General features: G+C 40.9%; 10 protein-coding genes across 19 annotated transcripts; 4 read left to right on the top strand and 6 right to left on the bottom strand.

Moving 5' to 3' along the window:
- Positions 1 to 4,414: 4,414 nt before the first annotated feature.
- Positions 4,415 to 33,726, top strand: LOC307258479 (alsin-like). 4 transcript variants are annotated; one of them, XM_080038012.1, is made up of 41 exons: positions 4,415 to 4,566; positions 5,196 to 5,288; positions 5,466 to 5,626; positions 8,450 to 8,674; positions 8,834 to 9,022; positions 9,203 to 9,237; positions 9,340 to 9,540; positions 9,726 to 9,775; positions 9,957 to 10,165; positions 10,480 to 10,567; positions 10,837 to 11,018; positions 12,140 to 12,308; positions 12,890 to 12,986; positions 13,171 to 13,248; positions 13,417 to 13,647; positions 14,076 to 14,247; positions 14,504 to 14,699; positions 15,035 to 15,100; positions 15,337 to 15,496; positions 15,818 to 15,949; positions 16,518 to 16,646; positions 17,014 to 17,037; positions 18,501 to 18,571; positions 19,320 to 19,386; positions 21,072 to 21,250; positions 22,059 to 22,124; positions 22,381 to 22,479; positions 22,644 to 22,808; positions 23,264 to 23,375; positions 23,877 to 23,954; positions 24,183 to 24,319; positions 24,634 to 24,789; positions 24,891 to 25,005; positions 25,603 to 25,760; positions 26,033 to 26,131; positions 27,246 to 27,428; positions 27,741 to 27,786; positions 27,972 to 28,033; positions 28,475 to 28,624; positions 29,016 to 29,112; positions 29,344 to 33,726. In XM_080038012.1, exons 2-41 carry the CDS (start codon positions 5,269 to 5,271, stop codon positions 29,380 to 29,382), a joined length of 4,893 nt encoding a protein of 1,630 aa, XP_079894138.1. In that variant the 5' UTR covers positions 4,415 to 4,566; positions 5,196 to 5,268; the 3' UTR covers positions 29,383 to 33,726. The 4 variants fall into 4 exon arrangements, with proteins under 4 accessions (XP_079894138.1, XP_079894137.1, XP_079894139.1 ...); XM_080038011.1 differs by having other exon boundaries at positions 5,203 to 5,288; XM_080038013.1 differs by having other exon boundaries at positions 5,203 to 5,288; positions 24,637 to 24,789.
- An 18,892-nt stretch (positions 33,727 to 52,618) lies between these two features.
- On the top strand, positions 52,619 to 55,356 carry serp2 (stress-associated endoplasmic reticulum protein family member 2). Its single transcript, XM_080037455.1, has 3 exons — positions 52,619 to 52,703; positions 54,506 to 54,578; positions 55,229 to 55,356. The coding sequence occupies exons 1-3, from the start codon at positions 52,620 to 52,622 to the stop codon at positions 55,267 to 55,269; spliced, it is 198 nt and encodes a 65-aa protein (XP_079893581.1). The 5' UTR covers position 52,619; the 3' UTR covers positions 55,270 to 55,356.
- Positions 55,357 to 56,931: 1,575 nt separating this feature from the next.
- Positions 56,932 to 87,706, bottom strand: LOC307258058 (TSC22 domain family protein 1-like). Its single transcript, XM_080037452.1, has 3 exons — positions 84,360 to 87,706; positions 58,910 to 58,961; positions 56,932 to 57,765 (listed from the first exon to the last, which is right to left on the bottom strand). The coding sequence occupies exons 1-3, from the start codon at positions 86,972 to 86,974 to the stop codon at positions 57,496 to 57,498; spliced, it is 2,937 nt and encodes a 978-aa protein (XP_079893578.1). The 5' UTR covers positions 86,975 to 87,706; the 3' UTR covers positions 56,932 to 57,495.
- A 16,463-nt stretch (positions 87,707 to 104,169) lies between these two features.
- LOC307258060 (general transcription factor IIF subunit 2-like) lies at positions 104,170 to 144,976 on the top strand (the record flags this gene model as incomplete). The annotated part of the gene is made up of 8 exons (XM_080037454.1): positions 104,170 to 104,235; positions 105,542 to 105,615; positions 105,714 to 105,732; positions 106,076 to 106,220; positions 138,032 to 138,113; positions 141,370 to 141,469; positions 142,855 to 142,998; positions 144,842 to 144,976. The coding sequence occupies 8 exons, from the start codon at positions 104,170 to 104,172 to the stop codon at positions 144,974 to 144,976; spliced, it is 765 nt and encodes a 254-aa protein (XP_079893580.1).
- kctd4 (potassium channel tetramerization domain containing 4) lies at positions 127,045 to 128,872 on the bottom strand. Its single transcript, XM_080037453.1, has one exon. It carries the CDS (start codon positions 128,784 to 128,786, stop codon positions 128,010 to 128,012), a length of 777 nt encoding a protein of 258 aa, XP_079893579.1. The 5' UTR covers positions 128,787 to 128,872; the 3' UTR covers positions 127,045 to 128,009.
- A 1,162-nt stretch (positions 144,977 to 146,138) lies between the features above and the next one.
- Positions 146,139 to 150,054, bottom strand: tpt1 (tumor protein, translationally-controlled 1). The gene is made up of 6 exons (XM_080038253.1): positions 149,922 to 150,054; positions 149,205 to 149,272; positions 147,978 to 148,165; positions 147,672 to 147,777; positions 146,993 to 147,109; positions 146,139 to 146,582 (listed from the first exon to the last, which is right to left on the bottom strand). Exons 1-6 carry the CDS (start codon positions 149,947 to 149,949, stop codon positions 146,580 to 146,582), a joined length of 510 nt encoding a protein of 169 aa, XP_079894379.1. The 5' UTR covers positions 149,950 to 150,054; the 3' UTR covers positions 146,139 to 146,579.
- An 803-nt stretch (positions 150,055 to 150,857) lies between these two features.
- Positions 150,858 to 175,206, bottom strand: ranbp2 (RAN binding protein 2). 3 transcript variants are annotated; one of them, XM_080038578.1, is made up of 29 exons: positions 175,017 to 175,206; positions 173,540 to 173,607; positions 173,337 to 173,448; positions 172,861 to 173,013; positions 172,381 to 172,611; positions 172,119 to 172,261; positions 171,510 to 171,705; positions 171,250 to 171,390; positions 170,814 to 170,973; positions 170,533 to 170,714; positions 169,792 to 169,988; positions 169,314 to 169,437; positions 168,391 to 168,552; positions 167,833 to 167,970; positions 167,293 to 167,424; positions 166,908 to 167,144; positions 166,676 to 166,759; positions 166,068 to 166,209; positions 165,854 to 165,948; positions 161,317 to 165,766; positions 159,162 to 159,329; positions 158,666 to 158,755; positions 158,279 to 158,454; positions 157,397 to 158,003; positions 156,279 to 156,368; positions 156,001 to 156,155; positions 155,646 to 155,919; positions 155,033 to 155,382; positions 150,858 to 151,994 (listed from the first exon to the last, which is right to left on the bottom strand). In XM_080038578.1, the coding sequence occupies exons 1-29, from the start codon at positions 175,086 to 175,088 to the stop codon at positions 151,689 to 151,691; spliced, it is 9,435 nt and encodes a 3,144-aa protein (XP_079894704.1). In that variant the 5' UTR covers positions 175,089 to 175,206; the 3' UTR covers positions 150,858 to 151,688. The 3 variants fall into 3 exon arrangements, with proteins under 3 accessions (XP_079894704.1, XP_079894705.1, XP_079894703.1); XM_080038579.1 differs by having other exon boundaries at positions 157,397 to 157,994; positions 158,666 to 158,758; XM_080038577.1 differs by having other exon boundaries at positions 158,666 to 158,758.
- Positions 175,207 to 176,032: 826 nt separating this feature from the next.
- Positions 176,033 to 202,421, bottom strand: lims2 (LIM and senescent cell antigen-like domains 2). 4 transcript variants are annotated; one of them, XM_080038305.1, is made up of 11 exons: positions 202,404 to 202,421; positions 200,515 to 200,708; positions 185,090 to 185,249; positions 184,108 to 184,174; positions 183,834 to 183,954; positions 183,451 to 183,600; positions 182,495 to 182,645; positions 180,912 to 181,004; positions 179,921 to 179,969; positions 179,609 to 179,684; positions 176,033 to 177,774 (listed from the first exon to the last, which is right to left on the bottom strand). In XM_080038305.1, the coding sequence occupies exons 2-11, from the start codon at positions 200,541 to 200,543 to the stop codon at positions 177,660 to 177,662; spliced, it is 1,011 nt and encodes a 336-aa protein (XP_079894431.1). In that variant the 5' UTR covers positions 200,544 to 200,708; positions 202,404 to 202,421; the 3' UTR covers positions 176,033 to 177,659. The 4 variants fall into 4 exon arrangements, with proteins under 4 accessions (XP_079894431.1, XP_079894430.1, XP_079894429.1 ...); XM_080038304.1 differs by lacking the exons at positions 200,515 to 200,708; positions 202,404 to 202,421 and adding an exon at positions 194,506 to 194,775; XM_080038303.1 differs by lacking the exons at positions 200,515 to 200,708; positions 202,404 to 202,421 and adding an exon at positions 189,017 to 189,450.
- A 599-nt stretch (positions 202,422 to 203,020) lies between these two features.
- Positions 203,021 to 223,111, bottom strand: gcc2 (GRIP and coiled-coil domain containing 2). Of its 2 annotated transcripts, none has more exons than XM_080038077.1 (24): positions 222,942 to 223,111; positions 222,369 to 222,431; positions 222,153 to 222,237; positions 221,987 to 222,066; positions 221,774 to 221,878; positions 221,102 to 221,594; positions 218,362 to 220,235; positions 217,800 to 217,842; positions 217,516 to 217,616; positions 217,167 to 217,265; positions 216,180 to 216,299; positions 214,719 to 214,883; positions 214,442 to 214,546; positions 212,950 to 213,112; positions 212,469 to 212,569; positions 212,127 to 212,204; positions 211,856 to 211,993; positions 210,436 to 210,557; positions 209,642 to 209,818; positions 209,161 to 209,369; positions 207,220 to 207,438; positions 206,916 to 207,055; positions 204,870 to 205,071; positions 203,021 to 204,586 (listed from the first exon to the last, which is right to left on the bottom strand). In XM_080038077.1, exons 1-24 carry the CDS (start codon positions 222,945 to 222,947, stop codon positions 204,513 to 204,515), a joined length of 4,962 nt encoding a protein of 1,653 aa, XP_079894203.1. In that variant the 5' UTR covers positions 222,948 to 223,111; the 3' UTR covers positions 203,021 to 204,512. The 2 variants fall into 2 exon arrangements, with proteins under 2 accessions (XP_079894203.1, XP_079894202.1); XM_080038076.1 differs by having other exon boundaries at positions 217,779 to 217,842.
- On the top strand, positions 205,591 to 206,806 carry tmem223 (transmembrane protein 223). Its single transcript, XM_080038078.1, has one exon. It carries the CDS (start codon positions 205,758 to 205,760, stop codon positions 206,568 to 206,570), a length of 813 nt encoding a protein of 270 aa, XP_079894204.1. The 5' UTR covers positions 205,591 to 205,757; the 3' UTR covers positions 206,571 to 206,806.
- Positions 223,112 to 232,881: the final 9,770 nt, after the last annotated feature.

Consider the following 232,881-nt stretch of genomic DNA (forward strand, 5'->3'; position numbering starts at 1 on the left):
CTTTTGTATTCTGTAGGAAAAAACATATGGAGGCAAATTGTAAGATACAGCTACTACTAGTAGGGTCACCACCAATCAAGCACCTGTGAATCGATGTATAATATAGTTATGAATAAATGACTATATGAATCACTAGGGGACTTAACAAATAATAAATTGGTGGTTTTGAGACCCTCTGGTGGCTGTGGCCCTGTGCAATTACTTTATCGTCTTCAGCCTAAAAGGGCTCAACTATCACTGCTTTGACCTTTAGCCAACTAGTGCTGTTTACAGTTTTAACCAAACATGGTAAAACACATCTAACAGTAAAAAAAAAAATTACGCAAGATTTCAAATGTAGCATCTGTTTTCTTATTTTGTGGTTTACTTGTTTTTATTGCCCTATTTCTATTTGTTTTTTTAGGCATAAGCAACAGGTAATTCATCTTCTGTGCTTCTTGATCTCAAGTCATCCATCTGTTTCTGATAAAGAGAATGGTTTCTGCTTTAGCTATCAACACCACCTGGCTTAAGCTTAACTCACACCTAAGGTGAGTAACTGCAACTGAAAAACCTTGCCATTGTCACATAGCACCCAAAAAATACTACCAATTGCTTTCCCCTCACATGTATTCCCATTTTTGCTTGTTTTGAATAGTGCACCTTTATCACTATTTATCAAAATAATTCTGCCTTTTCAACAATGCTTTGCAATTAATTTATTAATTTCAAGCTTTTACTGTGACATACCTTTTTTTTTATTATTATCATTATATAATCTTGTTACATCAAGCTTGATTGAGTTATATCTTGAATAGCAATACAGATAGTATCAATCCTGAATGAGTAATTTTTAAGGTTTTAAAGTGTTTCAGAGTAGGAAAGGTCTCAATGAACCAAACTTTATATTGAAGTTCTTCAGTGTTCCCTGACCTACTCCATCCAAGGAGCATACTTGTGTGCTTGTGTATGTGTAAAGATAATGCCAAATTACCCTGTGCCTAAAATGTTTTTTATCAGGCTCCAGACATGTGTTTTTGATGTTCTTTAAATACTGCCTGCACACACGCGCGCACACACACACACACACACACACACACACACACACACACACACACACACACACACACACACACACACACACACACACACACACACACACACTCATTTCAGTGCCAGATAGTGAAAAATTAAACCCCTCCCTAGTTTTTTCCAGGACAAAGTAAAATTTCTCTTCTTTTGGCATCAGTTCCTCTGAATACATGTGAATTGAACCCTGATAAACTGATAAAAACATTAATCCAATGCTGAATGTGAATATATCAATACCAAAAACAAAACCGCACCAGCTTGTGCAAGCAACACAAGTTAAATTAGGAAGATTCACCTCTTGCAAACGAATGTTGCACATGATCTATGTTTGACCAAACAATTTTGTGTAGCTGTCTCCATTGGATTGTACATTTGCTTTTTTTATTTTCATCCTGGAGTGTTTTTTCTGCAAAAGTTGAAATAAAGTTAAGATTTAAAAAGGTTGGCTTATAGCATATAGGCCTATTGCCTATCTTTCAATCTGTAGTCAAGTACTTAGTTATTCATTAACACCCCGAATCCAAACATCATTTATCATATTTCGTTTTCAACACATACTGTCAGTAAGGCTAAGGATGTATTTTTCACGCACACATCCATACTCGTGTAGACTCAGGGGCATGGCTAAAGAGGGCTGTGTTTGTGTGTGTGCCACCTACTCCTCTGCTCCTCACGACATTGTGGTCAATCAATCCACTCTCTCAGACTTGCTGTGTCTCTGTGGCCTGGCTGCAACCCTGTATCCCTCCACACACACTCACACACATACTGCCTCAGCGGTCTTGTAAATCCAGGTTGTGTTGTTTCCAGCAGCAGTACAAGTTTATGAGGATTTGGACGGAAGAATACAGGCTGCTATAGCCTTAGGTCACGACATGGGGTTACCGTGCGTCCGTGTGTGTGTGGTGTGTGTGTGTGTCTGAGAGAGAGAGAGAGAGAGAGAGAGAGAGAGAGAGAGAGAGAGAGAGAGAGAGAGAGAGAGAGAGAGAGAGAGAGAGAGAGAGAGAGAGAGAGAGAGAGAGAGAGAGAGAGAGAGAGAGAGAGAGAGAGAGAGAGAGAGAGAGAGAGAGAGAGAGAGAGAGAGAGAGAGAGAGAGAGAGAGAGAGGGTGGAGTACAGGAAGAATGAGAGTAGTGTTTTTTTTATTTATTAAAGTACTATCCCGCCATAAATATAGCATGTGTTCTCCTATTTATTTTTCCCATGCAAAATTGCCTATTGTGAAAGTTCATATTATGACTTCAATGTTTAGTTATGGCCTTTTTTTCTGTTGCCTGACACCAGCTAATAAATGAGCTACCAAAATGTTAGGTGCAAACCCATAAGTTGGCAGTCTTTTTTACTGTCTGCTGTAAGGAACCTCCCAGCAGTGAAAAGCACTCATTACTTCTAGATTTTCTAAACAGAGACTGGTGACCTTACAGTAATCCAATATAATTCCGAGGGGTTGAAAATAGAACAAGAAAAAATATGACTTCAACAGTGCGTCTCCGTATGATGGAGCTGAATGTGGCAACAGTGAGATGTCTGTGTGAGGAAATGACTGAATATTAAATTAGCATTAGAAAAAGGACCACATGTTACACGTAAGACCCCAGAAGCAACTGCCAGCAGCTGTGATCCTTTAATGTCTCATGTTCGGCTCCAAGAAGGCACAGTCCGCCCTCTTCCTCTGAATTCTCTTCCCTTGTTCCTTTTTTTTTTTTTTTTTTACATTTTCCCCCCCTGTTTTACTGCAAACTATAAAAGCCGGAGCCAAAACCTGCTGGACACTTTTATATAGAAAACACTAAAACGGCAAACAAGGGCTGATCACGAACATGGGTGAAAGAAAGGGGAAGGAAAGGAAGGGGTGGGGGGGGGGGGTGTAGCAGCAAGAGATATATATCTTATAGAGACACTGTATTCATGAATCTTAATCATGTTTATTGTGTGGAAGAGAGAAGAGGAGTAAAAGTGTAGATACAATAATAATACGATAGGTTGATTCATCTCAAACTGCTAAGCAAACAGTCCAAAAGCCCATGATTGAAATAATCTGGCCCAAGGGAGTGAGACATTGGGACATTTGTGATGAACATGATATGACTGACCTTGTCATGGTAAAAAAGGACCACTACTGTGATGATCTCTGCGATGAACATCACACTAGCAGAGATACCCACATTCTCAAATATGTAATTCTCCACTGGCTGGTTCCCTGGGCCCATCAGAATCTCTCAAAGAGAGCACTCCACCCATTTACAATGTATGCAATAAAGGGGGAATTAAAATAAACACAGAGCTCATAAGAAGGTTCTGACTTGTGACACTTTGTATACATTATTTTTTAAACACAAAGAAAACTGAACATTGTCACAAAAGTTATATTGGGTATTGACATGTGTTATGTTAAGACCATGGTTCAGCCATGCTTCAAGTGGTTGATTTGTTCAACCTACAGTTCAAACCCTGGTGAGTGTAAATGTGTCTACGTGTTTGAGCTTAGCCCTGCCTCTTGTAGGTCCTGGTGTTCAATATCAGAGACCAGAGAAGAGAGACCTCTGCTGTTCCAACACCTCTAAGAAAGACATGGACATCCCGCCCTCACACACATTCACACATTAGTTAGTTGTTAGTTAACAGCCATCCAGGCTTATAATCAAATCTTAGTTTACATGTATCCCTTTGCGACAGTAACACATAGGCTAATAATCGGCTTATTCAATTATTAACTTTAAGACATCCATTTTGAGAAAAGTGTTACAGTTAATATTGTAGTATAGGCCTACAGTAAAGCGTATTGTCAAAATGAAACAACAGCACATGAAACCTGAATCTACAAGAAAACTGTATGAGCATTAGAAGAAAAGAGTAGTTCACTTAATAGAGTGCAATATATAATAATAATATATAGTATAATATTTGATATACCATCTATGTGCAATATATGCCTACATATTCATCCAGTTTTCTAAAATTGCTAATTGGGTAGCCAGGGTAGGCATAGGCTACATAGCCCTAGGTAACATAAAACAACCAACCAACGCTTTAGTTAATTTTTTAACAATATATTTACTGTCCAAGGTTTAAATAAATATTGGCAGACACCGTTTTGTGTGTATGGCTTTACTTGAGTAAAAGTAGGCTAAATAATAACTGAAGGCCATCTGACAAATACATGCTAAGTTGCAACCATACTCCATCCCTGGAAATAGAGACAGAGTGGGACCTCCTACCTTATTATTGCCGCCTCTCTGACATACCGCAGCAGCAACAGGTGTGGCACCGCCGCAGTGTTTGTCCCTTCCCGGCTGCCGTCGGGGCGCTGTAGTACAACATACAACAACTGTCAGAGAGTCAACTTCTGCTTTCATTGCTCTGCACTGATTGGAAATTAAAACGAAATGTAATAGCTCGGTTTCTGTGCCATGACAGTTGCAAGCAGTTATCTGGACTTATTCAGAGCGGCTACTTCACTAAACTCCGCTTCGTCCTCCCGAGCACAAACCAGTTGGTAAGTTTAGTTAGCTCCTATGGCACATATAGCATTGAGCTAACCAACTTCAGTGCGTTTCAAATTAATTGATAATACTCGACCTTCATGCTTTAACTTAGGGAAAGGTGTAATGGTAAAGGATCCGCGTATACCAGGCGCGAAAGTTACAACTGTCATATTTTCAGTCTACTGTTTGTAGTTAGCTTATCTCTCTTGACGTTTTGGTTTTAACGTGATTACGCGCGCCTCTGCGTTTCCACAGAAACAGGTGAGCAATGCATGGCTATGCCTTTGACAAACTGTAAGGCACCTAAGCAGCAACAGGGTCAGGACTGCGTTGATGTTGTTGTTTTTATACGTCAACAGTGGTGCTATTAAAGAATATATCCAGTTCAAAAGCAATCGCTCCTGCTCCCAGTGAAACCATTCGTAGCACATCAGAATAAAATAAACAAATAGATAGGCTAAATGAATATCCTCTGTGACCAGATGGGAATCGGTAAAAAATATAATATTGTTTATGTAAGAAATTGCATTTGTAGATTTAAACATGATGAAGAATATTAAACTGATCCTTTGCCAGTTATTGCACATGCCGCACTATATGCTAGTAAAAAAAACTGTATATCTTTTTTTTTTTTTTTGAGTGAACAGAAGACAAGAGCTTTGGAAATATGTGAAGATGCCTTCAGTGTCGGGTGGAATGGAGAGTCTTGAGTGATGGAGAAAAGAGAGGAGAGGTAACACACACACACCAACACACACACACACACACACACACACACACACACACACTTTTTAGCTGCCCCTGTCATGATTACATCTACCGAGCAGGAACCTCTTTTGGGTTTGGACAGGATCTTAATCTTCGGCCCAAAACAGGCTATAATAGTAACAATTTGTGTTTGTTATTGCAGTCCTGTGAGTGAGCAGGACCCCACACCTCCAGAGCGAGGACTGCTCCACATCTGGCAGTCAGCAGGCCCCAGCGCACAGCCCTGTCCAGAGAGAGTGCTCCTGTCCAGGTCTGTTCTTCAGACTGCCCTCGGAGAACACCATGGACTCCTGCTGACACAAGGTGAGTGTGATTGTGGAAAATAAGGCTGTTCAATTCATTTAACCTCCTTCAAGGAACGTTTAAAAGTTTATAAAACAGTCCCGTGTTTCCTCTGATAATCATAAATTACCTGTAAAGGCAAATGAAGCCGTCCGCAAAAAAAAAAATCGATTTTCATATATAGCAATAGAGCAGGAGAACAGGAAAGCAGCACAAGTGAAACACGGTGTATTCCCACCCAATTAGGACAGTCACTTCCTAAGAATTTAAAACACATGGCATACATTACAGCATATCCAAATAAAGTTATTAAAAGCACTCATAAACAAGTAACTGTGTATACCTTAATCATGTTGTCTGAACTTCTTGCACACTCTCTGCGATCAGTAAAGGCACCAAGTATATCATTGTTTTGGGTCTGAGCTGAACACAGTGACGCTAAACAACCTGAGAGTCTATGGAGATGAGATATTATCTGTACAACTGACCTCACACTGTCATCTAACAGCAGGGCTGGACTGGGTCAAAAAATCGGCCCTGGCATTTTTGGCCATGGCAGCCCACCATGATTATTTATACGATATGCGGAGGCAGGGGCGTTGCACCAAATTCTGGGCCCCTATACAGGAAGTCCTGATGGGCCCTCTGAGAGGCGGTCTTAAGGTGCGAACACACTACACATGTTACACGCGTACAGACACGTATAAAATCGGCTATTTTTCCATAGGGAACCATTGGTTTACGCGCGTACATGGCGCGTAGATGCGTCACTCACGCTAAAGCAACATTTTAGCCGCGTTAGCTGCGTATGAGCCGCGTATATACGCACCTACGCGCGGAGTTCGCATGACGATTAGCCGCGTTGGCCAATCAGCGTTGGGCTTGACCCGACGTCACATACATTGGCATGGTCGGAGAACAGTGTACTGTACACAGAGGCTGATGAGAGACACCGAGGAGGAAAATGTATTGCAGGCAGCCGAGCCGGTGCTGTATGACAGCAGCTCGGGAATAGAAGACCTGGGGAGAGTAAACCAGGAGAATGGACTTCCTGGTTAATTCAGTGAATATGTGCGGCTGTGCTTTAGCCGATAAAACAAGTTAGCCCCGTATAGCATTAGTTAACTCACCCTGTTGTGTGCGGGCGGCTAGCGCCTCATATTATGAACCCAAACATGACGGCTATGTCCGTGGGACTTTCACAACAAGTATAGCGAAGCACCGGTGTTGATCTACTCCAGCCACGGTCCCCTGTCACAGCCAGGTAGGGTAATGATGGCTACTTGGCTTTATGTTGTGCCGCCGTGCACCGATGCTGCTGTAACTTTGTTGTTATGTAGCTGCCGTGAATATGCTGTTTTAATGCTAGGCTATTTGTGCTGTTCAGTTTGTCTTTTGGCACAGTTGTTGGCCGTATTGTTGTTTTTGTGCGGACATGCACGCTGTTGTGTCGGGTCGGGTCTGATCGTAGCCATGGTTAATTAGGGGAAATACAATATCGGGAGGGAGACTACGCGCGTAGAACCATTTTTGACACAAAATGATCAGGCAACATTTTAGCTGCGTTACGCACGTAAATCTTACGCGGGTAACGCGTGTAGTGTGTTCGTACCTTTACAATACAAACATGTAAAAGCTATGTTTGTCTAGAGTCCAAAACGTATGAGTGACTGGTCCCTCTCTAAGCCAGATAACAACACAAAGTTTCTATTGATGAATGACCAAATCATTACACATACTTGAACAACAACCCCTGGTCTAATGACTCTTAATAAACATGCACACACACAGTGTTTCTCACAGGAATTTGGGAGACTGTGTCGTGGACCCTAGACCTTCTATAATCAACTGTTTCCTATGTAAGCTATTTAGTACTATTTTCTGGAATAATTTATAGACACAGAATGACCAAAAAGCAGAAAGACGAAATGTACATGTTTAAAAAATCCAGTCAGCTTTGGGAATTTTTTCCCTTCGTTTGTATTTTTTATTGGCCCAATATAGGCCGTGATCTTTGTAGCCCCGAACAATGTTATTTAAAAAATAACAAAAATGTACTGACGAATGAAAGGCCCCCGATATCTGTTTTTTTTCCTAAATAAAAATGTTCTGGGCCTTCAAAGATCAGGGGCATATATTGAGCCAGTAAAAAAATAAATAAATTAAAAAAATAAGTTTTTATTTTTTTGGGTGCAGCCCCCCTCTGCCTTGGGCCCCCCCAAGCCTGTCCGCAGTCCGACGGCCCTGAACGTAACTGACCATCGTCAGATGCTCATAATTAGCGAGTAGAAGTTGAATGCGTGATAATACAATTCAATGCCTGCCGGCCCACCGGGCATTGCCCGGTACGCCCGATGGCCAGTCCAGCCCTGTCTAACAGGCAACACAGCTGAGATATTGGCTGAGAGATTAAGTGTTAAATTAATGATTACTATTACTATTAGCTAGCCTAAAGAACGACAGTTCCCTCACAGTATTAAAATGCTTTACTAAACGTTAATGAAAGCCTAATTCAAATATGGAAATGCAAACTGTTGGAATGTTAAAATGTTTGTTTTCTAGAAACATTTATTTTGTTTTTAGATATACATGGGTCCATATATAATACAGTAAATATGTATGTATGTATGTATGTATGTATGTATGTATGTATGTATGTATGTATGTATGTATGTATGTATGTATGTATGTATGTATGTATGTATGTATGTATGTATGTATGTATGTATGTATGAGAAACTGTTGATGAACGCCTCAGAAGTTATTTATTTGTGCATTTTGCAGTATTGACATGTTATTAAATTCAGCAGTATAAGCCATTACTCAGTCATTGTTGACTTGCAGGAGGTCTGGTGTATTCTTTTGGTGAGCTGTTATGGAGGGATGTGAGCGTCCCGGTGTCGGCTCCGGTGCTGGAGGAGGCTCTTCTGGGCAAGATGGTGGTCCGTGTGGCTGCTGGTGGTTTTCACTGTGGAGCGCTGAGCGAGCAAGGCAACATCTACATGTGGGGGGAGAACACTGCAGGACAATGTGGGCTGACTGAGAGGGGTGAAACCACAAACCTCACAGGTTAGTCAACACCATATTTAATGTCTTCCCATCTTCTTTTATTCACATATTCAACGTCCATTCTACCCACTTCTTGCTTTTTCTTTTATTTGGTCAATGCATTTGTTAGTTAATTTATATTGGGGAAACATAAGCTATGTAAAATATATCCTGCGTCAGTTTCAGAGCCGTGCCCCTTGACTGTGGTGGACAGTGATGTCGTTCCTCCAGCTGTGGTTCGTGTGGTGGACCTGGCCTTTGGGCGGGAGCACAGTCTGGCGTTGTCAGCCCAGAACGAGCTGTGGGCGTGGGGCAGCGGCTGCCAGCTTGGCCTGGTCACCAGCTCCTTCCCTGTATGGAAACCACAGAAGTTAAGTTTCTTTAAGATGAAATTGGGTCAAATGTCAACAAATCAGAATAGTAACCAATGACTGTCAACCGTTGGATGGACAATTTATGGTGTTTTTGAATGTGTGTGCATTTGAGCACTCAACAAAACCGCATTTTTGAATTAAGTCATCACATTTGTATTATTTCTATCTCTGATGCAGGTGGAGCACTTGGCAGGCAGACATGTAATTCAGGTAGTTTCTGTTCCTGATGTCCTCATTGCTACATTAGAATTCGAAAGAAAAAAATTACTATTTTGTGTGTCCAGAAATATCATCTCTATTTATTTCCCACAGGTGGCTTGTGGTGCCTATCACAGCCTCGCCTTGGTTCGCAGTTTACCTCCAACAAACTACAATACCCAGAATCCTTCTGGGAAGACGGAGCGGGGACAGTCACCTCACTACTCAGTGAAAGAGAGGGAGGAGCGGCTGTCAGTTGATGCTGGTCACTACTGTCCGCTCGGGGTGGAGCTGACTGAAGACATGACAGGCGAGGTAAACATTCTAAAGGCTGTAAAATGGTTTACTTTTTAAACCAGTCATTCCTGTGATCCGGCACCATAGGATCTACGCAGCTATAGAACTGCATGATCAAGTTGTTCCTTTGCAGCAAGTATCTATGCTCATTTATGAGATACAGATTTTTCACCACTGATTCATGCTTTGGTTTGCATTCCCAGACCTCTCCCAGGAGAAAAGACCCGAGACGAAGGCTCTTGCCTGGGCAAAGGTCAGTTGGCAGTTGCCCTGGTTATGAAGCCGGTTCATGGCTATAAACTGTAGACAGCAGATCTTACCTATGGGTCTCTTTTTTTTCTTTCACTTTTTACTTTATTGCATTTCCAGGTTTTTCTATTTCAGTTTTTCCCTACTTTATTTCTCTTGCCTTTCCCTCCTTTGCAAAACTTTAGGAAGAATCTTCCAGTCTGCACAAAGCTTAAACCCGATGGGCACCCAGACTCTCTCACGCAGACAGATGGCAGCTTGAGAGCCAATAAGAACTCTTTCCCTGACGAAATGGAGCTTCAGAACCTCCTCCAGAAACTCTCCAGTCACTCATTGGAGATGTGCCACACTGCCAGGCCAGGAGATACTGACTCACTGAGCAGTTACACTTCAGGTTGGTCCTTTAGTACTGTTCCTTCTTCCTTTTTTTTAAAGTCTTTTTGTTTGTTCTGTTATGTATTGCCTCATTTATATCTTTATCTCTTTGTTGTTTTGCTTTTTTGATTCAAAACTTGTTTGCAGCTTGTTCGTTTTGTTGATAACTGATTTACTTGTTCCCTTGTGATGTTTGTCTTTTTTTCTTCCTTTGTTTGTTTCTACTTTTCGCTTTATTGGTTGCTTGTTACCGTGTTCTTTGAAGGTTTAGTAATACATCTATTTTCCTCCCAACGTTTCTCATTTCTTCTCTAATACCATCATTCTGGCCAGATGACAGCTGTGCTTCTTCAACTCCTTCCACGGATCTGTTGACTTCCAGTTACAAAGAAGACTCGCCCACTAGGAGTCAATCCAATAAGTAGGACCAAGTTTAGTAGACAATGAAACAGTGATTAATCAGTGTTTTAATAATGTTGTGTTGAAAATTTGGCACTCAACTAACAGAAAAAAAAATAAATGTGGATAATTTTTATTGAAATGATTCCACTTCACTTCCATGTTATGTCACTGTGGAATTGTTTTTAAAAAATGCAATGCAAATACACTATGAAAACTGCATTGTACCTACCTTGATTATCCTCTTGCCATTATGATTTGAAACCTTCCCTTTGACCTTCTCTCCTACAGTAACAGTGGCGTGGCCGTGCCGTACTCCTCCTCCCCAGTTTGTCTGGACGAGGTTCGGCTTTGTCTGGAGGCGGAGAGGAGGACACTGCAGGGCCAGAAGAGCTCCAGTCTCACTAATATAAACCAGAAGGGGAATGCTGCAGCAAACAGGAGACGCTCCCTGCCAGGAACACCCACCCGTGGTATGAATGGTTTTGGGTGTGAACAACGTTACGTTACACTGATCTACTTTCTTGCCCAAGAGTGAGATAAGAAGAGTGATACCCTGAGCCCCAAGTATGGAACCAGGAGACTTACATGTACAACATGTTCGTTACCGACATGGCTCATTATCCATAAGCTGCTTTAGAGATGCTGGTAGGAGTATTTTGCAACTTTGGACAGAGCCAGGCTTGCCGTTTCAATGTCAAAAGTTCTACTCTTGCTTATCAAAACGTTATTTTGACAGACATTATCCGGTACCAATGAAGTAAAACATATCTCCAGAATCCCTGATATGTCAACAAGGAACAAGAATAGAAATGTTATCTTCAGCAGGAACACACAATACAATTTTCTGCCTTTGTTTGCCTCTCACGCTGACACACTCAACAACAATGTCTTCTTTAAGACCTTGTGTTATCATCTCAAAGTAACTGATGAGTGAGTTAAGATCAAAACATGTGCATGATAAAATTGTCAATGTTATCTTGAGATAAACATTATCTTTCTAGAGATAATAATAAGGAGAACGTCACTACACATTAATGATCAGAAAATCCTTCAGTTACTTACAATAGTACTCATTTTGCTTACACCAAATAAAACCTGACGTATAGACCATTTGCACAGCTCAGCTAACCATGTAGACTGTAGAATGTATTTATAGTTTGTGTATTGATAGTGTAACACAAGACAGACAGAGGCTAGAACTTTGGAATGATTGGTAATTTGCTGATACAGCTGACTAACTTCTCATTTTCTGTTTCTGAAGTGTCACAATGAAAGTATTTCAATCAATCAGTCTACACACATAGAGCAGTTCACTTAGGCGTTAGGGTGTGTTCATATCAAACCTGTTCAGTGCAGTCGATTTGTGTTTGCCCATGTAGTAGACCTACAGTTTATTTAGGCTGGTAGCACAAAAAAAGCAGTGTGAACTTCCTTCATTATGTTAAGGTATGAGACTCATTTGTGTCTCCTTCGTCAGAGGAGGAATTGCATTTGCAATGTTGACAGATGCTCACATGTAAGTGGTAGGTGACATGTCGAAGAGCTTTTGCCAGGAATTAACCATTAGGTCATCATTTGTTTTCTCTTACAGGGTCTCCACGACAACGGCGGCCTTGTCCCTGCATACCTGGCTCTGCTGGTGGGTCCCATGCTGCGGCGGAGGAGGAGGCTGGAGATGGGCTGCCCTCTCTGGAGACAGAAGTGTGGAGCTGGGGCCGCGGCTCTGAGGGGCAGCTGGGCCACGGAGATCAGCTCGCCAGGTGTGGACAAGCAAACGTGCACAATAATAGTTCATCCCTACTTCTATAAATATATAGTTTTTACTTTTTATTAAAAACAAGAGGTTCATGTTTCTACCAATTCCATGAGAGGATATAGTCGTATTAACACTAACACTAACATTAATAATACTCCAAATAGATTGAAACCTAATTCAATAATATTTTTCTAACAGCAAATGTACGTTTTCTTAACACCCACCCCTCATTTTAACAAACTTAACCTTAAAACATCTGCAAACATATTGTAAGCATATTGAAATAGTGTTTTTAAATATCTGAAAAGCATCTACTGATGTACTTTTGGCATTTATCAAACACTGATTAATGTTTATACCACTGTAGTCGAGTTAAAAATACTTCATTTACTTGGGGTAATATACAAAAAGTAAAAAGCGCCTCAACTTTCTATGTGACATCCACAAGACTAATGTCTACACACCACCTGCATAGTGAGAGCAGCATTTTAGCACAATCACACACACCCACAGTCACTGTTACATGCGTAAAATGGAGGAAAGTAGACTTGAACCGGAGTGAAGTTAAAATGTATGTGTCTCCAGACTCCAGCCTCTGTGTATCAAGTGTTTGACAGGCGAGGAGGTGATCAAAGTCGCTGCAGGATCACACCATTCTTTGGCTGTCACCGCTCACTGCCAGGTAACAGGCAGACACACAGCACACACATGAACACACAAACATGCCCAAGCCTTAATCTAAACCTAAAGTATAATCTAAAGCTTTAACTAAGTCTCATACAATACTTTGAGGAAGTGCAGAGTGACTGAACAAATACAAGATCACTCACACATTTTCACAAACTAACTTACCTGATGTTTTGCAGGTGTACTCTTGGGGCAGCAACATGTGTGGACAGCTCGGTCACGTCAACAGTCCTATCACAGTACCCAAACAGGCAAAGGTAAAACATTCTCTCATTCATTCTATCATTAGTGCTCAAGTATTTACATTGTTTTATATTAAGTCATATGATTTGATTTAGAAATGCAATTTCATTTTTCTTTGAACATTGACCATTGACTTTTGACCTTGCCTCAATCAATAATTCAAGTAATGTATGCCCTTCTAGCTGTCTGATGGTCTTCGTGTTTGGGATGTGTCAGCGGGTCAGAGCCACTCCCTGCTCCTGGCTGATGGAGACTGTGTTCAGCCAGTCCTCTTGTACTGCGGCCAGCAGCAAGAGCCAATGTCAGCACAGAGTGAGAGGTCACACCAAAAGGGTCAAAGGTCATGCCAGAAGTCACCAAACAGAGCAGAAAGTTACACAGTCAGACCCACTCTGCTGCCTTTCTGCATAGAGGTTTGCATGCCCAAAACACAACTGTTTTATATTTTTGCTTCAACAGGACTAATAGTTAGAGAGATGATGAGTGGAGCACTTTTCCACAACAACCACACCGTAGTGGATTTTTTATTTGATTTGATTTTTTTTACATATTGCTCAAAGTTCGATATGTTTAAAGTACAAAACGTATGCCTATAAAGTAACATGTGTGGTATTGGCAGGAATATAAGATCAGACAGCACACAGAAGTTAGGTAGAGCGCACTGCCATTTTTAAATAGGTTTGAAATACATAAACACAAAGGGAGAAAGTCAGAAGTTATTATAACCATTATAATCAACAGAGGGAAACCACAGAATACTGAAAGGAAATTAAACTTAACAATATATTATCTTATCTGTAGATGTATGACTAACATTTATTTCATCTCTGTGTGTGTGTAGATGGGTTACATTAGCAGTGTGTGCAGCGGTGGTCAGAGCTGTGCGGTGTTGGCAGACCAGAACGTCATGAGTTTTATCTCTGCTATCCATGAGCTGGCGTCCAGAGAGAGAAAGTTCTGCTGCTGGTTGAGTAGGGTCAGGGAGCTCCTCCTCACACCGCTACATAACAGAGGTGAGAGGCTCCATTCGCTGGATCCTACGCTGTGGAATAGCATCAATCGCTGTGTGGTGTATCTACTCTACTTTTGAATATGAAAGTTTAATATATTTAACTTAAATGTAATGTCGTGAATATGTTTTACTATTTTCACAAATGATCTGTGAAATAGTACATGGTTTAAGCATTCAGTTCTGCAGTGGCGAATGCATCATATTAGTGTGTGCGTGTGTGTGTGTGTGTGTCTGTGTCTGTGTATTGTCCTCCTCAGAGAGTGCGTGTCCGTCGTTAGGTGAGCCGTGCACTCATCTCTTCTTCTCTCTCTCTGAGAGTTTTATTCGTCTGAGCGCCCTGATCGGTCGACACTCCACTTCTCTCAGCTACTTCCTGCATGATGCGCAAGGCCGTGATGTCACTTCCCTTCCCCTGCTGACGCACACTGACCACTTTATGGACATTTATAAAGAGTGAGGTTAACCTTGTTGTCTATGGCACACGAAAAAAAAACATACTGTAATAATTAATACAGAAATCTTCATATCATTTTATGGCCAAAGAAGATTTGTGTTTACTTCTATCTTTCTGTTTTTGCATCAGTTTCAGACTTTTCTTGTGCTCTAATGTCCCTCTCATTCACTTTGTATTTCACCTCACTTTATTTCTCATAGCAGAATAATAATTTTTTTCTCTCATACAATACAAATAATTCTAAAAGGCAAATACAGGGCCTCTATTAATAATATACTTTAACAGGTAGAAATTTCTAACTCAAATTCAAAAATCTCTGTCTGTCTTTCTCCAGGTATTGTTCTTCGGTAGGTAACTTCCAGGTGATGGGTGGATTCCAGTCCCTGCATAAACTCTCACTGTAAGCTTCTAGATGTTTTCTTTATGTGTTTCCCTTAAGGAGCCCGTCTTACCTCACTTGGCCTGGGAAGCAGGAAAGAGCTAACAAACCGCTGTTTGGTAGCTCTTTCCTGCTGTCCAGGAAGTGATGTGTTTTAACAGATAGGCTTGTTTCAAGTAAAAAACAGCCCCTTTAAAAAAGTACTGAATATGTTTGAGTTCTAAGAGTGTCCCATTTCTCTTTGTGTGTCTGTTCAGTGAATGTTTAGGCTCTCAGCAGACCATGCTCACTCAGCTGTGTGTATCAGACCAGCCTGTCAAAGGGGATTTCGATCTGGTTTTGTTGTTTTACTGGCCTCTGCAACAGCTACACCAGTACAGTCGAGTCCTGCTCAAACTGGCAGCCTGTTACAGTGTGGTGATTACAACACTCTCTGACCGCTCTCTCCCTCTCTCTCACGTGTTTCTCTGTCTGCCCTTTTCCTATCTTTCATTTTCTCTTTTGTTATTTTCAATGATTAAGTAACTTTGGTTATTCCTTTGTATTGGCCCGTTTTGCAACACTCTTCCTATTTTTGTAAAAATGGGCAGATTTGTCTAATTGGTCAAGCAACCTGCTATAATATTTGTTGATCTGTTAATGCAGGTATACTGTACCTTTGACTGAGCTGGCCAAGGTTCTGAAATTAATAAGAAAAACAACTATTAAACCTTTTGACTTTTTCTTTCTCTCCCCCAGTTAACTACAGAGTATCAGTTCCTCCATCAGGGCTGTACTCATTTCGAATCCCTGTCTTTGTCCCTGCTGAAGAGGAAGAAGGAGGCTGAAACCACCTTCATCTTCTGGAAGACCCACTCTGGAAAAACTGCTGTGAGCGTGACTGATTTTACTTGGCCAAACTACTGTTATGCACAGAATACAAAGCACTTAAACTACTGTGCTAGTGAAATGTATTTCCCTTCTCTTGAAATAACTGCGCTCCTGCTCAAAGGATACAGGAGAGGTTCGATTTACCAAACATAATGATCAACCTTTATCACTCAAGTGTCCTTAGTTACCTGATAGCTGATGTAAGGTTGGGGTTATCTTCAATTCAGAGCAACAAAATGATGGTGCAAGTTGGTATTATCATTATTTGTCATTAGTTCAGTAGATTCCTAGGTCAAAGAGTAAGTGCATGATGTGTGTCAGCGCTGGAAGCCATGTATCTCCAAAATGGCAACTTTTGTAAAAACCAATGTAAAGGGTCACCCAAAATGGGTGGATTGCAGGTGGCAGCAGTTTTGTGCAGATACTCATGAGGGCCAGGTTGCCCCTTTATTCACCTGAACCTCACCAGGTTAATGGAGGCAGGACTTCTGGTAAAGTGTAAGTCACAGTTGTTTTTCAACAGTTTGTCAGATTTTATTGAGGAAATGTGTTTGTGTTTGTTCAACAGGAGGCTCTGCGTCTCCCACAGCGTCGTGTGGTGTGTGAAAGCAGCAACAGATCTCTGACTCTGCAGAACGCAGGCCGCTTCTCCAACCACTGGTTCATGTTGTTCAATGACGCCCTGGTTCACACACAGGTACACACATGCAATCACAAAGAAAATCTATACAAAATAAGCCAAATAATAGTATTTCTTTCTTCTATTTGTTAGTGGTATAGACCCATGGTGGATACCATAAATTCCCTACGTAAATAAGATTTGCTAACCATTCCTACAGCAAGGTGGAGTGAGCACAATGGATCCATCTCTGGTGGAATTCAAATTAACTTCAAATTACGCAACAGTCACAACAGTGACTGTTATTAGATTAAAGTCCACTGGGTCTTTATCAGTCTTGTTCTGATCAGATCTGTGTACATCTCTGTCTTACTGGAGTTTCTTGACATCTGCCCTGTTGGGCAGAAAAATTAATATTTTTACATTGTATCTTTCAATCACTCAGGGTGCCATTCCCTCTAAGAGCCTTGTGAGTATATCAACCATCAGTTTACCCAACTTCCCCTCCAACCAACCAACCAGCCAGTTTAAACACACTGAGCTTTGCAGCAGCATGGGTGGGCTGGTCTCTGCTCAGTGCTTACACTCTTAAAGGATTTACATCACAGGATGAGAAATACAATAAAATAAATGCTAACACAGGACAGTATGCAATGTTAAAGGGACTGGGTTGCCAGTTTAGTTTATGCACATCCATTCGAAACGTATATAATTCTGTGCAAGACTACTTTCACAGAGGTTATAATGTTCCTCTTTAAAAATGTTTTGTTGAAACTCTCATGTTATTTTGAGCTATTTCTAATATGTTTCTCTACCCCATTGAGGATAGACTAACTGAATAGATATTGGGCTTTGTATTATTGCCACTCATAGTCTTGCAGATGTCCTGTGTTTAGCATTTGTTTTCACATGTTGTCTTGATGGCTGATTCTGAGCTTCAGTCGCTATACCAAACAACAGGCTGCTGTGTGTGTGGATTTGGGTTTAGATGTGTTTGCGTCATTAGCCAATTAATGGTAAAAATAGATGAGGTCAAAGATGCAGTAGCTCATAGCACATCAAGCTGCTGGTGAAAGGCTGTGACTCACCACTGCATTCTTGCTTTCAAAAGCATCTGATCCAAGACATGACAACGTCACCAGCTTTTTCCATCCTATGGAGATACTACTTCCCGCTGCCTTGTGCTGTGTCTTTCCCCTTTCTCCTTTGTCCATGTTTCAGTATACAACTGTTTGGTGTGGGCTTCTGTGTTGATTGACATTAGATAGTGGTGACACTGTTTTTCCCTTTGTGGTTTTTGGGTTCATTTCCCGTTCGCTGCATTTGACCTTTGCCATAGTTTTAATTCTGCTTAGTACGTGATTATGCATCACGCCATGTAAATGTCATAGTTTAACAAAATTTAACTGAGGAGCATTTTGCTGTGCATTATAAATCTATCACATTTACTCTGTATTGTTGCTAATTACTCCCCAAAGTTTACTGTTGCCTTTTGTTTTCAGCTCATACTATCCAGTATATAATCGAAAATTAACATGGTGGGACTTGTCCGAGTCAATCCTTATATCTGAGAAATTATGCAAGAGTGTGTTCTGTTTTAACTTCATTTACTTTAGTAATAATGTGTGAACACAATAATTAAATACTGTGAATGTCAAAAGCCCCACTGAAACTAGTGACAAATATGTGACTTCTCTTATAGCATCAAGAAGTCATGTAAAGTGACCTTTCAGTCCGCAAACCTCTGAACAAATAGTAAAGCTCAGATTACCTTGGTCAAAGTTCTGTTCAACAGAATGTAAAAATCAATTGGTAAATCCCTATCACTCACACTGATGTCAAGTAATGTGACTTATTTGAGAAGTTTCAATGACCCACATATGCATAAAGATGGTGATGAAATACAAGAACCACTGCTCTGTCTCTCTGCAGTTCTCCACACATCACATCTATCCTCTGACCTGTCTGTGGGTGAAACCAGTGACTGAAGACGGCAGTGGACTGTGAGTTCATTACTTTTATTGCTCATCACTTAAGCACTTGTAAACTTTCATCCTCGGTGTTTGCGTGCTGCTTAGCTGACACCAGGTCATTTATTGAACTACGATATACAGCTCTGGAAAAAATTAAAGAGACCAGTCTGGATTTTTCTTCAATCTTTATCTCTACATTATTAATGGAAATGCTTGTGATGACACATTTTTGTGGGGGAATTTGGTAGAAATGTGCTAAGTTTTTTGTAGAATAAATCCAAAATGTTCATTTTACTCAAACATAAATTGAGAAGACCAGAGACACTGAACATTTGGAGTGGTCTCTAAATTTTTTCCAGAGCTGTTACATATTAAGGTGAAGAAGTGACGTTTTAAATTATGTTACAGAGATAGTTTATCTTGCTTAAAACTATGTTCTGGGGGCGCTCCGGTGGCGTAGTGGATGGAGCGCGTACCATGTTGGCTCCGGCCTTCGTTGCAGTGGTCGCGGGTTCGAATCCAACCCGTGGACCTTTACTGCAGGTCATCCCCCCTCTCTCTCTGTCTCCCCATTTCAACTCTGTACTATCCAATAAAGCTTGAAAATGCCCAAAAAATTAAAAAGTTCTGAAATGTGTTGATCACCTACTGTGCATTTGTTTATTCTTTTCCCAAAGCACTAGTTATGAGCCCTGATTTCATTATACAGTTGTTCCTCTTCTTGTTAAACTTTTTGCACCATTTTTGATTTATTATTGTCCCTGTGTTTTGTGTTCAGCTATGCCATCAGAATTACATGTCCAGAGGAGAGTTTCACCCTGGTGGCTTCGACACCACAAGAGAAGGTACATTCATCCTTTAAACACTTATTAGGGGAGAGTGGCCTAAGTTGTGCCGGTGGGGAAGTTGTGCCACCCCTTGTTTCTAGAAAACCATAGAAGAAATTGGAAATGTGACCACATATTTAAGAAGAGCCATCCATTTAACTCACCCTGTAAAGAAGGGAGAAACATGGAATAAGATATAACCACATTTAAGCTCAAAAAACAGTTTTTTGACTTTCAAAGTAAAATTTCCATGATCAAGGTTTTTTGATTATTGTGTCTGAACAATTATAAACACGTTTGAAAACATTTGACACATGTTTTAGTGCTTTAGTATGCTACACTTTGTGTCTATATAGTGAGCACAATGTCAGCCCTAAACTGCTGCATCATGCTTATTATCCAAAATTCTGGGGTTGGGGTGATTTGTGAGTAAGTAAAATGTATTTATCAAAGCACATTTATAACAGTTTGCACTGTCCAAAGTGCTGAACATAGTGCATTCAGTAGGTAAAAAATTAAGGCAAAATAACAATAACCAAAATAAAAGTCATAATGCTCAGACATCCACATATAAACAAAGATAGTAGTGCAGAGGTAAGATAGTTAATGGGGAGGAAAAACCAGGGTGTACAGATGGGTTTTGAGCCTTGATTTAAAGGCAGAAATGGAGGGGGAATCGCATATGACAGGTGGCAGTTGGTTCTACAAGGGCGGAGCAGCTAGTGCAAAGTACATTTCTGAGAGTTGTGCCATTGGCATGGCTGTATACGCTGGTCACCAAAAGAAAGTAGTTGTCTACAGTAGCTCAGAAGAGAGTGACATCTCCATTCCACTTAACGACACCACTGATGAGAGTTCAGATGGCCAGAAAGATGATGATGGTGACTTTGTCATTGTGAGCTTTTGCAGGTAAAACCATTAGATCTGTTAGGCCTTGTTTAAGAAAATTGTCTTCAATCTTTGTAAAATATTTACTTTATTTACTTTAAATACACCTTAAATAAGTGATTGTCGAATGGATTTGTCTTGCATTACAGTTTATGAGATATATATCAATGGTACAATATACCCCATGGTATTCTCTCCAACGGCACAACTTACGCCACACCGGGGGCAAGTTGTGCCACAAGACAACTTTTTTTCCGAAAGCTATATTTCTTCAACAGTTTATTCCAGATCCAAAGTTTTTACTTTACTGTCAAGGCCTCACTTTAAAGTCACTTTGAGTAAAAAGTGGCACAACTTAGGCCACTCTCCCCTACCTACTTAATGCAGCCTGAAGTTTTAATCTGATGGTATTTTTGCAAATAATATGGAAACAATTCTCTATTGTGAAAAGAAATTAGGCTTGCTTGATGTAGTATTTCCAATAAGATATCAGGAAATGTTGTGATGAACAGTGATTGGATTTTTGGAATGAATACTGAAGAAGGTAAAATACTGAAAAATCCTTATCCAACAGCAGAAGAGTGGTACATTTCTCTTAAATATATTAATAAGGACAGCTTTTTTTTTTTTTTTTTGACCATCGACTGCAAGCATCAAACACAACCGCTGTATGCTCACACTAAAAGGCAACTTTCCCAATACGCTAATGAGTGCTCTCCAATCTACCAAGATGATTTTGTTGAACTTCTCAATTCTGAAGTCTTTAAATTTTCTTTTTTCTTTTCCAACTTCCCTTTCGTTTTCTCTCCGTCTAGAACAAGTGGCTACGATCTCTTAACCAGGCGTTGGATCAGGCGCTGGGTGGTGGGGGCCAGGGCTCTTTGCCGGGGACGACGGCAATGTCTCGCACGGCCTCCTACACGTTCACTGGAGAGGGACGCTTTAAAGACGCCATGTACACTGGGGGCTGGCTGGCAGGACAGGTTCACGGCAGGTGAGAGAGCGTGTTTGTTTTTCCCTCTTTGCCTGCGTAGGTGTGCCTATCTCATCTCCACCCCTGCTACGGTGTGTACTGAATAATGTTTGCATATGGGTGTGTTCATTAAATGAAGTGTGCATTGGTTTTTGGTAGCCAACTATAAACCCTTGGATATTGGAGTGGTTTGAATGTACTATCAAGAGGAACAATGGAGAATGTATAACAGCTACTACCTATATTCAGGGATCTCGCAGAGTTTTGAAAGTTTGGAATATGCTTGATTTTTTTTTTCTTGTTTGGTCTTCTCAATTTTCTTCTATAGCTTCCACACAATGTTTCAATTAACAGGGGTGCCTTGTCAAGACATTGACATTCTGGAATTTTTGTGCCTTCTTAATATGTTTGAGACCATCAGTTGTGTTGTGCATAGGTAGGGTTGGTACAAAGGTCTATACAGTGAATGGCACTATTTGATTACTGTTCTAATCCATATTATGACAAGAACCACTCAACTGAGTAAAGAGAAACAACAGTCCATCATTACTTTAAGACATGAAGGTCAGTCAATCCGGTCAAGAAAACCTTTTGGCTTTGCTTCTGCTCTCCCCCTCTTTTACTCGCCCACACCTATAGGCCTACACACACGTTCATTCTCACATATTTTATGTTCAAGTCCAAGTGATGGGCAATAAATTACCAACCAACTAGTATGTATGGTGCCGATTAGTGAGGCAGAAGACGTTTACATGTTTAACCCACTAGTCCCCTTCCATCCATAATAGTATATATGTTTCAGCATAGTAAAATATATTTGCCCTTACAGAGGCAAAATGAAGTGGCCAGATGCACGGACCTACAGCGGAAACTTCAAGAATGGACAGGAGGATGGGTAAGTACACTAGGCATTAGGCAAGTGTAGTCCTAAAGGCTAGTTAATGTGTAATGTTGTTCATTCCTAGTATGAAACAATTACCCTTAAATACTGAACATACAGAAACAATGGTGGCTTTAAATGTATGTTTTAAACAGCCACTATGAAACCATGAAAGCAGCTGCTCATGATTTTTTTTTATTTAGTGTTATTAACTTACAAAGATTAAACCATCTGAATATTTCTTTCCAACTTTTACTTTTTTTCTTTCCAGCTATGGAGAGTGTATCATCCCTCACAAAGAGCTGAGTAAGCCGGACATCTACCAAGGGCACTGGAAAGATGGCAAGATCCATGGCTTCGGCAAGTACAAGTCAGTACACTGTTTTCTGCTGACTTTTATAGTAATTTGGAGAGTAGTGTAGGACACAGTTTGTTTTGAAATCAGTCGACTGTGTGGGGATTGAACTTAATATTTCTGATTGCCTTGACCAATATCAGTGTGTGCATCTTCATGTCTGTGTGGGTTCTACCCAGGTATGCCAATGGCGAGGTGTATGAGGGCTGTTTCTGCGATGGGCAGCGCCACGGTTACGGGATGCTGAGCTCGGGTAAGCTGGCCAAAAAGACCTCCAGCGTTTTCATCGGCCAGTGGGTCAATGACAGGAAGACAGGATACGGAGTCCACGATAACATCACAAGGTCTGTTTAATGATGTGGCTCAAAATCCTTTTGAGAGCTTCCTATTGTCATAACATTTTTAAGGAGGAAATCCAGATTTACTAGTTGAAGTAAACACTCCCTCCCTAGGAAGTTTCCTCCAGGATTTCTTGTTTGAGCCTGAAAACCCCTGGAGACTGAATTGTATTCTTGTTTTTCCTGTGATAAGGAGCTATCATGTTAATTGTGTTGTGGTTTCATTTAATTGGTCTCCAGTGACATTGGGGAATGTCCGTCCTAAAAAGGGGGGGGGGGGGAAGGGTGATGAAAAAGTTTCAGGAGGACATTCACACACATTCTTACTATTACCTGAAAACAGTTTTTTTTTTGGTACATATTAATTAGCACAGTGTGTTTAATGTCTTCTCTGAGAACAGTCAGTTTCCTTAATATTACTCTGCTTTGGTATGCTAACTCTTTTTGTGTGTTTTTCCCAGAGGTGAGAAGTACATGGGTCTGTGGTTGGACGAGCAGCGGCATGGCAGCGCTGTGGTTGTCAACCAGAATGGTGTGTACTTTGAAGGGACCTTCAGAGATAACAAGATGAGTGTAAGAACAACCTGAAGTATGCACTTCATCATTCTGACATACACACGGTTAGAAAAAGAAGATTCAACTGGAAAACTGTCCACTAACTTGTAATGGATGCTCTGATTTGTAGTGCCAATTAAACAAAGAAAGAAATTATTTTAGACAATAATATGCTATGAAACAAAGTGTGGACAAAAAAAGGGACTTAAGCTAATAAGGGGATATAGCTTTATGTATAGCACATACATTTCCATAAATATGTGAACCATCAATAACCTTACTACTCAAATTATACATTGGTTTAGTTATAGCTATAGTAAAAGCTGGAAGAGATATAATTGGCTTCTTTACTTGAGTCTTCTTATATAATCACGTTTTCCGTCTCACTAGATCTGACATTATAAAAAAAATTAAACATTTGATATCTTTTCGACACCATCCTAATCATTGTACATCCGTGATTTACTTCGTATAGTTTGATGCTGCGTGTGTTGTTTTTATTTTTTATTTTCTTATCAGGGTCCAGGTCTGTTGGTGTCGGAGGACGACACAGCTTTCCACGGGGAGTTTTCTGATGACTGGACCATCAACGGGAAGGTATCAAGCTTTTTTGTCTCCTTTTTATCTGTGTGCTCTAGATCTATTTTTGTCATTCTCTACATCACATCTCACGGTTTTTACAAATTTGTAATGTGGTTTTATGTGAGGAATTAGACAATGTCTCGTTGTAATTAATTCCAGTTTAAAATCAGACAGTTGTTGGCTACATGTCTCTAGCAAAAAGACCTAGTCAGTGATTTAAAAAAGAAATGTCTTCCTCTTTAGGGTGTTTTATCCCTGGTTTACGGTGACTGCCTGGAGGGCCTATTCAGTGGAAAGTGGGCAACAGGGCTGAAAGTAGATGGAATGTACACCAAACCAGCCCCCGAAGAACCAGAAAACAAGGAGAGAAACAGCCTGTTGTGAGTATTACTTTATAGTCCTTTAGACCTGGATTCAACCTGTTTCCTGAAATGATTTCTACACACACAGCATGTAAATGAACATTTGTTTTGGAGTTGTAATGTCTAAGAGCTGTTTGTGTTCATTGCTATGCATTTTTTAATTCTTTATATAAAAATGTTCAGTTTTGTGACTGTCCGTCGTGAATATTATTGTTAGCAAGATGGGTGTTATTAGCCTGATATGTCATTCAAATTGAAGACCGGGTTTGTGTCATCCAGTGTTCATGTTCTGATTGGTATCTTAAAAATGTTTTGAATATGTGCATGTGCAGCAGGTTGGGCCAGTATGTGGTGCCTGCAGGTCAGAGGTGGGCCTGTGTGTTTGATGAATGCTGGAGTCGACTGGGCTGTGATGCCCCTAAGAGAGGAGAGAGGACCGCAGCCTGGGAGAACATCGCTGTTACTATAACCACTGCACAGCGAAACAGGTAGATACACACACAAACACACGCAAATGTAACTGGTGTCCTTTTCACAGCTGTACATGGAAATAAGTGAGTGTACTTTATGTTTGTGTATTTGTTTGTAGCCCAGACCTCAGCAGGTCTCAGCGCAAAGTTTTGGAGTGTTTGGAGTTCATTCCTCAGCATGGTCAAACAGTCACTACAGCAAACTACGACAACATACGAAGATACCTCATCAAGGTACACCGAGACATGCTTCTAATATTAATTTCACCCATATTGTTCTAATTTTACAGAGAAAATAAATGTTATATACTTGACGTAGTACATCCTTCATACACTACATAAAGGTGTATCTTATGAACTGGCAACAGTGGTCATGTAAATTGTACACTGAATGAATATTACCGTAATTTTCGGACTATAAGCCGAGACTTTTCCCCCATTTTTCGACCCTGTTATTACACAGCACAGTATATGTTCTGTAGCTAGTCTACTATTGCTCTAAATGGTTACACTTGAATACGTTATGCAAATATGCAACTTGTTTGTTGAAATGTTAATAAATGGGAGCTTCCTCAAGCAGCCATCTCTTTCCCGACAATCCCCTCTGTGCACGAACTCTTACATATGGTAATTAAACATTATAACACCTGCGGCTTATAGTCCAGTGCGGCTTATAATGCGGAAAATACGGTACTTTTTGCAAAAGTACCCAATGTTAGAAGTACGTAAAGAAGTGTAGGTACTGCCTTCAAGGACTAAAGGAAAAAGCGTTTGTTGGTGTTATACTTCAGTGTGCTTGTCTGTATTTGTATGGCGCTGTTTGTATGTCAGGCATGTGAGACCCCTCTCCACCCTCTGGGCTGGCTGGTGGAGACGTTGGTGACCGTTTACCGGATGACTTACATCGGTGTGGGATCCAACCGCAGGCTGCTCAGACAGGCCGTACAGGAGCTCCTCGCCTACCTCACTGATCTCTTCAGCATTGTCCGGTAGATTCAAGTTCTGACTTAACTCTTTTGTCTGCCCTCTGTTTTCAGTAAGCTCTCTAAACACAAGGCCCTTATTCTTCTGTAGGTGTGCATCTAGTGTCAATGTGTGTGATATTCAGGACTGTATTTATTTTTATTGTTAGTCTGCAACTCAATTCTAAACAAAACCACATAATAACATCAAAACACAAGGAAGAACACATAGCTAAAGAATGAAACAGGTATGTATATAATATGATTTGTGTCACTTACACATAGATTGTTGTCTGCAGGTTTCTGTTTCCAGGGTTACCAGATGATGGCAGCATCATCCCAGAACTGCCTACCTCTCCATCGAAAAGCAGACCCAACTCTACCATAGAAGAGCCAGGGTAAGTGACACACACACATACACACACACACACACACACACACACACACACACACACACACACACAAGGGTTTTAGTTTAGTTTATCTATTTCGATCACATATTCACAACATTGCATACATAAGTTAAAAACACACAAAAAATGTAAAAAAATAAATAAAGTTGTCATCTTAATGCAGTGGTTCTCAATTATTTTCTGTCATGCCCCCCCTAGGGGACAGACATTTTTTTGCGCCCCCCCCTAAATTGAAATACTATTGAGAACCTGCTAATATTTATTTATTTATCTGTACAAAACCACTGTATGAGTTTCTGGTACGAGCATTCTGCATACAATCACCTTATTATCAAATTAGATAACAAAAATTAGCTGAGATAACTTCTGCAGCAAAAAAATTCAAAGTTCAGTTTATTAGCTCAATTTGTAACATTTAAACAAGACTGCTCAGTCTGTGTGAATCTCAGGACAGAGAAACAAGAGCAAATGATTCACTGAGGTTTGCAGTTCATTCAAAACATTTTTAAACTGTAAACATAGTTAAGGTGGTGTTTTTTTATTATTATATGCTTCTGTGATGCGATAACCAATAATTCATTAATGTTATTATTAGTCTACTTTCTTGATTTCTTTTTAAATAGCCTACAGAGACACTTGGAGACACATGTGGACATTTATTTACTGCAAATCGCGGCCTTTCGCGCGGATATGACCGATATGACCATACACAAGCACACATCGCGCTTGCTAGCACTTTACATTTTTTTGGTCAGTTGGAAATCAAGGCAGCCCGCGCCCCCCCTGACAACTCACGGCGCCCCCCACCATTTGAGAAGCACTGTCTGAACGTATTGACATTGCTTAAAAGTACTTTAGCTTAGGGTTAGCCTACAAGATGGCATTCAAGCAAGGCTCAGTCACGTGAATCACTGTTAAACGTAAAGATCTATGTCAGCTCTTCCAATACAATGCTATTGAAAAAGACAGTCTGGATTTATATTAGACCTTAATTCTCTCTCTCTCGCTCTCTCTCTGTCTGTCTCTCTCTCTCTCTCTCCCCCTGTCTCTCTCTCTCTCTCTCTCTCTCTCTCTCTCTCTCTCTCTCTCATTTCTCCAGCTGTGTTTTGGTGGTGAGCTGCTCCTCTCTGCTCCTCCCTCTGCTGCTGCCTCACCTCTACCGTCCTCTCTTCACCCTGTACTGCCTGCAGGAAGAGCAGGAGGAGACACAGTACTGGGAGCGCATCCTCCGACTCAACAAACAGCCCGACCAGTCTCTACTCAGCTTCCTGGGCGTGCAGGAGTGAGTTTGTACATTAAAATAAAACACATAGGAATAAACACAATGGCTTCTACATCCACAAAGGTCTGAGGTTTAACATTGAATGCTGTGTTATGGTTGTTGCTAACCATTATTTTATATCCCTCCCTTGAAAGTATGAGCGCCTCTAATGCAGAGAGCCATATTTTATATGTACAGTGTATATATACAACACTGTATACATCATATATGCATTACAAAGAGAGCGTGTTGCATATAACCTGACACACACACACATGCACGCACACAGACACTTGCTTTTTGTTGCGACAGTCTATTTTCTTTCTTTTGTAGGAAGTTCTGGCCTGTGTGGCTGTCAATTCTGGGAGAGAAAAAGCAGGTCAGATTCTATTTATTTATTTTCTCCCCCACCAGCTTCAAATCCACCCACCATTACTCACACACAGAATGGATGAGCTTTGCTTCCTTCTAAATGTTCCTAGAGAAGGTGAAAGTGTGCTGCTGCATCTTTTGTGTTATCCTCCTTAACTGGTTTCTTTTGTTTTTTTTTATTTTTTATTACAGATTGTGTCTAGCAGTAAAGATGCCTGCTTTGTTTCCGCTGTAGAGACGCTCCAACAGATCAGGTATTTGCCATGTGACTGTGTTATATGACACTATATGACGTCACTAAATTACCTCAAATGCTTGGTTTTGTTGAATTTGCATTTATTCTAGTTAGTGACAACAAGCCACAAGTCCAATTTTTAAAAGTGTAACCATTGCTACTGAAAAGGACAAATAATATCCTATTCGGCTATCCTGATGCAACCAGACCTGACAGAATATTTAAACACACATATTTATCTGTACAACAGTATAGACCTTTTTTATTTTTTTATTAGTGACAGTGCACATTAATAACTATGAGCACCATAGTCCATCATGTAAATGTTCCAGATTTAGCCATACTGGCTCATTTTTATCTGTAGTCCCTGGCAGGTTCATAGCATAAAATAAAACATTAATAACATTGAAAGTGAATTATTATCTGTATGAATACAAATGTACGTCTACATCCCATGCAGCACCACCTTCACTCCGTCAGACAAACTCATGGTGATCCAGAAGACGTTTGAGGAGTTAACACAGGAAATAAAACCTATGCTCGATGGCAACTTCCTGTGGTGCATGGACGACCTGCTTCCTCTCTTCCTCTATGTGGTGCTCAGGGCGAGGTCCGTCTAGCACGTACACACACACACACACAAACACACAGACACCCACACACATTTAATTATGACACACTTCGGGGCGCTCCGGTGGCGTAGTGGATAAAGCACGTACCATATTGGCTCCGGCCTTTGTTGCAGTGGTCGCTGGTTCAAGTCTGACCTGTGGACCTTTACTGCAGGTCATCCCCCCTCTCTCTCTGTCTCCCCATTTCAACTCTGTACTATCCAATAAAAGCTTGAAAATGCTAAAAAATTATCTTTAAAAAAAAATTATGACACACTTCAAATAAGGTTTATATTAGTTTATTATGACAGCGTTTTATGTTTCAAACAGGGGATGGTTAGCAGACGCTGGTGAGTGAACATGTTGTGTTTTTGCTGCTCTGTTTTCCAGGATCAGGAACCTGGGAGCCGAGGTCAATCTGATAGATGATTTGATGGATCCCAACCTTCAACATGGAGAATTGGGACTGATGTTCACTACACTGAAGGTAGGACCCATGTGCTCGCGCACACACATGTACACACACACACACACATAAGGACAATGGCAATCTTTCAAATCTGATTGCATTCTGCCCATAGTTAATGCTGAAGCAGCATGTTAAATGTAAATGGCCTTGGCTCAGTGCACATTGGTCAGAAGCACTTGCAATTTGACACACTAACTTCATCCTTTGTACACAGTTTGTACATATAATCGTGAAATGACTCTTCTGCAGGCCTGCTACATCCAGATCCAGCACGAGGCAGCTACATAGGAGCGGACAGGAAGACGCCACACGGTCAACGCAAGAGTGGAATCACAGCAATGAAAGCACTGCCAGAAGCTTCACCATGCTTCATTCACAGGAGCTGACAAAAAGGCAGCAGTCAATTCAACAGGAGCTGCACAGACAGTTCCTTCCAGTATGTTAGCACACACTAAAGTTCTTTTGTTTTCAGGGAAGACAGTCATCACATAAAAGTAATTATTATGCATTATCACCTTCACAACAACATTTGGTTAATGTAGATTTTCAGTAATACTTTTTTGATCAAAAGTATTTATTGAAAATCCTAGTTGTAGAGAGGTATTTTGTTTCACAGTATTTCCCTAATGGGTAATTTAATAGAACCTACTGTACAGTACAGTTAGCAGAGCACTGTGTAGGGTTGCACTGTGTATTTTTCCTATTTCATCTGCTTTCTATCAGAATTCATGACAACTCAAGTCAAAGGGAACCGACCGCATCACCGATGAGTCTAAAATATGATCAGATTTTAAAGTGAACAACAACAGCAGCTATTAAAAAATATTGATTAGTGGCTGTATACGTCTTAAAGGGAACTACAAGGTTTGAACATTTCCAACCATGTTAAATGCAATGTTAAAAATATTAAGGTACCAACCAGCGTCAAACATCCCACCTCATACTCCAAACTAATTCTGAGCTTTTGAATGCAGGAGACGTAGATCAAAATATCTAACCAAACAGACTCTCAGTCTGTTGAGAGACTATTTAAATTATTTGTATGTATTTATTTTTGAACACTTGTACGCTGCTGTACTACAAACCCAACCTGTGCTTGCTCTTTCATGTGGAAACGGATCATGAAGCAGTTTGTCTCAGGTCTGAACATCTGATATTCATACAGTAAGCTCACCAGTAGAACAGTAACATGTCTCTACACAGGGAAAGGATTTTTGTACATATAATGATTAATAAGGGAACACTTATCGTAGAATTAAGGGAATTACATTTCATTCAGTTTTGTTATTCTTTGTGTGTGACCGAGCATAAATGAACAAGTCTGAGGAGAAACACTTTAAATGTTGCACTGACAGTTTTTTTTTTCTCCTTTCTTTTAGTTTTGAAGAAAATAGTTTTATATTTTGAGATTTATTCACATTGCAAGAGAGGACATTTTAAACGCTTTCAACTTTTTCTCATGGATTACTGCACTATGCTATGTATAACTATGCCATGATGTTCTATCACTGTGTTTGTTCTAATGCAGATCCAGTCAAACAAACAACATTTTTTTTATACCTCAAGTCATTAGATACAAAAACATCAAGGTCATCAGTTTATTCTGATCCTTTGAATCCTTTTGGTACGTTATGAATGCCTTCATGTTCAGATCCAGATCTTCTAGGGTCATCAAAGCAATAATTTTCAAACCTGCGGGAGCATCAAATCACTTTTAAGGTAAATAATTATATTACTTAACTTATTTATTACCAGAATGTAATGTACAATTATTTAATAGAGATACAGTATATCACAAAAGTGAGTACACCCCTCACATTTCTTCAAATATTTCATTATATCTTTTCATGGGACAACACTGAATAAATGACACTTTGATACAATGTAAAGTAGCGTGTGTACAGCTTATATAACAGTGTAAATTTACTGTCCCCTCAAAATAACTCGACACACAGCCATTAATGTCTAAACTGCCGGTTACAAAAGTGAGTACACCCCTGAGTTAAAATGTCCAAATTGGGCCCAAAGTGTCAATATTTTGTGTGGCCACCATTATTTTCCAGCACTACCTTAACCCTCATGGGCATGGTGTTCACCAGAGCTTCACAGGTTGCCACTGGAATCCTCTTCCCCTCATTCATGACAACATCACGGAGCTGGTGGATACTGGAGACCTTGCGCTCCTCCATCTCCTGTTTTAAGAAGCCCCAAAGATGCTCAATAGGGTTTAGGTCTGGGGACATGCTTGGCCAGTCCATAACCTTTACCCTCAGCTTCTTTAGCAAGCCAGTGGTCGTTAGGAGGTGTGTTTGGGGTCGTTATCATGTTGCAGTACTGCCCTGCGGCCCAGTTTACGAAGGGAGGGGATCATGCTCTGCTTCAGTATGGCACAGTACATGTTGGTATTCAATGAACTGTAGCTCCCCAGTGCTGGCAGCACTCATGCAGCCCCAGACCATGACACTCCAACCACCATGCTTGACTATAGGCAATACACACTTGTCTTTGTACTCCTCACCTGGTTGCTACCACACACTCTTAACACCATCTGAACCAAATAAGTTTATCTTGGTCTCATCAGACCACAGGACATGGTTGCAGTGATCCATGTCCGTAGTCTGCTTGTCTTCAGCAAACTATTTGTGGGCTTTATTTTGCATCATCTTTAGAAGAGGCTTCCTTCTCGGACGACAGCCATGCAGACCAGTATGATGCAGAGTGTGGCGTATGGTCTGAGCACTGACAGGTTGACCCCCCACCCCTTCAAGCCCTGCAGCAATGCTGGCAGCACTCATACGTCAATTTTCCAAAGCCAACCTCTTGGTATGACGCTGAAAACGTGCACTCAACCTTCTTAAACTGGGCTGCAGGGCAGTATTGCTACATGATAACGACCCCAAACACACCTCCAAGACGACCAGTGGCTTGCTAAAGAAGCTGAGGGTAAAGGTGATGGACTGGCCAAGCATGTCCCCAGACCTAAACCCTATCGAGCATCTTTGGGGGTTCTTAAAACGGGAGATGGAGGAGCGCAAGGTCTCTAATATCGACCAGCTCCGTGATGTTGTCATGAATGAGTGCAAGAGGATTCCAGTGGGAACCTGTGAAGCTCTGGTGAACTCCATGCCCAAGAGGGTTAAGGTAGTGCTGGAAAATAATGGTGGCCACACAAAATATTGACACTTTGGGCCCAATTTGGAATTTTTTTCTTAGGGGTGTACTCACTTTTGTTGCCTTCAGTTTAGACATTAATGGTTGTGTGTCGAGTTATTTTGAGGCGACAGTAAATTTACACTGTTATATAAGCTGTACACTGACTACTTTACATTATATCAAAGTGTAATTTCTTCAGTGTTGTCCCATGGAAAGATATAATGAAATATTTGAAGAAATATGAGGGGTGTACTCACTTTTGTGAGATACTGTATATGAAAGTCAAAAGAAAAGAAAGTCATTTTTAAAATCCTATATAAGAGAATAGCCCACGACCCTGTGTGAACAACATTAAGCATCCAGCCAGACTTTTAGATTCAATCTGAAATCCCACCAGCAGAAACATTGATACTTAGAACTAAGTTGTGTTTAAATTACAGAACAAGTCTTTTTTTTTGGGACCAGCTGAATTTTCAGTACTGCGTGTACTGTTGTCAAGTGACTGACTATTACAGTTATTGAAAAAAAAAACAGATTGAGCTGCAGAATGCAACAAATAGACTTGCCCAAATGAAGCAGCTATTGGATTCAAAATCAGTTCCTTTTTTTCCCCATAAATCATTTCTACCTTTTCACTGTAACTGTAAAGTATTTTGTACTGTGTTAATTGTCACTCAAGTGTTTGCAGATTGTGCACTCAGAGCCTGTGTGTGTTTAATAAGACGGTCGATTAAATGTTTCTCTTTCTCTTTGCTCTCACAGCCACTAGAGTGTAGCTTAATACAGATGTAACAACTAAGGATGAATGACACTAAAGCATTCAGCTGACCTCTCTGACCTCCAATGATATCACGTTAAAAGATTGACAGTTGTTTTGTGCGACTCAGCCCAAAATCAACAAGCAATTTAGCACTATCAACTGTTTTCATCATACAGTATCCCACATGTTTGATTTATTCTCCACCTGCTCAGCAGCCACTGTTGTTGTGAGATTATTCAGAATAGCATTCAAATAAGTGAGAGTATTGTCCATCACAGTGAATATTTGTCATCTTTATTTTCACAAGAGTGATGCATAGGCTATGTCATGTCACGTGGTTATGTAGTTGAAGGCAGGACCCAGTTTGAATACTGCATTGTGGTTTGTTTTTGTACTGAAATGAACTGAAACCAGTGACTCAAAAAACATAGTTATGATTTTCTAAAATGTTCAGAAGTACCGGTCACATAAAAATCATACAGTTGCTGTAGTACGGGCTGAAACATGTCTATTTCCTAGAGGTGTCAGATTCTGAGGCTGTAACCTGACTTGGGTTTATTATTTTTCTAACTATATTTTTGTATCACCATGCATTTATAGAAACATGGGAACTGATTGCAGAGTGTTTTTTGGTTTTGATGGATTAATTCTGCAATGAGATGGGAAATTAAAAAATGTGTTTACTCAAATAGAAAAAGGGCCATAAATTGGGTTTAATTCTGGAAATGTGTCGTGATGACTCTTTATTTCTTTAATTTTTTTTAAACTATTGTTTACTCCTGAATGGATTACAAAAGGGACTCATTCATTTTCATTTCATTAACTTGTATTTATACTCGAGAGAGCAATTGAGGGTTGACCCTCAATTACTGAGGGTTGACCCTCAAGTGCAGAGCAAAAACAACAATACATACACAATATAGGCCTACATGCAAATACATCAAACACACAACAACTGATGTACAATATACGATGTCTGAATTGGTTAAAGGATATGAAGGTATTCATTTTAATTTGTTGCTGTAAATTGTTCCAGGAGTCAGGCGCACTGAAGCTTAAAGCTGTCTTTCCAAGCTCAGATCGGGCTTGAGCATGTCAGTGGAGCGGGTCTGATAAAGCCCATCTGAAATTTGCAGCATTGCAGTCAAATAATGTGGTAGCTTCCCGGTCAGGGCTTTATATAGAGACAAAATGTATCATAGACAAATGTATCCTCCCCAACTTTTTTCTAATGTGACTGTTTTAAAGTATTGTGCCTAATATTCGATGCCTTGTCTTCCCAAATAAAAGAGCACTGGGAATGAAAAAGGATCTCAGTTGAAAGACATGCTGTTCTGTTTTTCAAAGCTGTCTCCAGTAAAAGAGCAGCAGCGCCCTCTGCCGTTTGTCCAGATAAGTGAAAATGCTTATAGCACCTGGTATTCCATCCATTGGTCTACCATCCAAACCAGGCCCGACCACGGACCTATAAAGAGGCTTTTTCACTTCTCAGGACAAACAGCAGGGAGCGCTGTTGTTTCTTCATTGGAGACATTGAAAACACAGTAGCTTGTCTTTCAACTCTGAATGAGATCGTTTTTCAGTCCCAGTGCTGTTTCTAAGGACAAGTAAAAAGGCCACGGTGATACAGAATTGTCAAAAAAAAAAATTGCTGTTTGAGCTAAGGTTACATGCTCTACAACTGAGTTCCATCTCTCTCACACAAGTACACCCATTAACCCTCCAAATTTGATCAAAAATATGATGGAAAAATGAACTCATTGACCGATTTATGAACTAAAATACAAGTATGAACAGTATGGACAGCATTGTTACTTTGTAAAGAATGTAAGCAAATATTGCTGACCCTGGACTCCTCAAACAACTGAGACCCAACTTCAACTCAACTCAGTAAAGCTGCTATGGGTTGCGTAATGGCACTAAATGGACACAAGAGGGAACCATTTGCTTTAATAAGTATTGAACACAGTAATGGTCTGCTATGGCACCGAATCCAGAGATATGGTTGGAACCCAGTGACCTGGATGTCTTGAAAATGAAGAACAAGAACAAGAGCAATTGTCATTGAGGCAACCATAGCGCTGGCCCCCCCGTCATTTTCACAGCTCCACAGCAGTTCTTGAGATATCTTGTCGTAGCCGTAAGACAAAGAGACCTTGAAAGTACAAATAAATCAGTCAATATTGCACTCCATTGATCTGACTTGTGTAATTGAATTTTGCTCAATGCTGAAGTAAATCCCTGACCTGTCATCACATTATTGAGTTCATGGATGTCTCACTTTACACGTAGTTATTGGATTCAAAGTCCGTATAGGAAACATTGATTAATGCAAATTAAGTTCCGTAGTGACTGAACTGACAATTTGATACCAACTGTCTGCTACCCGAGTTTTATCAGGACCATCTGCAAAGTTCTTGTCATAAATAACTGTGCTGGACTGTCGGGTGTTCATTCCACAGATGTTGGTGCATCTGAAACCTTGAGTGTGTTACTTGAATGTCCTTATGGTATGTCACATGCCTCATGTGAACCGGGTTTCATGGATCAGCGGTGCCTGTGTTGAAACAAGAGCAGGGACCTTTCTCATTAATAAATCATGCTGGAGTAACTTACTGACATCACATGCATATGGGTGAAGACAAAGCATGTGTGTGTGTCTTTGTCCTAGGACCTAATCAATATATTTGATGTAGGTCAGGTCACAGTCTGTCTGAGAAGCATATGACGTGAATTTAATCTAATACTGTACATTGCCAGTGGTTTGATTTGATTAAAGTGACCAGTGAGGGAACATTGAGTTAGATGCTGACGCTGTATTCTTCTCCAAAATCTCAACTCGTGCCCCTGTGCGCATAGAAAACCACCTTATATTGATTAGACTAATGATAGGACACTAAACCCTGAGTAGACCTCAGTAGTGAGCAGAGGAAGCTATTCTCTTTTGGGATACAGGCATGCATGTGTTTTATGATTCAGATCTTGTTATGCCCCTGTGACACATGTTCCTATGGGCTAAGACAATCCATAAAAGTGTGTGTGTTCAAGCGTTTCCGTGACAAAGCAGTTCTAAGCAGATGGTTTTATGTAGAGAAGATGTGTGACCTTATCTGGTGAGGACATCAGGGACATTTGACACGCTGCCACAACAACTGTGAATGAAATTTGAATATCTATGTACGTATCGGGCGGAACATTAACCGTGGCTGTTTCTCAATATCGTGCTGTCACAACAGCTATTGTTTTGATTGGATGTTCCTCTTTCCATCCTTGGCCTGTTTAGAGAAACACAGGAGCTGCACAGTGTTTAAAAAAAAGATATGTATGTGTATATAAACCTGCTGGCTTCTGTTTTGGAAATACTGCAGCAAAAAGGACGGTGGAAGCTTCTTTTAGACAATTTGACCCATCTTCAAAATAGGTCAGAGGTATAGCCTAATGTCCAGACTGATGGTGGAGCTGTCAACCAGAAAACCCAGAGATGTTGGGGGGGGGGGGTTAGTGGCTTCAGTATCTGCAGTGGGAGCACCCATGACTGCGTCTTTGTAGACAACTCTTTCAATCTGTCTCAAAGCAGACTTGATGGGATATTATACTCGATACTTCCCCTTCTGCTCTTTGCTGAATGACATCAGGAACGTAACAAAAAAAGGGATGTACACTTTTCAACAATTTTGTGACGCCCTATCTTTTTATTTCTTCTTCTTTCTTTCTTGTTCCGTAACTTTGGAACATTAGATGATGTGTAACTCGTGACTACAAAAATCATCATTTACTGTTTCTCGCCCGTGTCTGTGCAGCTTCTGTTTTAAACCTGACTTCATAACAGATTGTGAAATAAAGGGAAGCATGTCAAATTACCAGGCAATGGAAAGCAATAGTAGAGTCCGCCTCTTCAGGCCAGTGTTGATTTCTAGTTTGACGACGATTTCTCTAATGTTAGTGTAATATGATGGGGTTTTTTTTATTTCTTGACTTTACTCCAGTTTACGGCCACATTCAGTTAACAATTTTCCCTGCATAGTAAGTTTATGTGAATCAAATATGAAGTGCTGACACAACAAACACACTTATTTGAGTGTGTGGCTACAAATTAACTTACAGTGAGTGTTGACATCCGACTCATCTGGAAAGAGAGAGAGAGACGCAGAGATGTAGAGCTGTCAGAGTTGCAGGTCAGTAGGTTCAGGTTGATACTGCTTCAGATATACACACACACACACACACACACACACACATTTTGGACTTTTGCCCATATCTCAGCTGTGTTTCTGCAGAGAGGAGACAAGAGAATACAAAGTAGGTGTAGAAAGATGGAGAAGTCTCGCCACCTTAACCCAGTGAAAAATCTTCCTCCTTGTAAATGCTTTCTGTACCCGCTTGACCCTTAGCCGCTGTCAATGAAGAAAAAGTCTGAGCATCTTCACACATTAGCAGCTCCAAAAGGCAAAACCTATTAGATTTACGGAATGTAGGCCTCTATCAGTTGAAAGGAAGCAGGAAAGTGAATAGGGAAGAATGCAGTGGAAGCAGAGGAGTCACCTTATATACACACGATAAAGAATAAATTGTACCCTCTTCCTTCTCCATTTCTGTGTTTTACTCCAGATCCATCAGTGGAGGATGAATGGAGGACATTATGGGCTATTGACCCAGTTACCTGCTGTGACTAAATGTTGGCATGACTGGTACACTGGCCTGGCCCAGCCATTCAGCCTCCAGTACATAAACCTGCCATCACCATTCATTCCAACAGATACTCTCCAATAAGGCTTTCCAAGTAAGTGGAGATTCAGGTCATGCCAGGGATAGAATTCAAAGGCAAAACAACTAAATATCTTATATCTTTCCACTTAAGTTACATTATAAAAATATCCACCTGGAGGTATTTCAGGATCCGTTGTTGAAGCACAACACCAGTATATTTTCAACCAAAGCTGCCAATGAGATGAATTCTGTTCAGTCTCTGTGCAAAGTCTATTTTACCGTCTAGCTTGAATAATAAAATACATGGTTCAAGTATTCATCACATGTTCCCACTACATGCCCCTAATCCAGTGGGCCTGTTTGAACGTTTTAAGGACATTTTGACATCTTTCAGGCTCGTCAAAAGATAATACCCAAATGCCAATGTGTTTGTTGACAATGTTATTGGCCACTGTATTGTTCCATCGCTCCATACTGGTCATGGAAAACTTTACACATGATCCCATCATATGAGTCCATCAGAGGTCCATGACACTGTTTGTCCAATGTCAGATGTTTTAATAAAGAGACTGTTATTGGCTAGCATGTTGATATTGTTATGTATTATTGTAAACACTGATAGAAATACTAATACATTCAGTTTCCTTCACTCACAGTGATGGGAGGAAGTTTGCTGTAGGGACACATTCATACAAAAAGCAAAGTTACTGCCCGCGATCAACGTTCAACAACATTTTCAAATCATCTGCACTCACACCTGAAGCCCTGTGTAATTGTCACCCTTAATCTTCTTATGCATCTTCTGTTTCCGTGCACACAGATCCTGTAAATCGTATATAGTATGTGTTGGTCTATTTGAAATTGGTTTGATGGAATGTGGGATTGGTTGCATTTGAAAGGTTACAGTAAGAGGAATGTGTATGCAGACCCTAAACAGGGAATGTGTGAGTTTGTGTTTGAACAGTTTGGTCTGCCCCTTTACTGAAGTGGTTTTGTGATGGATGCCAGATAGATTAAGTTAAGTTCAGAATGTGGGTCCACAATTAAAAAAAGACGCACTTTTTAAATATTAAAATCCCGTGCATACGTATAACCCTGACTCACAGCACATCAAAACACATGCAAACGGTCAGAATAAAAACTCATTGTCAGCATCATCTGTTCTCAGAATACGCTTTAGTCATCCATTTGTGTTGTGCTATTGTTTGACCCAACCAATGCACATAAAAGGTACACAATGTGGGCACTTACATATAAAAATGATTTTGACTGATATTGAATAGTGTCTGGCTATTGTTGTTCACCTGATTAAGTTTCCTCACACAATGGATCTCTGTATCAAACTGTGTTCCAATCAGTCAAGGAGATCTGAAAATATTTCACTGGATTAAAAAAAAATATATTGTTTGAAGCATGAGATGGGAAACAAGTTGTGCAGGAGGTCCTGCAGAGGGAACAAAATGTTGCCAGTAACACAAATCAGGGATGGCAAATCAATTGAATTGTATTGACTTTTAAGTTTAACTTGATTCTGAATAACCTCCACAACGTCTGAGGGGGAGAGCAAGTTGAGAACTTTTTTTTTCATGTCATTGTTTGCTCCAATTTTTATTTCTGTCACTTTTCAGTCACCAGTGACTTACAGTAAAGAAAGCAATGAGAGACAAAAACCTTTGTCAGCTGGTCGCTGGACATTAATTTACTGTTCCCACGCCATTTGCTCTTTACCGCTACTTCCATTGATCACTAAGGGTGTCGAGTATCACTCCCAAAGGACCCATGCACATGAGCACAAGCCAAACACACACACACACACACACACACACACACACACACACACACACACACACACACACACACACACACACACAAACACACACACACACCACAGCAACATGAGCTCCTGGATACGAGCCATGTTTGTGAGCGGTGTCATCTACATGAAAGTTAGCAGCCACAATAGCTCTTTGTCTGCCCAAGAGAAACCAAAGCACCTATACATCACGGTTAGCCTGAGATGGCCCCTGCAGAGCGCGCGTGTGTGTGTGTGTGTGTGTGTGTGTGTGTGTGTGTGTGTGTGTGTGTGTGTGTGTGTGTGTGTGTGTGTGTGTGTGTGTGTGTGTGTGTGTGTGTGTGTGTGTGTGTGTGTGTGTGTGTGTGTGTGTGTGTGTGTGTGTGTGTCTGTGTGCAGGTATGGCTGTTGACTGTTATTGTAGTAAGGGGAGGGAGGTGAGGGGCATTACTGTGCTACTAGTTTCACAGTTTCAGTTCTTTAGCTGTGCTGTGTATTTAAGTCGCACAAACAACAAACTGTTAAAAGTGAAGGGGCCTTGTTTACATGGAGTGCATCACAATATATAAAAATTGGTTTTGACAATGTTGTATGTATCGAGAATATTGCAGCCCATTTTGACAGGCACACAGCACACATGCTTATTAGGCATTATGCCTAATATCTGAGTGCGTTTTCTATGAACTGTGAGACTCAAACATTAAGGTGATCAGCCTATGTAATGGTTGCCATGTTGCTGTTGCCATGTGGGAGTCGTCTTATTGTGACGGCTCAACCTGGATGTGTGTTGTTTAATTCAGTTGTATATTTCTAAATGAATTGCATATCACACTCAATGTAAAAGGGCCTTAGCACGTCTTCTACAAACTGTAGACTCCATTCTGCTGGCTGTGAACATCATTTTTTCTTACAAGTTACTTCATCATCAAGAGTAATTGCAGTTGAAGCAGGAGTGATTCGAAGCTTTTGTTGTTATACAGCATACGTATTCAACAGCCAATATTAAACAGAGGGACATACAAAAATATATATTTTCTAAATCAATAAAAAAAGCTGTCAGTGTCTCAAGGAACTAACATTTGTTTTTCATTAAAGTGCATTACAGCAGGGCAAAACTGATGTCACTATTTACTGTGACAACATGTTGTGTGTTGACAAAGCAAACTGTGAGTTTGGATGCTTCCGTGCAACCCATAGACATCTGGCACTGTTTGTCACCACCTGTACTCTGAATGCCTGAAACATTCTCACCCGACCCACATCTGTAGCTCTATAGGAAGCCTTTTTATTGATTGAAGTGGTCACATATAGCCTGGCACCGCCCGCCTACCTACTTCCGTTCAATTGTCATTTCCCTTCAGTACCTCTGTACAAATGATATGAAGTATGATGGTCTGGTAGGACCAGGTCACACAAGCAAGCCATTACGTTTCTCACTTCAGTGTTAACTCAGTAACTTCAAAGGAAATCATATTGGTCTGGGACACTTTAGCCATGAAATTGTGGACACTTAAGTCAAATATTTTAAAAAAAATGCAAGGACCTGCAGGCATTCCCACCACCTTTGTTCCTAAAGTGACAACAGGAATGACAGCTAAGTGCCTGCTTATGCTTGACACTGCATCACTCAAATTGACAAGCAAACAGTAGGTGCTGATGAAGTAGTCTTAACTGATGAGACTTTTAGATGGAGTAAGATAAGTGAAATGTTGCACTTATCTTACTCCAGCTTACCTAACTTGAGTTATTTTACTTTTACTCCTTTGAACTCATGCGACTTTGTGCTTTTACTTTACAAAAGGTCTGAATGAAGGACGACTGAGGAGATGGTGTATCTAGTCTTATGTAAGTGTTACCCCCTCACCCAACACACCACCCAGACACACACACACACACACACACACAATTGCATCACTCATGGAGGTCCTCTTTCGCATGCAGATGAGGAATGTTTGATTTAACAATTGCCCACATACACAAATAACCAAGCTAAATATTACCTCAGAGGTGACACTGTCTTCCAGGCTGCCATCAGTGCTGCAGAGGATGGATAGTTACACAAACAAAGTGTTCCCTGACCTTTCAAAGGTTTTACATACTGACTAAAAAAGGGCATCAGAGGCAGAAATAGTCTTTTTCATCACATTGTTACCAATACATGGAATTCAGAACAATATTATTTCAACATGTATACACATTTAGTTATTCAATCCTTTAGACCATTTTACATACCACACACAATAAAACTCATCCATACAACCCTCCCCCTTCTATGGTGGTGTTGTATAAGGGCTATTGCAGGTTAAAAAAAACGGAGCCAGGGGAGGTGGTGACATTTCAATACAAAAACTGTATATTTAAAAGTTTAAATGAGTACAAGCTTTTTTATTTTACATCCTGTGTGTTGATCTACTTTTATGAACATTCGTTTTAAATAGCGAGGACACAGTCGTCACCTCTTCAAAGTGCGCTTTGAAGTTCAAGACCTGGCTTTACAGGTCTAGTCAGGGTCAGCCTGGGTCAACCCAGTCAAGTCTGCAGGTGATTTGATTTGGCCCGACAGACCATGTTCAATCTTATTAGGTGATATTCAGGCTAGGTCAGGGTGAGAGCTGGGGAAACGCTTGTAACTGAGGTGGTTGAGGTTGTATTTAGGGTCTTGGGATACTATGTCAATGTTTAATTAAAGTTTAATTAAACAGTCCCATCTTTTTGTGACTATGCTCTGACTCCATGCTTAACGGAGGAAGAAATAAAAACAGGGTGTGTGTGTGTGTGTGTGTGTGTGTGTGTGTGTGTGTGTGTGTGTGTGTGTGTGTGTGTGTGTGTGTGTGTGAATGCGCGTGTGTGAATGTGTGTGTGTGTGTGTAGGTGTGTTGACCTTGGCTGTGTGAGAGACAGACTCAGCACTCTTTAAACTGTTTTGGACTCTTCTGTGGAAGGCCTGGTTTGCCAGGAAGAGGCCATTTTCAAGCAAGTTTATCAAAAGTGCCCATGCAACACTCACTCACACAAACACACACACACACACACACACACACACACTGTTCACAGCTAACACTATGGGCTAAGTGACAATGTGTCTCCTAGCAACGCCAGCTCTCAAATGTCAGACAATCCCCCACAGAGGCACGCATTTCATGTCAAAAACGGTTTCTCGGTTCTCTTTTTAAAAATGCTTTAATTGGTGCAATTGCTGCAGTTTCATTGTATTTGAGTTAAAATTTAAGTTCAAAACTTTCCTCACAAGCTTTGGGCTGTAGACGCTAACGTGAAGTGTATACTTACAATGTATGTCTGTGAAATCTGCATCTGTATTGATGAAGCTTTGAAAGCCACCACACAAATGAACGTCAGACTGTTTTTGAGCGTGCTGAATGCCTGTCACTCTGTCCACATGGCAAAATGTGACTCTTACATCACAGTAAATGTAGAATGTTAGTGACGTGCAGTCCGATTTGTCACTCTTTGACTCCACAATCAAAACAATGAGTGTGGACAGAATACAGAGGAACGTCTAGAATAGAAGGAACAGGTGGGAAGTATTTCAGGTAGGCCTTCAACAGGAAAACCAACAGGAATGCTGTTGTTGTGGGAAAAGTAGGTAGGTCTTCAGCATCCACAGAGCCCAACATCAAAGCAGCATCTGTCACACACACACAGACGCATTAACCTTATAATCCAGATTTTTGGGAGTAAAAAATCCGGCACCAGAGACACACACACACTTTATGAGAGAATGAGTTGAAAGGGTTTGCGTTACTCTCTGGACATTGCTGTGCAATTTGAACTGTCTCCTGCGTGTACGCTTTGGGTTTAGTAGTCCCACCTGTGGGTCCATGTGAGTTGAGGTGTCTATGCACTATCTTTGCCACCAAGTGTCTATGTGTATGGTGCCCTTTGCCCCTTGTTCTTGCGTTCTCTCTTGGGTTTTCAGGCTTGCCATCATTGTGTTTCTTTTGTCCTAGGCCGCTTTGTTTTACTAGCGGTTAGTCAGTAAAACAGCACCAGTTAGCTCCTAAACCAGCACACTGGTTTTGTGTCTCAACACGGCAGCACAATATGAAGCGGACTGAAGCTACATAACCGCCAGAAGAGAAGAACAAAGAGCATGATGGGAGCACTAATCGTCCGGACAAAGAAGCTTGAGCTACCTTTACATCGCCCAAAAACCACAAACAAACTCCTGGCCCCTGCAGGAGATTGTTGTTGTTCAAATACTGACAAAAATAGTTTGGTAAAAAAAAAACACAAACTTTTAAAGTCCTCCTAAGGGTCTCTTGATTGTTTTGTTTTTAAGTTTCTGAGGCTGAAATGTCTTCAGAATTGAAGTTCCCTTTTGACCCTTTATTAAAATAATAATCTTGACTGAAGATCCACTTATTAGCTGTTCTTCAGAGATTTAGAACCACTCACTGTCCTCATCAGCAGTTGTGTTTTTGCGGTTGTCATCATGTGACTGAAGTGTGGAACTGTAGCCCCTTGGTAAAATGTAGCCCCTGTACTTGCATGAACTTTGATTGTTTTTTTTACAACACAGATACAACACACACACACACACACACATATTCCTTGACCTACCGAGTAGCTGATGAGTGGCTGTTGTTGATAGTGTATGATACCGAATCTGAGTCATCACGGTGTCTGTCATTGGCTGTATTATGTGTGTGAGGTCACAGTGAGAGCAAACCTGTCAGAATAAAGTCATGTTTGAAAAGCAGAGTGCAATCAGGGGCCACTGGATAAAGAGAGGGTGGGTGCAAGTGACTGGCATGCATATGGGTGTGTCTGTGTGTTTGTGTATCCATCTGGCTACAAACAACTTTCTCAGACTATGGGACTTTCAGGGACTGCACCTGCTTGTTTAAGGTATTGCTGGGCATGCAGTTTTAGGGTTTACAGTGCTCAACATCACTGATTTGTCGGATCCAAACTCCTAGCATCCAAAACGGAGGAACAGTCGAAAATATAAATACAGTATATATTGTCTGTGTCTGCACATAAGAAACTGATCCAATGATCTAAAGAAAATTTTAAATTATCTGACCATTTTATTCATGGCAGGGCCAGACTACCACTTTTCTGTTGACACATTCCCCAAAGTTTTCTGCTAGCAGGTGTGTTTGTTCAGCACCACCCATAAGGGACACGTACACTGTAGAATACAAGGTTCCCTTGGTCTCATACAACCCCACACGGATGGCTTCCTTCCATCACACACTTACTCTACATGGGCTGTAAAAACAAACTTGTTTCCAAAATGTAGATTGTAACTTCAAAATAGCTTAGTTTGTCAAAGTTTTCACCATTGCATTTTGTATATACAATTTATTCATTGCTTTCATGTTTATATATTTGTTTGTGTTTGCCAGGTGTTTGTGTTTGTTTTTAGTTTAGTAAACATTTATGAGAACTCCTACGGTGGAGAGACTGCGAACACAGACACACACACACACACACACACTTCAAGGCAGTCCTTGAGTCTGGCATTTGAAGTGGGTCACATAGCTGGAGAGGGTGGGGGTAGGGTGTGCTGGGGTGGAGGGCACTGTCACTCTAAGGGGGACAATTGAACCAATTTGGGTACTAAATAATGCCAGGATTTATTCTACCTGTCTTGTTTTTTTCTTTGTCTTGGTGAAAAGTCTCCCTGGTGAAGCTGCCAGCATCCGCCATCATCTGTGTTTATCCCTGCGTGGAGCAGAACCTTCACATTGACAGACTTTATTTTTAAACTGCTGCTCTCTCCACTTTTGTGCTTCCTGTTTTCACCCCCTCCTCAAACTGTATGATACACTGTTCCTATTTCAGTGAAGCACAGTGAAATCCTGGCTTTTGACGATAATGATTTAAAGGTGAAGTAAGCGATTTATTTATGTTAATATAAGTATTAAATCGCTCTTTATTCATACAGTGATCAGATACATAGTGTGCGCGTTTCATAAAGCAGATCTCTCAGTCACCCGCTCTGCATGTAATCGGCAAATAAACTTATCGGGGATCCCAAAACTGATATCCAATCACAAGAGAGAACGCTACAAACCGGCACCCGTCTCACTGCCGGTGCCGCCGGTGCACGCGCAGAGCGACAGATGGGTGAATGTTTATGTGCCTACAATGGCGGAGCAGGTAAAAATCCTTCCCAATGTCTGTTCTGATGGTTTTTATCGTGTTTTATCACACTTACTTATCTGAGATGATGTTAGATAACTCGCTGTTTGAAGACCGCAGTGCATTAATGTGGTGACGTGGGGACGAGGGAAGGGACCGCTAACTGCAGTCAGTGACAGGAAGTTAGCTAAACTGACCATTCCGCTTACTGAACCTTTAATTTTGTAATGTATTTTTCCGAGCATCTACAAAATGCAGCCAATCCTTAACCAGGTAATAAGTGACTCAGTTCAACAGAAGAACACCAGCTGCCTTCACCCAAATTGACCGTCACATCCTTGATTCACTATTTACCAGGGAAGCCAACAAAAGCCTGTCGGTCAAAGACAGAAGTCAGACAGTCAGTGTCATCCTCGTCTCATAGCAAAGTTTAATCAATTGATATTGTGAATATGTTGTGATTGATAATGGAAATGGCAGACAAAACAAAAATAAATAAAAACAGGATTCTAAAAACTACATTCAAAATGCCCGAGTGTAAACGATGGTAAGACACAGGCTTCATTATACATTTACATAACTTCCGACTATCCGTAGTATGAGTCCTTGTAACTAATGTGGACTTTTAACTGGTAATGCTGTTTGTTTTATTAAAAGTGTGACAAGACCAACAGACTACTTGTTTTAAAGGAATGCTCTCATGTCCAGGCACTTGCAGACAAAGACACCTGCTGCTGTTGATATCAGTCAACTGGTCATTACAGGTGTATATTTATCTAATTGTTGCGACAAATATAAATTTGGGCCCCTTCCACTCAACCCTGGCCTTTCGACACACTAAAGCTGAATCTCAATCCAGGGGCTGCAGCCTAGGAAGGCTGCATTTGAAGACCGATTGCGTCATAGTGGCGCGCAAAGGCTTGTTCCATTAGCAAGGCTCCTTCATGTGCGGCCGAGAAATGCAGCCTTCGTTTCACGGTTTTGAAGACTGCAACAGATGGATCCTTCGCGGCCCAACATATCCCAAGATTCATTGCGTTTTTTTCAGAGATGGCATAAAATAAAATAAAAAATAACAAAACGGCAACGTGTTGCTCCATCTTCTTAACTTTTATCTTCCTTTCTTTTTTTCTTGTACTTTTTTTTCTTTTTTCGTCTGGTAGGCAACTTCTTTTTCTTTTTTCCTCCGTTGACAAGGCTGTTTCCGTTGGCAGCAATCAGGGTTGCTAGGCAGCACAGGAGCGGCGAGTCCTCACGCAAGGTAACGGCTTGTTACGCAACCAGAAATGCTCGTAAACGGAGACCTGCGGAGACCGTCTCGTTTAACAACGCTCGTTCGGCCTTCACAGGCTATAGCCTTCATAGAGCGCGTAGGCCGCATCCTGTCTCTGGATTGGGATATAGCTTAAATGTCAAGCTAGAACCATGCGATGGCTAGCGTAGCTTAGCATAGAGACTGGGAAAAGCTAGCCTGGCTCCATCCAAAGTTAGCTCCTTTGTCTGAATGTACAATATGTTTGCTTCTCAGGTCGTAGTAGTGGATGACAAAGTCTGAGCAAATATTTTATTTAAACACTGGTTTGAATAGTCTGGGCTGAGAGCTTCTGTGGCATATTAGGGCCATTGTAGGTAAATGAACATAACATTCAGAGATTGGGGGAAAAAATCACATACTGAAAACCAGCCATATAACACTTACATTAGTCTTTAAAGGCGCCCTGTGGAGTTTTTCCTGGAAACATACCAAGCTTCTGTTTACCCACCAAGACACATTGTGTGCATCCCTGAGCGCCAACACACATGGTGAGAGAATTTCCTTCCACAAATTGTTTTTAAACAAACACAACGGGATCTACAACATACCGTGACAGAAATGCTCCATAGGATAAACTCTGGTCAAAACTCCAGGTTCCAAGGAACTTTAGCCCTAACCTGCCTTTAAAAGCATGCTACGTTATATTCAGAGGTATAATGTACAATTACATTCTCTAGAGTATTGTTCTTAAGTAATTGTAGAATTTGCATTTTTTTGCAGCATACCTACTATTTGTCTTACAGTTTTAGTTACTAGCTCCTTTCAAAGTTAATATGCTTTACAAACATAATTGTATAATTTGTGTGGGGGTGGAAGGGGGTACATTTTGAAAAATTATGCAACATTGTAGAGTCCTGCACCCATCCAGAGGGAGATTAAATGATATGTCAGCCCATCGTTGTACTGGGAAAGTTATTCTCACATTTCTCAGCTGTCAAATGCATTGTTTACTGTATACTGGAACCCACTGGGGAATTTGGTTTGCAGTTATAAGTAAATATAACCACAGTTTTCTTGGGAGAGGAAGTCCTGCCCATATATCTGACCATGTTTTGTTTTGGTAAAAACCCATACAGCTGGCGGCCTGTTATGAGCTTCTCAAAAGGTGCTGCTAAATACCTGTGCTTATTTGGCAGGAAAATAGTTTTTACTCATTCGTGACAGCTGTACTGAGCAGAATCCGGCAACAACACCTAAACTAAGCCAACTTGGAATAGACTTGGGGAGGCTTGGATATGTGCGAGTTACTCTATACATGAAATAACAGATGAAGCTCTGTCTGGTTCTGCAGCTTCAAGGCCTGTGGGGTTGGGTCACTGGGGAAAGAGCCTGGCAATCAAAGAGAAAAAGAAGGGAGCTTGTCTGGGAAGTAATGAGTTTCCACCTAGCAGCCCGCATATATGTTTTCATACAGAGCTTATTTTGTTCCTGTCACACCCTCACGTGCAGACAAACATCAAACATGTCCCCCCCCTCCCTCCCTCCCTCCCCCACTGCTCTGCCCACATCTCTCCTATACCAAAATCCATCTCTCATGTTTCTGGTTTATTTTGCCTGTGTTGACTGCTGTTTACGCTCATCACGTGCGCTGGTTGAAATACATGATTCTGTACCACAGGGTGCTTTAAGACCAAAATTAGGAAAACAGGTTTGTGGTAAATAATCTGGAATTTAGGTCAAATATTCTCAACTTTACACACTGAAAACAGATCCATAACAGGCCTGCGGTGGTTGCAGTGGAGTGGCTTTGAAAAGTAAAAAGTCATCCGCTACTTGTTTTTTAAAAAAATGGTTTGATACATAGCATAGGCTCTGTAAATAGGTATGTAAACAAAGGGGGCCTACTGTAGCTAGCAACGTGCCCGTTTACAGAGCCTAGGCTGTGTGTTACCACCATATTTTCTTTAAATACCTTCACAAGGATGGCACCTTAGATATTTTCCCTGTTAAAGTTGCTACAGCTGTCATGTTGCAGGTGCATGTGTGTGCATGTTAAAATTTCTGCCCATCCTGCACACTTTTCTCTCTTTTTTTGCATAATTATCGTCCAGAGCAGTGTGGTGGCAGATATTGAATGTTGGAATGCTTATTAATGTAATAGGAAACATTGTATTTATCTTGTATTACTCCTGTATGTCTAAGGTTAAATTCCTCAAATGTTCATTGAAGAGTACTCAGACTGTACCTCCCGAACTAAGAGCGAGAAAATACAGGTCATTATTTACTTACATCCGTGTCACTTCTGGCACGTTCTGTTATCTTCACATGTACATCTAAAACGCATATGTCGGAACAGGTGGAGAGCTTCAGCATGTCTGCTCTGTATGCCTGTGGACTGCAATTCTGCAAGTTTGGCATTGCCCCTAACATTCTTGCCATATTTCTGTTCATTAAGTCATTTTAGAAAGGGTAGTTCTGAAAACTGATCCTTCCACCCTTCTGAGATAATGCAAGCTTGTCCCTGATGCAAACCATCACAAGTCTTACTGTGAAAGTTGTCTACAAAGTTTGACTACATTTACACAAAACACTGGTTGTTAACCTTGTATATAAACAGTATAAGTTTCTATTCTATTCATCAAACAATGAATAAACAAACATAATAAAACTGTTTATTTATTTATATAGGCTACACTTAAATTCCATTTAAAGAATTTCTGTTTTTCACACTTATGATTCACCTAATTATTAATTCAGCAAAAAATGTGTCCTAATTGTTTTACTTCACGAACGAACAAATTTTTTCAGGTGGAGTTTTGAAGCAGATCCAGTGATGTGCAGTAATGCTCATGCTTTCATATATATCAGCTTGTTCAGGCTTCACACCGATCAGAAGAAGGAACTGTTATGTCATTACAAAACAAGACTGTCCTGGCCCCTCTCTACAGTATATTCTCTTTGTTATTCATGTCCATTTTATTCTTGGTTTACTATACTCTTTTTCCTACAATAAAACCCTCTGTCTGTCTGTCTGTCTGTCTCTCTTTCTCCCTCTCACACACACACACACTCACACACACACACACCCACACACACGCGCACACACACACACAGACACACACGCACACACACACAAACAGCAAGAGACAATGTAGACCCCGGGACGGGAAAGAGAGAAGCTTGAGATACAGGTCATGCGTTGACGGTGACTTTGAACACACAAGGACATTTGGTCTGCGGCCAGGACCTCTCCGTTTACTTCCTCGCAGCACTTTACTGAAGCCATAACGTGTGACCCTGCAATATAGCCAGATATATTGCACCTTTAAATTAAGTTGGCACCAAAACATGGAACAATAATAAATACACTTTATACGGGGAGCCATCATTTTGTTGCATAAATGCTTGGATACTAAAATGTGTTACCTATAAAGCGTTGTGGTCCATTTCAGAATAAACTAGCCTATATTATGTCACTGGATTACAGTTAGTGATACATTTATATGTTTGTCACTCTAATGTTGCACCTGGTAATTGTGGAGCTCATTTCAATTACACTAATGAGAAGCTAAACCTATCATGATATTTCAAAATGTAACCTGTATAGTTGATTTATATTTAGTATTAGCCTAAATATCCAAATCTGCAAACTTGTAGCTATAATGTCACATAAATATAGGCCAGTGGATACATATTTCATAAGTGTACGCAAAATGAAGAGGAGCAGAAGTATGAAGAAGATTAAAGTGTAGGCCTATATACTCTGGTTAAGTTCCTCAAAATTATACTTAAGTAAGTAGCCTAGTCGTATTTGAGTAACCTAAATGTACTTTTGCTTTTATAATGCCAACTAACTGATTGTATCATGAGGTCTGGTGATGACACTGCGTATATTTTTATTTAATGAAGTAATGCTCTAACAGCTTTTGAGACAAACAAATGAAACATTCACTTTCACACTAATACACTCGTCGGCATACAGATCATGAATTGTCCTTTTCTTCTTTTCTCTGTTGGTGAAGTTTGTCTGTCCCTCCCTGAGAACCCCCTTTGATGCAGTTGCTAAGCAACCTCCACTCTGTGTTTCTTTGGCCTGCTTTCTATCCAAGCATCAAGCTGGAGTATGAAATTATGATGTAAGTCAGGATGACAAGCATGCTCAGTAGCCTACTACTTCACTTCATTAGATACACCTAGGCCTATGTCAAATCAATACATGAATGGTTGATTGACTTTATGGTCATTTAGCTGGCTGTATTTGTGCTGTCAAACATTAGCCTAGGCTATACCTCCAATAATTATTGCACCACTGTTGTAGCTACTAAAGTGGGGTTGTATAGGTACTTAATTAATGGTCAACTGAGTGTATGTCAATTATAACTTGTATTGTGTCTGTGGCAGCCGTATACTGCTAGCCAGTTAGGCTACTAGCTACTTTAATCATGACTATGACTAAACCTAGGCTACAACATTTTTAACATTAATTAGCCTATTTCTCATGTTGGCTACTCCATGGGGGAGCGTGTCTATGTTCCCACAGCCCATTGGTCCCACAGCCCGTTGGTCCCACATGTGTAAGTAATCTTATCTAACTATAGCCTACAATAGAGAATAATATGTTTGTGAGTGTGTGTGATTGGGTGTGTCACTCCTATTCTAACCTCTCCCTGTCCCCTTACCCTCACCTTAACCACTTAGCTGTGATGCCTGAACCTAATCTCCAATTTCAGGAACATAGTGAGACAATCGGGCTGTGGGACCAACGGGCTGTGGGAACATATAACCACCTCCATAGCATAACATAGCCTAGCCTATAATTTAAAAATAAGGTAGGCCTACAGTTAATGAACACAATCAAGGCAGCAGCAACTCTCAAGAGTGTCAGCTGACATTCAGAACCCCATCAAAATAATTGAAAATAAAGAAAATTAATTCATAGGCTAGGCTAATCATTAGGCTAACTGTTTCCAAGAAGAGGATAAAAGTAAATAAAAGTAAAATATTTTGCAGTTGCATTCTTGGACTAGTCCTAGGCTATAGAAGATGTATAGGCTAGCCTATTACCAAATAATTGCACCAGTGTTTTTGTTATTAATTAAACTTATTCGGCTTCCTTAGCATAGGCTACATCTCAGCCTGTTTGTTGTAGCCTACTGCCATAAAGTGAATTTCTAACAGGGATCAATTAGATGCTTACGGTCTTTCTTTTTTTCTTTATGTTGTGCTAAAGTTGTGCTTTGTCTATGGTTCAGTTAGTTGGCCTAAAAATCATTTCGGAGATGAACAGACTTGTCATAGCCTACTTTTTTTTGTAGGCTTCTCAATTCATTTTATCGATTAGTGAAGCGCGCCCGTGGTCGCGTGCTCATCTCCGCCAGGTGAAAAGGTGTAAAGAAAACTAAACTGAAGCATGTAAGTTCCTGGGATGTCCTTCACAGGAACACGTTTGACAAAACACTTAACTTTTTTACGTTTTTTAAAACACGGGGAAATATTGTGGTGAACATAAATTGGCTACAATTTGTAAAAAAAAAAACTTCCCGTGCCTACTCCTGAAATAAAAACACTCGCCCATAATGTGTCGTGCTCGTATTTTGAAATAAAATTGAGCCCATTTCCGGTTACCTTCACAGACGTTTGCTAGCTTGACGCAGGGGTGCTGTCGACAGCCTGCAGCCTGCAGCTCAACAAAAGATAACAGGCCAAACAGGCTTATTTATCCCGGTCTTTTCTAATCGTTCCGGAAGATGGTGGCGAAACAGAGGATCCGCATGGCCAACGAGAAACACAGCAAGAACATCACGCAGAGAGGAAACGTGGCCAAGACGCTGGTGAGCCGTTTACTGTCAGCCAGATGCCAGCATGACACTAGCCCAGATAAGGGACGCTCTCCGGTATGAGACGAGTGCAGCAGCATGATGGGGAGGACGGTGCCGGTCGGTCCACACATATGTCACACAGACAGCAACATCTGGGTTCAATATGTCATCACACAGAGGTGTACAATTACGTTATTTTGTTTGGGGCACAGCAGTGAGAATAAATGCTGAGCAGGGCACACCATGTTGATGTATTGAAATGTTGAGTGAATTAAGCATTTATTATTTAATTATATTTTTAAGAAGATGAAGCGATTAATCGATCAAAACTATTTAAATAATTTATTTTAGCATTCCGCCTATCAAATTCTATATTATCCTCCTGTTAGACCTTTTATTTTGGCCTACCTTTTGAATTGTATAGGCCTACGGCTTAATTGGAAATGATAATGCCCCTTTTTATTTTTCAATAAAGCAAGCAATGAATAAACCTTTAGAAAGAACAATTTAAGTTTTAGCCATGAAAGAAACACATTAGACTAGGTTTATGAGCTCATCTAGACTCAATAAGTTATGTAATTCCTTGTCTCTATGAGTTATATTCAGTTTATTAACACATACCATAATAACTGTGTATTTTAAGCAAAAGCTTTCGTTGTTTTTACTCAAGAGTATTGATTGAGGGGAATTTTAATAGGCTTGCTCATCTCCTTTAAACTTCACAATAACAACCCAATAACCCCAATATTACAATTTATTTATTATAAAAATATCAACAGGCCAATTTATAATCAAGAAAATATTGGATCGTATTACAATATTTCTCTTACATATTACATGGTTGTAGAATGTTCCCTATTGTCTTTATGTTGTTGGCTCTCCAACACAAACACACACACACACACACACACACACACACACGCGCGCATATTCACATACATTTAAGATCTCTTTGTAATTAGATTTACCGTGAGGGGCCCACAGGGGAAGATTCAAGTGGACACAAGAGCTGATAGTGTGACAAAAGAGTGTGTTTTGGGTCATAACAAGATTACACTGCTGTATTTCACCACAAACGCTTGAGTACTATCATTTGTGTTCTCATGTGGGATGGTGTGTACAGTAAACATGCCAGGTGTTTCCTTCCTCCCTCTCTCTTATCACTTAAACAAGCACTTCCTCCTGCATCAATGAGACCTTCCTAGTGTCCCTGACTATTCCCATAACAATCTCCCTCACCCAAAGCAGACCACCCGTGTCAGATGTCCAAACATATGACATCATCTGTTGGAGCTGATGGGCTCGTCCTAAATCTGTCTAGACTGGTGACTCGTGCTGTTCATCACTCATCTTTTCCATGAGCCACACTTTGGAAAGAACAATGCTAACCCAGCACATTTCAGGCTGTAATTAAACACTTTGGTTTTGCCAGGGCCACCACAAAGTTGTTATAGAAAACATTTGGATGTGTGACGTGACGTCTTACTCAGTTTGGAAAACAATATAATCTGAGACGGCGGGTTGCAAGAGAAAGAATGTCAAAGCAAAATGTTGGAGAAACAGCAACCACCTGAGCAGTGGTGGAAATGAGAAACCTTTTTGTAAAAATACCCACGTTCAAGCAGATTTACTTTTGCTCTGCAGCATCCGTCACATTTATGTTGTAGCATTAATGTTATTGCAATATATTTGTGTGTGTGTGCATGTGTGTGTGTGTGTGTGTGTGTGTCTCTGTGTGTTTGTGTGTGTGTGTGTGTGTGTGTGTGTGTGTGTGTGTGTGTGTGTGTGTGTGTGTGTGTGTGTCTTTTCCATAGCGACCACAAGAGGAGAGGTATCCTGTGGGCCCGTGGCTGCTTGCTCTCTTTGTATTTGTTGTTTGTGGATCAGGTATGCATCAGATGAGGTGTGTGTTTGCATAATGTTGTTACCTTTTTTGATAGTAAGCTAATTTATAAACTAATATAGTGGTTAAGTACACTCAGAGAGGCTGTCTATGTTCCCTCAGCCCTGTGTTCCATCCAGTTTATATTATAAAGAATTGCACCTGTTTTTCATGCGTTTCATAAAAAAAATAAAAAAAAATAAAAGTAGCTTAGAAAAATGAACATACAAAAAAGAAAGGGCCAGCCCTGCTAGGCAAATGGGGCCTCATTTTATAATTTAATTGAAATGAGGGAAAATAGGGATGACCCATATACTAACATGGCAGTAAGCCAATATAGCTAATATGGTTGATTACATTAACATAGTGGTAGGCTGATGTAGCAAATATGATTGAGCATGGCAGTAAGCTAATGTAGCTAATATGGTTGATTACACTAATGTGGCAGAGTAAAAACCATGGCTAAGAGAGTCAAAGAAGCGTACACACATTATTAATGTCGCCTACCTTCTTTGATACAGAAAATTAAAAACTCATGAATTAAATAAAAAACTTAAGATATTTAAAAGACAATTAAACACAATCATGAGTTATTTATTTTATGAAAAGCAAAAAAAAATAAAAAATTTAAACAAACATGGTCTGTCACTCTCAGCCATATTTCAGATCATCCAGAGCATCCGTATGGGAATGTGATCCAGACAGAGCCTCCAGACTCCGGTCCTCCTCCCCCCTCATACCCTCACTGAGCCTGGCTAACCTGCCCCTGCACATCCCTCCCGACCCTCATCCAGAGGCCCAGCTCACACCAAAGCTTTGGATCCAGCAGACCTCGTAGACAGAGGTAGAGAGAGGCTTCCCTACCCCCCTCCTTCGCCAGCCCTTCCTCTGGACACCTCCCTTCCTTAATCAGCGTTTACAGTGTTGCAGTCTGTGGTACGGACAGCTTTTCTATAGACAGTCTTAAACCACGCCGGCTGGAGAACATGCGAGTCTCATTACCCACTTGTCACCTGTGTGTGTGTATGTGAATGTGACAGTGTGACTGTTAACAGACGTGTGTGTGTGGCCAGTGATTCCTGCTGACAATGTGCCATATATATTTAAGTATTCGTCTGTGTGATGTGAGAAGAATCTTCTTCTTTTTTTCAAATAAATGTCAAGCAATTAGGTTGGGTCCAGTTTTACTTCTGCATTTGAAGAGTCAAGTGTTTTCATCATTTCACAATGCACATGCATAAACACTGATGTCCAGAGGAATTCCCTTTAAAGAGGTTCTCCATTTAAATCCAAGTAAATGTCTCTTCTTTCTCTTGAAACCTTATTATTCATATAGGTTTTATTGTATATGCAAATGTTTGCTTGTGTGATTAGTAGTTTAGCAGGGAATCTTTTTAAGAAAGGGATCCAAGAAAATAGGGGGGTTTAAATATCGCCTCAAAGCAGAGAGGTCTCCAACTGCATTCCATGCACCCTGCCTGGTGCACATCTACCGTAGATCAACAAGAAATAAATAGTGACACAGGTGGTTAATTCTTCTTTAAGCACATTTATTGAAAGTTGTGAAGTGCAGCTGTCAACTGCAATTGTTGTAAGTATGTTACAATATCTTATCCGGTCTTTGCAGAAACATGCACAGAACATGAGCATACAACTGATACACAGAATGAAAAAGAAAAACATCTCCAGAGTTTGTATTTTTTTTTAATGCAGAGCTTTAAGATATTGTTCATCCATATTTACTGTCAAAATAAAAATCGTAAAGGTGCAATATTGCAGAAAGAAAAAGAGCTAAGTGTAAATGGTTGTTCAGTAGAGAATGAATGCTGCAGAAAGGGATTATGGACAACGGTGTTGGCTGTGTGTTAAAGTTAAATAACCTAAACTCCTGTCAATCCAGTCTTGAAAATACAGCATTAAAAATAGACGACACAGACCGGGCAAAACCAGCACGTTGCACCGCTTCAATCTGTGTGACCTAGATAGCATCTTTTGTTTTTCTCCTCCTCAATATTTTACATGGTACTTACACTATACAGAAATATACATAATCTTCTGCCCCTCAAATGTTTAGGAAAAGAGAAAATGCAGCTAAGCCCAATGCCTCAACCCTGTCAGATAAGGTTTTAATTACATGCCACTGCAGGGTTGAGTAAACAGCAATGATGAGCTTTATCGAGGGCAAAATGAGGAGCTTGAAAGTGAAATACTGAAATAGAATATCATCATCATCTCCATAAGAAACCAAGGTTTGTTCATCGCATCAACCCACAGTCGAAGCAACGTCATCAGTTCTTACAACTGTTGTTCAAAATACCCACCCCACCCTTCCCCGACTCCCCCATTCCAGATGGGGCCTTTGTCGTGATAATTGCTCACATTCTTCATTTGTCACTCTGAGAAGGCTTTTTCTGTCTAACACCTCTCAACTTGTAACTTGAGAGAGAGAAAGAGACATTTTTATTTACATCATTCAGCAAAAAAAAAAAAAAAAAAATTACAACCAATACAATCCTCCTACTCATCCACCGCGCTCATCAGTAAATCGACATCACTTAAAATCCAGACAGGCACAGTGATGATTTTTTTAATCTATATGTAAGCATATTGTCGCCACTGATATTATGTTTTGTTTCTTCTTGGTGAGACATTCTAGTTGATATGTCCAAGGGTTATTTGGCAAATGTTCGATGATTCAATCCTTGTCCGAGACCAACCCCCTCCCAATACAGCATCTCAAGATTAACACCCTCTACCGTGCTGTAGTAAAGCAATGCGCTGCTCGTCCCCACTGGCTGAATCCTTCTGAGGGATAAATATGTGCAAATTCTTGTCTTGACAGCATAACCTTCAGCTGCAGAAGGCAAGGTTCAGCTCTGTTTCAGAACTCAAAAAACTGTCCGTCTGTCTGCGCAGACCGGGCTATGCCGAGGGCCCAGAGCTGTGCAGGATGGGCTGGGCGAGGGCTGCGGTGCTCGGGGGTCCCGGCGTGGCTGCTGTTGTAAGGGCGGGAGGGGAGCCAGTCTGGACTTGGGCCTGGAACTGGGCCATCTGCTCCGGGCTGGCCAGTGTCTTCAGCAGGGTGTTCTCCTGCTCCAGCTGGGAGTTGCGATCTATCAGCTCTTTGATCTGCTCCTTCAGGACCTCCACCTCCTCACGCACGGCGTACATCAGGTGACTCTTCACCAGGTCCTGAGACAGACAGAGGTATGGATTAATGACTAGAATACAATTCGACACTTTCATGTTAAAGAATAGCCAGGAGCTCAAGACCTACTGTAACCTCAGTTTTGTCTCAGAGAAATACATCAAACTGCTCTAACAAATTAGACCTCGTCTGTATGTCAAGTACACTTTTAAGAAACAGAAAACAAAAACAAATAAGCAGCAATTTGCCTAAGCTTGACTACTGCCTTTATAACATGTCCAATGTGGATATAAAATATTTTACCAACATTTTGTCGTCAGAGAATGTGTAGTGATGTTAATAAGTGTCACTGTATACCTGGCTTTGTTACCATTAGCCTATAGAATATTGCTACTAAAAATATACACAATGTGTTACTTAGGCAGCAAGTAGTCATGTGATACATATGAATTTTTAAGTGGGCTGCCAACATCTTACTAGAACATGTTATGAGAAATTAATATGATTGAGATACTGGAATTTTTTTGCAGATTTTTAAGGGATGCTATCATAATATAATTTAAATAAATAGAAACTGAAAATTCGAGTGGGTATATTCCCAGGGTGCCACGTCATTAACCCTGCCTACATGGCCACGTGTTGGCCAATCAGAGGCCTTGATATTTATAAATAGGCGTGTGGGCCATACAGTTTGCCTAGCAACAGAGCTGAGGGTAGCGACAACAACAAAGAGTGAAGTGAAAGAGAAAATAAAACTCCAGTTGGTTTCCTAGAAATTAAAAGATCAGCTGTTTCATAAAAACACATGTGAGAACATACAGTTACTGCACTGATTTTAAAGGGGCTTTATAGGCCTACTTAACGCTAAATAACACGTTTGTGGTTTTGTCTCGAGCTAGTAAAAGCGGTTGGATTGAGTTAGGCTAATTGTTTCTATCCACAGAGTAACCCTTGTGTGTTTTTGCTAGATTAGCCCACATGAATAGATGGACTGTTGTTCAGCACATTATAGTACTATAATAGACACAAAAGATGTGACGGAATGCAAAATGGCCTACGATCCATATTTTAATGAAAGCCTGTCTTTCAAACAGAGGTAGTCTACAGTCCGTTGTATGATGTGGATTAAAAGCCAGTGTAGTAGAAGTTAACATTTTAACTAACGAGAGAAAAAATATGAAAACTCACCATCGCTTGTTCAATCTTGTTGTCTATGGCCACAACATTGGCTCCCGATGAACTGCAAAAGAAGACACAGGAAATAAGTCACATATTAAATCAATCTGTGCTGTGATACAAAATTATGGAGCCGCATCATACGGAGAGAAGCAGCCTTTTCTCCCTATATAGAAACGTGGGTCGTAACAGAACCCTCTGGACATTTCTATAAAAATCTGCGGCCTGGTTTCATTGTGGAACAAGTGCTCATGTCCTTCCTTACAAAGCGTTTGTGGCAGTGTGGCCTCAGTGTGAGTGTAAAGATACTGTAGCATCCATCTACTGAGCACAGCCTCCATCACACAGCGGGGACATTTAGGTTTGTGGTGCAGGTGAAGGGAGCCGAGCCCTGAATACAAAGGCAGCTGTGTAATGCGTGGGGCTCTATAACACAGTATTACCTATTGTCGAGTTTGTGGTGCGAGCTCTCTGTGCTCAACAACGACGACAAAAAAGAGATGGAGAAATGTCTCAGCTGGCAGACGCCTAGGTCCATGGCCACGGTGTAGCACGGCGTATTCATGCTGGCCATGTTTTACTGTCCGCGAACTAACAGCCCCGAGTCCAAACTCGACCTCCGCGAGACACATCCACACGCGCTACTCTAAGTACCGTCCGTTGAAGCTCAGGCACCGACCACCACCAGCGGTACAAAATACAATCCAAGGTCAGCTCATCTCGGCACTACACACACCAAATCAGCAGCTCGGGACAAGTCCGCATAATTTATCCAGCAACGAAACGACAAGCCGGCCCCTGATTGGCGGAGACGGAGGCAGTTTGAATAATGTATTCAGGAACGCCCCCACCTGCCGCTCAGCTGACATGTCTTTGCATAAAATATTCTGTGAGTGGAGAGGAGGTGGATGAAACCGGGGAGAACCGGATGGGAAGGGAAGAAGAAAGAGCTGGAATACTGAAAAACAGGCAGGGGAAGGGCAAGGTTTTGGACGGCTAAATTACAGCTGTTAACAAAATGAAACCTACACGCCGATAAAGTGTTGCCTTTGGTATTATTACTAGAAGAATTGAGCCTTTTTTAATTTAACATATTGTCTTGAATTGATCTCCATAATAAGGAAACTGAAAGTGTTTTTAAGTCCTTGTACACTTTACAGGGAGGCCTGTGTTAGAAAATAAGTTTTATAGCCTAGTTTTTCACTAACAAAAAACAATATGGCAAGGTATATTTTTCCAGAAACTGATGGTGAATACACAGCTGTCACAAATTACCCTCATTAGGCTACATGATGTAATCATATTGTTTATTGCATCATTTACCTCAATTTAAGGGACGTTACAATGCATACAATTGCTCACCACAGCATTTTATAGCCCTGTATATTTTAGGCTACTTTAATTACCCAGTTTGGGAACAATAAAATATTACACTGACACCGAGGCACGCTGTCCGCTGGTATACTAACAGTAGGCCTATAGGGTTAGAAAAAATGTCAGCATACGATACAGCCCACAACGTTTCATGTCACAATTTAACTGATTTCTGAAAATAATCAACATAATCCATACTATCAACAGTAACAACAGCATTGTATCCAGAGGATAATAATCAGAAAGAAATAAGCCATTTAACTCTGGGCAGGGGTTCAATCTAAAGGCTTTATCAATTTAGTGCGATATCAGATACCAATGTTGCCCCCGTGTGGCCCTGCACAGCACTGCAGAACTGTGAGGCTGAGCCACTTGATCAAGAAACAAGCCTCTAGCCTTACATTTACATTTCATGTCACATTATTGAGCACTTGCTTAGCAGGAGGGGTACAAATAAGATGTTCAAGCTGTCAGGTTGCAGCTGGAAACTAGTATACACCAATCAATGCAAAGGGTGACCTTTAAAGAGCATCTGTGTGCAGAGAACATGAGCACAGTCCTATTTGTGAAAATATTCTAACAAGATATATTTTAATCCCAACTAGTTCACTTCTTTAGAAAAGTCAAAAGTTAGTGAGATTGCCTTGAATTTATGTTGGCTTTAAAGAAAAACATTTCATACACATACAGTTGTATGCATGTGTCTTTAAATCATGCAAATAGTAATACATTTCTAATAGAACAAAACAATGGCCCTCTTACTCCACTGTAGCACAATCATCCCACTCCCAAAACTAAATCTTAACAGGCATTGTGACTTTAAAACACCCCTTTGAATCCACCTTGGTTGACAACGGTTGATTGCAAGATTCTATGATCAATTTTACTGAGGGATTACTTGTCGGTCAAATGTTATCAAGACGTTGGGAGGACATGGGAGATCAATGAGGTCAATCTGACTCAAACAACATGGCCACATACCGTTCAAAACACTTTATAGAGGGGAGTATTATTGAGTCTCACAGACACACCTAAAACAACTCATCCACACAGAAATGCCGCAACCTCAGACATCCTCCAAACTAGACACCGTCCCTACACACTCTGAAAGGCTGCTTTCACACATTCCACTACACCCAAAACCCTGCAAAAATCATGAGTACACACTCTTGACAGTCTTGGCTCTGATCTCACCCACGGATGCTATGCAGTCCTCGGCATAAAAGAAACAAAGTACAGAAAAACTTGTTCAACCAATTTGAAAGATCTGGTAATGGTTTGTAACACTGACTTAAAGCCAAATGTTGATAAATGCAGGGGACAGGTATGTTAATAGTGCATGTCATAATAATTATGATGATTAAAACGGTTTTAAATGGTTCTAGAATCCAGCTATTCAGCTTTTGAGTACTACTAGTTTATAGCCGTTTTATCAAGGGCCTGAATGAAAAATTAAAAACTAACAATGCAATGTGAAGCAGTGAGACGTGGCAGAAATGTCACCAATATTAGGAGAAAAAATTCAAACCCTGATATATTTGAGTTGAGGTTGGGTGCCATCCAAGTGATTTAAAAGTCAGTATTCTTCAAAAGCAGGGGGCTTAAGCTAACTTGGGTATCACAGTCCTGGAATATTAAGCACAAGAGTACATCTAGATGACAGCTTCTGCTCACCCCTGATCCCAGTCAAACACTTTAACAACAAGCCAAATAGCTTAATAAGATGCTCTAAGCCACACTTATCTCTTCCGGTCTCCTCTATGACTGGGTTAAGGGAATTATCCAGACCCAAATAGCCAGTATGAACACAGCTCTTGAGGAATGAAAACAACGGGTCACATACTCAGAAAACCATACGGAGGCTTAGTAGGAACTGACATAAAAATAAATTACAACTTCATGATGTTCTAAGAAAACTCACATTGAGAAGCACCTGGTCGCGCAAGATAAAGCATTAGACAACACTAGAAAAACAACTGGATCTAACTTGTCATTTTCTGATGTTTCAGGTTTATAAGTGTTAAGTAATACAGGATTGTTCTTTTAGAACAAATTCACATGTCTTTATTTCTACTGCAAAATAATAACCAATGGTTAGTTTTGTCATCAGTAAAGTTGACATATTGTACTTTTCCTGTGATGCTAGTCTAGAGATGCTAACCTCACACAAGTACTGCTTCAGTACAGGTACTTAATTTTATTACCAAACAATATAAAGTTTTTAATTTATAATAGACTGTGTTACAGCTAGATCAGCCAACTGATGACCTTGCTGCTTTGTTGTACAACACCACCAGCCCACTGACCTAGTGAAGCCACTGAAGAAAGGAAAGACCTGTATGTGTGCAGACCAATAAGTGGACTGGTGGATGTTCTACTATCTGTTGGTTGTGTTTGGAATTTAAAATACATATGAGCAAACACTTTCCTCAAAACACAAATGCATTATATCTATACATAATTCATACATTTCTAACATAAATATTTTTTCTACGTATATAACTCAAAATAAGTTACATGTTTTTCTCCTATAATAATAATCTGTTGTGGATAATATAAACAAGGGCTCTTTTATAAAATAAAGAAGCTCAGATACACAAAAAGGACATTCTCAAAACTCTAAAAAGAATGTAAGGCATTGGATTGCATAGGTGGACCTAATAAACTAGTAACTGTGTAGTACCTCATGGAAATGTAGGAGTTTTCACATTTTCTTACAACAAATTAGAAGCACAAGCAAGACTTATTTTGTACAGGAATATTTCTGCAGAGTTATACGTTTCCATATTGTTGCAGAGGAGGGGGTAACTTTATGTGAAATGATGATAACCAGATGGATCAATGTGTTGGCCACACAGCTGTTACAACACAACACAATATGGCAAGCAATCTTGTGACAAAAAAAGGAACATGCTGTGGGTTCAATTACCCTGAATATATTAGAAAGTGGAACAAATCAATACCACGGATGTAGGTCATCTACGTTTACAAGCTTTCATTCAGTTTGCTACACATTTACACACCCTCTAATTTTTACTATAGATATTCAATGTACCAAACTTGCAGTGCAATGAGTGACCCAGCAAACCCGGTTTATAGTATCCCTACATGTCAATGCAGCCCCTTAAGCTAAGAATGACTGAATGAAAAGGACAATATAGCCATGCAACCCTTTGTGTCGCAGCTATTGTAGTGATTGGCCCGAGCGGCGCTACACTGTACCCTTGGGGGGTTCCTTGTCTTTATTTTACCTTTTGAGGTGCTGCTCCAGCTCCCAGAACAAAAGTTCCATTGCCATCTCGTCATGGCCTTGCCCTGGTACACCCCGTACTCTCATGGAGCAGTCCGTCAGCGGGATCATATACTCTCCAAAGTAATAGAAGTGGTGCGTCTTGAGCTTCTTTGTTAAGTGTTTTCGGACCCCTCACCCCCCTGCTATCCCTCCCGTTCCTTCTTAAATGTGGTGAACAGATCTGGGTCGCGCCCTACAGATGCATTAGACAGTGCAGAGATGCATAGGGAATCCAAGGCAGCGCGCCAGGTTATGATGACTGTGTATGTGTGCTCCTCATCTTTCCTCCGTCTGTGTCATCCATTTGTGTTGTGAATGACTGACTAGTGAGTGCATTACAGTAGCTGGGTGAACAGTGACGTGTGATCATGTGATACTGGGTGTTACATAAAGCATCAACAGAGATTAGCATGGGGCCAGTGATGTCCGCACTCCTAGGCTATAAGCCTATAGCCTGAGACACAATAAAGTTCGGAGCCTCCACTCTTTACACATCCCATCAGAATCACTAAATCTCTGCATAGGGTTCTACCATCCCAAATAGTGTGCATCGCAGGCAATTATGCATCTTTTCAGAACTATGTTTTATAAAACACAAAAAGAAGGCTGCACTTCTGTAGCCGAAGCCCTCTGTAAGATCAACAGGAGACCCTGTGGTTCGGGGTATTATCTTGTCATTTCTCTTTGAAAGGCTGCCTTAAGATGGCTTAGCGCCTCCACAGACAGAAAACACAACACGCTCTTGCAGAGCCTCTGCTGGCTTAGAGACGGCCGGCCAAGAAACAACAGGTAACGGCGGAGCACAATGCAGAGAATTTCACTTGTCCCAACAGAGTGGATGTGCCATGGTGAATCAGTATCACATGACTTCTGGATGGGTCACAAAGTCCTGCAGCAACCTTGCAGCATTTGCAGCTCACACATTGAATTAAACATGGTGTTATACTGGCACACCATACCTTTGTGTCAGAATTCACCATCATTGCTGCAATGCTATGTGATGTGCTTATCACAAGCAGCTGATGTTGCAAAGAAAATGGTCTTTTAATCAGAAAATTACTTTTTCTGATGCCAAATGGAAAGTCTAGCGCTGCATGATTTTCAACATAAAGCACTAGCCTACAGTTCAGCAAGACCTCAACAGCAGCATGATTATCACCACAGTACAGAATCATGTGGATCTACACCTGTGCACCTTCAAAATATACACAGATACACTATACTAAAACACCAGTTCAACAAACAGTGACAACACTGACCAACATTTAAGGCCATGAAGCTGCAGCATCATGCTTTGTTTCATATTCACGGCTGCCTCTGACGGTTGTTGCAGAAGTTCATCAAGTAGCAAGTCATCGGGTAAACACTACACTACCCATAGTTTCCTCACTACTGTTTATGATTCTCAGTTGATGCCTTTATGACTTAAATAAAATAGATATAATGGAAGTCTAGATTTTGAATTCAGAGAAATAAAATAATTATCATAATATCTTCGTTTAATATAGTGCCTTTCAAGAAACCCACGGAAGCTTTACAAAAGTACAGGCGGATTAAAAGAAAGAAGTCACACGTGCAAGGACTGAAAAATAAATAAACACTAAAACACACAGTAATACTGTTGGCTAAATTGAATGGGACAATGTTAAGAAGATATGGTGCTTGAGAAGTTTCTTAAAGTGTCCACAGAGATAATCATCAGAGGAACAATGAGTCTCATTCCTCATAGTCACTTATAGCAACTTGAATTATTTTGACAGCTTGTACACAACTGCATTAACAGGACTAACTATCCAGTTTGAATATGATGTGAGCTATAGTATGTCACTGTATAATTCCTGTTTTTTTTTGGCTAAAGTCACAGGAAGAGGAACTGCCCTCCATCAGCTCTGTATCGGGGAAATGCAACCTCTAAAAGTTAATAAAAGGGGCCTGGCATGTCCCAGCGATGAAAAAAGAGACCTATTGAAGTGTTGAATTGTAAAGGCTTTTGGCTGAGCTGTAGTTTGATAGTGGAAAGCACACACAGAGACTTTACCAGTAAGCCCTGGCAGTGGTTTTTCCATAGTCACACCCTGACTATGGAGAATGACAGAGAGCTACTGAGTGAGTCAGTCAGAGAGGCAGGGAGGAATGATGAGTGGCCATTTTGGCCCCCATACGTAAGTGACAGAGGTGCTATTGGAGCATTTGGGCTGACAGCAGCAAGTCCTTAGTCCTCACTCCACACACACACACACACACACACACACACACAGAGGGGAGGCGGGAGAGAAGGAGGGAGAGAGTCATCCAGAGCAAGAGCTAGAATGGCCTCGATCCACCGCCTCAGCATCAGTACTGTCTTCAAATAGTCACGGACGGATGGAGAACGGATGCAAAGAAGACAAATACATTTTTTTGACCTTTTCACTAAATTCAACAATTTACAGGTAAGATTTGTGGGAAATAACAGGTTTTTGCTCAAGTGCATTGATTTGTAAGATACAGTACATGGTTGTGCACTGGTTCAATAATCAACTTAGAGAGCAAACTGTAGGCTACACAAAATAATGAAACGTAATCCTCTCCCACGTCACACCACAGCAGATCTAGTGGACTATCTGATCAACCTCAAGCACCAGTGATTATTCTGCCCATAAACATACAGGGAAACTGCAAATAACATCCAGCAAATGGGCTGGACATGCACAAACAGGTCCTAGAACATCCCTAGAAATGATTAAAGACTACTGAAATGAAACCAGGTCACAATTATAGCTGGTGACCCTTCTTCTGCTGCAAATTGCTCTCGATAGTACGTTGTTCAGCAGACAACGGCTCCCCACTCTCCCCTTCACACACACACACACACACACACACACACACACACACACACACACACACACACACACACACACACACACACACACACACACACACACACACACACACACACACACACACACACACACACACACACACACACACACACACACACACACACACACACACACACACACACACACACACACACACACACACACACACACACACACACACACACACACACGTTACATAAGTGTGTGTGAGCAGCTGGTTTGAGTAATGTGGAGTGAAACCTGGCATTAAAAGGATTAGCAGCCTAAGAACACACAGCGCTCTGAGTCCAGACAACAGAGGGCAAAAATAATGCCAACCGCAGCAATACAGACAAGTAGGGAAGGCACGTCCTGGGGTTGGAGGGAGAACGTAGTTTTTCAAATCTCCTTATAAAAACAGAACCTTCCTTAAACAGCCAACCCAGAAACACAGTAAAATTCAGAACTGCCTTCATGTCAAAATGTGGAATATCAAAAAAATCCAATTTTACTATACATTTTTATTCTGCTTTACATACATCTGATTGCACTTCAAGTATGGAAATTCCCCATCATCAACAGGTTGTGAGTGTTAGTTATCACACTTCACCATAAAATATTATATCATCCCATCCTTACTTGTTAGTTAGTTGTTGAAATTATCAATGAGTGAAGTCAAAATGTATCTTCGAAACAGGTCACTGTAAAATAGTATTGTCTTACATCTATTGTTAGGTTACTTTTTTTTAAATGTTTATATATATATATGGTATGTATGTACAGTGGATCAGTTTGAAGTTGTTGAAACTGGTAAAACTACATCTTAGAAAGTATTTGGGGAAAATCTCCTCACTTTCAAAGTCTTGAACTCAAAATGCTCCTGAAAAATTGAGGAAATTCCTGTTTATCTCCCTCTTTGAATGTAATCTTTTTTTTTGTCTAGTCTTGACTCATCTCTTAGTATGATGAAGGGAGAAAGATAAGAAACTGATGTCTGGGTCATAATGCTTTACAACACACCCTGTTGCAACACAGCCTAGTGGCTTACAGAATACCTCTGTTTCTGTTGGCTGGTGGTGGGAGGCTGTTTTTGTCCGAATACTTCACAGAAGCGCCAGAGTAACTGAGTCATCCTTCTCTCTGGCCCTCATGGCCCTAGCCTTCACCTCAACCAGTCTCCCTGGACAGGTCTCAGCACAATCTGTAAAGTGGGCGGCTGCACTCCTAATGTGATTTATCTTTTGGCCAATACGATTGACAGCATCAGCAGAGGTCCTTTGCCTCTCTTAGTAAGTTTACAATTCCAAAAACATCTCCCCTGACTAGAGCGACTTTATCCAATTCAAGACACAGCATTAGTCATCTAATTACGTCATTATGTGCACCCACAACATTTCATAAATTTCACTTTGATTTTGCTGGTGGATTATTTCTCCTATTTGTTTGAGCCTCTCTGACCTGACTCTGACCGCAGTTCATTTGATCTCTGGGGCGTTAATGAAGAATTGATCCGTCACTGACCCCTGGGGAAATAAATGGAGAGAGCGCCACCATATATTTCTGGTTCAGCCTTTCAAAACTTCTCTGGATATCAAGAATGTCTACTATTGCAATTTTCTTTGGCAACTAAAGGCCAACATGTGTCTTTAGTAATATTGCATGGATAAAAACAGATAATGACCGTTGATGAAGTCAGATCAAGGGAAAATGAATCTGGATCCTGCTCTGTGTTCTATGTAGGGATGCCGTGATATTGTTTCATGGTGTTGAGGCGCACACACCGATTACATAACTTTCCTGCCGGCCACATTGTGTTTTTTCATTTTTTGATGGACATAAACACCATTTGGTTCATCAGCAGCATGGCGCACAAGTTATTCATATTTGGAAAACAATTAAACCGAAAGTGTCTGCTCGGAGCAGGGTCGTGACAAAGTGCAGCGGAGTGTCATCGCGTGGCGAGAAGAGAGTTTAAAAAGACGATGACAGAGGATTTGGTTTCAAAGTAGAAAGCAAAAGTGCCTATTTGGCAAATCATTTTTTATTATGGCAGAGAGTTTATCAATGCACCTTTTTATTTTTACTGTTGCCAGTTTTCATGAAAAAAATATAATAACCTTCTAAGCATTTGCTTTGTTCCAAAAGGGGAGGATCTAAAGTCTAACGTTAAAGATCAAAGTAAGCCCTCTACATCACCGACATGTCTTTTCTTGAAATGTGCTGCATAGCCTCATCTCTTTATTTTATGTCCAGTCGGTGTTAACAGTAATACCTCAGTTAACTACCCGGTGAGATGAATTCCACACCATGGCTGGCAGTCCTAGTTCTTTGCCTTTTAAATTAGATGGTAAAACAGGTCAGGGAGAGTTCATCAAATCAATAACTTCGACGCAAGCAAGCCCCGACACCTGCCTCGACCCCGGGGGGGGGGGGGGGGGGGGTTGGGCGTGTGTGTGTGTGTGCGTGTGCGTGTGCGTGCGTGTGTGATGCAAGATTACAAGTGAAGGGAAGAGGACAAAGCAGTGAGTGGCTCAAGTAATGACGATTCCACCGCCAGGGGCTAAACCTCTGACGACAGCAGAGCTATCATAAGAACAGCTTACAGCTACAAAATAAGTGCTCGATATATAGTCATTTCCAGATACAAAGCAAATACAAATTAAGAAGCCCTGTAACTCCTTTGTAACTTGTTAAGTATTGTTAAGGTGCTTGCTGCAACCTGAATCCACTGATTTATGGTCAATTTTAAGTCAGGAACTCCTTAAATAGGATGGATTGTCTTTGCTTCTTTCTAAATAAGCAATTGATCAAGCTAGATTCCTCACTGTCTGATGTTAGTGAACCAAACATTGTATACATACAAGTACAATGAGGCCAGCTGGTTCAGAATCAGAGGTCCTTGTAACAGCAGCAGACAGTGTCTGCCCTCTTATAACCTGGCGTCTATAGCACTTATCCACACTAATGCAATCAGAAGTGGGTCAAAACAAAAATAAAATAAAAAAAGTCTTACCTGTAATAGCAAAAGGGAAGGCCATAGGGAAACATGAAAGAAAGAAAAATGAAAAACAGATTATTACAATATACCAGGTTGTCAGGAAGTACAGACGAGTTCATTAAAAAATATATAGACATCCGATATGTAATATTTACATTCAGAAATCAGAAAGCAAACACTTGCATGGCTTATTCTGAAATAGTTTGAAGAATCAATCCAGCATGTTCACACAATGCTGGCTGATTTAAGCTTGTATACACTGCCATCTGGTGGAAAAAAACAAGGGCCACTAGAGCCCCTGCATGCCTCACTCCCAATTAAACCTCAAAAAAAGTTCCTTCATAGATCTCCTGTTGTACGGTTGGATTCCTGATAAGTGATCCGTGCCTGCCAGAATGCAGCTAATTAATCCCATACTCCACATCTCATGTCTTTGTTGTGCCAAAAAAAATATCTGACAGGTGAAAAAGATTCAGAAAGTCCGCTGAGTCACTTGTTGCTTCTCTTTGAATACACATCTTCATTAAGTCTGCAAGCTATCCTTATCTCATCTCTGTCTGGCAGCTTAAGGGAGTAGATTGATTGTTTGTCTTGGTGTCTTGTTGAAGCAAAGTTACTTGGAATCATTGCAGGTCCAGACACGTTAAAAAGGAAATGTACTTTCTTAGGGCGCTATTCCATTAAATGTTACCAGCTGTACTCTACTCTTATCTCCTTTGGTAGCTGGTCCTTTTCTGGAAGTCGGTTTCCATTACAAGATAGTACCCAATGATAGCACAGTTGTTTTTGTAGCTGGACGTCATAGTGGCATTAGCGGCTAACGTTAGTGTCTATGGCATAGAAAGGCATACTCTATGCGTTTGTCTTCATCAGGGTTATTATTTGCACATTTAGTTTTTGGATGAAGTAACGTTCCCTTGCCGCTCAGAGAAACCTGCCATGTCATACAACAAAGCTCTGACCAATCACTGGTCTGCAATGTTTAAAGTCAATGGTTGCGTTCCGAATCGCATACTTTCTACTATATAGTATGTAGAAAAAATAAGATTTAGGATGTCCCGATTCTTGTGGCCAGATTTAGGATGGTTAGAAGTACCCGGATGTCCTACTTCATGCGGCCAAGATTGTTAGTGTTGAAAAGTGCATCCTATTTGGGCGATTCTTCTGACCCACAATCCAGTGCGCACGTGAAGTGACGTCACATCGACGAAGCCTCCATATGAAAACAAACGGGGATGCGACGGATATAAAAGCAAGAGGCAAGATCAAGGCGCAATGTTATGATGAAATAAGAGAGTAAAGTATGTCCCAATAGTATGCCTACTGCATCCTAACTAGATTATTTTTATCGTCGGATGTAGTATGTAGAATAGAAAAAAGAAAGAGTATGCGATTCGGAACGCAACCACAGTTTAGTGCCTGGTCCCTGGAAAGAAGTACAGATACCAGGTGGTACAAGGTACTTTTTCAAAGTGGAAATCCAAAAGAAGCTAGTGCAGTAGAGTAGAGCTGGTACCATTTTGTGGAAAGCGCCATTCATGTATTGGGGGGGTATGGTTGGCTAACCCTGTACACTTGCAGCATTACATTGGACCACTATTGTTTGGTCAGAAAGTGATTACTCTGCTTGTGTGAACAAAGATCTGGAGTGGAATTTGTTTCCGGTGTATCAGTTTTGGCTCTGCTGCTTCACTTTCTCCTCCCAGCATCGAGGCTGGCATGCCAGAAATGGAATACTCACACCCACAATCATTTGACTAGTCAATGTGAAGACATGTAGGGCTCAACAAATAATATGCTGCCTCATTAACACCATCCCATGAACACATATGTAAATGCTTTTGATGAGGCTGGTGTATATTGGCATGTCACAGCTTGTCAGCCAGCAGGGGGTGGTACAGTGCTATCTAAAGAGCTGAAATGGTTTGCAGCCGACTATATAGTTGGCAGTGTTGCAGTAGTAAATGTGCCAGAACAAAGGAAATGTATTAGAAATGCTACGCTACAAGCCAATTTATAAAAAGTGATTTGAGTAACTTGTGATTTCTGGGCACACACATGGTGAAGAAACAAGTATCCCTGTGTTTTATTCATGCAAATAAGAAAAGCAGCTGGCTAGACTATTGAGTAGAGAAAGGTTTTTTTTAAACTACACCCCTCCCTCCAGCAGCCTTCCTCATTCAGCCACAGAGCATAGAGAAGGGGATTAGCTCATACACAAAGCAAGAATGAATATCAAACCCTATGGGAAAAGACACTAGCTGGAAAGAGCTGTTGCGTCATCACAGCCTAGCAGAAAGGCTGAAACCATCCAAGTCAGATCATTTAACCGTTAACTGCGTGGGGTGACAATTCACTATTATCATCCGTGCACTGACAGGTTGTTATTTTTGAGCAATATCGCTAAATTGAAAGGATTTTTTGTTCTACAGACAGGATTGCCATTTCCAACTTGATTGGCTTTTCGCTCAGCTAGGCGTTACCCTACGCCAACACTAGCTTCAAACAGGAATTAAATTAATACTGATCTCCTCTGACCCACTATAATAATTAATAATAATAATAATATCAATTAGAATTGATGTATTTAACTTTTTGATTCTTGAGTAGGGCTGGGCCATAAAACGATAATAATTATCCTTATAGAAAATATAACCAATGTTCAGTTAAAGTATGATATAATTTAACTACCAATACAACAGGAGAGGTGAGTGCTAATGCACCTTAACAATAGGCTTGAAGGTGGAGCAGAATAAAAATACAAAAAAGAAAGGTCACTGAACTTCAGTATTTTGGAGAAAACAGAGCAGCATGCACTGCTAAAGTTCTGTGCCATAGACACACGTCAGCAAAGATGGGTAATAAAACACACTTGCTTCTTCATCATCTCAAACAATATTACCTGTTACGAGTACACAAAAAGTAAGTTCCAAACAAGTGTTGTTAGTAGACCCTCGTAAAGCACCAGGCCAGTAGCTAGAATAGCTGACATCACAATTAACAATCTGGTTTCTCATTTACGAGCAGAAGCATTACTCAAGGTAATATTCATCAGATTAATCAATCATGAAAATAATAGTTTGTGGCACTCATAACCACTTCCTTTTCTAATGCAGTTCCAACATCTAGCATGAATAAAATCAAGTGTTAAATTCAGTGTATGAAATTTAGAATCAAGTGTTGAATCCAGTGTAGGGCTGGGCGATATATCGAATATATGCGATGTATCGCGAGATGTTCTCCATGGGATGTATAAAATGACCCTATCGCGACCATCGAATACAAATTGGCACGTAATGTGTTTTTTTTAGCCGCCGCCACCGGCAAACTCGCTGGTGTTCGCTTCTCTCGCTGTTTCCTGTGGCTCTCTGCCTCTCAGACTCACATTGTGCATTGGCAACTCACTCACTCCCCCCTCCCAACCAGAGTCTCCTGGGCGCTCACCTGTGACGTAGTCTGCAGTGCGCCCTGTGTGTGTTTACTTTTATCGCCATGTGAAAACAACGAGAGGGGGAGAAAAAAAGACGAGGGCTCTTGTGCTCTTATGACAGCCGAAAGAGCGGATGGAGGGGCCGAAAGACGGCGATGGTGGCCTTCGTTCATAGCTTGGACCTTTTTTTGTAGGTCTGTGCTTATGAGAAGAAGCACACAGGCGAACGACCGGGGGAGGCGGGTGCACATGACAGCAGCGGCCGCTGTACACCACAGCCTGCCCTGGTCCTTATGAGAGGAAGGCTAGTGGCTACACATGCGAAAGAACGGGGGAGGCGGGCGCTTGACAGAATAAGCGGCCGCTGTACAGAGCCTGGCGGATTACTCCGACTTCACGGAGAGTTTCTAGTCCAACGTCACACAACCACGGCATCACATTTATTACGGGCAGCCTCATAGGTCCATGTCAGCACCAAGGGAGGTGCACACCGTTTATTAACTAAAAGTCTATGTAAAGTAGGCTACATTTGCGAGTATTTTTTATAAAATAAAACATAGTGTTTTAGTGATATTGCAGGAGGGCTAGATCAATAGGTATGGATAGCATCCAGGAATGGTGCATCGGTTAATGCAAGGAATGATGATGATGAAACTTTGCTTTCTTTAGACTATATTATTCTCAGTAGTATAAATCTCCTGTAGACAGCTGTGGTGAATTTGGACTTGATAACACAGTGGACCAACACCATCAGATGACATGGTGCCTCAAATCATCACTGACTGTTGAAACTTGACAGTGGTCTTCAAGCCTCTTGGATTTTGTGCCCCTCCACTCTTTCTCTAGACTGTGGGACCTTGATTTCCAAATGAAACATAACATTTAATTTGGATCAGTGATGATTTGAGGTATCATGTAATCTGCTGCTGTTAGTCCACTGTGTTATCAAGTCCAAAGTCACCACAGCATCTACCAGAAGATTTTAGAGCACTTCATGCTTCTGTCTGTTGACAAGCTTTATGGTGATGACAATTACCATTTCTAGCTAGACTTGGCACCTGCCCACAACACCATAAACCACTGGTAACTGGTTGACTGACCATGGTATTACTGTGCATGAATGGCCAGACAACTCTCCTGACCTGAACTCCTTAGAGAAACTATGGAGTATTGTCAAGAGGCAGATGATACACACCAGACCCAACAATACAGACGAGCTGAAGGCCACTATCAAAGCAACCTGGGCTTCCATAACAACTCAGCAGTGCCACAGACTGATAGCATCCATGCCACGCCGCATTGAGGCAAGAATTCATGTAAAAGGGGCCCAAAGCAAGTACTTAGTACATATGCATGATTATACTTTCTAGAGGGCCGACATTTCTGTATTTAAAAAACTTTTTTTATTGATTTTATGTAATATTCTAATTATCTGAGATTTAGAATTTGGGGTTTTTATAAACTGTAACCCATAATAATCACAATTATAACAAATAAAGTCTTCACATATCTCACTTTGCATGTAATGAGTCTGTATAAGATATAATTTTCACCTTTAAAGTTGAATTACTGAAATAAATAAACTTTTGCACGATATTCTAATTTTTCGAGTTTCACCTGTACACTATAGACTGGGAGCAACTGCTCTTAAAGCGACAGTAACCATTATAAATGTCATAGCCTTTTATACACAGACTACTATTATGGAGCAAAACCTGTTCTGCATTTAAAGTGTGGCTGCTATCTTCAGGGGGTTAGTGGTGATAAACAACTAGTAAGTGGTTGTAATGAGTCATAATTAGTGTTTTCAGTTTACAGATTAACAGAAGATGGAAAAAACTGTTTCCAAATAAAATAATGCTGGATCCATTGTATGGGAGTGGAAGGATGTGGAATAATCAATACAATGTGCAAACTCTTTGCCATGTGCAAGTTTCAAATTGTTCCAATAGAAAGCACTAAAGAATATAAACAAGATGTTGTTTCATGTAGCCTAATGCATCGTTAGTGCAGACACATTTTGTAGGGACTATTTAAATCATATTACTGGTGTGATGTTATGCAAAAAATAAATTAAATTGAGCATTTATGCTCTAGAGGAGATTTGAAATATATCGAGATATATATTGTGTATCGAGATACAGTAAAAAAAATATCGAGATATTGATTTTAGCCCATATCGCCCAGCCCTAATCCAGTGTATAAATTGTAAAATCTAACAGACTTGTAGATAAATCGTCATTGCTGCACACAAGACACCTTCTAGTCAAAAGCTGTTTTTTGATTAGTCAGTGTCTTCTTGCGTGCAACATGTCTCAAAAGGTTCTGGCGACGGCACACATTTGCATTTGACATAAAGTTACAAATAAGTGAGTTCTGTGCACAGCCTGAAAAGAAACTTTAGCTGGCCTGTTCAGCCAATCAGCCCTGACGATGTCATCATCTTGTTATCAGTTACTTTGCCGATATCCTAGGATGACCTTGGTAGCTTGTCAGGTTTAGTTTGTATAAAAATACATAAAACAGACTTGGAGGAGAAAAAACAGGGATGCTCATGCCGATAGCAAAGTCATCCAACGCATTTTCTGAGTAGTTTGTGAGTGTCTGTGTGTTTGTGTGTTTAAGTGTGTGTGTAATTCCTGGAGCTGACTGGACAGTGTTCTGGCCACAGGAATGCCGTCCATGAATCAGCACATTGCCTGCATGTTCAGGGGAATGACAGCGGCAGCGCTCTAAAGCCTAAACATAAAGAAATGCATGGTTGAACATGAAACCTCAATCAACACCAAGTCCTCATGTCATACACTAGACAAATATGTTGCTGGAGATAATAGGCGGCTTAAATTCCCACAGAATAATTCATCGTCCTTCATCTGGCATCTCCAATAAACAATGAGAACTCTGAACAGTTCCTTCAACATCTCCAATACAACATAATGGATCCAGCGTCTTCCACTTGCACATTTTTAACCCAATGTTATTTTAGCAAATGTTTCTCATGGGTCTTGGCCCTTGGTCATTCCTCTTGAAGTCTTTTTCAGTCCACTATAGTAAAAATATATATATATATTTTAGTATACATTCTTTTTGTTGATATATTGATATATATCTAATATTTTTTTTTAAGTACTGTTTTAGGCAGGTGTGAATACATGCTGTACACGAAGAATGCTTTCAAATCCAGTAGTGGTAATAGTTTATTTTCAATAATTAACAAAATGCAGTGAATGAACCAAAGAGAAATCTAAATCCAGCGGTGCCATTGCTCTGAACTGGCAGAAACCATTAGAATCCGTACACAAAAAAAACAGAATATACAGAATATTGGCTGACTGCTATTAACATGAGGCCAAGACCTAACAATGCTGTAAAATGTTAGCATGTAGCACTGGACCAAACCATCTCCCAAGGACAGCAATGATTTAAATTTCTAGGAAATGCTAAACTAAGAATATACAAATGTTTTATTTGCAATGCCATTAATGGTCACACATTAAATGAACCCAACAGGATAACCCATTTGTAGTGAAATTAAACTAATGCATAACAACTAATTATGCCAAACCAGCTATTAAAATGAACTAAAATTGGACTAATACATATACTAATTAATAATGGTTGAAGCAGTCTTCGAACTACTACTTGCAATCTAAAAGTTTAAAAAATAAATTAACAGTAGCAGCAGTTTTCAACAAGGATAGTGGGCGTGTGCGCGCGTGTGTGTGCTTGCGCAAGGGTGGAAGGGCACTTTCTCCCAGATGAAAGGCAGGCTAAAAACAATCCATTATCATCCATTACAAGCCATTAGTTTCCCGCCAAACTCTTAAGTGAAACAATCCTGTTTATCGATGGAAAAATAAACCATCGGAGAGAAGGGGCTGAGACAAATGAAATCAATGACGTATGTGCACGAAGCATATAAATAAGCAATGGACATGCGTTTGGTGATTTATATAGAAAAATACGGACACACAGTGAGCTGCTCCGCATCTCCTCGTTCAGCGTCATGCTGCCATTCATGCTTTCAGTGCTTGGATTAGAAAGACATAGTAAATATTCACTAGCATGTAGTGAGCGCGCTCTCTTTCTCTCTCTCTCTCTCTCATACGCAGCATGTTGCTGCTCTGCTGTGTTCTGGTGTTCTCTGGCTCGGTCTTTGTGGTAGGGATGGGGGAGGGAGGTGTCAGCAGCAAAACAAATAACAAATGCTGTTTACTTTAAGTGAAACACTTCAGCGATGTGCCACTGTGGACAAACCAGAGCTCTGTTAAATTTTTTTAAAAAGACAGGCCTACTGCCACAATATTGATGCATTCACTAGGAACAATTAATTTGGAGTGAAAGTCCTAAATATATACTCCTATGAAACAAAGTCTTGGCACCTCTGTGGCATTTTTTAAACTCAATGTCGTAAAATAATCAGGAAATAAGACAAAGAAAATAACAAATATTTGTCAGCTGTGGAAACAGGAGTTAAAAGACCTGGATATCTTTTACACTGTGTTCCAAATTATTATGCAAATTGGAATTAAGTGTCATAAACATTTAATTTTTTGTATTTAATTTAAACTCATGGATGGTATTGTGTCTCAGGGCGCTTTGGATCATTGAAATCAATCTCAGACACCTGTGATAATCGGTTTGCTAAGTAAGCCCAATCAAAGGAAATCTACTTAACAAGGACGTTCCACATTATTAAGCAGGCCACAGGTTTCAAGCAATATGAGAAAGAAAAAGGATCTCTCTGCTGCCTAAAAGCGTCAAATAGTGCAATACCTTGAACAAGGTATGAAAACATTAGATATTTCACGAAAACTTAAGTGTGATCATCATACTGTGAAGAGATTTGTGGCTGATTCAGAGCACAGACGGGTTCGTTCGGATAAAGGTAATACGAGGAAGGTTTCTGCCAGACACATTCATCGGAATAGGAGAGCAGCTGCTAAAATGCCATCACAAAGCAGCAGACAGGTATTTGAAGCTTCTGGTGCCTCTGGAGTGCCGCAAACCTCAAGGTGTAGGATCCAGAAGTTTGCAGCTGTGTATAAACCTATTATTCGGCCACCCCTAAACAATGATCACAAGCTGAAACAGTTGCAGTGGGCTCAGGAATACATGAAGACTCATCTTCAAACAGTCTTGTTTACTGATGAGTGCCGTGCAACCCTGGATGGTCGGATGGATGAAGTTGTGGATGGTTGGTGAATGGCCACCATGTCCCAACAAGGCTGCAACGTCAGCAAGGAGGTGGTGGAGTCATGTGTTGGGCCGGAATCATGGGGAGAGAGCTGGTTGGCACCTTCAGGGTCCCTGACGGTGTGAAAATGACCTCGGCAAAGTATGTAGAGTTTCTGACTAACCACTTTCTTCCGTGGTACAAAAAGAAGGACAGTGCCTTCCGTAGTAAAATCATCTTCATTAAGGACAATGCACCATCTCATGCAGCAAAGAATACCTCTGCGTCATTGGCTGCTTTGGGCATAAAAGGAGAGAAACTCATGGAGTGGCCCCCATCTTCCCCTGACCTTAACCCTATTGAGAACCTTTGGAGCATCCTCAGGCAAAACATCTATGAGGTTTGGAGGCAGTTCACATCAAAACAGCAGCTATAAGAGGCTATTCTGGCATCCTGCAAAGATATTCAAGCAGAAACTTTCCAAGAACTCACAAGTTCAATGGATGCAAGAATTGTGAAGGTGATATCAAAGAGGGGGTCCTATGTTAACATGTAACTTGGCCTATTTAGATGGTTTTGATTGAAATAGCTTTTGATTTCAGTAAATATGACCTCTTAATACTGCAAATTCAACAAATGACCATTTTTGGTTGTTTACAACCTATAAAATGTTTTGAAACTCTGTTGTGCATAATAATTTAGAACAGTGCATTTGGAGTTTTTTTTTTTTTTTTTCAATACTTTTATTATTGGAGGGTTTGTTCAATAAAATTCTAACGGTTGGTGACTTGAAAATTATACTGACTGATTTGCATCGACCATTTAGGAAAATCTTGGAAAATCTAATTTGCCTAATAATTTGGAACGCAGTGTATCTAGGAACCACTTTATAATGACAGACTGGAACATCTGGACATCAGGTGTGCCATAGCCTGTCATGGTATAACCATCCCCGAGCCAAAACTATGTACAAAGCAAACACTGACAAAGCAACACAATGGCAGGATTTATGGTTGCTGTAACAGTGATGCCCAACTCTGCTCAGGCTGGTTCTATCTGGTCCAGTCTGCTGTGCCCTCAGTGGTCTCACCGGGCTTCGGTAGACCTGACTAAATGGGTTTGGGTCAGGTGGGGTCACTTCCTCTGCCTGTTGGGAATTTTGGGGATCTCGTTGATCTCCACACAATGAGCAACAGGCCCCGGCACACACTAGCTCTCTGCACTGCCAGAGGGAAGATTACATTGAAAATGGACAGTAGCAGAGATAGCCATCACGCTGCCAGTGGGCTCACATTCCCCCCGAGAGAGCACACACACACTGTCCCACGGCAGTCTAATATCCTTGTTGAAAACTGCCCCTACTGTTTATTTTTTTAAACCTGTACAACGCAAGTAGCAGCTCGATGACTGCTTCAACCATTAATAATTAGTATATTTTTTTATTAGTCCCAATATAGTTATTTTAATGGCTTGATTGGCGTAATGAGTCTTATGCATTTAGTTTAATTTCACTCCAAATGGGTTGTCCTGTCACGTTACTAAAACACACACACACACACACACACACACACACACACACACACACACACACACACACACACACACACACACACACACACACACACACACACACACACACACACACACACACACACACACACACACACACACACACACACACACACACACACACACACACACACACACACACACACACACACACACACACACACACACACACACACACACACACACACACCATTTTTGGAAGTGGCAGATTTATTAAAAATTAAAAAGCTTGAGTGAAAAATTGAATAAACAGAGTTGCAGTTGAAATATTAGATCTGAATCCGTTAATTCGATCTCAACAACTGTAAACTAGAAGCTAAACAACATTCATTAACACAGTATTAGAAATAAGCTAACAGCCGGATTTCAATCTACCAACCTACATTATACAGACCAAACTAATGAGTTAAAGTTACTGGTGGCTGCCAATATTATTTTGTTTCCTCTATCCAGCCACTACCACAGTAAGCTAGCCAAGTTTGCTAACCTGCCCTTAATTACCTCTCGACAAAAACAGTCTTCAATCTGAAGATTGGAAACGAGAACTAAGCTGCAGGACATCAGCACATGCAGAAACACCCACATAGACTAAATGCACAAAAACCACATCCTCACACACAAACTTGTGCATGTGGAAACCTGCAAACGGTCACATTAGAATACCTTTTCTAACATTAGTTATGTTTTGCTCATGACATTAAACAGCTGGCCACCCTTTCCTTATCACTGATTTACCTACAAACCCCAGCAGCCTGCCCACACACACAGTACCACCCAAACATCTTGACATATTCCATTAGCGCAAATGCACAATTGACAGTTTGACACCCTCCCTCCCTGGTTCAAACAGACAGACAATATACACGTGCAACAACACTCTAAAGAGACCCTGGCGTGTTTACAGCTGTGCATTAGCTGGTGAATTATGAGGTCACGGTCATCTAACACATTAAGACCTTAACATGTGTCGACAGGAGCCCCACAGCGGACAGCAGGAACTGAACAACAACTGACCCGGCACACAGAACATCCAGCCCCTGCTACATGCTTGTAACTGCTGGACACACAATAAATCACTTTTATGAGACGGACTGGCTCCTCTGCAATTAGTACACACATGTGAAGAGTTCCCATGTCTTAGACCCGTTTCCATTTGTCTTTAACATGTGGTTTTTGTGATCCGATCACGTGAATACAGCTCTAACTACAGGTAAAAACACTCTCAAGACGCATTGAGATCGGATCACAAAAACCACATTCGGAGGTGGTTTACGTCGGTTGTGTCGGATGTGTCCGCATTCATTTGGTAGTGGGAACACCAATGTGACTTCTGTCCACATTAGGGACCTCCTACTCAACTGCCGCCACCTGCCTGAGCGGAAAATACGTTCAAAATGCATCACTGGCGTTCATGCAGCTTTTATAGAAGCCTCATGAACGTTAGTTGCATCCGCCAGTATTGCAAATGACAAGCTTTCTGTCCTCCGTTTTCATTTCACTGCGTAAATCTGAAAACACGAAAATCGCTGCTATTGACTGGAGAGCTGCAAGGCAACGACTTCCTGTTCTTATCTGCTTAAAAATAAAAGTCAACTCGCGTTTGGCTAGTAACAGGCTTTTAATGTGAAGGCGCACAGGCAATATTCTGTTTGCACGTAAAGTAACTTAACTGCATAAAGCCGCGTACTGGTGAAGAGTGTATCAGACGTTAGAAAAGCCACCCGGCGACTCGGCGAGCACACATATTTCACCAGCCAAAGTGGCGTAATACCTTACTCGCCTCGCCTAAGACTTTTTACTTTTATACTATCTATGATATTTAGCCGCATTTGGCGAGTGTTAATGTAGAGCCCTCTAAGCAGTGTTGTGCATCGCTCCTCCTTGTCTAAATGAGACAGTAGGCTAGCTATCTCGTCAACCTAGGGTAATTATCTTCGCATGTAATGCATTTTAATAGCAAATGCGATAAAACTGTGGCACTGTACAGCCCTGTACGTTTACTTGTTTGAAACCCACCGGTTAAAAACAGCAATGTAAACGGAAATTATGTACGTGTTGATTTAAATACAGCGCGGGTAAATGGAATCGGATCACAAGTAGACAAAGAAGTCACATTTGAAAATACAAGTGTGAACACACGGACTGAGAGCTGGCCACTTGTAACCAGATTCAAAAAGTCAGATGTTAATCCCAGGTGGAAACAGGGTCTAAGCAAAGCTTCAATTACAGTGACTTTAAAAAGGTACTTTAGTGACTCTAGGTTGCACAAAATGACCATCACTTTTATGAGGAAAGTGCAACTAATCAATACTGGTCACTCCTATGCTACACTGAGATATAAGGCAATACTTGGCATTAGGGTAACATTAAGTTAGAAAGTAAGCAACATACATGTCAAGCTTCCTTGACTGACAGATTGGCAATGTGTTTTTATTGGGTATGCTTCAACATCGCAGGTTTCCCAAACTACACACAGTGTGACTATGCACTTGGTTAAGTTTGTGCGTATTTACAAGATAATCTTTGGTGATACATGTTCAAGTTGTTGGCAGCTTTAAAATCCACAGAGTTTAAACGACATATCTCACGTCTCCCAATGCAACTGAAATATGACAACTTGACAAGCTTCACAATATGTAGGATTTATTGCTGATTGGATTGTGTTGAGTGTTCAATCCCGAAAAATTATGGCTAGCCCGTGCATTTATAATCATCATGCTCTTCCCCCCTTTTTGTCACAAGAAAACTGATTTGTGAGTCAAAGTTACTGTACTCTACTGCAAAGCTGCTTGACCCCAATGATGGCTAGCGAGACTGAGGCTAAGTGGCTTGACAATGCTTAACATTTAATGCAAATAACCCTGTGGAACAGTTTGCAGATGTTTAATGTATGCTCCAATTATACTCCAATTATTACCCACAGTGTAGTTTGTCTACAAAATAATCTTAGAAAATGAATTACATATAAGAAACATAATTAAAGTCAGCAGATGATAAACTCTGAAATGGCTCAATTAGGAGAGGCCTTGTTTTAGGTCTTTGTAAGTGCATGATATAGTGTGTGTATGAATCAGCTGATGAGGCTGTGCCGTCATCTTTGGGGATTCGGAGGTTCATTGGTAAAGAGAGAGACGGAGAGAGAGAGAGAGAGAGAGAGAGAGAGAGCCATTGATAGGGATACAAAAACTCTAGCAGGCACTGTACTGAAGAGTCCTTGCACTTGTGTGACAGCAGGTAAACTGGAGAGCAATAATAAACCTTGAGCCTAATTCACCAGGACAATCTTCCCATTTGTAACGAGGGCTTTGGTTTCACCCAAATGCTACTTATCATCAAAGACAATAATCCACCTGATCCCCAAAGATTTCACATTCCTCAGAGTTAAACGTCATGTGAGAACAGTAGCCATCCTTCGGCATCCATCTAACTGGGCCATAAAGACAGACTGAAACGAAATGAACACAATTACATGTAACATCCAGAAGTCCAGTGATCACCTTGGTTTCTCCTCCTTACTGGTTCATCATTATAACTAAGGTATGCAAAACACCCTAAAAGCTGAGGTTTTCCAGGAAAAGGGGCTTAAGATTGTAAGAGTGACTGAAATATGGGTTATTTCCTGCTACTGCAGGGTGATTACAATTCCCCTGGAACCTCAAAAGCAGTTCTTAAAACGTATTACTAGGAGGACATTCCACAGAATTCTCAGCTGTTCCTGGGTATGCATTGCTAGCCAACTGTAGTGATTAGAAATGAGTTACATATAGGAATGGAGGAAAACCCTAGACAATGAGGGAGAGTGAGAGAGCGATATTTAAAAGAATCAATAAGCTTTTAGTGAAGGAGAACAACGATCCTCATTGTCAACAAGTAAACCATCAAGTCTTCCTCATGAGCAAAGTAGAAAGGGTATTGTCATGCCTTCCTTTGAGAGACAGACTGCAGAAAAAAAATCTAATTATTGTCTGTGATGTTTTGCCTCATCTGTAGAATTTGTTCACTCATGTCTAATCACGTTTGCAGCTACCTTCTTCCATCCCTAATTAAATAATCATAAAGCCGCTTCCTTGTTTCCTGCTTTTCTACAACGCATGTGCTGAAGGAGTGTTTACAGTGAACTGTGCGACCCGGGCAGAAATTGTGCCCCGTAAGGCGGACAGTCAGGACTCAAGCAAAGAGGCAGGCTATAGGTAAAATGTTGAATCACTGCAGCCACTTGATAGGCACAAGAGAGATGTCACATCCAGCTGAGCAGTGTACTGTGTCCCGCTGGCAGAGGACAGACGGTCTGTGGCGACCTGGCCACTGCTGGCTATCTGGGGAAACAATAATATTTTTCTTCCCTCACAGCTGCCACAGCAACCGGTGAAAATCCCCTAGCTTCAAGTTCAAACACACTCTGAAATGCTGAGTTGGTTTACAAACACCCATTCAACAGAAGGCCTTGTAGCAGCCAATAATGTTATAATGGTGGACGTAATAACTGCCATTACCTTTTCAGGTTTTAATGCAATGAAAGCTGATAATGTAGTGACTTTCCAATAACGTAATAACATTTCTGAGCCAACAACATCATAAAGTTTTGCCCATTATGTAATAAGAAATTCAGAAAAGTTTTTCCTTCATTTGCAAGTTACTACCTTATTCCCTTTTAATACAATAATACATTATTGGCTGCTACAGGCCTCTCTCAGTACTCTTTGATTCCACACTACAGCTGTGTTTAAACACATCAAGCAAACAAATACCTAAAACGGAAAATGAAGGAAAAGGTCTCGCTTACCCATCCTCCTCTCCATCAACAGCCTTGAGACCAGCTGATGCAGATAAGGCACTGGCGGTGACGGCGTTGCCCTCGGCTTCTTGACCCTGGCCTGCGCTGGATCCAGATGCAGACTCCACTAGCTTGGGCAGCCCCAACAGAGCTGACTGGTGCTGGAGGAGCAGCCGCTGGGCATCCTGCAGCTGAGTGGAGGTGAAGGTGGGCAGGCTAGCGTAGAGGACACTTGCCTGGGCAGCGTGAGCCAGGGCCTGGACACTGCTGCTGTAGTCAGACAGCTGGCTCTGAGGGGGCATCTGTACACTATTCCTAGCATTGTGGGCTTGGGGCTGGGCCTGGGGATCGCTCTGAGGGTTGGCGGGAGGCACGCTTGTTGCAGACACTTGACTCTGGTGGACCGTTGTCGGCAGCTGGCTGCCTAGGCCCTGGTTTTGGATTTGTGTAGGGAGTGACTGTGGTACTCCAACGTGAGAGGGCATAATGGAGATGGGGGCCTGATGGGACGAGGGCTGCTGTGGCTGTGTATGAATGAGTGCCTGTGACTGCTGCAGGCCTCCCATCATCTGACAGGCTCCACTAGATGGCCCGGAGGGAGCTGATCCTGCTTGGTTTGACAGGGGTTGAGAAGCAGCAGCCTGGGCAACACCCTGGTGTTGCTGGGTGTACTCGGGTGGCCTTACCTGCACTGCTTGGGGTGTAGCAGATGGGTGCTGTGGAAGGTTGACGTAGCCCATCTTCTGCTGCTGAACACCCACTAGGCCCTGTGTGGATCCTGTGGATTGACTAGCAACAGCCTGGGCATATGTGAGCTGCTGCTGGTGTGCGGCAGATGTAGACAGTCCAATGGTGGTGGCCTGGTGGTGGCCCTGCATGGACTGAGGCTGATGAATGTTTGAGGGGCCCCCTGTAGTCTTCACATGTGAATGGGTAATATCCTGGCCGTGCATGTGAGGTTGGGTTTGAGACAGTCCCATGCTTAAGCCACTAGGGAGGATTCCTTGATAGCCCTGAGGAGGGGAGGCGTAATCCTGCGCATGCTGGGATACCGGGGCTCCCCCGGGTTCTCCACTGCACACGCTCTCCGTATAATGGCTCAACGTACTCATAGTGCTACTCACAGAACTACCACTTGTGCTTTCTCTCTCCGAAGGCCCGGCGAAGCTCTCGGAGACAAAGTGACGCATGCTGAGAGACCCAGTATCAGGTGTGGAGGAGGAGCTGGCAGCGGAGGCCGGGTTGTCCTTGTCGTAGAATTCAGTGCATGTCCATCGGCCCTTCTTGAAGGGCTCGGAGCTAGAGTCCAGCTTCACCACCCTAAAGCGAGAACTGGTGGCAGCCACTGCGGGGGCTGGAGCTGGCACAGGATTGGATGGTACGGGGGCTGGGGCCACAGCAGTGACGGGGGCACTCACTGGCTGCAGCGCGGCAGGTCCACCTCTTCCCTGGATCCCACCGGACAGTCTCATCCCTCCAGAGGCACTGGCAGCCGCAGTAGTCATAGAGACGTTGGAGCTGATGTTTTGCTGTTGCTGGATCATGTTGACATTAGTGGTTACAAGGTTGCCCCCAGCTGCAACAGCACCACCTCCACCTCCGCTCCCCCCACCGCTGCTTATCACATTGAGAGGATAGCCACCAGTGCAACTGCTAGCACTTGTGCTGCTGATCCCCCCTCTCACAGGCACATTGGCAGAGCTCAACATATTCACATTACTAACACTGCTGGTCTGGGGATTAACTATGCTAACTGTAGTGCCTGTAGCAGAGCTTTGCATTCCAGGGACAGATCCAGGGGCCACAAGCCCGACAGGCTGAGCAACCATACTTGGAGCGGCAGCAGTCAGGGAAAAGTTCTCTTGAGGGCCCCCCACGTTAGAAGGCATTTTCTGGGTGACACAAGGTAAAGCTCCGGTGGTGAGGGCCGATGGGGTGCTCCCAGGCCCGGAGGCATGGTTAGGTTGATGAGGATGTTGTTGGTGGTGGTGGTGATGGTGGTGTGAAGTCCCATTGACCATGCCCCCACCGGGCTGATGAGCCTGGTTCAGGGCGTGGGGGTGTGAAGGCTGGTTGGGGGAGACAGCTCCAGGGGTCTCCGCCTCATGGAAGTTATTCAGTGTCTCTTCCGAAGAGCTTCTCTCGGCTCCCACAATGTCGTTGGCGCGGGAGAGGGACACGTCCAGGATCTCAGAACTGGAGAGATCCTCAGTGTGGGATTCGTCCAGGTCATCGTAGCTCTCTGTGTCCTCTGCAATACTGTTGTTGGTACTCACAGATATCTGTGCAGGGGTCACACTTGTGATCTGGAAACCACTCTTCTTTTTGATCTGAGCTCCAAGCGACTGCGTGGGCTGCTGGGGCTGAGAGTGCAGATTCAGGCTGTGGGGTGGAATATGATGGGGACCCGTGGAGGATGAGCCGGCAGGAGGCTGGCACTGAATCAACAGGGAGGGCTGATACTCATCGGCTGGGACGTGGCTGTTATTGACCACCGTGTTTGCCGGTGTTGACAGCGTGGAGCCGCTCCCGCTGCCTGTGTTGCTACCCCTTCTGTGAAAGACAGCCGGATTCGCCATCTTTTTAACACTGCCAGAGTCTCCTGCAGGGTCCGGATGATGCATTTTGATAGAATCCGGGGGGTAGTGTGTCTCTGACAGTACGCAATAAGGTTGCAGTTCGTTAACGCCGCCGTCTTGACAAAACTACGATCAACAGACTACAACAAAAAAATATTTATATATAGTATCTGACCAAGCGTCGACTGCTCTCAAATTGCAGGCAAAGTTGCGCAAATATTTACAGGTCCTCATTCACGATTCAGTGCTCTCCGGTGACAGCGAGGCAGGAGAGGCTAGCGTCCGCTGGCAGAGTAGCTAGCGAGCTAACGTCAGCTGATGCCAGTTGTAATTCACCGGCTAACTACCAGTGTTATCCGTTTACGCCTTTTAAGCCCGAGATATCATTTTGTGGCTTTTTACACGAGGCTACGTTGTAAGAGCCCCCCGCGCTGAAAGCAGAATAGCTGCTGAGTAAGTTAGCGGTAAATATATATTGCTAGCCTGACAGAGGAGTAACGTCAGCTAGCTAGCTGCCAGTCTCCATCACCGGCTAGCTCAACAGAGAATAGTGAGTCGTTTTAGCGGGTGGGTTCACTCAAAGGAAATAAAATGAAAACAGGCAACCTTTCATCCGTTGCAGAGTCGTTTAAAACCGATAAGTATCGCTTAATAGCGGTGTCCACAGGTTTAATCCATCCCACTGAGTCCTCGTTTTGCTCTTAGTTTTGCTGTATCACTGGTCCTCCTCAGCGGTAGCGTTGCTCGGTATGTAGCCTCCTGCGCCGCTGCTGTGGGTCTGTGCTGTAACGGGACTGAAGGGGAGGGGTGCTCCATAATATGGCGACCGCGCATGGTCTCTGCTGCCAGACATAAAGCAGTCTGGGAGAGGCGGTGACGAACCCAACATCAACACTGACGAAAAGTGGCGGAAAAAGCCGAGGTGAGGTCGCTCCCTAAAAATCATTGATAAGGACCGGACTCCACGATAGATAGATAGATAGATAGATAGATAGATAGATAGATAGATAGATAGATAGATAGATAGATAGATAGATAGATAGATAGATAGATAGATAGATAGATAGATAGATAGATAGATAGATAGATAGATAGATAGATAGATAGATAGATAGATAGATAGATAGATAGATAGATAGATAGATAGATAGATAGATAGATAGATAGATAGATAGATAGATAGATTGCACTTTAAATCTTAAAAAATTACATATTAAATGTAATAATATAAATAACATAGCCCTCTGAAAGGGTCCATTCTGCATAATGACTAGGCTATACGTTTGACACATAGATAGATAGATAGATAGATAGATAGATAGATAGATAGATAGATAGATAGATAGATAGATAGATAGATAGATAGATAGATAGATAGATAGATAGATAGATAGATAGATAGATAGATAGATTGCACTTTAAATCTTAAAAAATTACATATTAAATGTAATAATATAAATAACATAGCCCTCTGAAAGGGTCCATTCTGCATAATGACTAGGCTATACGTTTGACACATATATAAGTAGCCTTTATAGTAGGCATATTTTGTTTTTCATACCACTGTACTTGGGTGTAGTGTTATTGATTTCATTTAAACATTGTGAGGGTTTTCTTTTACTTGTTCTTATTAAGTACATTTACTTCAGAAAAAGTCAAAGAAAAACATCTGAATATGCCATGTATGTTGACAGGTAGAGGTATGTCGTCTTATAATCAAGGGATATGGATTCATCCCTGCATGAGGTGAAAGAGTACAGCAGATACCAGATTAAAAAGAGAACATGAATATGACGTATATTTATTGCTGTAGATCGAGCAAAACATCAACATCACAACAGTGATTGTGAAACAAAGGTAGACAGAGAGCTGCTAGATCTCTCTGCAGACATATGGTGTCAACTACACTGAAGGATTATTCTACGCACAGGTACTGTTTGGGGCCTCTCTCTCTCTCTCTCTCTCTCTCTCTCTCTCTCTCTCTCTCTCTCTCTCTCTCTCTGGTGTGTGAGAGTGAGAGGCTGAGAGAATATTTACACATTTGTTGCTCTGTAATGTTGCCACTGCAGGTCAATGAACTCTTGGTGTTAAACTGGTCAACTATTTTCTATCTTGTTTGTACTGGTCTTTTCTCTTCATCTCTGGATATAAAGATCCCGTTCCAATTCTTATCAATATGGTTTGATGTTATAACAGGTTAAACAGGCACACAACATTCAAAGCATTTTTGGGAATAAGGCATCCCCAAGGAAATGATTTACTTCCCTAAGTTTGAAGCTATTGGCCTCCATAGTCTTTAATGCAGTATATATTTAGCAATCGCATTAATAATTCCATAGTTTCGGCATCGTAGAACACTTATCCATTATCCATACAACCTTGGATTCACCCACACCAATTAAATATACTGGTTGCTGTGTGGGATTTTGAAAAAAAAAAAAAAACAAGTTAATCAATCTGCAAATCGTCTGAAAGTGATATTATATTTTTAAGTTTAGTAAGCAAGTTTTAGCCATCTGGAAAAAAAACAGTGACTCTTCTATAAAGCCTTAAAGAGAAGAGAAGAAAGGAGGGGAAGTGTTATTATAGAGAGGAGGAGTTAGTTAGTTGAGGTAGTGGTTAGTTCAGAAGTATGAGAAGGGAGATAGAGGAAGAGATTGACTGTCAGGCAAGGCAAGCAGACAGGGTACATCCATCGATGCAGATGATAGAGGATGAGAGACAGCAGGAGCCTAGTGCAATGTAAGCGTCTGGTGCTGTCAGCAGCTTTAAATCACACTGGCACTCCACAACAAAAAAACACACAGCACTATTGTGCCACCAGCCCACCAAATGAACAATTTATACTCTGGACTCTGCATTAATTTTGTAAACACTGTACTGTTCTGGGGCCGTATTCACAAAACATTTTATCTTAGCGCTAAGAGTACTCCTAAGTAGTCCAGGCATTATATAACCTGACCTCTCAAAAATTGCAACAGAAACCATTCAAACTGTTTTTGACTCATGTAATAAATAACATACTAAAAGTCTTAAGGAATCCAAGTGGTGGAAAGTTATTTTCTTAGGAAAAAAGTTATTTTCCATACCTTTATGTCAATTCAGTTATTTTCTTAGGAAGAAAGTTATTTTCCATACCTTTATGTCAATTTTCGGCTTCCTAAAGTACTGTTTTATGGTAGAGGGGATATGTGCAAAATTGTTAACCTTTTCAGAAAAGCTTGAAACTTGGTACACTTATATAGTTTGGGGCTCTGAACATTTTCAGATATTAAGCCATTGCAAAATCGAATCATGGTTGCCATGGCGACCATTTTACTTTCCGCCATAGCCTAATTATGCATTTTTCATCATAACTCCTGAACCAAACATAATACCACATAACTAGTGATGTCTAACCCTACGTTTTCATGGTCAGGGATTACTATGATACCACATACAACATCAGAAACAGTTAAGGTTGGGCGCCCTTAGCTCAGTTGGTAGGGCGTCCCCCCCCTGGCCCGGGCCCAGCAGCAGATCCGGGTTCGATTCCCGCCCGCAGTCGTTCTCTGCATGTCTCTGCCCCATTTCACCTCTGTCTCTCTGCACTATCAATAAAGCATAACAATGCCCCCCAAAAAAACAGTTAAGGTCAATAGTTAAGGGTGAATCCAATGTTTTTCCGAAAATATAAGCCCAGAATCCAAAAACATCGCTGTGACTTTACAATTGGGGCCTATGTTGCATAAACATTGTGTATCGAGTTTTAATTGTGTTCTCTAACAAAGACATAGGCTTAAATGTATGTAAAATACTATAACAATATAAAAAAATATATATATTTGTGAATGCTAAACTGGCACAAATTAACATAAATTGTTGCACTGATAAACATACATTTTAATATGAAAGTATTTTGGTGCACAGAAGAACTACTAATCCAAAGTGCAGCCAGAGCAGTACTAATGCAATGTGAAAGGGGTAAATCAATGCATACCATGACTATGCATTGCCCTCTGACCCCCTCTGGAGTGTGGTAACTTGAGAGAGGATATGTGAAAAGACATATTTCAATGTAGCCTTTTGTAATTGACTAATAAAAAAACTCAACTTAGTATTCAGATCGACTTTTACGTTTATTTAATAGTTGTATGAAGCATTGGAGCAAGTTTTCTCAAACATAGTCTGGTTTGCCACATCATCTTCCTCATCATCATCTCCAACCTGAGATGATTTTGCACCCCCAGATCCTTTGCAGGTACCACATGCAACAGAGCACTCAATGCCATGCTTCTTGCATATGCACTTTCGGTTGTTACAGTCCGTCTTGCATGTGCATCAGATGACCCATAAGAGTATCTGTGGAGGTGTTGGTGGGACAGTTTTGATATGGACAAGCACCCCACAATCCCTATTTGTGAGGAGGAGTTTGTTTATCTATTGTTCCCTTCCATTGTTGGACGCTGACTGTGATACTTTGCTCCTGCTGATGTAGGTGGCAGACCCAGTAGCTATACTATACATGAGAAGGTTATAGAGGCCAGCTTCTCACAAAAGGGCTTAAAACGAACTGGTTTCTAATTTCTGGAGGGGAGCTCCTTTCCTATTGAGCACAGCGTTTGTTGTGTGGCAAACTCCACTGCTTTCTGTTCTATGAGCCAATCAGCATCACTTGTGGCATGGTACGTCTGACAGTTCCTTTTCTGTTGGTGACCACTGAGCATGAACAGCTGCTTGTTTATTTGATTGGAAAGGAACTTGTTTTTCTTCAAGGTAACCAGCATGTTCTCACCTATGACTTCGGCTGCTTTGTCTTTGTATGTATATCAACGTGTCCAGGCGATACGCATAACAAGTGCTCCACCATCAAGCATACTAAATATGACCTTACCCTCCTGGAAGGTCAGGTGTGTGGAGCGCCCAAATGGCATGGAGGAGGGCTGGAGGAGGACTGCACAGTTCATACTTAACATGGATCCCAGTTCCTGTGAACCTTTATTTACAATTATGTGTCGCTTGAAAAGTAGGTGAAGATACACCTGCACTACTTCACAATCGATCTTCACTGAGGATCTTTGTACTGATGGTGATCACCCGACCCCTCTTCTTGAATGTGTTCTCAGCAGTAGTTTGTCCATCCATGCTAACCAAAATGGTGTTTCTGATGGCTTTTGCCATGAAAGGTGCGAGACACTGCACAAGCTTGGATCCAAGCAGTAATTGTGTCTTTCTAATATTTTTTTTCTACATTAGATTTGGAGAGACAGAGTTAACATGGGGCAAAGAGGGGAAGACATGCAGAGAACTTAACCAGGCTGGATTTGAACCCGGGTCCTCTGCGGCATAACCACTGTGCCATGAGCACCCCCTGTAATTGTGTCTTTCTTGGAGATAGTTCGGAACTGTGTGCGTTGTTAACTTCAGCACAAACTGGCATGGAGTGAAGCCATGTCAGATGTTGCAGCCATGTCATACCTTGCAATCTTGTGATGCCACCACTGGTTTTCATACTGTCATTAGAACCTGCTCAAGATCCATGGACATGCCAGCCCATAGGCGATCACTCCACATGAATCCCCCTACAGATCTCTGGTTAATATCTGGATGGTGTTAATGGACCTTGCACATCCTCTGCACACAGGCCTGCCCACACAATTGGCTGGGCCCCTGAAAACCTGTTTGTAGACTCAGGAAAATTACAGAGTAACTAGCCTGTCCTGTTTATAAGAATGTAGAAGAACTACAAAAGGTACCCAACCTGTTTTTTCATGGGGTCCAAATACTTTTCACAACCACACCCAGGCACAAGTAGCAGGTAGGCCTAGATGTGTTTTCCGTGAGCAGGAACGACTCATAAATATAATCCAGACAAAACTGTTTAATATCAAAACCCAATCTTGTCACCATTTGGCACACAAAGGGTTTATAGGATGGATTATGTTTGAAACAGTTACACTCCGCTGTGCTCAATCTGAAACATTTTGAACATTTCTGCTTTTCTACTGCTTTTTAAATGGCCTTAAGCGGAGCCGCAGCTCTGTGTAAACACCCAACTTTGAATAGATATTGAATAGTTTGCAATGTGGCGAGGCTATGAAAGCTGTTTGTGTTGCTTTAGATATCGGCACTAGCAACGCACGTGGACATGTTTTTTTCTTTCTCATTTCCTGTAAGCGTTGGATCTCAAGTTAATTCAAAGAGTTCTTCATACTAGAGGATTGGTATCTGGGCTGGGCCCCTGAAGACCTCCAGTCAATGCCCCCCCCCCCCCCCCCTTACCCATGCTTTACTCGTATCAATGCGTGTGAGTGCGCTCATCCCTCAATAAACACATACATGTATTTGTAGAGAGAATAACTATCAACCAGGGATTTGCAGGGACAGTTGGGGGAGCAAGGGCTTATTATTTTACAATAGTAGCACGTACATTTCTGACTTAGCCCAGCACACCTACCAATTTATTTTGAATACCCACTCACACAATTGTTTAACAGATCAGCAGATCTCTATAAAATAATCAGTTCACACAGAGACATTTTTCTCCTTTAGTATCCACTAAAGCAATCTAAAAGTTTTTTCACAATTTGCACGTTTTCTATGCTACTAGTTTCTGGTATAAGATACATTTACACTAATTGACTGCACCAAATATTGCACTCTTTTGTATTTCTGCACATGAAAATAAATCATTTGAAATATTTTGGTGGTATTGTTGAAATAAATAACGCTTAAAAATTAACATCAACAACAAATTCTTCACACAAAAAAGAAAAAAAGGCGGTTCTCTACATGAATAACCAAACTAACCTACCCTTCAAAACTATAAAGTTGGCCTATATTTGGTTGCAACATTTAGGCTTAGCTCATTCTGCTCTCATCACTGTAAAATTACTGAAAACATTACTGAAATCATTACAAAAAAGTTCTTAATCTTTGAACACAAATCTGTTCCTTCAGTTATTTCCAACTTCTTTGTGCCTTGTATCTTTCTTTGCATTAAGAACTTTTTAAGGTCTATTTTCATTTTTTATTTTTAGAAACAATACAGAAAGCAGGACCTTGGTGGTTACAATGATTAAAACAGGATGATGCTGCTCGTCAGCTTCATTGTGGTATCACTCGGCTGGTTGGTCAATTGGCCAGGTTTCTGAAAAACTGGTCAGACCTGGCTGGCCGTGTCAACCTGAAGACTTATGTCAAAGCCTTTAGAAGTTATAGTCCCCAAAGGGAAATTCTTTTTCACAAAAATTTACTTTATGGGAAGAGATCATTGTAGACTCAGGACAATGACAGAGTAACTAGCTTGTCCTGTTTATAAGAATGTAGAAGAACTACAAAAGGTACCCAACCTGTTTTTTCATGGGGTCCAAATACTTTTCACAACCACACCCAGACACAAGTAGCTTTTCTACTGCTTTTTACAGTTTTTTTCGATTGCTAACCCACAGTGGGCACAACTGTAGCTCAATGTGCAAAACTCTAACTACAGTCTGCACTACCAACAGTCACTGGAGCTGAACAGTTCACTTCACCTGCAAAACAGGCTCAGTGCAGCAAACACTATGAATTGTCCTCACTGAGATAACACACACTGTCAGTCAGAATATGCTCTGAGTACAAACACTAGCATCAAACCCCAATACACAAATTACAAACTTTTAATCTTTACAGTTTGAATAATTTGAGTTATTTCACACAAATTACATAATATTTTCTTTGATGAAAGGGTTAAATTATTTCACATGAAATTGTTTATTTTATAACATACCAGTTTTTTTTAGGAAAACAAAAAGAAATGAAAATCAGAAGTTTGCTTAAATAGATACACATTTTGTATATTTTATTGAAAACATTTCCAAATGTAGTATTTATCTGTGTAAATATTCTATAATTGTAATACAGAAATCTATCCTGTAATGTTGTCATTTACTGTAAGGAAAGGCAACTCTAAGCTGTTTGTTTGCTGGAAAATTCGTATTACAGATTCAACTTTAGATTTTTGCAGATTGGGTTGCACTCTCAACCCTGCCTCTCTCAATGAGAGACCATGATTCACAACAGGGTCTATCAGTGTTGCCCTTACTGTATTTCATCAGACATTACAGCTCTATGTCTTCCTCCACACATCCACACTCTCACTGCCACTCTTCTACCTCCAACAACCTGTCTTCATTGGTCCATTTCGGAAAAACAATATATTTTTGAGCTTTCCCTTTATACTGTATATGTTCACTAACAAGTCTAAAACAAGACATCTTAGTGTTTCAGTTGAAATTGCAATATGCAGTGTTTGAAATGCACTCATTCTGTTTTGAATGTGTGGTTTACAGTTGTGGCAGTAGTGTGTTAGTGTTTGAAAAAAGGGCTGGAAATCCACAGTGTTGTGCAGGCTGTGGTTAAGCCATGAGATAGGTGTGTAGAGTTTTGAAAATTGTGTTTAATCAATGAAAAACAAGCTAGAGTTTGGTCCGAATGAACCGCTGCTGTGCATAGTGTAGTTAGAGTTGTGCACTTGTCGTTCCAGTTGTGCCCACTGTGGTTTAGCAATCGAAAAAAACTGTAAAAGATAAACCCATGTCGGTCAGCTACTACGTCATCTCAGACTAATAGTGGATTAATCTGTTGCTTTACACTTAACCTCAAAATACGTATATAGCAACAAAACAAAATCCATTACGTTCAGCTGCAGTTACTATGATTTCTTTATTTAAAAGGGACAGCGCACATTAATAGACATGAGCACCAAAGTTCAACATGTAAATGCGCCAGATTTAGCCATACAGGCTAATTTTCACCTGTAGTCAAATTTGCATTTTCACACCATATGTAGTTCAAATTACTTTTGATTATATAATGAATTTTGAATAAAAAATGTTTTTTAATTGTGTGTGCGTTAGGTTGAAAGTAATGGTTCTTAAATATATGTGTCAGTATTGCCGTGGCATTCTGAAGAGCATGAAGTTATGGAGTTTTTAGCATAAAAAGGCAGAGAAGGGATGAAACAAACCTAACATTCTTGAAACAACAGTGGCTTTGGCCGTGTAGAGTACAGGGCCATGCCCAGTGATGCGGGGCAGGGTGTCTGTGTCTCTGTCTGGTGCTTGTGTCCACTGAGCCTCCCTGCTCTGAATGGAGGCCAGAATACATGCTGGCTTTATTTTTATTGGATAGCCCTCCCGGCAGAAAATCACTGTGTGTGTTACCAGATGTTTAAATACGCAGGCCCACCATACTCATTCATGACTTTTTCTTCCCACACATGCTGTAGTGTGAACCCAACTTGACACTGTACTTCACTGCAATAAAGACAGAGGAAATATTATGTAACATAAAAGCCAGAATAAAAATTGCAGAACAGATCGGACGATGCTGTTGAAAATTACTTTTCATTTTACACAGTTTCATGCATTCATACCTTGACACTGTACATTTATTTCCAATTGTATTCAAGTACATCCTAAAAGCATAATGCAGCCTTTTCCAATTTAATATTGGTTGATTTAAACATCTAATCACAGGCCTTTTTATGTGTAGATCGCTGCCCCCTGCAAAACTGTATGTCAAATTCAGGAACAGCTATCCCCCCAAAAAATGATATTTCATCCAAATATTTCTGCTGTAATTTACTGAGGCAGTTGTAGTTGTTTTCTCATATGGTTTGTTTTAGCCTCCTAGGTGAATGAGGACATGGCCTGAGGACATGTTGTTTTCCTTATGTGCAACAACCAGCCGACACACAAACTACAGTATGCCTGGGGATTTGTGTCAAAAGAAAGTCTGGAGTCTGATCTCATCAGTGAAATTCGAACGCAGAAACAACTGACTATTTGTGGTAGGCTCATAATCTATAATATATATTCACACCTTGATATTATATAGCACAGTGCTTCCTTCATATGTGCTACTACTGTATGAAAGGATGATACATTTTGAGGTTTTACTTGGCAGATTCATAGGTGTAGGAGGAGTATGTGAAGCAATCCGGAATAGGAGTAGATAGATAGAGTGCCTTCAATAGCCTAAAATAATGTATGGCAATAATTTGAATTGTTTCTTTAATGTTAAAAAGCCATGTCATTATAAAAATGCCAGTTTACGAATTCATTAGGCAAGATTGCAGTCAGCACAATGAATTAATCAAAGCAGTAACCTTAGCTCTGCACCGTCTGGCCGATGAGTGAAAGGGAAACCTGAGAGCAGCTGGTGGGAATACTCTACTCAATAATGAAGGAGAGGATCTAAGATAGCACAGAGTCCCATTCAGATCGACAGAAACAAGGTTTGCCAGGAGACAAAGTAGGTATGTTTGTAAAAGGCATTACCGTCCAGTAACATCTCTGCATATATGATTATATGATGTTATGGTGTGTCTTTGAAGGAAAGATCTGGATTGTAGCATCATGTCCTCCTATTGAGCACATTTACAAACATGGCTTGAGTTGTTCCAGGTCTTCCATTATTTGTGAGCCTTCTTTTTTTGCATTTGATGGCATGTGAGGTGAAACAATTGATATTATTTAAATTATGATTGTTGATGATAACCCCAACTATCAGACAAGTCTCTTGCATCAAGTGTCCTAACAATATTATTGTCTTTCATTCAGTTAAGTTGTGATATACAGTATTACTGTAAAATCTTAAGTTATAGCACCCCCAAAAGGCCAACCAGTGCACAGTATTTGTTGAATACTGAAACAGTTGAAAGATCAATCCCCCTTCAAAGTTTCATTTACACACCTAAAACAAAAAAGCAAAATAATGCAATCTCATCAACAATGTAAACTGTAAACTTTATTGCTACTGCCAATAGAGCTAAAGGTGCAGCAATGCTATGCTACTTTTCAAGATTCAAGAGATTCAAGATTCAAGGCGTTTATTTGTCATATACACAACAATTACAGCAGCAGTCATTGGCAATGAGGCTCCTCTCAACAATGCAATAGAAAAGAGCTACACCTGAGACACAAAAAAACACAAAAGTAGTGCAAGGACAAAAGTGTAGAGATAAGCATAAATGTAAAGTGCATAAATATAGTAAATTTAGAATGCAAAAAATAATCATTAAATAGAATACTGTATACGCCATATGTACTGGAGGCTACCAGCTAAGAAGTGCACAGGTTCAGAACAGCATCTGTCTGCATCATGCAGATTAAAGACATAATACAGTAGCTCTAACAGCTTGACATGAAACCTGCCAGATGACTTCCCACCCTCCAGAAACGGCTCCCAGCACTTCAAAGGCACAGCCTTTTCACCTGAGGGAGCCACTCTTTGCTGTTTAAAGTGTGTATAACAAATATTATTCATTAAGTTGTTTTCGAAGGCTTTGATTATAAACACAGGCATATTCATTAATCCTTCAGCTTTACAAAGAAATGTGTCCAATGCAAGGTCGACTTTTTAAAATACACCTACTCACCTACACACCCACTCAGCAAACATCCAGCTCCACCACAGAGTGCGTCATGGGCTTGCAACTTGTTATAAGGGGCATGCAGACAGGCTCAAGGGGCTGTTTGTTATAAAGGTCTACAGTAGTGTTTAGAGCAAATGGAACAATGACTCATGCTATATAGACATCAATGAAAACAGGAAAGACACAAAGGCATAGACATCAGGTCTAACAAATCTTTCATGAAATGATTGATCAGATTGTTTTATTAAAAAGACTTAATCCTTTGCTGGGCCCTCTTGGATCCCTATGGTATATAAAAACATGACAAAGAGATGCAGGGCAGTAATGGGTGAACCTAAAATTGAGTAAACACATTGCAGTGTCCTCTTCAGTGCCATATAAGCTGCCCTATGAAAGTTCCCTCTAAATGGTAGTTCTACTTTAATTCTGAATCACAAAATACATTAAAAAATAATCTTAACCAGGGTTTGGAACTATTTTGCTATAAATGTACCACGTAATCATTCTGTGCGCTGTTGGCCATTCCAGCTAGTGCCCTTGCCCTTTTATACTTTTTTGCCCCTGCCCCTCACACAGCCCCAGTGTGCCACCATTGCTTGTGTCTTTTTAGTCTCCTTGTGACGAAGCGCTCATCATTTGAATGCCACACCTAGCCTATATGCATTGTTGCATACATGCATACATGACTTAAAATAGGATAATGCACCACATCATCATGTCAGCATGGCTCTAAGATACTTCAGTTCAGTTTATTGCAGGAGAGAGGCCAGGCGTCAGTACAATACCATTAGGTGTCATATTTTAAAGTGTGCTGAGACCAAAGAAGACATTTGTGAATTAGAAATAATAAACACAAAATCAAATTCCTTTTGTCTTCACTGGCAAATAACCTATGACACATGAAAAATAAAAACTGACACTTTATTGGCAAAGCAATCGACTTGTATAACTTGCACAATAATTGAAAGGCTAGATGAATTTGAAATCTCCTGCTGCTCTATGAAAGAATAATTGTATTCTGGTTGGAAACCTCAAACAAAACGCCTCAAACCTCTTCCCCACAGGTCTCTGTTTACTGTAAAACGTCCTTTTCTTTTTTGGTGTCCTATTTTGAAGACTGTTTCTGCCAACGAGGAGCTGCCATGGCAACAGCCCTTGAACACACAGCGAGCATTTTGGAAAGAAACAATAACAATGGGAATCATGTTTCATATTACGCTAATGCCAAATCATGTCAGCTCCTGGGGAAATGATCAACTGCAGGATCATGCAATCAAAAATAATGCCTCGCTATTAACGTAGGGATGTTTGTTTTATGACATGCGAACGCTTGTGAGAGGAAACAGTTCAGTGTGAATGTGTTTGCAAGCAGTTATTTGTGAGGCTGATATAGGCTATCACCCAAGTCTGGCCACTGAAATATACCCACACCTGCAACAAAACAATCTCAAAGCAAGGGTGACCTTGAGAGGAAAGCCAAAACCATCAGCAAGTCGGTGCCAAGTTCATTTTATCGCTGACGAAAAGAGGTTTCTGAATCTTTCAACCAGCACAGGTCCAATAAAGGGTTTCAGGAGTTTCACATAGTTTTCAAACTCGAGTTATAAGAGGAAGTTGGGCTTCACACGTACTCTTTCAACACATTCCAATGATACTGATGAACTGTGAACAGAAACAGTCTTGATAGTTGGTGTAAGAGAGAAAGAGCTCTGTGTGTGTGTTACACTTTATGTGAACGTGCTGACGGCTGGTCAGCTGACACAGAGGACACTTGGAGTTTCCTGAAATGAGGGAAATCTTTGTGTTGCACAGATGTGGCTGCTTTTGCTCCGGGTCACACTGCTGAGAGATCCATCTGGGCCACAGGAAGTTCAATTGATCAAATATCCATAAACCTGTTCCAACTGCCTAAACCCCTGGCTGTTTATTGTTCTTATGATACATTATGCATCACAATTCCCATATTCGCCAAGGTCAATAAACGGACAGCATTTGTACATGAAGGTTTTGGTACAAGTATTTGCTCTCAGCCGTTTTTTTGTAGTGTAGGTTTCATAACATTGAAAAACTAAACTAGTTTAACAGTGGTTCCGCCAGACCACTGTTGTAAATAACAAGACTATAGTGGTTCAATACAATATCAACCACTACAGGATGTTAACCTCAAGGCTCCCCCTTTTCTGTTTAGATAGTCTGGATAGCATATGTTGCCTGTGTAATTGACACATTGATAGTTAAGCTGTAAAGGTCAATGTCAGTGCTTGTGTGTGGGAGCATGTGTGCTCAGTACATTGAATGGCAATTAGACAATTTCTCCCATTTCTTGATAAAAATGGTGACTTTTTACCCTGATGGTGAATAGAGCAGGGGTCATTGTGTCAGGCAAGGAATTAATACTCAGAACCAAACAGTCAGGAGAAAACTACCAACCGACCAGCTGAATTTGCTGCATTCCTCATCAGTACTGTGTCACAAATATATTTAGGATTGTTTATCACAATGCCTTTAAATTGAGGCAAAAGAGGATAGGATAAACTTGGGGTCAACTCTGGCAGACATATTTGAAACTAAAAGAATGGCATTCATCTCATTAGAATAATCTGACGATTATGCCTTCTGTGTCACTATTGTACCTCATCTGAGAAGCCGATCATTTATGAAAGAAAAATAAACTGTTGATTCCGTAGAGAGTACAGAAACGTTCTTTTTCTTCATGCTTTTCCATTAATGTATTCATAGATCATGTAGTAGAACAGTATCCACTTCTGGCAATTGTCCACAAGGTGGCAATACATACAAATCAGCAGCAGTGGTAAAGAACTATGCTTAGGTATGCTGTTACTCCAGATGTTATCCACCATTAAATAAATATGTTGTGATCATTTTCAAACAGCTCCTCACTCCATCATAAACTTTAGAAATGTGAAAATGTTCACCCAGGTCTCTATACGATGTCGGTTTAGACAAAGCCACAGGATCAACAGAGATAGGATGAAAAACTATAAGCTGTTCACTCTTTCTAAAAAGCAGCTGGAGATATTATAGTTCACCTCCACCAAATACATCAAATGTGTCAGTGAATTAGCAGAAATTAAGACGAAAAACATCCCATCCAAACCTCAGAAACCTCTTTAAACTTAAATTGTAAAATGACAGATGTGTTTAATAGACTTTGATTCCATACAATCTTGGGCCAGATAGCCCTAGATATTAACTTTCATCTTATCTAAAGTATCTGTGATGAAATTGAATGTGTTTTTGTATTTTCAGTATTTTCATAAATATATCATCTATGCAGTTTTGCACCCTGATCCCATGCCAGTCACACTCTTCAGCTCTTCATGTTAATGATCCTGAAAGCTAATCCTGATGAACTCTCTCTCATCGCTTCATATGACCCTAATATAATATAAACAGCAAATACTACCTTATTTCTAATAATAAAGAGGAAAGAATTATATAATGGAAATAAAAGTGTGAAAAAACGAATCAGCTATGCTTCACCTACCCTTTCGAATCAGTGACTTTGGAGTAAAAAATGAGTAGAGGGAACCTCCATGAAAGGCTGGAGGCTCTATGGCTTTCTTTCATTCTTTTGTTTGGTAAAATTCAATTATTAAAATTCCGTATGATCTATGGTCCATGTTTCTCTTATAATGTGTGATTATGTGGGGTTTCAAAGTCAAACATGCAAGGTTATCATCACATTATAAATTGTGAAGTTGTACTACAAAACCCAGACATCCATTTTTTTTTACTGCTGAAATACAATGAGAGTGAAAGAGTAGAGACATTCATTTTACAATATAGGAGAAACATAGGCTACAGTTTCTCGGGATTACACATCAAAAACGGACTAAAAGATCTTATTCTGTGTAAGCGACAGGTGCTGCTGAATGACCAACTAGATACTTACAGCTGCTTTATTGTAACAGAATGCAAATGGACTATGCAATTTTTTTTTATTAACTTGTGATTAGTCTAAATCCCAATTATATTCCTTTCCTGCATAAAAACAAACCATATAAAACAGGCTACAAGTTTATTAATATATCTAATCTTTTTAGTATTCATCAACAATTTATTATAGCCAGGAACTGTTTATTATACAGTGCACTAAATCTTGAATACAAAGCAGACATGTCGATTTGTTGCTCCAGTACAAATGCTCTACCCTGTTAATCATTCTGACAAGTGTGTAAACATTCTGATCAATAATTTAGATTTCCTCTTCCTCCACCCTCTTAGACATTTAATTTGCAAAGATGTTTGATAATGTCATGATAGTAATTGCGGGCCTCTCTTTTGATTGGACATTTTTATTTCTTATTTTGTATTTAATCTTCCAAGAAATATCTTAAAAGATCCAGGAAATTTCCAAATGAAAGCACAACGATTAAAAAAGGTGATCATATGCAGGCCCTCACAGAGTGAGGGGGCAGTAAGAGATGGTTTCAATGTTAATCATGAAAGGAACTTGCAGGCAACGGTCCATCTAAAAAGCCACCTACAGTCTGGACGTGTTATGCATTCATTGCCATGCTTGACAGGGGACTTAAGTGGCCTGATGATTACACTGAATTGCAATTTCGTCTGAATAAATCAAAGATGTGGGTGGTGAGTAATAGGTCTGGACTTCTGGGTTTGGAAGTTGTGTTGAGCGCCTGTGGCAATATGACCTGTCCATAGCGTTTGTTAATCAAAATTAAATTGTTATTATTTTAATTAAATATTAATGAGATTTTGATCTTTGAGGCCAGTAGCAGTTACAAGCAGAGTACGGTACAAGGAATAATGAATTAGCCCTTCATGGTTTGATTAACCTGCTAGAAAACCATGAGCTGGGCAACTTCTGATTTCCTGTTTCTCCTCTCTTTGCATTGAGTATATGTCTGTGCTTGAAAAAGAAAACTTAGTTCAAGTGTAGCTGTGTGGTCATTTTATTCAACACAAACTATCCGAAACATCATCACATAGACAAAATAACAGATGCCTTCATGATTTCCCCTCTCTTCAAGAAAAGGATCACAAAAGCATGAATGACACACCTTAAGGCTCGTATAATGCCAGATGATATTGTGCTTTACTGGTTCCTACTATCAAAACTTTAAAATCTAAAAATGGCTGCCACACAGTTACACATTTGTCTTACTAATGGAATGTCATGTAATATTAATTGGTAGCCCGTAGTTCCAAAACCTTGCACACCTGAGACATTTGTCTTTGACTTGTCATTATGTCTTGTCCTGCAGTTAAATGATAAACTAAGTGTTTAAAGGTCAAATAGTTCTCGTAATTAATCAAGCTGTAAGTATTTCACACAGGCTTCTAGATCAATGTAGCTGCACATATTTAAGGGACTTTCTGTCTGTCTGTCTGTCTGTCTGTCTCTGTGTGTGTGTGTGTGTGTGTGTGTGTGTGTGTGTGTGTGTGTGTGTGTGTGTGTGTGTGTGTGTGTGTGTGTGTGTGTGTGTGTGTGTGTGTGTGTGTGTGTGTGTGTATGTGTGTGTGTAAAAAGAGTACATGCCTGTAGCCTACACAGGACTAAGCCTATAGTCCAGGTAAAGAGAAAGAGAAAGGAAATAAAATAAGGTACAATTGTAGATTATAAAATGTTCTAGCTATAAAAGGTTGTTCACTTAACACACTGTCTGCAGACGTCCTTTGAGTATTTCTATTTCAAAAGTTTTATTTTGAAATAAGCAACAGGAAGTTTTATTTTGTAGTTATTCTTCCTAAATAGGCACAGTGGTACTTGGCTAAATTGAGCTGTTCACGGCACGCGCGTACGTAATACTATTTTCCGTTTAATTTATCAGTAGGCTACACTTCTGAAATTATGTCCAACAAAGCGGAGGTTAATCTCACTGGAGTGAAACAAAGTAATGGCGTGTGGCTTGTTAAGGTTTGTTCACCTGCTGGTAATTCAATTACCAAATTAATCGTTGAAAATAATGAGGGGTCACAAATGAGAATGTTTATCAGCTAACTGGTCTGGTGAAACATGACGGTTTTTGTCACAGGTGTCTTCAGGTGATTTTATTTTTTGCGTAGAACATAGACCCCTTTTGTATTTCAGTTAGGCTAAATAAAAGTTATGTGGTTGTAGCCTGCTGACCAACTTATAATGTATTTTGACCAAATCATTTTGAGCATGTAACCGACAAGATATAGCCTAAATTAGCTAATTTAATGTTAGCTAACGTTATCAGTTTGGCTGATGAAGATGATCGCAGTTTAACTATTTCACCAATGTCCAAATTTACAATTTTCATCTCACAACATTCATCCTAAAATAACTTGTTGAGTATCAAAATACGTTTTGTATCGTGTGTTGAAGTCATCACCGTTTACATAGTCCTACAGTCTGTGGTTGCAACAGGTATCAGATTCAGTTCACCCGTCGAGATCTGCCCCCCTTCTAAAGCCTACTACACTCTAGTACACTCTAGCCCCAGGACCCCCGGAGCGCGCGTTCATGAAAATCTTACCTCCAAGATGCTGTGCTCGTACTACTGATAGGCTACTATGAAGACTACAAAGGCTCAAAATAACTTAATAAAATACTTTAAATATTATTATGCTACAAACTGCAGCTGGCCTTACAAGTAGGCTATAGCCTACTATTCATGCCGTGTGCATGCAATTGGGAACTGTTTCGTCCTAACATTGGGCTTGAATTTTATCCTATTAATTTGATTAGTTCCATCACTGGTTCAAATCATCATATCGGTTTTATTTGTATAGCCCAAATCACAAATACCTCAATGAGTTTCACAGTCCTTACACATGATACCCTTAGACCCTAAGCCAAACACTCAGACCAAAAAAATACCTTTTAATAGGGAAAGAAATGTCGTGGCGAAACTAGGGGATTGTGGGTCAGAACAGTAAATAAAAAGCATGCTGGCTTGCATACTGCAAAATGTGACCGAATGTAGTAATACTGCATTTGACATGATTGTAGTGGTGTGTTGGGACATCCTAAATCTTTTTCTAGTGTACTATATTGCATCGAAGTATGAGTAGCCTATTGGAAAGTGTTAGTTTTGTGCCTTTATGCTCTACACAAGTACCTCAGTGGTACGAGCACAGCGTCTGGGGAGATTTTTTTGGGGAAAAGATCTCGTCAGGTAAACTGAATTTCGGTACAACACCGTCCATCTTAATGATTTAAGTGGCCTCTTTTAAATGACAGTTTCTCTCACCAGGTTCCCAAGTATTTATCTCACCAGTGGGACAAGGCCACGGAAAAGGGAGAAGTTGGAAAGATTACCATTGGAAAGTAGGTTGTGAAAATAAGTGCAGGGTTCTAAATCTTGGCCTCATGATTTCCAGTATCAGTGACTCACAGTTTTTTCTGTCTTCTCATCCATCCGACAGGAGGCAAGGCAAAACAGAGGTGAGATGGCTTCACATAAAACAGCACTGACGGCCTGTAATGTAAACCTGTAACTGACACCTTCACTTTTATTTATTTTTTTGATGATTGTTTTTACCTATTCATACTGCATATACATATATTTTTAGCAACAAATGTATCCATAGTTTATCAGCTTTACTTTTCTTTTTGCTGTTGTTTTACTTTTCCGTCTTTTATTGTATCCCATCCCTACCTTGCTGCTGCATTGCCCTAGTCTCCTCTCGGGGATGAATAATGTACCATCATATAATCTTTTTACCTCCTCTGATGAATCAAATAGTTGTTTGTTGATATGACTATTCAGCAGGACTTTGTATCTCAGGTAAATTTCAGCCTGAGTGAGGAGCTTTCTTCCCTGGAAGCTATGGACGAAAAGGACGCATCACTGAAGGTCCCAAGGGATCATCCCTTTACTATGCAGACCGTGGCTGGACACACCATGGCTGTCTTCAGCCAGAGCAACACAGGTCAGTCTCCAATAAGCTGTTCCAAGCCCTTGTCTCTCAATTAATCAGAATCAGATATTTGGTGACGGCCCAGAGGGTTCATACTGAAAGTGTGCTAAACAAAAGTTTATATTCTGGACGGGCATAATCCAAGACTCTTACTGCCGGTACCTACCTGCAGATAAGGAAGTCTGAAAATGTTTTGAACAATATTAATGTTGTAAAACGTTTGATTTCATTATCAAAAAATTAGTATGTTGACTAATGGTCATTTCCCCTAATAATGTGAAAACTCAAATTTAATTGAGCTGTACATAAATAGCAGGTGTACACACTACACTGTTCAAATCAGTAAAATGTCAAAAGCAATTATGTGCCTTCCAAGGTGCCAGTTCTCAGTAATAACAAAATTACTTCTTCACTCACATTATTTTTCAAGCGTGGCTAAGGGTGAATGTGATTGGCTGCATTGGGAAGACGAACAGCCGCATGTTTAGAGAATACTCCAAACATGGCCGAAGTAATTGACAAAGTAAGTGTGATAACACTAAGAGTGACAGGAATTTACATGACTTGTTAAAATATACAGGAAGGTTTATCAGTGATTTACAAATAATATGCAATAATATATTGCACAAGAAAGGGCTGCTGTTGCTTTGACCCCGAACAAGCAGCTCCGAGTAACATTTAAATATCTTTTAAACAGCCTCATGTTTCCTCTCATAATCATAAATTACCTTTAACAGCAAACGAGACCATCAGTGCAAAGAAAGACGTTTTTATATAGTTTTTATTACTGTGTTTGGTCTGGTCGCACACCCAGTCCGATTTTCAGTTCACGCGTGCATGCTCTATGGTCACATATCTGTATTGGTCTCAGATTTCAGTGTGGCGCAGCAACGCGATTTGAGAAGCCTATCCCTCCAGGTGAGGGAAGGGGAGCGGGAGCCTTGTTAGAGACAGTTATTTGTCGTCATAATGACTGATAACGGGGCTGAACCATCAAAGAAAAAAAAGAAAATGCAATGAAGAAAAGCTAAAAGGGAGAGTGATAGGCGGGCGGGAGGGCGTTGCCAAGCATCGTATACACAATCTCACTGGAGCGAACTAGACTGCAGTGTTTACTCCTAAATGAATGAGCGGTAACCTACTAAAACAAAGTTTACTTTGCCTCACCAGCATCATCAGATGACCATTATTCATCTGAAATAGTAATTATTTACAACAACATAAACACATTACCTCATCGTGATCCATACTAACTGCCGTCTCTCGTTTATTCGCGTGTGAGGACACGGAATCTTTCAGCTCCGTGAGAGGTGACACTGCATCAACTCATTGCAATCAGGTGTGTGTAGCACTGACTGGCATTAGTTGATGCTGTGTCACTAACCACTCTCACGGAGCCGAAAAGAGTCCGGTGCCCTCACACTTTCAACACACGGACATGCACTATATTGCTTCCTGATCATTTGTATCTCGCACGCCCGGCACGAGCTAGAAAACAGCTTCAGTACAGCTGGCGTTGTAAAAATACTACCGTTTTTGTCCAAAGGGGCCGCCAACGTGCAATGTTACTCGTAGTGGCTTTCGATGTAAAATGGACGGCAGACGCAAAGGTAAGTGCATGCTGAGGAAGTGGGACTGTATTGGAGAGCTCAGTGAAGCTCATAAAGGTACAGACATTTACACATGTTGACAGCCGTTTAAATGAATAGGAAAGTTCATTATGTTTACAGTTAAAATGAGAGATGCTGTGATTTGTGTAATTAGAATTGAAAGTGATAGGTTTATTTGGCTGCCGTAGTGAACAGGAAGGGGGCACTGGGTTCAAACCATAATGCCTATGGAAAACTCTAGATTGTGTTTTTACTCCCATGGTTCAGCTAATCAGTGCATCCAAGGTCCATTTGATACAATAATCAATTGTGTTTTCAGTTGTATTACTCTGTAAATAAATCAGGGTCATGTCCATGTTGTGTTGCCAGGTGCCAGTGAGGACCAGAAAGGGAACTTGTTATGTATAGACTAGGACATTGGTTTGAATGATAAAAACGGCGCAAACAGGAAAACATTAAAATAATTTTCTCATTAAGCAGCTCTTGAAACAGCATAACAAGATAGAGGCAAATCTGTTTAGCACATGAATTTGATTATGTCTGTCAGTAGAGCACGTAGCAAGAGAAAAATGATGATGCACTAGGGAGAAGAATACTACACTTTTGTTTTAGTAGATGTCAGTAAGGACAAATAATCACTTAACTTACTCTTAATTTTTCTTGAATTCTGGGAACGTTCATAGAGGTGTAAGATTTTCAATATTATTAATATTATAATATGTTCTCTCTCAGCGCGAAGGACAATCCCCCGCTCGGGGTGGACATGTTTGCTCACCGACCGTGGCCAAACACACTCCTACAGTGGCTTGAAAAAGTATTCGTACCTCTTGAACTTTTCCACATTTTGTCACGTAGCAACCACAAACGTACATTTATTTTATTGGGATTTCATGTAATAGACCAACACAAAGTGGCACATCATTGTGAAGTGGAAGGAAAATGAAACATGGTTTTAAAAAATGTTTATAAATAAAAAACTGAAATATGTGGCGTGCATAAGTATTCAGCCGCCCTGGGTCAATACATTGTCGAACCACCTATCGCTGCAATTACAGCTCCAAGTCTATTGGGGTATGTCTCTACCAGCTTTGCAAATCTACAGACTGACATTTTTGCCCATTCTTCTTTGCAAAATAGCTCGAGCTTCAGATTCAGCTTTCAGTCAGATTGGATGGAAAGCGTCTGTGAACAGCAATTTTGAAGTCTTTCCAGATATTCTCAATTGTATTTAGGTCTGGACTTTGACTGGGCTATTCTAACACATGCATATGCTTTGATCTAAACCATTCCATAGTACAGGGGTTTTCAAAGTGTGAGAGAGTGAGCCCACCCCCAGAGAACAAATTTCAGCAGAATTTTTTTTTTGCTAAATCCCTGCGTGTTTTGAAAGATCTTTTAATTATTTTACAAATTTAAACATATTTTTGAAACATTCTAAACATTTTTGTGCGTTTTTAAACAATTTTTTTAATACATTTTAACATCTTAATACAGTGTTTTAATCCTGCTTCCTTTAAGAATGAATAGTAGTGACTGAGTGTGCAGCACAGTGAGAAAGATAGGCAGACAGACTTGCCCAAATTATTGACCAGTTAAATGTCATTCACACACCCAGTGTTTTTTCGCTAATGCCTCCAATGTCCTGCTGGAGGAAAATAGTAGCCAGTGCAGAACCAGACCTTCCTAGGGACCCCCGGGAGATTTTTTTTCACCTTTTTAAAGTGAAATGCGTGAATCTGGTGCACTTTGAGAGGAAAATTAAAAAGCTAAATATGAGGAATTTTGTGTGAACAAATAATTTGGAGACACTGGGTCTGATGAATTATAAGGTATTGAAGGATGGATTTTGGATTATGGATTTTCCATAAAAATATAAATTTAAATAAAAAAAATTATGCAGGGTCCTCTGGGTTTGGCTTGGTGCTCTTTTTCTTTAAATGAGACATATTTTTCTGTAACATAATGAATGCATTTAAATGCAGTGAGAGGAACGAAGCAGAAGAACTCTTGTCCAGCTATGCCGTGATCTTAATATAAAAAAAAATAAAAAAATGTTTTTTTTTCACAATTTGTTGTTTTTTTCACATATTCATCCGTGCCCCCCCCCCCCCCCCCCTGCCATAACCCCACAGTTTGAAAACCACTGCCATAGTAGATATGGCTGTATGTTTAGGGTAGATGTCCTGCTGGAAGGTGAGGCTCTGCCCCAGTCTCAAGTCTGTTGCAGACTCTAACAGGTTTTTCTGCCCTGTATTTGGCTCCATCCATCTTCCCATCAACGCTTACCAGCTTCCCCTTCCCTGCTGAAGAAAAGCAACCCCACAGCATGATGCTGCCACCACCATGTTTCATGGTGGGGATGGTGTGTTCAGGGTGGTGTGCAGTGTTAGTTTTCCGCCACACGTTGCATTTTGCATTATGGCCAAAAACTTAAATTTTGGTCTCATCTGACCAGAACACCTTCCTCCAACCCTTGCCACAAGCCATTCGGGGGACACAGGATATTCAGATTTGACCAAACTTTAAGTGTTTGGCCTAAATGCAATGTGTGGCGGAAAACTAACACTGCACATCACCCTGAACACACCACCCCTACCGTGACACATGGTGGTGGCAGCATCATGTTGTGGGGGTCCTTTTCTTCAGCAGGGACAGGGAAGCTGGTCAGAGTTGATAGAAAGATGGATGGATCCAAATACAGGGCAGAAAAACATGTTAGATTCTGCAAACGACTTGAGACTGGGTGGAGGTTCACCTTCAAGGAGGACAACTACCCTAAACATACAGCCATATCTCCAATGGAATGCTTTAGATCAAAGCATAGTCATGTGTTAGAATAGCCCAGTCAAAGTCCAGACCTTAATACAATTGAGAATATCTGGAAAGACTTGAAAATTGACGCTTTCCATCCAATCTGACGCTGAATCTGAAGCTCGGGCTAGTTTGCAAAGAAGAATGGGCAAAAATATCTGTCTGTAGATTTGCAAAGCTGGTAGAGACATACCCCAATAGATTTGGAGCTGGAATTGCAGAGATAGGTGGTTCTACAACGTATTGCCTCAGGGGGGCTGAATAATTTTGCACGCCACACCTGTCAGTTTTTTATTTATAAAAAAAATTGTAAATCATATTTCATTTTCATTCCACTTCACAATTATGAGCCACTTTTCATTGGTTTATCACATGAAATCCCAATGAAATAAATGTATGTGTGTGGTTGTAACGTGACAAAATGTGGAAAAGTTCAAGGGGTATGAATACTTTTTCAAGCCACTGTATATGCTTTCACACCCGTCCCTCTGATTCCCCAAGTCTTGGACCGAGTCCAAGAGGAGCGGTTGTCTAGGATTCTCATAGGTCAAATGGCACTATAGAAGTGCGATTAATCTGCGTTAATATTTTTAACGCATTTTTTTTTCTGTGATTAATTAATCAAAATGAACGCGTTAATTTCACACACCTAATATAGCCTTTATATATATTTATTGCTGGATAGTTCTTTAGTTTTTGCTGTACCTTTATAAACTGACAACCGAGTGTATAACCACAGCCTAAATGAAAGGAAATTGAAATTTCAGCATCTTAGTGCCATGACCATAGATGAGCTACATGTCATTTTCAATCACCTGTGCCTCAAAACTGTAGTGAAAATTTAAATGAAGCTTTCTCTATCTGAGGGCGTCCTATGGCCTCAAGGTTTATTATTCCATCATCGCCCTCATGTACTTTAGATTCACCCACACTTGCATGTGCATTAATACCTCCTACATGTGATAATGGATTACCCTGTTTTTCTCTTTCAAGGTTTCTCTTCTTTCTATTACCCTCAGTCTTTTATTCTCACACAAAACAGCAACATTTCAAAAGGTTCTGCTCTGAAATTCCCAGCAAAAAAGATGTTCAAAATCAGTATAATATTCTCAAGTTTGAGAATGTGGAAATATGGCATTTAGGAGGCATACAGACCCTTCTCTTACAGGTGTGTATTCTCCAGATGGGCCGGCTTGGCTGTGAAATTGTACCGAAAACAAGATGTAGGATAATGCTGTCACAGATGTGGTGGCATGTAATCAATATCAATATTATCTTACCAACACTCAGCTCCACCCCCAAAATGACCACAGGATATTATAGTCTCCCACTCAGTTTTCTACAGTCTTGTTCTCTTGCAAAGACACACACAGCCAAAATCAAGAAGTGTATCATCATCTTTTCCTAATTTTGTTATGCCAAGGTGGAGCTAATGGAAATCGTAAAAACGTCTCACAAAGCTAACCTTTGCGGTATAATAACTGCAACAAAGTAGCCTAGAGAGAGAAAAACTAAAAGTCTGAATGATCTTGGTTCTTAAAATATTAAAATTTTACTTCGATTGTTTTGTGACCAAACAAAGTATAACATACATTCTCTCTAAACACCCAAATAGGCTAGGCCAGTTTGTCCTATGTCATAAGAAAAAAGGTAATCCAGCCAGAAACATGGCGTCTGATCCCTATATTACAAAAATTTCAAACTGTTTTGATACGTTCCTCCACCTCCTATTAGTATTTAATCTGCCATCAATAGTGAGAGGTTGCCAAGTAACAGTCAGGGATTGATACGTACACGGCCGGCGTCTGACATGGCTTTTGTACCGTAAGGCTGCTAGCTAAATGTTCCATTATTTTCCTTCTGCTTTGTTCCGGCAAGGACCGGGTATTGATTAAGAGGTTGCTAAGCAACAGGCATCGTTGCCAAAGAAGCATTCAGGGGAGAACAGAAAGCCAGATGTAATATACTACTGTTACAGTAAGACTTTCCTTCAGCTGCCTTTCCAAACATCGAGTCCTTCAAAAACTCAAAACAGATTACATTTATTACTCTGTGAGGCACTTTGAACACCAGTTTTAATAAAACAATGTGCTTTGCTTTGTCTTGTATATCAAGCACACGATTTGACTAGAAAACTGAAACTTTGTATGCCACCCCAAAAATGATGTAAAAGCATTTATTTTTAAATGTTTAATGTATAGAATAGACAATTTGCCATACCTAAACCTTTTATTTTAAATCTAAGAATCTAAAAACTAAAAGAAAGCCGCAATACCTTTTTCTCCTGAAATGATGCTGCCACAACTTTATATTACTGTTGTCTTCTACTGTCTTGTTATAAGTTACTTAAACAGATTAGATAATATTACTTTTATTATTTTGTTTTTTAAAACCTTTATATTTGTCTATGAAGAGCACATTTGACTCATTGAATCGATTCTCAGTTTTATAAAATAAGAAATGATCTGACTACTTATGTAATATTTTGTCCAGACTACTAAATAGAATCCTGTTTAGGAGATGATGAAGTAAAAACACATTCTGTTGTGTAAGTAATTGTTCTTAACATTAATTCATACATCATTATGTACTCTTTCGTATAGTGATCTCTATGAAGAGCAAAAACTTAGATATTATGCTTCATCGGGACTGCATTGGGTTTAAAAATGTTTATCTGACAGTGCTGAAAACACAAGCAAATAACCCCTCAAGTAACATTAGGCTTTTTATATAAAATATTGCTAATCTTTCATTGGTGCACAGAAAAATGTGAAATCACTTTTAACCATATCGTCCCCACCCACCTTACAATCATAATTTACATCCAGAAATCTCTCATGTAAAACAACCAAACCTTTTCTAAATTGGGTAGAAATATTTATAATGGAGGACTCAATGCTCATAATAAGAGATCTATTGAAAACGTTGTGCCTCTGACTAGTGTCTCCATAGCAGTGGCTACTGAGGCTCTTGTGTTTTGAAGTATATTAGAGCTATCTGCCATTCCTTTCTCTGAAAAAGTTTAAATGATGGAAACCGTAGTGGATGGAAACTTAATAATTAGCCAACCAAGTACATGAAACATCTGCTAAATTTGGATGAAAATCTGCTGGTAACACACTCTTGAAACAGGGGGTAAATAGTTTCAGAACTAGAAGCTTCTCACTTGACAACTATATATTTAAGATGTGTTCATGGTGCACATCCTTTTAAATTCACAAACAACACAGGACCTTTTTCATTGCTTACGAAAGCAGAGATTTGGGCTGCAATTAAAATCTGGCAATCAGGCCAAATATAAGTAGCCAAAATTCCATGATGTGGTGGTGTAGTTCGTTTGAAAGGGGTGAATTGCGGCCATCCTGATATGTTATTTCTTAAAATCTCTGTGTGCTATCATAATGCAAAACCCATTGGAATTGTGCAATGCTGTAGGATCCTGGGCAGACTGCCGTAGGTGTTTTATTGAAGGAGGGTGGCTAGCTTAGCTTTCTGGGTTGATTCCAATGTGGCTCATGACTCACGGAGGGTTTGAAGAGGGATCTCTCTTGACTGGATAACTCCCTTGAAAAGCATTACTTTGTAGCCAGACGACATTAACAATGCAGGCTTTCAGGACTAAATCTGACTTCATTCACAAGTCAGATGTCGACAGCCCACAGCATGAATTGCTGGCATTCATCAACAGCTTCCAGCATTTCCTCTTTCCGTAGTAAAAGTTTTGTATGAGTAGGCCGGGCTGTTTCCGTGGCTGATGTCAAAAGGCAGTCTTGGGTGTTTTTCTTGGAGAGTTGAGTCTGTTCTGCCTTGTTAACCCAATGGGAGGCTTCAGAGTTCTTGTGACGGAGAGCCCGATCCTCCTGGGCACACTCGCTGTCAGAGCTGGTGGAAGCTGTCAGCTGTCTCCTGTTGCACTGCTCTCTCACAGCACTACCAGAAATTACATAGGCCTATTCCATTCTCGAAATATGGGCATCATAGATAGTGTTGGCACTGCATTCATAGCCACCCTGACATTTGTCTTGCAGCGTTGATTCATCCATGGAATTAATTTGAGCTCCTCCGCTCTTGGCAGATAACTCCATCTCATTTTTATACAATTCCACACATTAACACTAACAGCGACACATAGAGACTATAAAAAGACACTGTTTATGATCAACACTTCATACATTTTAAAGCTCCCATATTGTGCAAATGCACTTTTCCGATGTTTTTGAACATAATTATGGGTCTACGGTGTGCCTACAGACTGCCAAAGTATCAAAAAAAAGAAAGCTCTCTCCTTTTCTCACTCTCCCCTTTTCTGAACCCTCCACCTCTCCACCCAATATACTCCAGTCAGAATTCTCCCCGTTTCTGATGTCAAAAACTGGAAAGCCAGAAGCTTCCACTGTGCAGTCCACCATTTCTTATTGGTCCACGGCCCCGAGATCCTTTCGAAAAATATTCCTTCACCCCCATGTTGTTTGCTTGTTGCTAAGCGACAAGATGCCTGTAGTACGGCAAAACATGATGAATGTTGCATAATACACTAATTTATCTTAACTACAGCAGCCTCGTTTTTAATAACACAACGGATAGGAAGCTACTTGTGCTTTTTTCAAACAGTGAAACTGAAATAAATGTTTTTATTGGTATTTTTGCCTGACTGGTGTATAGCTATTAGCTTTGGGACAAGCATTCAGCTTTTGCTCATTAAAACATATTTCTATTCCCCACACCAGTCTGGAAATGCCTCGTTTTTAATAGGACAAAGGATTGGAAGGTATACTGAAGAAGTCTGACTTTGAAGATAATTTAAAATCACTGATTTTAGTGGTATTGTTAGCAGCTAGCTCCCGAGCTAGCTTCGCAGTAGCCACCATCTTTTGCAGCATTTTTATTGTGAACATGCCGTTTCCATTAGCGTGTGGCTGTCAGTGCATCTGTATGAACATAGTCTTTCATGTAGACAAGGATAGGTCATGTCAAACTGTTCAAAGTGCGTTACTAGCACTAGACTTGGTTCTTCTCATGGGTAGGCTAAACCTAACTGTGCTAACAGGCGATACGTCATCATTGTTTACAAACAGACAGAGGGCGAGGCGTATCTGGCTTCGCTTTCGGACAGGGGGCGGGGGGAGCTCAAAGATTGTATATTTACGAGGGGAGCTGCAGCTCTTTTTAAAAAATAGGCCATTGTGAGATTAGGTGAGCATCAGCATAGTACAATAAATTATCTGAAAGTTTTTTTCAGCAAACAATTGAAGAAAAACGTATTAGGGACCACTAAGACCATATAATATGGTGTATAATTGAACCGAAAAGTGTATAATATGGGAGCTTTAAGGTTCAGGGGCCGTATTCACAAAACATTTTAAGGCTAAGAGTAGGTCCTAATGTGCTGATTTAGGAGTAACTCTCAAAAATAAGGGGCGTTTCACTCCTAATTTTAGGACTCCTAACTTTTTAAGATAAGTGTAATTCACAAAACATTTTAGCGCTAAAACTAGCTCCTAAATCTATGAAAAACTAGGAGTCCTCGAGAGGACTTAATAGCTGTAAGGGTTTAATGATCTTAGTAAAGCTATATTTAGAAAGTATAGACACATTTATATTTATATAAAATAAATAATATTTATTAAGTTCCTTTTCCTGCAGTTGCTTTGGGTTTAGGATGCACTGAAAGTTACTGTTGGTGTCACGTTTGGGTTTAACTTGTTACTAGAGTAGGCGTATATGTGTCGCTTCGCAGCATCTCCTCCATTCCACAGGTCCGCTACTGTATAGTTGCACGTCTCGCCTTTTTCCTTCCGCATGCACTTTACCATTTCGCCGGCTGTTGTTTCTAAATTGTGAATTTCCTGTCTGACAATTGCTGCATAGTCCGCCGTTGAGAGAAATACAGTGAGAGTGCATGGCGTGCAGCTGTTCGATGAGGATATTTTTTCCGATTCAAATCATTGTAAAATTTCAAATAAATAGACCTATGTGGCGCTATTGTAGGTTAATTGTGAACAAATGTGTGGGAAACCCTGCAGTATCTTGGTTTCATGTTAAATCAGTGTCACTTGTCATTAATTGTATATAAAAACTCTTTACTTTAATACAGCGACACAATATGGATATCTCCCACAGTGTTTCTATCTTAAAGTCACTCTTAGCTCTCATTCCCTCTCAGCCTATCACTGTGGGCATAGAAGGTATGAACATGACATCATCCATAGCAACAGGGTCAACCCCACCCTCTAGTCTTAGCTTAGGAGTCCCTCCCATTCCTTAGTAAAAGTTGGTCTTATCAGCTTTGTGAATAGGTTTTAAGAAATTGCTCCTTACTAAGAACTTTTAGTGCTCCTTAGGAGTACCCTTAGCGCTAAGATAAAACGTTTTGTGAATACGGCCCCTGATGTATTAATACATTGGACAGGTTATTATTATTATTATTATCTGTTTTGTCAAACACAAATTCACTTTGTAAAAAATGTAATCTTCAATATACTGCCTGTTTAGCTTAAACATAACATGTCAAAAGGTTCCTTGATGAGAAGTGAGGAAGGCAAGCATGTCAGTCTTATTGTCACCAAACTGGGAAAAGAGCTGCTTTAAATCACTGAAATGTAGGAAATATGTTTGCAGTTTTCCAGCACCCAGGAAGCATGAATATTAAGTGGGCAGGGACATAATTTGTACATTTGAACTACTGTATTTTACCAATTCATAAAAGTCTAAATATGTGGATTAAAAATGGTTGCTGGCACCCTACAGGTTTCCCAAATCTTATCCCACGTTTGTTTTTCCATTTGTAAAACACAGGGCTGAATCACTGTAAATCAAGGCCTACTTTTATTCTCAGAAATGCATGTTATCGCCCATGGTGAAAATAGCACCGTATGGCAGCACTTGTTTAGCTAGAAAAACGTCATCCGTGTTCCAATTTCTGTTTCGCCTCTTGAAAACAAAGGTTTGTCCAACCCCTGCTGTGCTCCCACACAAGAGCCACGTGACACCCAGAATAATGATAGAGGGCTAAAGCGTGATGCTCTGTCGCCAGTAGATACGATGTGAGTCTCTGTCAGTAGGTTGTTGAAAGACTGAAAATGTTACAGTGAAGCACAATGTACGAAAGTGTGTGAGAAGTAACCTTGTTAAGTCATGTTTTCCATTAAGCTGCAGATGCAAAGTGTTGAGCTGTTTGGCTCTGTCAGGACCCTGTCTCCTCTGTCTCCAGAGCCCATTATGTTAATCGTAATGTCATGTCTCCTACTGCATTAGTTTTAACTCCTATGGGCCTTTTAGACTTTAACAAGGCAAAATGGACTCAAAGTATTTATACACTCACCGGCCACTTTATTAGGTACACCTGTTCAATGGGCTGTAAAAACAAAAAGCTAATCAGCCAATCACGTGGCAGAAATGTAATGAAAAAAGGGGGTTCAAGTGACTTTGAACATGGCATGGTTCATGGTGCATGGCAGGATGAATCCATACTTTCATGTTGTTTACGCCAAATTCTGAACCTGCCATCTGAATGTTGCAATTGAAATCAAGACTCATCAGACCAGGCATGATTTTTCAATCGTCTATTGTCCAATATTGGTGATCCTGTGAGAATTGTAGCCTCAGTTTCCTGTTTTTAGCTGACAGGAGTGGCACCTGGTGGGGCCTTCTGCTGCTGTAGCCCATCTCCTTCAGGTTGGTCATGTTTTGCATTTAGAGATGGTACCCTGGTTGTAACGAGTGGTTATTTGAGTTACTGTTGCCTATTCTATCATCTCTAACCAGTGTGCCCATCTGACCACTGACCTCTGACTTCCACAACGCATTTTACGTCCTCACAAATGCCGCTCACTGGAATTTTTTTCTTTTTCGGGCCATTCTCTGTAAACCCTAGAGATGGTTTAGAGTAACCAGTCTGCCCCAGGGCAGCTGTGGCTACTCTCGTAGTTTACCACCACCGGTATGACTGAGTGTGAACGAATTGAACCAGGAAATGTAAAGCGTCTTTGAGTGCCTAGGCAAAAAAGCGCTATATAAAACCTATCAATTATTATTATTATTAAAAAAATCCCAGTAGATCAGCAGTTTCTGAAATACTCATAACAGCCCTTCTAGCACCTTCAACATTGCCATGTTCAAAGTCACTTAAAACCCCTTTCTTACCCATTCTGATGCTCGGTTTTAACTTCAATAAGTTGTTCTGTCCAGGGGCTGTATTCACAAAACATTTTATCTTAGCGCAAAGAGTACTTCTAAGGAGCTCTAAAAGTTCTTAGTAAGGAGTAATTTCTTAAAACCTATTCACAAAGCTGATAAGACCAACTTTTACTAAGGAATGGGAGGGACTCCTAAGCTAAGACTAGACCCTGTTGCTATGGATGATGTCATGTTCATACCTTCTATGCCCACAGTGATTGGCTGAGAGGGAATGAGAGCTAAGAGTGAATTTAAGATAGAAACACTGTATTAAAGTAAAGAGTTTTTATATACAATTAATGACAAGTGACACTGATTTAACATGAAACCAAGATACTGCAGGGTTTCGCACACATTCGTTCACAATTAACCTACAATAGCGCCACATAGGTCTATTAATTTTAAATTTTACAATGATTTGAATCGGAAAAAATATCCTCATTGAACAGCTGCACAAGTTAAACCCAAACATGACACCAACAGTAACTTTCAGTGCTTCGTAAACCGACAGCAACTGCAAGAAAAGGAACTTAATAAATATTTTTTTATATAAATATAATAAATATAAATGTGTCTATACTTTCTAAATATAGCTTTACCAAGATCATTACACCCTTACAGCTATTAAGGTACCTTTTGTAAAGCTCACTAGCATTACATTTCTCCAAAACACCATCAAATGATTGTCTGTGATTTACTCTTAGTGACTTAGGACACCTCTCGAGGACTCCTAGCTTTTCACAGATTTAGGAGCTAGTTTTAGCGCTAAAATGCTTTGTGAATTACACTTATCTTAAAACGTTAGGAGTCCTAAAATTAGGAGTGAAACGCCCCTTATTTTTGAGAGTTACTCCTAAATCAGCACATTAGGACCTACTCTTAGCCTTAAAGATCTCCTATTATACTACTTTTCTGGTCTTAATTTCTTGTTACAAACTGCTATAGAGCAACCTGACACGAATCACATCACAAAAAACCATGTAGATTTTCGGGACACTCTTCCTCTCACCCTAGCGCGCACAGCAGTAACTCTCCACACTCGGCTTTGTGCTTCTCCGCCCCCTCCTGCAAACCCCACTCCGTTGTGATTGGTTAACTTCCTTCTGGAACAATTTCAGCAGCGCGCGGGCAGATTTGAGAGCAGGAAGGTGGGGGCATGGCCGGAGCTTGCCTGAGCAGCACGTTACCATACATGGAAAAATCCGGAATCGTGACGACACGATGGCAGGAAATTTGAACCGATTTGAACACGTGATTTCTCGACCGGCTGCCCTAGTGTTTAGCGCTCTGCACAGCCACCCCAGACTGTCAGCAGGGAATACGTCTAAATGCATGTACCTAATTATTTGATACGCTAGTCTGGTTAAACATGACTATAAATCATTATAACAACGTTTATAGGTCATAAAAGTCGAAAAGTATAATGGGTCCACCCTGGTCTACATGCCTTAATGCATTGAGTTTCTGCCATGTGATTGGCTGATCACATGGCATATATATGTGTTAACAAGAAATTTAACTGTTGTACCTAATAAAGTGGCAGGTGAGTGTATATATGTGTGTGTATATATATATATATATATATATATATACACACACGCAAAAGATTCCTGAGGCTTGGTTCATTACTCAAAACCGCAATCATGGGTAAGACTGCTGTCCAGAAGGTCATCATTGACACCCTCAAGCAAGAGGGTAAGACACAGAAATAAATTTCTGAGCGAATAGGCTGTTCCCAGAGTGCTGTATCAAGGCACCTCAGTGGGAAGTCTGTGGGAAGGAAAAAGTGTGGCAGAAAACGCTGCACAACCAGAAGAGGTGACCGGACCCTGAGGAGGATTGTGGAGAAGGGCCGATTCCAGACCTTGGGGGACCTGTGGAAGCAGTGGACTGAGTCTGGAGTTGAAACATCCAGAGCCACCGTGCACAGGCGTGTGCAGGAAATGGGCTACAGGTGCCGCATTCCCCAGGTCAAGCCACTTTTGAACCAGAAACAGCGGCAGAAGCGCCTGACCTGGGCTACAGAGAAGCAGCACTGGACTGTTGCTCAGTGGTCCAAAGTACTTTTTTCGGATGAAAGCAAATTTTGCATGTCATTCGGAAATCAAGGTGCCAGAGTCTGGAGGAAGACTGGGGAGAAGGAAATGCCAAAATGCCTGAAGTCCAGTGTCAAGTACCCACAGTCAGTGATGGTCTGGGGTGCCATGTCAGCTGCTGGTGTTGGTCCACTGTGTTTTATCAAAGGCAGGGTCAATGCAGCTAGCTATCAGGAGATGTTGGAGCACTTCATGCTTCCATCTGCTGAAAAGCTTTATGGAGATGAAGATTTCATTTTTCAACAAGACCTGGCACCTGCTCACAGTGCCAAAACCACTGGTAAATGGTTTACTGACCATGGTATTACTGTGCTCAATTGGCCTGCCAACTCTCCTGACCTGAACCCCATAGAGAATCTGTGGGATATTGTGAAGAGGAAGTTGAGAGACACCAGACCCAACACTGTGGATGAGCTTAAGGCCGCTATCGAAGCATCCTGGGCCTCCATAACACCTCAGCAGTGCCACAGGCTGATTGCCTCCATGCCACGCCGCATTGAAGCAGTCATTTCTGCGAAAGGATTCCCGACCAAGTATTGAGTGCATAACTGAACATAATTATTTGAAGGTTGACTTTTTTGTATTAAAAACACTTTTCTTTTATTGGTCGGATGAAATAGGCTAATTTTTTGAGATAGGGATTTTTGGTTTTTCTTTACTTTTTTGCCAAAATCATCAATATTAAAACAATAAAAGCCTTGAACTACTTCAGTTGTGTGTAATGAATCTAAAATATATGAAAGTCTAATGTTTATCAGTACATTACAGAAAATATTGAACTTTATCACAATATGCTAATTATATGAGAAGGACCTGTATATACAGAGCATCTGTCCTCAGTGATGAGTACTTTGCGCCCTACGACAAATAAACTGTGGTATGCTATGCACACAATACATCATTAACCATTGCTCAGATGCACACATCACCTGTCAGTTGCAGCTTCTAATGGCATGTTGTCAATAGTGTGTGTGGTTTACCGCTTTCACACAGTCTGAAGGAGGGGTGCAAATTGGCTCTGATTTCCTCCTCCACCTCTTTCTGTCTCTACGTTTTTATGATCTACTGTCTATATTATTGGATGTTTTTTTCTTTTTTTAAGATTTAAAAAGACGACAGAGATGAAACGCTGCCTCTATTGGGTGAGCTGAAAGTGGATTTGGAAAGGGTCAGACCTCCTCTCCACCTCCTTCATCACCAAGTCCCTCTCTCTCTCTCCCTCACCACCCCTCCCCTGCCATTGCCTTTCTCTCTAGAGCTGAAAGATAAAAATCTGAGCTATGTTAGTTATTTTCTAGCCAACTGAACCACACGACTACACACACCATTGCAGTAAGGAGGGGTTGTGTGTGTTAGAGAGAGAAAAAGAGCAGCTTGTGTGTGTGTGTGTATGTGTGACACGAAGCGGTGGAATTTGCCTGGCAACAGGTGAAAAGACAGTGCTGAGACGGTTTTTGATAGTGGTATGATTTGAGTTGTCTTGCTCTCTCCTCTTTCTCTGCCTGCACCTCCTGCCTCCCTCATCATCGAAAGCTGCCTTTTGATGAGCTGTGGATTACTGTGACCTCGCGACTAATAAGTAAAGCAGTCGCTGTCATAAAAAATGCATGGAGCCGATCTGCAATTAAAAAAGCCCTTAGGTTTGATGTGGTTGCACCTGGTGAACACTACAGGTTCAGAATCACACAGTATGTGTTTGTGAAGAGTGGGCTAAGTTTAAAGTCTGCCCAATGGATGTTTAGAAAGGAATCATGATGATGATGGTGGCTGGTCAGACAGTTTGACGACACCATTTCCTGCTCGAGCAGATGGTGTCAGTCACTGTGTGTGGGGTGGGGGTTAGATGTAGAGTTGAGTGATGCTATTGATTCAAAGGTAACTGATTTTTTGGAATGTTTAGTTTATAACAATAAGATGTTCAGAGCAACTATACTACTCTTCCAACAGTCAGAAAGTGACAGTAACTAGTTAATCTCCATTCATCTCCGGACGAGATTGGACGCTATTTAATTTAAAGTTTACCTTTCCACTTCCACAGGTTTCCATAAATGGATCTTAAAGGTGCTGTAAGTGGAATGGTTCTTTTAGCTAACTTCCTGTCAGTTAGCGGTCCCCTCGCTCGTCCCTACGTCCCCACATTAATGCACTGCGGTCTTCAAGCAGCAAGTTATCTAGCATCATCTCAGATCCATAAGTGTGATAAAACATGATAAAAACCATCAAAACAGACGGAAGGATTTTTACCTGCTCCGCCATTGTAGGCGCATACACATTCACCCATCTGTTGCTCTGGCGTGCACCGGCAGTGAGACCATGGAGTGTATATACTATATATGAGTGAGACGCGTGTCGGTTTGTAGAGTTCTCTCTTCTGATTGGATAAAAATTTCGGGATACTACAATAAGTTTATTTGCCGATTACATGCAAAGCAGCTGACTGAGAGATCGGCTTTATGAAACGTGCACATTATGTAAGTGATCACTGTATGAATAAAGAGCGATTTTACACTTATATTAACATAAATAAACCGCTTACTTAACTTTTAACGTATCCATGCTTCACATTGTTTTTGACATGAACCAGGCAAGCCTTGTTTTGCATTTGCTTTGGCACCGGCAACATCGACCACTGCCAAGCATTTTTATGTCCTTAAACGCCTAGTATTCGTCTTTCTTGGTGACCAGGGGCCTCATTTATAAAGCTTGCTGCGCACAAAAACCTTGCGTAGACGGCAGAAATGTGCGGTCAAATGTGCGGTGGTAAAACGTTGGTATTTATAAAATAATTATTTGCGGAGAAGTGTGCGTATTCTCACGCCAACGTTTGACCATGCGTAGAGCTACCGCAAGGTTTTCCTGACTCGGGGAATCAGCGACACTCAATGGCAACACCATGAAATAAAGCTCAGTCATCAGAAAAACGCAGACAAATGACCTTGAAATGCTTGGCACGGTGGCACCCAATATATTTAGTCAATAAAATGTATAAGCTTACCTATAGTTGCGAATATATGGCTACTGTAGTCTATGCCATACAGTTGTGATGTAGATTGAATTACTTATCAAGTAGCCATAGGTCTACATGTTTTGGTTATATTTTATAAATTGAATCTTATAGCGCTACTCTATAATAATATCCTATACGTCGGGAGGTGTTTCCGTGAATGGCCCGCGGGAGAGCAAATTTTAAGCGGTCTGTAAAAAGTAGTTTTGTACAAAGTTAAGCCCAACAGATATTAATTAAAACTGTACATTTCATTAGATAAAATCATGTTATGAATTTTAGCAAATCATTACACGCATCTCTTTCCCATAACAATTCACCCTGGAAGTTTAAACTATAATCTGACGTTGTTGGAAATGTGTGGATCTCACGGGAGATAAACAATGCTCTCGAATAGACTATAGGCATTATTTCACTTGTCACACCATATTTTATATAGGCCTACACATGTGTACTACAGGTACGCTAATACGTGATATTGCATACAGTACAAAGTTGGGCGAAACTGCTTTACAAAGACAATAACGAATGTGCCAATCATGATATGTGATCAGCGTGCTCGTGTGTGTGTTTGTGTCCCAGTTACTGTAGCACATGCACGTCACAGGCTTTCTTCCTTCCCAGTCGCTTTCTTTGCGGCCGGTTGCCTCCCTTTTTTCCTCATGTCTGTCAAAATTCCGTGCTTTTAAGAGCGTCACCATATTCAGGAGCTATTTAGCATTCGCCATTTATGGTAGATTGTGGGATGAAACCATAGATAGTATATGATATGGATGTATCATCCGTGCTGACCTCAGTTATTCACACGGCATCCAATAATCCTGGTTTATGCGCGTCGCCATCTTGTGAGATTTTTACTCCGCCTCACGTCGGGGGGAGGGAGATACGCCCATCTAGCTGACATACACCTCCGAGGCAAAGTGAGGGACAACGGGCGGAGAGCTGTCACTCAAGAGATCGCGCCAATACATTTTAACCTCCAAAAGAATAAAAACTAGCCTGCTAGAAAAAAATTCACCCCCCCAAACACCAAGCAAAGAACACAGTGCTGCGCCGACATTTTTCGCCAAAACACAAGACTCTCTTTACTCTTGCCGAACTGACAACACACTCGGAAATCATTCTTTCGACCAATCAACGGACAGCAGTGTGTAGCTCCACCTTTTCGGCACCCTTTCAGAAGACCGGTAAACCTACATAGGAGTACCGGAAATGGGAGTGGCTTAGATCGGTTTTGCTCGCTTATTTCAGGAGCCTACCCAACTTTTGGCAAATGAAAAGCCAAAATAACCGGACCGAATTGCTCCGACCCCACTCTGCTTGGTGGAAACGAGGCATAAGAGTCAAAATTGTGGACATCTGCTGGGTTTATTTTGATGAATTTGTACCTTGCAATTCCTCCACCTTTTTATGGAACTGCATTGATAAAGCGCTGGAGCACCACTTTCATTATGGCATTGTAATTATTCATCTGATTGAGGGAGGGATTTGTAACTGAGATTTTTTTTTCAATAATATGCTTCTTCATATGTTTTTGTGTCCTCGTCTGTTAATTCTATGAATACTTACAACAACAACTTCAAAAGTAATTTATCGTAGCTGTGGGACAATACTTCCACTCAAAGTAAGTCAACTGTGTTCCCATTTTTTAAAATCTGAACTAGTTCATTGATGTTCTCATAAGCTCAGGGCATTCCTGCATCACCTTAAATAGAGAGACTAATTATGAGAAAAACAAGAGGGAAAGGGGAATAATCCTATTACTCCAGTAAATCAATTTATCTTTAGAGGGGAATAGCTCAGGATATCTGTGGATTTGCCAACTATAATTAGAGATGGGTATCGTCTATTAATGCTAATATTGATACGTATTAATGTTTTGCCCTCCATGACTGGAGAGAACAAAATGTAACAGCACAATTACACTACTTCAAACGTGAATCATCTGATGCAGCTTCATCATCGTTAGGGGGAAGTTTAGGAATTTGAAAGTGCTTCTAGGTTGGAATGAATTAACCTTATATAAATACCGTTAGCAGCACCCTTTGTCCATTTATCATTTAAGTACCGGTTCTCTATACCCATTACTTACTATAATATATCTGAAGTTGGAATGGTAAATATTGGCACTGCTCATTACTAGGACACATTATATTTACTTCTAAAATGAGGATGAGAGATAAAAGGAGTTGAGGAAGGAGGGCTGGATTATCTATCTCAGACTGGTCTAGTTATAAAATACTGATTACTGGAACTACAGGGTTCAAAGGGGCTCCATAAAGGTTTTTGCAGGTGGAGTTGCAACATTGCAGTGGAATAAAGTAAGCCCTTGAAATGTAGGACCTTTATCACAAATATTAGACGGATATTAAAAGTTATAGTAGATGTCCAATACACAGGCATTACCACTTAAGAAATGTACTTGACACCAATACACTTCCTCATAACTACAGTGAAATTAGAACTGCTGATGAAGTTTGTCATTAACATTTAAAAGCATTGGCTTTTGTGTTGCTTGTTTCTCCTGTGTAGTCATTGGTAGAAATAAAACGTTTAGGACAGGATCAGCCTCAACTTACACATCAGCTGTTTAAGCCATTACTTGTAGTGTCAAGCTACATTATAGCCCAAAAGACATTGCATTCTCTGCATTGTTTTACTCAAATCAATCCCAATTTAAAGTCACAAAGCAGGATATACACTAAAAGTATGTCACATTTTCCAGAATATTTTATATATTTAAAATGTTCTAGCTTAAATTGAAATCCACAATGAATCCACTAGAAATATCACTGTCTACTTAACATACAGCCTCTGGGGGGCTTCAAATATATATATATATATATATATATAAAAGTAAAGTAATTTGATTAAGAGCAAAGTAATTTCTCAACACTTATAACCATATTGCAAGGAAAAAATTGACAGCCATTTTACAAAAAGAAAAGACTCAGGCATTTCACTGCACACAAACTTTTGCAGATACACTAAAAAGCTAATTCCAGTAGTTGCAGTGTCACTTTTATTTGTAAAATATTCACATTGAAAAGTCATATGCATTTTTGTGGCACTGACTTCACAGAGGCTCACAGCACTAACAAACACACAGTTTATTTAGTGCACATGCATCATGCTAGATTCAAAGCCCTTACAATTGTCACATTTCTTTGCACTTAAACTCAACTTGTTGACATGATCTGAGAACAATAAAATGTTGCTTTAGTCTCATTTTAATGTTATGTTCGATAGTCCATCCAAAACAATCTTGATGAGCTGAGATTTCCCCTACATGTTCCAGAGAGGCTAATACATTGAACACAAGCTATTAAACCAACCAAACACAGCACACACAATGTATAGCAACACACACACAGGCACAGACTGTAGTAAAATGTTACAACAGTGCACATCACGGCTGGGTTAAAGGCTTTTGCAGCCGTTGTAAAAGCAGCAAGAGCAGCTGTTTAGAAAAAAATCCACGGATAAAAATGTCAATGTTTAGATTCTCAGTTTGTTCCCTTTTCCTTATCTATGGACAGATTCACAGTTGTCTTGACTTCCATATTACAGAATGGTACATGAACAGATCCTATTTATATATCATTAATATTAAGTTGTTCTAGATCATTCTGAATTCTATAGATACTAGCTCACAAATCAGTAAAAATTTGATGCCAAAATGTTATTTTGTGTTATGTAAGCTAACATTGTGCAGTAAAGATATAAACACTGTCCTGTGAGACAGTCCAAACCACCTATTCTCTTTCTCTCTTCAGTCACACATTACAGCTCAGCACATAAAAACATCTTCAAGTGTAAGTGTATACTTCTTCCTGCTCCTTTTCAGGCATATCACATCAATACAGATAATTTGTTTTCTTTTTTTTCTTTTTGTGAAGTCATTTAAACTTAAATTTAAAATTTTGTTTATTGTATTTTTATGCTTTTCATTTAGTTTTGTATTGTTTTTGATATTTCTGAAATAAAATTAAAAATTCAATTCAAGCCAATACCTTTATTTAGAGTGGATATGAAAGCAGGCACTACTCTTTTCCCTATCAGCTTCACCCTCTTGTCACGTTTCCTCCCTCTGTTTCCCTAATTCCTACTTGACAAAGTGCAAGGCTTCAGCTGCCACCACTGAGCCTTTGCTGCTGTCGAGGCTGGTTACCAGTTTGAAGCCCGATTTCAATGCTAGCATAACTGTTTCTAGTTTCAAACAGTCAAGTGTGCACAAGAATGTGCTGTCCTCCTTCAGTACGAGCCGAGAGCCCGGCTCTGACTTGATGAAGTGTCGGAACTGGATCACGTTGGACGACACCACAAATTCTTCCGGAAAGCCATCCAAACGGCTCTTGGAGATTTGCACAAGCCGCCCTTTGACTTTGTCGATGAAGAATGGGTCACTGCAATACACCTTAAGGCCCTGCGATCTCTCATGGCTATCTGTCATCTCTAAAAAGGCGGCCTCCCGCTGGACCGCCCTCTGACTTTCCCACTCGACTACGGCTTCCACCAGTTCACTCAGACGGTAAAAATCAGCCTCCCGCCGTAGGAGCCCTGCTTCCCGGAAGTCGTCAGGTAGCTGGAGCTCTCCGGTTCGGAGGTAGTTGAGCACATGGCGAAAAACTGGACCATCTCTATCGATGAACGGGTTTCCCATAGAATCTGTGTGCTGAACTGGCTTTTTACCGTTGGCCAGTTCTTCCAGAAAGGAACCCTGGTGCTTGGCAAGGGTGGTCCTGTGGGCGGTGTACAGGAATCCCCCTACGTTGAGGGTGATGGTGCCTGAAGAGGGCTTCTTGAAGCTCTTGCTGGGCTGCAGCAGGTCCGGGTTAATGTGCCTCAGTTCACTTTCCATCCTTCTAAGGTTCCATTCCATTCTCCAATCACCCTTACCAGCCTCCACCCAGCCTCCTCGGAGCTGGCGTGTCTGCAGTACAAATCGAGTCTGTACTTTTTCTTCTCTTTTGGATCTGTCAGTGCGAGTCGCGTGTTGCTGAGAAATTGAAAAGGTGTTGTCAGCTGTTGTATAGTGAGGGTGAATGTGTGTCGAGAGTTTGTGATAGTGGAGGGTTGAGTGCTGTCTGGCAGAGAGGCAACAGTGTACTGGGAACTGAAAACAGACTGGCTCTCTGTGCTGCTCAGTGTGCTGCCCCTCTCTCTCTCTCTCTCTCTCTCTATATATATTTCTCTCTCAACCCTCCCCCCTTTAGGAGTGGGTGGGCAGACGGCATCACATGCAGGGAGGAGATCTGACAACAAAAGAGTACAGACTTCAGGAGCTCTTTCTTTCTTGCTCTCTTTCCCTAATTAACAGAGCTGAGCTCTAGCAATTAGAACACACACACACACACACTCCTGTCACCAGATGGAGGGGGGTTGCTTCCATAATTTTTGTGGTGTGAAACTGTCTCCAGTTGTGTGCGTCGGAATATGAAAGTCCTTTTGCAGCCAAATCCATCTGTTTACCACGCAGCACTACATGTGAACTGGAATCTGTTTGAAAAGGTGCCCAGTTTTATCAGGCGGTTTACTGTCATGCTTTTTCTGTCTCATCTCTGACAGGAAGAAGTAGGTCGCTAGTCTTACTTATGTAAATGAAAGCAACAGGAAATAAAAACACCAAATTTGCGCAAAAAAACGTCAAGACAATGGTAGGGGAAACACTACTAGTTGCTCCTAAGAGCTAGTGCTGTAAATGGAATAGACTTGCGTCGGGTATGACTCAAAATGCATTTTGCCAAACCATCTATTGTGTAGCAATAAGTGATGTGTGTTACTGAAATGCTGCTTTATTTATCTGGGAGAATATCCTACATTGATAGCACTTTCTGTCGCAGCCTCCACTGTGACTTTCTATTCATAAGATAAGAGATTAGTGGTGTCTTCATCGACAACTCAATTGGAATTGCAAACAAAGCCAAGACTCAGTGGAGAGAATTGTGGAAGGTTTGACCTGTTTTTGTTCTCCTGTTCATTAAAACTAGTTCATGAAGGAAGGCTGTTATCTTCAAAGTCAGCGAAAACTTGTTTGTCACAGCTGTTAAAAAACTGACAGTTGAGGAGGTTCAAAATTATATTTTAGCAAGGATCCTCCTTTCCTCCTAAAGGTGGTGAATTATTCATGGAGCTGTGCTAAGAGCTTGTGGTGTAACATGGAGTCACTGGCTGCTGTGAAGCTGGCATGGCAACCACTTAAAATAAGGACTTGTATGAGCTCAGAGCTGTCAGTCTCTTGCTTTATTCATTACAGATTATTTACTGTATATACTCTGCATGTGCGCTGGGGATCAAGTTTATCCAATAGATTAAACTGATAAGACATCAGCATTTTTTTAAAGTTTATTTTTTAATAATCAGACATATTGACCTAGGGTTTTTGCTGAGTATTACTGTCACACGCTCTACATCATGTTGTATGGACATTTTTGAATTGGATAAATGAATAGTCGGGAGCTTCAGAACAAAACTTATAAAGCACTTTACATACAGAAGTGAAATGTATCGTGGTCTACATCGAATACAAAGTAACTGTGATAAAGAATAAAAAGTCCCAAAAATACACAGCACATACAAAAAATCTATGTGGAGGCATGAGATCTAGAAAGTCAGACGATGTAGTGAGAGGTTGTCCGTAACATGGTTTCTGTAATTGATGGTTTGCAATACCCTTTCCTGGAGCAGTGAATCATCCAATCATAGCGTAGCAACTGTAACTAGGATCTGCAGACCTGTAAAGCTTTAGATTTCTCTGTGATGAAGTGGTTTGCATTGGGCTGCAGTAACAGTGAAAGAGTTTGGAGTACAAGGGCAAATGGTAGGAATGGATTAAACTGTGTGTTTGACAGCAACGGCGGCTGAGTCCAGATGACTCATACTACCAACAAACTTACAAAATCTCTACCTTATCTTCATCAATAAAATCACTCCAAGTCAAACAACCAGAAAAAAATTATGGAATAACTGCACAAAAATGATAACACAGACAATAATATTACACTCAAAGGTTACAAAGGTGTACTTAAAAAAAAAACTCAATGACTGTTATATTATATAACACTGAGTTGTAGTGCAACCACTTCAAACATAAATCAATTTTTAATAATTGGTCTATTAGTTGAATGTATCCTGGGTTACCATTAGTTTTGCGGTTGAGAAATAGATCTAGAGGCCCATTTGCTTAATATGGATGGTGCTAGATCATGTTAAAACCAAAACGCCAGGGCTGTATACAGTTACAAACATTGGAAAAATCACTTCAATGTTAATGAATGTAATCATTAAATGTCATTAAGAAGCAGCCTCTGGGCTTGGTAGAGAGGTGCTCTAATGGAAAATTATATTTGGAGATCCAATCAGTGACTTCAAGCCCCCCTCTTTCTATTGCTTCCTTGTTGTCAGCAAGTATGGACATTAAGGCTCTAGCACTAACACATCTTTGTCTGTGTCAAATCTGAAAATCTGATTGCTAGATGCCACATTTCTGGAGGTACTGACATATTAAGACCAAGCAATATGAACATCCGCAGAGCAGACACATACAATGCTGTGCAAGTTAATCTCTAAAACTCTGTTTCTCTTTTGGCACTTAAATGGCTTACCGGGTAGAGTGCGGACCGCTCAGGTCAAATCTCTGCCTAACCCGCAAGGTTGCACAGCTCTTCATCTTAAAAAACCTATAACTGTATATATCTCTTTTATATATTTTTTAAATATTTTTACTGTATCTTTCCTTGTGTTTACTTGGTTTGGTCTGATTCAATCATAGGAACTGGCACTTTAACCAGGAGGTCACTGGGATTCAATCTGAGTTGAGATCAGAGGCGAGGGGTTGTTGTCTTAGAGAAGCAATGAAATGATCCAAGATATTTCTCATTGGAGAGTGATCTCGAAGAAGAGTGAACCAGGGTCAGATGAACAGCCCCCGCAACAACAGAAGCAGCTTATGCAATGAGTCTACTAAACTGTAAGGCTGCAAAGCGTTTACACTACTGAAGATCAGTGTCACTGTTACCTGCAGAAGAAGGTGTTTGACTGGCATATTTGTATTAATTGATCTAACTCTAGTATGTGTAAGCTTGGTGTGGCTGTTATATGATGAAACGTAGATGAGGAGGGATAGTTCATCCAGAGACTGTGATGGTGGATAAAGCCCTTGTGGGCGGCAGGCTGTTTGTGTGTTACAATAGGAAGGTCGGAGCTTTAAGGAAATGGCCTCGGAGAAGATGGACGTAAGAGATGATCACGAGGGGGTGGACGAGTGACCTCCTCACCCTTGCATCTTTCTCTCTTCCTCTACCGTCTTCACTCTACTATTTTTCACTTGTCTTCACAATTATCTACAAATGCCTTTTACTGTACAGGCCCTAAATTATTTCCCCTCCATTACACTGCATATGAATAGAATTTTTTAATTTTTTTATTCAGGAATAAAATGGTATTACCATAATTTGCGTTCAATTCTACAGTCATCACAATTACCCTTAATTTGAATTTAATACGCTCCTTTACTTGATCTGTTGTATTTTTTAGTTAAATTTTCCCATGGTGTTGACATAGTAAAGAGACTGAGGTCCAGTAAATGTGTTTGTACATTTTTCAGCATTACCATGAATCCCTCTGGGTACCATCACAAATTGGAGTATCAATATTTTATATAAAATTCCAGTTGAGAGTGTGAAGAGAGTGGAAAAACAAACAAAACTGAGATCAAAGTAACTCTAAACAAAACTGAAAACAAATCACCTTAGGTTGACTAAACCAAATATTGAATTCTAGAAAAACAACTTAACAACAACAAATGTGGATGTTGAAACAAGGATAACAGAGCTGTGAAATAAATTCTGAAGTGATGATACCAGAGGTTGGTTATAATTTATCTATTGGCAACTTAGTCTGTTTTCCCTTTTAACTACATGCCCCAATCATAAGGAAATCAGTTGATGGACACCTAGAATCTTGACCTTTGGATTAACCCTAAACCCCTGAACTTGCTCTAAATCCACTTTTGGTAGCAGAACTGCAGGCCGTATAATATTTAAGACACTATATAATGCAGATATTACCCAACAGCTGTCAGTCTTTGTGAATTATTGTGAATCATCACCCATACGAATCTAATTAAGTAGATATTTTTTTTCTGTACTGTTTTGTTCTTGTTTTGAAATTGTATTATGTTAAACTCATGCCTCTGTAATTTAAAGTATGGCATGATAGACAGGCAGAGAGAAAATGTGTCTCTGTGTTGGGAATGTGTGTTACCAAGCAATGTGGGTGAAGAGTGATTACAGCTAAAAGCAAGAACGAAGTGCATATTAACTGTGTTCTCTCTAACTGTTAAGTTCACATATACAGGATATCAGACCACATTCATCGAAACATCTTTCATCATACTTTTAATTTTTTTATACAACACATTGTAGCTGCCCTTAATAAGTGTGTACTTTGCATGCAGTGTGCATACAATTGGGAGGTTCTATTTTAGTATAACATTGCACCTTGAAGTTTGACCCTGTTGCTTGTACAGTACATCCATTGCATACTTGGTTGTGTTATCTTGGCAGGTCAATCCCAGTGAAATGAATTCTGCTGAGCAGAATCTTGTGGGTCAGAATAGCCCAGAAACGGCTTATGTACAGTATATGAATTGGGGCTGAGCAGTATGGTCAAAGTCTTCTTTCACGGTATAGGTAATTTTATGTCACTGTAACTATATATATTCACAGTATAGTATTTTTCCTTAAAATTATATTAATTACTGGATTAAAATAACCATACTGTACTCACATTTGATTATTTTCATCCTTTACTGGGGAGTTGAATACAATAGGTGCAAAATACTACACCTGTCTTGCTTTAGTCAATCAGTGCAATATACAATCACAGCATCAACCAAATGTGTAGCCTAAACCTACATTTTTGCATTGCAGTGAGTACCCATCATTCCTAGTGCCTATTGTACAAGTCTGTGGTGTTGGTGGTGTACAATATGATCTGGGGTTGCTTCAGTTTGTCAGGTATAGGTTCAGAAATGTTATGTGCCAAAAAAAGCTTTTCAAAACGATGCCACAGCAAATGCGTGCCTTAATCAAAGCTAAGGGTGTTCCAGCTTAATATTAGTGTGTAACTTTTTTTTTGGGCCAGGCAGTGTAGCTGCCTTTAGTGCTTTTCCATGTGTTGATATTTGTTTTTTTTGTTCGATGATGATAATGTTATAAGGGGAAATTGAACGGAAGTTGCATGAAATAATTTACAGATGGATCTGTTCGCACAAGTTTTTATTCTTTTCTGAGGCAAACATTTGGTATTTGATAAGATAGAACCCATTTCAACAGTTGTGATTTTTTGTAGAGTGGTACCTCAAGGTCTTTTGTAGCTCTGAATGATGAAGTTGCGTAGGAGAATTAGGATACTGAATGTCTGCTTAAGAGGTGGACCAAAACATTGATTTAGCACTTAAGAGTTTTACAGTGAAGCCAACATGATGGTCTACTTTTAATCAAGTGTTTCACCCACGCACAGAAGCCTTGAGCTACACATGCTGGGTCAGACCACATCCCATGCCGGTCCTCTCGCTCTCTATCAAGTGTGTCTTTCCATGTAAAAAAGAGAGGCATTTCTCTCCTATATACACTGTTTCAATGGATCCTGTAGAGGGAACTGGAAGACTTGAGTGGCAGGAGGGGAAAAAAATATTCATTTTTTATGGTCTTGACCCCCGTTACCATGATTACTGCACCTCAGGGATGTTTGTGTTGGGAAGACAGTGTGCACATGTATCTTGTGTGTGGGTGTGTTTTTTAGACGTGTTGCTGGCAAGCGCTCTAGCACTCACCAGCCAATAATTGCACATAATTGCATCCATTTGTGGGAAAGATGAACATTAGTGAGATCTGTGACACGTGCTGCCTCAAGATTAAAGACGGACTCTTGCGTGACATGTGGTGTCAGGTGGCGTGTGATCGTTACTATGGTGACCATGGCAGTTGCACCTGCATTTGTTCAGCTTGTAGTTGACGCTGAATACATTCCTGGCTTTTACATTAAAGAAAAGATGCTCCCTAGCTCTGTTTCCAACGAATCCCGTGGACTAAAAAAACATAAAAAATAATTAATCGATCATACTGACCGACTCAACATTTTCTCTGTAGTCAAAACCTGATATTCTCTGCTTATCCTCCATTGTTGTTGTTGTTGTTGATGATGGAGACTTGTTTTTACAGATTTAAGTCTTCAAATCCAGAAAGAAGTCCTGAGGGAGAGTTGTAGTTCTTGGTCTTTTCATGTTTTTTCTTGACATTTAGAAAGATATAGAATAAGATCAGAATTATCTTATTACAATGCGAGATGGGTCAATGCAGCGACCAGAACACTATAATATTAAGCTTTGTAACCAGGCAAAATATTTATGCTGTTAGATATACGAAAGATGACACTTGAAAACTTCAACCAAAAAGTCTGTGATAACTAAAACTGTAACATCCTACTATAATATAGGCAGTCCTTTAATAATTCTGATAATTCATAGCAAAATACAAAATATAATTTGTGTACATTTCTTCTTAATTATAATAATGTTAATTTCATGTTGTCAAAAGCAAAACTTCAATGAATGCAGACATGATTTATAAATGACTAGACAAATTATTAGCTGGCAGTAGAAATGGCTCTTTTGTATTCCAGCAGAAAATTAAATTGTGGTTTTGATAAGAAGACAGTCTGAAAAGAGGCGTGTTGTGCATGTGTGTTATGATTTTAGGAGACAACATGTAGAAAAAATATTTTTGGTAAGAGAACACAACCATCTGTGGCGATATGTTTCCTTGTTGTTACCTGGACAGAACATCACATCATCAGTGGGAACACAGGAAAAAAGACACTGCAGACTGAAAAGTGATCCCGTTGTGCGGGCATCACCACAAGCTGACATTGCTTCATATGATGATTGAGAGGGAGAGAAGTCTCTACCTTGTATCTTTTCATTGCATTTCTGAAGTGGGAGAGACGGAGATGAAACGGATGTTAGTAAGGGAAGTTTGAGGATGAGGTTGGGAGATGGCATGTATCCCCACAGGGTTCGACCAACTCATTTATTGAGAATCCTCAACACTTTGTGGAAATTGGAAGAGAACATCAAAATAATTTTTATGGCACAGCTCAGAAAGACCCCTCAATCTGTTCATCATTAATGCACCCACCAACCATGTGTTGACATCTAAAGCTCCCTGTAGGCTTCCTCTCTCTGTTTGACCAGTGTGTCTATGCTTCTTCTGTGAACTGATGAGTGTAGATTAGAAAGTAGTGGCTTCTCTGACTTTTTGTCTGTCCATACAAATAATGCCAAATCCTGCAACAACGCACAATAGGCAGAGTTGTTGCCAATGCAACACCAACGCTTACCAACTGGACTCCGACATTTCCTGGACTGTCGATTCAACATTTGCAAAGAAAGAAAACGATGCAATGAAAGCGCCTCCCAATACTGATAATACTGAAAAGAGAGGAGCAGTTATAAAATGGTTTCAACAAAAGGTTGTGGGTTGGACAGTTGAGTAATTGGCTAAATCACCTTATGAAAAAACAACTTGGAAAAAAAGGCCTGAGTCATGGTAAATCACAAATGGCTGCAAATGTCACACTGACTGTAGTTGCAGACCGCTGAGTGGTGAATGGTTTATGGGAGGCGAAAGAAACAGTTTTAATCCATTAGGGGAGAACGGGGTAATATGTCACACGGGTTGGCTGTCACAATCGTTATATCTCGGAACCAGAAGGCGCTGTGTGTGAAATTTTGGTATGTAAATATCCAGAATTGGGATCAGAGGTCACCTACATAGTCTTCCTTGGAGTTAGACTGCTGAATTTGAGGTGAGAGGACTGTTTGTGTTTTTCATGTCGAATTGAAAATATTTAGCTCCTCAGTATTTTTCTTCTAGGCTTTTACACAATGGGTTTATAACAAAACACTTGTTACCCATAAAAAGTGTGAAGGGTATACTATAGTTTAGATTGTCAGATGGTTGTTGGCCTTGATGCTAGCAAGAAGTTCAAGTTGGGGTTGGTCGTCACATTTTTTGGGGGGTTGGTTGTCACATGTTATCCAAAGGCTGCAGCCAGAAAAGGAACCCAATAACGAAAGAAATTGTCAAGTTGTATCTTAACTGACACCCCAGAGAAGGAAGGAATAGAACATTTCAAGCCAACACCTTAAGCTTCAATTTAATGTAGGAATTGAAAGATGTTTAGGTGATGAGCAATTCTCACTAGAGTAAAAAGTGTGCCTACTTACCCCGTTCTCCCCTACTTAAGTGAAAGTACCAATACCACAGTATAAAAATATTCAAATACAATTAAATAAAGCATAATATACCGGTTAATTAGTATTTATTCAGATTGTTTTTAGTACAGCAAGCAAAGTACATAATATTCCCTCATAAATCCTGTTCACTCATTCATTCAAACCATAACAGTGTGTTACATTCAGCCTCATTCAAGTCCCTAATATTTACATTTTTCACAATGGATTAAAACGGAAAGCTAAACCTGATGACATAAGTTAAACATTCATCCGCTTAACTATTTGTGGAACAGTCACTGACAGCATTACGGCTTTGAGAGTGTTTGAAGCTGTTCCTGCCAGCTGTGCACACCTTGATTCAGGAAAAATTTTCCACACTCATTCTTTCCTGCTGTGTCAGATTTGATGGAGAAAAAATTGTATATCAGTCTTGTCTCCATACAGATATATAGCTGCTGGGTTCAGCTCTAATTCAGGCTTTGGCTACTTTTCATGAAGCCTCTGTAACATTATAATGACTGGGGTGGCGTAATGATGAAATGTCAAACCCTCTGTTGTGCTGTCAATCCCAAACCAGTTGCCGAGTGGACATAGTGGACTTAAGCCCTGTTAAATATGAACAGGTGTTACTTAGTACTGTGTATTATAGGTGGCTGCTATATGAAATAAAATCAAGTAGATTTTTCAACATGTGTTTTTGTTTGCTTGTTTAAAATATAGACTGTGTAATGTATTTAAATATTTTATGTGTGTGGACTTTTACTAAATAAAGAGTTTTACTGATTCTGAATCCCGATTGAACAGCTTAGTCACTCTCTCTGTTGTAGATGAAATCAGCCTGGAGGGGATGGTGGTGCACAGAGCTGAATGCAGGCCCGTTGTCAATGAAAACTACATGAAGCTGAAGAAGTGAGTGAACTTTGAAATTGTTTGGCTGAGAAACACTGAGTGTAAGGGACTAAATTATGATTAATAAAATAAGGTGTATATAAATGTTATTGTGTCTCATTATCCTGTTTGGTTTCAATAACTTCAGATGGCAAAAGAAAATTGTCATTTGAGCATTCTCATTACAGTAAACGATCACACTGACTATTAATGAATTATTCGTAAAATATGTGGAATAAAAAACAAACGAATGAATAAAACGCCCCGACCGTTGTTTGTTTAAGCATCTGTTTTCTAAAACTGTGCTGTTGAGTTTGCTTGTTTCGCCCCTGTACAACACGAAAATCTGTTTAAGTGTTGTGAAATAATTCATTCTTACATGAGTGGAGATGTCGTGATGTGTTGACAGGGACATTGCTGAAACTGTTTATTTGTGTACACAAAACACTCAAGTCCACTTTGCCTTTTTAAATGGGTTCTGCCCCCTCTCCATTGGAATCCTTTATATCAGCTATAGTTAGTGGAGGGTATTTCTACAGCAACCACATCACTGGCACATACACTTCTGCAATGCAACCCAATTAAAATACACAGAAGTTTGCTTAAGTGCTTTTCAGCCATATAATCCATAAAATGCATTATAGGAAAGTAGTACTTTAATTAATGACCTGCCAAAATTGTCGACCACTTATAGGTGACCATGTTTGTCTGCCATCAATTACTAGAAGCTTCTCTTTCGGATTTCTGTGCTGAGAATCTAGCTGGGATTATCCTTGGACGTTAAAGGATGCAGGGTTTTCCCCAGAAAAGTTGATAGGCATGGACACACCGGTCCGACTACCGACTGTCGCCTGAAAATGGAGTCTGCAGATTCAGGCAGCTCCAGTCTGCCCGTCGAGGCCCAAAAAGTGCCAAGAACACACCGAGCCGACTACGGACTTTCTGTACGCTCTGTGCTTGCGTGGGACGTAATGTCTCCATAACAGCAGGCGGCGCTAATCTGTATTGTGGCCCAAAAAAATATGGAAGCCGGAAATTATGGGACAGCTCTCTAGACCATAAAGAGCACCATTTTTAGCTGAGAGTGTCGAGCATGGTGTCGAGCAGTCAAGAAGGGTTGATGCATGTGATTACTCGCTGAACGAAACAAACAAACAAATTAAAACAATGGCTAGCGATACTGCTGTTTGTGCTACCCGCCTCACTTCCGGGCTTCACTGATTTGCAAGCCCTCCACCAATCAAATTGCTCCGACTGAAAGACTGCCCGACGCCGATTGAACATGTTGAATCGGCTGAAAAGAAGCCCGACGACATCTACGACGGCCGACGTCACCGAACACACCAAACAGATTTGTGTCCCCGCCCCCTCCAGACTCTCCGACCATGTCCGATGGCCGATTATCGCGTCGGTGTGTCCTGGCCTTCAGGTGTTAATTCAGATTGGTGGTGTTAACAAGCTATGTTACGACTTTAAGAACGTTGCACCGGACGCCCCAAACATACTTTATGCATTGTGTGTACACGGAGGTCTGGAAATAAATAAAAATAAATCGCTTGGTAAGCGGGAGGTTCATTTAGCCATGGCAGGCCGCCATGCCTGTAATCAGGGCTGTACGCTTATTTTTTCAGGTGGTAGCACTGGTGCTAGCAAGCAAAAAAATTCAGTAGCACAAAAATAAATTTGGTAGCACACAAAGTAGGCTATGATTGAAAACTTGCATAACCTTAACCCTTGCATTTTGCTCTAATTACCTTTGAGCATGTCATCCTGGTCTCATTTGAGATTCACAATTAATATGATATCCTAGTGGGTGCAGTAATAATTGTAGAAAAATTAATAGGGGTGCACTGATTGCGATTTAGAAAAAAGAATCTAACCTGCCAATTGCAATTTTTTGCTGATTCAGAATTATTATTATAATGTCCTTCTGTTAATTAAAACCAAACTTTAAAACATTAAACATAGCCTATTAAATAAATAAGTATACATATTGGTACAATTTAGGATAAATTAAATAGGTTGTTGTGAATGTGTTGGGAGTAGCTTTTCAGTGGCTTATTTAAAACTTTGTAAATAGACTAGGCTACTGTTGACTGCTCTCTGCAGCTGAATGAGTTGCCTTTCAAGCTAGAAAAAAGCGCTAACTTCCTGTTCTTACCGGCTTCAAAATAAAAGTCAACTAACGTTTGGCTAATAACAGGCTTTTAATGTGAAGGCGCACAGGAAATGTTCTGTTTGTACACGAGCTAACTTAACTGCGGTAATGTGCCGTCTCCTTCCGGTAATTGCCGTTGGTGAAGTTTTTATACCTAGAATCGCTGCACCCGCACAGATCCCGAGCACACATCTTTCACCAGCCAAAGTGGAGGGTGGATTCAATAACTTACTTGCCTAAGACTCATTTACCCGCAGTGTTAATGTAGAGCCCTCTAAGCAGTGTTGTGCATCTCTCCTCTGTGTTTCAAAGACAGCCTCTCCTCATTATCAACCTGTCGCACGAGTGCTAATGGGTTCGTATTCATCATCGCACGTGATCAATTTCAGTAGCAAATGCGATCAAAACTGTCGCACTGTACAGCCCTGCTGTAATACACTGGGGGAAACCCTGATGGCACTGCAGTGTGCTGCAGAGTAAATACTGAATTTATATCTGTCCAATTGAGGTGTATTTTTTACTTCACAAGGGAAAACTTTTTTCTGTTTTGTTTTGTAATATTCGATTTGGATGGCAGCTGACAAATGTTCCTCCAACATGGCAGGATATGCAGGACAGGACATTTTCATGGTGGCTTCTGTGTCTATCTTTTTATGTGTGCAGGGACACACTTCAGGACCAGTTTGGTAGAAACTGCTGTAGATAAATTGGTCATATAGATATTGTGGTAATTATGGCAGCAGAAAATTAGACCGCTGCAGTGCTTTTTTTTTAACACAAATCAGTTGGAATAAAATGCCATTCAGTGACCGGCAGAAATTATTAATAAAAAAATAAACAGTAAGCAGGATATGGTTGGGCAGATCAGCTTCCTTGCCTTATTTGGTTAGTTTAACCTTGAGGTGCTGACAGTTGCGTCCGTGCTAACAGGCATCTGTCAGCCGAGATCAAGTCGATCACAGAAAACCCAAAGTAAACTGTACTCTCTGTGTGTGTGTGTGTGTGTGTGTGTGTGTGTGTGTGTGTGTGTGTGTGTGTGTGTGTGTGTGTGTGTGTGTGTGTGTGTGTGTGTGTGTGTGTGTGTGTGTGTGTGTGTGTGTGTGTGTGTGTGTGTGTCAGGATGCAGATTAAAGAGTCCACCAAGCCTCAGCGTTTGTCGAAGCAGCTGGAGAAAGCCGTCACTACCATCTTCAAGCCTGTGGCCAACCACGATTTCAATGTGAGAACTTATAACAGCCATGCTGCATGTGGGTGGGTCTGTGTTACCAGTTTGGTTAAAGGAAATGGTAGGCCCATTGAAATGAAACGTCAAGTCCATTCTACAGGCTTGTTGTTTGCTACACATTTTAATGTTTTCGACAAATAACACGGGTTTCATTGGACGCTGGGTTGTCCAATTTAGCTAGTTTATATTCCCTGGATTGCGCATAGAAATGTAAATGTCAACATGGACATGCTACACCTCTTTAGATCGATTAAGATTATCCACAATTCAATCGTTCAGTTACATAAACCATAAGCAACAAAGAATAATTCATTCAAATTCACCAGTATGGTAAGAGAGAACAAAAAAGTGGCGACTACTTGAATTTTGATACGAGTCCCTCTGTACATGAGGCTGTCTCTCGATGCTAGATCAAATTGATGATTCATAATTGATATGTCACGGTTCCAAACTAACTTTTCCACTCGTCACACTGGTGCTACCAACTTTCTCAGTTGATCCCATCAGCATATGATTTGTTTGAACCTTCTTTGACTTTTTTTCATATAGCACATGGGCATAGGCAATCTCACATTATTTGATAGAGATGTTTGTCTCCAATTGATATTAACTGTGTCACATGCTTTCTGATATTGATGAAATGATTATATGAATCTATTAGTCAGTGATAGGAAGAGTTAGTTATTCCTCAATAAGCTAGGTTATTCCACCCACAGCCACAATGCCCCTCTGTCTCTCCCAGTGTTTGAGAAGTACCAGCAAATTGGGGCAGCCACAGAAATTCAATCAAGTCAACTCTTTAGTCAGCCAGTGTAGATAAGCTGTGTAGTATTGCAATATTAAATAAATACTGTTTCAGGATCATTAGTTACAGATCGCTAAATGTTTGGAACACGTTTACCGGAAGTGGATGGTTTAGTGTTTGATAATTTAGCCGTGCATATGTAGGTCGATGGTGAAAGTGCACGTAGGGTAAAACACATGAGCAGGTGAAGAAAAAAAATAGCACTACCTTCAACAAAAAGATCTTGGGCAGTATCAGAGGGTCACCAAAACAGTCTTTTTTTTCCAAAAGGAGTTAAGGCCTGTCTCATATGGATGCCTATTTAAAGTTTAAAATGTAAAAGTGTTACTGTAAGTGACATTATTACAATGTTAAAAATAAATATTTACTAAATACTTAAATATTACAATAATGAGTTTTGAAAATGTCAGTTTCATGTTCTTACAATTTGTTGGCTTTACTTACAGTACATGGATTCACGCAGTTATTGTATGTTGCTTTTGATAAAATGAGTAGCTTAATGTAATATGTAAAAAAACATTAACATGAACTTTAACAGCCGTTTATTGCACGCTACATTGTTCTTATTGTATAGTTGGATCATGACAAGAGGAAGAAGTCTGAGGGGAAGATGGTGAGGGCTGAACGGCAGGTTGTGTTGGACATGCTCTTCTCTGCCTTTGAAAAGCACCAGTATTACAACATTAAGGACTTGGTGGACATTACCAAACAACCTGTGGTGAGCAACACACGTATACACATACATAGATAACAATATAGATGGAAAAACCCAAAAAACAATGCACCTGCCCACTATCCACCTTGCACTTGTTACATTTTGAACAAATCGCCCACGACATGACGTTCATGACTGTTGACACACTCTTGTGGTAAAAATTTGGGCAAACTTGTGCGCACACACACACAAAGAGATGAATCGATAGAGCACATTGGATTCGTTCCAGCTCACAGAGAACGGTAGTGTGTAGGTGCTGAGACCTTGAGGTTCCCTACAATTGCATCAGATTGCATAACCATGGACTGAGTAGGAGTCAAACGCTGCAATACACTCCACAACATCATTTCTCTCCCGAAGCACTTGAATTAAATTAACTGAAGTAACCGTAGAGCCCATTATTAAAAGTCTTTAACAACATCACTGTTATTGGTCAGAATCAGATACAGCGGGAACATGTCTATAAGCTCAACAGAGACACCCAGTGGTCTTTGGAGAGTAGGGTCTCACACACGGCTCCTGCTCAGTATTAGAAATAAGAGTCATGTTGGATTATGGCTGTTCATGAAACTAAAGTGTACTGTCACTACAGAAGAAATCTAAGCAGGTTAAAAATGAGAGGCAAAGCTGTGTATGTTCCATTCAGAAGTCTTCATGTCACCAGGAGCTGGCACTCAACACACTTGTAACACCTTTTTTAAAGGGAAAGTTGTAATTCTTGAAACGGAAATGGTAAATATCTTATTTTTTTAGATGAAAAAACTGATCTCATGCTCTGTATAGAACTGCACTGTAAGCAGCTGGTTACCTTAGCTCAGCACAAATACTGTGGCACCAGCCATGAAACACATAACCCCCGGAAAGATATACTGTATTGTGTTGTTTTACCACCTTAGTTATTGTACGGAATAAACCAAGATCTGCTTTGTTAGTTCGCCATAGAGGTGCTTTTGCCTTCAGAGCAGGGCTGATATATTTTACTTGCGTTAGTGGCAATTCCGAAGTGTAGAAATACTATAAAAAGTAAATACATTTAACTTTAACCATTAGAATATAATGAGGTACCAAAAGAAAAAAATAGTCATTTTGCTAATTTGCCCAATTCAAAGATATACCATTATTTGTTGTATGCATTTTGTAAACTTCTAAGGTAAACCATTAAGTAATGTTGAAAATAAACACAAATAAAGTACAATTTCCTTTTGTGGTGGGGTAGAAGTTTAAAGTAGCATAAAATGTAACTTCTGGGGTTAAAGTACATACATGTAACTTTTAACTATATTGTTTCCCCGTTTCCAGTCTTTATGTTTAAGCCAGCAGCACTGTACAGTAGCTAACACTGCATATTTATTGCACAACTATGAAAGCAGTATCAAAGTTCTCAACTAAGTGAATGAGCAAATTTCAGAAATTGACAATATTTCTTTGAAGTAACAGTTGTATATTTTGTGAAATTCTGCCGAAATTAAGTTAGACAATCCATACATTTTTCATGCATCAGTTAAATATAAGCTAAGCATAAACACTGGAAGTTGAGAAAAATGGCTAGCCTGGCTCTGTCTGTACAGAAAAAAGGAAAAATAGTTCAGCTATGGGTCTAACAGTTCCTTGGATGTAGAAAGTGGTATTAATCTCCTCATTTAAATCCCTGCCAGCCAGAAAATTACCATTTTTTCCAAAAAGTATTCCTTTGGGATCTTTGCTGGTGCAACATAAGGAGGCTGTACCTGTGAGGGAAACTGGTTTGCTTACAGGATCAAATTTCATGCGTGTTTAGTTCGAAATGATACACAAAAACACATAGGTTGTTTGTCACGGACATGGTGTGTTACTACTGTTTCCTCAGACCTACCTGAAAGATATCCTGAAGGAAATTGGGGTGTACAACAGCAAGGGAGCTCACAAAAGCACCTGGGATCTGAAGCCAGAATACCGACATTACCAGTCTGGTGAGGAGGAGGAAGAGAGGCAGACCGCCTAGCTTCAGCTAATTCATCCAAGCACGTTCACCCATGTTGATCTGACCACACAGGAACCATCACAAGCTATCAGCTGCTTAATATTCAAAAGGAATACCAGTTTTTCACGGAGTTCCTGAATATACCTGTAGCTGTTCAAAAGCACACTGTTAATCACATTATGCAGTTTGTGATTTTTTTTTTTTACGTTAAACTGTTAGCTAGCACGGCACTTGAACACAATAAAGAGACATTGTTACACCAGTGAGTTCCAAGCCCTTTTTTTGAAGTTGAAGGATGGTAATGGAGGGCATGAAAAACAGTAAATGCTTTTGGTTGCTGCAGACTCGACTGTTTGGCATTAATAACTTTGTGATAAGCCGTTACTTAGGACCCAGAAAAAGCCATAATATTTTGGATTTAGCTTTTCTGTATAAGTCTGTCCTCGAACTTTGTACATCTCACTAACTGAATAAATCTGGCTAACCTTGAAATAAGGACCTTCTCCATTATCTGAATTTTAACAGCAACTTACTATACAGGCATTCTTCTAGCAAGAAGTTCGTTTTAGCCTTAAACTAAATTGACAATGAACATTTAAATAAGTGTCTGACCATACTATTCCCTTATCAGCTGTCCAAGGCCAAACACTTTTTGCTTACACAGGGTGTAAGCAAAAGTTCAAGAATCTTCTGATTTAAGGTTATAGTAGCTACATCATAAGTAGCATTAAAAGGTGCTCTGAGGAACTTTCAGTGTTACTTCTTGCACCCCTTTGACACAAGTGGTAGTGTTTTTATTACACCAGCTGTTCCAGGGTCAGCGTACCTATGACAAACATTTTAAAACTAAAAATATGTGCACTGAGTCTCATTTGCTGTTACATGTCATTTATGGAGGAAAAATAACTTTCAGAAATATTTAAAAGTTCCTTGTAGCACCTTTATAAATCTCATAGCCCTTGTAGTTATCCAGCAAAAGATGATATACTCTGGTCATTTTGGTTCTTGGAAAGAATTCATGGTCTGCAGCATCATTGTATTCTCACATACTAAGCACGTAACTTGGGAGTCCGTTTTGTCTTTCAGTTCATTTTATGCAAATATAGCAGCAATATTACAACTAAGCATAGTAAACACCAAAGGAGTGACTCAAAATCCCAAAAACATACAGCAAAACTGAAAGTGGTGGTACTAGATTTTATTTTCAAATTAAACCAGTTATTTTTTTAAGTAGATGGAATCTTATTTAATGCAACCAAGAATACAAGAGGTCAGAGGCAATCAACCTGTTTAGAGCATTGCTAAAACAGTACGCAGAAGATTGAAAACATCTTTCCTTCTGTCAGAGCTTCACACAATGTCCTGCCTTTTTGTTTTCAATCACAAAAAGTGAATTCTGGGAAGTCAAACACCGCAAAAAGAAAAAGTCATAAACTGTATTCAGTGACCAATCATGTTTGATTCACCCAGGCTTGGATGTGGTGCCGTGGGCCATAAGGTGATCTGAGAAGTTGTACAAGAATGTCTCTTTTCAGGCATGATGCAAATAGTGCTCCTTCGGTTTGCTCTTGGGGCCAATTGAGAAGCAGCAGCCAATTGAAAAAGCAGATGTAGTTCCAGGCAATTACTGAAAAAAAAAAGAGGAAGACGTGTTAATATACATCTACAAAGCAGGAGCACTCTACTTCCTGGGGAATCAGAAATTAATCAACTCAGCTCTGGTTTAGTAAGGATTGTGCATGATTTTACACATGTGCACCCAAAGGTTGAGTGAAGGGAGTTAAGGAAAGAAGTCAAATTAATTGACTTCAAATTGATTTATATTTGGGGTGAAATACTGACGTTTACCCTCTCATAGTCAACTATGTCAAAGCTGATGGCATAAGAGTGCATCTAAAATGATTGTGTACATTTCCGTCTCAATTTCAGCTACTGAGCTAACCCAAGCAAATGCTGGACTTGCACAGGCTGAACGGACATGTTATGATTCCTGCTTGATTCATGACACGTGTGGTTTTGACTCTGCTGAATACTTACACATTTCTCAACAATAAGACCGGCTTTGATGAAAAGCATGAATGGTGTGATGTTGTCTTCGCGGTAGTTGAGCAGTCCAACCGCGCCATCTGGGTTCATTGACTCGCCAGTGAAAAACTACAGGGAGACGAAAAGGAGGCAATGGTCAAAATTGTGAGCGCACTTTGCAATGAGAAACTCTTCACACCCACTGGTTGCCTATGTGGCGTTGTGCACTTTGTTTTCATTATCCGTTTGGGATGACACTGCATTGGTACATGCAAAGTTCTGATAGGGGGTCATATTCTCAAAGTATCTTATCACACCAGTGTTTATTATGATTCATGCTGTTATATGCCAGATTTATGCAGTCCATAATTCAGTTATTAATTTATGCTTCCAGAGTATTATGTAGATAAATTAGATTTCATTTTTGAATGGAGTTTCAGAGCATTTTAACGATAAACAGCAAAAAGTTAAAACTCAGAAGAAATGCATTAATTATAAACTAACTGCGTGTCAACAAATGCATATTGTGAGGTTATTATTTTAAAATTCTCGGTTTCAGCAGTTATATTGGATTTTCACTAACTCTTTACAAAATAATTTTGGTTCCGTTAATATCTTGTTCAGGTTGCTATCATATCCAAAATCATGGAACATGTTTTGTGTAAACTGTATGCGTCTTGAATGTATGTACCTGGTAGTCCTTGATATTGGTCACGATGCTCTTAATTTCTGTTGGTGCCGCTTTCACAAATTCATCAACTTTGTCTGGACTGGACTCTTCAAGCTTGGCCTTGATGCTGGACACAGAGGGAAAATAGTTAACATTTATTATTTGGGTTCATGCCAACATCACAGTGAGTAGGGGGGATACATCAATCCAAAATTCATAATCAAATAACAGGTTCCCTCTAAATGCAGGTCACCCGATGATACCTGTGATTGATTCATCCTCGTATTACAAATCGTGCTTTGCACCATCAGCAGCACTCATACTTACGCCTTGACGTAGGCTTTCATGTAGAGCATGTAAGCCTTCTTGTCATAGGCCGTCTCCTGCAGTTTGTGGTTGAGGACGATGTCTACACCAGAGACGCAACCTGCGTCGGTGCCCTCGGCCATCTCTTCAGCTGAGGCATTCCCCCCAATTAACGAATCATCGATGTCGTCGCTCTTCCTGGTGACGGTCTAGACAGGCGGGGGGAGAACATCAGTTTATGGTGGCTCACGTCGAGAATATTGTGGATGGTAAGGCAAGGATGGGCGTACAGTTGAAAGTCCGACTTCAAATGAGCATACTGCACATTTGGCTCAGCGGTACGTGTATGAAAGGGGAATATAAATGGTTTAATGAGTGGGGAATTTGTCAGGAACCAATGTCATACCCTTAGAACATAGTGTAAAACCTTTATTTTCTGGGATCTTTTTATTCAACTTTGGGATATGGTCCCATTATGATTTCCTGCATAAGAGACAGCAATTGATAAGCAGTTAAAATGTGTATTTGTATGATTTTTTTTTAAACAGAATGTGTATGTAAAACTAGAAATCAACCATATCTAAAAAGGGAATTTAAATGTGTTCCATATGAGTGATGATCACCAAATTTTTTAAGTTTATATTTAGGGCTGCCAGGTCAGTGAAAATATGCAAGGGGCCAGTAAAATGCTAATCTACTGGCGAAGAGGGCCAGGTGGGGAAACATGTTATGTAGAACCCTGCCATGAATCAAGATGAAGTATATTCATATGGGCATGTCAGGACACACCCTTATCTACGTCATGCTGACTGCTGTGATGCAATGTGAAAACAATGCTTTTCACTTACTGCTATTAAACCGGAATCTCAGGTGAGGGCAGTATAACTTTTGTCTGTGGAAAGCTCCACCTTCAGACAGTCCAACTTAAGAACTAGTTTATGGGTTTTAGATGTCTAGTTGTGAAATATTTGTGGCCACATTTTTTTGTAAACTTACCGACCATTTGACAACATAGTACTTAAAAATACTATACAGTTGTACTGTTATCATCAAGTGATTGTGTTTACTCAAGAGTAGCTTTGTTGTACATACATTTCCTCCTACCCAAAGTAATTTGAAACGTATGCTTTACACGTCCAAACTTGGATTTACATAGTGAAGTGGTGATGTATTTTTTTGTGGCCTTGCATTAGGCCAACCATGTGATCATACATTCAGATAAAATCTACTCGTGTACCGCTAACTCACCTTTCCTTCGACTTCTATGAGGAACCCTTTGTCGACCACTTTGAAGGCGTCCGAGAACATCTCGTCATCTGTGAGAAGAAACATTGTTATCAAACTTACTGAACACAAAGCAAACTTCAGGCCTGCCCCGCGATTGCGATTTCGGCTAGGGCTAAACAATAAGCTACGTCAGATCATTGGTGGTTATCGCGAACAACTTATTCTGGAACTTTCCTCGGTTATATAATAGACAGATAGAAAAGGCCGCGCTGTGTTGTAGCGATGCTAATGCTTACCTTAGGAAAAAATAACGCCTCACAAATAAAACCGCAGCTAGAAGCTTCGTGACGCTGAAAGGCCACGTACACCCGTTATACGATCGTGACTAACGCTCCCGACCCGCCATTTGGTGTCAAATCCCCGCTGAGGTTCCCGTAAGCAGGAAGGTTTCGACATATGACAGTATGTAGTAAGAGCGGCGGCAGAACCTTGCTGCTAGTTTTACCACAGCTCAAAACTAACCGGCCTCAGCATTACCGGCTAGCTAACAGTCAGCACATTACTGCTTTCCGTTATTTATAAATTAGCAACAGGCTAACGCTAGCACCGGGCGATGATAACACGAGTTAGCTTGCCGGCCGGCCGCCTAACTGTACTATAACATAACACACACAAAATAGCCGTCACTGTAAGGTTATCCGACTTACACAGAAGAGTACTCAAAACGTAACAACTTACTGCTGATAATGTCCCTGTAGATGATCATTTTGCTGGTTGGATGTTATATCTTACAGAGACAAAATCTAGGCGCACCGCCCTAACTGAACAGGAGAGGAAAAAGAGCGATCAGGCCGCGAGGCACCACATTTACATCCTGCTGACGTCACAGCGGCACCGAGCGCTGCTGCCCCATTGACGTAGTGGACGAAAGCGGTACTTCAGCCACCCTCCAACTAAGACAAATACTGAATCAACCTGCTAGGCTGCTACTTTTCTACCTTTTACAGATTTGGACTCACGACGAGCACGAGTACGTTAACATATACATTTTTTCACCATCTATCTATGCTATTTTGATTGGAATAAATCATACTTTATACTAGGCCTAGCCTGCTTTTTCGACGGAGTATTAGGGCCATCTCGAGGGAAACGTTTAATAAAATGACGTAGTCCTGTTATTCCCTCGTAGGCTACTGAAGTATTCCTCATCAAGCAGCTCTTGATTTTCTAAGTCATAGTACTAGGCCCGTAGTGATCGTTGGTAAAGGTGTTTTTCCCAACATGTATGCTAACACAAAATGCGGTGAATAAATTACTTTTATTCATTTATTTTTTATCTTATGGCTTGATTAGTGTATTCAGCCATTCTGGAAAAAGCTTGTCAAAACAAATTCACGATCTGTCCGTGCTGTGAGTATATATAAAAAAGCTGGTGTTTTACACAGCTGAGCGCCTAAGCTCTGTAAACGGGTATGTAAACAAAGGGGGGGGCCATCGTGGATATCATCAGGACTGTTTCAATTATATATTTAAATTAATTAATTTCATTAATTAAAGGGTTGGAATACATTTTGAGTAACCAGTAACGGTAAAGTAATAACATGTTTCCAGAAGAGTCTGATGAACTTAGCGGGACCATTCATCATGAAACATTTAAAGAAACCACCATATCTTACTTTAAAGCAACTTTATTTCTCCTTTATCAGAATATTTTCGAACATCACGCACCACTTAAAATTGTGTGCTAATCTCAAACTCCAATGAGTCACCTGTGTAAAATCCAAACCAGATGTAACGTCATCATCGAACCACCCTCTGTTGTTGTAACGTCATCATTGAACCACCCTCTGTTCAGAGAGCAGGACGGGAAGATGACTCTAGTGTATGAGGGCAAGTATCAAGTCCAATTATCTGCATGTTGTGAAATCCATTCGAAAAAAGAAAAATCACTTTGAGGGACCTACAGTAAAAAGTACAGAGGCAGCACTTGGAAATAAAGCAGGGGTTCGGTTTCAAACCAATGGGCGCATTTAAAAAACCCTAACCTTTCAATTGTAGTCAAGACGTCTTCAAAAAGGGAAAAAAGGAGCGAGGAGCTTATTAAATGTAGACATTAAAAAAGTAGTCCATGTACAATTATACACACAAAATAAACAAAAGATGAGAATTTATTGACAGAAGACAAAAAAGATGTATGTGCAACAGAGCAAAAGTAAACTCCTCTCACATACTACATACAACATGTTTCCCATTTGTGATTATTGGATAGGATAGCAAAAATATTTCTGATTCCAGGCTACTAGAGCCAAGTTTCTATGGTGAAGGCGGGTCTTAAACAGTAGTCCTGTGATCAGGGTTTGATTCTCAGATGCCTTATTGACTATGGATTCAGTTTAAGCAGGAAGGTTGCTGTACTGCAGGGAACACATCATTATCCAGAGTATTTTTTACCTTAACTTTAGAACATAAACCAAGCTGTGAATCTCGATTAGAAAATGTAAAACGCTAGAGCTGTCCGCAGTCTGTGATGACCAGCTTCTTTGTGGGTGAGCCTCCCTTTGTGCCCAGCTCTCCCATCTGTTGCACCACGTCCATGCCGTCTCGGACCCAGCCAAAAACCACGTGTTTGAAGTCCAGGTGTTCAGCTTTCTTCAAGGTGATGAAGAATTGTGAGTTGTTGGTGTCCCGCCCGCGGTTTGCCATCGACAGAACGCCAGGGCCTGTGTGTCGAACGTCAAAGTTCTCATCCTCAAACTTGCTGCCGTAGATGGACTTGCCTCCGGTGCCATCGCCTTTTGTGATGTCACCACCCTTTAAGACCAATGGGGAAATTGTTGGTTATGTTACATGGAAAAGCTGCCACTGTAAAAAAATACACAAAGTTTCCACTCTAGTGCAGTGTTATCACCACTTTGGCCAAAAGTGGCATCATGGGCCATGTAACAGATGCAATCCAAAGCGTGTTTGTTGGTTAAGGTGGAATAAGCCATTGTGGAGAACACGTGTTGCCTAAATCAGTCAATGCTCCCCTCACGATCCACTACCTGTATGTACCGTGTGTTTGTTTATAAAAAAAAACAAAAAAAAAAAACAGTATTTATACACAGCTTAGGCACTGTAAACGGACATGTTGCTAGCTTAGATAAGCTCCTTTATTCACATATCTGTATACCGAGCCTAGTCTGTGTATTAACATCAGCTTTTTTTGGCAGACAGCTAGCGATTGTGAGGAGATATACACTGATTTTGATAACAAGCGTTCTTCAGAAATGTTGACTCAACCTTTAATTAAACTGATATGAAGACACATATTTGATATATATTTTGTAGTGCTGTCAAACGATTAAAATATTTAATCGCATTATAGTCATAGTTAACTCGCGATTAATCGCATTTTTATTTATTCTAGCCTGAATGTCCATTGATTTCTTTGTCTCATTATTTTTTCTCATTTTAATGCTCTTATCACACCCATTCTAATTATGATATTTTAGAAGAAATAAACATGAATTACAATGGTGTCTACAGCATTGTAATTCAGTGTATTTCTTAAAAAATATCATAATTTGCAATTCAGTGCAAATAACAATACAGACCCCCCCCCCACTCCTAGAACAGCATTCACAAACATAATTGGAACTTCTTTTTTTATTTAAAAACCAAACCATAAAGCAACATAGAACATAAAACAACTTAGTATTAAGGCTAAATTAAACTGGTTGTTGTAGGCCTAAATGTTTTGGGAGTCTAATTTCATCCACGGCTTATTTCAGACTGTGTGTGGAGTGGACACACTATAGAGACAGTGCGGAACGCGTCATAATCGGAGGCCACGCCCATCGTGGGGGAAAACAATACACAGCGCTCCATTCACTTTATATTGACTGACACCCGTATTCGGCAAACAAACTGAAAAATAACGTAATACGACATGCCTCTCACAAATACACGTTACTTTCTTTAAAGCCACGAGTCTTGTCTGTCTATACGAGCTGTTTTGGTGAAAAAGTATTGAGTCATTTTCAATATCGAGACAAAACTCTTAACTAATGTATGCTGAATGCTAGGCTAATGTTAAGCCTGATTTATACTTGTGCGGTACCGCGTGCGCAGAGCCTCCGCGGAGCCGCAGAGAGCCTGTGCGGTGGCCTCAGACCCCGCCGCGTACCAACTGAAAATTGTGACTACGCGCCAGATGCCGCAGACGCCGCAGAGGTTTGGTTGGGCATCAAAGCAACAAGGAGGGATTTCAACAGCACAGGAGCTCTTCCTCATTGTCATCAAACTCAAAATCTTCCAGTTTTCATTTGTTTAGCAACGGATTTCGCCGATAACATCAAAAGTGCAGTGTGCAATCTGCGACACGGGCGAAACTACTACCAACGGTTCATGAGAACGTTCGGTGTCCGCAGAGAACGCAGAGGCGCAAAGCCGCACAAGTATAAATCAGGCTTTAGCCTTCTGCTGTAGGCTAACCATAGGCTACTAACCCTCACGGACGGGAAAAAACACCTCAATATTGAAAATTACTCAATAATTTTTCACAAAAACAGCTCGTATGGACAGACAAGAGTCGTGGCTTTAAAGAAAGTAACGTTTTTTTGTTAAATGGATGTTTGATCACGTTTTAATTAAGTTTGTTTGCAGAAGACAGGTCTCCTTCAATACATAGTGAATGGAACGGTTTTCAACGGTTTCCCCCACGATGGGTCCGACCCGGTCAGACCGGACAAAAACACCTCAATATTGAAAACTACTCAATTATTTTTCACAAAAACAGCTCGTATAGACAGACAAGAGTCGTGGCTTTCAAGAAAGTAAAGTTTTTTTCTTAAATGGATGTTTGATTAAATTTTAATTAAGTTTGTTTGCAGAAGACAGGTCTCTTTCAATACAAAGTGGATGGAGCGCTGTTCAATGTTTTCCCCCACGATGGGCGTGGCCTATTTCATGCACTGTCTCTATGCCTGCGTGCAGGTGGTTGCCATGCTACTGCTGCAGCCGAGGCAGTCGCCCTTCGTAGCAAAAATTAAAGTGAAAATGAATGACTGGCGGCTGCCACTAACATTCATGGAGGTTTTGGTGTGCGTGCAGGGTTATACAGACTTTTGCAAATGACAGGCTTTCTTTTCCGCGTAGTCCCAGTCACAACACGGAAGATTAGTGAAGGTCGTGCAGCTGAGCTAGGAAGTGCTAGGTTCCGGTTTCTGCTTCAAAATAAAAGTCAGAATTGACTTGACGTTTCGGCGTTTTGCCAGTTAAATGATTTTAGTGTGAAATTACGCTGTAGGACATGTTCCGGTTGACTTAACAGTAACTTAATGGCGAGCCATATGAATAGTTTGTGGTGTTTCAGTTGTTCTAACATTACTAGTTGATGCAACAGCATGTGAAAAAAAACATAGGCCATGACGAGCGTTAATCGCGCGATAAAAAAATTGACGCCGTTAAAATGGGTTTGCGTTAACGCCGTTAATAACGCGTTAAACTGACAGCACTAATATTTTGCTGTGAGGAATTTCAAAAGCTTTCAAACAACAGTATGTATACAAAAAGTATGTATACAGTGGATGAGATACGATACCTGAAGCATCAGATCAGTTGTATTCGAATCACATGCGATTCAAATACAACTTTTAAAACTAAAATATCTGCTGGAATGTGCTCTCCTGGGTGTAGATTAAGGACCGTAGTCACAAACTTATACATTAAACACTGGTAAGCAAGCAACAATCAGTAAGAGGAAAGGTCTGTCAGCACTGAGCTTAACTCCTGATCATAGTTACCAAGAAAATGTAGCTTTTGGACAAGATTCCCATTGTAATAATTCATCTGGACGATCTTCTCACCTGACACATGAAGTCCGGTATGATCCTGTGGAAGCTGGAGCCCTGAAGCCCAAAGCCTTTCTCTTTGGTGCAGAGAGCCCTGAAGTTCTCTGCAGTCTTGGGGACAATGTGGGAGAAAAGCTCTACGGTGATCGTGCCTAGCGTTTGGCCGTCAGCTGACACTTGTAGAAACACCCGGGGGTTACTGTCTCTGGAGTGCTCTTGAATTCTGGACCTCTGTGGGGAGGAGACGCATGAGGCCTCGTCTTGGCCTGTGCGGCTCTGACACTCACAGAACGTCTTCTTAAAAGACTCGGTTATTTCGGGCGTTTTGAACTTGGCTGCCAGCTGGTCTACTGTGCCGTCTCCATCTGGGAAAAACGGAAGGAAAGACAAGAGACCATGAGCAAGAGGCCAGCACAAATGTCAACACAAGAAACCTATTTTTGGAACACAGCCTAAAATTTGTAAAACACTTTTTTAAATTGTATTACTGCGAAAGACAGTAATTGGTCTAAAGAACTGCAGGTTATCAATGTACATGTCACTGCACTATTAGCTAGCTTATTAACATTAGACTGAAACTATTAAAACAGACAAACAGTGTAGAATTGGGGTCACACCGACGTTATACCTGAGTAGTCGGTTGCGGTCCAGATGAGTGCGTTGGCCGAAGCATTCATGGGTTTGAGCTCCATGTCCTGTGTGATGGTGTGGTTGGCACAAACCCTCAGCACCTGCTCCCTTCTCATCAGGACTCTGTAGAAACGTTTGGTTGGGTGGAAGAGAATCTTTAGGTCACCCACGCCACGCTCCTTCCACTGGCTGAGGTCTCGGTCCCATCGGTACAGCTTGGCGCGCTCCTTGAACAGGATTTCCTCATCTTCCTCTCCAGACTTTGTCTCCACCTAGGAGAAATAATTAGGAAAAGCATGAGGTGTGGTCCTGTACATCAGCTACTGAACTTCAATTTACCGTCCAAAAAGTACCTCTGGTAGTGACACGATTGGCTCAAAGTGAATGTCCGCATTATTAGCAGCGTCATCTTCGTCACTGCCCTCCTCATCGCCATCTTTTTTTGGCGCAGAAGTCACTGCAGCCCGGAACACTGATGCTCCAGCGTTTGCCCACGAGAAGTTGGAGTCTTTATCAAGAGGAAACAAATATGTAGTGAAATATAGGTGTGTTGTGGTGACGCATAGGTTACGATATGCTATGCTATGCTTGCAAATAGACAATTGGAGGAAATGTCAAAGTTGAAGCGAACCTTTCGATCCAAATGCAAATCCGTCTGTGGTTTGGGCCAGGTCAGCAAAAGAGAAGCCCCCCAATGAGCTGAAGCCAAAGTTGGAGGAGTCTGTGTAGGTAAAATAAAAAGTTATTATAAATACTGACTTGAATGCATTTTCTTTTTGTATGCAGGATTTTTTGCAGCCAGTGGGTTGGACAGGGAACATGAACACTGGATAAAGTCATTTGAGGCAGTAGCTCTGCAATAAACCTGCAGATTTGTAACTTAGTGGTGTAATCTTTAAAGCAAGTAAAAATACCAGTACAACAGTGCTTTATAATAATTTACTGGTTAAAAGCATACAAAATATATAATACAAGTATTGTCAGAAAAACGTATATAGTTTTTGTAGTATCAAAGTAAAAGCAACCATTACGCAGGAAAATGGCCTCATTAGATTTTTTAATAGCAGGGCAACGATGTGTCAGCGGCATTTCACAGGTGTAGCTGGTCAAGGTGGAGCAAGTCTTAGCCTTGATCTTTATTGATCCACACAGGGATATTTTAATTTTAGTCATGTTGGGAAGTTTATTCCAGAGGTTCCCAACTCAGTCCCCTTCACAGAGTTACAAGATGAATTTGGGGGGTTTTGAGGAAATCAATAGGTATGGAAAGACAATTTTTTAAATTTGTATTAATAGTTGGGTGTTGATGTTTGCTTTTTTGAATTCTGTATACATTTGCCTCTTTAAGACAGCAATAGTTATTGAAATAAAACCTTTGAGAAGTATAAAAAGTTAACTTTCCAGCTGAACAGAACTGGGAGGCATTTTGTATGATATGAAACAAAGGATGATGTGAAACTGATCAAGTGAAATTCATAGCTTTTAACTTATTGGAGCTAGAATAAAATATAAAATGAAAAAAAATCCCTGTATTGTTTAAGTGGCTCTACAGAGTTGAATATGAGCAACAGTATGTTTTCTTTCCAAACTCCTCTGTGCTAGAAAATGATCAAATAATTTCCATATTACACCTATTTAACAAAAAGTGGTGGCTATTTGTTTATAACGCTCCCAAGGAACATTTTAACAAAAAGTAAACGTCAAGAGGTCAAATTACATCTGTATTAATGAAAAGGAAGTGACCTGTACCTTGACTAACAGCTGCAGTCCCAGTGTTGTCCTCTGGCTCTGGGCTCTTCTTAGTCGACAGGTCAATGGGAGAACTGCTTTGAGGAGCTTCACTTGGAGTTTCTCCTTGCTGATCTGAGGTCTGCTCCTCCGGTGTAGATGTGATGCCTGCAGCCTCTGTGATGCCTTTGGCCTCTGTGCTGACCACGGCCTCTGTGATGCCTTCAGCCTCTGTGCTGACCACGGCCTCTGTGGTGCCTTCAGCCTCTGTGCTGACAATGGCCTCTGTGGTGACTACAGCCTCTGTGATGCCTTCAGCCTCTGTGGTGACTACAGCCTCTGTGATGCCTTCAGCCTCTGTGGTGACTACAGCCTCTGTGATGCCTTCAGCCTCTGTGATGACTACAGCCTCTGTGATGCCTTCAGCCTCTGTGATGCCTTCAGCCTCTGTGATGCCTTCAGCCTCTGTGCTGACAACGGCCTCTGTGCTGACAACGGCCTCTGTGCTGACAACGGCCTCTGTGCTGACCAGGGCCTCTGTGCTGCTGGATGACGGGCTTGGCGTCTGCTCTTCTGGGGCAACTGCAGGGCTGCTGGATGCCTCTTCATCTTGGTTTAACTGGGAATCCTGAGACAAGTTAGGAATTTAACTACAACAACTCTGATGCTATCTTGATGCTCCATTTTAAAACATAAAAGCAGCAACTAACTGCAACTTAATCCAAATACATCCACTGCATTAGCCAAAAGACGTAAAGTTAAAAAAAAAATGTTTTATCAACACTTGGCAGCTTAACACATGCATGAATGCCGTGTAATCCTGTTATATTTAGGTACCATTTCCTTGCATGTTTACTTGATTTGAATATTCTCAGTATAAATTTAGTGCGTTGTTCCCGTTACCAGCTCTTGTTGTGCCTTGCGGACTTCCGTCTCAAAGTCCTCAGGCTTGTCGTGGTCAGGGTCGCTGTCAGTGGTGCTCAGGCCGCAGAAGAAGTGGGGTGGAAGCTGGAGGCTTTTGGCCTTCTCCTCCTCCTCTGGCGTCGGCTTCTTCTCCCACACCACCTGGCAGTCTGGCTCTGAAAGAGGTTCACACAGGTTTCAGATTAGTATTATTATAGAGGATGACCAGTATGGGTGAGGTGAGCATTCGGATCTACTGTTCAAATAAAGTTACACTACAGTACACTCAACATGGTGTACAGTACATTTCACATGTGGAAGAGATAGAAATGTATCTATTCCAACAATAAAAAATGGTGTGCGTGTCACAGGATTTGAAATACATACCTCCACTTCCACCACATGCTGCAGCCTTTTTCTCAGGAGGATCTAGGTAGAGCCTTCCATTCAAGGCTTTCACTGCTGAATCGTAGTCCTCTTCTGAAAATACAACAAATATTTCCTTTAAATTACTTTTGTATGTTTTTTACAATCAAGAAAGATGTTGTTTTCATCCCCCCACATAGCGTAACAGTCAGGTTTATGTCTGGTTTCTTTACTTCTCTGACTTAAGAATTAAGATTCAGCACCATGATAGCCGGCTTACAGATTTTAACAAAAAAAATTGTCACAGTCAAAATGCAAATAGCATAAGAGAACACAACATTGACCTTTTGTTGCTTTTTTTAACTAACAAAACCTTGTATTATTACAAGTTAATGAAAACCATACATTCAAAGAGGATTTTATAGAATTAACAAAATGTTCGAATTGAATGAGCAAAGAGAGATCCTAGTTGCCATATTTATTGTAAAAAGAATATTTTTTTATTTTTAGGCCTCACCATCAGTTTGATCGTCGCTGATGTAGCCTGGTTCATTCTGGTAGCAGAAGAAGGTGAGAGGCAGCAGGAGTTCCCTGGCTAAAGCTTCCTGATCAGCAGTGGGTTCCCTGACAAACACAACCTCCACCTCAGAGTCCTCATCCAACCCTCCTTCTGCCTGAGATGACCCTGTGACAGACAGACACGATAAAAGTAGGAAAATACAGTCAGGCTGGGGAGGACCGGGTTGGTAGTAAAGAAAACACTTTAAAAATAGATTTTTTCTTCAACAGTGTTAGTTCCACACACACAAACACATTCGTGCACAGCAAAAAACGGAGAGCATGCATTTGATTTATAAATGTATGCGACAAGTTGTATAATATAAGAACATAATTTTTGTATTATTATGTCCCAGTTTTCAATTTTATTTGACAGACTCCACCACCTACTGTCGGGTACACATGGTAGTGAAACATTACAGAGCATAAATACCTGAGCCTTATCTCTAATTAGCCTTTGCTGAGGTGCACATCACTGGCAGGGAATTGCATTTCATGCTGTTGCTACACTTCCTGAACTAAAAATGGCACGTGTGACGTTTGCTCTCTGAGGAATCTTCTTGGCTCACCTTTCAAAAAGACATCAACTTTTATTGGTGTGGCTCCTGTTGCTATACAAAACTCTAGTGAGGTTCAATCTGTTAATGAAATGCTAAGTAGACTATCATTAAAAGAGTTGACCAGTTATTACTGTACGCATTTTAATACTCATAGCATTATTAAATTGGTGGATGTGGCATTTTTTAAGTATGCATTAAAGCTGGGGTATATGATTTCTGATTGGTCAAAGTTAACATGAGCTGTACACTTTGACCTATCAGAGCGAGACTCCAATTCTCTGTTCTTATTGGCTGTTGGGACTGTCCATTCACTTTGGCACAACTTTGTTGGTGTGTAGAGCGTGTCAGGGAGGGACCAAAGACAACAAGTGGAGCAGTTGAGGTATTTGGATTCGAATCTCTATCCCAACTGCCATTTTGTCCCCAAATCCTCCACCCCAGCTTTAATAGCAAAACCTTAGAGCACCCTGTCTCCATCTTCTGATTGTCCTTCAATATCTTTCAAAACTTAAAACTAACCATAACTGCACATTTGCTCTTTGGTAGGGAAGACGCACAATAAATATAAACCATGGCACTAAATGAAATAATTATAATAATTTTGAGTTCTAACAAAAAAAATCACTTCATATTAATTTAACATGGGAAATTTGTATTTTATCATGACAGAGTTAACATTTAATTATTGGTAAACCATGGTAAAAGTGCTAATCCATTGTTGACCACTAAATCTACTTGAGAAAACTGATACTACTTCACCCATTATTGAATTGAAAATAGGTCCTTGTGTGTGAGACACTTAAGTCTTGTGACTAATGGGCTTCCAAAGTATTATTACAATTACAACATTTTTTTTTTCAATAATAAAACAGCACCTCAACACATTGGACATGCAACACATTAGTGTCAAAGTTTTTTCCACTCCGTGCATCCAGGTTATTTCTTTCTAGTAGTAAGGGCCAGCCAGGTGACAGCTGAGAAGTGTTAACACACACTGCAGTGATTAGAGTACCTGGGGGTTCAAATTGGGTGGTTGATGTGCTGGTCCAAAAAGCCATTGGGTTATCTTTGAAAAGCCTAAAATCCAGCCCTAAAGGATGATGGGTTGTTGGGCGAAGAGAAACTAATTGTGAGGCTGGTATAATCAGAGAACAAGGCCAAAAGTCTTAAAAGGAAAAAGTGAAAAACTATACGTGTGTTTTATCTGAACTGTGTCGAAGGTCTTAGGGGTGTGCAACATGTACACTAAATCCCTATTGTAGACAATTTGTTCTATACAGTTTCACACAAAAAAAAGGTACAGCATATTTAAATAAAATAAAACTAAAATAAAACAAGTGAATTAGCTACATGGGGATTTGAACTGAAATCAGTGATTTATGTCCTAGAATTATTTGATTTGGGTCTTGGGTTTGGTCAACTAAGGAGATGATGTCACAATGAGATGCAGGTAAAACACGACAATGGAGTAAAACTCAAATGAAGAAAGACAGTTGTGATACTCATTCAGAAACGGGAAGACATATATTCCACATATAAGAAGATATATTGTACCTTTTTCTGGGATTTTGAAGGCAGGTGCTGCAGGTGAAGTCTTAGCATCATCCCTGGCTTTCAAACCGGATGCAGATTCTTCAGCGTGAGATTGAGGAGAGCCAAAAAACCTCTGAAGGCTGTCAGAACCAAAGACAAACTTGGGAGGTGACACAACTGTCTTTGAGGGGTTGACTGGAATTGGAGACACAGCTGCACTTGGCTTACAGTCTTGGCAAAGCTCTGTACGTTCCTTTGTTGTCTCTTCCAGAACAGCAATGGCTGCCTGCCCACACAAAGTTTTAGTAGTCTCAGCAGATGCTGAGGATCCACTGTCCTGAGGTGTGGCAACTGTGGATGTCACTGGAGTCATGAGTTCCTTATTTTCTTGTGCAACCTTGGCCTCTTCAAAGACCTGACTGAATGTGTTTGCAGTTTCTTGCAACTTGAATCTCACAGCCAACTGCTCAATTGTACCCTCTGCCACTTCAGAAAAGTCAAAAGCACTCCAGACCCAGGCCTTCTCTGCACCCTTCATAGGTTCTAGTTTCATGGCTGTGGTGATCCAGTGGTTGGCACAGATCTTAAGTACCTGATCTCTTCTCATTATCATCCTTGCTCGTTTGGTGTTGTAATTCTGCAAGATCTTGAGATCTCCAATACCCCTCTCCTTCCACTGACCCAGTTCCTTATCGTAGCGATACAGTTTGGCCCTGTGACTGAAGACCACCAGTTCATTTTCCTCCCCTGTAGAAATCTCTACCAGATCAGGCAAGGGGACCACAGGCTCAAAGTACTGGCCATCTTTCTCCTCATCTTGGGTTACATCCTGTTCGTCATCAGTGCCCACTGAGGCTCTGCTCTGGTTAAGCTGAGCAGGAGACTTGGAAGGGCTGATGCCAGGTTGGAAGCTGAAGTTGAACCCACCAGTGGCTTCTCCAAAGCGGAAAAGGTTCTTTTTCAGGGGGCTGCTGGCGAGGGGAGAGGCATAGACTGATGAGTCAGCAGTATCATCCAAACCATCTTCTCTTAGGTCGTAGTTATCCCATTCCAATGTGGGGCCGGTGGTTTCACCATGAGGCTTTATAACAAGGCCTGAAACGTTGCTGGATGTTGTAACATCTTCCTGGTTGTCTTCATCTCTGATCTTCGTTTTCTCATCCGTCAAAAAGAATTTCATGTCTTTCAAACCAGACTTCATTTCCTCCGCCTTCTGAATGAGGCGTGCTGTTCTGCCTGAGTCAACAAGCTTGTGGGGGGTTTGTAGGGGGATGTCCAAAAGAAGTATCTGGCACTCATCAAACTTCTGCTTAAACTCCTCAGCAAGCTCGGGGGTTTTGAACTTAGCAGCCAACTGTTCAAGTCTAGCATCTCCTTCAGAGAAGTCATTGGCCAACCACATCAATGCTTTGTCTGAGCCTGCCAGGGGCTTGAGATTCATGGTGGTGGTGATCCAGTGGTTGGCACATACCTTGAAAACTTGTTCTCTTCGCATCAGCACTCTAAGCCTGCCATTAGTAGTGTTTTTTAGGATTTTAAGGATTCCTACACCACGCTCTTTCCATTGACTGGTGCTGGGGTCAAATCTGAACAGCTTAACACGCTGAGAGTACAACACCTGTTCATCCTCTTCACCCGTCACCACGTCCACCTTATCAGGCATCTGGACCACTGGTTCAAACTGGATATCGTCATTTTCTTCTGTTTTATACATGTCGTCTTCGTCCAGCTCTTTTGAGGCATCTGCCTTGGTCGGGGTTGCCAGTAGCGAAGAGAATATCTGTTCACCGGCCCTAGAGAAACCTTTAAAGTCAGGGTCTTCCTGGCCAAACTGGTAGCCTCCTCCAGTGGACTTTGCCAAGTCTCCAAAACCTAACGTGTTGGTTTTTCCAGCAATTAATGGATTGGTTAGATCGTCTAAGGGTTTGGACACGTTATCTTTCTCCTTGTGCTTGTCGGCTATGCTTTTCAGAAAACTAGAGGCTGACCCTGATAGAGGTGATTGATTTTCAGTTGAGGGAGTTTCCCCTGTAGAGTCCTGAATGCCAAACTTGAAGCCACCATCTGGAATGGGCATTGAGAAAGAGAAGGCAGAAGAACTTGTGGTACTAGATTCAGACTGAGGAGTTTCAAACTTAAAAGAAGCGGCTGAAGTTTGACCTTTGTTTTGACCAAACTGAAAAGAGCTTCCAGAGCCAGTACCAAAAGGAATTGTAAAGCCAGTGCCAGCAGGCTGGTTTGATGAACTCTTAGTTCCAAAGCTAAAGCTGAATGCAGAGGCTGAGGGAGCGGTGCTGGTTGCACTTTTAGCATTGGGATTTGGTGTCTGACAGGCCACACACTTATTTTCAGAGTCATCATTTCTCACCAGACAAGCGTCGCAATCCCATTCTCCTTTCTTCTTGGCAAACATGGCTTCTAAAGAGGGAGTACCACATGGGGCATAGCAGGCAACACATTGAGCTGATGATGCGTCATTTCTGACCAGACAGGCGTCGCAGTCCCACTGCCCATCCTTTTTTGCAAAATCAGCCCCAAATCCAGATACTGTTGGCAGATTTGATGTATCTGGAGCCTTGTCTGCTGATTTAGCACCAGGTTTGGGGGTACAGCAGGCAACACATTTGTCAGCAGAGGCATCATTTCTTACTTCGCATACATCACAGTCCCACTGCCCAGGCTTCTTACTAAACTGGCCAAACCCAGAGGGAACAGCAGACACAGAGTGCTGCCCTGTAGGTGCATCTGGTCCCATAGCAGTTGTTTCCAGTGAGGCTTTATTTGCTTTACAAGAAACACAACTGTCTACAGATGCCTCATTTCTTGTAGAACACATGTCACAATCCCACTGCCCTGACTTTTTGCCAAACTGAGAACCAAATCCAGAAGTAAATGCACTGGTTACTGTGTCAGCAGGTATTGAAGTGCTGGTGCCAAATGTAAATGAGGAGGGTATAGAGGCTCCAAAAGCACCAAATCCAGTGAATGTAGAGCCAGAGGTAATGGGTTTTGATGTATCTGTCCCAAATTTGAAAGTAAAGGGACTGGCTTTGGTTTCCCCAGCAGCTTGAATGTCTGGTTGGGATGAAGAATTGGGATTGGCACTTTGACAAGCGACACACCGCATTTCTGTTGGTTTATTTCTTACACAGCACATAGTGCAGTCCCATTCCCCTTCTTTGATTGCAAACTGGGCTGCCAGTGATTTAGAATCTTTTGAGCTTTCCTCTTTCTTCTCCTGCCGATTGTGCATTTCTGGTGATTTAGGCACAACTTTCTGGGCTTCTTCAAACTTAGTTTTGAATTCGGATGCCTCATCTACTGTTTTGAAGCGGATGGCTAGCTGTTCGGGCTTAGGCTCTTCATCTGCATAATCAATGGCATTCCAGACCCAGGATTTGTCAGACCCAGCATTCGGTTTCAGGAGCATATCAGCAGTGATGTAGTGGTTTGCACAGATCTTAAGGACCTGCTCCCTTCTCATTAAGAGACGTACCTTTCCTTTGGGGCCGTGTTTAAGGATTTTAACATTGCCAATACCCCGCTCCTTCCACTCTTTTGTATCAGTGTCAAAGCGATACATCTTTGCCCTGTTGCAGAAAATTTCCTCCTCCTCCTCCTCACCTGTTTTCACATCAACTTTATCAGGAAGGGGTACAATGGGCTCAAAGTGAGGACCATCCTCATCCTCCTCAACATGAGTGCTGTCATTGTCGCTCTCCGCTGCTCTTTCCTCTTCTGCTGCAGACTTGGCAAACCCAAACACTGGCTTTGTAACATCCCCAAATGTGAATGGCTGGTCCACCTTTCCAAATAGACTTCCTGTGCCAATGTTCTGCGCAGAGTCAGCAAAGGAGAAGCCACCAACACTTTTATTTCCAAAGTTGAAGGTCCCCGTTTGGCTTGGGGGCTGCTCCTGCGCTGAAGGCATCTCTGGAACAGTATCTGTTTTAGTGGGAATGTCTGATGTAAGGAGACCAAGAAGACTTTCACTGTGCATGGCCTGGGACCCTGGGAAAGAGAAATCTCCGTCGTTAGATTTGAAGTTTGAGTTGAATTTAAAACCAGCTGAAGGTGTTGACTGGGCAACTGCCGCTGCTCCAAAACCAGGCACTTTGGGGACTTCAGCAGGTGCCTGCTGGCCGAAGGAGAGCTTCCCTAAGTCCATAGGTTTCCCCTCAATGTTCTTTGGTGGCTGAACAGGAACTACAGATGGCTTGGTGAAGTAGCCAGGTTCAGGCAGAGGAGGGTTGGTGGTTTGTTGGGTTACACTCTGGCCATAATATTCTTCACTATATGGAGAAAGTAGGCCCGTGGCTGGTGATTCAAACCGAATTGGGGCACCAAAAACTTGTTCTTGAGGAGGGTAAATGCAGGCTGGGGCTGTCTGCAATGGAGGTGTATGGGTTGGCTGCTGGTAGGCATACATATGCTGCTGAGGTGGCATACGGTTCATACCATACATTGGGCCCTGTTTAAAGAAAAAAAGAAAAAAGTCATTCCATATACAACGATCAAGTTAATTTTTGTGAACTTGAACTATAACTTTAATAATTACCTTGGTGGGGGTTACATTTGCTGCAGTACGCAGGAGATACTGAGAGTTGTAAGCTGGAGATGGGTTGTAGTACATAGAGGGGCCTGTAGTGGAAACTTAGAAAAAGATGATATAAAGATTGTGTTAATGTTATAAATTATTAATGTTCAATATTTGTAAATAAAAATGTGGAACCATAAATTTAGACACATTTGGTTCCATCACATGTGCTGACCTGTTAGGGGGGCCCCATGGTAGGACTGAACTGGGGTAAAAGGCTCTTGAAGGCCCTCGGCCCCATAGCTCTCCCCATACATCTTGTGATGAGGGGAGCCTGCAATCCCTGAAGTGTTGTGACTCAGATCATTGACCTTATTCTGCAAAACAAGAAGCTGATTATGAAGTGACTGACATTTTTACAAAATTCACACTCAAAGCAGAGTATCTACATCATACAGTAAACCGAGTTATTCCTATGTTGTTACTGTGTTTTGTATTCACCTCAAATGCAGGGAGGAGAAGGCTATCAGTAGAAACTAGAGGTGTGAACATTTACAAAAATGTCTACACTTGTACACCCTTAGTAGAAACAGACCTTTAATTTGTCATTTTCAATGGGTTAAATTATGATCTGCTCCTATGTTAGCACCTCCCCCCTTTTATTTTTTTAATAAATTCAGCGTAATCTCCCACTTTATTTTAATCAGTACAATAACATATTCATATCATACTCTCCACTCTCCAGGTTGAGTTTATTTTATACTTTAAACCTGTAATCACTAATGTATTCCTTCTAAGTGGAGCCATTAAAGTAAAACAAAAAGATAAATCTCTTATCCTGACCGTGAGGGCTTCAACTCGCTGACACAGCATCTGGAGGATACTTTTCTGGTCCTCCACCCAATGAGGTGGGGTCTTGGGAGAAATCTGAAAGACATGGGAGAATGGAAGAAATTGTGAAAAGTCACTAATTTGTTGAGAATGGCAATCCCTGAAAAAGATTTAAGGAGACACTTTAAAGCGACAAAGAAACCTTAGATGGTCTTCTGAGTGAGATCCAATAATGTGAACCTACCAGGTGTCTTTTAGAAGGGGAGATTATGCTTTTGTTCGGAGAAGGAGTGGCAAACTTTATGTGGGATATTGTGGCAGAGGTTTCTGTTGGATGAGCAGGGCTGGAGTGGGCTGGTCCTCTTCGACCCTCCTCCTCCTCCTTCTCCTCCTCCTCTTCATCCATGGCCTCCCCATTCTCCCCCAGCTGCTGATTCACATCATTAAGGAGGTCCACAATTTCCTCCATAGAAACAGGCAGCTGGGACACAAATGGAATAAATTATAAGACAACTAAGGATATGTACACATTTATAGAGAAAGAATAAAGAAATTGTGTCCACCATACATACTGGTTTTTGCTTTTTTGAAATTTAAACTTGTTTGAAGCTACAAATAATGGTACTTACCTTATCAATGTCATCAGCATTAGCATTGTAGATCTTAGATAGGTAGGTCCTAAACTTTCTCAGAAAAGTGATGCATCTGTCTTGGGTCTCCTCAACTCCATTGGTGGCCTCCTCTGACAGCCGCTGGTAGATCTGCAAAGGAAACAAAGCATGTCATAGAAAATAAACAGAGAAAGCACGCACAATTGTACTTTGTATTTGCCCCTACTTTTGTTTTACATTACTTTACTAATAGCCTGCCAAGACCCATGACAAATGCATTATTTAATGCCCAAATGTCCACAATGTTCATAAAATGTCCTAAACAATACATCCAATTATGTTCGTAATGAAAGAGCCCTGCTATACAAAGGAATATTTAGACCACTAGCTTCCAGGAATGGGTCTAAAGAGTAAACTGGTTTTTAAAGCCGTTAACAAATCTTTGGTGAACATCTAAAAAAAAAATATATATATATTAAAAATAGATGGCCATTGTTTAATTTAGATGGTGAAGAATGAGCTTATTCCAGTTATGTTGTGTAGAAGCGCATGACTCACCTGTGCCAAATGCCAGATTGATGACATGTTATTGATGGTTTCCAAGGTAGCGATGGCCTCCTCTGTCTTGCCTTCAATGTCAAGGAGTGCAGCATGTGCTACCTTAGCCTCCTCTTCATGACCCTTCAAAGAAGAAATCTGAAAAGGAACACAGACACACACGAGTTGTAAGCCGAAGCAGTACAGCTCAGATTTTTCATTTGTCAAATTCCTCATTTTAAAATGCTTATTGGTATCATAGGTGCATACTTACTAGCCCTGTGCAAGAATCAAATCCCATAACATAAGATCCAACAAACATTGACCTGTTTTAGCATCTAAAACCATAAATAAATGCATTGATAAATAATAAACTAATAAATGTAATAAAAAAACAAGGTGTAAATAGAATAATATAAATCAAATATTTTATAACCATAAAAACTTTAAATGGTTATATTAAATCAGCTTTTTCTAAAGTATGTTCAAAGACAATGTTTATTTAGAGGCAGTCTTGCATCAACAATGTCATGTTTATTTAAAAAGAAACAACTGACAATAATAGAAAATAGTATAAACCTGAATATCTTTTGAGGGAAAGTGTATGAAGAGGGCTTCAAGTGGTTCTGGTATACTACGTCTGTTTTTGATCTTTTCCAAAAGTGGAAGCACAACTTTCCAGTAGTGGACACTGCGTCCGATGTACTCCTTCTGGTCGTAGTATGAGTTCACTCCATCACCCTGGGTTATTAAACATGAGAAGATAGTTAAAAATCATGGACAGAAGATAACATGCCACATCAGCAATGCAGGGCAGACAACATTAACAGATTAACATTAACAGAACCGTTCATGCACTTTTAACAAAAGTAGTTTCTTCCGTTTTAACAAATGCTACAAATGTACAATGAAATATCACACAGTCAGAGCACAAGTAAGTGTGGCTGTTTGCACATCTTAATCCTTTTTCACAGTTGTTGAGTATGTGATAGAAAGGAGCAGGTGCAGAGGCACGTGTCTGTGCAGAATCTGGCAAGGTGCTGTGTTCTCCAAGTGCTATTTCTCTGGCTGCGCAGCATGTTTGAACAACTGCCATCCACAACTGATCCAGACCTAGTACTAGCTGGCCATCCTAGAAATGTTGGATGAAGTTGATCATATTCATATATTCACACCACTTCCATTTCTACACCTTCACCTTTATGCAGTGCTACAGTATGATGCTTCCATCCTGTACCACATTACCCAATAGTCCACTATCATCAAAGCATTATGCAGAAAGACACGGTATAAAAGGCAAGGCAAGAACGTGTGTACTGTAGCTCTATGCTTTGCTTGTCAATTCCAATTTAAGTGAGCAATTTGGATTGTGAGTGAATTTCAGTTTGGCATTCAGTAAAAACCCCACATGAGGTGTAGATCCCAAGATCGAAAACTCTTCTGTGTAGGGGGCTACTCGCTGAGCTTGTGGGAAGAGTATGTGAATGTGTGTGTGTGTGTACCGTCTGGCTGAGACATCGAGCCCAGTGGATGGCCATTGCTGGTTGGAGCCCGTGTTTCTCTCCGGCCCTCAAAGTGCTAAGTCCATGCTGCACGATCATCCGCAGTTTGGCTGACATACCAGGACTACAAGGACACATACAACAAAAACACTTAATACTGTGACATGTCCAATATTTAAACTCAAATGAGCAAGCGCTGTTTTGGGCTGTTCATGTAATTTCATAAAAGGCAGTACAGAGATTAAGTGAAGCAGGTGGGTATCCAACTTCTTTAGGTTTAATGATGGTTTAATCTTGTTGTTAATAGGTTTTGAAACTGTAACAGAGATTTCTTTGTTGCCATTTTTGATTTAGCTCCGTTTTGAAACTGATGACAATCAAGTCAATTTTGAAGAACCATGAGAAACCTTATACTCATTTAAACAGCTTATATTGTAACACATTTATTGTATTGTGTTTTGACCTTGGTTTTACTCACGCTGCTCGATTATGAATGAGGCTGTAGACGGCATCCCACCACTCCCTCTGTCTGTCAGTAGTCAAGAGGCGAAGGAGGGGAAGGGGGAGGCATCGAGGCTCATAGAGCTGCTGTTGCTGCTGGCTTACTCCACTGCTTATCTTTGCCTTCTCCTGGAGCTGACAGTGGCAACTAAACACCACACCATGTAAAAATACCTGCGTGGAGTAAAACAGACAAAAGACATTTTGGAAGAAATACTGGAATACATTTCAGTATACAATAACTGAGCGGTACAAATGCCCTTAATGATTGGAAAGTTCTGCCCAGGAAAGTCCTTCACAGATGTAGTAGCCAATCAAACACAGTTTCAATGCACATTTAGCCATTGCATTTATTAAAAGATTTAATTTGGATATGCAAAACACAGTTCCAGATAATACTCTTAATAATCACCATAAGCAAATTGAGCAGTCCAAATATACCTGCAAGCAGTGGGTACAGGGATCTATCAAAAGTGCAACAATCACACGTACACTATAGATTATTTCTGAAAATAAATGTTGGTCTTTACTCTTTACCAAAAAAATCATTGGTTGACCCCTATATAGACATTTTGCTCACTTCAGTCTTCATAAAACTGTGATCTTTACATAACAAATCAATTCATTCAACATTGGAGATTAGAGGAAAAACATCTTCTTTAAAGCCTTATCTTGTGTTATGTGGACCCACCAAACCTGCAGACATGATTCTACCTACCTCTAGGTCCAGCAGGCAGATGGACTCTGGTGCGTTGGTGTAAAGTTTGGAGGTTTCCAGAGTAAGCCTGGGAAAAAGCTGCTGTAGCCAGTCCCGCACTGCCTGTCTTTGGTCCAGAAGGGTCCACTGAAGCCCCAACCAGCTTAAATGTTGCAGGTCACCAGCATGCAGCAGGATAGAGCCTATAGAGGAAGGAGCAAAATCATCACTTTTATGCAACAAAGTTGAATTTTTTAGTTCATCTTCACGTTACTTTATTATTATGATTATTGGTTTTGTACCAGCATCCCATTTGGCCAGCTCAGCCAGCTCTGGAGCCATGGAGTTAATGGAACGAATGTCATCATTGGCAATAAAGGAAGATCCAGTGGAGGCCTGTGGTCCAAACAGGAGTTCAAACAAAGAGTCCTGACCGCTACGGTTCCCAAACGCCTCCACCACCTACACACAGACAATAGATATATTACGATTCTGTGGTTTTCTAAACATAAATTAAACACCAGATTTAAAGTGCTTTCTGTCTGATATGATGCAGAAATGCTAGTGTTAGACAGAAAGATGGTTGTGACAGTAATACGATGCAAGGCTCTGTAGCGTTAAATCTTTTTAGTTCCACAAGTAATTTTAAACATGTAAAACTATATTTATTTAATCAATGTTTTACAGTGAGTCTATTTATTACATTTGACTAAACTGAATCAGAACCCACGGACAAACCTCTCTGATCAGGGCGGATGGATCGGTGCTCATATTTAGCAACATGTGGCCGGCCTGACTCTGTCGGTCGTTGGCCAACAGCTCCAGAAGCTGTGGGGCGGTCTGGTCTCTTTTAGTCACTTTGGCCTTTGGTCTAGGGGCCTGGTGAAAAGACAACCAAACATATGCAAAGTGTGTAAGGAAGTTAAGCAGGAAAAGTCAATTTGTAGAGACTCTGTTAATAGGCTAGCCTTATTCCTGCTCGGTCGGTGTGTCAGTACCTGGTATGCCAACATGTAGCACAGTGCAGCCAGGTCAATGACGGCCCTCCAGGACTGATGGCGATCCTGAGCCAGCTTCAGCAGCAGTGTGGCAGCATGCAGGTAGAGGTGACCTCTCATCTCCACAAACACCTCACAAAGATCGTCTGTGTGGTGGTCAGCGATGCTGCTCAGCGTCTGCATAGCTTTGTCAAAGCTACAAAAACACCCCCCACAAACAGTTTAATATGCAGTTCCTTGCAGTTGTGGAGATGCTCCAGTGGAATACATCAAAATAAATGGTCACCAGTAATGTTGAAAATACACATTTAAAATCTAAAATACAATCTCTTGCTCCATAAAATCTCCTGGCACCTGTTTGTAATAAATGGTATGAATCTTTTAAGGCACATTCTGTGAGTACATTATTATCAGAGGCAGGCGCTGACACCAAATGAATAATTTGCTAAGATGTATAAAACCAACATAAATACACAAGGAAGCTGAGAATTTGGGGATGAATCTAACCACAGCCAAAAATGAGAATGAAGTGGCCTTAAGGATTAGATTTGATTCCATGGACACACCTCGTCTATAGAATATGTTTTCTAACAATTGAACATAACCCACCGCTCAAGGCCTTCAAGGCTAGGCTGCATGCTGCTCTCAGAGAGTGTGATATTCAGCAGGCTGCAGTGGGCCAACAGCAGTTCACTCTGGAGACGCCGACACATCTTCTCATTACTAGAGACACTCGGCTGAGCTAGATGCTCCTGCAACAAAAGATCGGAAGTTACAGGTTTGATGTAAAGCTATGGAATTCAACTAAACACAATAGAAGCTTGTTTAACCATGCCAAATGAAGTGCACAGTGCTGCCCTTCCATGCTGACCTGCAGTGTATGCAACACCACGGTGTACCAGTCCAGACTCTTGCTCAACACGCCCCTTTTATCAGCAGCCAGGCAATGCTTAACGGCTTCATCCAGCCGTCCATCCTGACAGAACAGCTGAACCAGCTTCACGTTGACGTGAGCATCACCCGGCCTCGCAGCTAGCTCTGCCTGGAGGAGATCGAACAACCGGTTCCATCCCTGCTGACCCTGACGACTCAACAAACGCTCCTGCATAGATCAGCACAGATGAAACAAAGCCAGTCAGTGCAGTGGGGCATCCTGTCCGTCTTTGATTAACATGCACATTATTTATGAAAAGCTAAAAAAGTGCATTGGAGACAATGACGACAGAGGGAAGAACATAGTTTGCTTGTTCCAGGCAGCTGTTAGTTCATTATAAGTTATAAAATTGTCATTAGATAACTGATACATAATACCGGCAGGTCTTATGAAGATTCAGAAGAAAAGGAGCCTCACCTTCAGGTTGAAGACTGCAGGGTTTCCTGGCAGCAGCTTTGCAGCTTTCTCCACCCAAAACTCTGCTCTGCTGTCACATTCCTCCTTATTGACCAGTAACTCAGCCACCTTCAGCACCAGGTCCCTCTGGGCTGGGTTCAAGTCCACTGACCGCTACACACACACACACAAACAAGTGCAGACATTCAAACGTGATCTATCCAAAAGGCAAAACTCTTCCGAAAAAACAACATCCAAAACATGAAAGAGAGGGAAGAGACCAGAAGAATGTCTACTTTATTATATCTCAGTGAAGTCGCATGTTGAAGGGGGAAGTCTAATGAGTAGCCATGACACCTAGTCTTTTGAATGGTTTGTGGCAGATTTTGAGTATGCTCCTTTCAGGACACTTGGAACAGAGCTTTGATATTAAGGAGCACACTATGCAATGAGTTCTGTCAGCTTTGTTTTGAATGCGTTTCCTGTGTTCTTCCTACCTTGTAGCATCCTACTGCCTTGTTGATGTCTCCCTCTCTCTCGTACAGCTGCCCAAGGAATTTATGCGCTTTCGGATCCCTCTCCTGGACTTTGAGATACTCTGATACATGTCTAGGAAGAGCATTAAAAATGCAAGATTACGGTCAATACGATGGAGACCTCTTGAGAAGCAACAGCAATGAGGAAGTGTGTGTGCGCTTACCTTTTAGCAAGTTCATATTCCTTTGCTTCAAAGTACAATTTAGCAAATAAAAACCCTTTAACTGGCTTCTGTGGAAAGAAAACATTGAAGACGAATATTAGTGAACCAATTTAAAATCATATTTATCTTACTTGTTACGTTAACCAAGGATAACATTATTAAGAATTAAATGTACAAGACATCTTTAGTTACATACTTAAAAGGGGCACTATGCAGTTTCAGGGGAGAGGGATTTGTTTTATATTTGCAGAGCCTGCAGTTAGTTTACAAAACACATTTTCTCAGCGTGTAATTCTTCGCATTGAATAATTATGTTGTTGTCATAAATCAAAACAAAATCTTTTGAGGCACCTCTAGAATGTTTGTAAACAAAACTGGGGGCCCTGCTGCTGTTAACAACAACAACAACAACAGTGAAACAGTAACTTTAATGTTAGCTTTTTAACTTCGAACTGTGTTTCAGGGATCCAATTTTCTTTTGAGGAAAGTTTGTTTATTCAGTTATGACAATATACTTTAGAAAATTGTCACTCCTCGGACACACCCGAGTTACATAGTGCACACTTAATGGATTTGTATGTGGCACTGCCAACACATTTGTAATTGATGTGCACAAGACAAATGTATCTTTGAACTTTGGAAGCATTGTCACTAATAGAAATTACTGATAGGGCAAATGTGAACAACATATCAGCCAACATGGTTAAAGGGTTTATCTACATATTGGATATACTGCTGGCCTTCCTTGTGATGCGACTTGCTGAGGTTTAGTACCTGCATGGATACTTGCTCCTTTAGATCCTGTTTTGGCAGTTATTGGAATAAGTTACCTTTTCACATGAAAATAATAAGCATGCAGCCCTTAAACTTTTGAAAATAAGCTGATCGTAATTTTAATACATGCAGTCGACGATTAACCGTATTTACTTGTATTTACAAATGATGTAGGAAATCAAGCCAACGTTTAAAGGCAGAAGATTTCTGCGTGAGGCTTTGCTTGCAGCTACGATACACTACGAATTAACGATGCGTCCTCCGGTTAAACATGGTGTTGAGGTCAAGTTGTCCCAGAAGTAGAAAATGAGTACTAATTGTAGCAAATAGCTTTTATCATAGATCCATGGCTAATAGTAGTCGAAGGAGCCGAGTGATGGCTGAGTAGCGTAGGGCTTTTTGGCTAGCGCTACTGAAACAGCCTCATGCCGCGCAAATTGTGAGCATATAGGGGAGGACACAGCTAGGCGTCATCATGCCGGTTCAGCTAGCGCCCTGCTAGCCATAGGTGTTACCAGAGGATACACAGGCCCCAAAACTCAAGCTAAATAAGTGAACGTCGAATCACACTAATTACAATACGACTAATGCCCATGTGGTACGCGTACTGGGGTTGTCTCCTCGTAGCGGCGGGGTGACACATGCTGGTCCGACATGGTGGCACCCCACGAGCATGCTAACGTTAGCCGCCGGTTTAACTTACCTCTTTGAGAGAGGGAGACGAGCTCTGTACTGAAGAGACGTAACGGTCCACTTCAACCTTATTCCGTCGCATGGCTTCAAAAACAAGCACCTCTAGGACGACTTACTATGGTGCGTACAATACCAGGAATTCTCAAAATATAAACACTGACATTAATGTCGTTTCGACTGTCACTCCGTAACGTTAACTCTCCATGGTGACATTGCGCAGTCTCATTACAGTCAAATGGCAGAAGGTCACATGGGCTGTGTACGTACTTGAATAAAGCTTCTCAACCAATGAAAACCGTGAATTCAGTTTGACGCACACTGACGCACTTTATTTTGAAAGAGGGGTGGACCTTGGGTGCACCCCCTGACTGGACCCCATGGTCTTGAACACAGACTCTGCGTATAATGCAAATGGTCTGCAATAATACTATTACTATAATTATTATTTAGCATTACACAAATCAAACACTAATGCAACCTTAGCTATGGGTATTGACAATAAAAGAGAGGGATCACAATTAATGATAGATGCAATGTTTTAAATATACTTAATTAAACCATGCATATTTAACAAGGACTCTTTATATGTAGTGTTTTCAAAGCATAGGTAAAAACATCCCCTCTATCTGTCACTGTTGTCAGTGCTTTATGCTTTATTAGGGATAAAGTTGTAACATAAGCCTCACTCAACCAATTGAATTTTTCCAAGGAATAGTATTTAGGTTCAAGTAAGTCCAAATATGTTGATCTCTGTGTAGAATAATCCCGAGCCAAAGCTGAAAAAAATAAAAAAGGAAACCCCATATGCAACAAAACAAGGTACTCCATAGGTGTGATTAATGATTGTTACCACAATAACAGAAACCAAGTTGGTTGCCAATTATTGGGAGGCTGGAGACACCGTATTTCAAATCTAAGGAAACTGACACACTTCTGGGTGTAATTAAATTACACCTGTGAATCCTAAAATAGCCATGCCAGGTAACACAAAGGGGATTTGTAGATCAAATCAGACACGCACACTGGTCGCATTGACGTACATGTTTATTCAAATGAGTTTCAGAATTATTTTAGACTTCCTGAAAAAAACATTGACGTCTAGGACATGCACTTTGGTGTTTACATGAATACATATTGTCTTTTGACAAGCCTTGTAAGTAGTGTAATGTATAAGAGCAGTGTTTGCTGTGTGGAGTCAATTCAGTAACCCAGGTGTAAGCTATAAAATAAAACTATCCACTGGACTATTTCTAGAGGAGCTGAAGTTCTGCTTCACAACAAACAGTGCAGGGGACAGTTCTCCAGGAAATGAGAAATGCTGTGGCATAGGACATGACAGTCAGAGTAACATAGGCTTAGTATTTAAAATAGTGGAATGTGTTCTCTATTAAACTACTATGCATGATAAAACACTGCTTAAGTGAAACATTTTCAGAATGGGAATTATTCTCTCTCATTCACAACATTTGGACCTTTTTCCTAAGAGGGTCTGAGCCACAAAGAAAGTCTTACACCTCACTAAGATGATCACTTTCTCTGGATTACAAACGGCAGAGACACATGTTCTAACATCTAATATTACTCCTACATCCGGTCCTTGCACATGCCACAAGCCATCATGTTGTCCCACACACACGCGCACAGCCACCAGTTGCCATGCAATAAATCCTTTTACTGCAAAGTTTTTTTTGTTCAGGATTTGCTGACAGCCTGCCAGAGGTGTTGCTTCAACTCTACAGTCATTTCAAAGATGTAGTTATGGTGTTGAGTGGGACTTCATTACTTTGAAATTAGTTTCTAACATTCTTTCACTGATGCATTTTCTATATTTTTAACTTTGATGTATTTCAGGGCGGTTGTATTGGAGTGTACAAGGAATCCTAATAAATTGGTGGCTCAGTGTAAATACCTGTTTTCATACAGATTTTTTAACACATGAAATGCAAAGCACATAACAAGGAGATCTGATGGTTGAGTCCAGCACTAGCATTGACGAGGCTACAGTATGATTTCAATAAAATGCAGATGCAAAAATGAGCTTTTTAGAGCTAAACAAACTTATTCAGCATTATATTAAAATAAATGCATGTTAATAACACATAAAATAATAGATGTTGGCAGGAAACAGGAAATATTAGATATTACATATTCAATAACACTGTATTTTCCTCCGTTTTCTTTGGGTTTACTCCATTATTGTACAAGAGTACCAGTAACATGGTTGTAACTGAGAGGACACATGGTTTGGCATCATGAGACAAGTTGGCGAGCAGTTAAACAGCCTGTCAACACAACTGCTCATATGTCATTTTGAAATACAGGACCATCATTATCTGTGTTGGGGATAAATATATGTAGTGAAATAAGGCAAGCATGTGAAAAATACACAGGGGTATTTGAGGCCAAAGGCACTGAACAGGTTCATGTTAAATGACTAACAAAGAAGTCAGTTTCAGGCTGATGATATAATCTTCGGCAAACTCAAAATGGACAAAAAGTGGATTATTCCACTAATATAACCAATCTAAGCTCAGCATACCAAGTAACAGAAACAGCACAAATGCTATAAGATTGTCAATTCTGGAAATGTGGCTTGCATATTGGCCACCTCATATTTTTTTCCCTCGCTCCCTCCAGCTGCTCAACCGTGCGTTTACTTCCGTGCGACGGTTTCGGACAGCTTCTTCAGCCTCTTCTTCAGTTCCAGAGGGAATTTTTCGTAGCACTTCTTACACACTGGTTTCATGTCAAACTCCACAAACTTGTTCCTGTGGAGGAAAGGAAAGTTAGATGTCATACAGTCCAAGTACTTACATACCTGAGCCAATGCTATGCTACTGTATACACTTTAGAACACATACATCTAATACATATCTTTACAAACCACTACTGCAACAAACTGTAAACTGAAATGCGGACATGCATATGTTATGAAAAAATAAATAAAAATAATAATATCTTGGATGAGAATTTTCATTTATTATCAGTTTTACTACCACCTGAAAAGGAATTGTACTTTTGTCTGTTTTCTTTTTGTTTATTTGCTAGTTATATAACTTATCAATTTCTCATAGCTGGACATCTTGTCAATTTATTTATTTTTCGGCCTTTTAGCCATAATTGACAAATACAGGACACATGGAATTAAATAAGGGTGGAGAGATGGATGATGTGCCCTACCAGAATCAAATCAGGGACATTGCTCTAATGTGGTATTCGTTTCTACCTCTAGGCTGCCAGGATGTCGACTTTTCATCAAATATAAGGGCAATTGGGGGAAAGTTAGATCAAGTAATTTGTGTTTTTGCAGACCTGGTTACAGGGGCATATTTTACAAGGCTTTTTAAAAAAAATAATGTTTGAGCATTTTTTATATATACTGTATAGCATATACATGTGTAGATCCACATGCATACATATCTTTACATAACAAATTGTGAAGCCTTGGTGGAGGTACAACGAGTGCTTGATGGTTGTTTTCTGTATTTAACGCCTTTAATTCCACTAACACTGGCAAGCTCCCTAAACCTTTCCGTCCGAGCCGCTGCCCTGACATTCCCTCCCAAAGCAGATCATCGCTGGCTGGACCAGGACACGTGTAGAACCCTGCAGGACCTTGTCACTTCCAGCGCTGTAGCCAGAAAGCTGCCAGAATCGGTTAATGCCACAGCCTACCTATTACACCCAGACCAGCACAGAAGCATAGCATTCCCTTCATCATGTGACTGAGCTGATTTTTATGTTTGCATAGCAGGAGTTACCAGAGTAATCCTTACTAATCCTGAGATGTGTTACTTGCTGAGAAGAAACTGGCCATGCACTGAAACTAGTGTGAGCTCAAATAGCTTCAGTCTGTACATGTTCACCGACTTCTCATTAAAGGCAGATAAACTATAAGTATAAGTGATATGAGGAATAAAAGTTGCACGGAGCGTGTTTGACATGCGATTTGAAGGAAACAGCAAAAGAATAGAAACAGAAATGGTGAAGGGTGATGGAAACTGACCAAAGAAAGAAGAGTGGAAGTGAGTGGAAAGGAGAAAGAGAGGATCACAGACACATGGGTATCAATTTCTTCTTCTTGTCTTTTGAGTCGCGTTCGCGCTTGGCCAGCCGGCGCTTCATGTCGTCCGGCAGGCGCTCGTAGCAGTGCTTACACACCGGCTTCAGATCCACCTCCACAAACTTTTCCCTGGCAAAGCGAGGGAGGGAGGGAGAAAGGGAGGGAGGGAGAGAGAGATGGCAAGAGGATGGGGAGAAAGACACAGACGAGGCAAGGAAAGAGGGATGAAAAAAGAACATGGTAGGAGGAGGTTGGAGAGAGGGCAGAGGAAGGAAAAGTAGAACAAGAGAAGTATAGGAGAAGATGAGGGGATAGAGAGGAGAGTTGGAGAAACAAGCCCACGGAGAAACAGGATTAAAAGAGTAGGGTGGCAAAAAAAGATCCAGAATAAACAGGTTTGAAACACAGGCAGTTAGGAGCAGCAAACTGTCAGGGCAGTTGCGAAATAGAAAGAGAGAGAGCTGGGCCAATTCACTTATTCCTAAATATAACTAATACCAAATGAGTGAATGACCAAGGTTACAATGTGTATTTCTTACTTGAGGGTGAGCTTGGTGTTGCAAGTGGAGCAGGCGAAACAGTTGACACACCAAGCCTTGTTGAGGGCAGACACCACTGGAAAGAAAATGGAAAAAAACAACATCACATGAGTCACTGTTTGACTTTTCCAGATCATACGACTCAAGTTTGTTGGCTTTGGTTCGGTCTGAAATTTAAGGGAAAAATCTATAACAAATAGATAGAACAGATAAGTAAAAGTTAAAACTATTATGTTAACATAATAACATAGGTGTTCCATCCACTTACAAAGCATTATGTACTGTATTTATAATCAAAGGAAGGTTTCTCACCATCTCCTTCGATGACACGATTGCAGTGGTAGCAAACATCTCCAAACAGCTGAGTGTGACGAGGGGAGACAAACAGAGAGTGAGTGATGCAGTGACATGTCTTATGAATGATGAAATTGCCAGGGGTTGGGGATAATATACTCATTGTCTTTGTTAAAATGTTAATGTTTGCAATATATGTGAAACTCAATAAATAAAAATATACAAAATTATGAAATTATGCAACACAATGCAGCACTTGCCGTTTTGATTATGGCTTGAACATGCCTTTTCTGAAACAATTTTTTTCTCCTTTTTTTTGTATATCTGATTTCTTTTTTCAAATCAAGTCTTCCACATGTTGTTTGGATTTAAAGTTTAGACCAATTGTGCATTCATATGCATTCATACAGGCTTATTAATGACCTCTTTACTCAGAAGTTAGATCAAAAATATAGATGCTGTTTTGTAGTCAAACTGACCCTGCGTTCCAAATCGCATACTCTTTCTTTTTTCTATTCTACATACTACATCCGACGATAAAAATAATCTAGTTAGAATGCAGTAAGCATACTATTGGTACATACATCTACTCTTGTATTTCATCATAACATTGCGCCTTGATCTTGCCTCTTGCTTTTATATCCGGCGCATCCCCGTTTGTTTTCATATGGAGGCTTCGTCGATGTTACGTCACTTCCAAGTGCGCACCGGATGGTGGGTCAGAATCGCCCAGATAGGATGCAGTTTTCAACACTAACAATCTTGACTGGATGAAGTAGGACATCCGGGTACTTCTAACCATCCTAAATCTGGCCACAAGAATCGGGACATCCTAAATCTTTTTTCTACATGCTATATAGTAGAAAGTATGCGATTCGGAACGCAGGGTGAGAGTTGTTGTTGGTGACCTGCATACTATAAATGGAGGCAGAGGAGGGGACTGGCAAAACATGTTTCAATCTCTATTTGTTTGTCTAACTCAAATATTCCAAATACCGTTGAATGTTACCTGGTTATAGTGTGTTTCACAGTAGGCCAGGCCCTTTCGCTCGTAGTGACGGTGTCCAAGGAAGGGTTTCTCACACTTAGCACACACAAAATGCTGCAAACAAAACCCACAGCCAAGCACATAATGGTTAGCACAGCCATCAGTCAGTACACTATCACATTCAGGCAGCAGGTCAGGCCACAAAACCAGATCAGTTCAGACCAGATGTCCTGTTACTGCGTCCAAACAGCTTGTACTAATGCTACAAATAGAATGTGAGGAAGTAATGGTAGGAAGTGATATACATTAATGTGGGGAAGTACACTATTTTTTGATAATGCTCACTTGAGCCCTCTCAAATAACACCGAATGAGGACCCCCTCATTTGTCTCAGAATAAGAACAGCATGAGTCTGACAGAGCATGTATATACTCTATATATATACATATTATATGGACTTTTAAAAGCCAACGTGAATTTGATGGATGGTTTTACAAGCCAGTTTTTTCAACCATTTATATGCCTCAAAGAACAGACTTTACATAATTGTATTCTTGTAGTCTATAAAAAGCCTCTGACAGAGCATTATTTATCATCAGATAAAATATTATATTCTTTAGAGACCCTTAATCCTAAATGTGTTGCTGCTATGTGTCTACAGGATTTATCTTCAGACTGACTGGAAACTGCAAAGCCAAAATGAGTAGGATTCAGTTATGTATCGTAATCTTAGATAATAAAATAAGATAGGCAATATTAAGTTTGAATTACTGTTTCTATTTTAGGCAGCTGTCTTTGAGTTACAGTTTATTCAAAGCAATACTATTATAAAATCTAGTGCAATATTATATTATTATAATATACAAAACTTTATGTAGGTGTAGTAGGTATGTGTCAAGATAACAGCTCTGGACCGATGTGTTGGACAGACAGACAGACTGACAGAACGTATATATTAGTGTAACCCCTGTGTGGAGGCAGGGAGAGGGGAGACACGGGGCAGCAGTCAACGCCAGGCCAATTCATAATCCCCTCACCATGTCAAAGTGCCTCTCACAATAGGCACGGCCACCCCGCTCATAAAATGGGTGGCCCTGAAAAGGGCGCTCGCACACAGTGCACACGTGGTGCTACGTGTGGAGGAGGGAAAGTCAGGAAAATGGCCAAAAAAAGCGAATAGACAGAAGAAAAGATTAAATGTAGGTGGTGGAAATGAACAGAGAGACAGAGGAATGACACTGGACATAACTGTGGAGACAAAGCTGGTAAAAGTAAAAGAGTCACTGATGGCACACGTGAATGAAAAATCAAACAAGAAAGAGCATAAAATGCCACAGATATGTACTCTTGAAGGACTACTGTAGTTACTTTCAGTGTGAACAATTCAGAGAAAATTGCATTTCTGCATGAAATCCATTAAAGCACTATTCTAAAAAAAATTGGTCCTTGTTGTGTTTCTGTATAGAAAGCAGAGTTCAAATAATTTTAAACACAACATCGACATTTAGACATTTGAAATGTAAAAAGATATGGAACCACATTATCAGCAAACAAATAAACATTCATTATTCCGTTTTGTTGCTTTGTTCAGTTTCTCATCGCACCTCCACATGCCACTGTTTTCCCATGGCGTTGACCACACGGCCCTCAATGGGTCTCCTGCAGGCCCCGCAGATGGGAACACCCATCTTGTCATGGCAGGGCAGACAGTAGAGCTCACCCTTCAGCTCCCTGGCATCAGCTGTCAGCTCCTTACTGCACAGATAGGGGTAAATGAAACAAGATTAGCTCTGCTTTGACTCCATATTGAAAAAGCAAAACTTGTGACCATTCAACAGTAACCCACTTAAACATATTCTACGGTTATTCAAACAGTAAAGTTAAGTATTTTTTGAAACATTATTGCTATGAGTTCATACAATAACAATTACATAGTTTGTCCAGCAGAGAGCAGACTCTTGTCCATCATGTGTTGATTACTATTGTTAGAAGTCTGCAAGGATGATGCATTAATATTTTGTTGGATATCGGAGAGGCTTTCATTGAGATTTTATCGGTAAACTTGCAAAAAAAATTTATGAAAAATAATAATGGATGACGAGTCTCATCTAAACGTGAAGTATTCTTTTGCGAAAAAAAGAAGATAAAACACCATTCTAAAACTGAATAAACCAACACCATTTTGACTGCTATTCCGTGGACTGCACACAAATAAGCAAACATAGAAAATAAATAAATAATGTGAATTAGGTGATTTTTGTTTTTGCAAATGAGCCTCATATACTGTATATTCAAGCCACTGGATCCTAAAGCATGCAATATTTTGGCAGCATCATGGCAAAATCCAAAATATTGGGCGAGTCTTGCATGGCATTTAAATATCCCTATCACTAAGGCTGAGGCGTTTTCAGGCCTGACACAGCTTGCACCCAACCATCTGCTGCCTTCCCAGTGCCCTTCACACTCGGAGTGATTTGTGAGACTGACACAGTGGGGCCAGGTTTGTGTGTGTGTGCGCGCGTGTGCGTGTGTGTGTGTGTGTGTGCCTGTGCATATTTACCCGCAGTTGTTGCAGTTGAAGTGATCAGGGTGGTACGGGTCATTCTTGAACAGGAGAGGCTGTTCCTCAATTATGGCGTGGCACTTCTGACAGATGTACTTGCCGAGGCCCCGAGCTTTCTCGCGGTTGTGACACGGACGACACAGGTGCCTTATGGGAGAGTGAGGGACAGATGAGAGAAGGAAACTTAAAAACTCATAATGCAAAACATTAGACTTCCTCAGCTTAAATATTTCCACCACATTTTTAAGGCACAGTAGCATAAAAGTTGGAGAGACATAGGCTAATACGGCATCAAATCTTTATCCAGTAGACATTTTTCTAATATGACTAAAGAACTATGACCAGTGGGACGATGGCGCACAGTTTGTAGAGGAACTGACCTTCCAGCATTCTTCACAAATCCAACATCAGCGAGCACAGCCTGGCAGATATCACAGCAGAAGCAGTCTGGATGCCAACTGTTGTTCATAGCCTTGATCACACGGCCAATGATGAACTCACCTAGGAGAAGATCAAAGGATTGTATGGAGAACATGTTTGTGAGCAAAGAGCAACATGGATAATTATTGTTTAAGGGCATAGACTGTGTACAGGGTAAACAGTGAAACAGATGGATTGGTATTTAGTATGTGTTACTGCAGTTCCTGTACTTACCACACTGGTGGCAGCAGGGAGCAAACAGCATCTGGAAGTCATGCTCACAGTATTTCCTGCCTTCAAACTGTCAACAGAATTCAAACAATTAGTGCACAATGACATAGAGCAATCAGTCGTACACTCACACAATATAATACCGCAACACTAACTGATGTATTAAAAGAGAAGGAGAAATAAAGCAAAGTAAGAAAGCAAAGGGGGAAAGATCAGGAAAGGTTTAATTGAGCCCTCCAGGCTGGGCTGAACCACACATCACATACTGTACAAATTCATACTGTACATAAATAAATAAGTATTTACAACAACAACAAATGCACGCTATTTCTGCTCAAAAAATGGGAAGAAGCCACATTCAGACTAAACTATTTACAGGGAATCAAAAGTCGATGTCCTGCCTTTGGCTTTGACGTTTATATTGATCGCAGCATTAGAGACACCTCTTCTCTTTGATAAACTGACTAAACAGAGGAGCATCAGGGTCCTTGGGGCCTGGCGGAGAAAACACTGGCCTTGTGTCTGGACCTATGGTCTGGTCTGGGCTGGAGAGCACACAATCTACTGGAAATGAGCTTTAAAGAATTCAATGTTGCATTAGGTTTGTGCTCACCCGTCTTTATTTACCTCAACAAAACCATGTGTTAAGACTCTCTGTCTGAGGAATGTGCACTAAAACAGCCTTACACTGAACAGTGATCTAACTGTTAATTGACTCATTATGGCCATCTGAAAAGTATTTTAAGAAAAGACAAGTGCTTCCACGGTCACATTAATATTTTCACTGAAACGTCTGTATTCAGAGCAACAGATCCATACATCTCAAGAGCCTATTGATCTGTCTGCTTTTAATGTTAACCGCAAACTGTTGTTGTAATCCATTGCCCTCTAGCTGTGTTTAAACCTGTAAGCTACTGTGTCATGCATCTTTCATTGGATGGTGAAAGTCCCACTTAAAAGACAATAGTAAGGCCAAAAGCGTTACCTCATAGAAGAGTCCCTCAGGGAACTGCTGGAAACACTGGGCGCACACGAAGCACTGCTCATGGTAAAGCTCCCCGTTGCTGTTCACTATCTTCTCTGCCGGGGCAAAGCCGCTCTTGCAGCGCTCACACATGGCATTGGCCAGAGCATTGGCCATGTTGCTGAGAAGAGAAAAAATATCACAAATAATAAATAAATCATAGAACACTAACATAGTAACATAGTCACTATTTACGCAAAAAAAAGAAAAATAATAATTAAAATAAAAAGTCTACATGCAAAATCCTTTTATAGTAATAATACATTCACAGTATTCATATTAAGGATAATTCACTCAAATGTATTTTCCTGTTTGTATCAATATTACTGGTATAATTTTTTCTTTAATTCAAAATTTCTAAAGAGGTGCATTTCTTCAACTTTTCTTTCAACTTGGAAAACCTAAATTCAACGTGAAATGTCTCAACCATTGCTTAAATGCAGCAGCGATCATATCTTTTATAATCGTTTATGTACAGTATATATCGATATCCCTAATTTCCTCTGTCATATTTATTTAGGAATATCAATTGACTCAAAAGAATGTACTTTGGAAACTAATCAGGGTCGTGTCAGGATTCACCTAACACCAATATTTGAACATCTCTCCCATGTTTTGCATGAAAACAGCTGGAAGAGGTACTTAATCCAAGGAGAAAGGAGAGAGTGGAAAATGTGACGAGCACAATATCTTTGTTCTAGGTTTATTTTGGCTCTGCTTATCAGGGTGTGGTGATCAATGAGGTAGGAAACCTATATGTTTTCTTTTGAGAGACAAGCTGAAGTTACCGTTTGTTCAACTCACTGCACTGTTTCAGCAGTGCATCTGTAAGGGGATGTGTTTGCATGCACAGCTATGGGTCAACATCATGCAAGACACTAGTGCCAAAAGACACTTGTCTGGTCTAGGCAGATGTGAGGCGCAGAGCTACTATGACATACGTATGAAGCCAATCCTGCCCTTTCATTTAACAACCCGAATTATTTTACTGCCACTCTCCAAAAAATCACTGTAGCATATTAATTGGACAAGGGCCTTAGGCTAATTTTTTTTTTTACACTCGAGACACTGTCGCCAAAAACCTGCCCCAGCGCTTCTTAAAAAGGTATCTACTTATGCCCTTTTTTTCACATAATCACATGTGTTCTTTAGTTAAAAGTACTGTAGATGTTGGAAGCTTTATAATTCACTTATGTTAGAAGAGAGTATTAGACATTTTTTGTCTTCTTTTAATTTGTGAGTTATGGATGAATGTGATTGGGCAAAATCTGTAACAGTGGACAATTCTCTATCATGTGATTGTTTAAATATCAACACATCGCCTGGCCAAGCCCTACTTCTATTACAGATTTATGCTAAGGCTGAACCTTGGATTATTAAAACATGATGATTCCTTTCACGATAAGGATAGCCGAGGCCAAAAAATTATTAAACTATTCCGAGCAGCCAGTGTCCAAAATTGCAACATCCAATTTATCGACAATGCTGATGCACAACACATGCTTAATACTCAAAACAACAGAAAGTAAACGGCAACATGTTGCAAAACAAAGATTGTAAAAGAGAAAAAAGGGAAAGGAAGATAAAAAAAAAGGTGGGACCATCCTGGCCCCTCTTCTTTGTTTGAAAGGTCAGAATACCAAAGTGTATCCAGGCAACACACCAACACACGAACAAGACTGGGTGAGATTTTTATAGAGTGATGCCATCTGCTCACATTAACTTAGTTAAATCCACTTAAAAATTAACAAGAATTCCCCAAACTCCCAGACAGACTGCTCACCCCTAATAATTAGTTTGGGCTTCGCTCTTAACTGCTCATCGTTTTAACAATGTATATCTCAGTACACAAAATGTCTTTACGAATCTGCACCACAAAAAGGGGATAGCATGGCATACCCTTTTGTTTTTTTTACTTTACTGAATAAGCACATCTTTCATCTTGGGTCCACTCCTCACTAACTCAAATACATATTGTTCTATGTGCCCTGTCCGGCCTGGTATCACACACGCCCTGCCCTGTCCAAAAGGTTTTATGGGAGGAAGTGATACATCCCTTAGGCATTTCCACCCTCCTATCTGCCTCTAGAACCCTGTGTGAGTCAAAGACAAGCCTAAAAGCAGTTGTAGGAGTAAAACCTTAAATGGTTTCTTCATTAGCTGAGTGCAATGGCCAATTCTCACTGTCCTTATTGCTGGAAAAGCCCTACACTTAAATATTTAATATGGACGGAAGAAATCAGTGTGGACAGACCTAATAGTCTCAGGGTTTCATTAGTGTTGCAGGACATGATCCCCTCGCCAACTTCTGGCCAACTGCCAAGGCCATGTTGTCAAGCCAACGGTAACGCCTTCATACACTGACCCAGGCAAAGTGATTTCTCCCCCTGCATCATCCAGGCGCACCAAACTGTGCACCAATATTACTGACTTGAGAAACGGTACTTTTAGTTTTAGACTGACTCGGTACAAATGTTGCACCTTAAAAAAAATCACAGCACTTCTTTGAACCTTTATAATGGAGTGGACCAAAATGTACACATCTGTTCAAGTACAGCTGTGAAAAATTTACTCTGCGTGCCTTTGAGTGTCTTCTTTACAATCGATCTGTTCTTGTCAGTGTTCTGTACACATCTGAATATGCTGACTTTGCTTGTGACATTGCTATGACAGTTGTTTGTGTACAGCGATGTACATGCAAATCATATTGATTAGGGAGTCACTAAAGTCACACATTTTCAGATACCACACATGGGGGCTTTCAAGTCTCCATGACTCTCAGCTTATCCTTTCATCTTACAGTCACCCAATAATGGTTGCTGATTGCTTGTCCCACCTCTTACGACACACACCCACATTTGTCTACAAGAAAAACTCCAGGTTTCCGAAATGTCCCTTTACAAACCTGTGGGTGACCCTACGTTCATGTTTTCCTGCAGCCTGTGACGAGGCCAGGTCAGTCAGGAATACAGTACGTATATTTAGCCTTCCTGTCCCTCATCCACACATACTTGGAATGCCAGGCGGTTGGCATATTCTACTTTGCATCACAACAACCCCCTTGGCACAAAGATAGCCCGTCCTGTCCTCCCTCCTGTAGCGCTCAGAGCTAAAACCTGCGCAAACATGGAGGAGGCACGTAAGCCAGCCTCGGCAAATATACTGGATGGTAAACCCAGCTACTAGGATATCAGAATTCCTTACATTCTGTAACACTTCGGTAAGCTCAGAGCATACAGAGCTAATACCATGCCAGTGTATATGCAGACCCGAATTCCTTAACTCTCTCACACACACACACACACACTCACACACACACACACACACACACACACACACACACACACACACACACACACACACACACACACACACACACACACACACACACACACAACCCTTTTTCTTGCACGGTTTAATTGGCATCACAGTCACCAAAATGTATTATTCTTAACCTGGGATGGCAAGTTAGTAGTGTCCAACAATCACAGCCTTCACAAAAAAAAAATCAGGAAATCAAAAGTATTAACCCATACTCATTAAAGTTTGCCTTTATTGAGTGTGGGTTTCTGCATGACGTCTGAAAGTGAAGGTGTTTCCCTCAGAATGTAACACAAAAAAACATCATGTTAAAGCCATACCAACGCTATACTTTCTGGTGGGTTTGGGCAGCACCATTAAAGAGGTTGGGGGAAGGTTTCACTGGCTGCCGAGTAAAATGTCTTCACACCACACTAGAAGGATTTCTCATGTATACAAGTTATATCAATAAAAACCCATTCACTACGTATGGCTTTATAAATGTGTCAGGGCAGAATTCATAATTGGCAAACCTTTAATTTGGTCTATAACTAAACTAGCACGCTTTAACCACTGTGTACTACTTACAAGCGAGCATAAAAATCACAAAACTCCTTATAGACTTTGACGTCGCTCTTTCGTCTCTGGGTCTTGGACACGGGGACCTCTGCCTCTCCCCCGTCCCCATCTTGATGCCTCTGGTGGTAACCGTTCGTATCGGCATGAAGAAGATGGTCCGGGATTTCTCCATCCTCAGGTATTGACGGAGGCAGGGCACGGCCATTAATCTCCATGTTCACCTACAACGCTTCCAAACTAACGGCTAAAGTCTGCCCTAACACCTGTATTAAAAGTAAAAAACAAACCAAAAAGAAAACACTCCAATAGAAATCCTCAGTGCTAGTTCGGTGTAAAGTTTCCAGTAATGGGAGCGGCAGTCCAGTGAGCAGTGACAGCTGTAATCCGCTATGGCAAGGAGGAGACCGTAACAGTGATCCGACTGCGCTGGGAGTACTCTCCCTCTCTGTCTCTCACACACTCCCTCTCTTACTCCCATTCCAACATCAACTCTCTCTTCTCTCTCTCTCTCTCTCTCTCTCTCACACACACACACACACACACACACACACACACACACACACACAGACACTGAGTCTCTCTTCCTGTCACACTGGCTGTCTATTCTTAGGCAGGTTACTGAAAATAAAGAGCCCAACCTGACGCCTGTCCAGACAGAGGTCAGTGTGCCGTTACAACACACACACACACACACACACACACACACACACACACACACACACACACACACACACACACACACACACTCACACACACACACTGTATAGTGTACATGTCTAGAACATTTGTATTCATTGCACATTCACTATAGTTTTTCTTAGCTGAATCTTCTTTTTTTTAAAACGTTTTGCACACCTGATATTCACAGTGTATGGTTAATGTCCACCAACACTGTCAATCTGCATGTGTTCAGCTGGAACTCTCAGCTTTCTGGCTCCGAATCAGTATTGCGCAAAGTGGGAATGTTGCACAGGAAGACGGGGTAGTAGCTGAAGTAGTGGGATACCAACATGACAGATAACAAATTACCGTTTATTTCAGTTGCACTGGAGCGAGAAATCAAGCATCAGAGTGTTTAGACAGAAATGCGGGGGCTGAAATTGGAGGCAGATATTGTCTCATCAGTGCCAACCCGCTGATATAAGAGGCAACAATGCAGTTTAGTTGACTTCCATTTTGAAAGTGGTAAGTGATCAATGCGACAGTGGTTGGGGTGTGAATCTGAACTGATGGGCTGTAGTGCAGAATATTCCAGTTGCACGGTTGGTTTGGTCTTGGCCCTACTTCACATTCACTATTTCCAAATAAACTCTAACCCCCATACTGGTAAACCATGTCATGTGATTGTTTATGGGCTGCTTATTTTCTTCTGGCAGGATTAAAACTTAGGACATAGTGGAAAGAAACGGATGGTTTTCGGTAAACCAGCGGCTTCAATATCGGTTTAAACAGCTGCAATTAGAAAACAAGTTAAGAGTCCTTAGAACTCCCATATTGGTCCAAACCTAAACATTCCTTTTCAACCCATAAATCCGTGTCTAAATGAAAAAAGCTCTTTAAGTGGTTAAACTCAACTGGCATCTCAAATTAATGACCACTTCCCAAACCATCAAAACAACATAAAGCCAGCTCCGGAAATATACTCCAGTGAGACAAACATGTTTGACTCTCCATTGGATTCCAGATGCTGTGTTCATCCTGCAAAACTATAGTGAATGTGCAATGAATACAAATGTTCTAGACATGTACACTATACAGTGTGTGTGTGTGTGTGTGTGTGTGTGAGAGTGTGTGTGTGTATGTGTGTGTGTGTGTGTGTGTGTGTGTGTGTGCGTGTTACATGTCATTGAGCCCTTGAGTAAAACAGTCTTCTACAACATGACTCCATCATTCTACAAATAGACACCCAGTGAAGCCTGAACTCCAAACTAGGTCCTGGCAGCTGCTGTTTTGTGCCTGTGTGTATGTGAAAGAGAGTTTGTATACATAGTGGAGGCCAACTTTACCTCGCGGGCTGCTTAACTGTATGTACCATACAGAGTCACATTTTCTTCTTTAGAATCCATCTTTTGTTTTGTTTCTAAAGTACTTTTTCTTTTGTTTTTGTTACAAGACTGTTCGAAAGCAGTGGTGTAATGTATAGTGTTTCAAATGTAAGGCTATGAACAACCTACCTCTTTTAAACCCTATTTTAAACTATTCTGTCTGGGTTCTAAAGAATGACACTATGAGTCAAATATTCGACCAGGCACCATCTATCTAAAGCTTTAAGAGCCTTTCCAAAAACAGAATAACGACTGCTTGAAAGTCACCTGTCCTTAGCTGGGAATCTGCTGGGAATGTTATCCAGTGGGAACCAGTGTTGAGTGACCGTGGTACAATGGACAGAGGGGTGGGTGCTGGAAAGGAAACACACGTAATCTTTCCTCCTGATTACAGTGGCTGCCATCTTACAGTATGTTCCACCCTCAAATGAGAAGTCAACAACTACTCAGTCTCAGCTCTGTGGCTGGATGTCTGGATTACCGTCACAGTGTGCGTCGTTCATATTTGTATAATCAGGCTAAGTTAAACCTGATTGGACATTATTAAGGTTTTAAATACATATTTTCACAAACACTACACTAGAAAAGAGTGTTTCAGTTGTTGGCCCCTGAGGCATTGTAGACACAGGTTGAGAATGGATTTGGTAGTGTTGTTGTGAAGGGATAAAACATGAAACCTGCTCAGTTGCTCAATTTCATTGACCCACAAATGTCAAATTTGACCATTATGGAGCCGATACATGTGGTGATCACACTGTATTAGATTGTCATAATTAAAGCCCCTGTAAACCCAAATCAACAAAATCCTTCTAATTATTTAAATTTGGGAGTGAATTGCATGAGGCTAAACATTTGAAAAGAGAAAGGCACATTTATCAATCCAAATGAAAGATACACTTTTCACACTTGTAGTAGTAGATTTCTTAAATTTTTCACATTAGATCGAGGAATATACAAAATTTTGGCAAAAATAAATTTTTCAATGCATGAGAAAGAGAGAGCAAGAGCTAGAGAATGGGAGTGGGGATGTGAATGTCGACCTGAGCTTAAAAATGGCTACAGCAACTGTCAGCAGTTGATTAAGTGTCTTTTGGTGTGTCTCCTCTGTAGGATAGGGTTTTGAAGCTTCCTTTATGGGGTCATTAAAGGTCAAAGGTCAGGTTGCCCATGCCAAAAATGTGATATAGGGGGTAGGATACACAGTATACTGTTACAATGAAAGGACCTCTTTAGGTGTCCAAAAACACACTAACTATTACATTTCTCCATCTGTTTCTCCATCTAGCAAGAATGGAGTAGGCTATAAAATATTTAGCATGAGTCAGCCAGGGAAACCAAAGAGTAATAAATCTGCAGAGTCTGCCTGAGGTTACAGATTACGTTAAAAATCTTCACTCAGGGACATTGCAAAGAACTGAGTCAATATGAAAATGTTCCAATTTTCTATCGTGATAATTGTTTTGTCCAAATAATTAAACTAGAGAACATTTCTGTTAAATTGGTTCTAAATGTCTAACGGTTGTCTGAACAGACCTGTTTTTGCACACTACATTTAGAAACTTTTCAGACCCAAGCAACAACCCCTGACTCACCTCCCTAAAGCACCACCACTCACTCTTACACACTGTGTCAACAGCAACCATGGCAACACAGACATGAGGGCCGCTTGAGCAAAATAATTTTTCCTGTGGCAAGGCACAGAGAGTTTACACACACACACATAAACAAACTGATTCAGTGACTGCGCAAACATAATTCATGACTAACATTTCCTTTGTTTTGAACATTTTGCTCTCAACGCCCATTTTGGCCTGCACTATCAACGGTCCGGTAATACTTAACAACAGGACACTCGGGAACACATACAGACAGACAGACCCAAAGATAACAGCAACAGGTTATATGCATTTTCCTTATACATTAAGTAATCTGCCATTTTTTCCCCCAAATGTCACTTGTAAAAATGTGGGTTCCCAGGTAATTTAAACCACATAATGTACTCCTACAATGTTGCTGATTAGATTAGTTTTTAGTCACATTTTTCCAAAGGGACACCTGTTGGACATGACTAGGCCTGGTTTTGCATAATAACACTTATCTTAACCATGTTGTGTTGTTGACTCTTAATGACAATGCTGCGACAAAGTGGGAAGAAAGCAGATGCTTTATGGACCTATTTCTGCTTTTATTTTATACCACAATTGTTTTCATGTTTAGCAACGTAAGACTGCACAATTCTGAAGTCTAATTAACGGTAAAGCATTTGATAAATAAAAAAATATTCTAGGTATTACAAATGACTGTATAAGGCTTGCGGCAGAATTTCCCAGTTGGCCTCTGTGTTACTGTTGTGTCCCCCTCTCACATGCTTGGTGTCTGCTCCATTTGGGGTTTAACTCTGACTTGTTATTTACTGATGCAACTTACTGTAGAAGGAAACTAGAAATGCTTTGATGCAGACCATCTCCGTGCTCACGCAAATACAGCAATCAAAGTTGCTTATGAGACTGAGATGTATACCAGTATATTTACTCCAGGTAAGAAGAAGAAGTTTATGACGTTTTTGTACAATATAAAAGAACCCCTCTGAAACAAAGCAAGGAACCGGGTCTCTTTGGTTTGGCTGGAGAACACGTCTCAGAGAGCACCCTCTTTTTCACCACATTCCTCAAATACTGTATATATTGTCATCCATAATGTTATTGTATCGTGAATAAACTATTGCAAAAGCCGATGCCTGCTGCTGCTGCTGCTGGCACAACTAAGAGGAATTCAGCCATCCGCTGCAGTATTTACTGATCAAATACTCTCCCACATCTCACCGTATCTGTTCATGTCAATACACAGAAAAGCACTTTTTCTTCAAAGGTTATTTGGCAATTGCTGTTCCTGTAGCAACACACACTCTGATTCATTACACGAGGCAGGATGGTGTCGTTAAGCTCCAGCAAACGATTTAAAAAGCTGATAACCAACCCAAGAGACAACACCACACCACAATAGGTCAACATTCAAAGTTCACATCCAATAGTTTTCTAAACCTATAGAGAAACCTAACAACCTACCTGTGGAAATGGAGAAGGAATGAAGCATGAGTTAGCCTTACACCTCCACTGACTATTTGTTGTGAAATATGACACAGGAAATGAAAAAAAATGGCTGCAGTTTTCTAGGCAGCTTATGGGGATGCTTGACATTCTATCCATTTCCTTATTCTGAAGTTTATATATGAAGCCGTTTAAAACAATTTACCAGGGCTGCTGTGCTGCATATACGACTTTTAATTCTGCAGTATACACTCTCAGTGGTGGCGGGCAGAATATCAACGAGACAACACAGGATTTAATGTGAGTAAAGCATCAGCACAGTCATCATAGAACTGAATCCACATTTCTGAGAAAGAATCCATAGCTAGTCATTAAGCAGGAAAGAGCATCGCAAAGGTAGACTCACCTGAGGCTGTCCCCAGCCTGACTGCCATAGCTGTCTGGTCTGTCCTGTCTTCGCCTGTACAAGTCGGAGTTTGACAACTCTTTCAGCCTCAAAGAGTTCATCTCCCCTTCTTCTCTCTCTCTCTCTCTCTCTCCCTCCTTTCCTTCCTTCCTTCCTACCCCTCGTCTGCAGCGAACACACGGTCCACGTACGAACAAAGCGTGTGAGTGTTAATGTTCAAACCAAATTAAAAGATTAAGTCTTGTGCCGCTCTTGCTCTCCTTATCTCTCTCTCTCTCTCTGTCTCTCTCTCTCTCTCAATCACACCTCCAGGTCTTCCTCCCTTGAGGAAGGCCATATAGAGAGGTGTGGTTTCACAGCCAGCACACCTATCAAGCGTTCCTTGCTCCTCCTCCTCCTGCAGCAGGTAGAGGAAGAATGTCTCAGAGAAAAAGGAGAAAGAGACGCTGGATGAGAAGAGGGAGGCATTGACCTTTCCGGCCTTTTCCCCCGGACTCTGTTTACCTCCCACTTCTCTCGTGCTGCTCATTCCTCTGTTTAAAAAGAAAGAAAAGCCAGAGACACACAAGAGAGACCCTATACCAACAACGACACAAGGCAAAGACAAAAGTTATATTCCCCACACAGTTATACCATGGCAGGCTGTTAATGTTAGTATTGATAGGTGGTTTTGTGAAATATAGAGATGCTGATCATTTGAGGTCCGCCTCAGAACCAGACTGGTATTGGATGTCTCACAGTGGAATGTGGAATAACTATGTTGATGCACAGCGCAAAAAGTAGTAGTTTCGCAAATAACATCCGTAAAATTGTGAGATTGTTTTGTTTTTTCTCAAAATTTCATTTTGCTGCTACAGGTCATTCATGATCATCAGAGGGAAAATTGAACTGTTTCATAAACTTATCAAATTATCTCGAGGAACACTTCTGTTCATTTTAAAAGGCTTGATCAACTTCGTAACGCATCCAGAAGTGATCTGTTAGAAAAATATCTGTCTCCTGACACAGCATCCATAAACATTTCCGTATACTGCAGTCTCCTTTTTACTTAAGAACTAGCATACAGTATATGCATCAACATAATATCATTGCATGTGCACATTGCATCTTTTTAATTTAGAAAAATATCTAACATAATAATGATTTCATGTAATTTTTACAATGTGGAAGTTCTGCTTAAATAACCTGATATGCCAATGTTTGAATTACGGGCATAATAACTGTGTTCTAGACCCTTCGCAAGGGTACCACATTCCAAACAGCCGCTTGTTTGGCAGGGTGGGAAACATACAGGCTCAGTAAAGCTGCACTATATATGGAACAATGCCACCCATTATGGAGAAATATTTTCAAACGGACACTGCTCTTCAATTTGACTTGAGCTTTCTTCCCAGCAAGCAGAAACAACAAACTATTGAAAAAAGGGGGAGAAATGTCAATCTATGAATAATTCATCGCAATGTTATGTGGGAACAAGAGATCTTCCCTAACAGACAGAAAACACAGCAAGCAGATGCATAGTGTTCCAGCCTGTGAGTTGACCCTCGCAATTAAAATACAAGAAGCTGTGACGTTGTAGATGCAGGGACGGGATTGGTTGGAGGACTTGAAACCATACACACACCGTCAACTAGCAGCCAAAGAAGAAACAGACATGAAGTGAGCTGAGGCAGAATGGCCAGTAAACGCAACACGCAAACTACGGACTTGCTGTCATTTCTCTTAACTGCCTTTATTATTTGTGTAATAATTAGTCAACACCTGTAACTGTCTTTATAGATAATTCACGTTTGAGTAGCTGTGGACTGACAAGACACGTTATGCGTACAGACAGTTGCGTGCTTTATGAATGCAGATTCACCTGCAGCAGCTTGCCTTGACCTGTTTGGCATTCCACGTGTTTGACAAAGGCGCGCACACACACACACACACACACACACACACACACACACACACACATGTAAAGCGCTTTGGGGCTGAGAAAATTGGCTAGAAAGCGCTATATAAGTCAAGTCCATTTACCATTTACACACACACACACACACACACACACAAACTAGACTCGTAGACGTCAATATCAGCTCCATATCCTAACATGCATGATGAATCATGATGGTTTCAGGCTTTATGTCTGAGCTCAACTCCCTACAGTCCAGTCCATATGGATTTCCCTTACAATTGAAACACTGGTAAACGGTCATGAAAGTAAAATCTAGATGTAAATTTCAAAATGAATGTTTTTTAGTCTGCTCTGGATTAGGCAGTGTGATCAATGCCAGCTAATACTGTGTTTTGGATTGAGGTTGCGTACAGCCACAGTTTTGTTCTGGTATGAATTTGCAGATGGAGCAGTCTTTTCAGAAGCCTGTCACAATGACTCATCACACACACACACACACACACACACACACACACACACACACACACACACACACACACACACACACACACACACACACACACACACACACACACACACACACACACACACACACACACACACACACACACACACACACACACACACACACACACACACACACACACACACACACACACACACAGACATTTCCTGAGAGCCACAGCACCAACCTCTTTTCCACAGGAGTGTATTGCCACCGTGTGGACCAAACTGACACTACACACAACTTTTAATCTCTAACCTCAACATTGCAAACCGAAGAAACTGTGATGAATAAAATGTATTACCATACGCACTACACTGCTGGATGCAGGATTCCTTTTATGTCCTGAAATCAGCAACTTACCAAGCATTTTTCAAAACCGACAAGACCTAAAGTCAACACTATTTCGTAACTAGTTGTTTGTAGTTTAATGACACGTGTTATACATTCTTCTAGAATGTATTTTGAGGGTTCCTTTGCTATGTCTCTATATTTTCCATAGTAGGACCCTTTTTATCATTCAGTTAAATGAATAGGAAGTTTGGCATCACACACATAAGATGAAGTATGCAAACAAGACAATTCACAACATTCCTCCTAATGCTGAGCCACAAGACATCACTGACTAAACAATATTCAAAAGTGAACCGAGGTGTTTGTCAATACATACTTAAACAGCTCAAATACATTTACCATGAAGCAAGTAATGGAGCCATGCTGCTGATGTTATAACAATTAAGTATTACAGTTATAACAGCGGTGAATCAAAAATTCATCTTACCAACAACGTTTGGTGTCAAACTGCAGTGAGGATATTCAAATTGTTTCTGAAGTCCCTTTGCTGTTACTGCAAACACTCCTAGTGCCGTTATCTCAACTTGCATGGCCACATCACTTCCTGTTTGCTGTGTGGCTTGTGTGTGTGCGTGTGCGTGTGCGTGTGTGTGTGTGTGTGTGTGTGTGTGTTAGTCTTTTAGTATAGGTTTGAGAGAGAGGGGTGGATGTAAAGCCCGACACAAACATCTATCTCAAGGGGTGAGGGGAGAAAGAGGGAGATCAAAGGAGGTGTAGAGAAGAGGAGGAAGGACTAAAAGAGGTGTGAGGAGGTGAAGAGAGCCGTCATTGACCTGACTGAATGGATAATCCAGTTGTCAGTTCTCATAGACCTCCCATGTTTAAGTGTTTCTCCAGCTTCTACAGAGGAGGAGAAAGCCAAAAAACTAACCCACTGACCTCACTGACACTGGCAGTGTGTGTGGTGGATAAACCCATCATAACCATGGGTGTGCCTTGAAAATCTGCCAGACACTGCAATTACAGTAGGAGGAAAAAATATCTGACTCTTTCTCAATCGTTTGTTTTGTTAACTTAACAACAAAATAATATAAATATTGTTGGCAAAACTCTTTAAAGTGGCTGATGCAAAACAAAAACTGTGTTAATACTGTACAACACTGAAACACAGAATGTATTGGAAGGTAAATGGGGATTTCAGCATATGGGCAGTGGGCAAAACCGGTATATAAATAATAATAGAAATTTAAAAAATCTGCAATAAGAATCAAGTGCATGTTGATAAACTGACAGGAAGGCCTGAAATAGAGAAGGACCGGACCATTAATGGCATTTTCGGCCCATATCGGTCAACCTCTAGCCTGAAAACAAACAAACTGTACATAAAGCCAGTATTATTTTGGAAAGTTAAAATCTTTTAAATGTCCTGTTATTTCCCACAAATTTCAGGCACAGGAATTTAAGCCATGAGTATAACTTAAAGTAGCGGGACATTACTATTTTAAATTGACTTTACACACAAACAGTATGGAGGAAGAGGACTCATTTCACAGCCTGTTGATCCATACTTCCTTCTGCATTGGCTTAAAGAAAATAACTCTTAACTGCAGCAACTCTACCACTGATACGACAAGACTTTCAGAGTCAGAATAACAACCACATTTACAAAAGAAACTCACTATTCGAAAAAAGTAATAAGAAATTATTCAATGTATCAAAAAGCTACAGTTTTTGTGAGTTGCTTTAAATGTTTCACAGTCACACTCCATCGCATCACACACACACATCAAGTCAGTACACACACACACACACGCACACACAGTCCATATCCCACACATCACACAAGTTCACACCGCTCTTCCAAACAAGGACACATCCACACTGGAGCCAGTGCAGCACACGCTCCTAAGCTCCAGTTGTATCAACACAGTGTGGAATCAGATGAAAAATGTAATGCGTTGGGAATGCAGCAAGCATCTATCTAGCCTTTAAAAGACTGGACCTCTCACAGCTTTCAGTGTTCACACAGTGCTTTATAGAAGGCAGATTCATCCCAGAGGCAGGCCATAATTCAACTGTGCAACACAGCAGCATTCACACTAGTGGAAAGAAATGCTCCTCTGAATATAGCAGTCCCCGGGGAATAGATGGACAGGAAGTGGTTTGGGAAGCAGCAACTACTGTCCAGTGAGTAAAGTGTAGACATTCCTGTGCAGGGAGGAGGTTGATCTGCAGAAAATGTAAAGACGTCCTTCCTCTTTATGTCTTTGTAGTGTATTTCTCCCTGCCACCAAACCGTGCATCTCTCACTCATCTCTATTATGTGTGAGTGTAGGTCGTCCCTAAAGCTATTTCAGCTGGATTAGAGGATTCTTCGTCTGTGTGTTTTTTGTTGTTGTTTTTTTTTACAATTGTGTGGCTTATGTCAAATGACTGGCAGTGGAAATGATGCCAGAAAAAAAATCTAAATAAATCAATGACTTACTTTCGAGGAAGTTGTCAAAAAAAATGGAAATATAAAGACAGCAAAAATATCAGGGGAGAATATAAAATATATTGATCTTGGCTCTGAACATCTCTCTCTTGGCACACAGTTTCTCCAATGTAACATGTAACATGTCTAAACTGATGTTGAAGTCAACCATATTGAGTTTGCTGCACTGCTAGTAACAATAATCATCATTAATTAACGAAAAATTATATTCAGACCTGCAATTCGTGCTGTAAGACACACGTGCGGTTAATAAGACGGGATAACGCCTACTATCTGGGAAATAAGGTAGGGTAACTTTATTGTGACAGACAGGTACCGCTATACACTCGACGGAGAAGAGAATTTCAAACCTAACTCCATTGTGGAAATGTGTCACTTTAACTGACCCACACTTCAACTGGACGGGTTCTCTGCCGTAGCACAAACAATAAAAAAAAATCAACAACAATTAAAAAGGGACCTCTGAAAATATTCTAGTTTATGTCGAGAGGGCGCTAGCGAGCAGCTCGAGTGACCAAGTTGAGATTGTAGCTTTTACACATAAAGCACATTAGCTAGGCTACTGTACACCACACATTACGTAGTTGTACTTTCCGTGATAAAAGCTATTTTCTCAATTGGTGTATGTGAACGGAAGCAACAACCTGACAAGTTGTTAATGAATGTATCATGACTAAATTAACCATGAGAGAATGGAACAATACCGGGGCTGCGTTTTTTCCCTCTTCTCCCTTTTCCACCCAGAAACTGTCAACTTTCCAACTTATGAGGCAAACTTCTCTTTTAGATAAAAATCACTTGAAACTTTTTACTTACCCATTCGTCATTTCAGTAACGCCGAGCATCGTGCCGCTCTCTCCCGGACCAGACGAGGGTTGTCTGACTTGAGCCGGAGACGTCCAGATGTTGTCCAGTCTGAGATGTGGCGGTTGGAGAGCAGAATGGCGTACACAGGCCTCCCCTCCGTCACCAACCGTCAAGGCAGACTCAACAGAGAGAGGCCTTTCCACCTAAAGATTTTCAAAGTAAAGCTATTGTCTTAAAAACAAAAGCTTCCAAAGTAAATAAAAAACGAAATTACATAAAAAATGTGAATGAAAATTAAATAAAAATTATAGAGACGTATAAACTCTTCTTAAGAGATTTTTTATTTTAATTCTGGTTAGAACTAGGCTGCTTTAGGCTAAGTGACCCATGTTTACAAAGATAACATAGCCTATCAAGACTGTAAGACAAAACTTAACCTGTTTAGTTAGACTGGATATGTGGTTACAACCTCAATTAATCTATCTCTCCATCTCAGAAATATTTGATTTACTATGACTACAATTACGCCTCCTCCCCCCCATTTCTTTTAAACACAATAATGTTTTTTACTAGGCTTATTATTATTATCTTACTCCTATATAAGCAATAAAAATCCTATAGGCTACCTGGACGTTTTTCTATTTAGTTCTTATGTCTGACAGGTCTCCTTCACACACAGGAAGTGTACTTTCGGGCAATAGCAGTTATTAACACTTTTTGTTTGAGGTGATTTAGGCTATATAGGCCTAGTTTCTTTCATAGGCTTAATGCCTAATTATTTTTTATTTTTTTAAGATTATTTTTTTGCATTTTTATGCTTTATTGATAGTGTAGAGACAGAGTTGAACATGCAGAGAACGACCGCGGGCTTGAATCAAACCCGGGTCCGCTGCTGGCCGAGGCCCATGGGGGGGACGCCCTACCAACTGAGCTAAGGGCGCCCCCTTAATGCCTAATTTTAAAACTGTTAACTGCAATAACAACATAAAACACAAACAAAAATATGTATATGTATAAAACTAATTACCTAATCAATGCCACATTTTGTATGCCACTTCTGTTGGCCTCACTGAAGATCATAGAAGTCTATGCTGTCTGAACCACTATCTATGGTCTGAATAGGTTTTTAGGGATGCAGTAAAGGGAGTAATTCCTCAAAAGGACTGAGGCCCACTATAAATATTCAGGAACACACATAATAACTGCAGTGTGTCCATGGTCCACTCCAAACATGTTTTGGAGCAGGTAGCCTACTACTGTGGACTGTGGACAAACACACATTAATTGAGCCAAATCTGCGCTCTTATTTTGAAGAGCAAAGGATTTGTCTGAGTGTCTGTGGTAGCTTGTCGCTCAGTCTAGTCCGCGAACCTCCACCGCTGGAAAACTACTATTTCGCCCCACGTCCAGAAAACGGCAACACCCGACCTGCGATCAGTGCGGGCTCGGGGTGTGTTCGTGTCAACGGATTAAACCATAGACTGTAGCCTATATAAAGACGTGTGTTTGTTATTAGCTTGATGTGGGCTGATGCTCTTGCCTCCTCTGTAGTCTAATAGCAGTAAGGCCTAGCCCATATGAATAATCGGTGCAGGAAATAACCTATGGAATGTCATTTTCTGGCCACCGGAAGCTATATGGAAGTTTAATATGGGTGAAAGAACCAAGAAGTTTAGATAGTGAATGCAAAATGTCTGACATGTTAACACAGTAGCCTACCAAAACCTACTAGGCTATATAGCCTACTTTCGTGCACGTCTCTGCAAATCCAGTAAAAGGATAATGATAGTTGATTAAATTAATAGCAGAGAGTAGGCTAGGCTAGTCTAAGGAAGTAATGCATCACAGCAGTGTTATTTACAGTGCTGCTCCCCAGGGAGGTAAGAACAGATGTTTACCTTTCATTCCAGTGGCAGCTATTTGTTGATTCCTCCCCTGACTGCTTCATGACATCAGAAACCACATATATTTCCTTAAAAGGAGAGCCCCAACACCCCCTTCCCTCCTTCAAGAGGGACTTTACTAGGATTTCCATAGAGAGAGAAAAAAATGCAATACTACAGAGAAACTATGGGCATGGGAATTCACACCACAAACAGACTGAGATTGAAACAGATATGTCCAGTGATAAAATCAGGGATTTACAAGTAGGAAAACATGAAGGAGAAATATTAACACGGCTGCATTTATATTGCAACCCTTTTTTGATGTATTTGTGTTCATCCTGATTCACTTTGTCATATTAAATATCTGCAAAACCTCTATGCTTCAAGTAGACCTAATTTAGCAAGATATATGTGAATTAACTAATGGTATGACTGTGATTTTTGTTTAAAATATCAATGTAGCCTATACGCAAAGATTCTAATCACAAATGATGAATGAAATGAAAGGCGGAATGCCAAGTTAAAGGAAAATAATCTCATCCATGTTGCCCTTTTTTATTATTATTTATTTTTGTTTACAGTTGGGGATAAGCAGAAAAACGGAACACAAACTCAGTGAACTAGAAAACATACTGCAAATCTTCATTCATTTCGACACATTTCAGATTTTACAGCTACAGTAATCTCTCATAGTTTAACGTTAACCACCATAAATATAAAGGCCTTCGATAAAAATACATTCACTTAAATCTGAAGGGAATAACAAAAAGCTGCCGCTGGAATGAGAACATGCACAGTTATCTTCATCGTCAGTGTAAGAATGTGTGGATGTGTTATTCACAGGGAGAAACCAGGGGTCTACACACACTGTAAAAAGCATCACCCACGGGTCTGATATGGAGGATATGGATTTGGGTGAACGTCCTTCAACAAAACAGCTGTACAGATGAGGTCGCAGCTAGTCTTTCATGTTCAGTGATTAAACAGCAGCAGCACAAAAAAGTATTAGAAACCTTTCAATCATAATTTGGTATTAAATAATAAACACCACAACAAACTACAAAGCAACCATCTCCACAGGATATGATTAACCAAAACACAAGGAAAGTATAACTGCTGCTTGATTCAGTAAAAAGTATAAATATGCTGCTATGATATAATATCTATATCAGTCATGTTGGTCAGGTGAACATGAGAAGGTTGAAATGCACTTCTTTGTACTTGTAGTGAAATTATGATGGATACACTGGAGAGATTCAGTAACGGACCAGAGGTTTAGCAAGTTTAAGCACATTCATTAAATTACACACTTACTTAACATTACTGGCTGATTGCCCTCCAAAGCATGTTGCATTTAAGGTTTCTGAATGACTTTTTTCTACCTTTCAGGCTACAACTTAGTTAAAAAAAAATCTGAGTCAAAGCCGAGATGATGTTTACACTGATGTTCTGAGAAAGTTTACATTTTCACACTGATGGAAAACATGGCTGCCTCTAGGGAAGTAAAACACACTCAAAACATATAAAACAGTTAAGTGTGCCTTAGAAATCATAGGAGTATTTGTAGAGCTACACCTTAAGTAAAGTCCTTCAAGCATCTGAAAATGATAATCAAGTAATACCATGCCATAACCTTGTTATCCATGGATTAATTCATCCTCCCACAATTTGTGCATTATACAATGTTGTGATTATAATATGATATACATATGATGTATTATATCCACTCCCACTGTTTCCGTATAACTAATAATGCCTTGTAATGCCTTATGAGCTCCACTTCAAAGAGGTCCAACCCTCCCCCAAGTACAGTAAATGCTGTTATAGATACATGTCTTAATAGTTAGAGTAAAGAAGACAGATATGTGTCACAGTTAGCTTAATTGGTAAGAGACTAATGTAACTATTGCACGGGAATCTCAAATCAAAATTCAGGTCAAAGGTTTTGGTTTCACCTCTACCACAGACATCCTCTCCCTTTCCGATTCATTCCTTGGTCCCTTATATTGTGTCCCTTGTATTTAGGAAATTCCCCAGTTTACCTCCCACCTCTTGCCAATGTTTTCATTGCTGCTTTTTCACAGAAAAAGGCTCAACAACACCTGTGCTTCTATCGTAAGACTATCTGATTCCAGACCAGCTGTGGAGATAGGAGCCCCAGCCTGAGCCCCGAGTCCCTGAGCCCTCGTCCTCACCTGCACAAAGAAGATTAAAGAACAACTGGTTAGAAATTACAGAGACGTTATTGAAAGCATTTCCTGTAGCGATACAATTACCCTGAGATTTAAAAAATAAAAAGCACTCAGATTCTCTGTGTGCATTGCCGTGTTGTGTGCATGTGATAAAGTATGTTTACCTTGTGGCTGTGTGCTGCTTTGCTTTTCATTTATGTTATACAGTTAACCTTATACAGTACATGTTGGCATGCACAGGCCTTGTATGTCTAAACCTCATAACACCTGTTCAGCTAGTACATACCATGTGCAATGGCAGCCAGTTTGCGTTTCTCCTCTGGACTGAGCTGCAGCATTGTGTGCATGACGGGCAGAAGGGCCTGCCTCTCACTGCCAGACTGCAGGAAGATGAACTGGAGCAGGACGTTCTTCAGATACTCCAGGTTGGCCACGCTCTTCTCCCTCTCGTGGTTCCGCTCCAGACGACGCACTTCACTCTTCAACAACTAGGAAAGAGAACACATCAGCACATTTAAGTAACAACAACAGTAGTTTAAGTAACAACCCTCAGCTTTGGCAAAGTCCCTGCGTTAAACAGTGTAAAGTTCTGGTAATCTGCACAGCAAGTCAGCAACCCACACACTAATACTCTAACTAGTTTGGTCAAGATATAATATTTTGTCATCAGGTATCGTATCACGCAAACAGACTAATGTCTGGCAAGGCGGAGGCATAGCATGCCTTAAAAAACTGCAGACAATTTTATAAAGAGGTAACAGGATCAGTTCAGGGTGAAGGACATTTTGATTTCATTTCATTTGAGACTATTGGAAACATGCCTAATGGATTAATAACCATTAAATATAAAGCTTGTAGTGCAATTCGTATTTATTATAATGAGAGTTCAAATATAACTTTGTTTTTGTCGTTAGACCATAATATACCAATTCGAGAACGACCAATTCACTTTTTCCTCGCTACTTCCTGTAGCATGACACTTTACGTCACAACAAATATGGCGGCGCCCTCTGAGCAGTAGTAGCTGTCCCATGGACATATAAAGAAAGAGCTGTCCGGTGTGTGTGGAGACGGGCACCCAGCACTGAAACGCGAGATATGATTAGGGTTATTAAAAGTACATTATCGTAGTTCTCTCGTTTATCCGTCGGGCTAAGACATTTATCGTTGCGAAATGGGGTTAGAGCGTCTGTTTCGCGTGTCGCTGGAGTGTTACTCTAAACAGCTTCGACTCGTAAATATTCAGCAGAAAGTCCGAGTCTGTCAAAATGCGTCCATGTCTACACGGAATTCCCCCGGCACGGTGACCCGGGTTACATCATGTGTAGCCGGCGTGTGCAGCAGGATATTCGGACACACAGTGGGTCGCCTCGGTGCCGCTCCCAGGCAGCCGGTGGCCCGCCGCAGCCTCTGCTCCTCCGTCCAGCCTTCCAGAGATGTCACCCTGTTCGAGCACGACAGGACTCACTTCTTTCGGCTCCTCTCGGCTTTCTGTGGCGGGCAGTTTATCTTCTGGACATACCTGGGCCACTTCGCTTACACCGGGCTCAGAAACACAGAGGTTTCCGCTGCGGAGAAAGGCAAAGCCAAGATGTCCACCACCACCATATTTGGTATATGGAGTTTTGATATCAACCTGGGCTCGAGCGCCTGGAGGTACGGCTTCACGCTGGGCTGCCTGGCTTTAGGAGCGGGCATTCCAGCGCTCGGTGCTCTGTTTTGCCGGCGCTCTGTCAGCCAGGTGATTCTACACCAAGGTGGGAAGATGGTGACAGTCTCCACACAGTCGCCTTTGGGAGCAGGCCGAGGCCGGAAAATAACAGTCCCGCTGTCCCAGGTGGCCTGTCATGCTCACAGACATGAGTCTCCCTCATTCATCCCCCTCAGGGTCAAAGGACATAAGTTCTACTTTCTTCTGGACAAAGAGGGGAGCGTGAACAACGCAAGGCTGTTCGATATCACTGTTGGGGCTTACCGTCCAGTGTAAGTTACTGTGTTATTACAGCACTGTCAAAGCTGTGTTGGACCGGTAACACCAGAGGACAATGTCTGATGCCAATACGACTGACAAACAAAGATGCCAGTTCCTGTCTGTCTCTTCGATTAAATAAAAGATCAAATATGGACTTGTTTTGCTAATTCATAAAAAATGCATACATGAAATACGATTGAAGTATTTCATATTTAAAATCACCAAGAATAAACAATGACTTATTCCATATGTAATCATACAAGTAACAAGAAACGTTTTAAATTAATTTGCGTTCAATTGAACTGAATAACTTCTGTTTCCTGTGTGTGTGTGTGTGTGTAATAAGGTAGATATACATACTGTGATCTGTTCCATGAGAACAGCATTGGTGGCCTCGGTTTCATGCAGAAGGCTGTTCATATGCTCCATACTGCGAGTGGCTGTGCTCAGCTTTTGACTTAGCTCTTCTTTGGTTGGCTCCACTGTCCACACAAATGGCTCTAGAGACGACACAAATAAAATACATTATTAAACGAATAACAATCCCTTTGGTGTATTAGTGAAGTGTCATTTCTGGGTTCATAGATTGAATATGCTACTCTTGACACCGGTGAACTAGGGTACATGGTGCTTTTATAAAGTGAATAACTGTTACAAAATGCACCTTGTTTGGGGTCTGGTGACGTGAGAAGATGCTCCAGAGAGGGCAGGGGCATACTAGCAGGAGAGGGGCTTTCAGTCTCCGTGGTCTCCATGCCCTCGCCCTCCTCCCGGGCCATAGACTGGAGGTCCAGTAGTCCCAGCGCTGCCTGGTTCTGATCGGTCATTCTGCGCTGGGGGTCCGAGGCCAGGGACTTCCGGCCAGACTGGACCAACACTGAACCTGAAAGAGGTAAAAGGTTGCGATAAAGCAGATATGAGGTTTAACAAAATAAATTAAACTATATTCAGTTACCGTGTTGCACAAACTTAAACTGGTTAACTTTTTCTAAGTTAAAACCACCCTTTAGACCTAGTTTTTAAGTCAAAAGTAGGAAAATTAAGCAATTTTTAAAATTTTTGTTTTATATAAGGTCAATACTAGAAATGTGTTAAATTTGGTATTTCCTCGTTTGAAAGGTGAAACTTTGAAATTAAATTATTTTGGGGATGTCTACTTAGGACTATGATCAATTTTCTAACCATACTAAACAAAATCCATTCCCTAAACACCAAATCCTGAGTCAGTCAGTGTCCTACTTCATTGGCACATGAGGGGGCAGCAGACACACTCTGGCGTTAACCAGTGCATCTGGCGTAAACAATGACAACAAGTGTGAGGAGAAGGGTGAGGAACTCAGAGCGTGGGTGGACAAAAGCGAAAATTGTGATTAATGGACCTGAAACTGAACCAAAAGACCAGACACCAAAACCAATCCCTTCACCTTCCCACCCCCAGTCTGGTACTCCACCTCCTCTCCCTGTGCGTCTCACTGACAAGAGCAAGACGCTGAAGTCCTGCTACATGCATGTATCCGTGCTACTTCCTATTGTCATCCGGAGCCCTGTCACAACACACCTTGTTATAGAGAGCTTTAGGATCTGCGCGGTTCTAAACTGATGAAATCTCGTTGTCAGCTGTCAGTGTCATTTGTTAGGGGGGTCGACACTCAGGAGAGGTCAGATTCAACATCAATCAAGCTGTGGTGGTGGATGATAGGTACGAGGGGGAAAAAAACATTGCCTGGGCATTATATAAAGCAACAATAAATACTGAGCAGTCATTGTCAGCACCAACGACATTTAGAATTAATATCGTTTATGGACAGTTTGTTTGAAAAGTATATGGGTTTTTTATTTTATTTTACTGTTTACAGTTGATTCATAAAAGAAAAGACTGTAAAAATTGTCCAAGGGCCAGCAGTTTAATGACCCACCTGCCCTGTGGGACCAGTACAACACACTGACGTTGAAACCTTCTGCATTATAACAGCCATTAAACCAAAATATATCAGGCTCCAATATGACGTTCAGTTAAAGCTTATATTGGCCGTGCACAGTACATCATCGGGCTAACCCCGGTGTGCATGTGTGAGCCACTAATGATGGGGCTCTCCAGATGCCACAGTGAGTCGTTTGCTCAGACTGAGAGGCGGGAAACAGTCGCCAACACCTGGCCATAATGAAGGGACAGAGGAGAAAAACACACACACACACGCACGCCCGCACGCACGCACGCTTTCCTTTCCAAGTCATTACTATCTGTGTATTTGCTGTTTGACTCCACGGGGCAGCTGTGTGGGAGGTGATGAATGAGCTCCCAGTGCTGCTCCACTGATAAACACACCAACAGCACCACGTTCCTCTTGTCTCGCCCATCATTCCTCTCATAGAGTAAACAAACTCATATATAGACTGTATATACTTATATAAAGACGGATCCCTCTATACCATTCCATTCATGCAGCTTACTGCAGTCTATCTAATGAGCAGTCATCTTTTGGATCATTCTGTTGTTTAGTTATATTATAGATACATTTGTTATTTCGCCCTTTTCTACTGCTACTACCTAAATCCAGAATCGGGTTCTTACTGGATCTGGTTTGTAATTGGCCTGCGTGCTTACTGTTCTGGCTCTGCAGGCTGAAGAGTTGCTCCTCGACGCGGGACAGCTGGCCCTGTAAGGTGTCCACAGTGGCCCGGTGGTCGTCCTGCAGCCTCTTCAGCTGCTCCCTGTAGGTCTGCCTCTGAGCCTCCAGCCGTGAAGACAGGTCTGCCTGAGCCTGGGACAGGTCCGCCCGCAGAGACACGCTCTCAGACTGCACTGACAGCAGCCTGCAGGTGGAGACAGAGCCAGAGAAGATTAAAAGAAAGAATCTAGAGACTGCTCACTTATTAATGGCTTATATGTGGCCATATGGAAGGTGAAAAGAAGAGCTGAAAACTATTTTTCCTGGTCCAATTAGGAACACTTCTAATGGAGAATATAGTTATAACGAATAGTAGAGGCAAACAGTGTCTGTGTGGGAGAGAACATAGCCTGTATCAACACTGTAATATGGTGAATTGTAAATGAGACGGGGGGGGGGGGGGTCAAGCCAGCTCACCTCTCACGGAGCTCAGCCTCCTTGCTAATGGTTTCCTGGAGGATTTTGTTGTGTCTCTCCAGCAGAGTGTCGTGTTCAGTCTGGAGCTGCTGCAGCTCCACTGTGCTGCTGTGGAGGCTCTGCTGGCTCTCTGCCAGCCGGGACCTCAGCTGTTCAACCTGAGAGGACAGCTGCTCCCTGCCAGACACATACACACACACACACATTTATATTGACTCTTTACACAAATGACTCATTAGAATTATTACATTAACATTCAAAGAACTTCCACATGTGATTTGGTCCTGTATTTTGCCCGACCCCTGTATGTATATTATCAGTGTCACCCTCAAATTAAAGGTGACGTCAGCAATTTTAGAGAACACTTCTGGTCAAAATAAAGTTTGTCAAAATCAGTGAATATCTCCTTACGATCCGCAACCTGTCCTTATTGTGTGTGTGCTAGGAGAAATCTGGTATTAATACACAGCCTAGGCTCTGTAAACTGGTATGTAAACAAAGGGGACCTGCCGTAGCTAGCATCATGCCTGTTTACAGAACCTAGGCTGTGTATTGACACTGGATTTTTTTCCAACGCGCACACACACAGTAGGAACAGGTATTTCATTGTGAGGAAATATTCACCGATTTGACAAAAAGTTATTTTGCCCGAATCTAATAATACAAATGTGTCAACTGTTGTGTCAGTCCACTATAAGTAACATGACAGAATGCAATTCATCCATGACCCTTTCTGATGGTCTTCCCTGCATCTTCCTTTTCAAGCATATTTGTCATACAGGTGTTGTCCTCACCTCTCTATTTTGCTACTGTCTCCTTCACTCTGCGCAGTGGTTTTGCTCTTCTGCTGTTTGAGCACATTGTGGACTCGAACCTTGTAACTCTCAAACTCATTGGTGGTTGCCGTAAGCTCAGCCTGGAATCAACACAAAGAGTAAGCAGGGACACACAGTAAGAAGCACAGCAGGAAAACAAAACTGCAAAATAGTGTGACGGCTGTGAAAGATGTGCAGATTTGTAGTCGACGTTTCTGTTGGACAATGAATATAATACATAATAATATACATACAGAGGGATGCAAGTGTTTAAGCACATTTTGATTATCAAGGAAAAATATATTTTTTGACTGGTTGAGAAAATGACGTCAGAGAAATAATTTGACTGTGTTGGTAAAAATAAAACCTGTATGTAGCAATTTTTTGACCAATTATGTTTGGATTGTGCGTCATATTGTTATGCCCCCTTGGCCCTATTTTCTCTAAGTGTTCTCTTTCAGTCCGCTACTGCAAACTCACTGTACTCGCACAACGCACCCCTCCTTGGACAAACACCATTAGGTAAATGTCTCATATCTCTCTCTCTCTCTCTCTCTCTCTCTCTCCAACGTCTGCATTTCTGCTTGTGTGCAAAAATGCAAAAAAATAATGAAACTTCTTGTGTCAGGTCTCTAAAAGGTCGAGGATCCAGCTGAGCTTCCTTTATTCTTGTACATTTCTCCTCCTAACCATTATATTTCCAAAATAACTGGTGGTTTAAGTCGTCTAGCAAAGGCAGGGTAATGATTGAAGAATACAGAAAGTCAAAGAAAGGGGTCCAAGAGCAGACAGCAAATTACACAACTCCTATAAAGGATCTTGTTTTTTAGGTGGACAACATATTATAAACACCTCTCAATGAAATGCAATACATTTCAACAGCACCGCAAAAAACAGCCTCCAAAATGACCATAAATTTGCAGCAGAAATGTCATGTTACTGTACATGAAATGCCTTTTTAAATGTTTGTGGAAACAAATGAGCAATTAAAAATTGTCACATTAGGCACTTGGAAGTTGAGAATTGTTTCACCATTTTAAAGATAAAATTACTAATCAATATTTGAGAGATTAATAATGAAAATAGTCATAAGTTGCTGCTCTTTATAACACCGCTCTCTCTAAATACTGAGCATGGGCTGGTGCAACCATCAATGCAATGAATTGAACTTGGAAGTGTGCGCTGTAGTTGCAGCATCACAAACACATCTACTGATGTGCTCTTCAGTGGTCAGTGCGTGTGTATACTGTATGTTCTGTAGAGGTTTGCGTAAAGAGGGAAGCCAGTCAAAATGGAACAAAAAGTTAAAATAAAAAAATGTGTGTGTGTGTGTGTGTGTGTGTGGGTGGGTGTGTGTTTATGTGTGTGTGTGTGTATGTGTATGTGTGTGTGTGTCTACCTTAGCAGTGTCCCTCTCCTGCTGCAGGCTGTTGATGCGCTGCTGCAGGGAGCTGCTGGTTCTTTGTTGCTGTTCCAAGGCAGACCTCAGCTGCTCCTGCAGACGGTGGCGCTCGGCCGTCAGGTCGCACATCTCAATCTAAACACACTTTGATATGAGACGTGTGCACTGCAAGGCTGAAATAATGATCTGTAAAACTATTACAATATCTGTAAAACTATTACAATATTGAATCAAAAGGTGATCGCTGAGGATGAGCTGCCTGTGTTACCTTGGAGCTTTCTAGCTGCTGCTGGTAAGATTCCAGCTCTCCTTTCAGAGAGGCCTGCTGCATCATGAGAGAGCTCTCCTGCATAAACACACGCAAACACAGACAAAAACACACAGTAAACATTTAGATGCATAGAGCCATATACACTGCAAAACACACACATTATTAACTATTCCCCAACATCTTCAAGGCCTGCCCTACAATCATGCCCACACATGGCTGCATAACACTATTAACATTCATCAGGCAGCAATTTTACAGTTATAGGAAATTCAATGGGACACACTTACACACACACAAAGCATGCAAGCACACACCTCATGAATGCACACACACACAGACCTGTTTCTTGGCATCGGCCAACTCCTTCTTGGTCTTCACCAGCAGCTGTTTCATCTTGGAGGTCTTCTCCTCCCCCTGGTCCAACTGGGACTTCAAAGCCTCTGGAGACCCATATACACATGTTCACACGCACACACACAAACACAGACAAATAAAACATTTTTAGATGATTTTTTTCTTGCTTGATAATGCAGAGCAACAGGAAGCAATGCAAATGCAAAGAGAACAATGACCCGCTTAGTTACATTGTATACAGTCAATCACTAGAGCTTTGCAGGAATAATGAGAGCATGTGGACTGGATCTCCTAAAACTGTGCAATAACACCAGACCTACAGTCTATGTGGATTACTTTGTCAATATTAAAAGGACAGAGTGCATTATGAATGTATTGAATTAGAATTTTAAAGCCATAAGCAGCTGACACGGTTGATATTGTTTAGGTATTAGAGTGGGTGTAAATGCAAACGTCTCATACATACCGATTTCCTGTTTGAGTGTCTCCTCCTTCCTGGTCAGTGTGTTAATCTGGGCCTTTAAGTCTTCAGCACACTCATCTCTGTCTGAGAGTTTAGCGTTGAGTTCTTTCACCAGGCGTTCATAGTCGGCCATCTCCATGTCCATCAGAGAGCTCTGCTGCGCCCCCTGGAGGCAGAGTCAACAGACAACATGAGACCACGGAACAAGGCCATACCGTCATCTCACAACCATTTATCTTCATTTGTTTAGGACAAAAAAGGATGTGGTTCAAGAATTAAAGCTAAATTCCTCTTGTCAACAATCATTGGACTCAACAAATAAATCCACAGAGGCGAATCAATGCTTAAATAAGCTGTTAGGGTGAGCTAAGATCTATCTATAAAGCAAGAAATGTCTGTATGTCTGTGTGTCTGTCTGTGTGTCTGTCTGTGACTCGCATATCTCTCTGACAGTTAATCAGATCGGCGTGAGCTTCCGGATATGGCTTGTGCATGGCACGAAGGTGTGCATCCTTGATTGATTATGAAGTTATGACCAGATATGTAGAAGTTATCATAATTATATCATGCTGGCGGCGAATACATGCGCACACTGAAGGCCACAGTAACGACGGGCATGAAGCGGCATGAAGTAGTCTCCGGCTAAACCCCGCCTCCCTCTGATTTGATTGGCTGCTGCGACCAAAGCTTGAAATGACACACACAGCAGACCTGCTTCCTACGGGCACTGCACTAGTATACTTAAATTAAAGACAATGATGCGACACTAACATTGTGACATGTTCACCAAGAGATTTATTCATCTCAGAGTGTGTGCGTGACTAGTGAGAACTGTGCAAGTAAGTCCCACCAGAGTTTAGGACCTGACCTTTAAATTAATTACTTAAATAATTCCAGACATAAGGTGAAATGTTTCATATCAAAGAGGGAGTTAAGGATAAGTCATATGATATGCATACGTGAGCATTATCTGTATTCAATCAAGTTTATATATAGGCTTGGTTTAACTTATAAAGCTTTACCTGTTTTTTTCTATACTCTCAAGATCAGAGTCAACCTCAAAAACACAGAGTACTAACTATGTGTGGACACATGACAAAGTCAGCCCTCCAGGCATCTTCCACGTACACTGTTGTACTATGTAGGTCTCCACTAATGGAACAGAAACAGTAGCTCCTGTGCTGTGGGCTAGAATTGCTCTCTCTCTCTCTCTCTCTGAGAGGTGCTGCTGTAGCTGCAGGCCGGCCATCACCCGTCCAGTCGCTTGACTGGACTGGCCCTAAGGGACACTAGTGCCTAAGAAGCTGTGTGTTTGTTTCTGTGTGTGTGTGTGTGTGTGTGTGTGTGTGTGTGTGTGTGTGTGTGTGTGTGTGTGTGTGTGTGTGTGTGTGTGTGTGTGTGTGTGTGTGTGTGTGTGTGTGTGTGTGTGTGTGTGTGTGTGTGTGTTAGTGTGTGTGTTACTGTGTGTGGTGTGTTAGTGTATGTGTGTGTGTACCTTGCGTAGCTGCTCCAGCTCCTGGGCAGTCTGCTGAGACTGCTGCTGCTGCTTGCGTAGCTGGGCTGTCAGCTCTTCTACTTCCTTCCTGGCAGATGACAAGTCCTGGACAAGCAAGCACACACACACACATAGACACGCACACAAAGGGATTTTTCAGGGTGTGTATAAAGTATAATTCATATTAAGACATCCACATTCAAAATCTTACAGCAGGGTAAGCTCTGAGTCGTATGAGGATACTATTTGTAAAAGACCAGGTTTGCCTTATTTCTACCTTGATCTTCTGCTCCTTCATAACTCTCTCGGCCACCAGGTCTCTGTCCAGACTGGCTGCCTGCCTCTGCACCTCCTGGTTTTGGGCTTCCAGCTGCCTCACTGTGCTCCTCATGGTCTCCATGCTGGCCAGAAGATCCTCCTTCTCACTGCTCATGGTCTCCGTCTACAGAAGCATTAACAATTCATCTAACTTCCCCTGTCATTTAATAAACTTTAATCTCTCCAGGATGGCAATTTGTCAGGAACTAAGCAAGTACCGATAGAGAGAATGAGAATGTGTGTGTGTGTGTGTATGTTATAGTGAACTACATTGTTGAGGCAAGTTATTATTATTTTTTTTTTTTAAGATTTTTTTTTTGCATTTTTATGCTTTATTGATAGTGTAGAGACAGAGTTGAAATGGGGCAGAGAGGGGAGTGACATGCAGAGAACGACCGCGGGCTGGAATCGAACCCAGGTCCGCTGCTGGCCGAGGCCCATGGGGGGGACGCCCTACCAAATGAGCTAAGGGCGCCCCCTGTTGAGGCAAGTTTTTAATTATGAGCTACAATGCTATTTGTATTAAGCTAGACTTTATTTTACAAAATCAGGGAGTTTAGGTGCCTTTACCCTATGTGTTACTGATTATTTTGATATTATATGATTTTTATGTACTTTATTTAACCTTTAACCAAAACAGGGAAGGCTATTGAGCTCCCTTTAACAAAGACAACATGATTACAAGAAAAACCCCACAATACCCACTTGTACTTTTTAAATTCCTACTATAAAGTGGGGGGGAATGCACCAAACCTGCGTGGAGCACACGTGACACGTTTAAAAGTCATCCATGCAAGACTGACAGCAGCAGGCTCTGAGGACTTTCTCTGCAAGGAACACTGAACCAGCAGCAGCAGCAGCAACAGCAAACACTTTTCATCGTCTGTCAAAGCCAAACACTAAAACTATGATTGGTAAACAGAGATGTCCAGACGTACTCTTAGATTTCCGACTAGCTTTCATTCTGCCTGGTCCTCCCATGAGAGCCCTGAGCACACACTACAATAAACCCAGTGTCTAAGAAAATAGCGTTGCCCTGGCACCCAGCAGATGGAAGCTATACTCCGCTCAATTTACCAGCCTCTTGTTCTCTCATTGGAAAGAAACAGTTATGAGCTTGGGGAGGGGAGTGTATATATAAACAAAATGTCTCCCTAGCTCTACCAGTCACATCTGATGGGCCGTTTTATGGGTACCGGGAGCTGTCGAGCACAGCTGGGTAAAGTGTCGCTGGTTAAAATGCCTCACTGTGAATCACATGGAAACTGAGTTATAGAAGAAGTATAGGATAGATGTACTGCCGGACAAAGTGGCACGGCTTTAGATTTACTGCAGGGTGAGAGCAGTTTGTGTGTTTGTTCCTGGTAATGTGTGGGTGTGAGTGTGTGTGTGTGTGTGATTGAGTGTGTATGTTTGTTACCTGTGTGACAGCACTGCTGAGTCGTTTGGTCAGCTCAGCGATCTGTCTCTCCGCCGCCTCCACCTTCTCTTTCTCCTTATCCAGTTGCTCTGTCTGCCTGTCGTAATCTATCTGCAGGTGCTACACACAAACACACACACACACACACACACACACACACACACACACACACACACACACACACACACACACAAACACTTTCAATCATTACTAGAAGCCGGGTTAACTTTGCATATCAGACAGCAGCTGCATTTACATTTGAATATGGGACAAAACTCTCATTAGACACAACAGAGCAGTTTCTTCCCTAAAGGAGCCAGTTGTAAAGCCTGGTGCATTCTGGGGGCTGTTTATCAAGACCTCTGGGAGCAGCACCACGCAAGGCGTCTGTTTCAGAGTGAGCCTGCTTCTACTTGCACATTAGCAACATATTAATACATACAATTGCCCAAACGTTTTAACGATCAAAAAAATAATAATCCAATCATTAAAATTGTCCATCAGATGAGGGACATGCCGTGACACCGACGGTTCGGTATTTTTCGATGAGTTATTAAGGACATTTTGACCAACGCACAGTTTTTTCTATTTTGTATCTAAATACCATCTAACTTCGATTACATTTGATTTAATTATACAAGTCCTACTGTGGGAGAAATTGATGGATTTAAAACTGGCTGTTTTGAGGCAGGTTTTTAGTTATTCATCTCACGTATTCAAAACTGTAAAGCAACCATTTGACAGAACAACCTCCTTAATGTATTAGATGTTTTTTTATGAGCACAACACTGTAACCAGGGAGTGGTCATTCCGTAGCCAAATTGAGAAACTGAAATATTACATACGGCCATGCATTATGCCATGGTTTTCCAAGGTTCCTGAATAGTTAGTGTTTGGTAGATCGGATGTTTTCACCTGACAGCAACTAAATGTGTCTCAGAAGAGTTACATAACTCAAACTGGATATTCTGGCAGTTTTTCTCCTACCTTGTAGCCTTCTGCCCCATGGATGATATCTTTCATAGAGCTGGTCACTTTCTCCCTCGCTGCTTTCAGGGACTCTACTTCCTCCTTGAGGGTTGCAACCTGGAAGAAAAATCAAATGAATCACAGATTAAGGCGAGCAGAATATGAAAGATTTTTTTTAAAAACTTTTAGAATATATCATACAATTCCTGCAATTTACAAGTGATTATCATAATTGATTCCCCTGTGTGCTGGTGATTGTTTATTCACTGTAACAGCCAAAGTATTTTTGTATTTACTCTGCCATGTTCATATTGTTAAATAAGGGTAATCAAACCTACATTTACAGTTAGGAAATGTCATGCTTCACCTCTTTTTTACTGATGTCCAACTCCTTCTTGGCTTTAATGGCAACCGCCTTGATCTTGTTCATCTTCTCGTCCTTTTCTTTGTGTACCTTCTCCAGCAAAGCTACAGGAGCAGCATTAACAGAGTCTGAGTTACATTCTGAATTGATCAGCTATCCTTATATCCACATTGGTTATTGAATGACCATACATTCAATACAATATCCTGCAGTTTAAAGTATACGTTTATTTCACTCATTCACATGGACAAGTGTTCCCTCCATACCTATTTTCTTTGTGGTCTCACCAGCAGTGTTTTCCTCAGAGGAAGCAGACTGGGCAGCAGAGTCCTGAGAGAGGGGCAGAGGAAAAAGGAGGCAATTACGTAGACACATACCCTCTTTTTTTGGGAGGAAGCATTGTGCTTTTCATTTCTATAAGAGAAACATGCTCCCCAAAAAAATGAACATGCTTTTGCTTTGTTTTATCAGAAGTGCATTCCAGGAAGAGACTCTAATCTTCCTCTAATTGTCATAAAATATCAACTGCAACATTTCAAGACTTTCAGGAAACATTGAATTCGATCGATCAGTGAATATACAAGATAAGTTGTCTATGAACTGAGCGGATTAGTCTTTACAATGCCTAGAAACCGCTTGATTGTCCTCTGACATTCAAACAATGAAAAATAAAAAATAAGTAAATTTATCAAGCTGTTATCTGCAAATAGTTGGTAGTTCCCTTGCTTATCAAGACTGATTAAGGATATTCCAAAGGAAAGAGGCAGAAAAAAAACGCTCATATTCAAATTTCAAGTGAACGGTATGGTTATTCTAAGAAAAACCTGACACACCAGGAGCGCCGCTTACCTGGAGAGCAGCCAACTCGCTCCTTAACTGAGATACGAGTGAATCCTTCTCGTTCAGCTTGTCTTCCAGCTCTCTTCGCTCTTTCTGCATAATCTCCATCTGTCCCTCCATTCCCTTTTTCTCCTTCCCTTCTTTTTCTTCTTCTTCTTCCTCCTCTTGGCTCATGAGAGAAACTTGAGCTTGCAGCCTGTGGTTCTCCTCACTGACCTTCTCGCTGGCTGCCTTCATGTCCTCCAGGTCTCTCTGCAGCCCCTCCGTGTCCCTCACCACCTCGTCCAGGTTGGCTCTCAACATGTCCCTCTCCTGTTCCAGGTCTGCGATACGAGCCCGGAGCTCCTCTGGCTGCGTTGCCCCTTGAGCCTCCTCCAGAGAAGCCCTCAACAGGCCGCTCTCCTTCTCCAGCTCGCCCAGGCGCGCTCTGAGCTCCACAACTTCATCGGTGGAGTCTCGGAGTACGGTGGCTGTACGATCCTGCTCTGCCTCCTCCTCCGCCAGTGAATTCAACTTGGCTTCCAGGTCCTTCTTTGCTGTCGTCTCCTGCTCCAGCTGGGTCTCCACGGCGGCCAGCCTGGAGCCCAGAAGGTCACTCGTTCCCTGGGCTTCGGAGAGACCAGAAGATGCCTCTTCCAATTTCCGATGGAGGTCGGCTTTTTCCGCGGATAATTCTTCGATGGTCAGCTCCAAAGCAGCAGCGGTCTCCTTCCTTCTTTCCAACTCTTCCTCCATCTTGTCCTTCTCGTCTTTGAATTGTTGCACTCCATTTTCCTTCTCTTTTCTCAGGTTCTTCAACTCCTTGTCTTTCTCCTCCCGACACAAAATCACCTGTTTCTCTTTGTCCTCCAGCAGCGTCTCCATTTCCTTCGCTCTCTCGTCGTTCAGCCTCTGCGTTTCTTCTTCTCCGCGCCGAAGCTGTGAGCGCATTTGGTCCCGCTCTTCAGTCAGCGTGTTGACCACCTCCTTCAGCTCTTCAGTGGTGTTTTCCCTGGTCTGCAGCTGGCAGAGTATCTCCTCGTTCTGCCTGGTCAGCTCCTCCACGGACTGCTTCAGCTCGCGGGCCAAAGTGGCTTGTTCCTCTACGGAGGACTGCAGTTTCTGGTCCTCACCTTCTAGCTTCTGCTCCAGGTCTTGGACGTTCTTCATCAGAGCGTTCTTCTCCTCTGTAAACTCTCTGGCCCTGTCCAACAGCGCGCTCCTCTCCTGGCTAAGTTCTATGATCTTGTCTTGGAGTTCCTGGACGGTATTAGCCCCCTGCTCTTCAATCGCTTGGCACTTAAGAGCAAAATCTTTGGTCTTCTCGCACAGGTCCGTCTCCACGCCTTGCAGTATGTCTCTCACGTGTTGACACTCGGCCAGGGCAGAGTCTCGCTCTGTGGTCAAGGCTTCACACTGGGCCCTCAGCTCCTCTGCATTCAAGGGCTTATCGTTCTCAGGACCGGTTGCTGACTCATTGGATTGACACTGGAGGGCTTCCTCTCTGAAGCCTTGGGCTTCGCTCCGTTGCTGGAGCTCTCCTTGGACTTCTTGTTCGTTCAGGGTCACGGCGGGGTCGTTGGGAGCACTCTCGCGGATAAACTGCAATTCGTTGATTTTGAACTCCAGCTCTTCTCTCTCCAACTGGAACTCATCCCTGACCCTCTCTAGCTCTGCCTGCAGCTCTCCCTTCACGTTACGGAGCAGAGTGAGCTCATCCTGTAGCATGGTTCTCTGGGCTTGGAGCTCCTCCAAGGCCACTTTCAGGCAGCCCGTCTCTGTCTCCTCCCCCTCGCCGAGGCTGGACTCGGCCTGACTGCAGCTGGACAGCGCCAGCATTTTGGCGATGCCGGAACCACGGCCTGGTTCCTCGTCTTCCTCTTGCACATCCTGCAGGTAGCTGTCTGGAAATAAAGAAGTGTAATGTTAGCGGTCGTTTAAATTTCCCCATAGAGTCATTAACTTGAAAGTCCACACTCGTAGTATATATGCTAGTCAGTTTTGGGTCAGTTTTACTACCGGTCACTTTAGGCAGTAACTAGTAATGCCTTGCCAGGTGTCAAAGGTCAGAGATTTTCAGAGGTCATTGCAAACGAAGGAAGAAGTCTGTAGGCTGGGAAGAACTATGCCTGGACTTAATATATGAACCAATGAAAGGATATTTTGTTGTGTAGTTCTACTACTTATTTTCATCATAGTGATAATGGGACCAATGTAGATATAATTGAGCAAAAGCAACACTATCATAATGTGTTTGCATAGCAGAATTGAAGCATCAACGTAAATAACCAAAAAATAATGCAAAAAGTAAGTAAGTAACTAGAAATTTATATTAAATACTAATTATCGGCAACTCGTCCAACACTCATTTGTTTGTCACTTGAATTGTTGTATTTAAGCCACAGCTTAAAATAAAATAAAATAAGTCTATAATACCATTTTGTAAAAGTGTGGTGACCACCTAAATTATAGCCCACAATAAGTTGTGGGTCCTTCTAGCATGAATAAAAATTGGGTGTTTTTTTTTCTTTCAATTCATCGATTTCACAATTCATTACTTCATCACAAAAAATTATACTTAATTTATGAATCAGTAGTTACAACCAAAAAATTCAGCTAGGATCCCAAAAAAAGATCCTAGCTGATGAACCGGGTTGCCCTCAGGATATCAAATACTGTGCATTCCCAGTGTTATTGCTAGAGAGGTGAAGGTCACCTATTATCAAACACTGACTAGCCTTCACTCTGACAGATCTGGCTGCTGTCATACCTTTGAGAGCGAGTTGCTCGGTCAGCTCTTCGTGGAGCAGCAGCAGACGCTCCCTCTCTATCTCACAGTCCTCCTCCAGAGCTCTCATCTCCTCCTCGTGCTGAAGACTCTTCTGGGCCAGCTCCTCCCGAAGGTTCTCCACCTCCTGCTGGCCTTTCGTCAACTCCCTCTGCAGCTCGGCCACCCCCAGGGATTTTTGCTCCTGGATGGCTTCCAGTTCGGCCCGGAGTCTTTCCAGCTGAGCTTCCAAGCCCCGTCTGACCTCCTCTGTGCTCTCTTTAGCGCGGGCTTGATCTGCCGTGCGCTCCCTCTCTCGCTCGCTCTCCCTCTCCCTGTCGCGTTCTTCTCGCTCTCTCAGCAGATTTTGGAAACGAGACACTTCTTCGTGGTGTTTGTTGTTGGATTCCTCCATGCTGCTCTCCAGGGTCTGGATCTTGCTCTGGTGATCTTCTATCACGCGGTCAAGCTCACCTCGCAGGACTGCTAGATCATCCTGCACAAAATGACAGTCGTGTAGGTGCCATGTTATTATTATGGTACTACATGCATCAACGAGGGAACTTTACAAATTTACAGAAATACTCCCATGTGTCGGAACCCTGAAGAATTCAGTAAAACCGGCCCATTTCACAAGTGTTACAAATCGTTCAGTGTGTGTTTGGTGTATTTCACCTTGGCTTGCTGCTTAGTTTTCTCTAGATCTTTACGGGATAGTGTAAGACTTTGCTGAGTTTCTGCTTTCTCCAGTAACAAGGCGTCCATCCTCTCCGTCAGCTCCTATTACAAACACACAACCAGATCATTCACATGATAAAGCACAAACATGAAGTGCAGCATCTTTAACAGAAGGATATTCATGGCAAACAAATGATAAAACACACAAACCTGTATCAAAGCAGAGTCATCTGAACTGCCGTTATTGTTTCTGGGTTGCTGTTTGAGGGATCCAACTTCTTTTTCCAACTCTGGAAAGGAAAATGATGTCACATAATTGTACAGGAGCCCAAAGAGTAAAAAAGCAAACACACACCTTTATAGCATTTACAGCTACCTGAACATCTGCCCTTCATCTTCTGCATGGCGGCCATCTGCTTCTTGGCAAACTTGATAAGGTCCTCTTTGGACAGTGTGTCCAGCTGAGAAAACAATTTAAGAAATGAGATACACATTATCTTTTTACAAAAGGTTAGATTCATATTGGAGAACACATTACTGCCTCTGTGAGCATTAAATGTGCTTATATGCTCTTACTGTTGATGTGACTTACTTTAGACTTGGCTGTACCTGCTGGTGATGGAGAGGCAGCCTCTCCTACAGTACCACCAGGTTCCTGTTTTGAATGAACGGAAAAAGAAGACATGATATATCTAACTAGGTAGATATTAACTCTGTCAGACAAAATGATGTTGTTCTCCTTTGACTGCAGATATTTCAAAGTCAACTGATGCTAGAACATATTTAAAAACATTCATGAGGAGCTACTTTTGAATTCGGCATAGTGAAAAACCGTGTCAACCGACTGACTTTTGTGAAATACGGTGAGGAGACATGCTATTAAAGTAATGTTATGCACCACCGAGTAATTCATTATTCGATATTCAGAGCATTTAAACACCAAGTTCAGGTGATATGCTCAGGTCAGTAAACAGCACATAATGGGTTACTGAGCCTGTGTTATCAGCCATGTTTCAAAGTCCCCTCTAGATTATACCCGAGTAGTTTAGCGACGCTATTACAAACAGCAGATTTTTTTTATTTTGAGCTAGTTTGACGAAGCTTCGTTATGTACACATCACCTAGTTGGCTGGCTAACGCTAATTCCTTGACACTGAACACTTACCTCCATCTTGGTCGAATTTCTAGCTCCTTCTCAGTTTTCTGATAAGTACAGAGATAATGCCGGTAAGTCAGTCGAACGAATTAAAGCGTTAGCTGAGATAATTTCCGAGTTCCTGGAGATTTAATACGAATACATCCCCTCTGTTTTGGTTTACAGCTAACAGGCTAGGCTGCCACTTGCTTCCGCAATCGTCAACCATGTGACGTCAGTGGGATTTACGTCACACGTTGAACAGGATTTTTGGACACCGTGGTTCCTGTTACTGTACATGTAAAGAAAAGAAAAACAAATATTGTACAGTTAGCATACATTTTCTCGCCCTTTTTAGATAGATAGATAGATAGATAGATAGATAGATAGATAGATAGATAGATAGATAGATAGATAGATAGATAGATAGATAGATAGATAGATAGATAGATAGATAGATAGATAGATAGATAGATAGATAGATAGATAGGCCAAGATAGATGTATAACTGACAACATTTGACAACAAACAACAGACTCCTGGATACTCTGAACCAACTAACATGCACTGTATAGCCTAATGTGGCATCATTGTATATTTGGCCACCTACAGTGTTACCTGGAGTGTTAACCCAACAGTGTATGACTTGATGTCTGAGGGCCTCCAGCATGTGCCATTTATAATTGAGTGATATAAAGGTCAAATTAAGACCTTTGACCTGTTTTGAGAAATCTGGTTTGAAGGCCATTACATCTAGGCATCTAAAGGAGAATCCAATATAGAGAAGTGGTATAGGCTAAATAAATACTGCGGCCCATATAGCTTCAGGCCATATTCGTTAGGGCCATACATTGAATAGGCTCTTGTTACACATGTGACTACCATTTCAATGCATTTTGACATTTGGATACATTATGAAAGTACATTATATGTGACTTGAAGTGAGTTCACGTCACATGGATATTGTTAGGAGAAGCATATGCCAATGACAAACACATTGTACAACACTTTAGTACTGTGAAAAAGGTGTAATGCCCTTTAAGGTTTTCACACAATTCTGCAAATACGGTAAGTATTGAAATAACAATAAAATAATAAAGATTTGTGCAATGAACCAACTTTGTTCACGTCTTTCCAAATGTGATCATTCCTCTTATCTGCATCAGCTGTTAAAAAACACAACTGCTACCAATATGGATGGGAACGGCATGTTCATAACCTTAAGCTCGACCTAAGTAAAATATCTCACTCAGTTGAACATATGGTATCAGATCAGAATCAAAACCGCAAGGAATTTGACCCCTAGATTTTTAATAAAAAAATTCTCAGTGGAAACGTTTGCACACCCCGATTATCATTATTTTGAAATGTATTAAGTTAATTTAAATAAACATTTACATATATTTGTTGACAAAAGCTAAAAGGGTAAGTTGTAGCTTGGATGTGTCGCATGTCTTTCCTTTTAATTGAGCACAAGGACCTTGAATTGAAAGATGGAAGCGGTGTACTGTAGAGACCTGCACACAGTTTGGCACGGTGGCTGCACACAGCCTATCGTGTAGCTGACAGCCTAAAACTAACTGTTATGGTTGCTTTCTGTTTTTTTTTCCATTATCCAGTGTGAAATGCCACATGGGTCATAAAATCACCCCAGTGCTGTCTTATGCTTCCACGATGTTGTGTTGTGGGACTGTCATGGAGGGGGAGGTGGGATCTGCCCTCATGCTGACACCAGGCCTGTCACAAACTCAGGGGTCGGCCTAACTGTGCCTCAGTATTCACATCACGTGAGGTTCACTTTTTGTATCCGCTGAATATGGAAAGCATCTGTTTTTTTTGACACGAGTGATGGAAGCACTGACGGAAGCCGCTCAGCAAAATGCCTCTCATCCTGACAAGGCTGGGATGCTCTGGGCAGAAGGGGCAGGGCCTGGGCCATCTCTGCCTTCCACTCAGCCTGGGTCAAACACAGCCATCCATCACAGCCCCTCCCTTGTTCTCTTCCCATGGGCACGGAGCAGTATTTTGCAGCCATTTTTCTCCCCCCACTCGGGGCCGTCAGTCAGGGATGGCTTTGCAGTAATATAACTGACAGTGGATGGCGTTCAGGGAGTAATGAATAGCCTGGCTGGGTCTATCAGGAGGAGCAACAGACACCCCTTCGTCCGTCCCTCCTTCTCTTTTGCTTTCTCTCTTTCTTTGTATCTCGATCTGCTTTTGTCTCAGTGGTTAACACATTTCAAACTGACATGGAGAGTGCCATACATTCATGTTCATTCATACATTTGCTGCCTCTCTCTCTTTCTCTCTCTCTTTCTCTCTTTCTCTTTCTCTTTCTCTCTTTCTCTCTTTCTCTTTCTCTCTCTCTCTCTCTCACCTCATCTCTTCGATTTCAATTATGTAATGGTTAGGAGGACTGACTATGTTTAGAAAATAACTTGTTTTGTACATTTGACATTGCAAATGTGTCTATAAATTATAAAAGATTTACGTCTCTACAAGATGCAAACACTGGGTCTCTGCAGAGTCTCCCTCTGCTGCACTGCTGAGAATTATAAAGGTCTTTTTTCCTAGTACGGATATCAAAGTGATATCTATAGCCCTGGAGCCAGGTCCAAAACTGTAAATGTGTAACACTGACAAACTCTTCCTGTGAAATATTGTCTCGTAAGCATGGCGTCAAATGCAAATTTTTTATATTTTCTAAAGGTTTTATGTATTCAAATTTTTCACACGGCATGAAAAACAGGGAATAGACAACTCTATATAGTTCATTTCCTGCCAGCCTCAGCAGTAACTTCTATGATGGTGCTCCGAAATTGGAAAAAAACAACTACAAAACTGTCCCAATTGCCTTACAGAAATTGGACACTGTGGTGAATACTATTTTTCACTTTAGTAAATATGAAGCTATACAGCCATCAACCACTTTGCTTAGCTTAGAGACAGACACAAAAACACTAGCCTGGCTCTGCCCAGAGTTAACTAAATCAACTTCAATCCTCACCTCTAAAGCTCACTAATTAACCGGCTATATACTATATCTCTTTTGTTAATTATACCATTAAATTGAGACACTTTCCTCTCATATAAATCTTAGAAAGACACACAACAAGGGTACTTTCAATATTGTCAAACTATTCCTCTAAATTCATTACTGTGCATTGAACACACGTACAGGACACAACACAACCACTGCTTAATGATTTAACGTGTATATTTGACCGTTCAGCCTCAGCCATCCCTTGAGATTAATCAGTCAGTGTATAGCTGCGGACACACTGCGAAGCGAGGGGGACAATAAAGAAGTAGCTCCTCCAATCCCCCTGCACTCCACCTCTTGCCCAATCAGTGAAAGGTGACTTTGGGGTTGAGCTGTTATGTCACTGACCCCATACAGAGTGATTGAAGCCTCTCAGTGCGCCCCCTTTGAGGGAGTCGTAGATTATTGCTCCAATAAACAACAACTTGACAGTGTAGGGACCGTCCTTTTGATTTAGGCTCAACTGAACTCAATAAATCGGGACATCTATTATTTATTTCAAAAAAACAAGTTGGCATAGACAAATGCAAAATTTATGTCATACTGTCATGTCTTATATAGAACGAATGACCAAGTCCTTATTTCTCGCCCTTGATTTATATTTTCTTTTCTTCCTGAATAACTCTATTACTAATTCTTTGGAGCATCTTACTTCTGCCAGAAAATGCAGAAAAATGTATTTGCATTTGAATCTCAGATAAGATTGTTACCTTTTACTTTCAGTGCATTCATGCCGGCCCACCTCTTGTTTATAGTTCATTCATTGTGTCTCGTATTTGTTTTCCTCCTGACATTTTACTTCCACAGACTGGCAGTACCATTAATAGGGTTGACATTTTAACATATAGCTTTGGCATTTTAACGTATTAACGAGGGAATTGAACCTCTCAGATCGTTCTTTTCAGTGTTTTTTTTTAAATAAATGTAAATAAATGACCAAAGCGTACACTGCTGAAAGATGACAGCATATGTAATTATGTTCTGAACTGCTATTAATCGTTGTGGCTCTACATAATAGGTTAATAGTTAATAATGTCTGTGTCATAATCGAAAGAGTGGTCAGAGGTTGTATATCATTAATGGAACGTGGTAACATAAATTCTTTTTTTTTTAAATGCTTTTTATGATGGTTCATAATAAATCACGAGGGGTGGATTTTTAATTGATTCATTTGCAAACTTGTGGTGCCTCCATTATTGTTTAAATTGCAACACTTGACCCTCTCTATTCACCGCCACTATAAGGTTCTCTTGAGAAAGAGGCATCTCGGCCAAAAGAGGTTAAGACTAGATGCACTCATTTAATTTCCCAAGACTAGGTGCAAACACGTGAACTGTAACTGACATCTGAATGACATTATTGGTACGAAATCACACATTAATTTAACCCCTAACATGCTCTGCTCTGTTTGCACTGTGAGTTGTACTGTGCTGGAAATGTCGGTGGTAGCAGATAAACCAGTTAATACAGGCAAGCTAAATGTTGTAGTTAGAATGTTAACATGTTCACAATGACAATTCTCACCTGATTCAGTGGGCATAATTCTAAACATCTTAGTTTAGTTTGTTAGCATGCTAATGTTTGTTAATTGGCATTAAAGATAACGTACAGCTGAGGCTAGTTTTAAAGGTATCTAAACTAAATTAGAATTTAACCAAAAACATTGCAATTGCGAGTGTAGCAACTGCAATGCTTGCTTTGTGATCGCACAGAAAATTGGGCCCCTGATGACATATCTTTCTCACAGACATTTGACTACAGATTTAGTGAACATTTGTGTAGGGGAATGTATAGTGCTTTACATTGGTTTTGAGTTTGGACAAGAGCAAGTGTGACAGAAGCAGCAGCAGCAGCGGCCCCATCCCGGTGCATGTCTATTATTGATGATGTCAAAGTCGCATCGTGTCAGCTGGGCTTCTGATCTGATGAATCCAAACTGCACAGTTGACCTTTGATCTCAGCGTTGAGACTTGACTTTATGGTCCACCACAAAATGTCAGATATAGATAGGACAATAGACCAATAATAATGAATAATGGATTGGATTTATATAGCGCTTTTCAAGGCACTCAAAGACGCTTTACAGGGTCCCAGGTTCCATTCATTCACACACAGTCATACTGGTGGTGGTAAACTACCATAGTAGCTACAGCTGCCCTGGGGCAGACTGACGGAAGCGTGGCTGCCATTCAGCGCCTACGGCCCCTCCGACCACCACCTCAAACATACAGCAGTCATACACATTCACACCAGGCAAGGTGGGTGAAGTGTCTTGCCCAGGGACACAACAACCATGACACAGGTGGCAGAGCGGGGATCGAACCGCCAACCCTTGGATCATTGGCCAACCCGCTTAACCACCTGAGCCACGGTCAAAGTCAAACATCTTTTGAAACCCTTCCTTGTATTTGTTAAAAGACTACATACTGTATACTACCAAAGTCGGTCAACAGTTTTGGTGGCTAACTGTGCTCTGTCTTGGTTTTATGTACGGTAAATGTATGCCCTTGTTTCACACTTAACGCTGTGGGTAGTAAGAAAGAAGTGAGGGATGGACTGATTAGTTTGAGAGAGTTGTGCGTGTAGCGGTTTTCTCTTCCATGCCCATAGGTTGTCAGTGTGTTGTGTATAAATAGTTTGGTGGCTCAGCAGGAGAACAGCACTTCATCAAGGACCACGGGCACAACCTGCATCCGTCTGCACTTAGCGATCAGCCTTGATTGCAACAGTTCCTCTCTTCCTCCTCCTCCTCCTTCTCCTCCTCCTCCTCCCCACCCAGTCCACTCTCCTGCCCTCATCTTCCTTTATGCTGACAGCACATTTCCCACATCCTGTACACACGTTGTAGTTGCACTAATTTGTTTCCCTCGCCAATAGGGGTTGACACAAGTTTGTGTTGTCACCTTAACTCGTGTACTTTCAGGAATTTTCTGCCTTTAAGCATAAACTGTTGCAGATTTGTCAGCCTCACATTGTGTTCATGCTAGCTGATTTCCAATCAACGACAATAGCCTATAGTTTCCTGAATGCATCTGGGCCTTTTTGTGTTCATACTCGTTTTAAAGTCCATTCTTGACCGTGAGATGGGATTTAATATCAGCCCATAAGTGTACCATTGCTTTGAGATTACTTTGTCACTTATACTGTGAATAGTAAATTCATTACAGATCAAATACACATATTTTTCCCATGTTATAGTTTGAATCTCAAATTAGGAACAAAATGTCGAAATGGATATGTCACTAATGTTACTGATGCAGCGATAGGTGTTTCTAGAAGCAGCTGGCTGACTATTTTGCACTGGGATTAAAGAACAGCGTATTTAACACAACTTGTTATTACTGTATGTCAACATACAAAGGCCTGCACTTGTGTCACACAATTTGTTTAGCCATTCTTTCAACTGCTGTGTATAGGTAGATATAGTCCTCATTCTTAATTCCTAATCCTTAAAAGCTCTGATTTGCCAATGACTGGGGGAAATATGAAATCTAGCAGCTTTTCATCGTAGACCATTTGTGAGCTCTAATGGAGGTTTTGCACTTGACTGCGCCAGCTGTTCTTTAAAGACCATCAGTTATTTTTCACTGTCAGTGTTTTGTACATTAATCAGTAGTGCATTCACCATGGAAGCTAATGTAGACATTCACTCAGCCTTGTTAGGCAGCCCTGAAATGACAGCCCTGCCTTAATGCATGGTCCTTTAACACAACCCAATACATATGAAACACACACACACATGGATGCAGCAGGCCAGTGTTTATTTTATTAGCAGCCGTAGAGATAGGACACAGTTTAGAGAGTGATGGGGCATTTGGGTTCACCAATGACAGCCGTTTGCTAAGTGTGACTGAAATACTGCCTCCTCCCTCCCTCGCTCTGTCTCTCTTCCCTGCTTCTTTTCTCCATCTTTTCCCATCTCTCCTGCATCTTGTCATTCATCATCAGTCTGGTGGAGCTGCAGCCTATAACCATTGGCCTGTTAGTTGTGTGCGTATGCGTGTGCGCATGTGTGTGTGTGTGTGTGTGTACAGAAGAAGACCCTAAACCATAACTGAATGTATTTCATCTGCACTGGCTCAGTTTCAATCAGAGCTAATGGAAGTGCTGGCCCCCGCTCAGCTCAGCCATGGTCACACACACACACACACACACACACACACACACACACACACACACACACACACACACACACACACACACACACACACACACACACACACACACACACACACACACACACACACACACACACACACACACACACACACACACACACACACACAACCATATCACTGTATGCAAATGTGTGTGTGTGTGTGTGTGTGTGTGTGTGTGTGTGTAGGTAATACAATCTGTCCAGACAAGCTCAGCATTCACCGTAAACTGTACCCTCACATTCAAAAACACTACTCAGATACAAGACAGTGTTTTTTCGTATGGTAGCATCAATTTGGAATATTAATTAGCTAATGCAATGATTCAGATGGATTGAAGGCAAAGGTGGTTGTCAAAACTAATCCATATGTCAATGCTATATAACGTCTCAGAATAAATGAGAAAGAAAATACATTATATATATGAGAGAGAGAGAGAGAGAGAGAGAGAGAGAGAGAGAGAGAGAGAGAGAGAGAGAGAGAGAGAGAGAGAGAGAGATACAATATTTGCTCTACTCTTCATTTGTCCAGTTCCAAAGTGTATACCTCAGCAAAATCAGGTTCTCTCATAATTTTGTTACTTAATAATGGAACGGGTTTGGTCCAGGATTAGTGTGCAGCCATTCCATTTAATATTGCTCCCCTGTGACACCTAATAGGATGTGCTTAAGCGTTAACATTTCTTGGATATCCCGATGAGAGCTCCGGGACCTCTATGTTGCTACAGTTATGTTGCATTTAGTAACTACAAGCATTGAACCTGCATCATTCACTGTCAGGAAACTGGCCCTGAATGGTGAGCATTCCATTAGTGGAATTACAACAGGTTCAAAAAAAGAGAAGTTAATGAATTTCGATTGGTAATCCATCAGCTTTGATATGCCTTTTGTAGGAAACACTCGCAATGTGGACTGAAGCAAAAAGGGTAGTAAGTACAGTCCGCAATGAGCTGCACTAATGAATTGTTTGTATATTCAGGTGGATAAGGGCAGAAGCAGCAATTACAGTGCAGCCTGACTGTGGAGCTCCAGATGGGATGACTGGAAGACAGCGTTGGGTGCGTGCCTCTATGGCTGAATACATAAAACAGAAAAAAACATGGTGCCTGTTTTAATTAGGTGTAAAATATTTCTGATTTGGCAGTTACAGCACTGCAGAGCAAACCATATTTCGACACATTTTCCATATGGTGTAGTTTTAGTCATTTGAATATGCATCTTCTGTTGGCTTTAGTCCCCATTAAGTCTGTGTTTTTTTTTAGACCAACAACATTTAGAGTACATTCATGTCCTATACTTTATCAACAGTTAGCATTACACAAATAGTGCTTATTAGGCTCGTAAGTTGTTTAACAAAATAAAAAAATAAAGTCAAATTGACTGTTTAGGTAGACTATGTTTCTTAATATACAGCCAATGTGACCATGCTACAGATATGCTTCTTAAAGTGATACATTTTAAAGCCCCCTGTCTCATCTTTTTGTGTGTATCTGTAAAAACCACGCCCTGTAGTATGTTCCCACTGCATGTAACCATTGTTGGTGATTGCTGATTGCCAGTTTACACCCAAGAAAACCCCCCTGATGTGCAGTCCTAGGCTGTCAGAGCCATTGGAATCTGCTTAGTTACCATGTTTGGTCCTGGATAAGCAATCCTCCTGGAATCAACGGCCCATACATCTCAAATCTAACATTGTACAAATGAAACTAAAAGGCTGCAATGGCCTTTTCCAATCACACTTTATAAATTCCTTCATTACTCACCCTGAAAGCTCCTGTAACGCGCAATACCCTTTTGGTTTTTTGGTGCCTCATGTACACATTTCCAGGGGAATTCTTGTGTTGTCATGTCAGTGAATCTCCCCTGCATGCACTGATCAAGATGAACTGCCGTGTGCAGCCCAAATTCAATCCAGTGAGACCCGGACATCAATAATATATTAGTGGAGCAGTTAGCAGCCTATAGATATCAGTATTGATCTCCTGCTAAGATTCAGCTTGTTTGGACTAGGAGACAAATAGCCTCTCCGCCTCTCTTGAGAAACCCATTTCATTTTACAGAAAGAGTTACTCTACAGTAAATGGTAAATGATGATGGTGATGATGTCAGTCACGTCATGTGCTGCATTAGGAAGTTAACAAACATTGGCTATGGGACTAGTGACATTAACACAATTTTTTTTTCATTAGTTATCATTGGGCCCATATCACATGGGCTGATTTGACGGGCGAAACTAAAGACTTGGAAGTGTTCGTGATCAGACTTGTTTCTTATTATCAAAATGCCAAGACTTGGTATTTTCCATCAGATAGATTGAAAGCACTTTCTCCAAATCTGTGAGTAGGGCTTCCCTCCTATTTTAAGAACAGGTCAATCGATGCCCTCTCTCTCTCTTCCGCAGTTTTTTTTATTTTTATGTTTACTCTTTGTCAAAAGAATCAATGCAAGGGGGACATTTTATAGGACTGAAAGGGTGGTGAAACCTGCGGATACCCTATGCCTGATCAAGGCTGCATGCTAATTGTGACATTTTTAACACATTATGCCATTGCATCAGGCCTCTCTCTTTGAGCAGGCGATTTTTAAACTCTTATTGTGTAATATATCGAACAACGAAACGGTAAATCTCTACAACACAATTTTGTATTTCTCTTTCTCTCTAGCTGTGATTTATTAGTATAATTAAATGACTTACAGTGTAGATATGTTATTATTATATACACAGTATGTACAGTAGACTATATAACAACTAAACTGTGCCTTTGCAAATG

Source organism: Ammodytes marinus, assembly GCF_949987685.1.
Source record: "Ammodytes marinus genome assembly, chromosome: 12".
Taxonomy (NCBI): Eukaryota; Metazoa; Chordata; class Actinopteri; order Uranoscopiformes; family Ammodytidae; genus Ammodytes; species Ammodytes marinus.

Coding starts and splice junctions, on each gene's coding strand:
- LOC307258479 (XM_080038012.1), top strand. CDS start 5,269: ATGGAGAAAAGAGAGGAGAG. Junction 22,809..23,263: donor GTCCACGATAACATCACAAG/GTCTGTTTAATG, acceptor TGTTTTTCCCAG/AGGTGAGAAGTACATGGGTC. Junction 28,034..28,474: donor GAGACGCTCCAACAGATCAG/GTATTTGCCATG, acceptor CATCCCATGCAG/CACCACCTTCACTCCGTCAG.
- serp2 (XM_080037455.1), top strand. CDS start 52,620: ATGGTGGCGAAACAGAGGATCCGCATGGCCAACGAGAAACACAGCAAG. Junction 52,704..54,505: donor GAAACGTGGCCAAGACGCTG/GTGAGCCGTTTA, acceptor TCTTTTCCATAG/CGACCACAAGAGGAGAGGTA. Junction 54,579..55,228: donor ATTTGTTGTTTGTGGATCAG/GTATGCATCAGA, acceptor TGTCACTCTCAG/CCATATTTCAGATCATCCAG.
- LOC307258058 (XM_080037452.1), bottom strand. CDS start 86,974: ATGCATCATCCGGACCCTGCAGGAGACTCTGGCAGTGTTAAAAAGATG. Junction 58,962..84,359: donor GTTGATGGAGAGGAGGATGG/GTAAGCGAGACC, acceptor CTTCTTTTGCAG/TTCATCGGGAGCCAATGTTG. Junction 57,766..58,909: donor ACAAGATTGAACAAGCGATG/GTGAGTTTTCAT, acceptor TGTCTGTCTCAG/GACCTGGTGAAGAGTCACCT.
- kctd4 (XM_080037453.1), bottom strand. CDS start 128,786: ATGGAATGGAACCTTAGAAGGATGGAAAGTGAACTGAGGCACATTAAC.
- tpt1 (XM_080038253.1), bottom strand. CDS start 149,949: ATGATCATCTACAGGGACATTATCAGCA. Junction 149,273..149,921: donor CTACAGGGACATTATCAGCA/GTAAGTTGTTAC, acceptor TTCTTCTCACAG/ATGACGAGATGTTCTCGGAC. Junction 147,110..147,671: donor CCAATATCAAGGACTACCAG/GTACATACATTC, acceptor GTCTCCCTGTAG/TTTTTCACTGGCGAGTCAAT.
- ranbp2 (XM_080038577.1), bottom strand. CDS start 175,088: ATGCGACGGAATAAGGTTGAAGTGGACCGTTACGTCTCTTCAGTACAG. Junction 171,391..171,509: donor GCTACATGTTGGCATACCAG/GTACTGACACAC, acceptor TCTTTTCACCAG/GCCCCTAGACCAAAGGCCAA. Junction 151,995..155,032: donor TACCGGACTTCATGTGTCAG/GTGAGAAGATCG, acceptor TTGGTCTTAAAG/GGTGGTGACATCACAAAAGG.
- lims2 (XM_080038306.1), bottom strand. CDS start 189,222: ATGGAGATTAATGGCCGTGCCCTGCCTCCGTCAATACCTGAGGATGGA. Junction 179,970..180,911: donor GTGAAACACACTATAACCAG/GTAACATTCAAC, acceptor CGTCACACTCAG/CTGTTTGGAGATGTTTGCTA. Junction 179,685..179,920: donor TCGTGTCATCGAAGGAGATG/GTGAGAAACCTT, acceptor TTTTCTTTCCAG/TGGTGTCTGCCCTCAACAAG.
- tmem223 (XM_080038078.1), top strand. CDS start 205,758: ATGGGGTTAGAGCGTCTGTTTCGCGTGTCGCTGGAGTGTTACTCTAAA.
- gcc2 (XM_080038076.1), bottom strand. Junction 216,300..217,166: donor ATGGGGCAGAAGGCTACAAG/GTAGGAGAAAAA, acceptor GTTTGTGTGTAG/CACCTGCAGATAGATTACGA. Junction 209,370..209,641: donor GAGGCTGAGCTCCGTGAGAG/GTGAGCTGGCTT, acceptor CTCCACCTGCAG/GCTGCTGTCAGTGCAGTCTG.